Below are 288,358 nucleotides of genomic sequence, written 5' to 3'. Positions count from 1 at the left end.
GGGGGAGGGGGCCCGCTAAGCAATGCTCTGCTTTTCCCAGGGCCTCCAGGGATAGCTCCTCCCATCCCTTCTAGGCACCAGGAGCTAGGCAGTCATGGAATGGATAACAAGGTAGATTTCAGCCCATCCCACCCCCGAGGTTGAAAGTGTGTGCCAGCTTTAACCACCACACACCAAACTAGCAACAGGCCCTGACAAGGGTTCTTTACCTAGAAACTGCCAAGCCTCAGTATCTAACCCACTCGTTCCAGATGTGCAGAAACATTCCCAGACCCTTCTGAGACAGTCGTCTTGCCATTCTTAGAGACTGAGACATTTTTCCAGTTACACAAAAAAGGAAACTAATAGCCGTTTAAAAAACAAACAAACAGGGTTGGGAATTTAGCTCAGTGGTAGAGCGCTTGCCTAGGAAGCGCAAGGCCCTGGGTTCGGTCCCCAGCTCTGAAAAAAAGAAAACAAACAAACAAACAAACAAACCAATACCTAAACAAGTTAAAGGCGCTGGCTGGAGACTTTATCGCCAGGAAAAGGTTGCACTTGGGGCATGAAGGTCAAATGGCATCTCACTATGCTTTGTTTGTTGTTTAAATTGTTCCATTGGTTGGCAAATTAAAGACCAGATATAAGAACCACGTGTGGTGCTGGAATAAGGCTGCCCTCTGATGCCAGCACTCAGGAGGATGAAGTGAAAGAGGAACCTGAGGTACAGAGCAAAACCCTGCCTCAAAAACAAAGTTATATTTTCAAACTGAAGAGCAGACCCAGGCACACACACACACACACACTCTCTCTCTCTCTCTCTCTCTCCTTAAAGGAAGCTTTGTCTGGGTCCCCAGAGTAGCCCCTTATTATGTGAGGGCGGAGTATACTGATATGAGGAAGAATACACTGTTTTCTTTTTTAAAGATTTATTTGTTTTATGTATATGAGTACCCCATCTTCAGACACACCAGAAGAGGGCATCGGATCCCATTACAGATGGTTGTGAGCCACCGTGTGGTTGCTGGGATTTGAACTCAGGACCTCTGGAAGAGCAGCCAGTGCTCTTAACCGCTGAGCCATCTCTCCAGCCCCACGGAGCATCTCTTAAAATCCTCAAGAAAAGGTGCATCTACAATACTAGGACTTTTCCCACCCACAAGGCACGGATCAACTGGAGCTGTGTGACAGCCTCTCCTTTCAGCAGAGGTGACCTCTCCAGGAAGCCACCTGCACAGTTCATCCATGTGTGTGTCCTGCCTCTGGTTATAACCCTGTGTAAGACTTGTCGCCTTCAGTCCCTGGGGTACTTCTGGTAGAGAGAGCTGTGCTTCCTTCAGGGCCAAAATGAAGGAGTAAAGGATGCCTGACACCTTGGAGAGAGTTGTCAGAAGCCACGCCCACAATAGAGGTGTGCTAATCTGATATAGGCCACAGACGGAGGTCCCCAAGTAACGCACCCACGAAAATGTCTGGGGTCAGAGGTCATCTAGAGACAGTTGTGGGATGTGGCCGCATAAGAAGGACAGGCACTCCCCCCATGACTCTTCTTCAGAGAACATAAGACAACAGACATCTGCCAGCACTGGGAGCAGCATTTCACAGGCGTTTCTGTGTACTTTGCCTGGACGTACATAACTGTACCACATTTCCTCAGGTACCGCAGAGGCCAGAAGAGGGTGTCATATACTCCCGGAACTGAAGTTGTAAGATACCGTATGGGTGGCAGGAATCAAACCAGGGTCCTCTTCAAGAGTGGGAAGTGTTTTAAACTACCGAGCCACCACACTAGCCCCGGTAGTTCTCATAAGAAAACAACACCAGCCTCACCCTACCCACCACCACCATTCAGCACTTGAGACTGAAGAGTTGAGCCATTAAGACATCCTTTGAGCCTTACAGTCAGGCAGTCCCTCCCCAATAACTGGCCACCTTTTTCTGGAGTTAAAACCAGTAGGCCCTCAGAGGCCCTCCATGCTGTATGAGGATTCTAGCACTGTAGACTATATCCATGGGTGGCTCACCCAATCCTTGGCGATTACCAGGAGACTGGTAGGCAGTATAGAACCCTATATAACCCACAGCAACAGGAAGACCCTAGGCCCAGCAAGCCAAGGAGAAACTGACAGCAGAGCTCCCTGCCCTGAAGCCCCCCCCCCCCCGCCAGTTCTGGAAAGAAGTCCCCACATGCTATGCTTCTGACTGTATCCAAGGCACTAGATCCACAGGGAGCCTTGCTTGTGGTAAACAAGACAAAGGGGAGGGGGGAAAAGAATGGTTGAGCAGGTACCTGCCAGGACCTTGATCAGAAATCAACATCCATGAGAGAGGGGACATTTCAAGAGCAGCCAGCAGAGTGGGTGTGGAGGATGCACAGGAAGGAAAGGAAGAAAGGAAAGGGGCTGCTGTCACTGATGTATCAGAAGGCATCAGACAACGGGCATCTGCCAATGCTAAAAGCAGCAGCTACCATTACTTAATGCATGTGTGTTTTACCTGCACATAGGCAAATATGGTGCCAGAGGAAGCCAGCAAAAAGTGGTGGCCTCACTGGCTGCCCACCTGTTGCCCCTGCCTCCGCGAATCCTAAGCGAGCTATCTGCAGGGAAAGACTGCTGCCCTGGACAGCTAGTATTTTTCTGCCATCAGACCTAGTCCAGCTAGGCTCTTTTCCTGAGCAAACAGCGCCCACCTCCGGTCCAGGCGGCAATGTCTCCTAGGTCCACCGCGCAGGCACAAGCAAAGACAGTTCCAAACACAGTAGAGAGAGGCAGAGAGAAGCGGAGGACCCGAGGGGCAGAAGCCTCTAGGACCCACAGAGTGTGCAACCGAGCGCCGGTCAGGCTGTGCTACAGACAGGACACACAGGAAGAGCTCTGAGCTCCGAGCTCCCGTGGGCTAGGACACAAGAGGCTTCTGGGGACGTGCACGCGACAACGGGAACCCGACACGAAGACACACCCACCCACAAACACGCGAGAAACAAAGACCGCCCTGAGCCACACGCCTGCTCGGTGGCGGCGCAGAGCGCACACGCGCATCACCTGGCCGGAAAGAAGCCGCACAGTCCTGCCAGGAGAGCCGTTTGCGGTGCGTAGAGGCTCTCTGCTTGCCCAGACAGCACCAAGACGCCCTACCTTGCAAGGCCTGGGAGGACACACCACCATGCCCGACATAGCAGCCGACTGAGTGCCCAGGAGACTCTGTACAACGGATTGGTAGCAACCCTACCTGGACCCACTGCTGCAAGGCCTCACTGCCTGCAGCTTAGTGACTCATGCATGGGCTCAATGACCACTCACCTTCCTGCACCGCCTGGAACGGATTATTGGCCTCGATGACCTTGATGGAGTAGGTGATCTTCTCACTCTGCAGGATGTCATCATTGAGGCTCAAGTCTGATACAGCCAACTGGAACACCCTGTCGTCCTTGGCTGCGTTCTCCTCGAAGATGGCACCTGAGGAAGAAGAGGGGTTAAGACCAGACCTGGAGAGGAACCCTTCCCATCTTCCTTTAGCCCTAGGATCAGGCCATTGCTTGGACTACTAGGTACCAATTGGTGGGAGGACTGAGCTACACTTTGGTTTGGTTGAGTTTATAATGTTTTTTTCTGAGACAGGTTCTCCTTCTGTGCCCCTAGCTGCCTTGAAGTCATGGTGATTCTTCATGTCTCGGCCTTCCCAAGTAGTGAGATTACAGACATGAGGCACCAGCCTCAGTTCAACATCGTGTGCTGATTGTTGATTGGGTAGTTTAAAGATCTCCCACCATAACCCAAACAGGGCGTGCTCCCCTCCCCACATCATACACGTGCACGGCTGACAGGAGTTACACATGCATATCCCACATGCTACCATCAGGTTATATGTGCTTCAGAAGCAAAGCACCACATGTTCCAGCCATGACCCATACAGTAAGAGGCTGAGCTAGCCTCGACTCAGATGCACCTGCTGAGGTCCCATAAATCCCATCCCAGGAACCAGAGTGAAGTCTCCAAAATGGTAAAGTCCCCTATCCCAATTCCAGGATGGATTGATGGCTTTTTTCCCCTTCGCGTTCCCTGCTGAATGCAGAAGTGAGAAGATGGTCACAGCCGGCTCTCCTGCACCAAGAGCTTTTTCTCTAAGCATAAGGCATTGATAGCCAGCATCTTGCATGGTCAAGATGCTACCAGGCCTGCTGCCTCTGGTCTCCGTTTCTCACTTCCTCTTCCTGTATGTATGGAAGGGGTGGGGCTATATCCTAAACCCCTAGACATTCTGATCTAGCAAGACTAGGGAGTCCCAGAAGAAACCACTCTTGAACGGCCCTTCTAAAAGCACGAACGGCTTCACTGACCCTGCCCTTATAGCGGAGATCAGTTGGACTGCTGCTCTGGGGTCCTCACTGCGCTCCCCCCTCCCACAGCCCCCTTGCTAGGCGCCGAGGGTCCTTGCCAAGGTCCTATTGCTTGGCCTTCTAATTGCCCTGGAGCCAAGAGCTGGGTAGGAGAAGGACTCGCTCCCGAATTCCTCACTATACTGGAGCCGCAATGCTGACCGTGAGACCCACTCCGGCTCCAGGGCGGGAAGCACGTTTGGATCCTAGCCCGGCACCGACACCGGAGGGGAGCTGCAGCCCTTAGAGTCGAGACTCTGTCCCTGTCACCCCCTCCACCTTCTGCCCCGCGGGTAACATCAGCCACGTTTTCTCACACCTCCCAACCCCCAGTTTATCCGTGTTAGCTGGTCTTTCCCAACTTCCGGAAAGGCGACTGCAGAGGGGCTCCCCGAAAGCGACCGCTCTTGGTCCCCCAACCGGGCCCAACTTCTCGAGATCTCAGCCATTGTACTCTAAACTCCTGATCACTACCTCTTCTCTGATCGCCCCTTCCTCTGCTTTTCCTCTTCTTCCTCTCCATCCATCTCTTCCTGATCAGCGCCCCCCACCCCACTGCTCCTTCCGTCCACCCCTACCATCCACACTGTATGTTGGCCCCAAGACTTAGATCAGGCAGAAACTCTAGGACTGTCCAGGATTGGGCTGCAGTTGCCACAACCAGATACACACACACACACCCACACAGAAAGCTACACAGACACACACCGGGAAACGGGCAAGCACTGTGTCCACTCTAACAGGCTGACAGAACGCGACAGTCGCACTAAGGCTCAGATGGCCCCGCACACCCCAACGCCCTCTCACAGTGACACCAACACCGTGCCAGGTGCATACACACTGGCACGCTGACAGCACCCATCCAGACACACATGGTTCCGCTCTGGCCTCTTTGATCTTGCCCTGCCAACTTAGCTAGCCCCAAGCCCTGTCCGACCCTGGCCCCAACGTTCAAGCTGTGCCGAGGGGTCCAGCCCACCGACGGCCCCGCCAGGGGCACGCACCTCGACAAGGGTCTATCCCCAGGTTCCCCGCAGCCGCGGCCCTAAGTGTCGGCAGAGGCCGCGGGGCCCCGCGCACTGACAGGAGCCCCGGGGAGTAGCGAGGAGCCCGCAGGAGCGCCAAGCGGCCAGAGCACGGCTCCTCCGCGGGGCGGCGCGGGCCTTCGGGGGAATACCGACTACCGAGCCCCTCGGCCCGGGGAACCGCTAAGTTTGGACTCCGCGCATCACTGGCTCTATTAGGTGGCCCCCGCCCAGCCTCGGCCCGTCTGCCCTCCGAGCTCACCGATGTGGATGATGGAGTCGGCCCGCACCGTAACGCACTGGCATATCCAGGGAAGAAGCCACAGCGTCAGCGCTTCCATGTCCCCCGGGCGCGCGGCTCATCCGCCCGGGCCCGGGGCGAGGCCGAGGGCAGCGCGGAGCGGGGAGGCGCCGGTCCCGGTGCAGTCCCGGGCCGCTCCCCGGGAGAGCCGAGCCCGCCCGTGCGTCTTCCCCCGCGCTCCCGCCCCTGCGCCCTGCGCCCGCCCCAACCCAGCCCAGCCCAGCCCAGCGCTCTCGGGCTCCCGCGCCGGCTCTGGTTGCGGTTGCGGCGGCGCTCGCAGCCCGAGCACAGGCCGGCGCGGCGGGGGCGGCCCGCGGCTGTGGCGGCGGCGCTTCCAGCGGCTTAAGCGGCTCTGGGGGCGGCAGAGGCAGAGGCGGCGGCGGCCCGGCCCGCGCGGCGGCTCCGGGCTGGCTGTGTGTCTGAGCCCAGGCGAGGAGCGAACTGCGGAGGACGCCCCCTCCCCTCCCCCTCCCCCTCGGCGGCGCTCCCCCTCCCCTCCCGCCCGCCTCCCTCCCCTCCGCCCTCCTCTCCACCACGTGACTGCGGAGCCTTAGCCTAGCCGCGCGCCGCTCGCCCGCTCGTTGCACGGAGGGGGCGCCCGGTACTCCGCGCTCCCGACCGGGGGATGCTACGAGGACGGCACCACGGAGGGGACCTGGCGGGTCTGAAGCGAGTCTAGGCTTGGCCGTGTGGGCCTGGCCTCCGGGTTCGCTGGAGAAACGGAGGAGGCACAGCCATCGACAACCCTCGGGGAGGGGGAGCTCGGAACTCGCTGGCGCTGGGGGGACTTCAGCGGAGATTCTGCAGTCCTGCGGGTGGCCAGAAAGGACAGCCGCTCTCGGAACCCGACCCCCAACTCTAGCAGCCTGCGGAAAGACCACAGCCTGGGGCACCGAGCCAGGCACCGGGATGCTTAAAGGGCAGGCGGCGGGCTCGAACCCTGGCTGTCCGGGCAGACTTCGGCGGGCGTCCATCCCCCGCCCCCGGGGCGGTGCACTAAGCCGGGAGTCGGGCAGGAGGCTCCGACTCTGAAGCCCAATTCATGGCCGGAAACCGGCGCAGCCGTGACCGCGGCGCCTGGACGTGAGGAGCCTTCCAAGCGGCCGTCGCTCTCAGGCAGCGACCTGCACGAAGTCTTCTAGCGCGAGCCCGGGTAGAGAGCCCGCTCCCAGCCGCGGTAGCAGAGCCGGGCTCCCTCCGCCTTCGGGTTCCCTGATTCTGGCCGACCACCACCGTGAAGCTGCTGAGAAGGGGGTGGGGGGGGTAAGGGGACTCGCAATCCGGGCTCACAATCCTCTCCCCCAGGTCCTAGTTGGACGAGGCTCCACTTAACACACCCAAGATTTCAGGGAAAACAGTTGAGCCCTCCAGGATTCTGATTCCCTGAGTCCAGCTGAGCCTGGCAGAACTGGGCGCCTAGATGAGCACTGGTTCAAAGGACCAAGATAGGCTTTGCTGTGGCTTTGCCTAAAGCTCCCAGCACCGTGGGAAAGGTAGACACCCATACAGGTCACGAATAGATGTGGAGAGGGCAGTTGAGGAGCTTTGGGCCTGGACCCTGACCTAGCCTGAATGAGAAAGACAGGAAGGAGAAGAGCGTTTCCAAAGGCTACTAGGGGAGGAGAGGCTTGCAGGCATTCGGTGCTGCTAGTGAGCCAAGACAGGAAGGGAAGAGAGGATTGTGTGGGGAGCAGTGCATTTGTGTGTGTGTCAAGCCGCCAGCCACTGAGTTGTCACTGGCAAATTCTGCTTTTAAAGGGTTGGCGAGGAGGCTGTGCAGAGAGAGGCGGGGAGGGGGAGGGGGAGGGGGGCTGGAAGCTGTTAGGCAGTGTCTCAACTGACCAGAGGGGTAACGGGACTGTGCGACATCAAGGAGCACTGTTCTGCGATGAAGGGGCATGCATGTCTGCAGGTGGGAGGGAGGCTGGGCCGCAGAACTAAGTGTAGCCCTACAGAACTCACCTTTTCAAGAAACATACCTCAGAACCCTGCGGTGGAAGGGGGAAATGCCTATCTAGCTGATCCAAAATCCCCATGTCTTTCAGCCCTGCAAAGATCCCCCGTTCCCTGGCTGAAACGTTGTGGGAGGTGGGAAATAAAGTCTGGTCAGCCTCAGGATTTACCAGTGTGGTTCCCGTGGGTACTGACTCCATGGTGGGAAGACCATAAGTGTTACGGTAAACACAGGCACACCATCCAATCCTAATCTGGATGATGGACCCACTCTAGTTTGAGACCGGTCACACCTCAAGTTGGAGCCCCTGAAAATTTTTAGCCTGGAGAAACCTTCCCTTCTGAGCTGGGCACTCCTTGCCTTCAAACCCCGGGGCTACTGAGTCATCTGCCATAGGCGGGTAATCCAGAGAAGCTGGGTCTGTGCAACTGATCCACAGAGCACTCCACACAGGCAGGCCAAACTAGAAGGTCCTGCACACTTCATCCCCGCCATTAGGGGAATTCTGCACACTCTTACTTCTAGAGAAGTCCAGAGATCACAAGAGACCAAAGCTTAGCCATCTCTCAGCAGGATGATTGCGGTCTAGTCTCTGTTGCATGAAGTTCTGATTGGCAGCTCCCAGCGGGCAGGCCTGGGGCTTTGCCCACCCAACCTTTGTTTCTAGCTGTGCCAGCCTTGACAAGCCCTAACCATATCTGAGGCTGCAAAACTACTAAGTCAAGATCAAGTGTCTTTTTTTTTCTTTCTTTCTTTTTTTTTTTTTTTTTTTTTTTTTGGTTCTTTTTTTTTCGGAGCTGGGGACCGAACCCAGGGCCTTGTGCTTCCTAGGTAAGCGCTTTACCACTGAGCTAAATCCCCAGCCCCTTTTTTTTTTCTATTTATTATTGACTTTATCATTTATTATTGACTATTGTTTTGTTTTTGAGAGAGAACAAATATTTTTTTTTTTTTTTTTGTGGAGACTGACTCCATGGTGAAAAGGTGGTGAGTGTGATGTGGTCACCCCTTAGAGCCTCCAATCTATGTAGCCCTGGCTGTCCTGGAGTATGCTTTGTAGACCAGGCTAGCCTCACACAGAGATCTGCCTACCTCTGCGTCCTGGGTACTAGGATTAAAGGCATGTGCCACTATGCCTGGCAAAATCAGGTTTGTTAAACTCAGGAAATACAGCACAAGCTCACCATCCGGTAATAACCTAGAGAGCAAAGACAAGCTAACAGTGTCTAGGCCTCAGGATGCATACCCACCGCACAGAGGGAAAGACGTTGCACACAAAAGATTGGATTTGCCCAAGACATGGGATGAGTTGTCGGGAGAACCAGAACTCAGTCTTCTTGGGTCTTCCGTCCCTACTGTGTTTATGGAGATCAAGAATGAGTCAATCAATCCAACCCTTTAGTTGTAGCTCAGCCAACACCAGGAATTGCCTTTGAAAGGGCTCTTCAGTTCGATGGTTCTAACTACAGTTATTTAGCATGAAGACCTATGTTCAACCCCCCTGGTCCTTCCTAGGGGGTAGCTGTTTACATGCAAGGACACTGAAGAGGGTTTTAGTCATCAGGCCTGTCCTGGGAGCCAGCAATTTGCAGCCAGAAATACAGATAAAATGCCCAGGCAAAGAGAGAGGCCATTTGGAAGACACAACCATTGTGACTGTCACTCTTGAAACACAAATCACCTTTCTCCATCACTACTCTCTCATTCCAGCCAATAACTGAGTCAAGGAAAGGACACCTGTCACCTTCCTGTGACCTGTCACCCCTGGCAGATCTGAGGAACCTCCGGCCCAAGGAGAGCCACCACCTGATCAGCCCCAGAACCCTAGGATGAGCTCACCTGGGGAGCTGTCCGGACTATCGACTATCCGCCTTTCTCCCCACAGCAGGGCTGCCAGTCCAGCCAGACTTGCAGGAAGGGTGCAGCTGGCAGACAAAAGGAAGTCTACAGCTTTGACTCTGGAAGCTTAGCTCCCTTGTGTGCACGTGGAAGAGTTTAGGCAGAGACCCAAGCCAAGCTGGGTAGGGGTCAGCTGTCATCTAGGAAAGAGTGCTCACTACCCACAGACTCCAAGGAACCTGCTCACTGGTAGACATGAGCCCAGGAGACCCACTGCCTCCCTACTCAGCTTCCCACTGTGCAGGCTACTGGGGTATGCCCCCAGATGACAACGATGACTCCTCCTCTTCTTCCTCCTCCTCTGCCTTCTCCTCCTCTCCCTCTTCCTCTTCCTCCTCTTCCTCCTCCTTCTCTTATTCCCCCTCTTCCTCCATTTCCTTCTCCTCCTCTTCCTCCTCCTTCTCTTCTTCCTCTTCCTCTTCCTCCTCTTCCTCCTCTTCCTCTTCCTCTTCCTCCTCTTCCTTCTCTTCTTCCTCTTCCTCTTCTTTCTTCTCCTCTTACTCCTCCTCTTCCTCCTCTCCTTCCTCCTCCTCCTCTTCCTCTTCCTCCCCTTCCTCCTCCTTCTTTAACACACTCCCTTATTGCTTATTTCCTCTGTCCCCTCAGCAGCCATCAGGCACATTTGTTGAATGACAATGGCCCGGCTCTGCTTTGTCTCCTTTGCCAACCTCTCTCATCTCATTTTTAGTACTTATATCTATTTGATCATCCTTTATATGACTTTATTTTTTTAGTTTGCTTTCCCTCTTGGTCGTTCTCTTGAGTTTTTGCTTTCAAATTTCCCAGGCCAGCAATCTCTCGTCTCGCTTATTCCATGATTGGAAGCTTCATTGATTTCGTCTTTGGTTTTATGGAGGAGGAGAGTGTGGCTGGAGAAAGTGCAGCTGAGGATAGTCTCCCCTGCTGAGTCACCAGGGCAGGACCTGCTGGCCTGACTCCTACCTGCACTTCTGAGGGCACTGTCAATAGTACAGCCATCACCATGGCTGGCAGCCCAGAAGCCACATGCCACAGGCCAATGAGGAGAAAAAAAGGTCACTCCATGTGTGATCATACCCAGGCAGGAGCACCTCCTCTTTGTAAGGAAAAGACCTCCTTTTATTTATCCCCGTATACAGGACAGGAGGCTCAGTGTGATTAGAACCAACCACTCCAAAAAGTTACTTGTGGAAAAATTGCCTCCTTTGAAAAAGCAGGCTAGAGCGTTGGCACTGATCAGGAAAGGGTGCTCTGGGCTGGAAGAGCATCAGGGTCAAACCACAACTCAGGCCATCTGACGCTCCCACAAAAACACTCTGGAACAGGCATGACCTCACACACACACACACACACACACACACACACACACACACACACACACCAGACACACCATTCTGGCTGTCACGTCAGCCTGAGGCCTTTGGAGGAGCAGTGTTTTCGTCCTTCCCATCCAAGGCTCTGTAGTCTGTAAACTCGGGGAGTCTGCAGACACCCAGACCCAACAATGCATGAGTACGGGGTCTCCTGCTGCCACTCAGACCTTTCAAGCCACAGCCATGAGAGGCAGGCACTCTAAGCACAAAGGCCAGCCCTGCCCCATCCCAGTTACTTGCTGACTCTCAGGCCTCCCAGCCGTGGTGCCTAGCACAGGTTCTCCACTCTATTCCACCAGCCCGGCATCTGCATCCCTGTCTTTTTAAACCTTGGGGACCACTGTCCCATCCCTACATGGTTGGCAGGACTAAGTGTCAGGGACCTGAACCCTAGCCTGTCTGTCTACTTCAGAGCCAAATCTGGCCCCAGCACCCTCATCAGGCGTGGCCCAGCCAAGCCAAGACAGAGAATGCCCCAGAGCTCAGTCCTCCTCACTGCTGCTCAGGGTTCCTCGTGCAGCTGCCCAGAACATTGACAAATCCTAAGCTGAAAGGGTGACTTGAGTTTAGAATGTCACCGTGTGTTCTAGACAGGAAGGGAAGGGAAGAAAAGCCAGGAAAAGAACATCATGATATGAAAGCACAGATTGGAGGGCGCTAGGATGGAGGTTGCCAGAATGGTGCTGGTGGGTGATGCAGAAGCCGGACATGCCCTTCCTACATACATATCTACAGAGCAGGCACCCTGGGTGGCCATTTTGCTGCAAAGACGAGTCAACCATGGTATCTTCAGTGGGCATCCTAGGGAAGTCAGGGGTCCCCTGACCTATAAAAGAATCCAAACAGATCTAGAAATATGGTTCAATGATAAGAACACTCAACCTTCTTCCAGAAGACCCAAGCTCAGTTCCCAGTACCCATGTTCTGCTCCTTACAACTAGCTAAACTCAGCTCTTAGGCATCTGCTGCCCTCTTGTGGCCGCCAGGCACACCTACATCCACACAGTATACACACAGTAAATAAAAAATATAGGGGCTGGGGATTTAGCTCAGTGGTAGAGCGCTTACCTAGGAAGCGCAAGGCCCTGGGTTCGGTCCCCAGCTCCAAAAAAAAGAACCAAAAAAAAAATAAAAAATAAATGTTTTTTCAGAGAGTCCTAACAGGAGGAAAAGACCTTTGGCTGCCTGGCTACCAGGAAACTCGTGGGAAATTTTCCCATCTTGCCTCTGTACAGAATGCTCTCTGACACTCATATGTCCTCTGCTGTCCCCAGGGGTGAGCAGCGGGTACCCACACGTGAGGTAGGAACTTGGGGATCAGATGGCCTTGGTCCAGCCTAGTCCTTGTCTACGACAGTGCTCCTAATGATGTCAGCCTTCACAGTGTAAGTTCCAGATGCAGCTAAAAATTACAGGAGGTGCACCCACCTCCCACAGCCTGTCAGATGGAGCCCAGCAACAGACTCAGCCCAAGCCTGCAGCTCCTCAGATCCGTGCCCCAACGCATCCAGGGTGGGCTGCGTCCACATAGATTCTTGGCTCACCCTGCACCTCCCCAGGCCCTCCAACTCGACACAGCCTTCAACATGGCCATTTCCGGGAGCAGGCTCTGTACTGTAAAACTTGATTGTAATTGATTTTTCTGTTTTGATGCCAAGGTGTATTTAGCACCCCGTAAACCCGAAAATAGAGGGGTGCTGCCTCCAAGGATCACTCCTTGTAAGCTCAACTTGAAAGAAGGGCTCCCTAGGGCTCCTTCGGGTGAAGCATGAACTTACAACCACCTTGGGCCACCACTGAAGTCCTGGGCAACCTCGGGCAAAGTCCTAACTGTCCAGAGAGAACCGGTAGATAGAGATGGTCCCAGGATTTGGGTATGGGGACATAAAAGAGGGAGTAAGGGGGATCTGGGCGGGGGCAGAGACTCTGCCACATGTCTAACCCTTTATAGGCCAGACCTGGGCCTTGCAGTCCTCAAGTCTCTCAGTGTACGATGGAGACAAGGTCGGGTCAAAGGCGCTGAGGTTAAACACCTTGGGGTTGCTCTCCTGTTACGTTTGTTTGTTTGTTTGTTTGTTTGTTTGTTTACTTTGCTTTGCTTTGCTTTTGGACACAAGGTCTCCCTTTGTAGTCCTAGCTAACCTCACCCTCCTCAGGGTTGTGATTACTTGCCCAGGGTCCAGGTTCTCTACAACTGCTTCGGGGTCAGGATAAATTAAAGATAAAGGGGAAAGGGGTAAGTATCCCTCAGAGGTCAGGGGTCAGAACCTAAGCACTAGAGGCACCCACAGCACAGACACTGGATCCACTCCCACCAGTGATCCACACAAGACCTTGTCAGAACAGGGCTCTTGTGTCCACTTCACAAATGAGACCACAGTTAGCACACAGCAGGAAAGTTTGCGGATGGAGCAAACCCTACCATCTGTTCCCTCCAAAGATTTCCACACCCTAACCCTTGGGATATGTTAAATACAACCTGATTTGGGGGGGGGGATGCAGGTTTAAGTTAAGTATCTGGACATATGGAGATTGTACTCAATTGTCAAAATGTCCCTACACACAATAATGAGTGTCACCGTGTAGCCTGTGTCTCTACAGAGGCAGAGACCAGGATGGTGCACCCACGAGCCAAAGAACTCCAGCAGCCACCAGAAGCAAGAAGAGCAAAACCTGATTGCCCAGAGCCTTGGAGGAGGAGGAGGAGGAGGAGGAGGAGGAGGAGGAGGAGGAGGAGGAGGAGGAGGAGGAGGAGGAGGAAGAGGAAGAGGAGGAAGAGGAGGAAGAGGAGGAAGAGGAGGAAGAGGAGGAAGAGGAGGAAGAGGAGGAGGAAGAGGAAGAGAGGGGCCTGGCTGACTCTACCCAGCTTCCCAACCAACAGAGAAAAAGAAGTTATCTCAAGTTCGATGATTTAACAACAAAGCTACAGTAAATTAACAAAACGAAGCAGCCTAAACCTGGAGCAGCTTAGTGTAGTCCACAGGACCCAAGCCTAGAAACAAACCCCAGCTCCCTAGAAGGGTCAGTCCCATATGAGTCCAGGCTGCAGATGCCCCAAGCATCAGCCATGAGTGCCCTCGTAGAAAGACAATAAAGTAGATGGAAAGGCAGAGAGATCCCTCAGTGAGGAACCACCATTGGATCTTTACTGCTTCCCCTCAGCCTGTGTGGGGCACAAGGTCAAGGGAGACAGGGGTCAGTAGAAGAGACTGCTGGGCATAGCCACCAGGTGGCAGGTGTGTCTGAGACCGCCTGCAATCTGCCTTACTTCCCAGGTAGCAAGCTATTTTGTTTTCTATTCAAAAAAGCCTGCTTCAAGGTCTCCTTTGGTCTAGATCATGTGGAAAAGAGCATCATCCCCACAACTCAAAACACCACAGCCAAGATCTTCCTTCAACCAGGGGCGGCTCTGTGGGTCTTTCAGGACCATGCCATGTTGGCTAAAGCTCTGATCATGAAGAATAAAAGTGCCGTGGGCACTCGATGGATGAATGGCTGTGCCTCCTGGTTTTCTCTTCTTCCTACCTAGAAAACAGACAGGGTCTTAGAAGCCATTGATTATGCCAAGACCTTGAGAAGCTACTCATGGATGACCCTGAGCTAGCCCAGAGGCTTGCGGCTTCATGAGCCCCTGCTCCAGAGCCAGCTGTACCTCCTCAGTGCTATCATGCAAGCATCTCTGTGTCAAGAGACTACTGGCCCTCACTGACGCCACCCACCAGTGAGTTCATGATTCTTCTGTCTTGATGTTGTTACTGTTGTGTTACTGTTTCACTGAGGAGTTTTCTTTTGAGTCTTACTTTGTATCCCAAGTTGGCTTCAAACTTAGGCTCCTCCTGTTTTGGCCTCCCAAGTACTGGGCTTATAAAATTATCCCACCAGGCTGAGTGACCTGTCCTTTTTTCTGTTCATGGACAGAAACTGTTTAATTTTCTTATGGCTTGGCTTCCAATCATAGTAAATCCAAAGGCAGAACACTTCCCTACCATGCACAGGAGCCAGCACCACAAGGGACAGGAAACTCCACAGAGGAAGGAATTGTACTTATCTCTTATTTCCAGGACCCAGAACAGTGGCTGTCATACCCAGGAGATTTTGATACCTGTTAAGTCGATCAGTTAGCATTTCGATAAAGCTTTCCTGAGAACACGGTTTTTAATAGCCGATCACGTTCTGTCCCATGGGACAGAGCACACTTCATATAACTGGTCACTTGTCATTGAATATTTTCTTCACATTGCAAATGATACTACGGTAAGATATTCGTATATTTTTTTCTGCTCTCGTGCAATTGTTTTCTTAGGATAAATGCCCAGAAGTGGAGCTATTAGGTAAAAGGCTATAAAATATTTAAGTCTTTTAACGTATAATTCCCAAAGTACTCTTCAAAGCCATTTTTTAAGTCAATTTACACTCCGGAGCACAATTCATGAGAGCATCGTCTCTTCACCATCCCCAATGTAGGGGATTATTCATTTCTTTTTCTTTTTTTCTACCCTGGTAAGTAAGCATGGCTATCTCAAAACTGTGGCGAAGCGCATTTCCAACTCTCTAGGAACACTGAGGACTCTGCCAGTTTGTGGGTCTTTGGGGTCCCCTTCCAGAAGTTCCTGGCACCTGTTCTTTTGTTGCAGGTGCCACAGGTGGTGTTGGTGAAGTCCCTTGGCCAGTGTTCAATCCCCTCAGGAAGAGGAGCAGGAGCGACAAAGTGTGGGAAACAAGGGTGCCTAAGACAAGGACCCTGGGTGCCCAGAAGGTTTCCGAACCCTAATCACTAATGAAGACATCCTCCAGTGAGGCTGGTCACCTGCTAAGAGGTATACTGGGTGGGACAGACAGACACACATGTTGATGTTAGGTCGAGAGCTTAGGGGCCGCAGTGATCTTGGATAGGTACAGAGGTAAACAGGACCTTCTGGAAGTAGGGTGTGGGAGAGCTGATTTCAGGTTCTAACAGAGCTAGAAGACAGAGCTGCCCCAGCAGGGATGAATAAAAAGATCAGGAGAGACTTCCAAGAGAAAGACACCACAGAAGCATAAGATGCGACCCTCTGAGATGGGTTGTCCTTTAGGACTGCAAGCCTGTGACCTCAAATGGAAATGAGCCTTCTCAGAGGACAACCTTAGCAGCTACTCGGAAACCCGTGGAGGAGCACCAGGCACAGAAAAGCCCCAAGCAGAACGGAGACAGTGATCTCCCACTCTCGAACACACCACCGTCCTCTATCGCCCCCCACTCCTGCAACCAGTCGACAATACAGGGAGCCCACCAGGACAGCTGCAGTTGCCAAGCTGGACCAACTAGCTCTCCCAGAGCAGCCGTGGTGCAATGCTGCCCTCTGCTGGTTATTTCTGAAAATACAGAGCTTCGAGGAGCATAAGGAAGAGGCTCACCCTGGTGAAGCTTGAGTCTTGGTCTTTATGAAAATAAGTCGGGGTCCCCCAATGTATTGTGGGAGATTCTGGGATTGTTCCACGTCCTGGGTTCTTTCCAGGAGAAAGCTGTGGGAGGGACCCTTAGGCCATGCCACAAAAGTGGGACGGGAGGGTGACCTCTTTTGGCCTCTAGGAAGGGGGAAGAGGGAAACCAAATGTGGGGGTGGGGTGGAAGGGTCAGGTAGAGGAGACTGGTTTCATTTGTGCCACAGCATGACCACTGGCTTGCTCCCCCAGGCTTGCAGGAGTGCATCAATGGGGAGCCAGGCATGGGCAGCTCTCCCAGGGAGTGAGCAGCTACTGTAACTTTTTTAAATTAAAACAAAAAACCTTGAAGAAAATGACTTTCTTTTTCTAAGTGTAACCTCAGTATTTATGTAATTTGTACAGGGCCATGCCCCACCGTCTTAAAATCCCCTTGGAGACCCTGAGTCTGGGCTAGCATAGGAGAGGGTGTTTCACCCTTTGTCAGAGCCAGCCTAAACCACCTGTATCCATTAAAGGAGCTTTTTCAGGGGGGCAGCTGGGGTAGGGTGTGGTTAATCCCTTGCTACTGTCTTCAGTAGGAACAAGCCTGCCTCTGTGGTTAGATGAAGGGGTAGGGGAAGGTTTTATGCATAGCCTAGGTATCGTGGGGATGGTCTGCTGACATGTTTGAGAGCCCCTTTAGCCTCTAATCCCCATTGCTGTCTTCCCCAGCCGGGATGCCACCTTTCTAGCCTTTCTCCTGGAAATTGACGGGGTGTTTGGGTGGCTTTCAAGACTGGGGCATGGTAAACCAGAGGCCAGAGTAGGGACAGCTTGGGACTCAGGTCTGTAAATACCCAGCCCCCTTCTCTTGTTTCACTCCACAGCCGCCCACTCACGGCCCCTCCCCCCAACGCCGGAAGAGGTGTTGATTCCGGCCAGTGGAACGAGTGAATCAGGCAAAGCGCTTACCACCACCTGTGCTGTGTGATCATGGCCTTGGAAGAAGCTGTTTGTCAGGACTGAGGTGGTATTTCTATGTGCAGCAACCCTTGGTGTTCCCCTTCCCAAGTGGCTCTGGGTGTGTGTGCCTGTGTCTGAGTGAATATATGTGTGACTGTGGAGTGTGTGTGGGAACATGCGCGGTTTCTACTTCTCCTGGGATGTTGGCCCACATCCTCTGTACAGAGTTCTCTTTTGTATTAAAAAAAAAAATTACTCTTTCAATTAATAAATTAAAAATAAAAATAAAGAAAACAAATGTTTGTGCACAGAAAAAAAAGAAAGGGAGGAAAGAAGGAAGGGAGGGAGGGAGGGAGGAAGAAAGGAAGGAAGGAAGGAAGGAAGACTCTATTGCCTGCTTCTGGAGCCCCCTTCTTCAAACTGGGTTGCCTCGTCCAGCCATAATATAGGGGGAAATGCCTAGTTTTATTGCAACTTGATATGTCACGTTTGGTTGATAACCCTGGAGGCCTGCCAATTCTGAAGGGAAACAGAGAAAGAATGGCTGACGGACTCGGAGAGGAAGAAGGGGAAACTGTGTTCAGTATGTAATATACAACAGAAGAGTAAGAGAGGTAGGAGGGAGGGGAGGAAGGAGGATGGAAGGAAGAGGGAAGGGAGAAAGAAAAGAGACAGACGATAGACAGACACCACTGGGTTGTGAAGCCTGAGAACCACAATGATGGGCAGCCGCAATATCCCCAGTGGTAAAATAGTGGCACTTATATCTTGGGAGTAACCATTAAGTGTGTAATTGAACTCAGTAGGAAGTAACTCATGCCCAGTATTGTAAGCATAACAAAGTATCTATGGGTGGACCCTAGAGGAAAATCTACTACTGCCATTTCCCTAACTCAATATAGCTTGTAACTGTATTCTTCTAAGTATTTATCCTTATACCACAGATGGTGTGGCTCTCCCTCCTAGACAGTGTCTTTTCTCAGCAGATGGAGACTAGACAGAGATCCACAACTGGTCAAAATGCAGAGAGCACGTGAGGATGGAGTTCCCAGACACTATTTGGATGGCTACAGTACCACTCGTTGCTGTCAATCACCTCAGATGAACCGAGCACGTCAGCAGACGCCTGTAACCTACCCACCACCTGCTCGGGAGGCTAAGGCAGGAGGATTATGAGTTCGAGGATGGTCCACAACTTAAACTGTGTCCCACTTGGCCCCTGTCAAAGTCAGATTGCTCAGCATGTGCTCAAAGGCCCTGATACCTTTGCCTCCCCCTGAGGCAACCTATCCCCAGGGGTGCATTCACTATGACCCTAAAACTCCCAGTCAGTGGGAAATTCATAACCCAGCACACCACAGTGAAACCGAAGAAAACCAGATCTGAAGAAATAGCACCACACACATAGGAGAAAGACAGGCAGAGAGATAGAGACAGAGAAAGGGAGGGAGGGAGAGGGAGAGGCAGAAAACAATGGGATATCGGCTCAGTGAACCAAAAAAACTCCAGATGGAGGGGAAAATATCTTCCAAGAATGAAGAAGAAATAAAGATTTTTTTTCAGGTAAACAAACACTTGAAGAGTTCATTCAGAAGTAAATATTCACTAAAGGAGATGCTAGAGGAGGTCTTTCAAGCAGAAAGAATGGGATTCCCCAGTCAAGGGACTGATGCAAAACAGAGATGTCTGTGGAGAGAGGCTCAAAATTGAAAACCGAGGTAGTGTGTACTTTTGGCTGGGAATATGGGGAGAATACTGATTAACTGCAGAGGTTGGGGAACCCGCCATGCAGTGGTTTGTTGGGAGAGAGGGTTTAAGACAGGGTCTTGCTATGTAGCCCAGACTGTCCTGAAATTTGAGGGCATCCTATCCCTGTCTGCAGATTGCCAGCACACACCACCATGTCTGGCTAGTATTCCGATGTTAACTTTGAGGGAAATTAAAGACAGATACAAAGAGTGGCGAAACGATTTCTGAGAGAGATTGCATGGTAAAATACTGTATAGTGAAACCCAAGGAATTGAGACAAAAAGGAAACATGGGCAAGACTGGCCAATGTACAAAGAGAAACGGCATATTTTAAATTTATTCTCTCATATATTACAGCAGTTTCTTCTCCTTCCACTCTTCCTCACACACCCACCTCTCCCCTCTCCCTTCAGAAAAGGGCAGGCCTCTAAGGGATAGCAACCAAGCATGGCATATCAAGTTATAGTAAGAGTAAGCACACCCCCTCACATCAGGGCTGGACAAGGCAACCCAGTAGGGAGGAAAGGGGTCCCAAGAGCAGGCAAAGGAGTCAGAGATAGCCTCTGCTCCCTTGGTTAGGAGCCCCACAATAAGGCCAAGCTGCACAACCATGGCACATATGCAGAGGCCTAGGTCAGACATCTGTGAGCCCCTATGAGCCCCATTTAGTTATTTCTGTGAGCCTTTTTCTTGTGGTGTCTTCAACCTCTCTGGGTCCTACAATCCTTCCTCCCCCTCTTCTATACAATTCCCTAAGCTCTGCCTAATGCTTGGCTATGGGTCTCTCCATCTGCCCCCATCAGTTGCTAGGTAAAGACTCTCTGATGGTGATTATGCTAGGCTCCAGTCTACGAGTAAAACAGAATGTCATTAGCAATCATTTCATTGACTTTTTGTTTTTCCAGTCGTGTTTGGTTCTATGATGGTCTCTGGGCTATCAAGCCACTGGTTCCTGTTCCTCCGGGCAGTGTCAGGTATGGGCTCCCTCTAACAACAGCATGGGTCTCAAACTGGACCAGTCATTGGTTGGCCACTCCTAAGTTCTATGCCACCTTTACCCCAGCACACTTTACAGAATGGACAAATTGTAGGTTGACAATCTTTAGATTAGGTTGGTGTCCCAAACCCTCCACTGGAAGGCTTGCCCGGTCACAGAAGATGGCCAGTTCAGACTCTGTGTCCCCCACCACTAGGAGTCTTTGCTGTGGTCACCCCCCATGGACTACTGGAAGTTTCTGTTACACCAACTTTTTTTTTTTTTTGGTTCTTTTTTTCGGAGCTGGGGACCGAACCCAGGGCCTTGCGCTTCCTAGGTAAGCGCTCTACCACTGAGCTAAATCCCCAGCCCCTACACCAACTTTTTTACTAACTAGTTTACCTTGCCCACAAAATGTCCCCCAGCTCCAGTTGTCTCTCCGAGTCCCTTCATCCTTCCCCCAACCTGTCCCCATTCCTTGCTCCATCCCCAGTCCACCCACAAAATCTATTCTATTCCCCCTTCCTAGGGAGAGTCATGCATCTTCCCTTGAGCCCCCTTTGTTACTTAGCCTCTCTGGGTCTGTGGACTATAGCGCAAATATCCTTTACTTAACAGCTAATGGCCTCTTATAAGTGAGTACAGACCATGTTTGTCTTTCTGAGACCAGATGACCTCATTGATTTTTTTTTTCTGGTGCCAACCATTTGCCTGCAAATTCCATGATGTTACTTTTTTAACAATTGAATAATACTCCATTGTGTAAAGATACCACATTTTATCCATTCTTCAGCTGAGGAACATCTAGGATGTTTCCCGTTTCTAGCCATTATGAATTGTAGGCATAATGTTTTTGTAGGACGCTAAAGTTTAGCCTTGTATCATTCAAATGCCGATTTCTCTGCCTTCATATCTTCTTTCAATCTAGATGCAGCACTGGGATGCTTGTACCACAAGTTTCCTGTCTCAAGTTTGCGTAAATACGTCTTCCCATTTAATCTCTGCCTTGTCAGTAAATGCTAGTCACCCAATGGCTGCACAGAATACAGAATAGGGAGGGACATCCCAGGCAGAGGAAAGAGAGAGCGAGAGAGGGAGAGTCAGATCTCCAAAGAGCCAGATCGATAATATGTAAGTCTCATGGGATGGGGCTGGGAGGTAGCCAGGTAGGCATAGGAGGAGACAGATCATCGAACTGCTCAGCTATTGAGGTACAGTTCTGACTAAATCTTATTTTTTTCTATGTGGTTATTGGGGAAAAGCATAAGGTAAAGAAAAGCATCCACCTGATTGATTCACTGTCTATACTTACATCACGGATAATTCCTTTAAAAGCTGCTATGAATGTAAGTGAGCAAACATCTTCTGGTGGGATGGAGTCCTTTGGATGTATGTCCAGGAGTGGTATAGTTGGGTCTTAGGGTAGATTGATTCCCAATTTTCTGAGAAACCACCATATTGATTTCTAGTGACTATGCCACTTTGCATTCCCACCAGCAGTAGAGGAGAGTTCCCCTCGCTCCACATCTTCCGCAGCTCTTGCTCGAGTTTCTTTTTTTCTTTTTTTTTTTTCTTTTCGGAGCTGGGGACCGAACCCAGGGCCTTGTGCTTCCTAGGTAAGCGCTCTACCACTGAGCTAAATCCCCAGCCCCTCTTGCTCGAGTTTCTTATCTTAGCCATCCTGACAGATGTGAGATGGAACGAACCTCAGTCGTTTTGATCTGCTTTTCCCTGGCGCCTAAGGACGTTGAACAGAAAACACTTTTTTTTTTTTTTTTTTTTGGCTTTGGTTTTATTTGGGGTTTTCTTCTGTTTTGTTTTGTTTTGATTTGATTTAATTTGATTTGTTCTGTTTTGGACTTTTTTGGTTTGGTTTTGGTTTGGTTTTTTTTGTTGTTGTTTTTTGTTTTTTGGGTTTTGTTTTTTTTGTTTGTTTTTTTTTTTTGTTTTTGTTTTTGGGGGGGTTTTTTGTTTGTTTGTTTGTTTGCTTGCTTTTTGCCATTCGAGATTCCTGTTGAGAATTTTCTGTTTAAATCTGCACCTCATTTTCAATTGGGTTATTGGGTTTGTAGATGTCTAGCCTACTGAGTTCCTCATATATCTGGACATCAGCCCTCTGTCAGATGTGGAGCTTGTGAAGATCTTTTCCCACTCCGTCGTTATGATGACTGTGCCCTTTGCCTTGCAGAAGATGCCCGGTTTCCTGCGGTCCCGTGTACTAATTGTTGATCTTAGAGCCTGTGCTGTTGGTGTTCATGACGTCATCTCCTGTGCCAATGCAGTCGAGGCCATTTCCCGGTTTCCCTTCTATTGGGATCAGTGTATCTGGTTTTATGTCGAGGTCTCTGATCCAACTTAGACTTGAGTTCTGTACAGGGTGATAGATACGGATCCATTCGCCTTCTGCATGCCAGCGTCCAGTTAGACCAGCACCATTTGTTGAAGATGCTTTCTTTTTTATGGTATATTTCTGGCTTCTTTATCAAAAGTCAGGTGTCTATTGGTGTGTGGATTTATGCCTGGTTCTTCAATTTGATTCCTTTAATCAACCTGTCTGTATCTACGTCAATACCGTGTGCTGTTTTGAAATCAGAGATGGTGATTCCTCCAGAAGTTGTTTTATTGTATAGGGTTGGTTTGGCTAGCCTGGATTTTTTTTTCCATATAAAGTTGAGTATTGTTGGGTTGGGGATTTAGCTCAGCGGTAGAGCGCTTGCCTAGCAAGCGCAAGGCCCTGGGTTCAGTCCCCAGCTCCCCATGACTCAGGGGAACAACAGGATATCTGAGAGGAGTCCCAGTGAGGATCCAGTGTTGAAAGTTACAGAAGCCAGAGGTTTCCAACCAGACCCATGACTCAGTGCAACACACATTTGCAAGTAAAGCTGTTTGGACAAAAGGGTGTATTGTAGGAAACACCACGACACATGCAGCTTCCACCACGAGATGCTTTCTTTGGTGGTGGTGGTGGTGTTCTTGTTCTTGTTGTTTCCTATTGGGGTGGGGAGAGGTTACAAGGGCAGAGAGCAGATAGAGGGACAGGAGATGAGTGGGATTAGGGTGTGTGATGAGAAATTCTAGAAAGAGGAAAAAATACATTGGAATTTTTATGGGGGTTGTGTTGATTTGGTAAGATGGCTATTTTTACATATACATATGTGTGTATGTATCTATGTATTTGATGTTCTATACATTTCTTGTCCTTCTTTGGGCTAGAAAATTTTTCTTCTACAATTTTAAAAATATTTTCTGGGCCTTTGAACTGGGATGATTCTCCTCCTCCTCTTCCTCCTCCTCTTCCTCTTCCTCCTCTTCCTCTTCTTCTTCCTCCTCCTCTTGCTCCTCCTCCTCCTCCTGTTTGTTTGAGTTTTTTGTTTGTTTGTTTTTTGAGATGGGGTTTCTCTGTGTAGCATTGGCTAGCCTGCAACTTGCTCTGTGGACCAGGCTGGCCTTGAACTCACAGAGATCTACCTTTCTCTGCCTCCCAAGTGCTGGGATTAAAAGTGTGCACCACCGCTGCCTGGCCTCCTCTCCTTCTTATAGTCCTATTATTCTTAAGTTTGTTCTTTTCCTGTTGTCCAAGGTTTTCTGGATGTTTTATGTCAGGATATTTTAGATTATCTATTTCTTCTATCATCATATCTTCAATGCCTGAGGTTCTCTCTTCCAACACTTGTATTCTGTTTGTAGTTCCTGTTTGCTTACCTGGATTTTTCATTTCTAGAATCTCCTCTGTTTGTGGGTTATCTTTTTTATTGATTCTATTTCCATTTTCAGGTCTTGAACACATTTATTAGTTCCTTCAACTGTTTGGTTTGGTTTGGTTTGGTTTGGTTTGGTTTGGTTTGGTTTTCTTGGCCTTCTTTAAGGGATTTATTCATTTCCTCTTTAAGGGCCTCTATCCTATCATCTTCATAAAGTCAGTTTTAAGATCCTTTACTTGTTCCTTCGGCTGTGTTGGAACATGCCTGGTTTGCTGTAATGGGTTGGAGCATGCGTGGTTTGCTGTAGTATGTTGGAACAGCATGGTTTGCTGTACTGTGTTGGAACATGCTATAATATGTTAGAACATGCGCGGTTTGCTGTAGAATGTTGGAACATGCTGTAGTGTGTTGGAACATGCCTGGTTTGCTGTAGTGTGTTGGAACGTGCTGTACTGTGTTGGAACATGCGCTAGTGTGTTGGAACGTGCATGTCTGGCTGTCCTATGATGGTGGAGCTTTGGTGGTGTCATGCCACCCTGGCTGCTGTGTCTAGGCATCCACTGCTGTCTAAGCATCTGGGTTTGGAGTGATTGTAGGTGCTGAATTCTGAGTTTATCTTTGTCTTATTTCCTTGAGTTTTTGTTCCTTGGTTTCTGTCCTCTCTTTGATTTTCTGGCCAGAGTGGCCTATGGTTGAGTAGAACGTCCCTATATAAGTTAGGGAGTGGACTTCTCATGGCCAGGTAGGTCAAGCAGGGAGGTTCTGCCCAAGTTGGAAGTTAGAGTTCTGACAGTTGGCATGGCTCCAGTCTATCTGGAGGTCCTCTGAGAGTTCTGGGTGCCAGTGTGGCCTCTGGAGGAGCAGGAGGTTTCTGCCTGTGGTGTGGGCAGAGATAGTGTGATGAGGAGAAGAGGAGGGTCCATTGGGTACAGGCTAGGAGGGTTCTGAGAGGGGTTAGAGGTCCACAGACAGGGGACTTACCTGGAGTTCTGAGTGCTAGCATGGCCTCTGGTAGAGCAGGGGGCTTCTAGTGGATATGTGGGCCAGGATTGGTTGACAAGAAGAGGAAGACCTGTGGGGGTAGACTAGGCAGTTACTGGGGAGTGTTGGTGGTCCATGAGTAGCAAGGCCTCTGTTGGAACAGGAAGGAAAACATGGTATTTTTTTTTTTTAAGCATCAGTGAGTGATTAGAGCTGGAGAGATAGCTCAGCAATTAAGAGTGTTTTCTGCCCTTACAGAGGATCAGTTCCAGCACTCACAGGATGACTCACAACTTAATTCCACTTCCGTTTTGTTTTTTCTTTTTTTCGGAGCTGGGGACCGAACCCAGGGCCTTGCGCTTGCTAGGCAAGCGCTCTACCACTGAGCTAAATCCCCTTAATTCCACTTTCAAGATATCTGCTGCCCTCTTCTGACCTCCACAGGCTCTTGCACACAGCGTTCTCTCTCTCTCTCTCTCTCTCTCTCTCTCTCTCTCTCTCTCTCTTTCTCTCTCTCTCTCTCTCTCTCTCTCTCTCACACACACACACACACACACTCATGTGCATACACTCATAAAGTAAATGAATATTTAAATCAATAAACTGAAAAGGGTTTAAAGCACAATGCATGGACATATGAAATGGCAAAGAAATAAAGGTCTTAGTTAAATGACAAGAGACTATGAATATGATTTTCTAACCCAACCTCATGTTGCTAATAAAAGCCAAGTTTCTATTAAGATAAAGATGTTGGGGGTAAAGGAACAAGAGGCCCCTCTACTCCCTGACTGCAGGGCACCTCAAACCCAGGCTGCCATGCCTCTGCACCATGATAGATTATAACTCCCTCAACCTCGAGCTGTAAATACCACTTCCGACCTGGTGCTTCTGGTCAAGTTTTTATCAGAATAGCAAGATAATACATAGAATGGGTGCTGAGAAGCGCTGTCCTTCCGACTTCCTGGCCATGTGGCTCGTGGCCTTTAAAGGTGACTCATATCAGGAATGTGGAAGAATTGGAGGCATCAGGTTAGGGAAAAACCTTAAGATTCCACAAGCTGAACAGACTGTGTTGTGGGAGCACAGAAGACCAGAACACTGGCAAAGTCGTGACCCTGAGGCTTGTGGGAGAACAAGACTTTACTGGAACAGGACCTTATTGAATCAAGACTTTATTGGACAAGACTAGGCCCACCCATGTTAACCTGGCTGCATTCTGCTCATGTCCTGAGGACCTAAATGAGATTGGATGTTTTTATTGATCCTTTGGGAATTTTACATCATGCACCCCAATCACACTCACTTCCCAGGCCTCCAAAGTCCACTCTTCCACCCTTGTGACCACCCCCTAAAAAATAAACGAATTTAAAAAAAAATGTCCAATTTGTGTTGCCCATGTACTCACTGGAGCACGGTCAAAGTCCCAGCCCCTTAAGAAAAACCGAGTCCTTCCCCACTCACGCCCTGACTAAAGCCATCAATGGCGGGGCGCCACACTTCACAACATCTGTATCACAATTTTTAAGAATTCTCTTTGATGGCTGTCGGCCTAGGCTGTTACTTTCTGGGGATGTGGCGGATGGAGATAGGGGTTGTCGCAGAAGCCTTCCATGTCCTTTTCTCAACTCTGAGTCTGCAGCCATTGACACTACCACAAAAGTAGCTTTCTTGCCCTCTGCAGTCAGTGGGAGCACTGATCATAGACTTCCGCGTGATTTCCGGTGACAGCATGGACCACAGACATCCACGTGGTCTCTAACCTCAGCACAAGCCATGGACTGCAGCATGGTCTCTGGTGGTAATACAGACCAAAGACATAAACACAGCCCTCTGCTGCTGCACGGGCCACGAACACCATCATAGTCCTCTGTAGCAGCAAAGGCCAGGACACCAACACGGCCTCAGGGACAACAGGGGTCACAGACACCAATACGGTCCCCTGCAGCAGCCTGGCCATTGACATTAGCGCGGGTTCAGGCAGCAGCACAGACCACAGACATCCACATGGCCTTTGGTGGTAACGTGGGCCTTGGAAATCAACACAGCCCCCAGCTTCTGCAGGACCATGGACCCAGATATGCCCTTTGGCAACAGCACAGACCATGAATATCCACATAGCCTCCGGTGGCTACACAGGTCACTCACATCAACATGGCCCCTGGTGGCAGCACTGCCCATGGACATCAAAATGGCTCAGGCAGAAGCACGGACCACAATGACCTTCAATGATGACAGGGATCACAGACAGCAGCAAGGTCCCTGGCTGCAGCAGAACACAAACTTCAACATGGCCGTCAGCATTAGCATGGACCAGGGACATCAACTTGGCCTCAGGTGGCAGTGTATGCCAGTCACATCATTATGGCCTCCAGTGACAACCAGAGGGGCCACTGAAGTAGCACAGACTACAGACTTCCACCTGGCCTCCAGTAGTAGCATGGGCCTTGGACACCACATGGCCTCCAGCGGCAGCCCAGACCACAAACACTCACAAGAATCTGAGACTTCAACACAACTTCAGCCTCAGAAAGGAGACCACGGATATCAACGTGTCCTCTGGGGTCAGCAGGAACCATAAAAGTCTTTAAAGAGAACCCAATTGAGAAAATGAACCGTTCTTTATTGGACATTTCACAGGGCCAGGAAGATAATACCACTGGGCAGTGGGCTGGGGGTGGCTGAATCTTCAAAAGCTCCAGGATGCTGCATACCACCATGCCAACCCTGCTACTCGGCAAGGACATGTTCCCCTGTCGGCCGCAGCTTTCTCTTGTTGGTCACCACCGTGCACACACTGCCCCATTCCTCCATCTTTCCCACCTCTCCATCCTGTATTTGTTTACCATAGTGGCATTATAAACCACAGTGTGTTACACAGGTGCGCGTGCCTGCATGCATGCGTGCGTGCGTGTGTGTGTGTGTGTGTCTGTCTGTCTGTCTGTGTGTATGTGTGTATGTGTCTGTGTGTGTATGTGTGTATGTGTGTGAGTGTGTGTCTGTCTGTCTGTCTGTGTGTATGCGTGTGTGTGTCTGTGTGTGTATGTGTGTGTGTGCGTGTGTGTATGTGTGTATGTGTGTGAGTGTGTGTCTGTCTGTCTGTGTGTATGCATGTGTATCTGTGTGTGTATGTGTGTGAGTGTGTGTGAGTGTGTGTGAGTGTGTGTGAGTGAGTGTGTGTGAGTGTGTGTGTATGAGTGTGTGCGCACGTGTATGTCTGTGTGTGTATGTGTGTGAATGTGTGTGTCTGTGTGTGTGTCTGCGTGTGTATGCATGTGTGTGTCTCTGTGTGTGTGCGTGTGTGTGCGTGCATGCGTGCATGCGTGCATGTGTGTGTTGTGTGTGTGTCTGTCAGTGTGTATGCGTGTGTGTATGCGTGTGTCTGTGTGTGTGTGTCTGTGTATGTGTGTGTGTGTGTGCATGCGTACTACCCAGCTTTACATGCAAATACTCATTCCTCCATCTTTCCCACCTCTCCATCCCGTATTCGGTTGGTCTGGTTCAAGGGTTCTGGTTTCTGACACACCGTAAATACTAGACCATTGTCAGTACTCATCTTGGATATCCTGCTCTTGCCAAGAACCTTGTGGTGAGGCAGGTTCTGTGCAAGCTCCAGGCCACCACACACCTCCCAACCCTCAGTGTCAGGCTCAGCGAGTTCGACCTTTGTGCCTATGACCTGCACAGAGTCACCACCCTGTGCTCTCTGTCTCCCATCAGGGCAAGCAGTGTGGGCAGCAGCAGCAGCCGCTGCATGCAGAGGGCCGACCAGAGGGCCTATGACCCGCCTCTTCAGTAACGACGCCTGCTTCTGCAGCAGCACCAGTTCCTCCCTGTGCTCCTGCAGCTCATGTATGGATTAGATGTTTGGGTGGACCAACTCAGAGCACTGGATCTGGGCCGAGATAGTACCCAAGTTGGTCAGCAAGCACTTCCCAGGCCTTTTAAATGTTTTAATGTGTAGGTCCACGCCTACAGAGACCTGAGGTACTGGGTGCCTTGCAGCTGAAATTAGGCACCCAGTATGGCTCTCCTGTGAGCACAGTACACATTCTTAACCACAGAACCATCTTTCCAGCCCTGAATTTTAAAGCAACGGATTGGTTTGTTAGGTGGAGAAAATTCCAAGACAGGTTACGGTGGCTGCTCCCCGTATTCATCCAGGCTTACGGTAAGAGAGAACAGAGAGCAGGGTGGAAAGGCATGAGAATGTGCAGTTTGCCTGGACACGTGAGGCTCTAAGATGACCATGGGCCTGGAGGAGCAGGGGTAGAACAATACGGGGCCAGGTAGACAGTCTGGGAATTGCAATTGTGTAATGGCTTGAATAAGAAATGTCTCCCGCAGCCTCGTATATTTGAATACTTTGTTCCCTGTTGTTGGCACTGACTGAGGGCGTGCTAGGGAAGCTCTTCCTGTGTTGCTGGCTAGGGAGGAACCTGGCTAGTGACAGCATGATTCCCTGTTATATCCGTTCACAAACTTGAGTGTGTGTTTCCCATGCTGTTTGACAAATGCATGACAGTTCAACAGGCTTTTACAAAGGAAGCGTTTGGGCTGGAGATGCGGCTCAGTGGTTAGAGCACTGACTGCTCTTCCAGGGGTCCCGAGTTCAAATCCCAGCAACCACATGGTGGCTCACAACCATCTGTAATGGGATCTGATGTCATCTTCTGGTGGGTCTGAAGACAGCAACAGTGTACTCATATAAATAAAATCAAAAAAAAAAAAAAAAAAAGGAAGCATTTCCCTTAGCTCCTAGCTCAAGGTACCTGCATGCCGATGCCTGCCTTGGCCTCCTGGCCTCTCGTTTCCATGAGCTACACATACATGTTCCTGGACAAGCATGTTCTCCCCCCACTGGACACTCTTCCTGCAGTTCTCAGCCCCTGCATCAACAGAATCTGCACCCCCATCTCCCTCCAATTTCTAGCCTGGTCCTCAGCAAACACTGATCTTTCTGTCCGGTCAGTGCCTACCCAGCGCCACCAAGGTAACGTTCAGACACCTTCAAACCCGTGTCTCTGAGTTCCCCAGTTCAGGCCATTCCATCCTTCGAGGGGTGTCAAACACCTGAGAGCTACACTGGCTGTCGGGGCAAGCCTGTAATCCTAGAGACCTGTTCGGTTCAAGGGGGATGGTGCCAGTGAGTGAAGGCTGGCCTCGGAGGTTTCGGGCTTCCCTCCGTGAGTGTGGTTCTGTGGGACTAGGGTCCTGTGGGACTGAGGCCCCGCTTCCTTACAAAAGAAGTTAAGAGACATCCTGACCCTTTCTTCCCTCAAATACCACATCTAAAACAACAGAAAATCCTCATCTCTAGATTCAGCATAGACCCAGGACGCTCCCCATCCTCCCTCCTCACCTCCATGCTACTTTTAATAACTCCTAACTGGTTCCACATCCCACCCTTGTCCGCTGAATCCAGAGGAACTTGCCTCCCATGTTTCTTCCTGGTACTTTGGTTTTTCGGTGCTGTGCTCGAACCCAGGACATCACACAAGCTAGGAAAACACTCCCCTACAGAGATCCACCCACACCTATGTTCTTGCCTTAGATTATTAACCTCCTCCAACCAGACTTTAAGCTCCTCTGACTTACCCTACACATAGCGACTGTAATCATACCCAGCTATGGGAAGGGTCAGGGACCACAACGAAGCCCGGGAGTTTAGCGGTGCCTCTTCTCTTCCACAGATAGGACCAGAAGCTATGGTTGTCTCGACTGCTGCGGCAGGAAACAACAGAGCTTCAGACAGAGCCTAGGAGCCAGGGGCTGGGATACCAGAGGTCTCCCCCACCCCTAGACTCTCTCAGCTAGGTAATGTAAGAGCCCCTGAGGCCACGCCCACAGGAAGCAGCACAACCCTCGGCCCAGCTGGACCTGCACCCTCAGGGTGAAGGGAACGTGGGATTTTGATCACGTGTCATCATCTAAGCAACACTGAAAAGATTCCTGACTGTCACATGGGGGGCTGAATTGAAGGTATGGACCTTTCCCCAAAGTACTGGTAAGTTTGCGGCAAAGCAGTAAGATCCTATTTGTCTTGTGAACACCTCCCTCTTAAGCAAAGGGCTTGAATATGGGACAGCCCAAAGGTGGTGGGTTCTAGAATATGTAAGGGTAGGGGTTGGGGATTTAGCTCAGTGGTAGAGCGCTTGCCTAGCAAGCACAAGGCCCTGGGTTCGATCCCCAGCTCCAAAAAAAAGAAAAAGAAAAAAATAGAATATGTAAGGGTAGAGATTAGTGAGTATTTTTAGGAGTTGGACTAGTTAGGACATGGGAGGGCTGCTGCCTCTGGAGAGATAGGCTGGCCCATTCTTAGACACCTGTGAGAGGAGATCCGGACTGACAGGATTTCATCCTTAAGTCACTCAGGAGTCTGCCCGCTGGGGAATTGTCAAGGGCAGTTGGAATAGCAGATCTAACTCCAGTGGTTGAAAATGTCACTGATCTGGTGACAACTGACCTCCCCTCTGCTGATGACAGGCCTGGATAAAGTGTCCCTGCCAGCCTCTGTTCTGAGGGCAGCTACTAAAAGCAACTGAAGTTGGGTGTGGTGGCCTAGGCCTTAAAGCACAGCACTAGGGAAACAGCCATTTACGTCTCTCTGATGTTTGAGGCCAGCCTGGTCTACACAATGTGTTCCAGCCAGGGATACAGAGTGAGCCCCCTATCTCAGTCACAAATGAGATTTTCAAATGTGTCTGCCTCCCGTCCATTCGCAGCGTGTACACCAACTCAGAGGAAACACCCCACCCAGCCTGCTACTGTCTGATATGCAGGCAGCAGACCTCACAGCAGCTGGAGCCCCCACAGTCCGGCCAGACCAGCTTTAGTTTGTACCCTCTGCTCCACTTCGGAATCCCGGCATGGCCATTTTATAGAGGTTTCCTGGTCTGTAAAATGGGAATGCTACAAGTCAGATTCCAGCAGCAGCGTCGGCAGCTCAGTTCTTCTGTAGCTCTCTCTGTCTCCCTTTCGTGTCCAGAAACAGGGCCTCTGGTGTGACTGTCTCTGATGGTGTCAGCGAGGTGTTCAATAAGGTGGAAATTCGCAAGTCTTCAACACCAGAAGAAGTGAAGAAAGGCAAGAAGGCAGTGCTCTTTTGCCTGAGTGAGGACACGGGGAACATTATCCTGGAGGAAGGCAAGGAAATCCTGGTAGGAGATGTGGGGCAGACTGTGGACGACCCCTACACCACTTTTGTCAAGATGCTGCCAGACAAGGACTGTCGCTATGCTCTCTGTGATGCAACCTGTGAGAGCAAGAAGAGCAAGAAGGAGGACCTGGTGTTCATCTTCTGGGCCCCGGAGAGTGACTGTACTCTTTCAGATGATCTATGCCAGCTCCAAGGATGCCATCCAGAAGCTGACAGGAATCAAGGACGAACTACAAGCCAGTTGCTACGAGGTGGTCAAGGACCGCTGCACCCTGGCACAGTGCCAGTCGTTTCCCTGGAGGGCAAGCCTTTGTGAGTCACCTCCAGCCCCCTGCCTGGAGCATCTAGCAGCCCCAGACCTGCTCTTGGGTGTTGCAGGCTACCCCTTTCCTGCCAGACTGGAGGGGATAGGGGAAGCCCAGCAGGGCAAGGGCTACCCCTTCACCCCAGTTCCAGACACCCTCCCACTCCCTGGAGAGTCCTTTTCCCTCCATCCCTTGACGGTTCTGGCCTTCCCAAACTGCTTTTGATCTGTTTATTCCTTTTAGGTCGAAGCAGACCAAGTATTGTCCTGGGCACCCAGTTTGGGGGGAGCCTGTATTTTTTTAACAACACCCCTACTCCTCATCCCTCCCCATCCCATGCTGCCACCTTCTAACCACAATAGGGACTCTGCGCTTGTCTGTTTAGTTCTATATGAAAATGAAGTGTGGGGCTGGAGAGATGGCTCAGTGGTTAGGAGCGCTGACTGCTCTTCCACAGGTCCTGAGTTCAATTCCCAGCAACCACATGGTGGCTCACAACCATCTGTAATGGGTTCTGATGCCCTCTTCTGGTGTGTCTGAAGACCCCTACAGTGTACTCATATAAATAAAATAAATCTTTAAAAAAAAAAAAGAAAAGAAAGAAAATGAAGTGTGGAAATGACCCTCCCTGCACCAGCTGGTTGCCCTCCCCTTTCCCTTGATCTTGGCCACTCATGAAAGCAGGATCAGTAAGGGACCTTCAATTAAAAAAACAAAAAGCAATAAAAAAAACTAATTAACCAAAACATGGGACCTACTACTGTGGATGCCATAAGCTTTTAGGAAGGCCTTTTCCCATCTTCAGCCATTCAGTATGATTAGGAAACACTGCCAGCACTGGGGAGCAGGGCCTGCACCTCACCTGGGCAGCAGGGTAGAGCTGGGTCTGGTTGCAAAGGGTTGCTAGTGTGCCAGCCCCAAACCCGAGAGCAGGAGGCCCGGAAGACTGTCCAGCTCAGATTCCCCTCAAACCCAGATCCAGGGCTTTGAATTGGCCCACCCCAACATCAACCCCATCAATGAGCTGTCGGGGTACATGAAGGGTTGGTCCTACAAGATTCAGACCTACAGGGTCTCCATGTCACGGGACAACAGCAGGATATCCAAGAGGAGTCCCGGTGAGATTCCAGTATTGAGAAGCAGAAGCGAGGGGCCTCATACCAAACCAAGAAGTCATTGCACTGAACATTTGCAAACAAAGTGTGGACAAAAGGATATACTGTGTGACACACTGTGACACACTGTAGCTTCCACAGGATTTTTTTTTCCTACTGGGGTGGAGTGCTTGCAAGGGTAAAGAGCAGCTACAAGGAGGGGGAGATGAGTGGGATTGGGGTGCATAATGTGAAATTCACAAAAAAAAAAAAAAACCAATAAAAAGTTTTTAAAAAAACAGGAAAATTGTTTTCCTTCAACAGCTGTAGTTTATTTAGTGAACTAGTTTTTGTTTATGCTGTTTACATTTTTAGGGCTGGGCACTGGAGTTTGGGTATGCTAGACAAAAGTTCTACTTGTTGATATACAAACCCAGTCCTGGGTGTTTTGAGACCACCTTGTAACCCAGGCTGGTCTGGATCTTCTTCCTGCCTTCGCCTGCTCTTTGAGCGGCTCTAGTCTCTTTTAAAGTAATTCCCACTTCTTACACCAGGTGGAGCTGTCGCACTGGCAACAGAGACGCATCCTCGTGGGAGGGAGGTGTTCTTTTCTGAGAAGTCAGAGTTTTAAGGTCCAGCTTAGCCCTCGGGTCCACTAAAATCCCCCAGAGCTTTGAGAACCTACCATTGGAACTGTCCCTCCCCAGGGGCAAGACCCGCCTGGCCTCTGCATCAGCATTTCCAGCTTCTCTGGCGGTTTCTGGCTACAAGGTTTCTGGACTTTCTGGACCTGGGAAATCAGGAGAGAGAAGTCAAAAGCTGAACTGTGGGTTGAAGGATGCAGATGCAGTTTTAAGAGGCCTGGTTTAAGAGATGCGGAAACCCAGCGTCCTGCTATTAGAGCCAAGTGTAAAGCGAGTCCCAGGGCTTGGCAAGAAGGGTGAGCCAGGGCAGAAGGGCCAAGTCAGGGCCTGGGGTGCCAATCGGGTCCCTGCTGGCCTCAGCACACTGGACGCCAGGTGGAGAAGGATACCAAAGCTACACTGTATTCCCAGCGAGCTTAGGAGATGAGTGTAGAGAACTACTACAGGTGACTTCGGCTCGGCGGGGCGAGCACGAGAGGGCGGGGGTTAGGGGGTGGGGTTAGAGTCCGGAGAAGTTTGATTTCATCCTCTTTGGGGTCTGAGTTTCATGGATGAGCTGGTATCCTGGGAAGCTTCGAGAAAGGGGAAAGAAGGGGCCGGGGAACAGGTCCCTGTGGACGAGAAGATGCCTTGAAGGAGGAAGAAGAGGCTCCCAGTGGTCTGTGCCTTCCTCATACCTATAGAGTGCCTGAAAGATAGGCATCACCTGGGAGAGGAAAAATAAAGGCATCAAAAGGACAGAGTCCCTGTCTATGGGTCCAGGTTGGGAACAAAGGAAATTGCATACAGAGCGATGCAGAGGGGGACTAGACCGCGGAGGGGGGCCAGTGAATCAGCAGAGAGTGAATGAGCAGGATCTAATCTCTCTACTCTCCCCAACAGAATAGTCTATCAAACCTGGTGTGAGAAAGGAAGGCGGAACTTTGTCTTAAAGCATCTTTCCCTGGGGCTGGAGAGAGAACTTTGCTGTTAAGAGCACTTGTCTGCTCTTCCAGAAGACCCAGATTCAACTCCTAGCGCTCAGATTGCAGCCCACAGCATTCTGTAGCTCCAGGTCCAATGAATCTGACGCCCTCTTCTGGGCTCCGTGGACACTGCTCGAACATGGTACACAGACCCAGAGGAAGAAGGCAAAGCGCCCACACAATAAAAATACAGATAAAAGAAAAATAAAGAATAGAGAAGAGGCTGGCTGCTGATTGATCTCTACTAACCCGGAATAGCATATACACCCTTAAACAGATGCTACCAGCAGAGGTGGTTTGAATATGCTTGGCCCTGGAAAGAGGCAATATTTGGAGGGGTCACCTCATTGGAGGAAGTGTGTCACTGTGGAGGTGGGCTTTGAGGTCTCCTATACTAAAGCTCTGCCCAGATGTCCCCTCCTGGATGCCTGCAGAAGATGGCCTCCTTCTGACTCAGTTCCTTCTCCATGTCCACCTGCCTGCTGCCGTGCTTCCTGCCATGATGATGATGGACTGAACCTCTGAAACTGTGAGCCAGCCCCAATGAGATGTTTCTTTTATAAGGGTTCGCAGAAATAAAACCCTAAGACACCATCCTATAGCCGCATGATCCACTCAACATTGCCATAGGTGATCAGTTGCTTTCAATTCAGCTGGTTTTGGCAGTAATATTAGAGCTGATTATGTCACACCCACATGTATGCACATACATCACATGCACACCCTCCACATGCATACACACATGCCACATGCAAACACACACATACACATGCCACATACATAAATGACATGTGTAAACACATTCCTCACAGGCACACCTCCCACATGCACACACATACCACATGCACACACATACCACATGCACACACATACATGCCATACACACACACACACATACATGAACACACACACACCTCACAGACACATTATTCTGGGTTAGGAACATGAAAGGTCATGAGGAAGAAATAAGAAAGCTATTTTAAACCAGAACTATAATTCCTCTTAGCTTGTAAAAAAAAAGTTGATTACACGGGGAATCCGAGACAGAATAAGATTGATTACATTGTTTTCTTAAAGGCAGGCTAAATTTAAACAAGCTGAGCACACACTGTGTGAACAGATTGAACACAGAGTTTTACATGATCTCAAAGCACATAACTAACTTGGTTACAAGGTCAGGTGAAAGTTCAATTGTAAAGGCAGGGTTACAAGAGGCATTTCCCAGGAGAATCATTTCTACATAATTCCTGATATTTTCCTATTAAATATTTTACACTCTTGCCCCCCCCAATCTGGAAACTACCCTTTCATACTTCTGAAAATGTCCGCAAAGCTACTCGTCCACAAAGCCACTGCTCGGGCCACAGCAGTACCCTCAAGCCTTCTTTTGTTTCCTTCCTGATACCTGCTGTAGTTTCTTTTCCGGTGCCTATGCTAATTTGAAATATGATTTTTAGTTTTTATTAACAATTACATGGTGCCATGCTCCCAACTCTTTGGGTGGGATTTGTTGACCCTTGATTAACTAGTATGTGATGAATCTTAGTGTTTCATGTGAGAAATAGATTATATTTCTTTTTTTTTAAGATTTATTTATTTATTTATTTATTTATTTAATGTATACGAGTACACTGTAGCTGTCTTCAGACACGCTAGATCTCATTACAGATGGTTGTGAGCCACCATGTGGTTCCTGGGAATTGAACTCAGGACCTCTGGAAGAGCAGTCAGAGCTCTTAACCGCTGAGCCATCTCTCCAGCCCCTAGATTATATTTCTATTTTGTGAATCATCCATAAATTTTTGATATGCTCACTTAGCATAATTTAATTTTTAATCAGGATTCTTTCCAGCCACCTAGTACTAAGAGTTAAAAGAAGCTTAAACTTCAGCCCCTTGAGTGATCTTCCGTACTTACAGGCTAGCATGCTCACTTCCCGTGCTCACTTCCTTTCACACCTCCCCAGTCCACCGTTGGCCTTTGTATCTTAATGTTTAGCAAAATGTTCATTTGGACTTTGAGGCATCCTTACTCATTTCTTCCCATCTCATTTTCTTCCAACTCCTTGTGGCAATTTGAATAAAAATGGCCCCTACAGGACCTACTGACCATAGGGAGCAAAACTATTAGGTGTGGTGTTGTTGGAGTAGGTGTAAGATTGCTGGGGGAAGTATAGCTCAGTCTCTTCTGGTCAGATCAAGATGTGGAACTCTCAGTTTGTCCTCCAGCACCATGTCTGACTACATGGTGCCATGCCTCCTGCCACGATGATAGTGGGCTAATTCTCTGAGCTCTAAGACAGCTCCAGTGAAATGTTTGCCTTTATAAGAGTTGCCATGGTCATGGTATCTCTTCACAGCAATGAAACCCTAACTAAACATTCTTCCTTTCTGGATTTAACCGGCTTCTGTCTACCCTACTGTGTTCCCAGGGAGAAGCTTGGAGGACTTTCCTAGGTGCTAGCGCCAGCCTTACACCCACCGCCTTCGGTCAAGGTTAGTCCAAGTTCCATTCTCTACACCCAGTTCTCAGGAGGAACAGGGACATTCTTGAAAAACCCCAGAATGTACTGACTGACAGTCACCGGACCCTCTGGTCCCAGATAGAGTTCAAACGCATGTCATATGCTTGCTAGCCAATAGATTCAAAGGTCAATATGCTTAGCCAATAAGTTTCAACTGTAATCTTGCTGATGCAACCTGTACCCCTAAAAAGTATAAAAACTGCTTGTTATAGCCATTTGGGGTCGCCCTCTAGTCATTTGCCACGAGGGGCTGATTGAGAGTCAACCCCAAAGCGCTGGAAAAATAAAGCTCTTGAGTTAGCTTCGAACTCCATTCTTGTGCCTCACTTGGGGGGTCTCCCGGTAGTTAGGACAAAATGAACTCCCAGTCATCATTCCCTACTGAACATATTTACACTTTACCCTTTCTCCTGAGCAGTGGTTTAGGAGGGATTCGATCTGGGTCATTTCATGGATTAAACCTAGGCACCCCGAAGACACTGTTCCCTACGTCCTCCTGATACCTGCTCTGTCTTCTGTCGGTGTCTTCACTATAACTGTAACCCTGATGACCTCTAACCCTTCTTTTATCTGTTTATTTGCCTAAGATAGAGCCTCCAGTAACCAGGCTGACCTCAAACTCCTTGACCATGGACATCACAACTCTCCAGGTGTTAGGATTCCAGGCCCTGGGGTGACAGGTGCACACCGCTGCCTTAGAATGTAGCCTTCGGTTTGCTTGAATTAATTCCTTCTGTGTGTTGTGGTTTATCCTGAAGTTATCTGTATTTTGATGTTAATTCCACTGCCCCTAGGACAGGTGCCTAGTCACTACTCAGGAATCAGGTGACTTTACAAAAACCTTCTCCCCATTGAATTTGTAAAGTTCAGGTGAGGCAGGTGAGGAGCAGGTACAGGATAGAAGGAGGCCTGTCATTGGAGGAGAAGGAAGGATGGGCGGGAGAGAAGCTTGAAGGAAGAGGAGGAGACTAGAACAGAGAAGAAGAGACAGGAGGGGAGAGAGAGAGAAGCCTTGGCAGGACGCTGGAGGCTGACGTTAAGATTCCTCTCTGTGGGGTTGGGGATTTAGCTCAGTGGTAGAGTCCTTGCCTAGGAAGCGCAAGGCCCTGGGTTCGGTCCCCAGCTCCGAAAAAAAAAAAGAACCAAAAAAAAAAAAAAAAAAGATTCTGCTCTGTGTATTTACAGGTTGTTATTAATGTTCCTAAGGAATGGATGGTACTGGGCTTTGTCTGTTTAGGTGGGCAATTATATCTTATCAATTGGGTCAAAGATTATTGTGTTGTGTGTTCTTTTATGTGAGGGCTTGAGTGTAGCAAAGTGTGCGGCGGCAGGAGACGCTGGGCCACCGAGGAGTTGGGATGTCCTTCCACCAAGATATCTAGCAGATATCATGGGACACTGTGGTGTGGACCTAGCGAGGTAAAAGACCACAATACTTTTTTTATTTTTTATATTTTTACAACAACATCTGTGTGTGACTTTCAGCCCCCTGCTCCGGCCGGATAGATTTCCCTTTGTCTTTAACACTCTGAAGTGCATCTGCACACATATGATAGCATATGATTTGGTGTCCACCGAAGGTCCTCATGTGGGAGCCTGGCCTTCACTATGGTGTTAAGGTGGTAGAGCTTCTGAGATGCAGGGCCTGTGAAGACCGTGCAGCCACAGAGATGGTATCTTAGGAGAGACCACTGTTGGTCCCAAGGACTTGGTGCTCCAGGAACAATGAGTCGTCAGAAAGCAAGGTCGGCTGTTACGGTTGCCTCGCTCCCGGTCTCACCCATGACTTCTTCACACACTGCTATTACTGTGACACTGTGTGCCATGAGGCCTTCACCAGGACCAAGCAGAATGCAGCATCTGTCTCGTGAGCTAAGTAAGTCCTGTCTCTTCAGACAACGTTACTCTGCTTTGCATATTGTGTTAGACTCAAAATGGACCAAGTCGAATGTGGTTTTGTCTTTATAATCCTGTGCCACTGAATAGCTGCGTCAGTCAGGAGTTCTATGAGCCACTTTTAAAGATTGCCTCGTGACAGGTTCCTCCATTTTCTCAGCTTAAGATTTCAATGCTTATTAGAATCTTTTCCTCTCCCCCATGCTTCTTGCTGTATTTATCCAACTTCGTGTCTCCCGTCACTCTCTGTAGAAGTCATTCTCAGCCTTCCCGATGCTGCAGCCCATTAATACAGTTCCTCGTGTTGTGGTGACCCCCAACTGTAAAACTATTTTTGTTGCGGCTTCTTAACCGTAATTTTGCTGCTGTTATGAATCACAATGGGAATAAGTTTGGAAGTAGAGGTTTTTCAAACGGGTCATGACCCACGGGCTAAGATCTACAGGGTCTAATTCTCAAAGATCCTCTTTCTTTTGGGGAGGGCAGAGTCCACCTTGAGACAGGGTCTCACTCTGTAATTTTTTTTAAACTTTTTTTTAAGATTTATTTATTTATAAGTACACTGTAGCTGTCTTCAGACACACCAGAAGAGGGCATCAGATCTCATTACAGATGGTTATGAGCCACCATATGGTTGCTGGGATTTGAACTCAGGACCTTTGGAAGAGCTGCCAGTGCTCTTAACCACTGAGCCATCTCTCCAGCCCTCACTCTGTAATCTTAATTGATCTGTAACTCACGAGGATCTGCCTCCTGGGTGCTGGCTTGTACCACCACACCTGGCTTTAGAAAAGCTGTGTTAATCTACTATTCAGCTCAATATTCAATGCAGAAGTTCTAATTTCAACGACATGGTATTTTAGTTTCAGTAATTTTATTATTTTAGTTTATTTTTTGTTTGTTTGTTTGTTTTTAGAGTCTCAAATATCCAGAGCTGGCCTCAAACTTGATATATAACCAAAGTGACCTTATCTATCTATCTATATATAACCAAAATGACCTAATCTATCTGCCGCCACTTCCTGGGTGCTAAGATCACAGGCATCTGCCACTGTGTTGGTTTTCTCTGGTGCTGTTCCCCCAGAGAACACACGAACACCCCTAAAGCCATTGACTGTATGGAGAGTTTGTCTAAATCATGCAGCCCTGAGCCTCACTCACTGTTTTTTGTCTGTTATGCATGGAAACCACATCCTGGTTGACACACTTTAGACAGCAAGAACAGTTAGTGAAAAGCAAACCTAAAGCCAAAAAAGTGAGATTGTGGATTTCAGGACTTCCCCAGATCCCAGGCTGTGGATCTGGTCTTTGATGGATTAGCTCTCTGTCCCCCTGTCTGGGGCGTAGGTTTTGTGACCTAAAGTCAAGAATGATGCCTCTGGCATCGGTTGTGTCAAGGTCTCAGGCCTGTTACATCCCCCACTGGTGTAATGAGCACGAGTCAAATCATGAGCTCATCTTGGGGCAGGGGGTTGTATCGTTCCCCGAACACTAATAATGTGACAGGATTTATTTTTGTTTTACAGTTAGGTAGGCAATTGAGCAAGCAACACCTTACAGGGAGCTCCGTAAGTAGGAAAGAGTAGCTAGCCACAGGGACCAGAACAAGATTAGAACCAGTGATGAGATTTTTACACCACCCTTCCCTTTTTAAGGTTATTTTTGGCTAATTTTTTTTTTATCCATGACTGGTTATCATAGAAGCAACAAAGTTTCTCCCAATGCCTCTTCATGAAGAAGAGGTCCATACTGCCCCTATTCTAAAGAACAACCTCTGCTAAGGAGTCTAACTAAGCTTCCAGGGGGAAATAGCTTTCTAAAAAAGATTGATTGCTTGATTGATTAATTGATTGATTGAATGAATGAATGAATGATTGTATATGAGTATACAGACACACCAGAAAAGGGCATCAGATCCCATTACAGATGGTTGTGAGCCACCATGTAGTTGCTAGGAATTGAACTCAGGACCTCTGGAAGAAAAGTCAGTGCTCTTAACCACTGAGCCATCTTTCCAGCCTAGAAATAAAAGCTTTTTAGATTGCTTAGGGTTATATTTACTTGATCACTGAGTTTTGTTTTTAATTCCATTTATTTAATGTGTAAGTACTCTGCTGCATATACATCCTCAGGCCAGAAGAGGGCACCAGATCCCATTACAGATGGTTGTGAGCCACCATGTAGTTGCTGGGAATTAAACTCAGGACCTCTGGAAGAGCAGCCAGTCCTCTTAACCACTGAGCCATCTCACTAGCCTGAACACTGAGTTTTTTGGAACTTTTAAGCTCCCACAATCAGAGTTGAGGTCACAACTGTAATTGAGCCCACAGTGCCTGCCCCAACCAACAGGAGAATGAGAATGGGGGTGTCTTAGTGTTTCCATTGCTGTGGACAGACACCATGACCTATGTAAGTTTTATAAAGGCCAACATTTAGTTGGGGCTGGCTTACAGGTTCAGAGGTTCGCTCCATTATCATCATGGCAGGAAGCACGGCAGAGTCCAGGCAGACATGGTGCTGGAGAAAGAGCCAAGAGTTGCACATCCTGATCTGAAGGCAGCCAGAAGAATACAGTCTTCCAGGCAGCTAGGAGGAGGGTCTCAAAGTCCACCCCCAAAGTGACACCAGTCCTCCAACAAGGCCACACTTACTCCAATAAGGTCACACCTCTAAATAGTGCCACTCCCTGGACCAAGGGTATTCAAACCACCTCAGATGAACACCTGTGGCAAAATCTGCATGAGAATGTAAACAATCGGGGTCTCCTTTAGTGTAAACAACTCATTCCTGACTCCCCTAAGGTGGAGAGCCCCAAACTCCAACAATTCCTCCAGGAATCCCTTTGGTAACTAGGGGATAAAGTCAAGCATGCAGCAGAAGTCAGCCCCTCCGTGTCCAGATGAACGTATGTTGGGTTCTCAGCCCAACAGTGGTCAGGACTGCTGGCTGTGCCTGGACCACGAGCCATCATATTATGTTGGCATTAGAACTAATCAAACAATAAGCTACACTTCCAGTCCTAACAATGGTAAAAAAGACTAATCTAAGGTCACCCTCGGGAACCTCCAAAGGAAGTTTGCCTGTGTAATGTCACCCAAGATGCCTCCTGCATGGTCCCCTACGCAGATTCCTGCACTAATGGCGTGACCAACTGTCCATCGTCTGAGTGTGGGTTCCCAAATCTTCTGATGAATGGCTCCCTGTAAGGACTAGAGCAGGATGGTCGGTAATGTCTGTCTTCTGAATGTCTCTGAGCTTACGGAGTGAGCTCCCAAACACAACTTCAAATCGAGTGAAACCATCTCAACACAGGGTGTACCTGACCCTAAGAAGGGTAAATGGTGGGAGACTGGCCCAGTTGTGTTTCCCTAGAGGCCAAAGGTCTTTCTCCTATCTCTGCGAGAAGGCATCTCTCTGTGTGGGTATTTTTGGAGGTTTTGTTTGTTTGTTTCATTGTTCTGTGTAGTCCTCTGTTTGATTTGAGTTCTCTCCTCTCAGGAACACATCAGGAGGTCAGGAGGCACCTGCCTGAGTTCTTTTTTCCAGCTTTTCAAGATTTTGGTTCCACATTTCAGTACAGAGTTTGCTTCACTACCGCAGCTCCGTAAGCGCAGGCTTTCTCTTCCTCTCCACATCCTCACTTCCTTTAGCAATCTCCTACCAAGCTTTGCAAATCAAAGCCTTACTGCCTTCCTCATTCAGTCAAAAGCAGACTCTGTGTGTCTGGTTTTGTCCCCTTGTTGGTTTTAGGAGACTTTGAGGCTAGAGAGAAGTGATCTCATCCTTCCATAAGCCAGGAAGCTTCCACGGCTTTGTGGGAGCCTACACTGTCCCTTGCATGGAGCATTGTCCGTGGGACTCCATCCACCCTAGGGACAGCAGTACATCAACGTGAGATTTGCTTCTGGACCGCTGTAGTGGGTCCTTAGCAAATGCATACTCATCTCAGCTGTTTTATTTTTTTATTTTATTTTATTATTATTTTTTTTTTGGTTCTTTTTTTCCGGAGCTGGGGACCAAACCCAGGGCCTTGCGCTTCCTAGGCAAGCGCTCTACCACTGAGCTAAATCCCCAACCCCATCTCAGCTGTTTTATAATTCAGATTTTGATCCAGAGCTCTCCCTTCCTCCCAGACACACACAGACACACACACACACACACACACACACACACACACACACACATATCTTTCTAATCCACTTTGGGGGAGGAGGTCACTGGATTGCTCAGGTTATGTCTATATCCAGCTACAACACCAGCTCCTTATAATCCAATTTATATTAAGGCACAATCCACTTAGACATGCAATCGTGTGTGTGTGTGTGTGTGTGTCTGCGCGCGCACACGCGCGCACACACATGCATACTTTCATTTGAATGCTCCTGTGCATGCCTGGTGCCTGCAGAAGTAAGAAAAGGAATCCCCTGGAATTGGAGTTATGCATGGCTGTAAGCCACCATGCCAGTGCTGGAAACTAAATCCAGGTCCTCTACAACAGCATCCAGTGCTCTTAACCACAGCTATCTCTCCAGGACCCATTGTCTTTGAAGGACAACAGGGTAAGTGCACAGAAACAAGCGTTTGCCCCGCCTTTCCTCTAGGAACTACTCCTCAGGCAGCCCCATCCCAGGTGAGAAGTATCACTGTTAAAGCTTATCTGTCATTCCACTTCAAACAAACACCAGCAAGTAAGTGGATCTAAGCACTGAGCTCGGCTGACGTCTCTGCTGTGGTCTGGGTGAGTGGTGGCTCCGCAGTCACACCCTGGACAAGGATGGGACCTTAAGAAAGGTGTGGTGTGCCTAGAAGGGGATCTTGGTGCTTGTCTTCCCTCCCTCTCCTTGCTTCTCTGGGACCATGAGGTGGGTGGCTTGGTCCAATCTGTGCTCCTTATACTATTGTGAGGTCCAAATTCTTCCAGGACCTCTTGAACGAGACTCACGGAGGCAGTGATCGGTGCAAAAACAAGAGGAGCTTAATTCCGCCCACGTGTCCGGGGCCATCCCACTTCAAGGGGAGCCAAACCTGAGCAGACACTAACAGGGAGATACATACCTGCAAACAATTGGGGCAGAATTCAAACAATGGTAACTAGGCAGGGTACTATTGATGAAGCAAAGTGACCTTCAAGCTGACTCGTGGTCAGTGGGCCGTTCTGGACTTTCTAGGAGAGGACAGTTGGGAGTCACAGGTAGCTTTGTTTGACAATTTGGCTTGTAGCCATTCCAGAAACTAAACTAACTCTACTCCCACTGGAAGGGAGGGGTCTTTCTGTGCTCGAAGGTTTGTGGTGGAATTTCCCCACTGGCCTCAGATTGACCCCAACCCTGTCTCTTTCACAATCCCAGCACAAAACAATGGGACCAGCTAACCACAGACTGAAACCTTCAAACCATGAGTTAAAGTAAACCTTTTCTCTTTTTATATTGATTGTCTCAGGTATTCTATTACAGTAACAGAAAGCTAACTCTTTCAAAAAACAGAGAACAGCAGAGCAGTGTGGTTCCTAATGCAAAAGCACCCCAGGGTCTCACTGGGTCTTACTGAAAACCTTGAACCCGAAGTCTGGGCGAACTAGATCCAGGGTTAATTTTCAGGACTGCACCGTAAAATGCAATCGATGAAATCCAGACTGGAAATTTCTACAGGTCAGCTTCTCTCACTGACATATGCTAAGAAAGAGGCGGAGATAGACTCTCCAAACATTCCTAAGACAGTTACAGAGACCAAGACTGACCTTGTAATGACTTGTGAAGGCACACTTGGTGACAGAACTGAAGAACAGAGCGGATATCAGGAGGGGCAGGAGATGTAAATTTCCCCTGCCTGGGTGGTGCTTACCTAGGGGGTCAGTTTACTATTCAGTACGTTTTATACACGTGGTTTCCGGGTTTTTGGAGATTTAAGGATCGGGTCGAGGCATCTCGCAGGCCCTTACGTTGGGGAGACTGACTTCAAGCTAAGCACTTCCAACTCCTAGACCCAAAGCAAGCTGAAGCGAGATGACCCAGGGGTCAATCACCCGGGAAGAGGCTGACTCTGGCTTCAGGCTGACCTCCATGTCCTCCAGGCCCAGTGCCCTCTGGGGTCGAGAAAGTCTCGACAAGCTTGGGGCTACAAGGCTTGGGGTGCTTTACCTGGGTCGACTTCAAGGAAAATCGAGGTCAGGGAGGAAACGGGCAGAGGTGGGTATAGACTGGAGCCCTAGGAGGTGGGACTAGGGCGGATGCGCTCCTCTGAGCGCTCGCGGTGCGTGGTGGACGCTCTGCCCAGCTCCTCTTTGCTGACCTGCCACGAGGGCAGTCATCCTGGGGAAACAGGCCGCCAGGGTCACGGAGCACATCCGAATGTCCTGCCCCAACCCGGTGCGGCATCCAGGCACCAGATCCATCTGGGGACACCCGCTGGCCTGGGGCAGCCACACAGACCCAAGGGGGAGCAGGGATAAAGACGCGGAACTGGTCGCGCGATCCGCGTGGGTCCCGCCAACCCAGCCGCTGTTGAAGACGCTCAGGGCCCAGAGTCCGGCGGGCACAGCATTCGGGTGACCTCCGAGCCTCAGGAAATCCGCGGCTCGCCTGCTCCAACGCTCCCTCCCCTGTCTCACTTCCCTGGGACCTCGGTCTCCTCCCGCATCCTTCTGTTCCAAGACACTTCCCAGCGCCGCAAGGAGGCGCTGTGTGCGGGCCGCTGGAGGGCGCGCCCAGTGCGTCCAACTTAAGAAAGATCGGAGCTGGAACTAGAATTTGGCCAGGGCTCTTGAATACACGTGAGGGACGGGCCAGGTGACATATCCCTGAAACCTCAGTCACAGGAGGAAAATAAAGGCTTTTTCCTTGTTTACTGTTTTTTTTTTTTACCTTGAGTATCGTGATCATATATCTTCATAATGAAAATAATATTTTGAATGAAAAAGTATTCCAAACTAAGCAGGCATAAATCATGAGGTAGGAGTAACATAAAACACGAAACATTTTGTAAGAGCATAAGTGTTGGGGTACGCAGTCCTAACACTCAGGAGGCTAAGTTCGGTACCCTGTCACAAAATACAAGCAAAAGTAACGGGGTTGAGGATTTAGCTCAGTGGTAGAGCGCTTGCCTAGCAAGCACAAGGCCCTGGGTTCGGTCCCCAGCTCCGAAAAAAAAAAAAAAGGAAAAAAAAAAGTTGATCAAACTGCCTTTCTGGGATCATAAGCCAAAAGGCACTAAGGTGGTCTGCCAGAGGTGACAGTCGAGGGTACCCAACTTCACTATCAGCCACTGTTCTTCGGCTGTCAAGCAGTGGGCCGCCTAGCAGCTCTTGAAGCTTGACCCGCCAACCTGTTGTTCAGCCAATCTGGCTTCTGCTGGTTTGTTGCCACCTCTCCACCCCAGCCACTCTTCTCTCTCTGTTAATTTTTATTCTGGTACCTGCTCTGCCCACACTTCTACAACTGGACAAGAAAGGATCACTCAAGAAAGGCCCTTTTTTAAGCCCAGTTTTTGTAACGTCAGGAAAGACAAGTATTGAATCGAGTTGGGGATCTCCCAGCTGATTCATCAGGTAAACTCAACTGCCTGTTCACAGAGCCAGAGAAGAGGCTGTTTCCACCAATCACAACAAACTTCACATGCAAATGAAGGTTGGGTTTGTACCAATCAGCACAGCCCCTTCCTTAATTTCCAGTCTCAGCAATGCTTCGGTTGGTACCCCTGGAAGTGCTTTACCTCTCACCTGGGTGGAGACCGCTGCAGGGTCATCTAGAACTCACTGAGGCTTGTCATTGCAGAAAAGTTGATATAAAGTGAATGTGGCCTGAAGTCCCAAAGTGTCACTTCCGGGAGCCAAAGCGGCCAGAAGCAATTGTTGTAGGTTTCTCTCAAAGGATCTGTGGAGAGTCAGAATGACCTTTAGGTTAACTCAGTGGGCTACTTGACAGTTGTTTTGTCCAGGGACAGCCGAGGTAGCAAGAGAAGTCCAACAGCTGCCAATCGGGTAGTTACATTAACGCATCCATTGCTTATTTACAAGAAAATAAACCTCGGGCATGCGTAAAATCTAAACATGGAGAAATTACCATTGACAAGTTGATTTTAGCAGATTCTTTAAGGGCACTTTAAGAGTGCTCAACACAGGGATTGGGGATTTAGCTCAGTGGTAGAGCGCTTGCCTAGCAAGCTCAAGGCCCTGGGTTCGGTCCTCAGCTCCGAAGAAGAAAAAAAGAGAGTGCTCAACACAGAGGTGGGCCTGCCCCTTATCTAACTCACCTTCACGTTCAAAGATTCTTGAATCTCAGCAGACAAACACAGCTTGAAATGACTCACACAATTAAACAAGAAAGCACCTGACAGAGTTGAGAAGAATGTATTTTTTTCAGATGGGCTGGAGATAAGAAAACCAGGAAAGCTGGCTGCCTCTTGAATTCTCTTTGAATTAGTGCCGTGGGCCAATGACCCTTCAGCCACAAAACTTTCTTCATCTTGACTCAGTTTCCTACTGCATTTGCCTCAACCCTTCCTCCCCTCCTCTGTGGACAGCTCGGAAATGTAGAGGAACGCTTGGAAATCAATTGATCGTGTTTGTCTGTAAATCCTCCCAGCCCGGCGTCTGTCTAGCCCAGTTATAACTGTATAACGAAGCACAAACTCGGTGGCTTAAAACAGCAGGCCTTTCCTTGGCTATGATTATGTGGGTTAGCGCTCTGGGTGGCACTAAGGGGACATGAATTGCCCTCCGTGTGAGATCATCTGGATCATCTCAATAAGGCCTGCTGACTCCCACGGGCCTCCCTCTCTGTGTGTCCTGTGATACCTGTTGTCTACTAACCACACCTTGGCTTCAGGTAAAGCAGCAAAGTTGATTCCAACCTGGTACGGGTGTGTGCCTGTCTGTGTGCACATGCATACATGTGTGTATGTGTGCTTGTATGTGTGCTTGTGTGTGTGTGTGTGTGTGTGTGTGTGTGTGTGTGTGTGTGTGTGTTTGCACTGGGGATAAAACCCAGAACATGCCAAGCACATGCTCTGATGCTGAATTACATCTGCAGCCTTGGTCCTCACTTGACCAATGCCAGGTCATTAGGACTGGTTTAAGACGTCCTTTGTTTTATTGTGTGCTATGGGGGCTTTTAGATATTGGCTGCCTGGGCCTTCAAAAGACTTAGTTGCTTTGCATCTTTGGTCAGGAAGACTGAAGTTGATCTAAAAACAGTTTATTTTCTTTCTAGTAATCAAGAAGGCTGGGAGTGTGGCCCAGAAATGAAGGAAGGGGAGGATAGAAGAGGGGACAGAGGTCAGGGGAAGAGAGGTAAGAGGAGGGGAGAGGTGGGAAGGTAAGGTAAGGAGAGGGAGGAGTACTTCACCTGGGAAAACCCAGAAAAGCCAAGTAAATCAGGTGCTTTTCTTGACTCAGACCTCCCCCTATACTAGCTTCTTCCTGGATTTTCACTGTCATTTTCACCAATCTAAGGCGTTCGTACCAACAAAGGTGAAGCCCAACAGAAATGAAGGTCAGGCACACACCAGTCTCTACGCTGGCAGATTATTTTGAAAATACCCACAATGCTTAGCGGGGGCAATCCTGTGAGCCTTAGTACTGGCCGCTGACTAGAAGCACACTAGAAGCAGCATAGTTACAGCCCAGGCTTGCAGAACTGGGGAAGGGAGTGAATTAGCTTTGCCATCTAGCTGTGACCCTTGACCTCTCCAGGCTTCAACTCCCACAGCTGGAGAAAAGGGACACACTTTCAAGCCCTGAGCAGGAGGGAGTGGCACAGCCCTACAGAAGATAGTCAGTCCCATCCCCCTCTTCATCAGCAGGAACCCAGCTCGGCTGGACTGTCCTCTCCTGAAGTTGCCCTTGGAGAGTTTCTGCACATCTGTGACTCACTCCAACCCAATCACGCCAGGCCGGGCGTACAAATAGCACCAGCGTAGATGACATCATATTAATCTCCTGTGCCTTGAAGTCCAGCGTGCCACATTTCAAAGAGCTCTAACCTCCTCGAATCGTCCATAGGAAACCTCCGAGTGCTTTAACGCTATGATGCCTTCTAACAGGAACCCAGACAACTGACGCCATGACGGAAGGGCTGTCCAGACTGTAAAACTCAGCACGTAGATGGCCGCACCCGCCAAAATGAGAACCAAGACCTAACCCGTCCCAGTCCACAGCTGCAGGAATGTCCCTAAATGTGCTGACCTTGCATTTTGGCTTCTGTAGTCACTTTCTGGTTAACAGTTACTTCCTGTTAACTGAAATATGTCAGGACATGGGTTTTTTGGTGTGTGTGCGCACGTGTGTGTGTGTGTGTGTGTGTGTGTGTGTGTGTGTGTGTGTGTGTGTGTGTGCGCGCGCGCCACTCGCTTTAAAAGCTCACCCAGAGAAGGGCTCAATGCTACAATGGGATCCTGAACACCCTGTGTAGTCACTGGCTAGCTAACAAAGACTTTCTATTGGCTTAAACCCATGCCCAAGCAGTCTTCTCTGGAGAATATCTCACAATAGGCTTGGGGGAATAAGAGGTAATAAGTAGCTTGTTTGCGCTTTGTGGGCTCCCAAGCAAGGACATAGGTCCCTAAAGCTGACACCTAAGCTCTCTGGAAATAAAAACCAAACCCTGAACCAGGCTCAGTGGTGCATATCTGTGACCAGGGACATTCAGGCTGGAGGATCGAGACTTCTAAGTCAGCCCAGTCTCCATAATGAGTTCAAGGCCAGCCTAGGGTATACCGAGAAAGCCTGTGTTAAGGGAGGGAGGGAGGGAGGCAGGGAGGGAGGAGGGTGGGAAGGGAGAGAAAAAGCAAAGGCTGTACCAGGTACATCACAAGCGCTAATGTAACATTAGCAGTCCGCCTGAGAGCATCCAGTGCAGTCCAAGGAGAGGCAGCACACGTGGTAGCGTAGATGGCTGGGATTTCAGTTGTGCACTTTGCTCTTCTCCAGTCTACTTTTTCTTCTGCGTAATTTCAATGTATCACTCATAACAACTAAAAATAAACGTCTTTACTACGAGTCTGAGTGTGCTATTTCTGTCTGGACATGCAGCAGCTCATGCATGGCATACAAGTGCTGCTCAGTGAGCCAAAGGCTGCACACAGGATGTGGTTTGACCAAGTCCCGTGTATATATAGCAGGCGACTGGGACATGTGAGCTATTTTTATAAGAACTGTGCTTAAGTTTTCATCCCAGATGACGGAAGCGTGAAGTAGAAGAGACTGAAGAAGTAGGTCTCACTCCTGCGGTATTTGGTTCTAGCCGTGCAACTCTCTGAAATGCTGACAACTGTAAACTCCCAAATTTACCCTCCGCTATCTCAATTCAGTCACCAAATGCCATCTGAAGGCGCACATAGCTGGTCATGCAAAAGTTCACCCTCAAGTGGTTCAGAAACCTGTTCATGGTCTATAGGTTCAACTCAGGATGTGGGTTTTAGCCCAAAGCCAGGCCCAGACGTACTGACGTACTAAATGTCCAAACCTAAGTTCCAGAGAAGTGGTTGTTTGTTTGTTGTTTGTTTGTTTGAGTGGTGGTAGGACAGTGCTACAGTCTCGGGATGAACCCCAGGGCCTCATGCATGTTAGGCAAACTTTCTACCGCTGATCTATTGTCCCATCAACTATTACAGCTCCTGGGTAGCTGGCATTGAAGTTGTATATCAGCAGGCATGGCTAAAGGACAGAGGGAGGGAGAAAGAGAGAGGGAAAAGCGGAAAAAGACAGAAAGAGGGGGAGAAACATGTTTTATGTATTTTGTTGGGGGTGGTGGCACTAAATCTATAATGAACCCCAGCACCAAGAGGCTATGGTGGGAAGAGTGAGAGCTTTAGGCCAGCCTGTTCTATATAGGAAGACTCTTTCTCAACAAACAAGTATTTATGTTCAAAAGCCAAAAGATTTACAGTGAAAGGACCGGGTGTGGTGGCACACACTGGTAATCCAGGCACTTGGAGAGTAGAGGCAGGAGGATCGGAAATGCATGGTCAACCTCTACTGTACAGCAAGTTTGAGGTCAGCAGGGCTAACTGAAACGCTCCATCAAGAAGAGAGAGGGAGGAAGAGAGAGACGGGGAAGGAGGGAGGGAGACAGAGAGAGACATGGTGGGGGGGGGGAGATAGACAGAGAAGAAGGGAGGGAGGCAGAGAGAAAGAGGGAGGCAGAGAGAGGGAAAAGCAGAGAGAGACAGAGGGGGAGGGAGAGAAACAGAGAGGGAGGGAAGAAGGGAGGTAGAGACAGAGAGAGACATAAATAGAGACAGAGAGACACAGACACACAGATGGAGAGAGGATGAAGGGGAAAGGAGAGAGGGAGACAGAAAGGGAGACAGAGACAGAGAGACAGAGAGAGGTGGGGAGGGACAGAGGGAGGGAGAGAGACAGAAAGAGAGAGGGAGAGAGAGATAGAGACAAACAGAGGGAGGGACAGATAGACACACAGACACACACACACAAAGAGATAGATAGATAGATAGATAGATAGATAGATAGATAGATAGATAGATAGATAGATAGATAGAAGCAGTGTTCACCCAGGCAGGTCCTCGAGTTATTTCTTCTATATTTCTTTTTTTTTTCTTTTCTTTTTTTAGGAGCTGGGGACCGAACCCAGGGCCTTGCGCTTGCTAGGCAAGCACTCTACCACTGAGCTAAATCTCCAACCCTCTTCTATATTTCTAAGCATGACGCTTACCCTGAGTTTTCTAGATTTCCCATTGACTGTCCCCTTAGAAGACTATTTTAATGTCACCATTGTCCAGTGTTCACTCTTTCAGCTATATAAATATTACCCAGTCAGTCACATTGATTTTCTCCTGTAGTTTTGCTACCTCTAAGTAAATAATTTGCTTAGTTTCCTGACTCTGTCTAACTAGGCAGGAGAGTCTGTCTGACAGGCAATAGAGTGTTAATGCTTCAAATTACTGCTTCTTTGGGACTTCATTTTCTTTTATGCATGTATGTCAGTGTTTCCCTGGTTTGTCCAGTCTGACCTTGAATTCACAAGCCTTCAGAATCAGTCTCCCAAGCGCTGAGATTCTGAGCCTGCACCATTGAATTCAGCTCTCTAGAACCTTAAGTGGGATTTTCTTTGCTAAGACAAATTGCAGTTTAGTTTAGCCTCTGGTCAAAATAAAGTTATTTTAAGCTACACTCCTAAGATGTTGTGCACTGAAACATGAGCAAAACCAGTTTCCTGACATCGACAGAGGCAAGAGGAAGTAATAGCATCAGAAGAGGATGGATTAGGGTGCTAGGAACTTAGCTGGCTTAGGCATCAGATAGATGTGGATTTAATTCTGGTTCTTTCTGCCTCTGTGTGGCTCTAACTGAACATGACGGGACTCTCCCCATCATGAATGCAGAGCTGGTAAGAGCAACAAGAAGAGGAGTCTGATCTGCAGCAGCTGAAGAGCTCACAATGCTCATTTCCAAGTCAGCATCTTCTGAGACTGAGAGGGGGGTGGGGTGGGGGTGGGGGTGGGGAGCAGCTTAAGGTGGAGCATTCAGACGATAATGAACTTACAATGATCTCACTTGCTGGGGGGAGGGGGTGCTTCTGAAACATTCTTCACTGGTGACCTCTTTACACCTGTGTAGAAGCCATGTCCTGGTTCTACCTACCAGCCCCATACTCGCAGAAATTAAGACTCAGACTCAAAATATATTTACAAATATATCTTGGCCATATAGCTAGGCTCTTCTCTAACTAGACCAAAATTTAAAATAACCCATTTATTTTCATCTGCACTCTGCCACATTGGCTGGGTACCCATGCTCAAGTACCATGCGTCTGTCTTGTCACATCTTCTCAGACGAATTTCCCAGTCCTGGCACTATCCCAGAATCCTTTCTGCCTCCTGGATGTCCTATTTCCTGCCTAAGCCATATCCTATCTGATTTATTATCAACAGGCACACAATCATACAGACATAAGGTATTCTCTACATAGACACGAGAAATTACTTTTATTACCTTTATTGATTGATGATTGGTTGATTGATCATGTATGTGCACATGAGCATGCATGCACACAGCGTAGTTTGCACATGAAGGTGAGTTGACCACTTGAGGGTATCAGCTCTCTCCTTCTGCCTTACGGGGCAGGGATAGAACTCAGGGTATCGAGCTTGGGAATAAGCACATTACAGACTGCACCATCTCATCAGCCCATCACACTTGAGACTCAGTTTGTACTTGGCCTTGAAGGCACAGTTATACAGAGTAGGCACACAAACCATTCGCTGGCAGTAGCTCATAAGGTTTTTTTTTTTTTTTTATAAAGTTTTTTTTTTTTTTTTTTTTTTGGTTCTTTTTTTCGGAGCTGGGGACTGAACCCAGGGCCTTGCGCTTCCTAGGTAAGCGCTCTACCACTGAGCTAAATCCCCAGCCCCTTTTATAAAGTTTTTTAAGTCCATAATACATGCATAATTTTACTACTTAGTAAAGACAAAAGAAAGCCCGTGTTCTAATGTGGTGGGTGTGCTTGTTTATTTTTGCATGAGGAATTAAATGTTAGCTGAGTACATAAAGCTGCAGAGCGTCTACGGGCTCCAGCTTTTCATTTTATGGCTCTCTGTGCGGATGGTGTCAGTTTGCATAAAAACACAGCAGAAAATAGCAGGTGTGTGCTCACAGCCATTTCAGAAATTATTGGAACGCCATGCTAATCACAGAACAAACTTCACCCGGCAACTTGTGGGTGGGGAGGGAGGGAGGGAGGGAGGGAGGGCAATGATGGGTGTGCCAGTCAGTTCTCTGCTTCCTCCTTCCTTGGCTTTCAAAAATCAAATTCAGGTTGTCAAACCAGCCATCTTGATGGTCTCCATTTTAATGAAACTCAAAACCAGCAACTCCGGCAGTGGGGAGTTGTTGCTGCTGCTGCTGCTGCTGCTGTTGTTGTTGTTGTTGTTGCTGTTCTTCTTCTTCTCCTGCTTCTCCTCCTCCTCCTTCTTCTCCTTCTCCTTCTTCTCCTATTTCTCCTTCTCCTTCTTCTCCTTCTTTTGCTTCTCCTGCTTCTCCTGCTTCTCCTGCTTCTCCTCCTCCTTCTCCTTCTCCTTCTCCTTCTTCTTCCTCTTCCTCTTCCTCTGCTCCTGCTTCTTCTTCTTCTTCTTCTTCTTCTTCTTCTTCTTCTTCTTCTTCTTCTTCTTCTTCTTCTTCTTCTTCTTCTTCTTCTTCTTCCTCTGCCGCTGCCACTGCCTCTTCCTCTTCCTCTTCTTCTTCTTCCTCTTCCTCTGCCTCTGCTTCTGCTTCTTCTTCTGCTTCTGCTTCTGCTGCTTCTTCCTCCTCCTCCTCCTCCTCCTCCTCCTCCTTCTCCTCCTCCTTCTTCTCTTCTTCTCGTCGTTGTCATCATCGTTGTTCTGAGACAGGATCTCCTAAAACCCAGGCCAACAATGACCTGGAACTTCTGATCCTCCTGCCTCTGTCCCCCAAGTCCCAGCTAGGATTCTAGATGTGCAACACCACGTCCAGTTCTATGTGGCACTGGGGATTGAACCCAGGCCACTCTTGCTGGGCAAACACTCTCCCAACAGAACCACACCCCAAGCCCTCCATCCACAACTTTTAAAATCAAACACTCTAGTATATTACAATCCGAAGATATACTAACTTCACAATAAGGTGCTGCAAAATGATGAGAAGAAAATGGTAAAAGGTTTTGTTTTGTGTATTTTTTTCTGCAAGGGCAGAGAACTTTATATAATACAAGCACTGTAAACCATATCTACAATATAGACTCTACTATGAACCGAGGTATTTCAGGCAGTTTCTTTCTTCTATTTTTTGTTTTCTGGGGTTTGTTTGTTTGTTTGTTTGTTTGTTTTGGTGGCATTCCACACAAGAAGCATGGCCTCTGAATGCATACTGTGTATTCAGAGCCAAGACTTCAGTAAACTCAACAGACAGAACCCTGGCTACTCAGAAACACCTGATTTATCGTAGTGAGGCAGGAACTATCAGGCACCAGTGTCCCCAGAAAACTCCCCTGAGAAGAACATGTCCTTCCCCTCCTGGTAGGCCAACATCCTACCACTCTGTAATCTTGGTCGTTGTAGAAGATGAGAGGCCTATGCTATAAGCACAGCGAGCAATCTGTCTTTGAAACAACCGGTCCAGCGAAGCGCCCCATTCACCACGTTAGCATGTGCACATGTTTAAATTGATGGCGTGTAAAACCCAAGCCGGGGCAGATCACCCAAAGTTATTTAACAATCCAACTGTCAATCAGGTAAGATCTACCCAGTTCCCGCTCCTAGGGAGCCAGTTCCACATCTGCCCATATCTAAACTCATAAGAAACACCTTTAAATGATGTTAGCAGTCATTTAAAGGCATCAGCGTCTTCCCCCATAGTATCAATGCTTAACCCTGAGGTCCTACCGGCAACCTCCGTGTACTGTCCACCTTTCCCAGTGTTTATCACATGAGAGTGCCAGATACATGCAGTGTCAGATACTTGGTGTCCTCCCATCCCGACAGTTAAGCCAGGCATCTATTACCTGGGACATTTAGATTGGTAACCTCACCGCACCCTATAAGAAACTAGAAGACAAGTCCATAAAGATGGATCCCTGTCCCACCCCAGTTTGGCCAAAGTGAGGAGACATAGACTTCTGGTTCCCCATCCTCTTCCTTGGCAGGGTAACAGGATGAGGCAAAGGCCTGGGGCTATACATATATTAAGTTGTCAGAACGGTGTAAAGTCTCTTTGTAGGAGGTGTCAGGGTCTGTGTTTTGCGGAGAATGGTACCCCAGACTCAAATAGTGTACAACAGCAAAGAGTGTTTATAATGCAGAGACCCTGCACGCAGGGGTCCGCCATGCTTCATGGAAGACAGAGGTATGGACTTTGCAGGGTCAATTTAAAGCCTGTTAGGGTAGGAGTGCGTGACTTTTACCTTTTCTTCCCATGACTGGTTAGTTCTGTCTTGAGAGGTATAGGTGATTGGTTAAGGCTCTGGGGGATTTAGGGAACTTTTGCTGATACTTGGCTCAAGCTAGGAAGCTAGGTGGTAGGGCAGCTTCTTCAGCTCCTGATTGGCTGCCCATGAGGTTGGCTCAGGCTAGGGCATCTTCCTGATTGGCTGCCTGTGAGGGGTGAGTTGTTTTTTGTTTTTTGGTTTTTTTTTGTTTTTTTGTTTGTTTGTTTTTGTTTGTTTGTTTGTGGTTTTTTTTTCCTGGAATTGACTTGTTTTGGAATTTTCCCATTCTGGAAAACAGAAACTTAGGCCTGGTCTCCCAAGCTGCCTGTTTGCAGCCTGTCAAGGAGTCTGGCTCTGGCTAGTCCTCTCGGAGGGAAGTTTCTTCTCTGGCTTCTCTGATGCCAGCACTTTAGCTTTTTTCTCCTAGTATGAGATTTGGGAACTGAAGAGAGAGAACACTGCATCTGTGTTAAACAGGCTGACTGACTATTTAGAATGTACATGATTGTGAGGACTTAGAATGTTATAGGTTGAGGGCTGGAGCGATGGCTCAGCGGTTAAGAGCACTGACTGCTCTTCCAGAGGTCCTGAGTTCAATTCCCAGCAACCACATGGTGGCTCACAACCATCTGTAATGGGATCCGATGCCCTCTTCTGATGTGTCTGAAGACAGCTACAGTGTACTCATGGACATAAAATTTAAAAAAAACAAAAAATAGAATGTTATAGGTTGAAACCAAATTATCCTGAGAGACCATATTTCCCAAAAACAGCTATTTAAGGCCTATCTCTGTGTGTGACCTCATATCCTGTTACCATTAAGTAAATTCTGTGTAATGTACGGATCCCTGTCTTCTACCGTCTCAAATGTTAAGAATGTCCTAACAATCTGAGACCTATAGCAAAGGCTTCCCCGATTTTGCTATATCCCACCTACCCGATGTTTCCATCAATATATCTGTAACATGTCTTGATCACCAACCAGATGGCTCAAGGAGTAAAGAATGCTTGACGCTCAAGCCTTACACCTGAAGGTTGTTCCCCAGAGCCCATGTAAGAAAGTCCGATGCAACGCCACATAACTGTAATCCCAGCACCCCTGTGAGATGGGACAGGAGAGTTCCAGACTCGCTAGGACAAAGCACACAGTGCAACAAAAAACTCGGGAGATTTATTGTGAAGCGACCTTATTTATGTTCTAATTTTGAAGTCAACTTTTGTTACCTATTAGAGCGTTTGCTTAGAATATCTTTTCTTCTTCTTCTTCTTCTTCTTCTTCTTCTTCTTCTTCTTCTTCTTCTTCTTCTTCTTCTTCTTCTTCTTCTCCTTCTTCTTCTTCTTCTTCAGCTGCATCTGATGGTCAGGTCATTTCTTGGAGATAACAAGTAGACTGATGCTGTTGAATCCAACAGAGCAGTGTCTCTTAATAGTAATTTCTAATCACTTTCCTATGCCTCATTCTCTTACTGGTGATTTTTGTCCTTTGCTCTGTTTTTCTTGTAGCTTCCACGATGTGTTTATCTCTCTCAAGTCCCTTTTGTAGAGCTAGTTTAGTAACTACGAATTCCTTTAGTTCACTTTTAAGCACAGAAAGCTCTTTTCTTCTTTGTCTATCCACTATCTTTGATAGTCTTATGAGGTCTAGTGTTCTGGGCTGACAGTTATAGTGCTCTAGAGCTTGAAACACATCATCCCGAGCCCTCCTGGTTTGCAGCCTTTCTACTGAGAGAGATCAGGTGTTATCCTAGTGGGTGTGTCTATATTTGACTTGGTGCTTTTCTCTAAGCTTTCAACACTTTGTGTATTTGGTGTTTTAACTATAACCCAGGACGTTTTCTTCTATTCTTATCTATTTGGTGTTATACTTCCTGAATGGGCATCTCTTTAGATTTAAGGACACTTCAATAAAATTGCGTTCTTGAAAATAATGGTTTTCATTCCTCCAGCATGAAATTCTCATTTTCTCGGGTCTGGGATTTGTAGGTCTGGTCGTTATGTAGTGCCCCATATTCTTAACTGTACTTTATCTTTGAACATTTCAACTACCTTGCCATCTATCCAACACTCGGTCCAGTCTTCGATCCATTCTATCAGTGACTCCCTAAAAGCTTTCTGTTTGCTGCTTTCTGTTCCCAGCCCTTCTTCAGACTTGTAGCTCTACATTAACTTCTGCAGTTATAACTCCTATCAACCTTCTTATTTCAGTCAGCTGCTTGTATTCTTAGGGTGGTGACTTCTCTTGATTTCACTGGATGTACTTATAATTATCCCCTTTAATTCTTTGTCTAGGATTTCAGATCTCATTGGAAACCATGTCTGTGGGACTAGTAACTCTGGGGTCATGTAGCCTTGGTTTTTAATGTTCATTTTTGCCATTTTTTTTTATTTTCAATGCTTCACTTTATTCTCACCCACGAGGCAGCCACACACTAACTTCCGACACGGGACATCACATGATTTCTTCGGTACGCTCCAAGGCAGACCCAGCTCTCCTGGAGTTTGCAGTCCTCAGCTTTCAGACGTTAAAGCTTTCACCGCAGCCACAGGTTCCCTTGATGTTGGGGTTGTTGAACACAAACTCACTGGACAGTTTGTCTTCCACATAGTCCATCTCTGTGCCTAACAGGGTTAGCTGGGCTTTCTTCTCGATGAACACCCGGACTCCGTCTTGAATAACTTCTTCATCAGCATCTCCTTTTGTCTTTGTATACTCCAGGCTGTAAGAGAGGCCGTTACAACCCCTGGTCCGCACGCCCACTTTCAGACCCACATGCTCATGCTTGTCTTTAAGAAGTTGTTTTATCTTGTTCACAGCAGAGGGGGTCAGCGTGAGCGCCGCCCGCGTGGGTTGCAGTGTTCTCTTGCTCACGGCCTGCACGGTGGCGCGGACCGGACGCCGACATGTCCACGTCGCAGCGCCCGCAGCCTCAGGCTGGAGCGTGGGGCCTCAGCTTCTCTCCATGGACACGGCTCGCTTTTGCCTTTATGCATACATACACACTCAATTTTTTGTGTGACAGCGTCTCGAGTAGCCATCTCCCTAAACACAGCCTTTGAAACTTGATCCTTATGTGTCTATCTCCCAAATGCTGTGACTGCACACGCATATCACAGAACCTGGCCTGACCTCGTCAGTTTTCTGAATTTCTCAAATTTGAAATTTTAGCAATAAAGATTTTAGGCTTATTTGTAACATCTTATTTCTTTTAATATCCATAGGCTCTGTATTATTTCATCTTTCATTCCCTACATTGGCAGTTCTTGTTTGGTTGTAAGGGCTTAACTTAAAAAAAAAAGCTTTTCAGTTTGTTTTAGTACACTGATTTCTAACCTAACTTTTCTTTCTTAAAAACTTATGCTGGAAGGGGTTGGGGATTTAGCTCAGTGGTAGAGCGCTTGCCTAGCAAGCGCAAGGCCCTGGATTCGGTCCCCAGCTCCGGAAAGAAAAAAGAAAAGAAAAACAAAACAAAACAAAAACCAAAAAAAAAAAAAACCAACTTACGCTGTTTTTTTTTTTTTTTTTTTTTTAATTGTTCTTTGTTTTTCTTTTTTTTTTCCGGAGCTGGGGACCGAACCCAGGGCCTTGCGCTTGCTAGGCAAGCGCTCTACCACTGAGCTAAATCCCCAACCCCCAATGTGTTGCTTTAATTGGCACAATCTTCTCTTGCTTTTCTTACTGACCCACACTGCTTAGCATCTGAGTCTGCTTTGCCACGGCTGTTGTTTTGATTTTTGATTGCTGGTCTTCATTCACTTCACTCATCTGAAATATGCCAAAGCCTGTCTTATGAGCCCTTAGATTATCTTGGTGAAATTTTCATATGCAATACAAAAATCAGGTTCAATGTAATTTTGTATATTAGACTAAGGTAATTCATCCACTCAGATTTTTTGTAGCTTCAATTTAATTACATATTTGAGACATGTTACTGTCCAAGCAGGTCTTGAACTTACCTGATTGGCCTGGCATAACTTCCTTAGTAGCTAGGATTACAGGTATGGACTACAGCCACCAGCTTATGTTTTAAAAAGACAAAGTATCTATTTGTGCTGGTTTAAACTGGCTCAGCAAGTGGCACTCTTAGGAGGTATGGCCTTGTTGTAGTAGGTGTGGCTTTGTTTTTTTGTTTTTTTTTTTCTTTTTTTCGGAGCTGGGGCCCGAACCCAGGGCCTTGCGCTTGCTAGGCAAGCGCTCTACCACTGAGCCAAATCCCCAACCCAGGTGTGGCTTTGTTAAAGGGAAGGGTGCCACTGTAGAGGTGGGCAATGAGACCCTTCTCCTAACCACTTGGGAGCCAGTCTTCTCCTAGCAGTCTTCAGATGAGGAGTTCATAGAACTCGCAGCTCCTCCTGCACCAGGCCTGCCTGGACGCTGCCACACTCCTGCCTTGATGATAGTGGACTGAACCTCTGAACCTGTAAGCCGGAACCAGTTAAATGTTGGCCTCATTAAAGTTGTCTTGGACATGGTGTTTCTTCACCGCAATGAAAACCCTAAGACAGAAGTTGGTGCCAGGGACTGGGATATTGTTATGATAGGCCCGACCATGCTTTTGTTTAGAAGAATGTGGATCTGGGGATTTAGGATTTGAAAAGCACTGGAATGGTTAAGTAGGACTTAGTGGGCTGTCCTGGTAGGCATATTTAAGACTTTGTTGCTGAGAGTGATTTGAACTGTGCAGACCTGGCCCAAGTGGTTTCACTGAAGAATTTCAGTATGTGGCCTAGAGACTGTTTTTGTGGTATTTTGGTGAAGAATGTGGCTGCCTTATGCCTTGTCTGAAGAGTCTACTTAAGGCTAAGATAAAGAGATTTAAATTAATCCCATTAATAAAGGAAGTCACAAAAATGCCCAACAGAGACTTTGTTCTCTGGTTTAGTCTGATGAAGAGCATTTTAACTGAAAAGAAGCAAACTGAGAAAGGAAAAATATAAAATGTATGGTTCAAGAAGGAGCACCAGGAAGTGAAAAGGAGTTGAATCCTGTGTTCAAGGAGATAAACAGATTAAGGGAATGGTGACCTCGGGGCAAGATCCCACCCAGCTAAACTCAGGTCCAAGCATGGTGGTACACACCTTTAATCCCAAGAGACAGAAACAAGCAGATCTCTAAGTTAAAGGCCAGCCTAGTATAGAACAAATTTCAGAGCTGAGGACCGAACCCAGGGCCTTGAGCTTGCTAGGCAAGCATTCTACCACTGAGCTAAATCCCCAACCTAGAACAAATTTCAAATAGAGAAAAGTTTAAGTGGTGGTACACAAATTTCATCCCAGCATCTCGAATTCATCATCAAACAAGTTCCAGGACAGCCAAGCTTAAGCAGTGAAGGAGTTGGAAAGCAGAAAGCTGGTGAAAGGGGGCCTCGTTCTAGCTCCAACAAGCAGCAGAACTTAGCAGCTTTGGCCGTGTGGCTCCGGTGTTGGTAAAGAAAAAAAAAAAAAGACTGGGACAACTGAAGCTGGTTAGCTGGAGCTAAGAAGCTAAGAAATTAGCAGAAATTAAGAGGTCAGCATTACTATGATGAAATCATTTGAGAAGTGTTTTCTAAGATCACGAAAAAAGCTGTGTTCTAGAGATAACCAAGGTTGTACCTCCTGCTGCAGCTGAAATGTGTAAGAGTCACCCCGGTTGTACTTGTTTGAAGGCATGATGAGGTCATAAAGAGCACTGTGAGGGCCACTGGTAAAGGTAGAACCTCAGTTGTAGTTGACAGCCCAGGACTGAAGGGGTCATACAAAGGAATGGAGGCTTGGCTCCATGAAGAGAGCCTAGAGAGGTTATTGGTGAATCCTAGTTGCAGCAGAAGAGCCCAGCATATTGGAAATGCCAGTGCCATGGGATGACCACCAAGAACAGCAGCAGTGGCGTGGAGTGGAGTGAATCAGGGCCTAGAGTGCTACAGAGGGCAGAGCTGGAGTAGTGATGCAAGCCTTTTGGAGGAGCCCAGACCATGTGTGGTTCCCAAATATTGAAACAAGAAGTTGGGAAGTTGAGGTTGACTTACAGACCTCAAGATGTTAGAGGATCCATGGATACCTGCTGAAGAAAGCTGTTAATAGGGCAGTGGAACCAGACCAGGAAAATGTTGGATGAAAAACAAAAAAAGGAGTTGTAAATCTGAAGACTGAATGCCCAGGAGCCACAGATGCAGTGTGGAGTCTGCCCGGCTGCTTCCCTGCCTTGCTTGGGGCTTACAGTTAAGTGGATGACCAGAAGAGACTCTCAAGACTGTTGAGTCTGCTATATACTCATGGGTACTTCAGAAGTTGGACCGAATGTTTTTCTTATACTACAACTAGGTATCGCCCCCCATAGACTCATGTGCTTGAACAAACCTATGGGGGTCAGGGTGTGGAATGTGGTGGTGTGTATGCCTGGCTTGGGGTACATTGTGTCCTTTTGTATACATTCCACATCTCCACGATTACAATATGCTCTTAGAGAAATACATGAGTCTGCCTTAAGTATGTCTTACATCAATATTTCACTATGGCGTATTTTCATTTTTTTCTTTCATGTTTCACTTAAATTCAGCATCTCTTCAATCTTTAACTAAGCTTTAATACAATTAAAGATACCGTGACATTTAGAGGACATTGGCATGTTCCTTTTGCACAGATTTACTTTTTATTCGTCTCGTATGCTTCCTGTTTTCACTTCCTTTTGTATGAGCCAGAGGACAACTTGCACAAGCCAGTTCACGCCTTCCAGCAGGGGTGCCCAGGGATTGAAGTCATGTTTAGGGCATGGAGACCAGGACCTTTACCCACTCAGCTCGCTCACCGTCCTGTTTTGTTTTCTCTTGCTAGTTTTTTGTTACTGTTTTTCCTTCTTTGCCTTGTGTTCTACGTTGGCTATTCTAGAAACTCAAGCTGTATCTATAATTTCCTGTGGTTCGCTCTATACGTGACGATGTGCACCTTCACCACAAGCTACTTACTACATGAAGTCGACAAGTCCTGTATTGGTGCAGCTTTTCCTATCTCCTGCTTCAGTCTCCATGTCTGTCTGAACTGTAATGTTTAGTGTGCTTACATTAAAAAACAGTATCAATAGATATTCTGGACATGTTTAGCATATGCACTTTCTGTAGTATGATCTCAGTTAGTAAGCAAATTCTTAGAGAATGTAAAGTCTAGGTAGAAAAATGTGGCTTTCTATTATGTTCCTTAAACCGGCAGATGGCACTTTGAGAATTCAAACTGCAAATATACAGAAGTTAGAGAAAGAGGTTTGACCAAAACACTCAAGTTTGTTCAAAGACATTCTACATGAAGTTACTTACTTATCAGGAGGCCATCAACAGTGAATTGTCCAAACCTCTTAGATTGGTCACCTTTTTCTAAGAAAAAACCTGAAACAGTCTAGAAAGCATTAATATTTGCTCAATTTCCCTCTACTTTATGACTCATTATGAATACATTAACAAGACCAAGTTTGGAAATAGGAATTTGGAGAATCTGGTGTTAAAAGCACAAGCCATCAATCAACAGCAGTGATGTGAGGCACCAGCACTAGAAATCCTTCAACAGTCACGAGTACTCTAGTTCATTTCCAGAGCATTTTTACTTTTTTACAGTGAAATAGTAAAAGGAAAAAACCTCTAAGAACTAACACTAAACATTAAATTTGAAACATTGTAATAATGCTTCATAGATATTTAATCTTTACAACCATCAGGTAGGTTGGTAGTGTCTCCCATTTTTCAATAAAGGAACCTGGTGAGTGTGGAGTCTGCCCGGCTGCTTTCCTGCCTTGCTTTGGGGATTACAGTTTAGTGGATGAATTACAGTTTTAAGAATTTGCTCCAATTTAACAGCTGTACCAGAGCTAGGACCCAAACTCCCATGTGTATGATTTAGATCTTTCCAAGTCTAGAACCTGGGTCATCTGTCCACTCTTGAATGTGGCCTTACACTTGTGTATGTGTATAAACGGGGAGAGGAAGTAAGAAATTCAGGGGAAAATCCTGAAATCTACTCTTGTAACTAAAGCAAGCAAGGCAAGGTTGAGGAATCTAATTGTAAATGTAAAAATCTTTTAGGCTGACAAGAAAAAAATTTAAAAGCTTAAAAACTGGCTATCAAACTTCAAACACGAAGAAATTTACAGTCATATTCAGAAAGCCAAAAGTTTAAGTAACATAGAGGACATTCTAAGGATTTAGTTATGCACTCAGAGAACCACCATCCCTAAGCAGCCCAGAGTGCTGAGTGCTTCCATTCGTTCAGACCAGTACCTATACAAGTACATAAAACAGTTAGGAAAAATCGAACACCTATGCTCAAATGACACAGTGTTGGTCTTATCAAGTTTTGAGACTTCTTTCTCCAAAACAGGTCAATAGACTTATGTTAAAGACAACGTGTGTATTTAAAGTAGCAATTTTATTTGAGTTAAAATTATTTACAAAAACCCAAAGACATACTTCATGAAACTGGTACAAACTATTTTTTCCTGCCGTTGGCTTTTGCTCCAAAGATCACAGCTGAGAAATACTGTATAAAATAAAAATAGGATTGGATTCAGAAAAGTATCCTACTGTTCTAATATCCAACTGGTAGTATTTACAGAAATATTTACAATGGAAAAAAGGTTACCTTAAAACTTTAGTTAATTTGCAAGTCAGCCTCAAGTACCCTAAAATGAGAGTTCTCTGAGGGTTAAAAACACAGAAATGCACTGCAGTTGGTAAGGTGAGATCTTCCTCACAACCCACACCCACCAAAACCTGCATCTCTATCAGTGCTTGACAATTAGTTAGTATTTTTAAAACAAAACAAAAACTGTTAAACACTGAGGTAAATCAATTATCAAATGATCACCAGTGTAACAGAAAAAATGTAATTCGCCCTGATTGATCTCGTCCAACTATTTACTGTTCTGTTCCTTACCATCTGCCACAGTCAAAAATCTGCTCCCCAAATCCAATGATTAATAAATATCAATGTACTTTAAAACAATTAATTAAAATATATCTAAGGAAATTTGTGGACATCATTTACCAGTATGCTTTAAAAGAAAAAAGTTCACTAAATTAGTTTGGTACTCAGGGCAAATACAGTCTCAATGGTTCCCACATTACACTGGCATACTGTGTTCCAAAAAGGTGATGGGTAGGGTTTGGGTGGGTAGAAGGAAGAAAACAATTTGCCTAGAGTCAGTTACTTCCTTATAGATTTCCCAACAATCTGCATTATCAAAAATAGGAAGACAATAGAAGGCAGCCACTGCATTTAAAAACATTACAGATGGCACTGATACAAGAGCCCCGGTTTGTTACTTTATACAAGGAAATAACAAAGTCTAAAATGAGTCAAAATTAGACTTTCAGCTATTTTCCCCAATACACACCAAACTAATATTTTTATGGCTTCAAGTTTTACAAATCCAATGAAGAAACATGATGGAACTACCTGAAAGGTAATTAAAAGTATTAATGAAACATCTCTGGAAAGCCTGTCTGTCCTCAGGCAGATTAATAAAAAGGGGGAAATGTATAACCAGTGGTCTGAACAATACAGGAAAAAAAGAAAAAAAAAAAACTATGAAATTTAACCTATAAACCATGTTCTGTGTGTTCCACAATCATTGTCTAAACAATTGCTCTATGAACATAGGATGTGAATAAAAAGGGTCTTCTCTACACCTGCAATTTTAAGGCTTTGCGCATATGCAATTGATCCTGTCACTCTATAGAAGAATATACACGCTATCTGGAAAAATGAATTCCACATTGGTGTTTTAGCTTCCTTATATTTTACTGTACTGAACATTAGAAAATATATCTAGAGAACTTCCCTCAAAACTTAACAATGTTTCAAGAGCCTCCCTAGCATTAAGTGTAAACTACCCTGGGTTTGTCTATTTTTGCTTAATCCTTTAACAGGGCACATTATCTTATATAATATAATATTCCCTCAAACTGCTATTTGTTTTCTTGTGCCTATAGCTATGACACATAATGGTATGACATTGAATATGGTCATGGTCTCAGAAGTGAAAAATAGTTCAACACCCAAACCTAATCAAGAATAAAAAAATATACTATTAATCCCTTGTGTCTTTGGATTCCATCTAATTTTAAATATAGACAGTAGTTCAGGGAACAACAACCAAAAAAAATTCACAAAATTATTAAAAGCTTTATTTACGATTGGAATCATTCAACAAAAAGCAAAAGCAAATGAGCCTGAAAAAGGACCTAAGCTGCTGTCTCGAATGTCCTCGGACACTCAACAGCTCAGTAGCTAGGCTGCCTTGCACCTGACTGGCATGACAACAGTGGCTCAACATACACAGCAGTTGCACTAACAGCAGCACAATTTCCCCCTTTAACCCTTGCCTGAAACAAAGCAAGGAAAGAAGGGGAGGGCATAGACTCTGCCAAGTAAGTGTATTTAAATACTGCATGGGACTGTTAACAGCCTGAACCTTTTCCCTCATTTTTGATAGCTGCAGATTGATGTAGTAACTGTCATTTAGCAAATGCAGAATGCATGATGAAGAAATCAGGTGATCATAAAAATCCAAACACGAATGATACTGATGAACGTTCTTGGTTTGTCTTCCAGGACTTCTTTCCTGTCTGTTCTCTGTCTAAGGAGAGCTCCAGCATTACCAAGCACCTGAAGCAAAGGTAAAGCAGCTAGCAGTGTTCCAAATACTCAATCACTCTAGAGATAGACTTCTGGCCTGTTGTTCCAACAGCACACTAAGGGGGAAGGAGAGAAATGACAGTTAATACTTAACAAGTAAAGTTTACCCAGTAAAGAGTACACTGCAATTAAACCACTGCCTGAGGAATAGAGCATCTGCCACAGTGGTCTGCTGTGTGTGGGTGGCAGCACCCACAGCCTGAAAGCACAACTGGAATGAAAGGAGAAAGCTGACACAGAGGCATCCTCATTATCTGTCCACCACAGATGGTTCTTCCACCCTGCCCTTACCACAACCGACTAAAAATGCTGGAAAGATAAACCAGAATGTACCTTTCTGTAAGCTGCTTATGTTAAATACTTTGTCACAGGGAAGAAGAGCAGAACACTATGGGATTACTATTTTCACTGTCAATGTATGACATTTAAATGGAAAAACACATAAATTAGCCAGGTCCCATTGGTCAGCACTGAATGGCTGAAACGTGAAGATTGCCAGCCTGGGCTACAGTGTAAGATTTTTGTCTGGAAAATAATCAAAAATTTATATATAAACTGCAATAGGCAATAAAAGTTACTTACGGTAAGATTCATGAAGCTTAAGAATTTTTTAAGCATCTCTGTCATTATGGAGAAATCTCCTTCTGGAAGATATTCTCTTACTGTAGTTACATTGATCTGAAGAAACAGATAAAAACAGTCAAGCTGGTAGAAAATGATACCATAACTCAATTCTGTAGCATCTACAAAGGACCCCAAACCTTGTAGGTCCCAGTCCACACTCATTCACCTATGTGCAGGCAGATCCAGGTCAATTCCCCACTCCATACCACCCTACTGTACCCACAAGAAAAAAAAAAAGGGACAACAACAAAGCTAGCAAAAATTACAAAGTAAGACCTGATTTATATATAGTTTCATTATATTTAAACTTGCTTAATTTAGCTGGGCAGTGGTGGCAACACTCAGGAGGCAGAGGCAGACACAGAAATCTCAGTGAGTACAAGGCTAACCTGGTCTATAGACAGGCAGGGCTAGACTGAGACACCCTGTCCTGAATAACAAAGGCAAAACAGCTATAGGAAGCAGAAAGAGTAAAAAGACCTTCTGGGCAGGCTCATCTATACTAAGAACACAACAGTATGAAGATATGACATAAAAGATAAGAAGAAAGCCTTTAATTTAACTTCTGATGGGTGAAAGGAAGAAACTAATTACTTTTTGAAGAAATTACCACCAGTCTCAGTTCATTCTTGTATAAATTATACAATTATAAAGTGAAATAACTGGATGAAACACATCAGAAAAGGGGCTACAGAAGGCTCAGCGGTTAAGAACCCTGGCTGTTTTTCCTGAGAATCTGGGTTTGATTCCCAGCATCTACATACATACACAGTGGCTCATACTTGTCTCTTAGTTCCATTGGATCTAATACCCTTCTGGCCTCCAGACACAGACATATACTTGATTTACAGACATCCATGCGGAGTGTGCTGGCTAGTTTTCTGTCAACTTGCCACAAACTAGAGTCACCTTGGGAGAGAGACCAGTTGAGGAGCTGCTTCCGTCAGACTGACCTACAGGCAGGTCTGTGGGTGTTCTCCTAACTGGTGACTGACAGTGCAGACAGCACCACCTCTAGACAGGCGGTCTGGGTTGTATAAGAAAGAAAATTGAGCAAACCAGTAAGGAGGACTCCTAAGAGTTTCTGGCAACTTCCCACCATGGAGGACTGTAAGCTGAAGATGAAATAACCCTTTTCCTCAAGTTCTTTTGCTCATGATCTTTTTTACATCAATACAAAGAAAACTACTACTATACAGGCAAACATCCATCCACATAAATGTAAATTTAGAAACCTGCTTAAAACAACCATGATCTACAAATGTAGTTAGTACCAAATCATCACATTTAAACAATGATGGAGAAAAGAATGGCTGAGGTAACTCTGAAGAACTGCTTGGTAAACTGAGATAAAGAATAAATAGCTCCCATGATATGAAGAAAGCCCTTCATTAGTTCAAATTCTTCTTTACTCCTATATAGGACTAAACATGTATAGTGGCTGTGGAAAGGACATCACAACATTCATAGTACAGGAGGGACAAAGAGGAATAATATAGCATGGACTATTTGAAGCGTAATAGCTACTATACAAAAGGCATGCTGGCATCGGTAATCAGAGAAGCAGGCTTAACTGTATGTTTTTAAAGTAGCAAATAAATCCACCATTCCATAGCTGTCAACAAGACAAGGACAGATAAATTACATGATTAGCAAGAGCTCTGAAGAAAGCTAGATCTTTTTTTTTTTTTTTTTTTTTGGTTCTTTTTTTCGGAGCTGGGGAGAAAGCTAGATCTTATGGCACTATGCAAAAGTCAAAGTATAGAGAGAGGCAAGAACCAACAACAGTGAGGAGACAGACCACTGAAAAGTACCAAGTGCAAACTGGTAGTCAAGGTGGGAAACCGAAAATGCCCAGACTTTCTTACACTTCCTAAGCATGGGGCCACAGAGTGAAGGCAGCTTACTGCCCATAACTATATGCTCGCTTTGTATCTACTCCACTGCCACAGTGGGAAAGCCAGTTCACTTTAATCATAAGGATTGACAAGGCAACTAATTTACCATATCCGTGGCTGTGAGAATCCACAACACTGTCAGCAAATTCAGAAAGCCCTTCTTCAGGGACATGAAAGCTACAGATATCCATAACAATGGTCACACATCAGACAACACAAACTTCAAGATCTATTATCAATACACTTATACATGACTACTATCCCAATGTATTAATCACAGCAATTAGAAACTAAGGCAACTACTACCGACCTTTCATTTATCTATTCATATTCCAAAGGGAATGATTCCAAGATTCTATTCTCATTACATTTTTGATGTTCAGATTTTTCAATGGCAACAGACTGTCCAGTACGTATACCCTCCACATGTGTGTGACTACCAACTTACATAGACGCACATTTCTCAGGGATAATCCCTGGTGAACACACTCTACCACCATTTTCCTAGCCTGAAACGGGAGGGAAGCATGTGGTCCAATGCTCAGCCAGATAAATGGTAAGAAGTCCAAGGATGACATCTTAAAAAGAAAATGAGCTGGTCCTGTGGGACATTATTTGACTAGATGGGACCCTAAGGTATGGTTACTTATGACCATAATGAGTGCTTTTCTATACATAAAAATATATTTTGATGATTTTTAACTCCATTTTGTATACATATGTGTGCACACAGTGCAGGTATTCTTAGAGACCAGAGGCACTGGATACCTTGGAGCTGATCTCATAAGTGGTTATGAGCCACTTGACATAGGTGCTAGGAACCGAACTCCTAATCCTCTGAAAAGCAGCAAGTGCTTTTAACAGCTGAGCTGCTCTCTAGCTCATGATAAGTGCTTTTAACCAAGGAAAAGGACGATAAAACCCGTGTAGGACACGTTATTCCACAGACCTGACTTGCCAGCTGAGCATTAGGTGTTATACTCTCCCTTCTTTTACATCAACTATGGGTGCCAGCAGGGACTTAGTCATTCATACCACGGACTTCACTGTTCTAACAGATCATTCTTTCCTTAGAATGTATCCTGAAAAGGTCAGGAAATATTTTAAACTCTTTAACATTCTAAACTATTTTAATTTCTTGTATGTAAATCCTTCGGTATGACATTAAAAGCACTCTAATCACATTTTTGTCAGACCAGGTCTCTAAGCCCAGGTGAGCCTCAAATTCTAATCTTCCTGACTCAGCTCCCTTCACCTCTCAGATGCTGGGACTGTATGTCTAACTGCCACAACTAGTTTAGGTAGTTCTAGGGTCTAAACCCAAGGCACACTAATAAAGCACATCAGTAATGAGTTACATCCGGAGCCCCCCAGCTTGCTTTTTAGTATCTCCAACAGTTTGAGTGATACATATCAGTTCTTAAAAAAGCCATGAAGACCACAGCCCACCATATCTCAAATCTTGCTATAAAAGCCTTTAATGAAAAGGAAATAAAAAAATACTCATATTCTATTTTAAAAAGAAGTTTCAAAGGAAATCACTAGGAAGTTATCAACATATTCTTGACATTTTCTTCCACAGGGAGATAAATAAAACTGTTTAAATAACTGTACGATTAGCCACTCTTCCGAAATAAGAAGCCTATATGAGCAGGGAAATTGTTAAAATTAAGCGCATCAGGTAATGGTGTGAAGCTGTTACACAACAATCTTTTAAAAAGATCCATACGGCGCTTCTAAACTATTTACTTACTGGACTTTCCTGGCAGAGACACCCAAGAAGCAGGGCTGTGTAGGAGGCTACGATGCAGTCTTCCATGTGTTTGCCAGCATGCTGAAGGGCTGCAAACAGTGAAATAAGGAGTTATTACAGTACAAAACTGATATAGACCCTGTAACATCAGTTACTCTGTTATCGCCTTAAAAGCTACTAAAAATGATGCATGTCTAACTCAGTATCTCAAATTAGAAGAAATGAACTCAATAAGGGACCCACATACGAGAAAAACTAAACGGCAACATAGGCAACATACTTAAAAGATTGGTTTTTAGAAGATCACCTATAACAAAGGGAAAGCCAACTCACGAAATTTAAGTACACAATCATTAACCTGGTAAGATACTAAGAATATACAAAGAATTCTTTCAATTTAACAACAGACTAATAACCAGATTAAAAAGTAGGCATGAGACACAAGTGAACACTTCTTCAAATACACAAAAAGACTAAAGAAGAAATAAACATGTTACAGATAATTAGTTTTTAGAGAGCTGCAAATGAAACAAAAAGTTTTCATTAACTAAAATGACTAAGAAAGATATCCTTCAAGGTAATGAACTGAAGGTGTGAATGAACTGAAACCCTCACATACTGTTGGTTAACATCACTGTACTAGCTACAAAGGAGAAACAACCCAAAGTTTATCTGTACAGATAAACAAAATGTAGTAAGACTATGAAATGCCTATATGCATATATATATGAATACACACACACATATATAAAGTATATAATACATATAGTGTGTGTGTGTGTGTGTGTGTGAGAGAGAGAGAGAGAGAGAGAGAGAGAGAGAGAGAGAGAGAGAGACTGAGACTATAAAAATAAACATAGTTCTAACAAATGCCATAAGACTCATCCAATGGAAATAAGCTGGTAAGATAGACTGAGCCATAGGTCTAGGAGTAGGAGACTATGAACGTAGGGAAGAAATACCCTAACAAAAAGAAAACGGGCTCAGCAGCAGTCTCCTACGTGGGAAATGCTGACTATATTAAATTTCAAAACCTTAATGGACAGTGGTAGCCCAGGCCTGAATCCCAATACTCATGAGGGAGTTCTTGGACATTACAGGCCAGCCAGGCCTACAGAACAAGTTCCAGAACAGCCAAAGCTACAGAGATTTTGTCTCAATAAACCAAACAAGAAAATCCTCAAATCTCAGGAGTTTAGCTACAAACAGCTATTTTGCAGAATGTACATTATAAAGCAAATATAATTCCTAGAAATAGTAGGTAATCTGTAAATTCATTAGTAAAGACAGTGCCTCTAGCTAGGTATGTATTGCTCTTTGCCTAGTAAACTCTAAGAACTACACTACTGTAAATTTTGACAGAATACCTCAGTTTAAGGTGAGGCAGATAAAAGAAACCTATGGTATTCATCCCCTCCCGATTTAGACACATGGTCTCATTGAAAAAACGCAGGCTGGCCTCCAATCACACTTCTCTGCCTCAGTCTAGCAAACACTAGAACTATAGCTGTGCACCACCCTGCCCAACCTTTAGAGTAAAGGAGAAGTATCAAAAGAGAAGCCATCTCTCATGGACACACACCATGCTCAGGGATAGGAAGATGTACTGTAATTCCAAAGCTTAACTAGACAAACTATAAAGACATGAACTAAATTATAACAATATGCGAGTCAAATGTTTAGGAACTAAAAATGACTATTCTCACTGCAACTATAGTATTACACAGATTAACGTGCCTTTATTGAGGTCAAGTTCTTCATCCTCATCTTCCTTCTTCTGCTTCTCCTCAGCACCATCAGTCTTTTCCGTCGACACCCACTGTATCTCTCCACTTGTTTCCTGCCACTCTCCACTCTTATCGTGCTGGGTGGTGGGAGCATCTTTGATCAACTCATCTGTTTTACTTTCTGCCAACTGCGCCGCTCTTTCTCGTTCGAGAAATAGCTGATAAAAATTATTTTTGAAAATCATTAAAAAAAGATATGAACAGATTAGACAATCCTGAGGTCAGCACTAAACACACATGGCCAACACTAAATTACTTCAAATGATTGCTTTTATAAACTTATACATATACACAATCATAATTAAAGATACACAGGTATAACAATTATAATTAAAGAAGCGAAAGAAAAATTTCTTTCTCTAGAGAGAAAAAAATTGTAAAAACACAATTTAAAGACATTAAGACATGCAGTCTAATATTTTGTTCTAAATAAGAATATCTGATTTTAAAAAGCTTTTGTTCTACATTCTACTGAAAACCAAAACTGAAGTATAAATGCTGTTTTTAAGTGATCTGGTAACAGTTTACATAGTGTTTCTAAGATTGAAAGTCTCAATAATTATCTTTAATCCAGGTAACATTTCCAAGAAAATTAAAGCGGAAACAAAAACAAAAAAACAAAAATCAAATTAAAAAACCCCTACCCATTTTTAACATTAAAAAACAAAATAATAAACAAACCTACAGATATTGGATGAATTAACTAGAAGGAAGAACAATGACAAAGCTAAAATACAAACAATTAGTAAATATAAAAGTTCTCAGGAAGAACTAGGTCTTAACATATCAGCATTTTTATCATGGGAAGTCCGTAAGGAAGACTATTTATATAGTTTCCTATCTATTAGGTATCGATACAGACAAGAGAACAGACCAAATTCCTTGTCTTCCATTACTTTTACCTTTTTTTTTTCTTTTTTTCGGAGCTGGGGACCAAACCCAGGGCCTTGTGCTTGCTAGGCAAGTGCTCTACCACTGAGCTAAATCCCTAACCCCACTTTCACCTTTTGTTGCTATGGTGTTCAACACCAAAAAAACCCTAATATACTCATTCATACAATTTAGGAAAAGTACCAAGTTACTAATGAGAATTTAAATATCAAATGCTAAGCAGACATTAAAAGCTGTGCTAAATATACAGATATTGAAGACAGTATGTTTTGTCAAAAACCTTGACAAAACAAAAGAGCCTTTCTCAAAACTGGTCCAAGAAACCCCTGAAGGTCCTAGGGACCCTGTCAAGGAATCTGAACAGTAAGGCTGAGGAGGTCAGCGAGTGCACAATGGATCTTGTAGAATTTATGTGCTATGCAATCATGTCACTGCTGCTCACCTGTACTAAAGCCTGAACAGCATGAACTTGTCCAGCTAGCCTTAAATTATGATCTCCTTCTCCACTAGAGAAGGAGGAATCAAAGGAACAGGATGTTTCCATGTTGACAAGGCAGTGTCGATTCCGGGCACTATACTCCACCAGATTGATCAGTAGACCCAATCCCTATAAAACATTTAAAAACATAATCATCACAAACAAGAACTTAATGAGTATAATACATATAACTTATTGTCAAGTGAGTGACTACACTTTAACTCACCAGCACTCGGATATCAAATCTCTGCTCCTGAGGTAGGTACTTTGGAACCTGAAGGACACAGTTCATCGCTGTGCCTATGAGTCCTTCTTGTTCTCCTGTCTTTGTGCTGCCCCACTCTGAAGAATGGAAACAAAAAACCTTCCTGATAACACTAATGACCACAATTAAAACAATTTTTGTTGTTGAGTTTTGTTGTGTTTTCCTTTCTTCTTCTCTTAGTCCTGGTTTTACTCTAATCCTGCCCCCTCTGGTTACTTGCTATGTACCTCCCAACTGACTGCAACCTCATCACACTCAGCCCCCCAGGTGTTAGGATTATAGGTATGCCCACAACACCCAACCACTAAGTACTAATTTAAAATTTTAATTTTAAAACGACTAGCTATTCCTTTAATGAAATACAGGGTTGTGATATTTAAAAGGTAATTTACTAGGTAGTTCTAAAAGTAGCTTATGACTATAGGAGTAGTCAATTACATTATGGAATATTTTAAATCATTACATCAAAAATTGAATAGCTTATTTCCAAATGCAACACAGCAAGGAATTATTACTTACCATTATCATTAGTTAAATTGAGCAATACCCCAATGATCGCCCTCATGCAGTCCTCCACTGCTTTGCCCACATGGTTAGTTACATTCTGGTAAGGCAGAGGTTTACTGTCTGCTATACAGATGCTGTTCTCAGCGCGGTTATACTGCTGAATCAGGTCTTCACAATGCTGTAATGCTCTTAAGAGAAAATAAATGTAAACTATTATGGTACAATAAAAATTAGACAGTTTCTATTTACTGAGGCCTAAAGAAAAATAATCAGGGTTTTTGTTTGTTTTCCTGTTTTGAAAGTTACAATGTTAATATCTAATAATGTATCACACATGCTGACAATTTTGCTAATTGCTAAATTTTGATAAACTTGATCATTAAAATCTCTCTAAAGAAAGTTAGAGTTGTAAGCTTGTTCCACGTGGAGCGCAGCGGTTCATGTTTATAGTCCCCACTACAGAGGAAGCTGAGGCAAAAGGACTGTTTTGAGCCTAGGTGTTTCCTAGCTGGGACAAAAGAATATCCTGTCTCAGACCAAACAATTACCACCACAAGAACAGGGAGACACGGAGACACAGACACACAGACACACAGACAGACACACGCACACAAACAAACTTGTGTTACTCGCAAAAGCTGTCACATTTTACAGATACCTCAAACACAAAATACAACACCATGATGCTCCTGCCCATAGCCTGTAAGAAATAATGCCTGTTTTTTTTTGTTTTTGTTTTTTTTTTTTTTTGTTTTTTGGTTCTTTTTTTTGGAGCTGGGGATCGAACCCAGGGCCTTGCGCTTCCTAGGCAAGCGCTCTACCACTGAGCTAAATCCCCAACCCCCAATAATGCCTGTTCTTAATTCCACTTAGTTGCCACGTAGCAAATAAGGAGAGAATGTCTTCTTAGCAGGTAACGTATCAGATAAATCACTCAATAAAGATGATTATCAAATACCGGACATACATTACTAAGATAAATCAGTATTTTTAATGGAAGAATATTCAAATTAACAGGTGTACATCCAATGATTCCTAAGTTTGACACACAGTAACAAGGAAGTAGAATGCTTACAGAGGTCTATCTGTAAACTGTTATTTTTAATATGTGTGTATGATACATGTGTGTGAGCAAAGGTTCCACATCACCCATAAGGGGGTCAGAAGACAACTTTGTAGAGTAGATGCACTTCTTCAAGCTTTCACGGTTTCTGGTCAACTCTATACTGTAAGTATCTTTACCTGCTGAGTCATCTCTCCTGCCACCAAGGCATCTTCCAACCATTAAATCCACTATTTCTTTTTTTAAGTCTAACACAGATCAAGTCAACCAATGTCAGTTTATTTTCATGAATTATACCACATAAAACCCTTAAAAGAAAAATTCTACATATTTAATTTATTCCTAGCTTATTTTTACTACGCTAGGAAATCCTCTAAGGTTCCTAATATTTCAAAATTCTTTGGTTAGAAAGATGTTCTTTTATGGTCAAACCCAAACAATTTCCTTTTTTAATGTTTGATGATGTTGACAAAATTTGCCGGTTGCGACTGGTAACTAAGCTGTCTGTGCTTAGTATTACTAAGTATCTACCAGGTTTTCTTGAAAGTACAGGTGAATGCTATTTCTCCAACACCCAATTCTGACTTTTATCACCTCTTCTAAAACTATTTCACCAGAAAACCCCATGTGAGAGATGAACACATTAAATCCTTACTAAGGCAATTCTCAGGGATTAAGAAGCATAAGAAAATAACTTTAAAATCAGGAATAATACACTTTTTTTAATTAAAAAGAGACTAGAACTGAATGGCAGAGCACGATGCCGGAATAAGCATAGGTTCCATCTCTTCTGCTACTAAAAACAAATCAACCAACCCCAACCAACCAACCCCAACCACCACCTGCCAAACAACATGCAGTGAGAAACATGTTTAATCTTCAAGGAAGTCCCTTGATAAGGAAGAATTGCATGTGCTAAGGATAATAATGTTCATGGGGCTGGGGATTTAGCTCAGTGGTAGAGCGCTTACCTAGGAAGCGCAAGGCCCTGGGTTTGGTCCCCAGCTCCGAAAAAAAGAACCCAAAAAAAAAAAAAAAAAAGGATAATAATGTTCTGTAAAATTCACAAAAGCACAATAAAACAGGAAATGCAGAGGATTCAGCATTTGGGTTTGCTTTAAAATAATAATAATAAAATGAGGTTATAGACAGAAACAAGGCTCGCCTGTGTATTATCCAAGCTGAGTAGTAAGTGTTTATCACACTATTCAGTCTGTACTTCTCTTAATTTCAAATAAAAGGTTAACACATAGATAAACCAGACCATCCACACTAAAACAGTTGTTTCTTTTATACGGAAATTTACAAAGACAATCAAGGGGTCATATAGAATTACAATTTAAGATTAGATTTTCAAAGCAGAGACCCAGAGAAAGTTAAATCCCGGTGGCATGATGGCTAAGATAAAGGCCAGAAAACTAGGGCAAAGATAGCAAAATCTAGGACAGCAATACCAAGAAGAAGCTGTTGCAATCAGACAGAACCAGGACTAAAGACAAAGAAGCTTAGGTGACAGCTTTAGCCTAATTGTGATGAAGGCTAGACAGAGAGATATACTAAGATCCGGAAAATGATATATAAATAAATGGCAGAAACTGAGTTACAATCCACTTCAAACAAAAGGCCAACGTATTTACCATTGACTATATACTAAGCAATGTTCTACTACTCCTACATAAAGAATTTGATTCTTTCATATATATTGTACATACACATTAGAATCACTTAAAATATATTAACAGGCCATCTTTGAATGTATTATATACACCATGAAAATGTATACATGCTATGTGCTAAGTTATATCTATTTGGTGATGGAAACACCCTCCCGATAAAGAGCTTGTAAGGAATGATTTGTCCAGGGTTACAGCTAACATAAAGGAGCTGCCATTCTCACCAAACCTTTTTACCTCAAGAATCTACACTCTACTTTTTATCTATAATGTACTTATTCACAAAACTCAAAGAGACAACACACTTTAGAAAAAAATAGAATACATCTTTATTTCCTGAGCTAAATAAATAATGAGAGTTTATAAAACTTACTTAGCTGATGAAATAATGAGTTGTGAATCTTTATAGGCTATCAAGTAGCTTTGATTCTCTGGATTATGCACTGTTACCTAGAAGGAATGGATATAAATGACTGTGACGATCCATAATTTTCATTTATATAAATAATACCACAATTTGCCTGGTAACTTAAAAAATAGATAGATGGAACAGATTTTGCCATCTAAGGGCACAATTTTTTAAATTCTAGTTGTGACCTACAGAGTTGTAATTAAATGTGTAAAAGTTGGCAACATAGAAAATTTCTCAATGTTACCAACAACCAAATTCATTAAAAGTCAAATGCACGGGGGGGGGGGGGGGGGACGACACCCATAAAGAAGGGGAGGGGGAGGGATTAGGGGGATGTTTGCCCGGAAACCGGGAAAGGGAATAATAACAGTCGAAATGTAAATAAGAAATACTCAAGTTAATAAAAAAAAAAAAAAAAGATCCCCAGCTCTGAAAAAAGAAAAAGAGAAAAAAAAAAAAATCAAATGCTAAGTCCTAAATGAAATAAATCCAGTCATGCCGCCCATGGCTCATATAATGAATTCACTTACTTCTACGACACAACATCAGCATTCTGCATGATGTGTGTCGTCATGCCACACACCAACAAACACTGCTCAAAAAGCTACAAATTACAGTATACACAAAATTTTCAGGTCTTACGAAGACAGAGTCACTTGATTACATATAACAAAGACTTTTAATGGTTTCCTCAATGTCTATCAAACTGGTTGATTTCTGGGTTGCATACTGGGTCAGAATGACTGACTTTAAAAATTGCTGTTTAATAGCTGGGCGTGGTGGTACAAGCTTTAATCCCAGCACTCAGGAGGCAGAGAGAGGTAGAGCCCTGGGGGGAGGCTGGTCTACATAGCAAGTTCTAGAGCAGTTAGGCCGACACATAAAGATTCTGTCTCAAAACACAAACAAACCAAAACTAAATCCAAAATGTTGAAGATTCTGTCTTGGGTTTAACTTACTTTTTGCATTATATATCTATTAGGTACTGCTAATATATTGAGGGTCACATTAAAATTCACTCGGCAAAAATGGGTGGTGGGTGGCAAAGTTTACGAAGCCTCGATGCAGAGAAATACCTGTACAGTCTATAAGTTCAATATTTGAAATGAGAGAACTACTGATCAGAATGTAGCACACATCTTTAATTTCAACAATCAGGAGGCAGGCTCATCTGTGAGTTCAAAACCATCCTGGTCTACATAGTGAACTACAGGTCAGCTAAAGTTATACTGGGATCCCAACTAAAAACTACTAATTTATCAAAAAATAAAGACACCATTCTCATAACTTACTCATAATTGTCAAGTACTTTGAATTGCAGACAGAAAGCTTTCAAAGTACAAATACTTTAAAATTCATAAATATATCTAAAATATTTTACTTTTAAAATTAGTATCTATCTATTTCTTTAGGATCTTTCTACATGCCCTGGCTATGCTGAAATTCACTATGTAGTTCATGCTGGTCTTGAACTCACAGAAATCCACTGGCTCTGCCTTCCAAGTGCTGGATTAAAAGTGTGTGCCAATACAGTCAGCTATTTAAAGTATTTTAAATAAAGAAATAATGGAATGGGTGACCTAGTAAGCAGCACCCTAGATGGAACAATTTTATTTATGTATGCTAAGAGCTCTTCCATGTTTTAAAAACAGTACCTAACCTATCTACTTAATCAGCAATTATACACTCTAAAATTCACTGTCAGTAAAGTGTAGCCTATGCTAAACTAGATTGTCATTCAAAATCACCAAGGACCACAACACGGTCACCCAACAGTGTTATTTTCCAAAGTTGAGTATTTTTAGTTGAGCTTATAATCTGACTCAAAAACTAAAAAGACAAAAGCATACTAACTAAAACAAAACCATGACTGTGTTTGTTGATAAACAAGTTAGTATTTTTACCAGAAACAGAATTCTGTATTAAGAAAACTATACAGTCAGGTACATGTAAACATACCTGTATGTACCTTTGATTTGAAGTAATAATATACAAATAAAAGCTTTTGGTTTTAGACAAGGTCTTATTTATGTAGCCCACACTGGCCTTGAAATCACAATCTTCCCTCCCAATTTTATGATCACAAGTATGTATCAACATATCCAGCGAAACAATACAATCTTAAAATAAAAAACCCATTTACTGACAGTTGGTTTTGAAAAGAATCCTTACAGTTTCAACTCAGACAAGCAAAGGTAAAACCCCAGGGTATTTAAAACATCAGGCCAGTTAGTTATATATCACAAGCAGAGAGAACTCGCCCGCCCAGCTGTCCATACTTACACTCTCCAGAACTCGTAAACATCTTTCTGCTCCCCATAATGAGGCTACTAGTTTCTCTTCATCCTCATCTCTACTTAAATGATCCACACACTCTTTTACTAGGCAAAAACAAATGGATAAAAGTTAGTATATAAAAGTTCAATGAAGTATTTCTTAGTTACCTAGACACATGCTATGAATATACTATGAATATGTATATGCTGGAATGGGAACATAATTTATACATTGAATGATAATGGACTTCAAAGGATCATGCATCTGGAGGCCTAGGCAATAGTTGTGTGACTGTTTAGAAAGGATTAGGAGGTATGGGCTTGTCAGAGGAGGCCTGTAATATAGACGGATTCTAAGGTTTCAAAACACCCAGGAAGTCCCCAATCGTCTCTCTCCTCACTTCTCAGTGCTTATATAAAGGCGTGAACTCTTAGCTACTGCTCCAGCACTTGCCATGCTCCCTGCCATGATGGTCATGGATGTACCCTCTGAAACTCTAAGTTCCCAATAAACTTCTGTAGGTTGCCTTGATCACCGTGTCTCTGATTGTTGTGCTTACAAGACAGGGTTTCTCCTCTGTATAGTCCTGGCAGTCCTAGAACTGGCTTTGTAGACTAGGCTGGCCTCAAACTCAAAGATGCACCTGTCTGTCTCCCAAATACTGGGACTGAAGTTCTATAACTTGTGTTTGTGTGTGTGTGCACACACAGAGCTTTATCTACAATATGTATGTATATATGTATACAAACCTTTATCTACAATATGATCCAGACCACCCAGAAGCCGGAGCTCTTCTTTAAACCAATCTCCTGCTCGTTTGGAAGTGAGGGAGAGCAATGTCTCCATAGCTAAATGACCAGTCTAAAAAATCAGAAATACCATTAATGAATACTGAGGTGTAAAATAAATTTTTTTTCTTTTTTCCTGATTTGAGATAGGATTCTCTGTATATCCCTGGCAGTAATGACTCACTCTGTAGACTAAGCTGGCCATAAACTCAAGAGATCTACCTGCCTCTCCCTCTAGAATGCTGGGATTAAAGGCATATGACACCATCAGCAGGTTAGTACAATTCTGAAGAATTAACATTAGACTTATTTTTCTTTACTAAAATGTAAAGTAAAAAATACAATAGTGAGTACTTTTATAGATGAATAAACTAATTTTATCAGAATAGTCTACACTAAAGAAACTGGGGTTGAACTATATGGCTTGCTTTTATGAAAAAAATCATTTAAAAGTAATCAGATGTGGCATTATTGATTTCGTTTCTTTGTTTTTGGAATTGGGGTTTCTCAGTGTAAATAGTCCTGGCTGTCCTGGACTCATAGAAATATGCCTGCCTCTGCCTTCTCAATGCTGAGATTAAAGACATTCCCGCCATGCCTGGCTTCTTTCCTTTTTAATAAATCAATATATTAAATTAACCTACCAAAAAGAATGTAATAAAATAAATTTCAAAGTGGGAAGTTTGGGAATGTCAGTGGCCCTAAATGTTCAAACCCAGAGGTCATTACTTTAAGCAGACTGAAGCTAGAGTTCTGACAATTGGGTTTTCTCCACAGAGTAACAGGAGCATTCCCCGCGTGCTCGTCAGTGAACCACAGTTTTTTCTTCCACTTCTCTGCTCATTATTTTATTTTCTTGTAAAGTTGGCTTTTTTAAAAATCATACTATGCCTTGAACTCTATACTATAGGGTTATGTAGCAGCTAGGATGTTTCTTTTCCTAAGTGTGTGTGTGTACATACGTGTATGAGTGTGTGTGCACATGAGCGCTTTTCTTTATGAGGCCATGGTTTTAAAGCCTCAAGCCACTTCCCAACAGAGATTAACCTGGTTGTTGATGTGATGGAGGAAGGGAAGCCTAGCAGAAGAAACGACCAGCAGACTGAAGGCAGTGAGGGACTTAGCTATCCTTCAGCCTGCAGACCACCGCAAGGAAAAACAATTAACAAAGACTTAAAAGCAGTTTTTGTCTGTCCCCTGACCCCAACACAAATTTAAAAACTTCAAGAGAAAATGTTTCACCTTGTCAGGTATATTTGAAGCTGAAATATATTACTTAAAAATAAAACAAGGCTTAGATTACAAAGTTAGAAAGATCTAAACATTTTAGTAAGTTTTTTAGAGACAAAGAAATTTTTTGTTAGGATAAAGAATTAGAATTCAGTACAACAAAATCATTTAGTTGGGTTCATTTCTCAGTCTATGTCTTGCAAATAGTAATTTAATGACCAAATTTATCAGCTCATGAGTCTTAACAGTGAAGTTGTGGCCTAATGCTACAATCTTTTAAGAAGGGTGCAAAATTTTTACATTAGTAAAAACTCTTATACTTCAGGCTATATTCAGCATACATAAGCTAACCTTTTTTAAAAAAAAATTTTTTTAAAGCATTTCTACTTAAAAAGTATCTTTACTAAAATAATCCTCTAGAGCAAAATCACTAATCAGACTACTGTTAACCATTAGCACTGTAACTCAGTTTAAAATAGTATTACTGTTAGCTCTTCCTGTTATCAACAGCACAAATATATTTAAAAAGTTATGTTTTAATTTTTTAAGGTTTTTTTTTTGAGACAAAGTTTCTCTGTGTAGCCTTGGCTGCTGTGTAACCCACTTTATAGACCAGAGGGGCCTCAGACCCAAAAACCCGCCTGCCTTTGACTTCTCAGTGCAGTGATTGAAAGTGTGCACCACCACTCCAGGCTGGCTATACACTTGATTAAAAAGAAAACAAACAAAAACACCTTTAAAATATACAAAAACGGGGCTGGGGATTTAGCTCAGTGGTAGAGCGCGTGCCTAGCAAGTGCAAGGCCCTGGGTTTGGTCCCAGCTCCAAAAAAAGAAAAGGAAAAAAAAATAAATAAATAAAATATACAAAAACATACTACAAAATTAACTAGACCCAAACAATGTCACTAAACCATGTAAGCAACTATTTTTTAAACAAAGCAACTTACTAAGCCTACTGTACAATTTTATAACATACTTAAGGAGAGCTGACACTGAGTTGGAGAAGAGAACCCTGAAATAGTCCTGTCCTCTGGTTTCAATCAAGTAAATTATTTAATATACTGTCAGAATTTTTTTATGCTGATATTTACTTACCCTAACAAATTCTCTAAAACATCAAATTCATTTTTAAAAATATTATTTGACAACAAATATATAAAACCAAAATGTCAACAAATAACAAAAATATATTTATTCAATTATATACTAAATTAAAATTTTAGGTTCAAAATAATTTTTATAGTATTAAAATTAATTTTCATTTATAGCTGAGTAGATTTCCATTTAGACCATATTTTATTTATTTATCTGTTGCTGGAGATCTAGGCTAAGTACACTTCTTAGCTATCACTGACGGTACAATAAAACAGACATACAAGTATTTGTGTGGTAGTCAGAGAGTGGTAACTGAGTTTCTGGATAGAAGAAAATACTAGGAAGGATGAGCCAATAAAAACAAAAAGATGGGAGAAAATATAATTATTTTAAAAAATTGGATGTAAAATCCCGAGTGAACAAAAATTACAAGTTTTAATAATAGAACAACAGTGCCCAACTCCCAAGCCAACCTAAAGGTAACAAACAGACTGGTGACAAGGAGGAGAACTCATGTGCGGAGAATAACTATTTTCCAGTGCTACCAAATAAAGAGCACATTTTGAATCTGAGTTTTAAAGTCGACTGGCTTTTCTCACATCTGTAATTTTGTTGTTGTTGCTGATCAGAATCCATAAACTCCTTAATAAGTCTAGAATAACTGAACAGATTGAGAACCCTCAATCACTGTGACTATTAGGTCTGGAAATTTTTGTAGCAAAGAAGTTTTCGCAGTTAAGCAGTCAATAAAAAGAAGTTTTATCTTAAAAAAAAAAAGATCGGATTATACAACAATTGCTATTTTTTTTCTCTCTCTTCAAAACCTTGGATCAATGATCATACTGGCCTCATAAACATTTAGACTATCTTCACCCACTGGGAAACTGTCTGTGCTCAGAGTAAAGGCAAACACTGGCTATATAACCCTACAATGAGGGTACACTGCTCCAAAAATGACAAATGGCTCCCTCTTTTAGCCTCCAGATACCCTGAGATAGTCTAGAATTTAAAAAAACAAAAAACAAAAAAAAAAACAAAAACAAAAAAACCAAACAAAAAAAACACCAAAACCCAAAAAAACTTGTTCATAAATTCTCCAAATTCTGATTTCTGAAATTTCTTTTTTTTTTTTTTTGGTTCTTTTTTTTGGAGCTGGGGACCGAACCCAGGGCCTTGCGCTTCCTAGGTAAGCGCTCTACCACTGAGCTAAATCCCCAGCCCCGATTTCTGAAATTTCTAAAAATTGTGGTTGCTAATAGCTGAAATGTAAGAAGAAAAAGGAAAACATTATGCAAATTTTAACAAGAAAAACATCTATTTACTAGAAAAACCAAAACTAAGAAAGGCTCAAACATGAGCAAGTTTAGTGATTTCAGGAGTGCGCTGACTAAGGTTAAATCAAGCTATAGTCATCTGAAAGGAGAGAACCTGTCTGTAACCCACTTTCTTAATTAGTGACTGATGGGAGAGGGCACTGCCTCCTGGGCTGTGTAAGACAGCAGGCTGAGTAAGTCGTGAGGAGCAAGCCAGTGGGCAACACTCTTCCATGGCCTCTGCGGCAGATCCTGCCTCTAGATTCCTCTCCTGATTTCCCTCAGTGATGGACTGTTACCTGGAAGTGTAAGTTGAAATAAATCCTTCCTTCCCCAGATTGCTTAGGTCATGGTGGGCCATTTCAGCAACAATTATACTAACCAGAACAGGAAATTATTTTCAGAGCTAAACTTTAGTAGAAAACTTCATAAACAAAGGCCATAAACGAGACTGTTAAAAGGTTAGATGGTTTGTCTGAACTCACAAAGCCTCTGTAACCAATCAGACTTTCTAAACGTAACCTTCACTTGTTACAGGAGGAAACAACCCACCGTTATATTCTCTAGATCAAGATGCTTATTGTGCACGGTTTCGCAGAGTCTTCGGATTTTTTCTTTGATCTTGTTCATGTCTTTTTCATTCAGTAGCTTAGCTGAAGAAGCATCTTGTTCCAGTTCCAAAAGCCGAATCATGAGATCTAGGCTGGCCCTATCAAGATCCATGTTCAAACGATCTCTACTCAATATGTACATGAGAGCAGCTGTACAGAGGGACAGATTCTTCAACAGATCCCAAAAGAGAAATATTCATGAAAGCAATTACTAACAACTTCAGAAACAAGGACATTACTGACATTTATAAGCTAAAACGTCTAAAATTCCTATTACTGGTTTTGATGGAGACCCGGATAAATCACTGCTTTTTTCAAAATATTCTAGGGAAACATATCCATTTAATAAATAAAACCCTGACTGAAATCAGTTTTTTCCTCTTTATCATCCTTCTCTATTCAATGTTCAACTAGATTTAAATTTAACTACCCATTTCTTTAAACAGTTTTTCTAAATGAGGTATTTATAGAACATTTTATGTATTATGTAATATATGTTCCTTTTTGCAATATACCTTTAATGTTCTTTGTAGCATAAAAATGTCATTTAAAAAAAAACCAGAAACATAAATGTGTTTATACTATATCAAAACACAGTTTTACCCTCGGTAAAATATAGACAACCGAGCTTGTCACCAGTATACAGGGGACTGAAATAAGTTTAACTGGGGGGGGGGGGGGGGGGGGGGGGCGCGGCGGCAAAGAGATGACTCAGCGGCTAAGAGTGTGCATTAGTTCTTCTTCCAAGGGACTCACTCATGGCTCACTCATAACCATCTCTAACCCTAGGTTCCAGGGGTTCCAATGCCATCTTCTGGCCTCTGCAAGCACTAGGCACAAAGCTAGTGCAGACATACACTCAACCAAAACACACTCATAAACTAATAACTTAAAAGGAAACAAACATCGGTCCCCAACTCCGAAAAAAAGAAAAAAGGGAAAAAAAAAAAAAAAAAAGAGGAAACAAACACACCTGAATCCATTTCTTTTGTTTCAGTTTTCCAGACAGGGCCTCATTACATAGCTCTGGTTCTTCTAGAACTCATTATGTAGACTAGGATAACCTCAAACTCACAGAGATCAACCTACCCCTGCCTCCTTGGTGTTGGAATTAAAGTCATGCACCACTACACATGGCTGGATTGATTTCTGTTTTTTTGTTTTGTTTTGTTTTGTTTTCCGAACCCAGGGCCTTGCACTTGCTAGGCAAGCGCTCTACACTGAGCTAAATCCCTAACCCCGATTTCTGTTTTTTTTTAATGGTTTAATCCAACAATATTTTTAAAATAAAGGGTCTCACAACATAATCCTGATTGGCCTGAATTCACTATGGAGACCAAATTAACCTGGGGATCTACTGGCTTAAGTGCCACTAGGCCTAACATCTTTGTTGGGTGTGTGATTTTAGTTCTTGAGGCACAGTCTCACTATGTAGCACTGGAATTCACTGTGTAAACCAGGTATGATAGGGTAGCCTTGAACACATTAAGGTTATGTCTGTTTCTGCCTCTCAAGTCCTGGGATTAAAGATATGCATTTGACAGGATCTCATATAACTCAGGCTAGCCCTGAACTCATTATGTAGTTGAGGATAACCTTGAAGTTTTGGTCCTCCTGTCTCACCCAAATACTAAGATTACAGGCCTGCACAATACCTGGTTTATGTCATACTAGGAGTAAGACTCAGGGCTTCATGTCTATTAAGCAAGCACGCAAACTAACTGAGCTACATTCTTTGTCCCTAGTAACTGCTTTTAATAAAACATTAACAAAATGTGCTTAAAATACTCAAAATGGTATGTCTTAGATTAAGGTTAGCACAATCAGTCTTTGGTAGACAAATACCCTAAGAATGCATTCTATATCCAAAAAGTCAACCATTCATGCACAGATCAAAAATATAAAAATTATACTTGTATTTAATATGTATAAACATTTTCCTCGATATTATTTCCTAAATAATATAAGAACTAACATAACATTTAAATTTTATTAGATTTTCAGGGTAATGGAGAAATGATATTATAAGGGAGAATATATAAGAATGTGTAAATATTTAGTCATATTGTCCTAGAACCAGTTATTATTATGTCCAACAATATAATGTATATAATTAACCATTGATTGTGACTCTGAATTGTCCAAAGTACAGACTCTCTAAACATTACTTTTTGTCTTTCTTTTTATTTTAAAATTTAGGTAGGGGTGGTATGCATGCGTGCGTGTATGTCTGTGTGTGTGTGAGTGTCTGTGTGTGTGCGTGTGCGCCTGCTCACCGGGAAGTGTGTGCACATGCCATATAGATGTAATTGCTCAAAAAGACTAGAAGCTTGGAGCTAGAGTTATAGGTGTTTGGGAGCTCCCTCACACAGGTGAAAACCAAATCAGGACCTTTATTGCTGAGTCATCTTTTCAGTCCCTTTGATTAAATGTTTATAAAGCATTTTTCTGGAAATTAGAATGTCACAGTGAAGACCTTAAGGACTCACTAAGTAAAAAAAAAAAAAATGTCTTAAGTCCATACCTAACTGGTCACTGAAGCAAGCAACACATTTCTTGAGCCTTTTTGTCCTCATTATTCTGTGTCTAGTACAACCTGGGCACAGAGGAAGGCTCACTCGCTTTAATTTCATTATTTTCAGTTTTAGCAGAATTGTATTAGATTAATTTTGTGGCATTCAATTTGTATTTAGAAAGTAATTTCCTTTCAGACAAGAACACCTCAATATATCATTACTGTCAGGTTTGGTAATGACTCTTTTTTTCTAACTGAAGATCACATTAAGAGTTAACTTTGAGGGTTGGGGATTTGGCTCAGTGGTAGAGCACTTGCCTAGCAAGTGCAAGGCCCTGGGTTCGATCCCCAGCTCCGAAAAAAAGAATAGAAAAAAAAAAAAAAAAAAAAAGAGTTAACTTTGGGTGGATGATCCTTATCATTTACTCTTTTCACAATGCAGCTGTTTTCCAGAACCAACAATGAAATATTTTAAAATCATGGCTATATTTCTTCTTTTTTCAAAGATTTATATATGTTTAATATATATATGAGTGACTATCTGTATGTACACCTGCATACCACCAGAGAGCATCAGACCCCATTACCAATGGTTGTGAGTCATCATGTGGTTGGCGGGAACTGAACTCAGGACCTCTGGAAGAGCAGACTGAGCCATCTCTCCAGCCCCATGGCTGTATTTTTTTTTTTTTTTTTTTTTTTATTAACTTGAGTATTTCTTATATACATTTCGAGTGTTATTCCCTTTCCCGGTTTCCGGGCAAACATCCCCCTCCCCCCCCCATGGCTGTATTTTAAAACTCTTTTCTATTCCATTACTATCAAACAATTTTCAAAAACTTCTGAATAGAGGAAATCATTTTATAGTATATTCAGTATAATATGTTAACTAACAAATGAATAGTATTTTCTTTTCTTTTTTTTCTTTCTTCTTTTTTTTTGGGGGGGGGGGGGACTGGGAACTGAACCCAGGGCCTTGGGCTTGCTAGGCAAGCACTCTACACACTACCACTGAGCTAAATCCCCAACCCCCATGAATAGTATTTTAATATAAACAAACTTTTCTTAAGAAAAGTCTTGAGAAAATAAAGCAAAAATGTATGGCTATCATCTCTACTTACCAAGCAAATAAAAAAACTTGAATTTTAACTCACTTACATGGATAAGAAGGTGTTTTCTGATATACATAGAAACTATAATTTTTTAGTTACAACCTCAGAAACTTAAGAAGACCTACCTGATGGTGCTGGGAATCATCTAGAGTTTTAAAGACCATTGCAACCATCCCATGTGCTCTCAGATGCATTCGAAAACTGGGCATGGCACATTTAGTAGCCAAGCTGATAACACTAGAAGGAAACAGACTATGTTAAGGCAGCTAAAAATTGCTAGGACATTAGCTATACTTTGAACAATTCCAAACAAGAAGGAAGTAGAAGGCTTAAAACACTGTCAACACAAAATATAAAAACCATGGGCAAACCAAATTGTTAAAACATGTACCAAGGCTTAGGGTATGAATGGGCATACTACATTTATAAAGTGAATAGTATGGTGTCTGCTGTGCATTGCTTCAATCACCAGTTCTAGTTCGTACTCATATTCATAATACTGCTATTATTTTAAGAGCAGAAGCAGTTAGTTATATTTGATTGGATATATTTCAGCTGACTATAGATAATACAATCAGGTCAAGGTATACAATCCATTGCCATATATAAAAGATGACCCACGTAACTGCTCAAATCAATATCACTTAGTGGCTGAAATTCTGAGATTAAAAAAAAGAAAGAAAGGAAAAAGAACAACCCCACTCAGCTTATTTAGAATACTATTTAATCTTTTAGCATCTGGAAACTGAAGCCTATACCATACAAAAAGGAAACATTTCAACATATCATTAATTATCAACAACAGAAAATTTTAAATGCCTAGCTTTATTACCAAATTAAGCCCATCTGGTTGAAAAACTTAATGACATAGTATGCACAACATTATGAAATGTACAATTAAGATCTTACCTAAGGCAACGTGTGTTTAGAGGCTGAGTACTCTTTAAGCCACTTAACAAGTATTCAATGTCATCAGTGAACTCTTGATTTTCACCAAACTCCACCACATCATTGAAGTGCTTCACGTGCTGAACAACAGTATATAACTGCCAAGAAAAAAATAAGCCCACCTCTCTGTAACTTTCAACTAACATATTTAAATCTAGAGGTTACTCTATTTAATAAAAGGCCTATAAAATCATTCATTAGATGATGGCAACAAAAATGTTTTTGAGTCACTAGTACTGGACAAGGAGGATACGGCACGTTTGTGGTTCAGACTGGGGCTAACTGTTACACATAGAAATCTATCCGCGTGCAGTGAGACGGTACAGGCTGCTTACTTCTTTGTCTTCTTTTCTGCATTTCAGTGCAGTAACTATTTCTTGGTAGGGCTGAGTAGGTATTGTCACAGTTTTTATCACTTTGAGTGGTGGTGCAGGAGCCTTAAAAACTCCATCATCTTTTTGATTTGGTTCCTTTGAAGACAGCCTCACCTATTAATAAAGGTATTAAATTAGTTGTTCTAAGCAAATATATTTTAAAAGGTAACATCTTGTCTATGTGACAAATGTAGATTTTAAAAAGTAAATGATTTTATTTTTAAGAGGGGAAGAGGGAGGCTGCTGAAAAGTCCTACAAGGTAATTTAAATTTCATGCACTAAGACTTAAATATTGTTTTACACACAAAAGAACCACTTGATAAATACTTCTAGCTTTTTAAAAATTTTACATTTCATAAAATTTCTTTGCTTCTAGGACTGTTAACAGAATAAAGAACCACAATTGCATGCATAAGTAGCATCAATAAGCAGTTAGACAGGGCTTCAGAAAAACTACAGCAAAGTAATCACAGAAGCATAGGAAACTAAAGCAAATATACAACAAAAATAGTAAGTTATAAAACGAACAAAGCATGTTTCAGAATCACAAATAATTACTAGCATGTATGATGGTGACATCATAATCAACTTAAGAAAAAACATTAAACTGTGTTCTATTCTTAGAGGTCTATTCTTTTTTTTTTTTTTTTTTTTTTGGTTCTTTTTTTCGGAGCTGGGGCTCGAACCCAGGGCCTTGCGCTTCCTAGGCAAGCGCTCTACCACTGAGCTAAATCCCCAACCACTAGAGGTCTATTCTTAGAGCTGAGGATGAATATTAGTCTTTGCACAAGGCCCTGGGTTCAGTCACTAGCAACACAAACACGTGACCCTCCATCCTCAAATTTTTGTTACTGTTCTAAGAACTCATTCCTTTGGTAGCTCAAGGTGTCCAAGGCTTCATCTCCTAGTTACCTGGATTATGGGTAGCATACATAGGAGAATATTTTACAAAAGGTTTGGTTTGGAAAGTATTAATTGAATGTAATTTTAGCTCTATGAAAAGCAAATTAAGGGATGAAAGTCACTTTAAGATATACAAACATAGATACCCGGGTGGAGGTGAAGAACACCTTTAACCCGAGCACTTAGAAGGCTCTTTAAGTTCAAGATCAGCCTGATCTACAGAATGAGTTCCAGGGCAGCCAAAGATAAACAAAGAAACCCTGTCTCAAAAAAAAAAAACAACAACAACAACAAAACTAACCAAACAAAAAAGAGATATACAATGGTAAATATTCAGGCAAAACACTCTTATACATAATAAAATAAAGAAAATAATTCTTAAAAAGGCAGAGGCCCCAAACTTTAAAAACAACAACAACCACAACCACACAGTATAGTGTATGGTCTACAATAAAGCTTTGGGAGAAAGAGTGAGGTCTTACTATGCAGTCTTTGTTGGTGACAAGGTGGTGATTCCTAACTCAGTCTTCCAAGTACTAGGACTACAGGTATGAGCCATCATGCCTAAATTTATTATAAATTCTCACGATCAATAGGCTAGAAGTGGGCAAAGGGTCTGTCATGCAAGCATGAGGATCTGAAGATTGGATCCTTAGTATCTATGCTCTTAAAAAACAAAGCCAGCACCCCAGCAGTTTGTGGTGGAGAATGGTGGATCCTTGGAACTCACCAGTCTAGCTAAGATGGCCAAACTTGATGAGACCTTTTCTCAAAAAATTAGACACAGAAGGCCAAAGAGATTACTTAGCAGGTAAGAATGCTTGCCAAGCGAGCCTGACAAGCTGCGTTTGATTGTCAGAACTCACATGCTAGAAGAAATTACTCATAAACCTTATCCTCTACTGAGTATATATACACACCTGTACCCTCACCCATAACAATACATACTAATATCACATAAACACAAAAATCAATACTAACAATTCATATAAGGAGTACTTTTTCTTAAACCCTAAATATTATAAATTCTATGAAAAGTGAGTCATGATTAAAAGCTTTGGTTTTTGTTGTTTAGTTTCTGAGATAAGGTCTCAGTATGAAACCTAGATTGGCCTTGAGCTCCTACAAAGTTTTAATTTGTAAAGCTTTTAATTATAACTTTATAAGAACAAAAATTAAGATAGTAACTATCTAGATGAATTTCTAATTTATTTTAAAAGAAAAACTTTACTCACTGTGACACTCTGAGGTTTTACTATTGGTGGTCCAGGCAGTTCCTCTGAGTCTGGATGGTTCCAATGCCTGGCATTATATACAGCTTTTGTAGGTGACTAGTAAAATGAGAGAGAAAAGTCAACTGCTTCCATCTCACTTTGTATCCCTTACAAAAAGGTCTCATTTATATAGAGTAACTGAAATGCATAAACATACATCTTTGGACCAAAAACAGGGCTATTACCATACCTATGCCAGACATAATCACTTTAGTATTTAGCAAAGAATTGATAATTGCTCTTCTGTGCAACCCAGAAGAAAAAAAAGCACTTGAAATTGTTAACACACACACACACACACACACACACACACACACACAGACACAGACACACACACACAGATTATATACAGCAGTTGTTTAAGAGGAACATAAAAACAAAGAGCTAGTTTATGTTTCATGTGCTCTATACACATTACCCAGAAAACCTAATAAGGTCACTGCATGAATCTATACATTAGACATAATGATGAATCATCACTTAATGCAAATCTATGTCCTAAAAGTAATGGTAACAGAAGCTTTTTTTGTCTAAAAGGTCATTGAGTACAAGTTCTAGCAGTACCATCCTAATAGCTGGAGTTAAGTTTCAGGACTTAACCTACATAAAAAGCTGTATCTAGAAAATATGCATCCGGAGTTCTAATATTTCTATAGATCTGCTGAGAAGCTTATATAATAAGCTAACCTAGAGTAAGTGGCACAGCAGTAACAAGAACAAGAGGCCCCTCACCTCCACATATGCCCCCTCATATGTGCCTACATTTTCACACACATATTCACATACAAAAGATAAGTAAATGAGTATTCCTTCTAAAGTAAATGTTTAAAAGTCTAGTATACTGGATGTGGTGGTACACACCCTTAATCCCAGTAAGAGTTTGTGGCCAGCCCAGTCTACTAAGCAAGTTCCCTACAGTCAGGGCTACACAGGAAAACCGTCTTGAAAAACCAAAACCAAGAAACAGATATAGATAGATAGATAGATAGATAGATAGATAGATAGATAGATAGATAGATAGATAGACAGACAGACAGACAGACAGACAGACAGACAGACAGGGAGGAGGAGGAGGAGGAGGAAAGTCTAAGATTTAATATATTTAATTCAACATATTCATTACCAAAGCTTTATTGCTTATTTATACTTGGTCATTCTTGCTTCATAATTTTCAACAACAGGACTCAGACAGTTATAACAGGCAGAAAGAAGTCCCTTTCATACTCATGGAAGTGGAATTTTATAAAAGTAGACGTGAATTACCCTCACAAGATACAATAATCTAAAGAAGTTCAGCGTACTAACATTTGTGAATTCCATGCCAAAATTACAAAAGCATTCATATTGAATGTTCATAGATTATAAACTGTCTTGATTTTTTTAACACAGGCTATTATACTAGTAAATCAATTTACTTAAAATTATGAAAAAAGTCTCTCAGCTTTAGCATTCTGAATTTCAGAACCAGAATAGTAAAACCTATAAATTCAAATGCATAGAACTACATTTGTATAAAAAAATGAAACTTTTATTTTCAAAAGGAAACTGATTTCAAATAAAAAAAATGACAAGACAGAAGAGCAATACTATTTTTTATTCTTCAAAGATGTATCGATACTAAATTTTGTCCTTCTAACCTTCTAGTTTTTGATCTAATGATTGTTTATGACTGCAATCTTCCTTTTTTTTTTATATACTACCGGGTATTTGCACAAAAACCTACTTCAAGAATAGGCAAATATTCCTGTTCCCATTACTCCTATACACCAGATTTACATTAATTAATGACTTTTCTGGGTCACAGGAGCACACAATAGATTTAATGTAAATTCTAAAACCTAGCTCTCTATCCATGTTTATCTCAGAAAAACACTGAACATATTTTATCCCTGTTCATTATTAAATCTTTTATTCGAGCAACCTCTAATCCCTCAAGTACACCCAGAACCCAGTCCATGATTATATGCTTCTGGTATAAATCTATGTCCTGGGTTGAAGTGTGGCTGGTAGTACACCTGCCTACCATGCACAAGGTCCAGGTGCCAACCCTAGTACTGTAATAAAGTCACAGACAGAGAAAGGTATTTCAAAGAGCAAAAATTCTACTGATTTTTATCTTTTATGTTTTTAAATTTTTTTATGACTTGCTGTTTTGCCCTCTTACAGATATGTGCACCACATGTTACTGATAGTTGGGAGTTGCCATGTAGGTCCTGAGAATTGAACACGGGCCCTCAGAAGAACAGTCAGTGTCAACGGCTAAGCCAACTTCCCTAGTCCCCTATTCTATTTCTTTTTTCTTTTTTTTTTTTTTTCTTTTTTTTCGGAGCTGGGGACCGAACCCAGGGCCTTGGGTTCGCTAGGCAAGCGCTCTAACACTGAGCTAAATCCCCAACCCCTCTATTTCTTTTAAGAACACATTAACACTAGGTAAAAATCACTGGATTAAGAAAAAGGCTAATTCTCCATAGAACAAAACAACAGGGAAATACAAGATTCTTAACTAAAACACTGTAAGATGAGGCAAAACACTAACTACTATCTTAAGTACTAAATTTCACTAATAGCTATTTCAATGCTGGGCTACACAGTATGAGTCCATCACCTTTAGGTAAAAAAGGGAATCTATCATACAGGGACTCAGACCAACAAAGGGAGTGCTGGCACTGAAATGTTAAGAGTCAGGAGGAAGGACTCTTTTTTTTAAGTTGGCATGCCTATAATCTTAACACTCAGAGTTAAGATTAAGAGCACTTGCAGTAAGGTCAGTCTGACTTACACAGAGTTCAAGGTAAGCCTGGGCTAAAAGAACCTTTTCTCTAAAAACAAAGCAAAGAACATTTCTTATTCTGTGTGATGGCTAATGCCATCAACTCAATACGAACAATCTAGAATCACCTAAGAAACAAGCCACCAGACATAGCAGTGAGAGACTATCTAATTTCAAGTGAAAAGACCCACCTAGAATATGAGTAGCACAATTCCAAGGACTGGGGTGTAGGACTGCATAAAAAGGAAAAAGTGAGCTAAGCACTACCATGCATCCATCTCTGCTCCTGAAAAGGGATGCAGCCCAGTGAGCTGCCTCAACTCCTATTGCTAGGACTTGCCCACCAGGATGGATTGTACCTTCAAAGTATGAACCAAATAAACCCAACATTTCATAATTTGTTTCTTGTTGGGTATTTTGTCACAATGAGAAAAGTAACTAATATACTATCTTTAGCATGTAACTTGATGAGCCTATACTTGCAAAGTTTTTGATGCTTACCATTTTAATGCTAATGTAATGTAAAGAAAATAGAGATCTGATCAGAACTTTCCCTTGACTTTAATGTTTGCCTACATGTATGTCTGTATGGTGTGGATGCCAAGTGCCCATGGAGGACAGAAAAGGGTGCTAGCTGACCTGGAACTGGAGGTATGAATAGTTGTGAGCCACCGTACCATGAAACCACTGATTCATCATCTCTCTTGCCAGTTGCAGGGCTTAGTACAGGTTAAGAGAACTACTAGAGATACATGCACTTAAATAAATAACATATGAGTGTTAGATAGGGAGGGAGGAAGGGAAGGAGGGAGGGAAGTAGAGAGGGAGAGAACATTGAACTAACCCTGAGCTCATAACATAATACTAAAAATGGTACAAGAATTCTACTTGCTCCAATATGAATTGTTATGTAAACACCAGAGGATCAGATAGGCCACATTCTAATCTTACATAGCACAAGTGATTTTGTAGAGTAACTAAAAATGATTTTAAAAAGAACAACTGCAGAGCAATCAACTTTTCATGAAGAAGAAAGATCATGAACAGCACGTAGTATTATGTCACTCATATTGGACTTCCAGGGTTATATCGTCCATCTTCTTTTAGTTTTAAAAGCAGATATATAGCACACTAATCACTGTTCATATCTTTACTCTTGTCAGACAATTTCTGCCTTCTGACTACTCTCTGATCTAAAGAATACTTAGAACAAGGAGAGGCAGCTCTAGTGAATATGCTGACATTCTCAGAACAGCCACCTTACAACATCCTATGTTCATTATTATTTACTTCTCCAGGAATATTATGTGACAAACAAGAATTTTACATGCAGTAATAATTTATTACAGTTAAAAAAATAAGCCCATGATCAACCTATGTGCGTCAATTATAAATGAGTGACAGTGTCAATGAAAACATAAATACAAGGTTCTTTTATGAGGACACTCTTGAGAGTGTGATCTGGCAAACTGTTTCATTAAATTACAATTATAAATGATAAGAAAGTAGAGTTTTGATGGCTCAGAAGTTAAGAAAACTGGCTGCTCTTCTAGAGAACCTGGGTTCAATTCTCAGTACCCACATAGCAGCTCACAACTGTAATTCCAGTTTCAGGGGACTCGACACAGATACATATTCATGCAAAACACCAATGCACTTAAAAACCTTTTTTTCCTTAAGTAAGTTCCTTCCAGAATAGCAAAGATTAAGAGTGTCTGCTATTTCCCACTGGGTAGGCCTCTAACAGTGTGTATGTTGGGGGACAGAGGGAAGGAGTCCTACCATTTTTCTAGTATGATTTGGTTTTTTAACAAGACCAATTCAAGACTACAGTAGTGACAGAAACAGTGAGCTGGTATATCTCACCCAGTCTTACCTACAAGGATTCTGTAACAAAGTAATGTGATTCCGTCTGAATGATGCTCAAATGGCTGCAATACATAATGACTGTGTCTAGGTGTCTTAGACCATTAGAAAAAAGAAAAAAGGAAGAAAAAAAAAGCCAGCAAGTTAGAGATATCTACATAAACAAAAACTAGGGAGTCAAAGAAAAATATCCTACCTACTTCTGGCCTCAAGAGGAGCAAGACATGTACATAGTACACAAATATATATGTAAACAAAACACTTATACACATAAAGTATAGATTTTTAAAAAATTATTTTAAAGGAAGTAATTTACAGAATATAAACAATCAGCATGTGAGAGAATGAGACTAAAGTAAAAACACAACCTAAGTCATATGCTTACATAATTACTATTCTTTTTCCCCCCCCCAGAGCTGGGGACCGAACCCAGGGCCTTGCGCTTGCTAGACAAGCGCTCTACCACTGAGCTAAATCCCCAACCCCCATAATTACTATTTTTAAGAACTATATGCGCCAATAGTAAGTAGATTTTTCAAGATATTATTACTAAGCAATAAGCAAAGTTCAAAAATATGTAAGCCAGGCACGGTGGCACCCACTTTTTACTTCCAGCACTCTGAGGCCGAGGCAGGCAGCTCTCTAGGAGTATGGAATACATAGCAAGCGTCAGAGCAACCAAGGTTACTTTGGTAAGACCCTGTCTCAAAAACAAAACAAAAACCCCATATAATAAAGATGGCGTGGTAGCACTCAGGAGATTGAGGCAGGAGAATTTTAGGGTACACAGTAGTTTTAGGTCAGCCTAGGGTACAGTGATTGAGAGACCCTTTCTTAAAAAATTCAAGGGGTTGGGGATTTGGCTCAGTGGCAGAGCACTTGCCTAGGAAGCGCAAGGCCCTGGGTTCGGTCCCCAGCTCCGGAAAAAAAAAAAAGAACCAAAAAAAAAAAAAAATTCAAACAGTCAGGCAGTAGTAGCTAACACCTTTAATCCCAGCACTTGGAAGGCAGAGGCAGAAAAGGCTCTACAAGTCTTAGGCCAGCCGGTCTACAGGAAAGGCAAAAATTACACAACAAAACCCTCTCTCAAAAAAACAAAAAAGTGGACTGGAGAGATGGCTCAGTGGTTAAGAGCACTGACTGCTCTTCCAGAGGTCCTGAGTTCAATTCCCAGCAACCACATGGTGGCTCACAACCATCTGTAAAGAGATCCGATGCCCCCTTCTGGTGTAGCTGAAGACAGCTACAGTGTACTTATATATAATAAGTGAATAAATCTTTAAAAAAAAAAAAGTAAAGTTTACATTTTTATAAGAAAGTTAGTAGGGGGAGAGGTAGAAGAGGGAGGTGAAACCAGGAAGGGGAATAACATTTGAAATGTAAATAAAATAACCAATAAAAATTAAAAGAAAGGGGTTGGGGATTTAGCTCAGTGGTAGAGCGCTTGCCTAGCAAACGCAAGGCCCTGGGTTCGGTCCCCAGCTCCGAAAAAAAGAAAAAGAAAAAAAAATTAAAAGAAAGTAAGAAAGCATTTTTTTTTTTTTATAAAAAGGAAAACAAAAGAAAGATAAAGCTGGTTCCTCGTAAGAGGTGGGAAATTGGGTGGAACAGGTCTCAAATGAAGTGACGTTTAACTAAATTTACTTTAAATTTTACTTTAGGAAAAATGTTAATGGTGTTCATACCATTCTCTAAGAATGGAAACAGAGGAGAAAAAGTAAAATTTAAAGCAAAGCAGAACCAAGTAACCTACTTATATTTCAAATAAATCAAGGACAGACCAACTAATCAAAAGGCAGGCAGACAGAACTAGTCCCAAGTACCCTGAGAACAGTCTGACTTTACACCACTGGTCCGAGTGCTGACAAGGCATGTGTGTGCCTGTAAACAAATGCTGACTAGCGAGTATGTGTGCCGGGATGTGCCTGTGGTGCATGTCTAGAGGCCACACATCAAGGCCAGATTTCTCCTCTACCCTCCGTCTTACAGGAAGACGGGGTCCTCCCTGAACCTGGAGCTCGCCAACTGACTAGATTGGCTGACCACTCAATTCCTGAGATGTACCAACTCCTAACTTCACAGTGATAGAGCACTACTTTTTAGAAATATTACAGGTTTGAGTAAATGTGATGCTAATGCTCACCGTCAATAAAAGGGATGAAAAAAATTGTGGGGATGAGTTGGTGCTGAAGATATCTCTATGAACTCAAGACATGTGCATGCATTTTAATCTACATGAATATGTATTTTATATGTATGTGACCATATACATGCACGTTCCCTATCTCTGTTAAAAGGGCCGAAATTAATGAAAGCATACCTAGTGCGTAACACCTGGTCCCTAGGGCCATCTCCAACCAATCCCAGGATGGACCTTAGCAGACAGTGTGAGATGAACCTATTACTCAGAAAGTGAACAGTTTCTCAAGAATGACAGTCGTGTTATGAAGACCAAACAGCCAGTGCTTGCATGCCTGCTACCCGAGACAAGAAGGCATCCACGCAACTGGAGTTCCAGGTGGCTGGGGCTTCCATGTGGACACTGAAAATCAAATCCAGGTCCTCTCAAAGAGGAGCCAGGGCTCTTAATTGCTGAACCATCACTCCAGGTCCTATTTTTAATTTTAAAAGCACATGAACTGGGGCTAGAGATAAACTTCAGCAGTTAGAGCACTGACTGCTCTTTCAGAGGACTTGTATTCCATTCCTAGCACACACATGATAGCTCACAGCTATCTCTAACTCCAGTTCCAGACGATCTACCTCTGTGGGCACCAGACATGCATGAAATCCCTTTATATGCATGCAAGCAAAGAACACACACACTTCAAAAACAGAAGAACACCTGAACTAATAAAAACTAAAAGTAGTAATACTTTAGTAGTATTTAAACAATAAAGGAAAGGGTAATATAGGAAAATATTTTAACTTTCCTAAGTATTTTTACCTCATTATTTACAAAGGTCAACAATTTAGAATGCCTAGTTTAGTATTCAAATATTACTTCTATAAGAGAAAGATAATGCTAAAACTATTTTAAATTAAATTAAATTGACTTTCTTCCACAGCCAGAGTCAACTAGAACCCATCTGACAACCCTTAATAAAACTACTCTGGACCATCAATCCACCAAATATAAATAGACGGTCATAACTTTTAACTGTTATACTCCTCAAGCATTCCTCATCATCATTATCAGTTCCAGTCTTCCTTTTATTCAGGCTTCACACGCATTAACATCTGGTGTTTTAGAAATCACTACCACCTACACGTCTGAATCCAAAACTTGGAAGTAAGTCCTCAAACACAAAATAGAAAAATAGGTAAATCTTCAAATAGATAAGCAACACTCACTACATACATTGGACAAAAAAACAAGCTGTTTTGGGAAACTGAATTCTAACTGCTAAAAAAGCGCTGTGTGGAAGAACATTTGTTCTTGGGTGAGATGTGGGAGTGCTTGTCCTTTAAAGTCTCTTCAGTTATGAGATTCTGTTTTTAAATTAACAACCTATAATAATTAATTTCAGAAAACAAAAATTTATAAAGCTATATAACTTTAAAAGTGCAGGCTCATACAATTGCAATTTTATAATAAAAATTATTGTGTACTCTTGACTTTAAAGTAAATTTTAAAGCAACTGCCTAAAAGCTTACTATCAAGTGTCATATTGAATAACAGACGGAAAATAAAAAAAATTAAGTCCAAAATGTTCCTTAGAAAGTCAGACAAAGAATAGGGACAGATGGGCCCAGTTTTAAACCACAGAGAAACACTGAAAAGTAGTAGTAGAAATATTCAAAAACTGAAACCACAACTGATCTTACATTATTTTCTTCAAAGACCCAGAAGCAGTCTTAATTGCAAAACAAGGTAATCAACACTTCGAGAAAACGCAACCTTCCAAGCACTGAAGGTAATTTTTGCTGATTTTTATAAAAACACTGCCTTAGCAACAGACTATGTAAAGTGAGCAGAGCAAGCAGTTCTCTCTAAATCATCACATGGATGACAGCTGCAAAAAAGGGGAAGGAGAGAAATGGCAGACAGAAATGGGTGAACATTTCACCAGAATTTACACCAAAATTTCCAAATGATCAATCCTTAAAATTTAACCAAGGTTACTTAAATTCAGTCCAATTCCTAAAATTCCTTTATTTTCCTAACTAGCAAATGACTGCTTTATTAAGTCTCTGGGTCTTTTATTAAGTCTTTGGGGTCTTTTTAAAACGTGTATACTAACTGTCTTGCATCCATTTATTTATATGAACCACATGCATGCCTGGAGTCTGCAGAGGTCAAAGAGGATGTCAGATCCCTAGAATTAATGAACTAAGAACCCATGTGAACGCTAGGAATCAAACCTGGGTTCTCTAGAAGAACAATAATGCTTTTAACCACTCAGCCAGTTCTCAAGTCCAACAAATGACTTTTTAAAGCCATTATTTAAACTATTTTTAAACAGTTTTCTTTCATGCTGCTCCTGTAGCATAACCTCCCAGCCAGCCCTCAATTCTACTATAAACAACTCCTGCTTATATTCCTGGTAAAGTTAAAAACTGTATTGACGGGCGGGAGAGATGGCTCAGCAGTTAAGAGCACTGACTGTTCTTCCAGAGGTCCTGAGTTCAATTCCCAGCAACCACATGGTGGCTCACAACCATCTGATGCCTTCTTCTGGTGTGTCTGAAGACAGCTACAGTGTACTTATATATAATAAATAAATCTTAAAAAAAAACCGTACTGACATATTTAATAAATTAACGTGGGGCTGGAGAAGCTGGTCAGCAGTGGAAAGCACATCAAGAGGACCTAGTCTGATTCCCACATGGTGGTTCAGAGCCATCTGTAATCCAATTCCAGGGACAAAGTCTTCTGACCTCTTTAGGCAATTAGGCATACAAGTGGGTATATTACATACAGGCAGGTAAAACACTCATATACATAAATATTTTAAAATGTTAAAGAAAGTTAATATAAGGAAGTAGAGAAAAGGAAGGTCTTGGCTAGGCTGGTTGTATCACTAAAGAAGATGACCTACGTGATCAAGAAACTTACTGACAAATATTACTAGGACTAACTAAACGGTTGAACATATTGAAGACAATGACAGCCAGATTTCTCAGTGTAGTTACAGAGAAATAAAATACTAAAGCATGAAGGGCAGAATAAACATGGTGTTGGACCAGAAGGGAAAGTACCAGTGTGAACTCTAGGTTGTATAAAATCAGTGTAAAATCACAGCAGAATGGGGCAGAGATACATAGGATAGTAAGTAGAGAGGGAATGCCTGGCATGACCCTAGAGGACCCTTAGGAAGGCCCTACATACAAGGCATTATTTAAGTCCTTAGTCTGTAACAATAAACAATAGCAATAAAGTATATGTTTACTTTTTATGTTTCACAGTTCTCTGTACTTAAACAGTCTTGAAACAATGTAACAAACTGTAACTCCTGTAATGTTCACATCAACCAAAATGAATCAGGGGAAGCATTAGAAAAATGTAAGTTGAGGCCACTCTACAACTGCTGAGAACATTTCCTACATCCATTCATACCCACTTCTACCCTAGGGTATCTGGAAGATAATCTACATAGAAATTCCTTGGAGAATTTGGTTTTCTGTGAATCCTAACTACTCATATGAAAGTAGGGGGCATTTAAGTCTCTTCAGGGAATAAAAGATGACAAACTACTGTTACAAGAACGCTTTATTCACATTATGTATTTAAAGTGTGTGCAATCCCATATATAGCTTTTTAAGTTTAAACAAATCAGCAGTAATTTCCTTAATTTTCCTGATACTATGATATCGTGTCCATCCACACAGCAGCAAACAGGTCTGTTGCCAACTTGTTTTCCATGACCTGATTTACTTTAGGCCATATAAATTATTTCAAAATCAGGTCAAGTACATGTACACTATTACCGCTGTGAACTCTGAATAGCAAAGCAAAACCTCTCAAGATTAAATTTAAAACTAAATTTAAAAACTGAACACAGGGATGTAGATATAGCTTAGTGGTAGAGTGCTTGCCTAGGATGTATGAGGCCTTGGGTTAGATCACTAATACTGAAAAAACAAAACACTACCAAAATATTAAATACAAATAAGCACACGATGAGCTTGACTAATTGAAATATTAAAGTAAAATAAGCAAAAAATCATAAAATTAACAAGGAACTGTTTTGAGACAGGGTTTCACTTACATAGACCTGACTGACCCAACACACTCTTTTTGCAGACTAACTGGCCTTGAGCTCACAGAGAACCACATTCCCCTGCAGGAATTAAAGACCTGTGCCACCATCCTTGGCTTTAAAAATTTTCAGAGAGGGTCTGTATTATATACCCCAGTCTAGCTTCAAACTAACACCAACTCTCCTGTACATCAGCCTGAGTGCTTGTTATTATACATGTGTCACTTTGCCCACTTTCTGACCAGTCACCCTTAGTAACATACAATTGAAGAGCCAAAAGAACTGCAAACATAGCTTAAACCTCACTCACTATTTGTTGATCCCAGTAACAATCACTAGTCCATTACAATGTGGTTTTTATGGGGGCACAGGCTACAGCAGTAAGCAAAATACAAAAATGTCACATCAGGGCTTACAAAATGGCTTAGCAGGTAAAAGCACTTGCCATGCACACCTGATAATCTGAGTTCAATTCCTGGATCATAGAATGGGAGATCTGAGAACTCCAGAATTTTGCCATCTGACATTCATTCATACAGGTACAATATGTGAATGGCCTCTCCTCCAACACATTAATATATTCTTTTAATATAATAATATATTAATAGCATATTCTGATATGCTAAATTTAAAGTAAAGCTATCAATATAAACCTATGGCTTCTTTTTAACATGTCTCCTAGCTGTCTAATGACAGGGTCTTTCAGCAATAAATATAGTTAATACTCAGATATCCTATGTATTTATCCTCCTCAAAAAGAACCAAGAGTCCTAAAATAAATGAATTCTTTAATTGAAAAAAAAAAAAAGTACATGATGAATCTCAGTCATCATGAAAAGGAGTTCAGGGCTGAAGAGATGGTTAAGAGCACTGACTGCTCTTCCAGAGGTCCTGAGTTCAAATTCCAGCAACCACATGGTGGCTCACAACCATCTGTAAAGATGGGCACATGATGCCCTCTTCTGGTGTGTCTGAAGACAATGACAGTGTACTCACATATATGAAATAAATAAATCTTAAAAAAAAAAAAAAAGAAAAGGAGTTCAAAGATGTTGGGGGTTACGTAAAAGAGAAATGAGAGCTAGAAATTGTTCCCACTAGCCCAATCTAAAACTATGGCACACAAAGAAAAGTCAAAACCTATCATACTACATTTAATAATTTTAAAGTTTATTATATATATTTAAGAAATATAAGTGTTTTAAAAAAAGAAATATAAGTGTTTTGATAAGCATGAAGAATGATCAGTATAAGTTAACAAATTATATATCTATCCCTTCCATAATTAATTTTTGCAGTGTGGTAAGAGGGCCTAAAGCCTACTTTTTAAGCAAAATTTCAATACACAATATTGTATTTCTGTTGAATATGTTAACAGAACAATATATGACTCTAGATTTACTAATTCTTCAGTATTCCTTTTACTAATACCTAGCCATTTCCTTTGCCTCTGTGCAAAGAATACAGCCAGGTATAGTGGCATTATTCTATCTCAACATTGTCTTTTAGATTTACCATAAAAGTGATCATGCTTGGCTTATTTTACTACGCATAATGCTAATAATTGTCTATCAGTGATGGGGAGAGAGACTATATTATTCCATTTACTAAATGTAAAAGAAAGTTAAATTTTCAACAGTCTGCAGCGGTCAGTATAATACATTATGGCAATAAGGTTTGTAAATACTTTAAGTCACTAAGGAATGGAACATTTAGAAACGATTAGAAGGTATGGCCTTGGAGTAGATGTGGCCTTAGAAAAGGTATTATCACTGAGACTGTGCTTTGAAGGTGTGTGTGTGTGTGTGTGTGTGTGTGTGTGTGTGTCTGTGTGTGTGTGTGTGAGAAAGAGAGAGAGAGACAGAGAGATGGAGAGACTGACTCTGACTCTCTCTTAGCTTTCATGCAGCTTGCAGATCCCATGAGTTCTCAGCTACTACTCCAGTACCACTCCTGCCTCCTGCAGCCACTCTCCCGGCCGCAATGATAATGAACTAACCCCTGAAACTAAGCAAGCCCCCAATTCAATGCTTTCTTCTATAAGTTTCATGGCCTCTCTTCACATCAATAAACACTAAGACAAGGTTCAATACTAGAAGCAAACAATAATGAGTGAGAAGATACAAAGCAGAATAGGGTATTTGGATGGCCTCTGAATACCTTAAATTATAAAAGGGATAAATGTCATTGTTTTTAACAAAGCTTGCAATCCCAACCTCTGTTAGTTATTGAAGCAATATTAAAGGCCAAGAATACATACACAAGGCCCTAGATTCAAATCTCCCATAGTGTAGGAGATATAAATAAAAATATAGAAAAACCACCAGGCAGTGATAGCTCGTGCCTTTAATCCCAGCACTCAGGAGGCAGAAATCAGTTGGATCTCCGAGTTTCAGGCCAGCCTGATCTACAAAATAGGTTCCTGGACAGCCAAGGCTACAAAAAGAAAACTGTCTCAAACAAACAAACAAACAAGTAAAAATAATGGAATATTCAAAAATACAGCTTCAAGTGTAAGGAAATATAAACAATTATCAACAATGAAGCTCTGGAAGAAAAAAATTTCTTAAATCTAATACAGAAGATAGATTTACGAATTTATAGCTTCCTAAGCCAAAAGTGGAGAGCAAGTTAAATAATTATCAAGGAAATAATTAGATACCTTCTACATGTGGAACAGTCCTAAAGACAAGTATCACGGCTTCCTAATAAAAATAAGTGAAAGGGAATTCTTTGTAAATAAGAATCTATTTAAATAAGGTCTATATAAAAACAAAACAGGAGGAGGAAGATGGAGAAAGAAGACGACCCAGATTCATGTGGCTTTAAATAGCCACAGGTAGCTATGAATATCTTAGAAGTGATGGATAATTACAGGACAATTTGTCTTATTTAGGTGAGCAGTTTATATCAATATCAATTGGCTCTGAGTTTATTGTATGGATGTGTTGTGGGGTAAGAATTTACTGACATAAATCTGATTAATAACTTAAAAGAAAAACATTCCAAACTGCTATACGAGAGACTTAGTTAAAAGAGGTGGGGAGGGAACTAAGAGCTTTCTGAGGACTTCTGATAAAAACAGTATGATCAGGCTTTACGAATTATGTTTTTTTTTTTAGTTCTTTTTTTCAGAGCTGGGGACCGAACCCAGGGCCCTGTGCTTCCTAGGTAAGCACTCTACCACTGAGCTAAATCCCCAGCCCCACGAATTATGTTTTAAAAAGCATTTATTTTCTTATAGGTTTTAGTCTTATCACTAGACAGGAGATTCTTTTTTCTTAAGAAATGCTTAGGCCAGGGGTTGGGGATTTAGCTCAGTGGTAGAGCACTTGCCTAGCAAGCGCAAGGCCCTGGGTTCGGTCCCCAACTCTGGAAAAAAAAGAAAAAAAAGAAAAAAAAGGAAAAAAAGGAAAAAAAGGAAAAAAAAAAAAAAAAGAAATGCTTAGGCCAGGAGTGGTGGCACACTCTTTTAATCCCAGGACTGAGAGGTAGAGAGGATCTCTGAATTCTAGGTTGGCCTGATTTCTGGAGACCCCAGGACAGGCAGAGCTACAAAGAAACGCTATCTTGCAAAAACAGAAGGAAGGGGCTGGAGAGATGGCTCAGCGGTTAAGAGCACCTGACTGCTCTTCCAGAGGTCCTGAGTTCAATTCCCAGCAACCACATGGTGGCTCACAACCATCTGTAAAGAGATCCGATGCCCTCTTCTGGTGTATCTGAAGACAGCTACAGTGTACTTATATATAATAAATGAATAAATAAATCTTTTAAAAAAAAAACAGAAGGAAAAAAAGAAATGCTTGTGCTAATAATGAAATTAATTTCAAATACTACAGTATATACATGATATGTACTGTATAATAGACATGTTATACAGATAGAAAGTACACAGTGTATATACCACGATAGCAAAATGCTAGCCAAAAATAAATTCATACTGAGAGAGAAGGGGTTTCACATTTCTTTTTTGGATCTGAAGTTTCTGACAATAAAAATTTTGGAGAACAAAATAAAGCAGAATACTATCAATCATCAAGTGTCAGAGTATAGGAGATGGAACTAGAGACAGAGCAGACTCTTCCAGGAGACTACAAATCAAAACTATTTTCATAATTGCAGGATTGTTATTTGCCTTTCTCAGTGTGTTGAAATTCCTATGGATGGTGCTGAAGCCATTTTGATGGTGTCTTGGCAAGAATCTGTTAAACCTACAAAATTATACCTCTTCTCATCACTCCCACAAACCATAAAGGTCAGCTTCAATAAGTCTGAGAACTATCAACTTTACTAAATCTCAATTTTTCGTATGACAAATGTACATAAAATACCTGTGCATACAACCCTTTGAGCTGTATATATCTAGCTATGTTTGTCAGAAAACTCATTTTTTTACTTCAAAGACTAATAAATATCCTTATTAAAACTTGGGTAACTGGCAAAAATATTTCTGTAAAGGAATAAGGTGAGACTGTTAGCTAACCCCTTTAAGGCATTTGATGCCGATGAGAAAAAAATATCAACTCTAGCAAAAACTAAAATTCTGGAGACCTTGATCTATTATTATTGTTGGTTTGATGATAGTAACATGGATTTTATTTTATTTTTTTTTTTGTTACTAATGGCTTGGTTTTATTTTTTTTCCATTTTTATTAAATTGGGTATTTCTTATTCACATTTCAAATATTCCCTTTCCTGGTTTCCAGTCCATCGGCCCCCTAAACCCTCTGCCTCTCCTTCTATATGGTGTTCTCCTCCCCATTCACCCCCAACAATCCTGTACACTGGGGGTCCAGCCTTGGCAGGACCAAGGGCTTTGCCTTCCACTGCTGCCCCTACAAGGCTATTCACCGCTACCTATGAATTTGGAACCCAGGGTCTGTCCATGTATAGTCTTTGGGTAGTGGTTTAGTCCCTGGAAGCTCTGGTTGGTTGGTATTGTTGTTCTAATGGGGTCCCAAGCCCCTTCAGCTCTTTCAGTCCTTTCTCTAATTCCTCCAACAGAAGTCCCATTCTCAATTCAGTGATTTGCTGCTGGTATTCGCCTCTGTGTTTGACATACTCTGGCTGTGTCTCTCAGGAGAGATCTATATCCGGTTCCTGTCAGTCTGCACTTATTTTTTTTTTTTTCCTTTTTTCTTTTTTTCGGAGCTGGAGACCGAACCCAGGGCCTTGCGCTTGCTAGGCAAGCGCTCTACCGCTGAGCTAATTCCCCAACCCAGTCTGCACTTCTTAGCTTCATCCATCTTATCTAGTTTTGGTGGCTATATATGTATGGGCCACATGTGGGGCAGGCTCTGAATGGGCATTCCTTCAGTCTCTGTTCTAAACTTTGCCTCCTTATCTCCTCCTATGAGTATTTTTGTTCCCCTTTTAAAGAAGGAGAGAGGCATCCACATTTTGGTCATCCATGTTGAGTTTCATGTGTTCTGTGCATCTTGGGTAATTCGAGCATTTGGGCTAATAGCCACTTATCAACAAGTGCACACCATTAACATGAATTTTTTGATTGATTATAACAAAATGTTTTGCCTTAGAAAGTTTGTATAACTCAAGGTGGCCAGTATTTTCCAAACAGCCAATACATATGGTTTTAAAGCATGCATGGATGAAATGTATATTCAAAATGTAAGGAGAAGCATGTTTACATTAGATTTTCTTCAAATATTTCAACCAATATAACACGGTAAAATATACTGAAGGCAAGACATGAGAATACAACTGTTCTCCAGCAAGACATAGATAGTCCTGGCTGGCCTTAAACTCAAGATTTACCTACCTCTGCATCCCCAGTGCTGGGATTATATGCATGAGCCACCACACCAAGCCTTCAAGTGTTTTTTTTTTTTTGTTTTTTTTTTAGAGCCTGCCTTTCCAGAGATTTACAAAAATAAAGGTACTTATTTTTATTCTTTCTTCTATACTTTTGGCTTGAAAATAATTTTTATAAAAATTATGTCACACCACTTTATTATTTTAGGAGAACCATAAATAAATACAAATGGGGTATGTTTTTCATTTCTAATCTACTCAATGTTTTTGGTAGTTTTTCTTTACTGTGTTTATTTAAAACAGGATCTTGTTATGTGGCCCAAAATTGTACAGCTGTAATTTGTACTGTTCCTGTATCAGCTCCCTAATCATAGATGCATGCCACCATACTTGGCTCTATCTAACCTAATACATACAGACAGAACTCTTCTTTGGGGTCCTTAATACATGTTAAGAATGTAAAGTAACCAACCTTAAACACACACACACACACACACACACACACACACACACTTACTTAAAAAAATGTGATTGAGACCCTCCTACCCGTTGATGAATATTGCTCTTAAAACTAACATATATCATAAACCATTTTATAAAAACTAAAAGTGCATCTAAACAGTTATAAGTATATCTTTGAAAATACCCAATGATCTTTAACAGAAATAAAAGGAAAAAAGACAAAATATATTTAACATTCTAGCTACATAAAATTAATTCACTTAGCAAGAACAAAGTTTTTAGTGGCAAGTTCAAGAATAAAACACAACAGGCTTTCTAAATGTAATAAACATGCTCAGTACCATCAAACAGGCCATATTAAATTACATGCTGCAATGCCAAAAAATGAAGGTGGGCCACAATCACCATGTTATAGCACACATCACTCAAACTAGGCAATGGTGGCACTTATTTTTAGTCCTAGCACTGTGGGGGCAAGATCTCTGCAAGTTCCAGGACAGCCAGGACTGTTACACAGAGAACCCAAACCCTATCTACAAAAAAACAAACAAAAATTACTCAAATAGACCAAAAACCTAAATAAAACTATAAAACTTTTGAGCAAAAACAATTTTCAAAACCTATATTGAATTTGGTAATGAATTCTTGACTGTGACATCAAAACCAGGGACAACAAAAGTGAAAAAAATAAAAATTTTAAATTTGGCAAAGAGGGAGGTATAACATCAAGAGAACAAAATATTTGCAAATTATGTATAGTAAGGAATTCCTTTTTAACTAAATTTTACATCATGCAAAACATTGCCAATTAACAAAAAAAAAAAAATCAAACACAGAAAAACTTGCCCCAAATATTATATAACTCATTGAACGTCTCTTTTATACAGAATAGAAACTCAGTCCCTTCTCGTCCCCTAACATTTAGCATTTTCTTTCTTATATGTTATATTATGTGCCCACATTTGTTTACACACACACACACACACACACACACACACACACACACACACACACACACACACCCTAAATATCCATTCATCTTTTGATGGACAACTATACCTATGCTGATTCCAAATTCTTTGCTACAGTAAATGAAGCGGCAATGAATATGGGGGTACACACATCCCCACAGCAGGTATGGAGTTCTCTGGGTATACACCCAGGAGTGAGAGAGCAGGCTCATATGGCACTTTAAGTTTTTTGAAAAATCTTCTGAATTCCTACAACTAAACATAAAAAAATAACCCTTAATTTTAAAAAAGGGCAAAAAGACTCAAATTGGCCGGGGCTGGAGAGATGGCTCAGCAGTTAAGAGCACTCAACTACTCTTCCAGAGGTCCTGAGTTCAATTCCCAGCAACCACATGGTGGCTCACAACTATCTGTAAAGAGATCCGATATCCTCTTCTGGTGGGTCTGAAGACAGCTACAGTGTACTTATATATAATAAATGAATAAATCTTAAAAAAAAAAAAGACTCAATTGGCCATTTCTCAAAATACAAATAGGGTTAGGGAGACAGCTTAGTCAGTAAAGCACTTGCCTTACAAGCATGAGCAACTCAGTTCAATTCCAGCACTTACATAAAAACTGGGCACAGGGCTGGAGAGATGGCTCAGCGGTTAAGAGCACCGACTGTTCTTCCCGAGGTCCTGAGTTCAAATCCCAGCAACCACATGGTGGCTCACAACCATCTGTAATGAAATCTGATGCCCTCTTCTGGTGTGTCTGAAGACAGCTACAATGTACTCATATATAATAAATAAATAAAATATTAAAAAAAAAAAAAAAAACTGGGCACAGCAACACATACTTGTAATCCTAGAAAGGTAGAGACAGGAAGATTCCCTGGGCTTTGCTAGTCAGCAGTAGTAGTCTAGCTGAATCTATGAACTCTAGGCTGAGTGAAATCCTGTCTCAAAGAAAAATAGGGAACAATAGAGGAAGATACCTTAAAGGGTCTTGAGGAACCCAAAGGCACATGCAGAATAAACAACAAAACACACACACACACACACACACACACACACACACACACACGTAAAAAAATTTTTTTTAATTAAAATCGCCAATAGTAATGCTTTACTTACCCGTTTGGGGCCACTAAAAATCTTTCTGGTGTTTTCCTTGGATTTATCTCCTTGTTTACTTATGGGCTTCTTCACACTCTCAGGCACACCAGGCAAGTCCTCTGTAAAATCCAAGTTTTCTGAAATGGTAATCAAAACTAGCTAGCATTCCACTGTTTCAAGCTATGAGAGAATTTAAGGCTTTTTAAGAAAACTTTAATGTTGGGGAAAATAATAAAGGATTAAAAAGTAGTAATGGCTGATATAACCCTACCCTCTACTTCAAAATCTACTACATATCTGTTCTAGTTGTATTTTGTATTAAGAGCAAAAATCAAATCTTTTCTCTTTTGCTGAGAATGGGTCTTTATGCCTGGAATTCACTATATATCCCAAAGTGGGATCTAACTCATGGCAATCCTCTGCATTGGTCTCCCAAATACGGAAATTACAGTCAGGCATCACCACGCCTGGCTTAAAATTGTTTCCAAAATAAAATTTGAACTTCATAGATAATGTAACTGCCAGAGATCTATAGTTACTAACACTGATATATAATTTACAAACTCATAAAAATACCAAATTTCTCTAAATTTCATGCTTTTTCTTCATTTTAAGTTCATGAAATCATGTTGACTTAAAAGAATACTTGCTGGACGCCAGTCAGGCAGAGCTGATGAAGCAGACTTAGAATGCAAACCTACGTAGTCTGTGTCAATGCTGTAGTTTGGTGTCAATGCTGTAGTCTGTGTCAATGCTATAGTCTGGTGTCAATGCTGTAGTCTGGTGTCAATGCTGTAGTCTGTGTCAATGCTGTAGTCTGTGTCAATGCTGTAGTCTGGTGTCAATGCTGTAGTCTGGTGTCAATGCTGTAGTCTGGTGTCAATGCTGTAGTCTGGTGTCAATGCTGTAGTCTGTGTCAATGCTGTAGTCTGTGTCAATACTGTAGTCTGGTGTCAATGCTGTAGTCTGGTGTCAATGCTTCCAGTACCTTTATGTGTTTGTGCTAAGTGGGAGTTTAGAGTTCTCTGATACATGGTAGGTAATTTTTGGTGTGACTCTCAAAAGTCAAAGACATTTCATTTAAGCACCCTAGACATAGTTCGAAGTATGTAAGAAGCTGCTGACTTCTACAAAGACAACCACTATAAATTTTTTTTTAAGATTTATAATATGTATGAGTGTTTTATGCAACTAATTCTTTGAGGAGGGTTTTCTTACACCCTTTTTGTTCCCACGTAACTGCAGGGTCAGCTCTAGCCTATTTTAGCTCCCGAATAAAAGACAGAGAGCTGGAATTTTAGCAAGATTCAGCACTAAGCTAGGCAGGTTCTGAGCTACTCTAACCTGGTTCTCTGCATTTCCCAGCTATGTGGTCTTTTACCTGCATCTGTCTTGCCCTGGCTTACTCAGGTCCATGTGTGTCCTCATGGCTGCTCTCTCATAGAGGCCTCAAAGGAGATCCTGCTGGTCCATCCCCATGGTCTCTCACCTTCTTCTCCCTCTCTCCTCTCCAGTCTCTTTCTGGGACCCAAACTGGGATTGGATGGAAGTCTTGCCCTATTTTCTTCTGTCTACTAACTAGCCGATCAGTTCTTTATTAGCCAATCGGAAGTGATGGAAAACAAGTTTTATTTAACATTAAGACTGGAGATGATTGACCATGCCACTGTCCAGACTGCAGATGGCTGGGCACAGAAATCAGCATCTGAATACAGTGCACAAAACCATCCCCTAACAGTTCTGCCCCTATGTATATAAATGAACTACACGCCTGCCTAGGGATACTGCAGAGATGCTAAGGCATCAGATCCTCTGGAACTGAAGTTGTGGGTGCTGGGAACTAAGAGCAACAAACACACATAACCACTGAGCCATCTCTCTAGCCCCAAAGAAGACAAAATTTTAAAAAGCACAATCTCTGGGTGTGGTGCACAGGTTTAATCCTAGCACTTGTGAGGCTGAGTCAGGAGGAAAAGAAAACAACAAAGATAGCTATCCTTGGCAAGTACAATGCAGTTCAATGACCAGTGAGTCTACACATAAAAGCTACTAAAGGACTAGATTACTTCTCAAACAATTATAAACATTTCCTTCTAATTTAAAAGAGAACCTCAACTTTTAAAAAGGATTACTTTATATCAAGACTGAACTGCAACTTGGTGTTTCTCATCCAAGTGCTCTTTAGTTTTTAAATGTTAAATTCAGTATCAACTTCACTTCTCAAAGTGAATCTAACTTTCCATATTCCAGAATTTAAGTTCTATTACTCCAAGATGCAAAAAAAAAAACCAGACCTAGCTCTCACTAGACACTCAACTATTAAGAGAACCTTATCATTGAGCCTACAATCTTGACACAAATCATATTAAAACAGAATACATTGAATATTCAGTAGACTGAACTATATACTTTGCTTTGTCATGTGTATATTTGTCATTGCACATGTGTACATGTGATCTCTGTCTATCTGTCTGTCTCTGTCTATCTGTCTCTCTCTCTCTCTCTGTGTGTGTGAATGTGTGTGTTATGACATAGCAGTTCTATTCCTAGATATATACCTAACAGAAATATGCACATATTACTCCAAGAGATGTGTACTACATTATTAACAGTAATTCAAAGATAGCCAAAATATGGAAGCAACCAAATGGCCATCATCCTTTGTGGAGCTGGCAGAGTAGTATCCTGTATAGCAATGAGACAAGCTCTCACTGCAAATAATGTGGCTGAACCTCACAAATCCAGCATGCAACAGTGAAGCCCAGCAGAATAGATACACACTTTATCAATCCATATTAAACTAATAAACAGACAAGGTTACTGTATAGCAACAGAAACAAGAAGATGGGGCCTACACTGGGGAAATGAAAGCATGGCTGAAATGAGGCAGCAACCTACTGAGGGCTGGGAATTCCCCTTTCCAACATGAGTCAGACTAGATGCATAGGTATACTTTCTTTGTGAAAACTCCCCAGTGTCTTCATGTACAATTTTTTGGCATTTGCAAATCTGTACTGTATCTGTATATGTGCGTGCTGTTGTTTCAATAAAAAGCCTGCCTTTTGATGGCCTCACAACCCAAAAAAAAAAAAAAAAAAAAAAAAAACACAGAATACATACCTACTAGTACTTTTCAATCCTATGAAACCACAATTTAAGAGGCTTGGAGTATGTTTTAAATGTTTTTTTTTAGTCTTGTGCGACTTATAAAGGGTTTAATTAATTTCTTTTGAGTATGTCCCCCGTTAAAACCATCTGTTATCAGTACAGTTCTAAATATCCAAAAACTACACTTATGTCTACATTGCATTTGGATTTTCAAAGCTAAAACAAGATGTTTGATATCTTTGTCCCAAAGACTCAACAGTATAAAATTCTCACATAAACTCCCTAGGGTTGTATTTCACTGGAAGAGTTTACTTACATGCAATTTAGTAACTTATATGGGTTTAGAACCCAATCCAAAATAAAAAAACGTTAAATGACAGTTACTGATTTAATATATATAACACTCCCCAGTATACCATACAATTTCAGACCTAATCATTTACATGTAAAATGCTATACTTATGCGTAAGACAATCTATGTTTCTACTAAAGTGTAATATAATAAACTAAGGCTCAAGAGATCGCTCAGTGGTTAAAGTTTGCTGCTCTTCCCAAGGATCTGAGTTCAGTATTCAGCACCCAGGTTAGGTAGCTCACAACCCTAACTCCAGCTCTGGTCTCAGACGGCGCCTGCACTCACGCGCATGCACATACCCACATGCAGGCACACACACCAACATACAACTAAAAGTAAATCACACACACACACACACACACACACACACACACACACACACACACCCCAAACTAAAACTAAGTATTAGGGAAAGAGTCTACCCTTTAATTAAAGCCTGAAAACCACTTATATTAAATACGTATTACTTTATACATACATCTTACAATTCTCACCTGCATTATTAGTACTAGACTGACTATCCTGGGAATTGTCACTGCTTTCAGGAGGAGGCTGCTGGGAAGGTGATGGAGCTGTTTTAGTTCTTTTTTTGTCTTTCTTTCTTTCCACTTGACAGTCATCATCGTCATCATCTTCACTTTCACTGAGATCGTCAAAGCCAAAATATTTAATTTTGTAATTAGAACTTCCAGAACCCCCTTCATCACCTCCTGTCTCATCATGATCTTCAAAACCAAAAAATTCAAGTTTAACATCCTTTTTGGACTTAGTATTACTAGGTCGAAATCTAGTAGTGGTCTTGGAAGTTGCAATATCTGCCTTTTTTCTGAGCCGGCCAGCTTCTCCTAAATCTGCAGGAGTGGACGCCGTGAACTCATCCATACTCCTTTCCATAGTATCCTGGATGGTAACATTACAAACTGACAAGCAAGATGGATGTAAAACAGTGTAATCTCTAGTCCGTCCAACTGTTCCTCTAAAACTGGTCCCACAACTTACACTACCTTTCTTTGCCTGATTCAGGCCATCTTTACTTGATTCACTGTTTGCTTTGGCTAAGGTCTGACTGGTGCCATCCATTAGCTTATCAAAATTTGACGTTCCCTGTGAGGATTTTGCTTTATTGGCCCTACAGTACGTCCTACAGTTGCTTGGCCTAAGAACACTTTGTATAATATCTTCTTCAAAGGCTTCGTTTAGATTTTCCAATCCTCCAATCCGATTTTTTAAATCCTCATCCTTCATCTCCAAAAGAGAATCATTATCCAAACTTAAAATACAGTCTTCTGATCTGATATCTTCAAAATCATTATCCCATTCATATAAACCAGTTCTTACAGATCCTTTGACTGGACAACTTTCAGATGGAGACTCTGTTCTTTTTGCAGACTGGGAATTCCAAGTATCACTTGTTTTAGTCTCATCAGCTTTACATTCAGAAGCCGCTACAGTCTCTGCATTGGGCTTCTTAGTACTATCTTCAGCATTCTTGTGAAAATGGTGACTATTTTTTTCATGTTCTTCACTAAAATTCTCCACTTTATCTATAAAAATGAAAAATATGTGAGGTTAAAAACATGGTTTTATCAGTAAGCATATTGACAAATAGCAGGGCTATCTGAACATTAGTATAAAATAATCTTGAAATAGCTGCAACGATTTCAAATTGAAAAAAAAAGTTTATACATCAGACTCTCCTCCTGCCATCTTCTGCCTGTCCCTGGACACTCCAGCATCTTAAAACTGTTATGCTGAATTCAGAAGAAATTCTAGCATTACTAAGAAACTGAATTAACTGAGGATAACATTAGATGACATTTATACTTTCAAGTAACTGCTTAAATTTAGTAGAACTTAAAACATACGTAGCAATGTGAGTCACATGCCTTTAAGGGGCATCTGTACTTACTGAAATAGGGCTGCTTGGACAGTATGCTAATTTTGTCAAGAAACCTGCCTGCAGGAAGCTTCCCTAGCTATTTCTCTATCTCTTCTAATCCTAACAGCCTCAACTTCTAAACAGTGGATCTGATGCCTATATAATCTATAGTGCCTATTTAGGATTATCAACCAGTACTGCAAACTTAACATGACTATTTATAAGTAAGAATTGCATTTTTGTTGCCTTAAACTCTTTTTTTTTTTTTGGTTCTTTTTTTTTTTTTTCGGAGCTGGGAACCGAACCCAGGGCCTTGCGCTTCCTAGGCAAGCGCTCTACCACTGAGCTAAATCCCCAACCCCGCCTTAAACTCTTAACAACAGAAAGAATCACTTAACATCAGAAAAGCAATTACTTTACCTTTCAAGTAAAAGACAGCAATGATTCAAACTAACACCATGATCTTTGAGCATTAATTGTTAAACACTGGCAAATATTTACTCTATGCCAAACAAAAACCTGTTTCAAGAAAAATACATCTACATTTAAGAAAAACTATTTACAAATCTTTTGTTTTGAGATAGGGTCTCACTATATAACTCTGCCCTAGAACTCATGATATAGACCAGACTGGCCTCAAACTCACAGAGATCTGCTGCTTCCGCCTTCCTAGTGCTGAGATTAATTAAAGTCATATGCCATAGCACTCTCCTTACTTACAAGTCTTAATGAATACACCTTCAAACACAGTCAAAAAGAGTGTTTTATATGAATGAATTAATTATATAATTTTTGATGTTACTCAATGAGTTTAAATATAATTTAACTGTGGCATAGGCCTGTAAACCTGCAAGAGGATACAAAGTTCATGGCAACCCTGGGAAACTTGACACTGATTCAAAAGAAAAAGAAAAAAAAAGGGATAATTTAACTCAGTGGCTAGAACACCTACCTAATTTGTCTAAGATGTAATAAGTTAAACTACCTCATGGTTATTAATTAATGTATGTCTGGGTACCCATGTACCATGATGCTGGGAACCACCTCTTCAACCCTCAGCTCATTTTTATAGCTGTATAATATTCCATGGAAGGGACTTTGTGGGGGATAGTTAAGAAGTTATAGTATGTTTTGAGACAGGTTTTACTATGTTTCACCAAATGGCCTACAACTTGCTATAGAGATCATGGCCCTAAATCACAGAGCCAGCCACCTGCTTCTGCTGGGATTAAAGACATGCTATCACACACAGCTTGCTCTTGTTTTCTGAGACAGGGTTCCCTCTGGAACCCAAGATGGCCTCAAACTAGTAATCTTTCTGCCTCATGTGCATAATACCTGGCTTCTACTACCTTAATATCTCAAAAAAAAAAAAAAAAAAAAAGACTGTTTTAGGTATAAACATTATTCTGATTTAGACAGATCTAAAATTAAACTTCATTATAGTTTTATAGAAACATTACTATTTTAAGTTTACTGCCCTCATTTCTCCTATGTGTTGTGTTTATGCATTTCATAAGTTGCCTTTGAAGTGACTGAAGTAGTAACTGCTGCTAGCCTACCTTTGTAACTTGTAAGAAGGGTGGTAAGGAGTTCTGTAAGTTTGAGTATGCAGCATTCACTAAGCAAACAGTACAGAGTAACAGTCAGTAGCAAACAATCCACATACTATGTACATAGCAAAAGTAAAAGTAAATTATTACTCTAGTACATTTTTAAACTTCTAAAACATAGACCGTTTCAGGCAAAAGCTAATTTAACAGAGTTCTACATAGGAAAAACTGCCCACGTTCTCCACAGCAGTATTTTAGCATGTGAACAGTGTCCTATACTCCTCTATTATTTAACTTCCCAAAAACAAAAATCTTAACTTGTTTTTGAAAGGTTATCACTTTATCTGCAGATTACAACTGCTTTTAACTGCCCTCCCACATCAAAACCAGTTTCCTAACAGATAAACCCATTAGTACAGAATATTCATTTACCAAAGGGGTTGGGGAGGGAAGTATGATGGCTAGATTTTTTGGTTTGTTTTATTTTATTCTTTCATACAATACACCCTGGCAGCAGCTTTCCTCCCTCCATTTCTCCCAGTCCTCTCATCCTACCTCTCCTTCCAGATCCACCCCACTCACTCAACACCTCTTCCTCCCAGAGACATCAACCGAACAAGGCATAACAAGATGACAATAAAACCGGGCCCTAACCCTCACAAGGCTGGGCAAAGCAACCAAGATTGTGAATTCGAAGCCAGCATATTACATGGACTGTCTCAACTTCACATCCTCTAAGAGAAATTAAATGACCACGTTTACTTAACAGATTTTTATACAGAAAGCTCTGTCTCTAAACAAATCATCTATCAGAAGAAACAGTTGCTGGCTGAAGTGGCACCTGAAAGGTGAAGGCAGGGTGATTAGACATTTGTGGTCATCCTTGGCTGCAAACTGCAGAGCTTCTGGGCTCCATGGGACACTGTCTCATAAACCATATGTAAGTAAACAAGCAAGTGAAGAGAGCCAACCAGAAAGATGAACAAACTAGGCGTGAGGGGAAGAGCACACTTCCCTCCAGGAAACCTCCTGGCCAGTCATCACTAAACCTTGTCTTTCATGGCTTTCATGGTAGTAATCAACTTAGCACTTGTCCCCTCTTCCCTTCCTGAAGAGGTTTCAGGTAGGGGTATCTCTGAAAGTCTCAACCCTCTAATCCTGATTGCATCCATCTACCTAGTGAACACTATTCATCCTAAAGCTTCTTAAAAAACGGTCAGCCTTCAGTTCATTACAAGATGATCTATGTAAGATTCTAGGACCTTGAATTTTATGCTTGGAAACAGAACCAAATACAATATAACTAGTTGTACAGCATATACCTAAAAAGCTACAATTAACAATATACTGTCATTCTAGGGAGAACTATGCTAGCTTAATGAGAAAAAGGCTAAGTAGGAAGATTCTAGCCAATATCAAACAATATAAACAAAGTGCAAGTAAAGGGGTTGGGGTTTTAGCTCAGTGGTAGAGCGCTTGCCTAGCAAGCGTAAGGCCCTGGGTTCGGTCCCCAGCTCCGGGAAAAAAAAGAAAAAGAAAAAGAAAAAAAAAAAAGTGCAAGTAAAAATGTGTAAAAGATACTACATACTCTAAAGAAAACAATCCAACATAAAAAACAAGTAATTATTTTTCTACCTTTACCTAGGTATAAAGTTTGATAGAAGGATGATACCAAGTTTGGGATAGGGGGTGCATACTATTAGCAAGAAACGTGGTATTGTCAATTAAAATTTTAGTAGTATATATATATCCAGAGCTAGAGAGATGGTTCAGCATAAGAGCACTTGCTGCTCTTCCCGAGGACCCCAATTCCAACCCCATCACATACCATATGACTCACAGCCACCTGGAACTTCAGCGGAAAGGGGTAAGCTTTTGGCCTCCTCAACACCTGCACTTATATGCAACATACCCAAACACAAATGAAGACACTCATACTTAACGACATACACTTTAGAGCAATAAAAATAAAACTTTAATATATATATATATATATATATATATATATATGCCTTTTCAAAATTACTTTTAGAAATTACTCCTACCACTATACTAACACAGGTGACATGGTACTCAAAAACTTAGAAAGATGTTCAATGCAACATTTACTTGCCACAAAAACACCCAAAACCACACAAGGCAGAAGCTTAAGTACGCCTACCTGGTATAGGTATATGGAAACTATGGTATATGGAAACTATGAGCCTGCTAAAAAGAACAAGATGTATCTACAATACTGAGCGACGTACATCCTAAACTTATCCTTTAACTGTACTAAAAGCATGATACACCATACATATGCACATTCCAGTATTTTATATCTCACATTGTGTGTATGTTTTGAAACAAGATCCCACTGTGTAACCAAGACTAGCCAACAACTATGTAGCCTGGGCTCATTTCAAATTAGAGATTGCCCTGCCTTGCTGACCTAAATGCTAGGATTATAATCATGCTATGACACTCAACGTGTGTTTAGGTTTTGGGGTCATACACAGTACATAGGCTGCTTAGGGATAGTTCAATGATAGAATGCACATTCCCATACTCTAGGTCTTGGGTTCTAGCTCCAACAAAGAAATAGAAAGTATTCATGAAATCTGAAGGAAAGCAACTTCACTGTCAAGAGAACATGTGGGTACTGACCATGAAAAAGCCAGAGAATGAACTATTATTTGTGAGTCAGGAGCTAGGGGTATTGCTTGGTTGATAGCTTGCCTAGCACACCAGGCCCTTGGGTCAGGCTCAAGCACTGAATAAATATAGGCAGAGTGGTGGGTGGCACCTGAGTGCAACAGGATGGGGATAGGAGGATAAGAAATTCATGATCTGAGGCCAGCCTGGGTTAGAGACGGTTTCAAAAAAATAAAAAAGCTCTCAACTTCCTCAATTAATAAACTTTACATCAAGATTTGAAAGTTAAAGCATCTTTTTTCAGTTAGCATATAAAATACTCTAATGAAACACAAGATTATGTCATTTTAAAGATAATAAATGAGGATTAGGGATGTAGTCCAATGTACAGTGTACGGAGCTTAACTAAGGCTCTAGGTTTCATACTTAACTTGGACGGAGGAAGGGAGGAAGGGAGGGATGAAGGGAGGGAGGGAGGGAGGGAGGGAGGGAGGGAGGGAGGGAGGAAGGGGGAGAGAGAGAATACAACCCAAAAACCTTAACAAAAATACTACTCAAAAACTGAGCATAGGGGTTGGGGATTTAGCTCAGTGGTAGAGCGCTTGCCTAGCAAGCGCAAGGCCCTGGGTTCGGTCCCCAGCTCCGACAAAAAAAGAAAAAAAAAAAAAACTGAGCATAGTAGTGTATCTATAATCCAGCACTTAGGAGCCAGAATTACATATAAAATTACTATTATTATTATTGTTGTTGTTGTTGTTATTTTGGCAGCAGCACTGCCAGCACAACCACTGCCAGCAGGTCTACTACACAGAATGATGGCCAAAATTAAACCAACCCCCTATCATTCATATCAACAAAACAGCCCTTATCTTTATACTTACGTAGGGTTCTGCAGTAAGGAGCTACTGCTTCTAGGACAACATAATTAGGTCCTCTACAGAAAGACACTGCCTTATAAAGCAGGTTTCTTCAATCCCTAATCCATTTGGATGGGGTAATAGCCTCACTGTTAAGAAGGTTGGGGCCTCATCCCCTGTGATTTTCCTATATCCCTCCTATACCTTTGTAAATAACCCCTCCTCCTATTACCTAATTTGGGGGTGCCATCTGTCTCCAGCTGAACCAGTTCTTCTCTTTAAAACATGTACATTTACATATGTGAATTTTCTCAGTCCTCAGGTCACTACAGCCATTCTGTGAAATCCTCCTTTAGTTAACTTTTGTATCAGCAATCCCATGCCACTCAGCTGAGCCGTCAAGAGCTCTGGCTGTTTCATATTAGCTTTCCTTTTTAGTTTCTTCTTCTCTCCACCCTTAAGTATAGGAAATTTTTCACAGCTCAATTCAAATACTTAATGACTTCATGGAATCCTGCATTTTCAAATATTTTTATACTTAGTCTCACATTATAAATTATCTCAAATCAATGCTTCTTAATTTAAGTTCCATCCTTGATCTCCCTCTCAAAAACCAGTTGTGGTTGGTTGTTCACAGCTCTAAGTCTAAGGGAACAGAATATGGGGGGGGGGTCGGTCCTGTGAAGTGCTATAAAAATAAATCTCATTGTGCTGAAAGTAGTTATTCATGACCAGCACAGGTCAATGCTACACCTCCTCAATGCACACAGGAGGACAGTATGCTTACACTTTTATTAATTACTACATAGCTGGTATTCTCTTAGATGTGAGGAAGAGCTTGCTAATGGCTTCCTGCGCTCTTGTTTCATCTTACCTTTGAGAACAACATTGGCTTTCCTTGGGGGGGGGGTAGGGGGGGTGGAGTGGTAGAGATAAGAAATAAAAGAATGATGGTACCTGCTATAATCCCCTGTACTTGGGAAATACAGGCAGGACAGGAGGATCATTTTCAGGTACGTCTTCAATGTAAAGACAGCCTGTACTAGTCTCCAGAGAGAAATAGACAGAGATCAAAATCTACTTAATAAAGGCTGGGGATGTGGCAGGATGTAGAAGGCCCTGCATACAATCTCCAGCAACTACAAAAACAAACAAAAAAAAGACACAAAAATCTGCCTCAAAATGTACATACTATCGAGTTCTGTTTATATATAGCACACAAAAAAGGTATTTATTAGCTACATAAATAAGATCCATTTTATTCAGTATTAAAAACTCTGGCCTTATTTTACCAAAAAAAAGAAAGAAAAAAGAAAAGAAAATTTAGGGGCTAGAGAAATGGCACAGTGGTTAGTGGCTCAATTCTCAGCACCCACATGATAGTTTACAACTGTCTTTAACTCCAGTTCCAGTTCCATAGCACCTGGCAAGCACACGGTGCAGATGTATATGCCAGGCAAAATACCCATACAAACAAAGTCAGTCTTTTTAAAAAGTTACTTAAAGGGCTGGAGAGATGGCTCAGCGGTTAAGAGCACTGACTGCTCTTCCAGAGGTCCTGAGTTCAATTCCCAGCAACCACATGGTGGCTCACAACCATCTATCATGGGATCCGATGCCCTCTTCTGGTGTCTGAAGACAGTGACAATGTACTCACATACATGAAATAAATAAATCTTAAAAAAAAAAATTCAAATAATCCTTTAAAAAAAAGTTACTTAAATAGAAACAAATGAGAACTTGTAACTTGCTTCAACATCAAGATAAAATCGATCTTAAGACAGCTGTTTTATTCTAAAATCATATATTGCTTGTTTATTTATTAAGTTCATTCCTACCAGAATATGACAATACCATATGAAAAGACCAATTTGGATGTTTCACAGCTATTCCATTTAATTCAAGTTATCCAACTTCTGAATGGTGCTTTACCCTTTTAATGGGAATTAAGCCAGTTTTACAAGGCTATGATTAAGAACTGATTGATATATAAAAGGCTTAGTTCAAAGCTGAAACTAAAAACAGAATAGATTTCTTACCCACTTTTCGTGAAGCTTAAAAATGACAAGTATATTTTATACAAACAACACTATCTAAAGGCAAATAATTTCCTGATATTATTAAGTTAAGATTGACATCATCAGGCTGGAGAGATGGCTCACTGGTTAAGAGCACTGACTGCTCTTCCAGAGGTCCTGAGTTCAATTCCCAGCAACCACATGATGGCTCACAACCACTTATAATGGGATCCGATGCCCTCTTCTGGTGTGTCTGAAGACAGTGACAGTGTGTACTCATATAAATTAAAATAAATAAATCTTTAAAAAAAAAGATTGACATCATCTCAGTTAAGTTTGTAGCCCATTTTTTAAGAATATTCTGTAAGTATGTACATATTGCATCCCTCTGTGTGGATAAATACACAAGAGTGCAGTTGCTCAGGAGGCCAAAGGTGTTAGACTCCCCTGGAACTGTAGTTACCGGTAGGTACTCAGGTCTTCTCCAAGAGCCATATGCACTCTTTTTTTTTTTTTCTTTTTCTTTTTTTCGGAGCTGGGGACCGAACCCAGGGCCTTGCGCTTGCTAGGCAAGTGCTCTACCACTGAGCTAAATCCCCAACCCCGCCATATGCACTCTTAACCCCTGAACCACCTCTCCAGCCCAATCCTAGCTCACTTGAAACTGTCAAAAGTAGAATTATTCATTCCCTCTTTCTGAAAATCATCTTTGGTTCTAAAATCAAATCTCAGGATGTCCTGATAATACCCCCCAGCAAGCTTACACACTCAATACAGCTTTAAGCAAATGGAAAAAACTTACTGGCTATGAAACCAGCCATGCAAATTAAGAGCCTATGCTATGGTTATCTCAATATTTGGCAGGATATGTAGACTGAATCCCAGCTGGCTGGCATGGAAAGTGTGCCAAGAAGAAATGTAAGTCTCTACATAATTTTTTTAAGAGTCCAGACTAACAAAGAAGAGAAATAGAAGTACCCCACATAAAAAGCAAAAGCAACCTTTTTAAGTCCTGGGGTAAGAAGATGGTTCAGAGGTACTGGCTGCTCTTCCAGAAGCCCCAGCACCCACAACCGACTTGACACTCCAGTTCCAGGGGAATCCAACACCCTATTCTGGCCTCTACAGACACTGCATACATATGGTGCATAGGCTTTTTTTTTTTTTTTTTTTTTTTAAAAGACAGGGTTTCTTTGTGTAGCTCTGGCTGTCCTGGAGATCAATCAGACCAGGCTGGCCTTGAACTCAGAAATCCACTTGCCTTTGCCTCCCATGTGCTGAGATTAAAGGTGTTTAATGTACAGACCCGGATTCCAAGCTTGAATACGGGCATGTACTGGTAGTAGAGTACCTGCCAGCACACAGAAGGCCCTGGTTCAACAGCCAACACCAAACAACCCCGGGTGTGGGGAAGACCGCCTAGAATCCTTGCATTTACGAAGTGAAGGCTGGAGATCGGAAGTTCGAGGTCATCCTTGTTCACATAGTAATCACAAGACCAGTCCAGGATACACAGATCCTGTCTCAACAAGACAACCCTCTCACTCCACAGTGGGTAAGATGAGTTAGCTGGTAAAAGTGCTTGTCATGCAAGCCTGACAGTGAGCTCATTTGCTGGAATACATGGTAAGAAGACAGAACTGACTCCAAATAATGTACTCTAACTTCCACATTCCAATCATGCTCGTGGGGCCTGGAAAGGTGAATACTCCTCTCCCAGAGAACCTGAGCTCAGTTTCCAGGATCCACGTCAGATAGCTCACAGCTATCAAGCTCCAAAGGATCCAATGACTCTGGCACCCACACTCATGTAAACAAACAACACAGACACACGCATAAACATAAATAAAAATGAATCTTAAGCCAAGCATGGATGTGTATCCTTTAACCCCAACACTCAGAGGGCAAAGCCAAATCCTGGTCTACACAGTGATTACCAGAACTAGGGCTACATAGTGAGACTGTCTCTTTTAAAAATAATAATAAAAAATAAAAGGTTGAGTAAAATGATTCAAAATAGACTACTATAGACAGCTTAAAAAAAGATGAACTCTAGCTACTGCTTAAAGTCATTTTAGTGCCACACCTAAGAACTGACTAGTATAAAAAACAAACTGAAATCAGCATCTTGTGTTTATAAAATTAAGAATTTGCAGATAAAACCAGAACTACTAAATTTACTTGAAAATAAATACATACAGGATGGAAGGTAAGAAGAGTAATATGCGGGGTTGGGGATTTAGCTCAGTGGTAGAAAGAGCGCTTGCCTAGCAAGCACAAAGCCCTGGGTTCGGTCCCCAGCTCCAAAAAAAAGAAAAAAAAAAAAAAAAAGAAGAGTAATATGCAGGAAAGATGACATACAATTTGCTATACACTGAGCTAAGGGGGTATTCAGTGGTAGATGACTAACCAGTATGCATAAAGCCCTAGGTTCAATCCACGGTATCACATCTTGCTGGAATTTCCAACCCCAATAAGCCCATATGAAAAAACACAATCCAGCTATTATAATTGAAAGCTATATGCCTAGCTTGGGCAAATCTAACACTATACTAATTTATTCCCCAGCAATGAGACCCCTTGCTACTTGTTGTTTCTCCTGCCCTCGTGGTTCTGGTGCACCACGGCTTCCTCCTTCTCTTCAGTCCTCTCTCCTTCCCCTCTCTCAAACCTCCAGTCTCACCCTTCCCCTTCATTGCCCAATCACAGGCTCTAGCCTTTATAGACCAGTTAGAATGGGGAGAAGGTTCACATGAGATCACTGCTCCAGGGGGGAACCTCTTCAGAAGCAAGATTAACATCGGAATACAAACAGCATCAGTCAACTCAGAACCCTCACAAGGAGAGAAAAGATGCCCTGCCACATAACATACCAACTATTGAATACTCGGTTCTTTCACTATCTTTCTGAAACTGGAAATTTTGTGGTTTTGTTTTGAGCCAGGCAGGGTACTTTAACAACTCAACCTTTCCCTAGAATTCTTAGACAGTTTGTAATACTTTCTACTCTTTTCCTTATCTATTAAGCATCTGTTTACAAAATGGCAACCACTGATGTCTTTAAAACTGATTACTTACTCATTTATTTACGTGTGAGAGTTGTGCACATGTAGGACACACAAGTCATGGTGCACATCGAGTGTATGAGGTCAAAGACAACCTGAAGTCGGTTCTCGCCTTCTACCACGAGTTCCCAGGACACAGACTCAGGTGTTCAGGCTTTACCCCTAGACTAGCTGACTAGTTAAACCATTCTGGTTTATTATGACTTCACTTCGAATTTCCTCTTCAAGTTAACCATAATCTTTAAAAGTACTACCCATTAAGAAGTATTTAAAACAAAAAAGTGTAATTTCGAAAAAGAAATCACAATTCTCTACTGATGAAAAGATGAACTTAATGTGAATTATTAGAAAAAAAACTGATAAAACTCTTTTAAGTTTGGATAAGCTTTTCTTATTGGTGTGAAATAATTCAACTACAGAAAAGAGTGAACAAATATCTCACTGAAAAGATACTATGGAACTTAATTTAAACCTGCACACTTTGAACAAGTACATCTACATACTTTGAACAAGTTGTTGATAAAAACAAATTAAGTTTTCTGAGTAAAATTAAAGAACTGACAATATGACAAAAATGCAAAATCAGGAAATCCCAAAAGTTTAGGTGAAATGGCAAAAGAAAATCTATAAAGCTCAAAAGCATTCTGTTACAGAGCCAACTTCTAAATACATGAACTTATACATGGTTTATAAAAATAACTGACTTATACACACTTTTAAGTTAACACTATTACAAAAATTAAAGACACTTCAAGTTTGCTTCCTACCCTATAAGAGTTGCCAGAGTTTGCAAGCTTCAGAAAGTCAAGGGAAAATACACAAACTCATTCTGTGGCATAAGTCCCTTACCACTAAGTGTGCATTTATAACAAGGGAAGCAAAACTAGATTTTTTTTCTAGAATACCTGTTTATCTTTATTTTTGTATGTATTTTCTCCTCAAACTTTATTATAATGGAGTCTGGAATCAGGGTCAACCCAACTACAGGCATCATCAGAACTACAATCCAGCTACACTGGAATGTGAAGCTATTTTATTCCACAGATTACTGCATTTCTAGCAACTTCCAACAGCAATTTGAACAAATGTAAAAACACACTACCGGGGTTGGGGATTTAGCTCAGTGGTAGAGCGCTTGCCTACCAAGCAAGGCCCTGGGTTCAGTCCCCAGCTCCAAAAAAAACAAAACAAAACAAAACAAAAGCAAAAAAAAACACACTACCACCATAGAAACATAATTAGATACCTCCTACAAATACTCCTATTCCTCTTATAAAACATTTTTTCCCTCGACCCTCTGCCACCAGGCCCCATTCTCCCTTGATCCTCCACAAGGACGTTAACAAACTTGCACCTTTAGTCTTCTACAGGCTACCTACCTCCTGTGTAGGACAACTATCTGGAATCAGCAAGAAACGACAATTAAACACTACAATCAGATAGTAGGCTCAACAACATCTGGACAACCAAGAAACCTCATTCAGTGGCTAAGTGCACTGGCTGCTCTTGCAGAGGACCTAGCTCAATTCCTAGACCCTACATCGTAGTTCCTAACTGTTTGTAACTCCAGTCCCAGGGGAATCAGATGCCCTCTTCCAACCTTGGTGGCCAGCAAGCATACATATGGTATATATATATATATATATATATATATATATATATATATATATATGCATGCAGACTTATAAAAAAAATAAATCTAAAAGTAATTGAAAAAAAACCTCATTCTAATTTTGCCACTAGCTGATCTTAGAAAGTTACCTAATCTCTCCAAACTTTACAAAGTGAGCAGAGTTGAGTAAAAAATTCATTTGCACTCAGAAATTGTATCTTTATGATAAATTTTAGAAGCTGATCTGGAAACAATGTTAGGCTTCTTTTGATTTGTTTTCTTATGAAAATCTAGCTTAAGGTAAGAACAATGCTTTAGGAGAAATATGAACAAAGCAACAACCAAAATGATTATTAGCCCAGAGGATCAAGAGGACGACAACAAAAGCTAGCTCACTCACCCAAAGGTTGAGAAAATTAGAAAAAAAGCTCAGCACTTTTAGCAAAGCAATGCAAGTCACACTCCCTATCCTACTTGATGTGTTATTTACATTAAGACTACAACAAATTCCTTGTAGACAGTCAATAAACTCACAGTATTATAAAAAACACTATCCAACAAATCAATGTATAAAGACTGTTCCCAAAATAATACCAAGTAACAAGTCTCTAAGATGTTTGAATTAAAATTTAAATCTGATTGAGCTCTGAAAAGTTTTAAGTGCTTTATAAGGGGACCGGAGAAATAGTTTAGCATTTAAGAGCACTGACTTCTCTTCCAAAGGACCCAGGTTCAGTTCCCAGCTCCCACATGGTGTCTAACTTCAGTAGCTCCTAGCTTCTAAAGGAAGCAGGCATGCACAGTGCACATTTATGCAGGAGACATACACACACATTAAACAAACTTATCAATATCTCCTACTAATCATAAATGCAGGGAGGAAAAAAAAAAAACAAATGGCAACCACGCACATCCTTTGTGGGGGGGTGGGGTCCAAGACAGAGCTTCTCTACATAACAGTCCTAGCAGTCCAGGGGTCTGAACTCCAAAATAAGCCTGCCTCTGCCTCCCAAGAGCTGGAATTAGAAGAGCGCACCACCGCAACTCAGCAACCACTTGGGCCTTTTAAGGTGCTAATGAAACAGCTCAGTAGGGGTGCTAGAAATGCAAACCGGACAACCTCCATTTATTTATCTCTAGAATCCATGTAGACATGGAAAAAAACTATACAAAGTTGTCCTTTTCTTTCCAAACACATGCATGCACACAAGTAATAAATTAGAATTTCAGTATCACATAAATGGCTTTAAATACATCAAAACTTACCTGAAGTTATCAACTTAGTACAACTACTTTTGTTTGCATTGTCTTCTGGAATTCTATTTGTGTTCTTTTCTTTCCCAATTAAAGAATCCTCCACAAGTAAGCATCTATCAGAAGCAAAACTGTCTTCACCCACCGCATGACTACATTTGCTATTAGCTTCAAGTACTGAAGTGACTTCTTCCAGCTGAACAGCTTCACTGGATTCTGAGTAAGAGGAACCCTTACCCTGGGCTAAACTTTTTGAAGAAACAGGTAGAGACTCATCATCACTATCAAAACCAAAAGGATCTCCAGTATCTTCTTCTTCTACTTTAGGTTTCTTCGGAATTTCTTGAATATCTGGTTTGAAATTGGGCCTCTTCTGCCCTAATTTAGCCATAAATGTGGTCTCTCCCCATTTTGTACTAAGAGTAGTCCGTTTGTTGGAAAAAACTTCATCAAATTTTGAACTGCCATTTCCTCCTTTCCTACTGTAAGTTTTCCCAAATCTGGATGTCATTTTGACACCTGTTTCATATTCCCTGTAGAAAGAATTTTGAGAAAATATAATTAGCAAATTTTTAACAAGTTTTAAGCATTCTATAAAAAATAAGATCCTAGGACTTCCTTATATAGTTTTCAACATTCAGCACGCAAACTTTTTAAACTAGTTTAAATAAATGAGCTGAAGAGGTTAATTTTCCATTCTTTACTTCCATACATCAGGTTTGGTAGTGTTTTGGCTTGCTTTTACAATAAGAACATATTCATATGAAACTTACAAAGTTTAAAAAAAAGCTTACTACTAATCAACTTATAATGCAGTACCTACAAATTAACTTAAAACATTCAAATTCCATATCCTCATACACAATTTAATCAGAAAAATAATCTAGAGTAAATACACAAATACAAAATCTTTAGTCACAATATATATAATTTCCAGGATCTAAACAATGTCAGTTGATCAAACTTAGTTCTTTGAAATTTTTACAACCCTTCATAGAGGGTCAGAAAAACGTATCTTCTCACATAGTATAATCTGTAGATTCTACCCAAGCTTAAAGGTTCTGATCCTTAAACTAAAGTGATTTTAACTGACTTTAAAAGCTCCTTCAGGGCTGGAGAGATGGCTCAGTGGCTAAGAGCACTGACTGCTCTTCCAGAAGTCGCGAGTTCAAATCCCAGCAACCACATGGCGGCTCACAACCATCTGTAATGAGATCTGATGCCCTCTTCTGGTGTGTCTGAAGACAGCTACAGTGTACTTATATATAATAAATAAATCTTTAAAAAAAAAAAAAAAGCTCCTTCAATAGTCATCTCCCTAAACTCAAGAAACCGTTTTCTACTTCCTTTTATCTCTACAGTGCTCTGCTTGTCACTGAGTAAGTTTTCTGAAGTTGGAGAACTCCATTTTACAGAGGTATATGATTTACTATTATAAATAGAAATATTTAGCCTTTATTTTCCTCTTCAATTTACAAACCCATTTACTTGACTAAAAATATACTGAAAAAAATTTCCGAGGGGGGGAAAAAATCGAACATTTTAAAATACAAGGTATAATACTTTTTACAGCACAAACAAGCAATCATTATCCCTTTTTCAACACTTTGACCTTCCACCGTTTAAATATCAATTTACCAATTCTAGGGGGAAGGAAGGAAAGCAATTACTTAAGGGCTTGGAAAATCTTCATTACTTGGAAATTTAAAATAAGAATATTTAACTTACATTTTCAAATGTTTTTGGGCTACACTTTTAGTATTTTTATTAAGTTCTTACAACCTAATGAATCACTATCCAATTTAATTCAGCAAATTTTCAGTAGACTTACCACCACCCTAATGTTTGAAAGGAAACCAATTCTGATTGGACAAAATAATAATTTAGTCATCGTACACATCTGTGCTAAGAGAAAATTTAGCTTTCCTCAGAGAGTTTCCATTTTGTAGTTTTGAAAACTAACAAGCTTTATTGTCTTTCTTGTTAAATATGGCCTAATAAACAAAACCAAGCTGCCAAAAGCAAGAAAATAAAGTCAGTTCTTTAAGCTGTGACAAGTAAACCTACACACATATATCACAATAGAGCTGGAATGTTTGGGGCACACATACACCGCAATCATCTAAAAATGCTGACTAAAGCCAAGTCAAAAAAATCTAGACTTGATCTTATTTATGACATCTGAAAAACTCACGGTAAAAGCAGTTCTAAAGCCACAAAGCATTCACTGTGCAGGATTAAGGTCTGAAAATGAATATCTGATACTGAGTTAAGTAATAAGACAACTGTATTTTTAAAAGATCATATCTCAGAAATATACGCTGATGTATTAACATCATTAAATACTGATGAAAATATCAGTAATTTTTTAATATTAAGGAATGAGAATCATATAGATTAAGAAAAATATGGTGAGTTATTATCTACTGAATCCAGAAGGTATAAGTACAAGAGTTCATTATATGATTGCTTTTACTGTTTTCCATAATGCCCATTTTAAAAAGTCAGGAGACTACGGAGAGGGCATTATCTAAGCATAACATATGTACAAATTCAGCATATATATTTGGCATGACGTTTTACATACACACTATCCTGTTCAGGCTTCAAATTTCACCAACAGTCCTAGGTAAAAAGGAAATGAAGGTTCACAACTAAGTGTTTTCGATTTGGGAGGCCTCTGCCTCACCCCAAAGCCCAGCGGACTTTTGACGGAAGTGCATTGGGACTTAAATTAAGGAGAGGGTATACAAAAACAACCTCCTTACACTTAAAGCGGTAAAGAAAGCTAGCCTCTTCCAGGAAAGAGACCCACGGTAAAGCATTAGGGGGGCTTCAATTAAAAGAGGAAAGTGGAAAATAGAGGGAAACAGAAATTCTCACCTGAGGCTGCGAGTGCGCCCCGAGGCAGTAACCGAGACACCCCTCGGGCTGGACACTCACGCAACTTTTCTCCTCCCAACCCCCACCGCCTAGGAAAGGGATGTCGCTTCGGACGCCCCGGAAGCTTCTGCTACTGAGTCCCCGAAGCAAGGCCTCGGTGACGGCTAGAGGCGGTGGAGACGACGGGGAAAAGAATTCAGGACTCAAATCAACCGGACCGGGTTTGGAAGAGATTAGTCAATCAAGAAGCCGCCCGGAAAAGAACTCAAAAGGCAAAAATGAGAGGTGGGAAGGGAAAGAGTTCTTCAGATCCTCCAGTGCCCAACTTCCTTAGAAGCCAGGTGAGCAACGAGACTCGCACCGCCCCTGCCTCCTCCACCCGCCCCAACTCACTCCGGGCCTAAGCAGCCGCCCGAGACCTCACTTACCCTCGGCGCCTGGCGGGTGCTTTGGCCTCGGGCCGCCTCCGCCTCTCCCGCTCCCAACGGCCCACGGGCGGACGCGGGAGCCCCGCGCGAGAGAACAGTGCCGACCGGTGCGCCAAGAGAGGCGAGGGGCTGTGCTGCCGTCACAGTCCGCCGCTCCGCTTCGGTAAATAGGAAGCCCGGTCGAGGGGGGGGGGGGGTGAGCGGCGGCCCCGCAACTTCCCTCCCCACCTCGGGCGCGCCGGCCGGACAGGGCCTAGGCCTCCCTGGCGGCCGCCGCCGGTGCCGAGGCTGCTACGTGCCCCAGCTAAGCCGCCGCCGCCTCCTGCGCCGCCGCCTCCGCCGGTGAATGGTCAGCGCTGGAGTTTGAACAGGGCCCTGAACCATCTCAACGCCATTTGCGCTCCCGGCCCCCACCTCCTTCCTCCAACAGCCGCTCGCTCCGTCACTCCGCTTCCCACAGGCCCCGCGCGGCCGCCCGACCCCGCAGCCAATCGTACGGCCGCTTACTCAAACCGCCGCGCAGGCGCCGCGCCCCGCACGCGCCGGCTGCCACGATTGGCTGGAGCGCGAGGCCCGACGGGAGTTGTAGTTCTCTTCCGCAAGGTCTTGGTGTCTAAAGCCCGGTTCCGGAGCTGGCGAACTGTATGGGTTCTGGCTGCGGGCCTGATGGACACTTCACCAACTCGGGAACCAGTTCCAGTTCCTGGCCACGCGACGAGACGCAGGTGCGGCGCTGGAAGGCTCGCGGCACAGTGCAGGCAGCTGTGTCAATCGTTTCCCCTCCAGGGACCCTCCGGTGTCTGGGGACAGTGACTTGTGCAGCTGCGCTGAGCCTGAGAGGCCACCGCCCGGACCTTGGAGGCGGGCAATTTGGGGCAGCCTTTGAACTGGTCTGACGGTGCGAGCGAGCCAACACAGGTAAACGAGGGCCGAAACCAGGAGTCCGGTGCTGGTCTCCTCGCGGCCCGGATCCGCTTCAGCCAGGCGCTTCATCCCCTCCCACCTTACTTGTCAGTCCCCACTACGGAGTTCGGTCTTCTTTCCCCTACCTGTTAGCAATGACAACCACCCCTCACCCCACCCCACCCCGCTCCCCGAGTATTGTATATTACTAAAGAATTCTCATCGTCATTATTGACTGTGCTTACGGTAATGTGGCTTTAAATTTTTTTTTTAAAAAAAGGATACTACAATGTTGATAAGTAAAATGATCCGATGCGTTTATTTTGTTCTCTAAAAACGGGGAGAGAAGAGAATAAATTAACTGAGGACGTTCTTCGTTGTGGGAGCTGCGGGATATGTACACATACGCTATCATACTAATGTTTGTCTCAAACTGTTCATAATAAAGTTTTGGTTTGCGGGCGCAGGTCGTTTGTTTTGGTTTTGATTTTTAACTAACTAGTCCGGGACAGGAAGGTAGTGAATGATGGACGAAGTAGTGTAAGTTTTCTTCTGCAGAGACTTTCATGTCAGTGTATTACCTAATTGAGGAATTTGGAGGGGTTTTATTTTAAGCCTTCAATGGAAAAATAGCTTTCTAAACACCGTACAGTCAGCTTCACATAGGAGAAGTGAGTGGTTAGCCATCAGCCTTGCAGTTAATGGAGACTCAACTGAGAAATTAGAAAACTACTAATTGCTTTCAGTGAAAAGACAACCTCTTCTGCCAGATTTGCCTTTAAGATCTCCTCAAGTTTCAAGCTCCCTTCAGTGTAGTCAGGAAAATCCTAAAGAGGAAAAGTATAAGTAAGTGTTTCTCCAGCATGCCCTTGCTTAGACACCCTTGGCAATCCCTTCTGCCACCCTCTTAAAAACAAAAACATGGGCCCTTCCCAGTAGGAATTTAAGGTGGATTTTCAACACACTTGAATTGTTTTCCTTTTGATGCTAAGTTTCATAACTTACATTCTTGCGTTTCCAGTTTCCCTAGTATTGTGTATGTATTTTCTCGGACTGACTTCACAGTTAAGCCACCTGCCCCTTAACGTATGCTAAGGAACCAGTTAATAGGTCTTGCACTATGTATGGTATAGATATATGACTTATTTGGGTCAATTTTGTCTTTTTAATCAGCAGCTTGGGATATTGTTTTATCATTTGTTTGAAGACAGCTGGCAGAGGTGCATCTGCACTTAGGTTAATTATTTAGATGACATGGGGTGGGTGCTAATTAGAGGGTAACTATCATCAGAGGCAAAAGGTAAGATCAAAAAGCCAAAAGAGGCAGAGAGAGGCATTTGGGAGACCTTCCTGGAGGACTTCCAAGACCAAGAGAAACCCTCTGGCCTAGCCCTGCTGGTATTCAGCACTTGAAGTTGATGAGGCAAAAGTGGGAAGGTTGATTATTTAAGAACCATTCTTCGGCCCCCTTTTGTAGGGTTTGTCTTAAGTGATAGAACTTAGTTGTGTTCAGATCCCTGCTGCTGAAAGAGTGACCCATGGTCAGTATCTAGGCATAACCTTTGACTTTGTTGGGAAGGGATAATGCCCCTGCAGAGACATGGGCCTCTGCAGATTAGTGGGATTCCCCCAGGCCATTGGTTCACACAGCAACGTTTAACAAGCACTGGTAGGTGCGCATCATATGGTCCACTGAGTTTAGGTGAGGAAAGGGAGAACAATCCCAATCCTTCCAAGTTTGAGGCAGGAGCTTTGAACATTCCACGCCAGTCTGGACTAAGATATTGAAGGGAAGACAGGGCTTGGCATATAACTTGGTGATGGAGCACTTGCCTGTCATAGGCGAGCATAAAAGGGTCAAGAACCTAATCCGCAACCAGTATGAGGCTAGGGATTTTAGGGGATTCATTTGTGCCCTAGTCTGCCCTCCCTGTTATACGGGAAGGGCATAGAAAGGTTGGCACTTACTTAATGTACTACAACTAATAAAGAAATCTCGGGGTTGGGGATTTAGCTCAGTGTAGAGGGCTTGCCTAGCAAGCACAAAGCCCTGGGTTCTGTCCCCAACTCCAAAAAAAAAAAAAAAAAAAAAAAAAGAAATCTCAACTTTATTGGATGTGTGGCTATTCATAAACGCAGCAGGAAATTGTGCATGAAACCAGGTATAGATATACCTGCAGTGACTGCATTCCGGAAGCTGAAGGAGGAGGATCGGAGCCAGCCTCCTGTTGGGGAAGTGGGGGAAAAGGTCCTACATGATTTGTGAGGGGAGATAGTAACCTGGCTCTGTGGAGTTACACACATGACTTAACTAGCAGCACTGTGCTGGAACTCTACCTTCCCAGGGCCTCATATCATGCCTGACAGATGATACTACCTCTAGGGCTTATCTTGAGAGACCCAGAAGACTGTACCACAACTAAATGCTCCCTTGCCGTGGTCCTGAGTACCACACCAGAATGACATAATCTATGCCGTACAGGCCAGAAGCTTTTGGTTGTATTGCTTGAGTCCCGACATATTTCTCCATTTGGTTAGTTGGTCGGTTGGTTGGTTTTGAGACAGGGCCACATAGTGCGCAGTGCAGCCTTGGACTCTTGACCCTTCTGCCTCCACTCCCAAATTCTGGAATTACAGGTGTGTACTTCTTTATTTACTCTGATAATGTTTGACTCGGAAACAGCTCTTTTCAGTCCTCACGCAGATGACGTGTGATGCTCACCTGATCAAAAATCTAAGAATCTCCTTCATCTAATGCTCTTCTTCCCCTCAGCTATCTTGGGGGGAAGCGGAAGGGGGTTTCCCCACGATCATAGTTATGTAACAATCTAGAATCCTGGATCTGAGCCCAGTTTATGTCCTTTGATGCTACAGGCTACCCTTCCATGTACAGCCTAGGGAAGACAAGACCCTCCCCCACTGCCTTATATTCTCTCCTGCAAAGAAAACTAGCAGAAGGCGTTTCTTCCGTTTCTGTGCCCTTGGTCTAGCTCTTGCACAGGCAGAGGCAGAACTAACCTCGCCAAATAAACCTTCAGCCCTTCTTAGAAAACTGTGTCATAAAATATGACTTAGAGTCTAGTTCAGTATGTTGAAACCAGAAGGGACTGCATGAGCACCATTTTTCCTTTGCTCTGGGATGTGGGGGGAACACTGTAAAGTGCGCATTTGCATATTGTAGTACTTGGGTTGCAAAGCACTATGGGATGTGTGCTAGCCCCTGCCCTTACCTGTTGACACACGGCTCCTCCTCTTTCCACTCTGCATACCTCCAGTGTTCCACAGCAGCTCCTACTTCCTCCCCTACATGTGGTTCCTCTCATACCAGGCTGATCCCATTCATTTCCATTAGATGTTCAATGAATCTGGGGGGTGGGGGGGGGGAGTGGGGTTGCTTGGGATTCATTCAAGGTCCAACAAATGCTAAGTGCTCCTCCATTGAGCTTATAGCCCCAACCCTGAGTAGCCTGTTTTAAACTGCTGTAGTCCCTCCACTCCCAAATATCCACTGCCCATTTTATTTTTTTTTCCCTAGGGCATAAACATTCCCATCTAATATACCCTATTTCAAATATTTATGCCTATCTGCTCTGGGAAGAAAGAACAGGAATCTGCCCTCATATCAAGTCTTGTTCTCTGCTCTATCCCTATAGAAGAGTGCCTACACATAGTAGGTACTCATTAAATAGCTGTGGACTAAAGCCCTCCTTTCCTGTAGGGTTATACCTTGAAAGGAAAGCAACGGGCCGGAGAGATGGCTCACAGGTTAAAAGCTCTTACTGCTCTTCCAGAGGTCCTGAGTTCAATTCCCAGCACCTACATGGTGGCTCACAGCCATCTGTAATGGGATCCGATGCCTTCTTATGATGTGTCTGAAGACAGCAGCAATGTATACATAAAATGAATCTTTAAAAAAGAAAAAGAAAAAAGGAAAGCGATTAGACAATAACAATAGTTTCAGGTATCTTAGTGGCTCCATACATTGTCAAGCTTCCCCCGGCGTGGCCAGGAAGACTGTACTATCTGGAATTATTTTGTCCTTGTGGTTTTCACTGTGAGAACTACAATGATGAATACTGTCATAATTCCAATTACCTTGTTTTCCAAGATAATTGGAATATGTTCTCCGGAGATGGTAACATCCCTTGGGGAATAGACTACAGTGTAGGTAGTTAAACGACACAGCAATAGAAATTGCTTGAACTGTTGTCTAACAAAACTGGGTACCCAGCAGCCTCTTAGAAGTCCTGACTTTTGTCTCAGGGAACAGCTTTTTCCTGGAGTCCTCACAAGTAAAGTTGCATGGTACCTTATCAAAAAATCTAGATACTTCGCCATTACTGAAACCAAACCTCCTAAATCCCTGTTAGGCCCCTGAGTACCTCCAGTCACTTTGCCACACCTACCTTCTGTCTACTGCTAAACCAGCTCTTGCTTCAGGCCTGGGCACTTACTGTAACCTCTGCACGCACCCCGAAGCCTATATGACTCCTCCTTCAACTCTGGTAGCTCTCCCACACCTTCCGTTCAGCGTTCTGAATCTCCTGTTGTTTCTCTCCATAGTTATCACTGGTTTTCTTACATACTTGCTTAGTATGTTTTCTGCCATTACAACATAAACTGTATGAAGGAAGGGGCTTCCAGATAAATGCCAGCCACACAGAAGATAGGCTATAAATAATTGCTAGCCAAGCACTAGCGTTAAATCACTTTTAAATTCTGACAGTCTGACAGTGCCTGTCTGGTCAATCAATAGTTTAAAAAAGATACATTGAAATTTTTGATTTACATTTTTTTTAAACCATGCTGTTCTGTTTTTGCTTTTGTATTCTGAGATTATCTTACTGGGCACATAGAAGTTTAGAATCTTCTTATGTATGTGGTACTAGAGATTCACCTCTAGACCTTATGTATGCCAGGCGAGCATGCCAGCCACCACTGAGCTCACACGCCCAGCCCAGGGTTAGGATTTTCACAGCCGGTGGAGTTGAAAGCGTTTTTCTGTAGCTGAAGCCGTCGATAATGAATATGGCCTGAATTTGTTGATCGTTTCTGTAGTCACACTTTTTGCAGTGTGAGTCCGCAGTTCCTCTCAGGATCTAGGCAGGCCCGACAAGTTCGTTTGGTCAAAAGAAAAGGACATAGGTGATGCATTTCACATTTGAGGCTTAAGAAGCCTAAAGCTTTCATGTTGTCATTTGGATCTGCTGCCTCTGCCCCAGAGAACAAGTTGAGGCTAGCTTGTTAGATGATGAGAAGCCACATGGAAAGGAGGTGAAGTCATCCTATTCCAGTCAACAGCCAGCAGGCCCCAAAGCTGACCCTACAGAGCCAACTCTCTGGCCTGCAGCTATGGCACATGCATGAGCCCACCTGGGACTAAGAGCTGCCCCCATTGACCTCATGAGTCTCTCGTGAGCCATAAATGACTCTTTGTACTAAGCTGAATTTTGGAGCAGCTTGCATTAGCGTGATCCAAGCAGTGACTGCCCCATATTTAATTTGAAGCCACTGCATGCATAGGGCTTTCTGGATTACTCTGGCTGTCTAAAACAGCCTTCCAGTCTCTCGGCAATACCAGTACATTCACTTGCTAATAAAGCTCTCCAAAAGTACTTGCTTGGTTTTTCTCCATCTCCCACACTAGGAGTATAGAGTCCTGTTCATTTTGACCTATGCCGTGTCCTCAGCACCCAAATCGCACTCTATCCCCACTGTCCAGTGTGGCAGCCATAGCTATGTCCATTGAGTGTTGGACACGTGTTTAGTCTAACCTGAGGTGTGCTGAAAATGTAAGATGATACTGGATTTCAAGAGCTTTATGTTTAAATTTGCTCACGGATTAAATGTTTAAGTGATGGGGTTGGGGATTTAGCTCAGTGGTAGAGCGCTTGCCTAGGAAGCGCAAGGCCCTGGGTTCGGTCCCCAGCTCCTCCGGAAAAAAAGAACCAAAAAAAAAAAAAAATGTTTAAGTGATGATATTCTGATGCACTAGGAGAAATAGAGTATGCTGTTAAGCTAACTCCCCATTCATGCAGGTTTTTTGTGTGGCATGCTGTCATAAATCTGAGGCCAGCCTGGGCTATACAGAAAAGTTTTGGGTATATAGGAAAGCTATAAAAGGATATAGCAGAACATTAAATGCAACCAGGTAAGTGCAAGAACCCAATCCAAAAGGCCGAATGTTTTGATTCTAGATGTGTGACACGTGGAAAGGGCAAAATTCAAAATATTCAAGATTTCAAAATAGAATCCGGGTAGTAATGAGAGAGCATTACTTTCTCATTACGGTAGGCAGGAGGCGGACCCGTCACACAGGAGACTGAGAAAGATGACATTTCCTACAGCACTGTAACAGGTCTCCGTGTCAAATCGAAGGACCCCAGTGTTTACTATAGATGCAGTTAATACTGCGCCATTGAGAACAGCAGAGCACATGGTGTATTCATAATAGGAGCATTTGGGGTGGGGTTAGGAGAGGGAGGTTTGTGGGAACTCGATACTGTGTGCTTAGTGTTTCTAAGTCTAAATCATCGTAACTGGGGACACCATGAGTGCAATAAGGGACACACAGAAAGACAAACACCTCATGTTCTCTCTCATTCATGAGGCAGCTTAAGAAGATCTCACGGGGCGAGACTTGGCTCAGTAGTAAGGGCACAGGTTGCTCTTGTCAAGTCCAGTTCCCAGCACCCATGTTGGATGGCACACAACCACTTGTAACTCCAGCACCAGGGGATCCAAAGACTTTGATCAATGTGGGGGGGGTGCACATGCACACATACACATACACACACACACATACACACACACATACACACACATACATACACACACATACACATACACACATACATACACACATACACACACATACATACACACACATACACACACATACATACACACACATACACATACATACACACACATACACACATACACACACATATATACAGATACACATACACATACATACACACACATATACACACATACATACAGATACACATACACATACATACACACATACACACACATATAACACACATACATACACCACATATACACACATACATACACACACATATAACACACATACATACACATATATACACACACATACACACATATACACACACATACACACATACATACAGACATGCACACACATACACACACATACACACAGACATACACACACATACACACATACACATACACACACATATACACACATACATACACACATACACACACATACATACATACACACATACACACACACAGAGTTAAAAACAAACGCTTTTTGAACAACCTAGAATAGTGGTCATCAGACACAGGGTTCGAGAAGGTTGGATGGCAAATTGATACGTACAGTTAGATAAAATGAGTCTTGTGCTATGAAGAACAATATGTGTCCATTGTTTACAGTGATTTTTTTTTTTTACATTTAAAAAAATGAGAGAAGAGAAAAGATTGAAATTTCCCAGCACAAGTGAATGGTAAATATTTGAGGAGAGTTGGAAATGTTAATTGCCTTGGTTTGATCATTACACATTTCATACATGTATTAAATTATCACACTATGCTCTATAAATCTGTCAGATTAGTGTGTCAGAAAATAAAGCAAATCTTTGGATAACTATATAATCTTCCTGTCTTCTCATATGACTGATGATTGTTCACTAACCTGAGGAGAATAGTGAAAGAAATTTAATGGAATTAAAAGTATTTTTTTTTTTTTTGCCCCAACAGAGTCCTGATTTAAAGTGGAAATTTCTGGTTTCTTTAAAAACTCGGTTGTGTCATGTGATGTCTTTGTGGAAGCTGTCTTGTGAGAGGGCATGTGATGTTTTGCTGAAAACAGACACTTTACAGGTCTCATGATGTTCAAAAAGAATATAAATAGAACCCCACAGTGGGAGGACACTCTTGCTTCGCTACCAGGCACTGCTTCGCTTCTCTGCTCATGCCCTCACTTGGTGGGGAGAAAGGCACCAACGAACTTCCCCTGGTATCCCAGCAGACACTTCCGCTGACTCCGGGTCGACTTGGTGGGGCCTTGCTGTTTCTGTTGGATCGTCCTTCGTGTTAGCTATTGAACTAGACTGCTGGTATCCTGACAGCAAAGAGTGGAATGGCCCCGGGTAACTACTAAACAGGTCCACAACCCCCTTTTCCTGTTAATCTTCTCTCTCCCCTACCTCTGGTCAGTGGGATGGAAGGGAGGTTGAAGCATTTGAGAACCCTAATTACAGTAGGTTTTGAAAACTCTAAGCCTACACTGACAGGCCTCAGATTTGCACTAGTCCCGACTAGCCTGCTGGGTACTGGGATTACAGATGTGTGCCATCAGCCTGGCTAAAAATAGCCTTTTTTTTTTTTTTTAAGTGCATTTACCTTTCCTTAGCCCCCAGAATGATACTTTCAAGTCATACATTTGACAAATCACTTCTCTCTGCTTCCAAAATTTAATGACTTGCGGTTGTGACTGGAAATAACTCCATCTGGTTGCTTGTTACCTTAAATACCTTCCTTCAGTTTCTTCCACCTGACTCCAGGCAGTAAAATAGTACTCAAGTACCAAGACTTCATGCTTCGATTCCTACAGCCCCCTCTGCCCAGAGCATCATTCTCCCTCTGTACTTATGATGCCTTTTCCTAGATTACACATCCTGCTGAACGCAAATCAATCAGCCTGTAGTCTTATTCCCCTATGGTCTATATTTAAAACCCAGGTACATGGTATGTACCGTCAGGTATGACTCTAGAAAATGGAAAAAAATGGATGTGATATGTATTGATTGATAGATAGATAGATGGACAGATGTTGTTCATGAAGGGATTAATAACCTTGAAGTACTATCAAAAGCAACACAAGGCAATTGAATGACACCCCCCCAGGGCTTCCCAAGGCGGGAAGCAGCAGAAGACCCTGCTTGGGACAAGATCCCAGCAGTGTGGATGCATTGGTTGACTCTGGCTAGAGGTCCCTGGGGTGCTACCTGTTCCACAAGCCAGTCTGTCCCTGCCCACCTAAGCTAGACTGCCAGGATCAGACAGTTTGGCCATAGCAGAAATATCACAGTTTCCCCCAAGCCACTGTAGAACTTCAGAGAGCTTGGGAGAAGGGCAGCCACTTCCTAGATGTGCTTGTGCTGTTCTCATATAAAGAGAAGACACCCCCCCCCCGTCCCCCTCCCACCCTTGTCTCTGCCAACCACAACAGCAGATGTCCCCATGTTGTCGCTGACACTGTCACCAGCATCTGTCTCCTCCTTAGGGCTTAGTGTATTATCCTACCATTCCATTAAGGGGAGACCTACAGAGCACTATACCAGGTAACTGACCTTCCCAAGGACACCTGGCAAGTCGGCCGATAGGTGACGGAGCCAGATTTTTAAACCAGGCCTGCTGTTTCCAGAGGTCAGAAGAGTGAAGCCTGTTGTCCCAGGCACTGAAGTTTTTTTGTTTCTGTTTTGGAGATGGGGTTTCTTTGTGTAGCCTTGGCTGTCCTAGAACTAGCCCTACAGACCAGGCTGGCCTCAAACTCACAGAGACCTACCTGCCTCTACTGGGATTAAAGACGTGTACCACCACTGCCTAGCTTTTATCTATCGATGTATCTATCTATCATTTATTTATTTGATGGCCATGCACACCTGGAGTCTAAGTCGGGAGACAGAACTCTTCCTTCTGATGCCCTTCCAACTTGCAAGCTTGAATTTGCACAGAGGAACAAGGATTAGAGTTGAGACTTCCCTGCTGCTTTGAAGGAAAGGGTCAGAGCCTGGGCATCCCCTGGATGTTTGTGCTGGAAGGAGATAATCAACTCACACAAGTTGTCCTCTGACCTCCAGGAACACAATAAAGATCGAAGAGGTCAAGTGCAGTCTGGCTGGGAGGGAGGTCGGCTTGTCTGTGAGCAGCAAGGATGGGAAAACAGTCTACAACAGTGGTTCTCAACTTGTGGGCCTTTTGGGGTTATCAAAGGACCCTTTCAGGGGGGGGGGGTGCCTAAGACCATTGGAAAAAAGATTTTCACACTACAATTCATAGATGTAGCAAAACTACAGTTATGAAGTGGCAACTGAAATAATTTCTGCTTGGGGGTCAGCACATGAGGAACTGTATTAAAGGATCATAACATTAGGAAGTTAGAGAACCACTGCTCTCCCCAAAAGGCTTTTGAGTTTGAGGCTACAGTTCTGTCTTAGCCAAGAAGTGAACACTGCCCTTCCAACCTTGCTTATTGGGTCCCCAACAACACCCAAATGGATTCCTGATACGGACTCTTCACTCTCTCCAGTTCTCTCACCTTCTCAGAAACAGAGAAAAGAGAGGACTGAGTTCCTTCCAGTGAGCAACGCCAGCTCCCCAATAGGTCCCCATCCCTTCGGATGATTCCCCAACCCCAGCTCAAGCTGCCCTGCAAAGTCCCTGAACCCCTGAGCCTCTCCGAGGAGAGTGAGAACGAATTCTGTCCTTTCTGTTACTTACTTCATTGTGTCTGGGGGTTGACTGCACCAGCTGAAAACTGATCATTCCTTTATTGAGTTTTTCCCAGCTTGAGGCAAAAACTTGTGAAAGATAAGGGAGTACTTGCTTAGAGAACTGAGTGGATTAAAGAACACCGAAGTTGGAGAATTGTGGGGAACCTGGAAACGGTCCAGAACCACTGATATCCCGTTCAGCCCTCTCCAACACCCAGAAACTCTAAGCCCTTAGGCGGTCCATCTGCGAAATTCCGACCCATATCCAACCAGGAAGTGTGCCCCAATTTATCGCAACCCATGAGACAGTGCAGAAGTGTTGGGCCGCTTCTGGAAAGCAGCTAGACGTGACTTTTGTCTCCTCCTGCAGAGTTAATCTCTTTGAAAGGCTTGGGGGCTGGCAGTGTGTCAGCAGCTCCCAAGGTGTTCGCGGGTACTGTTACCGTCGCTGGCAGCTGGGCTGAGCAAGGAATACGACTTGATAATTTTGGCAAAACTCGATAAACTATCGAATGCGGACAAAGAAACGAAAGCCAAAATTGGAGGAGAAGGGAGAGAGGGGAGAGAGACAGACACACAGAGACGGAGAGAGAATACGAGCGACAGCCTGTGTCACCTTTCTGTTCTCCAGGGCGTTGTGGTTACCACCCAACTCCTCGCTGAGAGGAGACCCGGCCTATCAGCCCAGAAAAGGCCAGCGACCTGGGCGGGGCCTGAGTTTGGGTCACCCGATCCCAACCCCCCTCCACCCACGACCTGCTTCCTGCCCTCCTGCTGCCCAGAGGCGGGAGACTCAACTGCCCGCTGTCCCCGCCGAAAAGGTGATAGGGAGAGGTGCAAATAAGGGTCAGTGGACTCGGAAAACCTCTACTCTGAAATCATGCACAAAGGAGACTTTAAAGCAAGCGTCCTGGTCTATGGAGTCTGCAATAATTTTCCGCCATTTATCTATAAACACCTGCCTCCCTCTTTTAAGCCAACAGATGTTTGCCGCTTCCTGCCCCAGCCCAAGTATCTGGGTTCTTTAATCTCACCAAGGCTTTAGCTTGCTTACTGGTAGAACTAGGTACGAAAACATTAGCATTTCAAATGAATGCACCCTAGGATGCCGGAGTGGGTGGGATGGGAGCTCAGTGTTTGGTCCCTTCTCCCCAGGGGATTTGCTTTGCTCTCGGGGCCTGACCTAGAATTTACAAGAAAAAGGTGCCAGCAAGGGCCTCTTTTGTAGTGCCGCAGATGTAAAGGACACTTCCTGGCCAGAAGAGAGGCCTAGCTGCTTTGCTGGACTGTCCCTTGCCTTGCCCAGAGCTGAGAAAGTGGGGCGGTGCGTTGATCCAGTACACCGGCTCCGCCAACGGAGTGGGGTCTGGAGGAACCCGGGTTCGGCAAGCCGTGGCAAGATTAGCCTCCGATCCACCCGGGCTCTGATCGCCTTATTTGAGGCCTTTGAGTGGAAAAGGGTTTCGCAGAGATGGGAGCTGAACCACCTCGGAAGAAATGGGCGTCCATTCAATCGTGAGGTGGTGGTCTCTGCGCTGTTCCAAGAAGCTCATCCACCCACCCACGCCTTGGGCCAAAGGCGTCTACTATACCTCCACCTTCCAAGGATTCTGGGAAAACAACGAAGTGCAAAGTTATGGTAATCACTGTTATGTTGTGCGTCCTGGGCTTTTCTTTTTTTTCTTTTTTTTTTTTTTCGGAGCTGGGGACCGAACCCAGGGCCTTGCGCTTCCTAGGTAAGCGCTCTACCACTGAGCTAAATCCCCAGCCCCGTCCTGGGCTTTTCTTGAGGGCAGTATCCGGTGCTCCCGGATGACCCCAAGCCCAAAATATTTTAGTTGAATGGAAAAACATTTCCATTCAGGGCCTTGCCCCACCCAAACTTAGGCTAAGTACCACTTTGTCTGCATTTTGTTTCTTCCAGCAAGACCTGGATATGGGTTTTTGGGGGTTTTTTTTGTTTTGTTTTTTTGTTTTTTTTAAGAAAAAAAAAGGCGCCTTCCTAGGTGATAAGGACAATTATAACAGATCTCTCCACGAGGACTTTAGAGGCACAAGTGAGTTAAGTTAAGGGCCTGGAGACCTAGGGCAGGGTTGGTTGATAAGCTACAAGGTCTGATCCCAGGCGGCCTTCTTAGTATCTGGGGCTGCCAGAACCGCGGCGGTTCTAACCTTCTCGACCTTCCGAAAACATATATGCACTATGTGTAAAACAAATTAACTCTCTGTGTCTAGGAAAATGTTCAGAGCCTTCCTATCTTGCACTGTTTCAGACTCCACCGTGAACTCTCTTCAGGCCCACCGTTAGCGAGGCTGGTTCATCAAGTCAGCTTCCGGTCCTACATTCTGCTCCGGGTCAGGCTGGCCTTGCCATCCCACGGCAGTACTAGGCTGCCAGATGCAGTGACCTTGTTCATGGGAGTGCTCCTTTACTCTGTCTTCCCCCACCAATTTCTTTCTTTTTTCTTTTTTTCGGAGCTGGGGACGGAACCCAGGGCCTTGCGCTTGCTAGGCAAGCGCTCTACCACTGAGCTAAATCCCCAGCCCCTCCACCAATTTCTTAAACACACACACACACACACACACACACACACACACACACACACACACCCCTTGCAGCCATTTCCCACTGGTTTGTCTCAGTCTTTGTGCATCTGGGTTGTTTTTGTGTATCTGGGTTGTTTTTGTGTTTGGGGTGTGTGTGTGTGTGTGTGTGTGTGTGTGTGTGTGTGTGTGTGCGTGCGTGAGAGAGAGAGAGAGAGAGAGAGAGAGAGAGAGAGAGAGAGAGAGAGCGCATTTAATGTATTACTTCATCAGTGCCTACCTGACCCACCTGGCGCCTACCCAAGGAAGGTCAGATGTGCCTGACTCAGTATAAAAGGGGCTGCTTGCCCCCTGCTCTCTTGCTCTTGCTCCCCGTCTCTCCCCATCCCCTCCCCCCTCTCTCCTGTGCTCATGGCCAGCCTCTACTCCTTTCATCCTCCCTCCCTCCCTCCCTCCCTCCTTCCCCCCACCCGCCGTTCTCTCAACTTCCCTCCCCATGCCCTGAATAAACTCTAGTCTATACTATGCCGCCGTATGGCTGGTCCCTCAGGGGAAGAGATGCCTCGGCATGGGCTGCAGAGGTACCCCCTTTCCCCTACACCATACCCGGCCTCCACAGAACATATCCCTGCCTTTCCCGACCTTTTTATAAAACACATCAGTCGGTGTGACCACCTTCAAAAAGCAGGAAGAAAAGGACTGGCGGGTCTGGTGACAAAAGTCTGGCAATGTAGCTCAGCTTTGCCTTGCACTCAGAAACCTTGCTGCTTAGCCTCCTGAGCCATACGTGGGCGTGACAGGCAAGGACAGAACCTCCGTGACAGGATCTCAGTCTGCCTCCTTGTTTCTTTTCTGGTGCTGGGCATGCAGTCCAGGGCTTCCTTTACTTGGCAGCATTCTGTTACTGAGCCGGGTCGCCATTGACTTGACTGTGGTAAAGTGCGCAGGTTCTGCTCAGCTCTGGCGTCTCACCACATGTATCCATTACTCTTCTGTCTACGACAAAACACCCGACAGAGGCCGTCTAAAGCAGGAAGGACTTACTCTGAGTCAAAGTCTCAGAGGGCCATCCCACGATGGCAGGGAAAGTCAGGCAGCGTTCCTAACATGTTGTTTCTCCACCAGGAAAATGAGCCAATTCAAGTTAGATTAGAGCATATAAAGGCGGGTTTATTGGAAAGCCGCTCCCGGGAAGGTTCACTGATCCCGAGGAACGAGGCCAGGGAAGTTGGCACAGGGAAGGGAGGAGGGAAAGAAAGAGAGAAAAAAGAAAGGGAGGGAGGGAGGGAGGGAGAGTGAGTTATATAGGGAAGAGCCTCCAGGGGAGGGGAAGCCTAGTCCCTGGGCTGGAAAGTTCAGGGTAGAGGGCAGGTATGCCAGGTAAGGAGAGGGGGAGGGGGGTGCTGGGAGAACACATTAAGTTCACACCTCAGCTGTTTGTCCCAAGTCTGAACTCCAGGCATTCCTTGGGTTGGGGTAATATCAGGACTAGGAAGTAGAGAGAGACACTAGAAACTGAGAGGGGTCATAACCCTTTTAGATCCACACCCAGAAATCCATCTCCATTCAGATGCCTGAAGGGCCCACAACCTGCCCAAACACCAGCCTGGAATTAGCTGTTAAAAATACCTGAGCTGGGTCGGAGAGATGGCTCAGAGGTCAACAGCACTGTCTGCTCTTCCAGAGGTCCTGAATTCGATTCCCAGCAACCACATGGTGACTCACAACCGTCTACAACCGTCTGTAATATGATCGGATGCCCTCTTCTGGCCTGCAGGTGTACACACAGAGCACTCATACATACGTAAGATAAGTAAATCTTTAAAAAAAATTATTTTAAAAAAATACTTGAGCCGGGGGCTGGAGAGAGGATTCAGAGGTTTAAGAGCACTGCGTGTTCTTCCAGAAGTTCAGTTCCCAGACCCACATGGCAGCTCACAACTGTCTGCAACTCCAGTTCAGCTCACAACTGTCCCCCAACACTCAGTTCAAGGGAATCTGATGCCTTCAAATACCAATGCACAGGGGTTGGGGATTTAGCTCAGTGGTAGAGTGCTTGCCTAGCAAGCACAAGGCCCTGGGTTCAGTCCCCAGCTCCGAAAAACAAAAAAAAAACAAAAAAACAAAAAAACAAAAAAAACAACAACAACAATGCACAGAAATTAAATTATTTTTTTTAAAAAACCCTGAGCCTTTTGGTATGTTTCATTTTCAAACCATAGTTACGGTAAAAGAAGCCACCATCACTAGGGGAAATGTTTAATCTCCAGCTTGGCCGGAAAACAGACAAGATGAGCCTCAAACATCTTACAGTACCAAAAAAACCAAGCCTTTGCTTAAATAAGACAAAACAAACAAACACAAAAGAAACAACAATGGAGACATCAAAAAAGATACCAAGGCGGGCTGGAGAGATGGCTCGGCGGTCAAGACCATTGGCTGCTTTTCCAGAGGACTCTGGTTCAATTCCCAACATCCACATGACAGCTCACAACTGTCTGTAGCTCCCGTTCCAGGGGATCCAACACCGTGACACAGACATACATTCAGGCGAAACACCAATGCACATAAAATAAAACGTAAACAAACACTAAGGACCACTGTAGAAGAGCTTCCAATGGGATAATATGAGCATAACAGTGAAATATATTAAGTAGAAGTAAACACCCATGGATCCACACTGATGTAATGAACAAATGAATGGGAATTCCAGTTTCTGACTATTATGAATAAAACTACTATGAACAGAGTTGAGCAAGTGTCTTTGTGAACTGGGGAAGCATCTTTTGGGTCTATACCCAGGAGTAGTATAGCTGGGTCTTGAGGCAGAACTAGTCCCAGTTTTCTGAGAAACTGCCATATTGATTTCCACAGTGGTTATGCAGGTTTGCATCCCCACCAACAACGGAGGAGTGTCCCACGTCCCACACCTTCCCCAGTTTGTGCTATCTCTTGGGTTTTTGAGTTTAGCAATTTTGATGGGTGTGAGATGAAACCTCAGAGATACTTTGATTTGCACTTCCCTGATGACTAAGGACTTTGAAAAATTCTTTAAGTGCTTCTCAGCCATTCAAGATTTCTCTGTGGAGAATTCTCTGTTCAGCTCTGTACCCCATTTTTCAACCGGGTTCTTTGGGTTGTGACGTCTAACTTCTTGAATTCTTTGTATATATTGGATATTAGTCCTCCGTCAGATGTAGGGTTGGTGAATATCCTTTCACGACCTGTAGGCTGCCGTTTTGTCTGATTGACAGTGTCCCTTGCTTTACAGCTTCATGAGGTGCCATTTATCAACTGTTGATCTTAGAGCCCGAGTCGTTGGTGTTCTTCTGTTCAGGGTGTCGTCTCCTGTAACAACGTGTTCAAGGGTATTTTCCACTTTCTCTTTTATGAGATATCGTGTATCCAGTTTTATGTTGAGATCTTTGATCCACTTGGACTTGAGTTTTGTGCAGGGTGATAAATGGAGAATTTATTCGCATTTTTCTACATTGCAGATATTCAGCAAGACCAGCACCATTCGTTGAAGATTTTTTTTTCCATTGTATGGTTTTGGCTTATCAAAAATCAAGTGGCCATGGGTGTGTGGCTTTATTTCTGGGTCTTCAATTCGATCCCATTGATCAACATGACTGTCTCTGTACCAATACCATGCAGTTTTTATCATGATTGTGCTGTAGTATAGCTTGAGGTCAGGGATGGTGATTCCTCTCGAAGTTCTCTATTATCCAGGACTGTTTGGGCTATCCTAGGTTTTTCGTGTTTCTATATGAAGTTGAGAATTGATTTTTCAAGGTCTATAAAAAAATCGTGTTGGAATTTTGATGGAGATTGCATTGAATCTGTAGATTGCTTTTGGTAAGATGACCATTTTCCTACCTGAGCATGGGAGATATTTCCATCTTCTGAGATCTTCAATTTCTTTCTTCAGGGACATGAAATTCTTATCATACAGATCTTTCACTTGCTTAGTTAGAGTCACACCAATGTATTTTATATTATCCATGGTTATTGTAATTTCTTTCTCAGTTCATTTATTATTTGTGTAAAGGAGGGCTGCTGATTTCTTTGAGTTAATTTTTGTATCCAGCCACTTTGAACAATGGATAAAAAAATGTGGTACATCTACACAATGGGATACTATTCAGCTGTTAAAACAAAGAAATCGTGAGTTTTGTAGACAAATGAATAGAACTCGATGATAGTATCCTGAGCTAGGTAACCCAGTCTCCAAAGAGACATGCATGGTATATAGTCACTTATAATTGGATATTAGCCATGAAATCCAGGATACCCATTTTACACTTCACAGACCCTAAGAAGCTAAAGAAAAAGGAAGGTACCAGCGATGATGCTTGAATCTCACTTAGAAGGGGGAATAAAATAATCAAAAGAGGCAGACAGAGGGAGGGACCAGGGAGGGAGAGGAGATGAGGAGGAGGATGGGGCATTAAAGATCAGGGTTGGGGAGGGACAAGAGAGATAGCCTGATGGCCATGAGAATGAATGGAAATCTGCCAATGACAGGGGTGGGGAGGTGGGGGGCATCTCCAGGATGAGACAAAGACCTGGGATAAGGGAGGTGCCTTAGCTGTGACTCTCAGTACTGGGGATATGGAACCTGAAGAGGCCACCTCCTGTAGCCAGGCAGGAACTCCAGTAAAGTGACAGAGACACCAGCCCACCCTCAAAACTTTCAACCCAAAGTCTATCCTGTCTATAAAAGATGCAGGATTGGGGATGGAACAGAGCTGAGGGAACGCTCAACCAATAACCAGCCCAACTTGAGATCCACCCCAATGGGCAAGCACTGATAAGCATCAATGATACTATGTTATGCTTGCAGGGAGGAGGCTAGCATAACTGTCCTCTGAGAGGCTCCATCCAGCAGCTGACTCAGACAGATGCAGACACCCACAGTCCACGGTGGATGCAGCTTGGGGACTCTTATGGAAGAAAAGGAGGAGGGATTGTGGGCCTGACCAGGATAGAAACTCCACAGGAAGACCAACAGAATCAACTAACCTGGACCTTCGGGTCTCTCAGAAACTGAACCACCAACCAAAGAGCATACACGGGCTGGACCCAGGCCTCCCTGCACATAGGTAGCAGATGTGCAGCTTGGTCTTCATGTGGGTCCCAAACAACTGGAGTGAAGGCTATCCCAAAAGCTGTTGCCTGTCTGTGGTATATGTTCTTCTAGCTGGGCTGCCTTGTCTGACCTCAGTGGGAGAGGATTCACCTAGCCTCACAGAGACTTGAAGTGACAGAGTAAGCGGATATCCAGGGGGGCTGCACCCACTAAAAGGAGAAAGGAAGGAGATAAGGGGGAAGGATTGTGGGATGGAGGACCAGGGGGTGGGGCAGTGGTGACATATAAAGCTAAATAAGTAAATACATAAATTTTAATTTAAAAAAATAAAAATGAGTGGGGATTAATTAAAGACAAAGTTCTCATGCACGAGAATTCCAAATAGTTACCCTAGATAATGTCCTCCACATAAGACTGAGTAACATCCTTCTGAGACTATGAATGGTAAGGGAGGAATCACAGTAGAGAAACCCTGAGCTCACGAGGGCCCCATGATGATGGAATCATCAACTGGGCCAAGCATATTCAAATCACCACAGGACCCTATAGAGATACATGTTCTCTCACGGCTGCGACCAACTATCTGACAAAAACAACTCAAGGGGAGCATTTGTCTATTTGGGATTACCAGTTCAAGGGTCTATCCCCTTGTGACAGGGAAGGCACAAGGGCAGGAATGCAATGCAGTTGGTCCCATTGTGTTTGCAGTCAAAGAGCAAACAAAACTGGGTACCGGCGCTCAACTCACTCTCCCCCCTTTTCCTTTCTATTGACTCCAGAACCTCAGCCCACAAGATGGTGTCAGTCACATTCAAAGTGGGTCTTCCTAACTCTGTTACATTCCTCTAGAAACACCCTTACTGACACGCCCCAGGTATGTCTCCAAGGTAACTCAACTCAAGACAGTGGTGATTAATGATCAGAGGAGGCATAATGATTAATGTAAAATGTAAAATGCAGGAGCAGAGAGCACACCTGTCATCTCAGTACACGAGACACTCAGAGGTAGAGATATTCCAGCTTTGAGTTTGAGGTCAGCCTGGGCTACACAGTGGGTTTAGGTCAGCTTTGGTGCCTAGTGAAACTCAGGCTGAAGAAAACCTAAAGGAAAAGAGAAGAGAGCTTGGGGAGATGATGTCCTGAATGGGATCGTCACACCAGAAAAGGCAAGTAGGTAAAAATGAAGGAAATCTGAATAAAATATGGATTTAAATACTGGCACTGTATCGATATTGGTTCATTGATTATTTAAAATGTACTATAAGCTATAGTTTGGATATGGAGTGTCCCCAAAAGGCCCATGTTTGGCACTATGAAGAGGCAGTTAAGACCATAAGAAGTAGAACCCAGGGAGAAGTCTTGGAGCCACTGTATGTATGTATGTATATGTGTGTGTATGTATGTATGTATGTATGTGTGTATGTATGTATGTGTGTATATATATAGGCGTGTATTATATATGTATGTATGTGTATATGTGTGTATGTATGTGTGTATATATATATAGGCGTGTATTATATATGTATGTATGTATGTGTATATGTGTGTGTATGTATGTGTGTATGTGTGTATACATAGGCGTGTATTATATATGTATGTATGTACGTATATATGTGTATATATCTATATGTTTACTTATTTATTTTTATTTTGGGACAAGCACATGCCACAGTTCACATATAGAAGTCAGAGCTCAAATTGAGGCTCTCCTTCTACCCTGTAGGCTCTGGGGATCAAACACGGTTCTCACACTTGGCAGTAAGCACTTTCATCCATCCACTGTGTCGCCTCGTTGGTCCCGGTTATGAGGATTATCTGTACTATTTTGTCAGTTTTTCTGTAGACCTAAAACCTTAGCCATGATGCGTCTCTGCCACTGAATTTCATATTGCCGTCCAAGAAAGGTTCTTAGGGAGGCATTCAGCCTCTCTTATTTGTTTGTTTGTTTGCAACTTTAATTTTTTTCAAACTTTATTTTTAATGATGGTTCTTAATCACGTTAACCTCCCTTTGAACCCACCACCCACCAGAGGTAGTAGAAAAGAAAGGGTACAGGGCAGGGGTGGGGGAGTGGACCTGTTTAAAAAGGTTCTTTGGAGCAACTCCCTTCTGTGTCATCTGTAAGATACAGTTCAGTTCATAGGTTAGCAGCAGCAACTCGGTCCACTCACAAAACTTCACAGAAGTTCCAGCAGGTTCTGTAGAGTCGGGACAGCAAACGAATCAACAGTGGTGGCACTACCTAGCAGAGAAAGCTAGGCTCAGCCTCTGCGAGAGTCAGCAACAGGTACCAGGAGGAGTGGCAGGAAAGTTCTCTGCTGCGCCTCTCTCTCAAGCAAAGTGGAGATCATCGAGGACACAAGACCCATGAGCATTGCACAGCTGTACCACAAGCCAAGCTCAGCCTCTGTCACTGTCAGCTGAGTTCTCTTCAACTCCCCACAAACATCATGTGTCCTTTGTCTTTGTTTTTTGAGACAGGGTTTCTCTGTGTAGCCTTAGCTGTTCTAGAACCCACTCTGCAGACCGGGGATCCACCTTAGTCAGCCCAAGTGAGCACTGGGATTAAGGAGAGTGCCACCACTGCTCACCAATAAATAGTCTCCCTTTAGATGACTGGCATCTAGGTTTTCATTGTTTTTAGCACCCATAGAAGGGCAAAGTGGCCCACAGGGCTTGCATCTATAGGAGCTGGTCATGAGCTATGCCGGCCTCACCCTTCAGTGCTGGAGGGGTGGACAGAACCCGTGGGGAGCTGGGAAAACTTTAATTCTACTGAAAGAGACAGCGGATGATCCTTCTCAGCTGCCTTTAGCCACAGGGAGAAAGGACCTAGGACCTCCATATCTTTCCATACTTCAAATTCCATATGTCAAAGAAACAATTCATCTAGACTTTCATGTGACATATGATTTTAAAGTATGGCCAACAAATTCTGACTTGTTTGAAATGTTGATCTGTCTGTCTGTCTGTCTGTCTGTCTGTCTGTCTAAAACACTGTTCATGAAGCTTACCATATAAAACACATGTTTGGACCATATCTAGTCTCAGCTCTAATCCAATGTATTCGAGATCAGGATAATCCGGGTTTATTTTTTTTTAATGTTTTATGTTTTATGTAGTACATGCTTATATGTGCTACATAATTGGTGTTCTGAAGCATATATAGTATATATAGGATAAATGAAAAAAGACGAAGCAATTAGGGAAAGGCACGCACACATCTCAGTAATTGATGGTTAAAGTGCTGAAGAAGAATGCTGCACACAGGGCTTGGTTGCTGTTTCCAGCTTTGGGGTAGGGAATTAGCTCTACTTGAATGTCTTCATTCCATGGATCAAGAAACTATTGTGGGAATTTGCCCCATGGCTAAAAATAGCTCTTCAAAAACTACAGGACAGATTTGGGTAATGTATCACTCAGTTTAGGCTGAGTTATACAAATAACCCCAGATTTCAGTGGCTCGTAACAGTCAGAGTTTCTTTCTCTTGAATATCCCTCTTGAGTGATTCCAGGTCTTTTAGAGGAGGGGCCCAGGCTGACTAAGCAGAGTCATCTAGAACGTTGCTAGGAAAATAGGCAAGGCAAACTATCTTGGCTCTTAAAACTCCTGACCCCAAATGACAGGGATCACTTGTACACTGCACTGACCCAAATAAATATCTCCTCACAGGGGAGGGACATGCACGCCTTTCATAAGGTGGTAACACAGTATAGCCCAGTTGGCCTTCTGGTTTCTGATTATCGTCCTACTTCCTGGATGAATGTCACTAGGCCTGGCCCAGTGCATCAGAATCAAGCTAAACTATCATTTGTGGTCTGAATATCATGCCCAGCTCCTACTGGTAGATCAAAGAAATGTTCTGGGGCCCCTGTGAATAGATTTATTGCTTAGAACTCCTGTCCAGCAATCTCAACTAAAATTATCTTCTTCCTCCAGTGCACGTTAATCTGGGAAAGGCCTGAACACCGACGATGGCTTCATAGCAACTTGACAGAGCCCAGACAGTTACTTGTGTTCTCCATTTAAACAACACAAGAAGAAAAAGTAAAGCTGGACATGGTAGAATGAACCTGAAATCCCAGCACCCAGAAGCTGAGACAAGAGGATTGTGAGGTCAACAAGGACAGACTCAATTACATAGCAATTGTCTCAGAGAGAAAGAGGAAGGGGGAGGGGAAGGGAGAGAAGGAGAGAGAAAGGGAGGAGAGACAGAGAGAGAAAGACAGAGACAGAGATACAGAGACAGAAGGAGAAGAAAAGAGAGAATAACTTAAACAGTTATTCTCGTGTCCTGTAAGTAGCATCATTACACAGAGAAAGAAGTTCACTTTTATTACTATGAGTGTCTTTAAACTATTAATGCTTAATTCTATTATGAAGCATAAGCTTGTTTGTGTTTCCTATGAAGAATCTGATCACACCAGAGTCAGGAAATAGACATCAACGTCTAATCCTCAAACCCCATTCAACTTTTGGCAAATGTCCATCAAGTCCTTCATTGAAACAGGATCCAGTTCAAAATAGCTAGTGCATTTAGTTTTAATGGTGTGTGTGTGTGTGTGTGTGTGTGTGTGTGTGTGTGTGTGTGTGTACACACATATGCCTGAATTATGATGCATGTATGGAGGTTAGAGAAAAACATTGGAGTTCAGTCTTATCTGTCACTTTGTTTGAGATAGGGCCTCTCTCTCTGTTTCTCTCTGTCTCTGTCTGTCTGTCTGTCTGTCTGTCTCTCTCTGTCTCTCTGTCTCTCTGATCTCTCGCTGTTGCTCTTGATCTCTATTTACTTATTTTGTGTTTATGTATGAGTCCCTTGTGTTTATGTGCACCAAGTGTGTGCAGATTTTCACTCATGGAGGCAATAAGAGGGCATCAGGTCCCCTGGAACTAGAGTTTTGCATAAGCCAGGTTAGCCTCAAACTCACTATGTAGATGAGGATGTCCTCGAACCTCTGATACTCTTGTCTCTCTATCCCAAGAATTAGAGTTGCAGGGATGCCCCACTAGGCCTGCTTCCTTTGGTGCTGGGGGTCAAACCTGGACTTTATGTTTGCCATACAAGCACTCTACCCACGGAGCCCCATACTCAGCCCTTTACCTTTTATTCTGGCTGAGTCGATTGCCTCGGATTTCGCTAATGGAAGTAACTCCAAGCTGGTTCCCGGGTACTTTTCAATCCTGCCCATCTTTCCTTTGTCCCAGTGAGGAGAGTCTCCCCATGCTCACTCCACTCACACTCAAGCAGTCCCCCGGGCTCAGTGTCCCCAGGAGCTGGGCCTAGAGCCATTCCTCTGTATCTGTCCCATCAGTCCTTCGGATGTGCCTTTCACGGTCGTAGGGAAAGTACTTGCCTTTCCACTGCGAGAAGGTATTTCGGGCTCACATTATATATTCCCGGATTCATCGTTTCTCTAAGTGGCTTTCGTTTCTTAGCGGGGAGGGGTAATGTATTTGTAGGCGCTAAGTCCACTCGAGCCAAGCTTTAAGCACTCGTTGCTATTAGGACTCCACTCTTCTCAGGTCCTTTTAGTGAACTGTAAGAGTGAATAGCTTACGACACCCAGATATGCTGGGAAACACAAGCACACACACAATCTATGTCTTTTCATATTTCTCTATCTTATAAGCAATGAGTGTATAGCTCTGTTACTGGGATTTTCTCCTCTGTGTATTCATCTCACTCTTTTGATAGTGAGAAACATGGCTTCAATTCTTCCTCCTCTTCCTCCTCCTCTTTTTCCTCCTCCCCCTCTCCTCTTCCTCTTCTTTTTCTTCTTGTATATCTTTTGTTATGTTCTGGAGATTCCACCCCAGGCCTTGACTATACTAAGCACATGTTCGACCACTCAGATAGATCTCCAATCCCCAGTTATCCATTTTTTGTTTTGTTTTGTTTTGCCTGTATTTGTGGTGGGGTAGTGCATGTGTACCCGTGTGCCTGTGCCTGTGCCTGTGCCTGTGCCTGTGCCTGTTCGAGTAGACAATAGCGGACAGCCTTAGGCGTTATTCCATAGGAACCTACCATCTTCTTTTTGAGACGAGGTCTCTCATTGGCCTGAAGTTTATTTGCCAAGTTGACTACACTGAAGCCCAGAGACATTCCTATTTCTTCAGGACCCATAAGCCATGCCTAGCTTTTTTTTTTTTTTTTTTTTTTTAAAGCATGAGTTCATTTTTTCTTTTTCACTTTTTAAAAAAGATTTATTGGGGTTGGGGATTTAGCTCAGTGGTAGAGCGCTTGCCTAGCAAGCAAAAGGCCCTGGGTTCGGTCCCCAGCTCCAAAAAAAAGAAAAAAAAAAGATTTATTTATTATTTATAAGTACACTGTAGCTGTTCAGACACACCAGAAGAGGACATCAGATCTCATTACAGATGGTTGTGAGCCACCATGTTGCTGGGATTTGAACTCAGGACCTCTGGAAGAGCAGTCAGTGCTCTTAACCACCGAGCCATCTCTCCAGCCCCCAAGTTCATTTTTTCAAGGCAAGCACTTCACTAATTAAGCTATTACCAGCTACTCCCCCAAAGTGATTCTTCATATATTTTCTCGTGAGTTCAGTCCCCTGTGAATAATCCACCATCCAGCACTGCTGTCAACCTGGCTGTTGAGAGCTCAGATGTCCTCATCAAATACAGTAGAGATGCAGATCCCATGCCAGTCTGCCTGTCCCACATGGTGCCTTCCTCGTTCTCCTTGGCCCTGAAAACCCACACTGGGCCACCTCTCCAATGCGATGCACTCTGCGGTGGTCTTGAAATAGTCCACAAGTTCAGTGACTGTTTTCCCTTCGAAAGGTGCAATCTAATCCCACTCCCCCTATTCACCGTGGGTTGGATTTAGTAACTCACTCCCCATGAATAAAATATGATGGAAATGATGCTATCTGAACCTGTAGCTAGATTGCAAAGGAGGTAACCTCTTCTTGGCTCACCTTCTGGGACCACTCACTCCGGCAGACACCCCTTACCAAGCTGTGAGAACACTCCGCTGTCTGATGAAGGCCTAGATGTGAGTGAAAAAGAAAAGTCAGCTCGGAAGCTGATCTACGACTTCCATCAGGACTTCAGATAGCCCAGCCCTCGAGGCCCAGGTGTTATAGAACAGATCAAGCCGTTCACAACAAGCCCTGCCTTGCTTTTTTTTTTATAATTAAAAATGTTTATTTTACTTTTAATTATGTGCGTGTGTGTCTGTCTATGTGTGGAAATACGCTGACCTGATGAGCCATCCCTGTAGGCCTCTTTTCTGAATTTTGATTCACAAACAGTTGAGATGCCGAAGGGTTCTTGTTTGAACCAATTACATTTTCAGGTGATTTCTTATGAAACAGAATGAGTGACCCTTTCACTTTCTCACTCAGTTCCTGTTATCTCAGTGTTTCCCAAAGATCGCTTGATTGTAGACATAATCATCAGGTGTCATGCTGTTGGGAAATGGAGTCTTCTGGAAAGTGGTTACCTTGTAGCTCTCCACCATTACGAGAGAATTGAGGCAACTGGGAAAAAGCATTTAGGAATGGAACTAAAGAGATGGCTCAGCAGTTAGGGGCATAAACCACCCTTTCAGAAGATACAAGTTCAAGTCCCAGCACCCAGGTGGTTCACAGTCACCAACACCTCAGACCTTTGACTGTCTCTCTTTCTCTCTCTCTCTCTCTCTCTCTCTTCCCCCCTCTTCCTCTCCCTCTCTCTTTTGTGTGTGTGCACACATATACACAAACACACACTCAAAACAATAAATTTCAAAAATACTTGGGAATGGGTTTCTTGCCTCCATGCCGCATGAGGGTACAGGAAGGGGGACCTCATCAAGTGCCACCATCTTCATCTCGGACTTTCTGGAATCCAGAAATACGAGAAACAAAGTTCTATTCCTAGGTCTGCTTCAGCGGCGCAGAGCAGACTAAGTCTGGCTGAGCTGCCTACTTCTTTGGACAATACCCTTCTGGTGCTTCCCAGCTGCGTTCATCCTGTTCTAGGTCACAGTCTTATGTGGGTGTCCTCATTTGGCCCTCCTAGGGAGGCTGCCCTACTAACCTAAATGCCCCTCTTAGCCCATCCGGTCTTCAGTGCCCTGTGCCTCGCTGCTGACCCCTCCCTCATGCCTCCTTTTCTCTACTCTACTTAACACCTTCAAGACTGAATTTTGCAGGGAAGGAAGAAAAGGCAAAAGGGGAAGCCATGAAAGGCAGCAGTAAATGAAAACAGAAGAAAAGGAATCTATGACCTCGTGCCTATCCAACTCTTCCCTTAAATTGTCCACCAGAGGGGTTGGGGATATAGCTCAGTGGTAGAGCGCTTGCCTAGGAAGCGCAAGGCCCTGGGTTCGGTCCCCAGCTCCGGAAAAAAAAAAAAAAAAAAAAAAGAACCAAAAAAAAAAAAATTGTCCACCAGAGTTCAGAGCAAAGTCATCATCCTTGGATAGCTCATTCCCTAAAAGCTGTTTTCTTGTGGCAGTCGCCGTGTCTCCCAGAACTTTCCTTCAGTTACCTCAGTAAAGGCAGGTTACAAATCTGAGGACAGTCTGTGTCATCTATGCCAGGTTCTTTTATAAGGTGGCAGTCACAGTAGTCTCATCTGAGCGCTTGGCTGGGGAAGGCCATGCTTAAGCAGGGTTCTTCAAAGAATTCACCTGCTTATGCAGCGTTGGTCAATAGTCACTGTCAGGGATATATGGAGCAAGGGGAATATTGCTCCATTGCTGGTGGGAATATAACTTGTACGGCCCCTATGGAAATCAGTATGGTGCTTGCCAAGAAAATTGGGAATTGGTCTACCTCAAGATCCAGCTGGGGCTGGAGGTGGGGGGTGGGGCACACATTTAATCCCAGCATTTAGGAGGCAGAAGCAGACAGATCTCTGTGAGTTTGAGACCAGCGTGGTCTGTAGACAAGCAGGACAAACAGTCCTGTTCCAAGATAGATAGGGTTACACAGAGAAACTTATCTCAAAAAAAAAAAAAAAGAAAAGAAAAATATAACAAAGTATCCAGCTATATTCAAAGTCCACTCCATCCTACCACAAAGACACTTGCTCCACTATGTCCGTTTTGGCCTTCTTAATAATAGCCAGAAACTAGAAACCACCTAGCTGTCCCTCAGCTGAAGAATGGATAAAGAAAACGTGGCCCACTTCCTCATTAGGTATGACTCAGCTTCTGGAAAAAAAAAATGGCATCATGGAATTTGCAGGCAAATAGGTGGAACTAGAAAAAAAAATCATCCTGAGTGAGGTAACCCAGACCAAGAAAGAAAAATATGATCTATACTTCCTTATAAGTGGAGTATGGGGCTGGAGAGATGGCTCAGTGGTTAGGAGCACTGACTGCTCTTCCAGAGGTCCTGAGTTCAATTCCCAGCAACCACATGGTGGCTCACAACCATCTGTGATGGGATCCAATGTCCTCTCCTGGTGTGCCTGAAGACAGCTACAGTGTATCCATATACATTAAATAAATAAGTCTTTATAAGTGAGTATTAGCCGTTAAGTAAACGGTAGCCAAGCTACAATCAGTAGATCTAAAAAGGTTAAAGAGGAGGGCTCTCGGGGGAGTGTATGGCTTTCCCTGGGAAGGGGAAATAGGATAGATTTTACTGGTGGGTCGGGGCAGGTGGGGACAGGAGCAGGAGGGATCGGGTGTAAGGGAGAGATGGGATGGAAGGGAAGAGTCCCGAGAGAGATGGTTGGAAATGGGGGGTGCGTTTGTGGTTGACGTGGAAACCTAGCACAGTGGGCACTTCCTGGAACCTGTGAAGGTGATCCTAATGAGGACTCCTAGTAATGGGGGATATGGAAAACCAACCAGCCATTTCTTGTAGCCAGTTGAGGCCTTCAGTGGTGGGTCTGGGCTGCATTCAGTCAAGTTGTTGGCCAAGGGGGGGTCTCATGAAAATCCCCAAACAACCCCGGCTGATGTGAACTGACAGCGGAGCCCCATTATCAAGAACAACATCCACACAACTGATTGAACATGGAGGAGTCAAGCTGGGGTCCACAGGTACATGGAGCATTCACCCTGACACTCGAGGCTCTCTGGTGAGGGAAGGTTCTCTTCAGGCTATTGAAAGAGAAATGTGGACACCAATCCAGCCACAAAACCATTGACCTCCAACCTGTCTTACCTGCAAAAGATGCTAGGGCTATGGTGGCACAGAACTTGTGGGAGTAACCAGCCAATGTCTGATACGGCGTATGAGAGACATAAAGGGAGTAGATAAGGAGGAGAGAGAAAGTGGGGAGGAACTGGGAGAGGAAATTATAATCAGGATATATTAATGAGAAAATAATCTATTTTCGATTAAAAAAATAATAATTGCTCTCAGTTCCTTCATATCTGGAACTTTTCAACATGCCACCTTGTTTCATCAAAGTATGCAAACAGCCAAGAGTGTTGGCCCAGGCTTATAATCCCAGCACTTGGGAAGCAGTGGCAGCAGAGTCAGGGGTTCAAGGCCAGCCTGAGATATATGAGACTCCATCTCAAAAGGGGTAGGGAGAAGAAGAACAAGATTATGCCAACATAGAAAGCAGAAGGGAAAGAGGAAAGCCAAAGTATTTTGTAACCTGATCTGGAAGTGACGCTTTGTCACTTCTGTCCTATTTAGTAGCATGATAGGAGTCAGTCACAGGTCTGAAGACCAAGAGGCAGAGCCACCACTTTACTTCCACCCTCCCCAGGGAAGAGGATGTCCTCTTAGTGCTTCATATAAACCACTGCTCTAGTCAAAGTTCTTGACTGCCAAATTTAAAACCAAATTAATGTGAGCAAGAATAGGGTTTGGAGTTTTGTTTTGCCTGTTTGTTTTTTGTTTTTATTTGTTTGTTTGTTTCCATCATTCAAGGTAGGAGTTCACTGTGTAGCCCTGAGAGTCCTAGAACTATGTAGACTGGGCTGGTCTCGAACTCAGAGAGCTGCCTGCCTCTGCCTCCTGAGTGCTGGGACTAAAAGCGAGCACCACAACTGCTCTGCAAGGCTCAGGGTTCAATATTTGTTTTTATTTTTTAAATTTATTTATTTTATGTATGTGAGTACACTGTAGCTGTCTTCAGATGCACTAAAAGGGGACATCAGATTCCATTACAGATGGTTGTGAGCCACCATGTGGTTGCTGGGAATTGAACTCAGGACCTCTGGAGGAGCAGTCAATGCTCTTAACCGCTGAGCCATCTCTCCAGCCCGGTTGTTAATTTTATTCGTGTGTGTGTGTGTGTGTGTGTGTGTGTGTGTGTGTGTGTGTGTGTGTATGTGTGTGTGTGTGTGTGTGCCCATGAAAGCCAGAAGAGCGTGTCAGACCCCTGGAAGCGGAGTTACAGGAAGCTATGAGCTGCCTGACACAGGTACTGGGAACGGAGCTCAGGCCTCCTGGAAGAATAGCAAATGTTTTCATCACTGAAGCTCTTCTCAAGCCCCCTAAAATTTTTTAGTCCTAAATAGCTCTTTAGAAATTCTCGATATTCTCAAAACAACCACTAAGTATATATGAGTATGCTTTGAGTGAATGAGTCAGAGGATAAATGCATAAATTAATGAACTCGGTCTCTAGTCATTGATGTTATCTGGTGGCATATTCAGTTTTAGGAAGCCTTAAGCCCTGGAGGCCATTACTATGAAGTTGGTTTTAAAAATAGCACACAGGGGGCACGGAAACAGCAACGATAGTAAAGTGCTTGCTTTGCAAGCATGTGGTCCTAAGTTTGATTCCCCAACCCCTCCTGCCCCCCCCCCCTTAAAAAGCCAGGCATGTATGCTTTTGATTCCAGGCTGGGGAGACAGAGAAAGGCAGATACTTGGATCTTGCTGGCCAGCCTGCCTACTTGCCAAGTTCTGTGCCAGAGAGACCTTGTCTCAGTAAACAGACGAAGACTAGGTATGAGACTCCTGAGCAGCGACAGTAGAGGTTGTCCTTGGCCATCCATGTGCTCATGCAGACATGTACATGCATGCACACACACCCTACTTATCTGCACACACGGAACAGGGCTGTTAATCAACTGAAGATTTGGCAACTTTTCTTTTAAAAAAAGAGAATTAGGGGTTGGGGATTTAGCTCAGTGGTAGAGCGCTTGCCTAGCAACCGCAAGGCCCTGGGTTCGGTCCCCAGCTCCGAAAAAAAGAAAAAAAAAAAAAGAGAGAATTAGAGAGGTTTCGTAGAAGACGCCGGACACGCCAAAGAGAAGCGTTGGCCCTACCAGGCCTATAAAGTTGAGAACTTTGATACTGTGCAAACATCACCGCTTGGTGACTTATGAGAATAGCAGTCGTGTTCTTCTTTGTTCCCGAAGATGACTGAGCTCCGGCTGGAAGTTCTTGCTGGAATCCCTCAGGCAATGTCAACCTCTCGAAAGGACCCACAGGCAGAGATTCAGCTGAACCCATGTGGCCACCACGTGACAGTCAGGTTCCATGAATCCGTTTCCCCGGAGGGGAGCGTCAGGCAGAGCAGTTCTGGCTTTAGGGCCCCAGTCCTGGGAGTCATGCTGCGGAGATCCTCTGCATTTGGCTAGGAGCAAATTACAAAGGGCAGCCTGTAGGCTAGAAGCTGAGAATTGAATTCCACTTGTTTCTTTTTTTAAGTTAGAATCTTACTATATAATCAAGTCTTGGCTAGGACAAGCAATCCTCCTGCCTCAGCCTCCCAAGTGCTAGAATTATAAATGTACCCCACCACATCAACCTTGGATTCTACCCCTTGTTTGAGGAGTCTTTTGTTTGCTGCAGTTGGGTTTTTGCTTTGTTTTTGTTTTGAACTATTATAGTGCTGTTGATTTGATTGTTCTAGGCAAGCAAAGCCTTCTGGACAAGCACAGTGTCAGGCAGAAAACTGGCAGACTTTGTTTTATTGCACTTGGCAAATAATGTGTTATTTACCATGTATTGAGCAACCCTATGGTGCCATGTTTCCAACAGGTCGATTGACTGAGGCACCTTTTCATTATTGTTGTTGTTCACAAGTAATGCACTGAGGTAAACGTAAACAAAATTTTCAGGTCGTTGGGAAAGCAAAAAACCATGTGATTTGGTATATTCACTATGATCCCGTGCTGTAAGGGTCGAGCCTATCTCTGGAGCATGCATAATGAGGAAGACACGACCAACTCCAGGAGCGCCAGGCATGAGAACAGCCTCCGGGCATGGCATGGTCCAGGGCATAGAACAGAAGAGCTTATTTCCTAAATCTAGACCTGGATGTCTCCCAAATGCTCACCTCGATGGCTGCCCTGGGAGACTCCTTGCAGACGCTGCTGCAGTCTGACCTGACCCAGGTGGGAGGGATTTAATGTAGACAGACCTGTTTCCAAGCCTGCTTATATCACCCACCAACACCTAAGCTTGGATGAGTTTACTCCCTATCTCCTGAGGGATCCTATCTGTCGGGGGGCCTGGCAGAGAACAGATGACACATTCGATTGGGTAATTTGAGGAGAGTACAATGCGTAATAAAGGTGCTATTCACAAAGGTGAAGGGGAGGTGTAGAGTAACCACCAGGGAGCAGGCAGTACTGTGGGGCTCAGAACTAAAGACAAAAGAGCTGCCTTCTCCCCGGCCCGGGGGAGCCAAGAAGAAGAGTAGCTTTCAGAACCTGGAGACAGAAAGGCTGCGTGAGGAGCTACCATGTGGAAACAGAACATTTTGGTGGTGCTCACAGCACAGGGTGAGGGAGATCTTTAGGGAGAGGGAGGGAGCATGCACTGTCTTCCACCTGTCACCTCATTGTGAGACTCCCTCGTTGGCAAAACTCAAGGAGAGGTCAACAAGGGAGAGTTCTGAGGCTGTTTCGATAACACAGCCTCTAGGGAGGGGTGGAAGGCCAATCTATCTAGGAGGAGAGAAGATACTCTGAACAGATTATATAACACACCCCACCACCACCACCACCACCATCAGCGTTAAACTCCTAAGTCATTCAGTAAAGCTTAGCTCTAACTCTCTGTTCAAATCTTTGCCTTCTTATAGAGGGAAATGAAAAGGGAAGGAAGAAGAAACTTCCAGAACAGTCCATTTCACAAGCATGCTATGAGATCTTGGGTCAAATTTCCAGCATTGGGAAAAAATAAACATAAAAAAAAGTATTCAAATGTGTGGTTTTGTTTGTTTTGTTTTGTTTTGTTTTGTTTTGTTTTGTCTTTGAGACATTGTCTTCCCGTGTAGCCGTGGCTGGCCTAGAAATCAGAGATCCACCGGCCTGTGCCTCCCAAGTGGCACAATTAAAAGCATGTGTCACCACACATGACATAGTCTGAAAGTCAAGCACAGACGGTTTGTGGTAGTGGAGACTGCACTCAGGGCCTAGCACATGCTATACCACCGAGCTGCACCCCAGTCCCAGTGGTCAATTAATACATGGGAAAAGACGGGGTTGGGGATTTAGCTCAGTGGTAGAGCGCTTGCCTAGCAAGCGCAAGGCCTTGGGTTCGATCCTCAGCTCTGGAAAAAACAAACAAACAAACAAACAAACAAACAAAAACAATACATGAGAAAAGAAGTACTATTACAATAAATATTGATTTCCACTCAAATTTCATAGATTTGTGCAAGACTCCAACGATCAGACAGCACAGTGTCTTTCGAATTACTGGGGTTCACACCCAGCACCCCGCACATGTGAAACAGTTACTATGACACTAATCGGTATCCCCACTCAGAGTCATCTGCTTTTAAAGATTATTTTTTTCTGGAGCTGAGGACCAAACCCAGGGCCTCGTGCTTGCTAAATCCCCAACCCCAAGATTTTTTTTTTTAAGTTTTATTTATTTTATGTATATGAGTACACTGTAGCTGTCTTCAGACACACCAGAAGAGGGCATCAGATCCCATTACAGATGGTTGTGAGCCACCATGTGGTTGTTGGGAATTGAACTCAGGACCTCTGGGAGAGCAGTCAGTGCTCTTAACCGCTGAGCCATCTCTCCAGCCCAAAATTTATTTATTTATTTTTTTTTGGTTCTTTTTTTTTTTCCAGAGCTGGGGACCGAACCCAGGGCCTTGTGCTTCCTAGGTAAGCACTCTACCACTGAGCTAAATCCCCAGCCCCCAAAATTTATTTTTTAAAGATTTGGTTTTATGGGGCTGGAGAGAAGACTCAGTGGTTGGGAAAACTAGAAACTCTTCCAGAGGATCCAAGTTCAATTCCCTGCACCTACATGGCATCTCACAACTGTCTGCAATTCCAGTTCCACGGCATCTAACGCCTTCACACAGACATACGTGCAGCAAAGTATAAGCACGCATAACATTTTTAAAATCTGCTTCTATTATTTTTTTAAAATTATGTCTATCTTTGTGGGAGTATGTCCAATAAGTACAGGTGTCTGCAGCAGCTAGAAGTCTTAACTAGTCCTGGAGCTGGAGTTACGGGTGGTTGCGAGAGACCTAGCACGGGTGCTAAGAATTCAGCTTCGGTCCTATGCAAGACTAATATAAGCTCGTGACCACTGGGCCATCTCACCAGTCCCAAGACATCTAATGCTTTTAATCTCCCTTTCTTGTAACTCATCTCAGAAAATATAAGAGAAACAAAAATCTGTCTCTGCTACCCTCTCACAAAACAAATACCAATGCCTGAGGGACTTGCCCCTCCATACAAAATAAGGAATCAGTTCTGGGGCAAGTGAGATGGTGTGGCTGGAAAGGTGGCTGCCTTCTAGCCCCACACCCCGTGTAAGGGTGGGAGATAAGAGGCAACTCCACAGAGGACGTGGCAAACATCACGCACATGAACACCAACGCACACGTGTGTGCGCGCGCGCACACACACACACACGCACATACACACACATATGCACACTCATGACACCAATTAGATGTCTGTGGTCTGTGATGGTTTGAACAGAAATGGCGGCTCTCAAAGGCTCATATATTTGCAGGCTTAGTCTCCAGTTAACAAACTGGAAAGAAGGTGTGGGTTTGTAGATAGGTGTGGCCTTGTGGGAAGAGGAATGTTGGAATGGGCTTTGAGGTTCCAAATATTCATGCCAGGTCCAGTCTCTGTCTCTCTATCTCGCTGTCTCTGTCTCTGTCTCCGTCTATGCCTCTGTTTCTCTCTGTCTCTTTCTCTCTGTCACCATCTCCCTCCCTCTCTCTCTCTTTTTGCCTGCTGCCTGCTAATCAGGATGTAGAGCTCTCAACTACTTCTCCTCCTAGACTAGCCCTCTGAAACTGTTAACAGCACCCCCCCCCCAAATTAAATGCTTTTTTTTATAAATGGTGCTTTGGTAATGGTGTGTCTTCAGAGCAATAGAATAGTAACTAAGACATTGGGCAAGTGAGATGGCTCAGCTAGTAAGGATGCTTGCACCATAAGCCTAACAACCTGAATTCTATCCCCACAGGGCCTGTAAAGTGGGGAGGTAAAGCCAACTTCACAGAGGGCAAAATCACACACACACACACACACACACACACACACACACACACACACACACACACACCAATAATAAAGTTTGAAATATTTTAAATTAGTTCTGCAATGAACACCAGCTGGTATCTATCCCTCACTCAGTTCAATTCAGCCATAGCTTGACAGTCAAGTCCCTAAGCCTGTCCTCAAACTTCAAATGGCAGAAACAAGGTCAACCTCCAGAAGTTCTTACTGTCTGTACACTGGGATTTCCACGAGCCATTCCTGGGGTTTGATTAATTTGCTAGAGCAGCTGACAGAACTTAAAGAAACATGTTGACCATCAATCAATCATAAAGGATGCTATAAAGGATACAGATGGGGGCTGGAGCGATGGCTCAGTGGTTAAGAGCACTGATTGCTCTTTCAGAGGTCCTGAGTTCAAATCCCAGCAACCACATGGTGGCTCACAACCATCTCTAATGAGATCTGATGCCCTCTTCTGGTGTGTCTGAAGACAGCTACAGTGTACTTATATATAATAAATAAATAAATCTTTTAAAAAATGCAGATGGAGAGATACTGGTTGATCCAAGGACCACCATATAATCTTCTGCCTGCAACAGAACCCACGCTTTAGCTTTTCAATGAGAGCTTCACTGACAGGCATGATTTGTTAACTGGTCATTTTCAATTGACTTAACCTTCAGTCCCTGCCCTTCTGGAGGTTGGGAGGTAGAGTTCCAAGTCCCAGCCCTTTAATCCTGCTTTGGTTACAGGTGACTAATCTCCGTGCAGAAACTAGACTATCTGGGGTCTGTGCATACAAGAAGATGCCCGAGGGTTGGGGATTTAGCTCAGTGGTAGAGCGCTTGCCTAGCAAGCGCAAGGCCCTGGGTTCGGTCCCCAGCTCCGAAAAAAAAAAAAAAAAAGGTAAGCAAAGACAAAACCTGGACTTTGCCATTTCACACCATCTGAGGACTTTGAAGAAATTTCAGAATCACTAAAACATGCTGCCCGATAAGAACAAGAACTGAGGTCTGGCTGTGCAAAATAGGAATGAGTCAGTTGACCTCAAGAAGTGTATCCTTGACTTTCATCCTTCCCTGTTGTTATTGGAAATATAGAGACACAAATGGAAAATAGAAAGTCACCTACAATCTTATATCCCACTACAGCCACTCTTGGAGGGTGAGGGTTTCTGGCTTTTGATCATGTAATTTGATCTCATTATATAGTTGTAGGCGAGTTTCTCTTCTTGTGTGTTAGTAGTTCTATATGGTAGAAAAAAAGGCTATGATCCCTCTCCTGTTCATCTTATTAGTTAGTTAGTTAGTTAGTTAGTTAATTAGTTAGTTAGTTGTTAGATAGTTGAGACAGGGTCATGCTCTGTAGCCCAGGCTGGCCTGGAATTTACTGTATGGCCTCAGGCTTACGGCAACCCTCCTGCCCACCTCTCTCTAAGGCTAGGATTACAGGTATGAACCACCATGCCTGTATTGGTTTCCTCCTTTGAAAGGGTGGCAGCTTAGCCTCCGATAGCAACAGATGGGTTAACAAGGGACAGACTGACTTTGTTTGCCTTGTGAATGATGGTTTTATGTGACAAATGAGCCTTCAGATTGAGGACTGTGGAAATGAAGCTGCATCTGGTTCTTGGTTCGTCCACGTTGAGGAGAACAGCAGCTGTGCCTTGCCCTGAGTGACGTCATATCTTACCTGTGGCTGTGGTCAGACAGCATCTGTCCAGCATAGAGTACGGCACACACTGATAGTTAACTTATCCACACAAATAAAACGTTCTGACCTGTAAACTTAGCAAATTAATTCGGGAACACATGAGCACACCAGGGTATCAAAACTGTATCAGAAAACCAGCCTATGAAGTTATCAAATATCCCAGACCAAATACTGATGTGGCTCTCTTGCCTGGACCATATGAGAAGACAGAGACTGGGTCACAACAGCACTAGGAACCTGTCACCAGACCATTCCCACATACATTCTGAGATCCATTAGGTGATGAACTCCTGATGCTGTCCCACTAAGCACACACATCTTGGGGTTCAGCTCAATAAGATCCCCCTGTTTGACTGCTCACTGGAATTGCCTTTGGCCAGACACAGCCTTACCAAGTTCATGTCTCAAAACAGTTCTGAGAGTGGGCTCACATCTCTTCATCTACCTGTGGTAACTCCTTTTACATCTCTGTCCAATTTCTTCTCTTGCCTTCAGTAAGGCATCTTTGAACTCCGTAGCTGCTTTAACCCTTTCATCACCATTGTGTGTGTGTGTGTGTGTGTGTGTGTGTGTGTGTGTGTGTGTATGTATGTGTGTGTTATTGTGTGGCATTTAATATGCAAAATAGAGTTAATTTTACTAATGAAGAATGGAATAAAAGAAACTGTGCTTTGCCAATGGCCATGCCAGCCAATGAACTCAGTTGTGCTTGGTGACTTAGAGCCAATGACATTGTCAGGGTTTGTGAGTTAAGTAAATTCTGACATCATCATGGGAAGGCACAAGCACATCTACCTATGCACTCACTGTAAACGCCTAGGGTGAAGTATCTACTTTTATGCATAGACATGATGGCTTAGGGATAGCTTAGTGCTAAAATGACTGAGGAACAATCAACAAGGACATACCCTAATTGTAAGACATACCCTAATTGTAGTAGACTATGGGAAAGGGCGGGAATCCCACAAGGCCTGTCTGGTCAGATTCTTTCTGGCCTCTTTGCAGCTCTTTCTTCTGCATATGGAGCAAGGTCCTTCCTGGAATGGAGTGTGTATGGGGTGTGTGTGTGTCTTATGATCTACTATCAAACAAACTAGGTCAGACAATTCCTTTATGACAAGGTTTAACACAGACAGGTCGGGGGAAGTTAAAATAATATTTTTAGGTATCACGGTTGGCTTTGGAGAAAACTTCTGATTTCCATGACCTGCCTTGAGGAAAAGGTATTTTAGTTTCTGTGGCCGGCCTCAGGGAGGGCGAGAAAAATGGATGAAAGAGAGGAAGACAGTGGAAGGTCAGAAGGAGAGAGAGAGAAAGAGAGAGAGAGAGAGAGAGAGAGAGAGAGAGAGAGAGAGAGAGAGAGACACTTTCTTCCTGAGGGTGCTCTCAAGGACTACATTTTGGGAAACATTTTCTAAGCCACAACAGTTCAAGAAAGGCAATAATTATCAGTGCTATTCACTGCCTAATATGCACCGAGGAAACAGGTTATTATTTATTAGGAAAGCTGCTGTTTCATATTTATTCTGGTCTGTATGGATTTCTGTTTGTATTGTGTTATTCACACACACACACACACATGCACACACACAGAGGAATGTAATGTCTCTGTATGAGGGAAAGCATTCAGTATCTTGTTCCCCTCCCTCCCTTCCCTTGGCTTCTCTTGCTCACCCCTCCCATCACTCTTTACCCTTCTTCCCTCCCCCACATATCTCTCTTTCTACATTCACATCTTACATGCATTTATTTTAAGAGTAGATTCCACATATGCAATATTTGTCTTTCCAATTTTGTCTCATTTTATTTAGTGTAATTATCGCCAGCACCACGTGTTTCCCTGCAAACAACATTTCTCGTTCATCACAGCTGTCTACACCTCCGTTGTGTATATCTGACACATGTTTTGTAAGCAGTCATCTGTTGATAGGCATCACAATATCTTGGCTATTGAGTGGTGCAGAGTTAAACCCGAGTGTGGATTGGGAATATACCTGAAAATGTTATATCTGGATCACAGGACAGTTCCAGTTTTAAGCTGGGGGAGGTGGTGGTATTTTTCCTCTCTGGTTCTGAGTTGTTGGGTTTTTTTTGTTTTTTGTTTTTTGTTTTTTAACCAGTTTACAGTCTCACTAGCTGTGTAAACGGTTTCTTTGCTTTGATGACTGCACCAGGATTTGTTGTCAGTTGTTTTCTTAACAGCCATTGTGACTGGGGTAAGATTTTTTTTTCAAGACAGTTTCTCTGTGTAGCCCTGGCTGTTCTGGAACTCGCTCTATAGACCAGACTGGCCTTGAACTCACAGAGATCCTTCCTCTGCCTTATGAGTGCTGGGGTTAAAGATCTACCTGGCAGAGATATAGTCTTAATAGAAATATACTCATTAATTTATTGAGACTTCAGAGGCAAACAACATTAGCAACTGGGCTAGAAATTGTTCTTGTGCAAAGAATATGCCTTCTTTGCCATGTCTTAAGAATTTGTCTGAGGCTAAATTTCTTTTCTTTCTTTCTTTCTTTTTTTTTTTCCGGAGCTAGGGACCGAACCCAGAGCCTTGAGCTCTACCACTGAGCTAAATCCCCAACCCTTTATTTTTTCTTTTCTTTCTTTCTTCCTTTCTTTCTTTCTTTCTTTTTTTTCTTTTTCTTTTTCTTTTTCTTTTTCTTTTTTTTTTTTTGCTAAATTTCAAAATAATGGGCTAATTTCTTTGGTAGAGATGATCTGAAGACAGCCTAACAATGGCTCTGTCACATAGATATTAGTGATCACTCTCCTGCAGCTCTACAATGAAGAAGAGAAAGCAGGGCAAAAAGAAACGGGAGACGTGCGGTTTGAGGTAAAGAGGAGCAGGACACTTCATGTGTTTGTTTGTTTTGTGTTTCTGAGACAGGATTTCCTGGTGTAGCCCTGGCTGTCCTAGAACTTACTCTATGTCAGTGGCATAAAGGAGAGGGGAAAAGTTGGTTTAAAGCAAGATCCATTCGTCTACACTTCCAACTCGTGAAAGATAGAGACCTGGGCTGGAGGGATGGCTCAGTGGTTAAGAGCGTTAACTGCTCTTCCAGAGGTCCTTGGGAATATACCTGAATATAAAATCCCAGTACCCACATGGTGGCTCACAAGCATCTGTAATGGGATCTGCTGCCCTCTTCTGGTGTGTCTGAGGACAGCTACAGTATATATATATATATATACACACACACACATATATTATATATATACACTGTATACAGTATATATACAGTATATATATATTATATGTACACTGTATATATATGTGTGTGTATATATATATATATATATATATATATATATATATATATATATATATATATAAATAAGTCTTTAAAAAACACACCATTTGCCCTGTTGTGTTCCAGTCTTCCTTGGTCTGCTCGCTCTGCCCCCATTTTTTTCCTTCCAGGTGACATGTATTCTGTGCCATTGTATATTGAAAGCGCATGATTTTTATTTCTAATATTACAGTAGGTTGCAATTAAGAGACTGCCTTGATTGCTCTTCCAGAGGTCCCAAGTTCAGTTCCCAGCAACCACATGGTGGCTCATAACCCTCTGTAATGAGATCTGATGCCCTCTTCTGATGGGTCTAAAGATAGCCACCGTGTACTCATACTAAAATAAATAAATGAGTGGTTTTTTTTAAAAAAAAGAGAGACTGCCTTGAGTCTCAGAAGAGACTTATACTTTTAAACAGTATTGAGACTGAAAGTCTATGGAGACCTTTGATGCTGAATTAAATGCATTTCTCATTATGATATGGCCACAAGCCTATGAGGACCAGGTAGTGGAGGAGTTGGTGGTGCGAATGATAATGGCCCCCTTGGTTTCATATGCCTGGACATTTGGTCTCTAGTTGGTGGAACTGTTTGAGAAGAATTGGGAGGTGTGGCCTGGTTGGAAGAAGTGTGCCGCAGGGGAATCAAAAGTGTCCTCGAGGAATCAAAAGCTTCTCTCCAACCCCAGTGTGTTCTCGGCTTCCTGTTTCTGCATCAGGATGGGAGCTCCCTGCTGCTGTTCAAGTGCTATGCCTGCCTGCCTGCTGCCATGCTTCCTGCCATGCTTCCTGCCATGCTTCCTGCCATGGTGTGATGGGTCTTATCTATCTGGAACTGCAAACCCCAAGTAAACCATTGCCTTAGTCATGGTGTTTTACCGTGCAATATAAAAGTAATTAATGCAATGTGTAAAAGAACTTCCTTCTCTTTTCCTTTGTTGTTCCTTTAGTACTAGAGACTGAAATTGGGGCTTTGTACACGCTGGGTAAGCCCTGTATCACAGAGTTATATCTCTAGTCCTTTTACATTTTTTTCGAGACTAATTGGCCATTCTTGACCTTGCAGTTTTTCTGCCTTAGCCTCCGAGTACCTGGGACTCCGGGCCTGCACTACCAGGTTCTACCTCTTACTCATATTTTAAAGCATAATATTTAAAAGTTGACTTATTTTGTTTTGTGTGTATGAATGTTTTGGCTGTATGGTGCTCTTGGAGGATGTCAGATCCCCCAGAACTGGAGTTAAGGGTAGTTGTGAGCCAACAGGCAGGTACTGGGAACTGAGTCCTCTAGGCAAATGCAACCCATGCTGTTAGCTGCTGAATGATCTCTCCAGCCCCTCCTGCTCATATTTTAAGCACCTACATCTAGTATATAGATGAACCATGGCTTATTAACTAAAGACCAATAGATAGTCATTTAAGGAGAAATTCCAGGATTCTGCTATTAAAAATAATCTTACAGTAAATACATTATATATATTAAATTTATATTATAAATTTATTTATAATAAAAAGCTGTAGTAAATATAGTAATATAGCAAATTACCCTACATTGAGTAAAAAGACTCAAATTCAATTTCATAGGGCAAGTACTTCATCTTGCTCATATGTAGGAATATTTGCTACATACACTCTTAGAAGTGGAATGACTGGATCAAAGCTCATGCTTTGTGATTTTTGTTGGACATTGCCAAGTTCTTCTCAGTAGGGTGGTGCCACTTTGCACCTGGACAAGCTATGCATGAGCATACAGCTTTCCCACAGCTTTCAGGGTGTGTTGTCAGCTTTTTGAGTTTTTGCCAATCTGATAGGTAAGGTCTGCGATCCCAGGGTGGCTTAGCTCTGCAGTTCTCCCACTGGGAGTGAAACTGAGTATTTCCCTAAGTTCAGGAGCAATCGTGGGGGCTGGAGTGATGGCTCAGTCACTAAGAGCCCTGGCTGTTCTTCCGGAGGACCCAGGGTCAGCTCCCAGCTCCCAGTTCCTTTTTTTTTTTTTTTTCCGGAGCTGGGGACCGAACCCAGGGCCTTGTGCTTGCTAGGCAAGTGCTCTACCACTGAGCTAAATCCCCAACCCCAGCTCCCAGCTCCTATAACCGTCGATCTATGTTCTGTCTCTATTGATTTGCCTATCCCAGATCATTCCTGTGAATTGAATCATTACTTGTAGTTTGATTTTTTTTCCCCTACTTAGTCTAATGTACTTTTCATTTCAATACTGGGAGGGGATAGAACCCAAAGCCTTGCAAGCACTAGGCAAGTGTTCTATATTTGAGCTATATCCCAGTCTGATAAAAGGCTCTGGCATTATCCAGGATATAGCAAGTATTTCATCCCTTTTTTATTACAGAATAATTCTTTGCTCATCAAGCTTATCCATAAGTACGCATTCAAATACCTTTTCCCTTTTATCATGAATAAGGCCGTTCATGTGCAAGGTTTTGTATGGACATGTGGTTCCTTCTTCCCTCCCTCCCTCCCTCCCTCCCTCCCTCCCTCCCTTCTTTTTGTGGTATTGAGGCTAGAACCCAGAGCATTACATGAGCTAATTAAGCACTCCATACTAACCTACATTCCAGCACATGAACTTTAATATTCTTGGATAGGTATTTAGTGAAATTTCTAGGTGAAGTGATAACTTTATATATGCTATCTACATGAATTATTTATATGTAATATATCTGTATTTTTGGAGAAACCTCAGAACCACTTTTTTTTTTTTTGGTTCTTTTTTTCGGAGCTGGGGACCGAACCCAGGGCCTTGCGCTTCCTAGGCAAGCGCTCTACCACTGAGCTAAATCCCCAACCCCCTCAGAACCACTTTTGCACAGAAGTTATACAACCTTACATTCCCAACCAGTAATGCTAAGGTCCAGCTTCCTTCCTCATTCCCGTCAACATTTGCTATTTCTCATTTAAAATAATTACATAAATCTGAGTGCAATGGTGCGACATCTCATCCCAACGCTAAGGAGTTAGAGACTGGATCATGGGGGTCTTGAGTTCTAGACTAGACTAAGTTCCAAAGCAGAACCACGCCTCAAACAAAACCAACACAGCCTACAGCCGCTGTAGTGACTGTGGTGATGTCTCAGTGTGGGCTTTTTGGTCTGGTGACTTTGTTGTTTCTGGCCTTTTGAGACAGGGCCTTTCTCTGCAGCATAGGCAGGTCCTAAACTCCTATCCTCCTGCCTCAGCTCCCAAGGGCTGCGCTACCCCTTCCAGTTCCTGGCGGTGCTGGTTTTCATTTCCTTAAGGTCGGGTATTTTGTCATTTGCTTATTGACAATTTGTGTGTCTTTGGAGAGATGTCTATTTGAGCCTTCTGCCAGTCATCAATTTCTTTGTCTTTTTATTGTTAGGCTGCAAGAATGCTTTGTATCTTCTAGAAATAGGCTGTGTTTATCAAATCTGAGACTCGTAACCATCCTCTCCTACTTCGTGGGCTGTCTTTCTGCTGTCTTGATGTTGCCTTTGAGTCCTTGGGGAACACTGATAAAGTCTGATTTACTCTTTCAACTCCTTTTCTTGTTTTACTGTCACCCCGGCCTGCCCCAAAGTTAGGCAGGTTTCACTCCATGTTCTCTTCTAGGAGTTTCCTACTCGTAGATCTTACACTTAGAAAAACAATCCAGCTGGAACCCTTTTCCTGTAGGGCATAGGATAAGCATCCAGCCTCATTCTCCTGCATGTGGATAACCAATTCTCCCCAATGCTCGTCTGCTTAAAAGAACACCCTATTCCATTGAATTGTCCTAAACATTTAAAAGAGACTTATTTTATTTAATGTGTATGAATGGTTTGCCTTCATATATATACATACATATATATATGCATATATATATATGCATATATATATATATATGCATCACAAACACGCCTGCCGACCATGGCTGTGAGCCTCCATGTTGGGAGCGAAACTCTGGTCCTCTGTAAGAGCTACAGACACTCTTATCCACTAAGCCATCTCTTCAGCCACTGTCCTGACCGAGTGCCAACATCAATGACCGTGGATGCGAGAGCTCATTCTTGGGTTCTCAAGTCCACCCTTGATCCATGTATCTTCTTCTCTAAAATTAATCAATTGTTTTAGAAAATACATTTATTTGTTTGTTTTGCACATATGTTTACGTCAGGAGAAACCTTGTGAGAGTCCATCTTCTCTTTCCATCACATGGATGCAAAGGAGGGAGCTGACAGGCCATCAGGCTTGAAGACAAACGTCTTCCTGAGCCATCCACCCAGCTCCTCCTCTCTAACTCTGCTCAAATCTTTCTTTCTTTCTTTCTTTCTTTCTTTCTTTTTTTTAAAATTTCTTTCTTTCTTTCATGTATATGAGTACACTGTAGCTGTCTTCAGACACACAGAAGAGGGCATCAGATCCCATTACAGATGGTTGTGAGCCACCATGTGGTTGCTGGGAATTGAACTCAGGACCTCTGGAAGAGCAGTCAGTGCTCTAACCACTGAGCCATCTCTCCAGCCCCAAAGCTTTCTTTCTTTCTGTTTTAAAGAGAGCATCTGCCTTTTATTTTTATTATTTATTTATTTATTTGGTTATTCATTCATTTACTTATTATCCCCGTACAGTCCTGTCAAGTTTAATGAAAAAAATTAACATCAAAACCACACCCATGCACTTCAACAGGGAGCTGACACCAGGACAGGAAGTTGATAAAGTCATAAAAATCAAACAAATCTGTGTTCTTTTTCAATTCTTATTTGGGGCTAGAGAGATGGCGCAGTGGTTATGAGCACCAGCTGCTCTTCCAGAGGTCCTGAGTTCAATTCCCAGCAACCACATGGTGGTCACAACCATCTGTAATGGGATCCGATGCCCTCTTCTGGTGTGTCTGAAGACAGCTACAGTGTACTTATATACATTAAATAAATAAATAAATAAATAAATAAATAAATAAATAAATAAATAAATAAAACGCTTCAGTCCTTATTTGTCCTATGCATCTAAGATATGACCTATTCCTCTGTGTGTGGGGATCTGTGGTTTTGCCAAGCTCCCCGGGTGCTTTAGTCTTTGGGCTGCCACAGCTCCTGTTTCTACTGCAATGGCCTTTCAGAGGCCTGGGTCTTGAGTGGCTTCTGCCTTTCTTTGCCTTGGAGTTCCAGAAGAATTTCGTGTTCTTTCTCCTTATCAGAATGTTCTTTGTCATGTGCTCCTCAGACTGTGCCTCTTTGGGACTTATCTTTGGACTTGTGTCTCCTTGCCTGTTAGAAGCTGGTGCTTATCACGAGGCCGCCTTTATTTTATCTGAGTATGCTCTCTCCAGTGTTTTCCCTTCCTGGGTCAGCGCTGGCTTTGCTCCAGCTCCTTGGTCTTCTTCCGTCAGCATCTGACTTTGACTTTCTTTCTCTTGACCTTGACTAGGATCTTGAATAATGATGTTTTGAGACTGTTGGAGAAACAGAAACATCTAATATTCCGTTTTTTAATTTTTTTGTTTTTGTTTTTTTATTCAGCAATGTCTCCTCTGGGATTAGTGTATCAGTGGCCACCATGGTCTAGATTCCCAGTCACTAAGGCAGGGAGGGTCTCTGCGTGCCACCCTCAAGATTATTTTTTAATGTATTTATGTAATGCGATGTTTGTCTGTGTGTGTAAGAGCACATGAGTGCATGTGTCTGAGACATGACCTAAGACGGATCCCCTAGAGTGAAAAAGGACGCTGAGTCATGCAGGTCACTGTGAACTGCCTAACGTGGGTGCTAGGAACTAAACTGGGGTCTCCAGTTTAGAAGAGCAGTGAGCCTTCATCATCTTGCCAGCCCTAGTATTTCCTTCTGTAATAAATTTAAAAGATGTCTACCTCAGACCTTAATAATACGTCCATTGCACTTGGGGTTGTTTAGGCTTAGCATGAAGAAAAGAAACCTGGGTTAAGCAACTCTAAGATAAGGTATAATTAGCCACTGGACCTGCAGTATTCCAACCCCCACACCCCTGCTGTTCTAACTGCCTGTCAGTCTTTGCAGATAGGGATTCCTTCCAGGATCCCCATCACATCTTACAATTCACTTGGGTTGGTTTTGCTGCTGTTGTTGTTGTTGTTCAATCTAATGCTAGAGGAGGCCAGAAGAGGGCGTCAGGTGTCCAGGAACCAGAATTACAAAGAGCTATAATCCACCATGTCGGAACTGGGACTTGAACCCAGATCCTCTGCAGCAAGGACTCTTAACTTCTGAGATGGTTCTCCAGTCTCACTTTTTTTTCTTTTTTTTTCTTTTTTTGGAACTGGGGACTGAACCCAGGGCCTTGCACTTGCTAGGCAAGCGCTCTACCCCTGAGCTAAATCCCCAACCCCCAGTCTCACTACTTTTAATATCTATTAAATCTGTAGATCTCTCTCTCTTTCCCCCACTTCCCCTCCCTCTTTTTTTTTTTTGTATTCAGTGTTCCTCTACATGTCTGAACCTGTCCTTACTTTTATTTATAAATAACATATTATAGATATGAGATCCCAGGTGGACAAAATTTTTATCCTTTTAGGATGGTCTAAAATAGCCAAGAATGGTGGTAATGTCTGTAATCCCAGAACTTTGGAGGCTGAGGTAGAAGGATCATGAGTTTAAGTTTGAGGCTAACCAGGACTACAGAATGTGATCCCATCTCAAAACAGAAAACAGAAAGGAAGTGGGGGAGAGGAAGAGGGTAGGGGAGACGGGGTAGGCAGAGAGGAGAGAGCTCTGGTGTGGTCTTTCACAGATTTTGCGAGGAAAAGGTCTTTATTCCTCTTATCTCGTTCCTTCTTTTCATCTCCAGATAGTTTTCAGTATTTTCTTTTCATCACGGCTTGGCTCTCAGCAGTTTTGTCACTCATGTGTCCTGCTCGTGGTTATGATTACACTCACCTACTCTCTCTTGGGTCTGTAGCCAAAGGATTTTCACCACTTAGGGGATTTTCTTTTCCTTCGAACAGGGTCTCAGCTGTGAAGGTGGAATCTAAGCCTGACTCTCAAATCTAGATTCTCCTTCCTCTGCATCCTGAGTGCAGGCAAACGGCTCCATATCTGGCTTAAAAATACTCTTGAACGGGCTGGAGAGATGGCTCAGTGGTTAGAGCACCGTCTACTCTTCCAGAGGTCCTGAGTTCAATTCCCAGCAACCACATGGTGGCTCACAACCATCTGTAAAGAGATCTGATGCCCTCGTCTGGTGTATCTGAAGACAGTTACAGTGGACTTATATATAATAAATGAATAAATCTTAAAAAAAATACTCTTGAGCTACTATTTCTTCAACTTTCTGTTTATTTGTTTTCTGTTTTGTTTTTGGTTTTTTTGTTTGTTTGTTTTTGTTTTTCAAGACAGGGTTTCAGTGTGTAATCCTGGCTGTCCTAGAACTCACTCTGTAGACCAGGTTGGGCCAGAACTCAGAACTTTGCCTCCTGAGTGCTGGGATTAAAGGTGTGCACCACCACGGCCTGGCCAACTATTTTTTCCTGTTATGTTTATTATAGGTTTGGATTTTCAATGATGTAAAGACTGTAGACTATTGGACAATGTCTTAGAGGTCACTGGGACACTGGGTCGCTGGTTTATAATTTATTTAAAACACTAGAACATAAAACTATATAAAACCAGCTATAAAACTGTTCTACTATTCTTGCCTATACTTTTGTCAGATTTGTCGGTCTTTTTAGGTTATGCAGCAGCTGGCTGGTCCTATTGCTTTATCCAGAGAGAAACCATAGGAGGGCAGACAGCTAGGCTTGGTGAAGCAGGCCTGTAAACCCAGCTACTTTGGAGGCTGAGGTGGGAAGATTTGAGCGTTCAAGGCCTCTTTGAGCTGTAGAATGAATTCAAGGCCAGCCTTGGTGACTCAGTAAGACCTTGTCTCTAAATTAAACATGAGTGCATATATATACACACACACACACACACACACACACACACACACACACACACACACACACACAAATGCTGGGGAATGTAGCTCAGGGATAGAGTGCTTGCCTAGCCTGTGCGAGACCTGGGTTTGATTCCCAGAACCAAAAAAAAAAAAAAAAAAAAAAAGGAGGAGGAGGAAGAGGAGGTGGAGGAGGGAGCAAGGGAGGGAGAGAAGAGAAGCAAAGAGGGAGGGAGAGAAAGAAAGCAATGGAAGACAAGAAGCTCTCCAATGTTGGTCAAATTTTAGAGGCAGCAGAGAGCTGGGAGCAGTGGCCGGTGGTGCCCTCTAGTGTTTCTTGAAGTCCTCAGCTCTACTTTGACAAGGTACAGCTCCGGTGTAGCTCTTGACTATTGGGTTTCCTCAGCCCTCGATGTGTGCTTCCCCCTTGTCTACAGGAAAATGGTTGTGGGTGTAGGAAAAGGGTTGCTGCTTTGGGAACCAGGTACCAGTATTTTTCAGCCCTTGACAGTGACTAGTATCAGAACTCAGGAGACTGGGTGCCTAAGGCCCTAAGGCCACAGCTGCTCTGCTACTATTCTTGCTGACCTCCTGGCCTCTGTCACTGTTACCCCTGCTCCTCCAGTGGCCCCACACTCAAGGCTCTGCTTCTGCCACTGTCAAGGTTGCTGGCAATCCCCTAGCTGTTGGTCGGCCTGCCAGCTGCCTTGCAGTCGTCACCTATGACATTCCACCATTCACACCACTGGTACTGCTTCCTCTACTCACTCTACTAAAAGCAAACAAGAAAGACCAATCGAGAGAAGCATCTGATTGGGCCTAATGTGGCAACACCAGGGACTGTAGCACAGGAGAGGGTTTCTGGGCCAGCTCACAGACTGAGCAGCACGGTTATGTAGACAGAAGAGATGTGCCTGTGCCAATCACAGGAGGCTTTTGCGCAAATGAAGGGTTGGTTGTGTTCAGACCAATCATAGCATTATCCCTTGAGCACTGGTCAAAGGGTTCCACTAGTTGACTATCAGTTGAATGCCCTCCCCCCCCCCCGCCTTTATGAAAACAGTTACAGGGGGAGAAAAAACCCAGCATTAGCACTCTTGGGAGTGGGAGCAATCAGTTGTGATTATCAGGCAGCATCCCCAAGATGTTCATGAGTGTTCAAAGCAGCCAGTGCTGGTATAATGGTGTTTACCTGGCTGTTTGGCTAACTACTCAAGCTATCTGGGCAGAAAGGAAGAGGCCAACAACCCTGTACTAGTCAGGGTTCTCAGAGTCACAGAACTTATGGAGTGTCTGTCTATATTGAGGGAATTTATTGTGATGACTTATAGTCTGTAGTGCGACAAACCCAACAGTGGGCAGCTGTGAATGGGAAGTTTAAGACTATAGTGGTTGCTCAGTCCCACGAGGCTGGGAGTTCCAGCTGATCTTCTGTGGAAGGAGGTTTAACAAATGTGCTGGCAAGAAGGTGCAAGCAAAGAGTCTTCCTTCTTCCAAAGTCCTTATGTAGGGCTCCAACAGAAGGTGTGGCCCAGATTAAAGGTGTTACCACCACGCCTGGATCTGGGACTTGCTTTGTCCCAGGCTGACCTTTTTTTTTTTTTTTCTTTTTTCTTTTTTCTTTTTTCTTTTTTTCGGAGCTGGGGACCGAACCCAGGGCCTTCCGCTTGCTAGGCAAGCGCTCTACCACTGAGCTAAATCCCCAACCCCAGGCTGACCTTGAACTCAGAGATCTCCTTATCTCGGTCTCCTGAGATTAAAGATGTATACCACCTTGCCTAGGCCTAAGTTTTTCATGGCTACTATGCCTCAAGATCTCCATGCCAAGTTCCAGGTCAGAAACCTGTGTCCTCCAGCCTCAAGATCTGAATCACAGGTGAGCCCCCCAATTGTGGATTAGGTTCATTCCAGATAGAGTCAAGTTGACAACCAGGAATAGCCACCACGGTCCTCTTACCTCTGCCTCTCAAGTTGGGGGGGGGGTGGTTACAGGGATGGGGGGGGTGGTTACAGGGATGAGTTGAGTTTTCCTCACCATGTTCTACAGTATCAAATCTTCAATTTCAAGAAGGAAAGACCATCTAGTACTCAGTATGTTATTTGCAACCAGTGTTTGTGTGTGTGTGTGTGTGTGTGTGTGTAGGTTTGTGTGTATGTGTGTGTATGTGTAGGTTTGTGTGTATATGTGTGTGTGTGTAAGTTTGTGTGTGTATGTGTGTGTATGTGTGTAGGTTTGTGTGTGTATGTGTGTGTGTATGAGTGTGGGTGTGTGTAGGTTTGTGTGTCTCTGTGTGTGTGTGTGTGTGTGTAGGTTTGTGTGTGTGTGCCACTGCACAAGTATGGAGGTCAGACAACTTTTTGAGAATCAGCTCTTTTTGAAGCAGAGTGTCTCTTATTTCTATAGCTGCCCTATCTGTGTGAAATAGCTGGTCAATTCTCTTGCTTCTGCCTGAACAAGTATTGGGGTTACAGGTAGGAGCCACATTATTATTATTGTTATTGTTATTATTATTATTATTATTATTATTGTGAGTTGTAGGAATCAAACCCAAACCATCAGTTTGAATAACAAATGCTTTAACCCACCAGCATTTTTTTTAAAATTTATTTATTATATGTAAGTACACTGTAGCTGTTTTCAGACACACCAGATCTGATGCCCTCATCAGATCTCATTACAGAGGGCCACCATGTGGTTGCTGGGATTTGAACTCAGGACCTCTGGAAGAGCAGTCAGTGCTCTTAACCGCTGAGCCATCTCTCCAGCCCAACCCACCAGCATTTCAATCATGTTTTGTATCCATCTTATTTGAAATATTTGAAATATCAGTTAAATTCATCATTTTTTTTGGTCATTAAAATTATCAATTATTTTTCCTCCTGGGGAGGAAAAATATTTCCTATTGCAACGCTGTTCCCCCTGGGAAAGAAAGGGACTTATTAGCATCAAAGTTAAGCTTGTCTGAAGCTCAGAAACTGAGACTTGGATCAGCTGCTGTTCCACTGTAGACGGATATATAGGAGAACTTCCGGCTTGACTGCAATCACCCCCTCCCCCACCTCCTCGCCCCACATTCAGATACTGGTGCACGCAGCTGAAGCGCACCATCTGGCCTGAGCCGAGAGCTTCTTATTAACTTGGAGGCTAATTATATACAACCTGCCTGCACAGGGCTGTACCCAAAGGCGTGTGTCAAGGGCGTGTCTCGATTTGATCGCTACACCCCTCTTCAATCCCTCCCCTTTACTGTTTCAAAGACAAGGCTCTCCCTATCTAGTAGCCTTGGCTGCCCCGGAAGTCACTCTGCAGACCGGGCCACGTGCAAACCAATCTGCCTCTGCCTCCCAGGTGCGGAGAATGCAAGCATGTGCCAATGGGGGTGTGTGTGTGTGTGTGTGTGTGTGTGTGTGTGTGTGTGTGTGTGTGTGTGTGTGTGTGTGTGTGTGTGTGTGTGTGTGTGTGTGTGTGTTGTGTGTGCCAATGGGGTGTGTGTGTGTGTGTGTGTGTGCGCGCGCGCGCGCGCGTGCGTGCGCAGGCTTGACTAGATAGACATTTTTTTTTCAAAATTAATTGTTTAGAAGCGAACTGAGGTAAAAGCCAGGCTAGAGAGGAAAACGCTTTATCTCCTGTAAACAAACAACACCTCCCCTCCTCCCTTGTCGTGGTGTTTTCTGTTTGACAGAGAAACAAGGAAATAAAAGCTTCTCTGGACCACTGCAACTGTGTGGACACATAATACACTAAATGAAGACTGACCTGCGCTCCCTAGCTGGGGTGAGCAAAGCTAACTTCGAAACAGTAGTGTCCAATCCCAACCCATGCACCCTTCTACCCTCCCCACCCCACCTCCCAGCAGCCCTCACCGATCATGCTGAACAGCTTGGAGGAGCCAGTCTCAAACCTCAGCCCCTGGAGGAATGTTGCTATGGGTTTAGTCTAGATGACTGAGACCCAGGCTTCAACAAACCAACAAAATCCAAAAGCTTAGCCTGTCCATCTCCACTTGGGTTTTGATTTTCCAAAATGAATTTAGTTAAAACATTTGAATATGGACTTCGACCCCATTATAGTAAGTTCCAAAGAGAGTATGTAAAAAACATGGACTTTACAAAGTTATTTATTTATTTAGAGACAGAATCCTGTTATATAGCACTGCCTGGCCTAGTACTGCTGTGCAGACCAGGGTGGCATCAACCTTGCAGCAGTTCTCCTAAGTCTGGTTCCAAGATGTTAGCTGTAGAGAGATGCATATGCCACTAGACCCAGAGGAAAACACAGATTTTGTCCTATCTTTAAGTATTTAAAAACAATACATCTGGGCTGGAGAGATGGCTCAGTGGTTAAGAGCACTGACTGCTCTTCCAGAGGTCCTGAGTTCAATTCCCAGCAACCACATGGTGGCTCACAACCATCTGTAATGGGATCTGATGCCCTCTTCTGGTGTTTGTCTGAGGACAGATATGGTGTACTCTTATATAAAATAAATAAATCTTTAAAAAAAAAAACAAAAAAACCAAAACAACAACAACAAAAAAATCCCAATACATCTACTAGGTATTAATCTGTCTCTACTGCAAACCTGGGCCCTCCCATTTTACAGACACTGTGAAGGATGACTGATGTCCAAGAATAAAGATATGCCGGCTTGTGGTGGCACATTCCTTCCTGGCTGAACTTAGCAGAGGGGAACCCCCTGATCCCACACTATCCCCACCTCCTCCAGTACACCAGAAAGGAACCTTTTCACAGACGTAGTCATTGAGCCCTGAGAGCTCCTGAGTCAAGGTCAAGTACAAGCTGGAAACTTGGGACAGGAGGTCTTTTTTTTTTTTTTTGTTTTTTTTTTTGTTTTTTTTTTTTTTTGGTTCTTTTTTTCGGAGCTGGGGACCGAACCCAGGGCCTTGCGCTTCCTAGGTAAGCGCTCTACCACTGAGCTAAATCCCCAGCCCCGGGACAGGAGGTTTAACCCCTGAAAGGCACAGCAAGGGGATACAGGTCCTCTTATCTTCCTTTCCCCGGAGTGTAAGAGGGCCTAATTGGCATAATCAAAGTTATTCAGAATGTTCTAGTTGTCCTAACATCAGGAGCTCTAAAATGAACAATCATCACCCCAAAATAATATGATGGAGCCCCAACACAGAGTGGTCCACCTTATACACCTGGCCAACTGACAGAGGCCACCAGCCCTCAGCTACCAGAGTCCCCACTCCTAGGAACTCCGAAAAGCTTCCCTGGAACACACTCCCGGCCCCTACTCCTAAGACACCTGTTCCAAGCGCTCCGGGCAGGAGGCCCCACCAGAGATGTCCTGTCCTAGAACGGGCTATAGCTCAGTCAGAGGCTGGCTTCCTCCCCTGGGCCCTTAGTTAGAGCCTGTTGTTCCTTGCTCTTCTTCTGCTGAAGCAAGTAATTATGTTTATTATTGGAGCAAGTAATTTGTTATCTAAGCCTTTGTTCCACTGTGGGCTCCTGGAGGGCAGGAACTATTTCTTCCTATGTGTATGCATTTTCAAAGTTTTGCTTCAAAATATTTATTTTATTTTTAACTTTGTTATTTTTAAAATGTTTTAGTTGAAATAGAATTACATCGCATCCCCCTCCCTCTCCCCAACCCCCCAATCCTGCCCTCCTCGCCAAGCTGATAGCCTCTTTTTCTTTGATTATGTCTGTTACATGCAGAAACCTGTACCTGTCTGTAACTCTACCTTGGTAGCCGCAGTATAGCGCTAGAGGGAGAAGTGGAGCCCTCTTCCCAACGAACCCTGTTAGCGTTCCCCTTCCTGAGATGCGGCAGTGCCACCCAGTGGCAGGCTGGGTGTATTGAGGCTGCCTCTGCAGTACCTTTCCGAAAAGCAGGATTCACCTGGAGACCCGCCCTCACACACCCCCTCCTCATCCAAGGCCAACGGGAACACAATGGACAGAGGGATGTGTTCTGTGTCTTTGGCAGTTTGGAGGTATAATGGCCTGAAAGGCTCCCTAGCCTTGTCCTGGTTGACAAGGCCTCCACTTCCCTGTTTCTAGTCAGACAAAATCAGTCGCTGGGACTGGGGATGTAACTCAATGTAACTCAAAGTGTCTACTTAGTATTAAAACCCTGGGGTTGACCCCCAGCACCGCATAAAACGGGGCGTGGTCGTGCATGGCTGTAACTCTGGAGGTAGATACAACAGAGAAGAGAGGGCTCTTGGGAATGGAGCATGTGAGATGTTGGGAAGACCTCCTCAGATAGGAGGCATGGAGTCTAGTTTTGAAGGAAGTCAGTAGTCTTCACCCCTGTGGCAGGTCCATGCCTGTGACTATGAAGGCAAACTCCAGCTTGGATCAGCCCTCCAACGGGGACACTTAAAACATCTAGACGGGGCCCAGCAGGAGCCAGAGGGGCAGAAAAGCCAGTTAATATCTGTGAACAGGCATCTTGAAGCCTTCTTACCGGGAGCTGGTAGACCCCTCTCCCTGCATCTGCAAGTTTGCTTCTGAAGGCTCGGGCTCGTGGGCAGTAGGCACAGCCATTCGCACATTGTCCCTTCGAGAGACTGCGTCTTCTCTTTGTGCTATTATGTCCTTTTCTTACCTACATTTCATCCTTTTTATTTACTGCTTGTATTATATTGTGCGTGCGTGGCGGGGGCGGGGTGGGGGTGCGCGCGCGTACCCTGCACGTGTATCATGGTATGGGGCTCAGAGTTCAACTTTGGAGAGTCGGTTCCCTCCAACATGTGGGTCCCATCCGGAGAAGTTACCAAAGTCACATGTGGGTGGCCTGGAGAAGGTCTGGAGGTGGGGAGGGATGCTTTGTCTCTCTGAAAGCAGAGGTGCCTTTTCCATCTCTGTGTAGTCTACCCACACTCCTCTTTTCCGAGCCATGGGTAGTCCTTCCTGGGTGGACTGAAGACCCTCTGTAGGTAGCCTGCTCCTGTGGGTGGAACTCTCCAGGATCCACCACTCGGCCCTGAAGCACATGGGTCCCTGACTTGTAAAGTTGGCACGTGATATTCCTAAGGGCAACCCAAGGCTGGGACCTGTGCGGCCAGGGGAAGGAGCCTCGTGTACACCAGGTAAATACTTTGATACATGGAGCCAACTCCCAGTGCCCCAAATACCCTAAGGAATTCTTTGTTTCTGTTCTCCTGTGTTGACTTAGCTGAGGAGTGCAGGTGTCACAGAGAAATGCAGGGTGTCACAGAGATCTGCTGCTTACTGGCTTGTTTTTTTGTTGTTTGCTCAATTTTCTTATATAATAGGCTGGACCTCCTCCCACCTCAATCATCAATCAACACACACACACACACACACACACACACACACACACACACACACACACACAAATTAAGGGACCTCCCAGTTAGTCTCAGTATAATTAACCACCCACAGAACAGCAGCACTGGGCTAATCTTCCCTCCATCTTCTCAAGAGTTGGTCTCTGCTTTGGTCCCTGGTTGATGACTAGTCTGTGAAACCTAGTTCCATCCAGACTCAGTACCCTTCACATTGTGTAGAAGGCAGCGCTGATAGCAAAGTCCTTGAAGGAGAGCCTGTGAGGTGACTCAGCAGGTAAAAATGCTGGCTGCCCCACCAAACCACTAGTCCTTGTGGGACTGGAGTGGAGACTTCGTGCTTCTATATAACTGTGCGCAGGACAAGATTCTAGTCCTTGGGCGATGCGGCAGTGCCTGCACACACGGAGATAAACTGGTTCCTGCTCCCACCGAGACAGGAGCAAACACGGAAGTTCAGGTTCCCACCGCTTTGCAGCACCGTTTCAGTATCTCTCTTCCCCCTTTCCCTGGAGCTTGTTGACAGAGGCCACACCAAAGAAACAGTCGCTTCCCCCACCAATGCCCGCAAACCCTTCTCTTTTCTACTGGGTAATAACACTGTACCCCGGGCTTCCTCGGCGGGTGGCCATAGGAGTCTGGGAGACCTGAGCCCAGTGGACTCAGGTCCACTTAGACCTGAGCTTAGAGCTGCTGCAGTCAAAAGGAAGTTGAGCCGGCCCCCACCCCATGATGGTGTCCACAAGAGGAGGTCACCCGAGTCTCCCAGCATCTTCCTTCCCCCCCACCCCCTTCTACCCCTGCGCACAGGGAACTCTGCTGCTTTCTGAGTTGTGCTTCTTGGTCCTGGGTACTCCTAGGCACTGCGCCTGAATGAGTAGGAGCAAAGCGCTTTGTTACTTGACGGGAAAGATGCCCCGGAGCATTAGGAGACTTTCTGAAATGTAGGGTGACGACACCACCCACCACCAGCATCTGCCATCATTGTTGCTCTCTCACAGAGTTTCAGAAGCGTGCCAGTCGTCCTGGTGAATGCCTACCATCGGAAGGCAGGACTGCCGGGGTTGGAGGCCCTGTGCCACATAGAAAGACCTTGTTCCAAGAAACTTAGAAATACCAGCATATTAAAGACATACCCAAAACTATGGGTCTTTGGGCTGTTGGATGACTCCTCTTAGGAGATATGAACACGTGTCAATTTACCCCCTTCCTCCACCTCTTGTCGTCCTTCCCACTGGCCAATCCCATTAGGACCCTGTGGATACCATCTGTAGAGTGTTCCCCGAGTCAGATGAGAGTGACTTATGCAGATGGGTGGCTAAATAAATAGATTACTGATCTACTATTTAACATGTTATTTCCTTACCCCTAAAGATTTAAAGGCACGTACGTGCTGTAGATGGGTTTTCCTTTACTCCTGGGTCCCTGAGGTCAGAATTCCTAAATGAGTTTATAGATTGGAATACTACTAAGAGCCCATTTATCAGATGTACACACTCAACAGGACAGCCTGGTCAGACTGTTTTAAGTGACCATTGGACTCACTGTAGCTCAAGGTTCAGCCTCTATGCATCTTTCTTTCCCAGTGGGGTAAGCCACTCTTATACCTGCCCTGAGGCTGGGAATCTGTTGTTCTGAGTCACCACCACAAGCTCTAAGGGAAGAGGCCTCATGACATATCTGTATCTGACCTCTCATTAGGCCAGGAGACTGGGATTCCTCTATGAAGCTTGTGAGATAAGAGTAGAGGGTGCCTGAGTGGCCTTGGGTCGGGAAGAAAAGCCTGAGATAGATTAAATTTCTCAGATCTCAACTGCGCAAGAACAGAGTAGATTCAGAAGGCAGACTCTTCAGCAGGATCAGTAAAGGCTTACGGGCCACAAGTCAGAGCATGCTTTATTCAAACGTGATCAAATCAGTTGGCTGTCCTGTGATTGGCTGACGGTCAGCTATTTATCACAAAAGTAACAGTAGTCCTGCCTTACTTGAAGTTCACTGTCAACTGGGATCCAAATATGTTAAATGAAAAATGCTCCAAACTAGAAATTTCATATGTATTTTAAATTTTTAATGTTTTGTAGTACGGAACTATAAATTCAAGCAGGCCTCCCATGATGAGCCTACACTCTGTTACTGAGCTACATATCCAGCTAAACGATAACTCTTTTAGCAAATTTATTTATTTATGCATTTTTAAATGTAGGAGTGCTCGGCCTGTACGTACACTTGCCTGCCAGAAGAGGGCATCAGATCACTTTATAGATGGTCATGAGCCACCATAGGGATGCTGGGAATTGAACTCAGATCCTCTGGAAGAGCAGTTACCCAGTGTTCTTAACCACCGAGCCGCCTCACCAGTCCCAAATGATACATTTTAAAATACTTTTATTATTTGTGGTTATAATTTTTCAAGTATATCATTGGCTATTATTGATCTCCTACTGTGCTTAATGTAAATTACATTTTTATCATAGGTATGTGTACGAAAACCCAGCGTACCCAGTACAATCAGTGGGCTCAGGCATCCTTGGAATGTCTCGAAACACAGTCCCCTCAGATAAGAGGACCAGCACACTCCTAAATTAGACTTTCAGGCAGCTCACATACTAAATTAGGTCGCAGTTTCTTATGACACAGTGGAGGGGGGTGGGGATCAGCCAGGGATGAGGGATGGGCTCACTCCTGTATTATCCCAAGAAAGATCTCAGGGCTAGTCAGACTGCACAGGCATCTGGCTGTAAGATAGAGGGACAAAGAAGTGACAAGTGTGTCTGCCTAGGAGAGAACGGATGGGCTACCCTGACATGTGCAGCCCATGATGTGGTAGGACAGGTATTGAGACCAGTGTGACAGATGTTTCCAGATGGTGGAAAAATTGATTCTGAAAGAAAGCACACCTCGGAAGGGATGGGGCCACATACCCCCAAAAAGTCAAAGATTAAATAGTCCATGACTATTTAAAATTCAAGAGACCCTTGTGAGCTGGTGAAATCATGCAGAAGCCAGGTTGAAAAAAACCCTTGGGGACAGAGAATGAGGTTAATCAGGGTATGGTGACACGCTGAATGGAGACTCTTTTTGTGTTTGTCTTTGGTTTGTTTTTGCTTTGTTTTACAACAGGGTTTCTCTGGGCAGCCCTGACTTACTATGTAGACTAGGCTGGTCTTGAACTTTCCTCCTGAGTCTGCCTCTCAAGGTCTGGGATTACAGATCTGAGCTACCGCACCCCTTCAGAAATGGGGTGACTAAGAGTTTACCACAGGAGAGACAACGGGGATGCAGCTCAGTGGGTAGAGTGCTTGTCTCGCACACACAAAACCCTGAGTTTGATCCCTAGCACCTCACAAACCAGTCAGACTGACGAGTGCCTGGAATTCTAATACTAGAAAGTAGACGCAGGAGGCCTAGATTTTTTCAGGTTTTATGGTAGTTAAACTACATAGCAAGTTCAAGCCCAGCCTGGACTTCATGGGAGCCCGTCTCCAAAAACAGCAAATGCTTTTCAAGGGGCCAGAGATGGCTTAGTGGTTAAAGGCATGCACTGTTCTTCCAGAGGTCCAGAGTTCGATTCCCAGCACCCACGTCAGGTTGCTCACAACCACCTCTAGCTCCAATTCCAGGTAACCCACCTCTCCTGGACTCCTAGAGATTAAAACGCTCCACCCGGCAAGCCAGCTCTTTAAGCAGTGAGGTAAATAACTAAAAAAAAAACAGCTTCAAAAACTCTCTTCACTGGCCACCCTCTCAAAAACCCAAAACAACAAACGCTTTTCTTCTTCTTTTTTTTTTTTTTCTTTTTCTTTTTTTCGGAGCTGGGGACCGAACCCAGGGCCTTGCGTTTGCTAGGCAAGCGCTCTACCACTGAGCTAAATCCCCAACCCCAACAAGTGCTTTTCAAATGAGACCATTCACAATGAGGCAGTGCAGTGGCTCTTAACCTTCCTAACGCTGGGACCCTCTCATACAGTCTCTCCTTTTGTGGTGACCACCCCAACCATAAAATTGTTTTTGTTGCTACTTTGTAACTGTAAGTTTGCTACTGTTATGAATAGTAATGTAAACATCTAATATTTGATCCCTGGGAAAGGATTATTGGAGGCCCCCCTCCCCCCCACCAAAGGGGTCGACCCACAGAAGGCGGTAAAAGAGACCTGAGGTTAGTGCAGGAACAGAGTCCCGGGTAAAACGACAGACAGGCACACCTGGGCCTGAAGGATCAGAGAAACCCAAAAGCATCAGTCGGAGGGCGAGTCTCTTCTGCAGTCAGGTCTCTCTGACTCCTGCCCTCTCAGGCCCCAGAGAGACTTTGGTCACAGTGGCTGAGATACCGTATCAAGTAGCGGTATTGCGCTTTCTGCACGAGTCATAGGTGTTATTCGAAATGCTAGACAGTCCCACGCAAGTCACCAGAGTACCGTCTTAGGCACGAGGCCCCTGCCTTTCTATCTCAGGGCTTATGCCTGTGGACATGCCTCTAACTTCACCATCCGTCAGAGGATTCACCCTGAAAGTCCTTGGGGGATCTGCAGGGGCCACAGCAGGCATCGCTGTCATTTCTCCGTTAGTGGCTCTCCGTCCTTCCCTCTCCCCGACTTCTGCATCTGAGTACATCCACTCAGTAAACCTCACACAACCAGGGCTGCGCTCAGGGGTTAAACTCAAATAAGATAAGCACACTGCTCCCTTCGGTTTGTTTCTTAGAATTTTGAGATAGAGTCTTATTTAGCCCAGGCTGGCCTTGAACTTGCTATGTGTCTGAGAATAACTTTAAGTTACTGACTTGTTTGCCCCCACCTCCCAAGTGCTTGTATTGCAGGCCTGGGCTTAAGGCGGGAGCTCTGTGGTAGAATGCTTGCCCGGCATGTGTAGCTGGGTTTCAATTCTGTGACCCCCTGAAGGAGTTCTAGATGCATGTAGACTTTCTACTTAAAAATTTTTAATAAGATTTATTTATTTATTTTATATATGTGAGTACACTGTAGCTGTCTTCAGACACACCAGCAGAGGGCATCGGATCCCATTACAGATGGTTGTGAGCCACCATGTGGTTGCTTTTTTTTTTTTTTTTTCTTTTTCAGCCCGTTGAGATCTATTTTGCAGCCTAGAAAATGACCGATTTTTATCAAATTCCTTTATGACCCCCAAAAACTTAAAAGTTGCAGTTTTTATGTACAGTGTCTTATTTAATATGTATTTTATTGAGGTAATAGCAGCTGTTTGAAATTATTAATTTGTAAGTCAATTTATAATGGAATTTAAAAAACACTAGGGGATTAGCTAAATAAAATATGCTGCTTCGACAGGGTGAGATATTTTCTAGTCATCAACAATAAATAATAAGACCCAAGAGAATAGACATAAAGAAATAATCATACCACACTGAGAAGTGAGGCTGGCCAATTGCAGTGTGGCACTGCTTTACCGGAAAAATATTAACTAACGTCCCAGGTTCATAAATAACTGGTGGTTTTACTCGATGATTTATACTCGTCTATATTTCTGAAATCTTATAAAATAAGTATTTGTTAGTTCGGTAACAAAAAGTGCATTACGAAATAAAATACTGTAAATGGAAGCAAATGTCCTGCTTACGTTACAATGGAAATTCTATCCACGTAAATGACACATCATTTGGACTGAAGGAGGCTTTAGGAATAGCTAGAAATGGCTGGCCTCTTTTCTATGGGTATTTTCATGAACGCTTAGGGTGCTTACTGGCCCTGCCAGAAACGCAGTCAGAGCAAAGAAAGCAATGTGGAGCCATTTAGAAAGAAACTAAGTGGCAACTGGAGAGATGGCTCAGTGGAGAGCGCTTGCTGTTCTTCTGGGAAGAGAGGGAGAGCCACATTTGATTCCCAGAACTCAGCAGGCTCACTACTGCTTGTAACTCCGGGTCCAGGGAGGGAGGGAGGGAGGGGGAAGGGAAGGGGGAGGGGGAGGGGGAGGGGGAAGGGAAGGGGGAGGGGGAGGGGGAGAGGGAGGGGGAGGGGGAGGGGGAGACGGAGAGGGAGAGGGAGAGGGAGAGGGAGAGGGAGAGGGAGAGGGAGAGGGAGAGGGAGAGGGAGAGGGAGAGGGAGAGGGAGAGGGAGAGAAGAAAAGTAAAAGAAAAAAAGAAAAAGAAAAAAGTTAAGCGAGCTGGGCATGCGCTTTTTTTTTGGTTCTTTTTTTTTTTTCGACCCAGGGCCTTGCGCTTCCTAGGTAAGCGCTGGACCACTGAGCTAAATCCCCAGCCCCTTGGGCATGCGCTTTTAATACCAGCACTGAAGAGGCAGAGGCAGGCAGATCTCTGAAAGTTACAGACCAGCCTGGTCTACAGAGTGAGTTCCGGGACAGCCAGAAGTATATAGAGAGAATCTGTCTCAGACAAACAAGCAAGCAAACAAAAAACTAAACAAACAAACACACAAACAAAAAACTCAGGTGACCAGATAACTGATTCAAGGACAGTGGTGGGGTTTCCATGTCGAGAGAGCTCCCCAACCGGCTGTTGCGTTATAAAAATATATACAAATATTGCACAAATGAGATGTGTGACAATGGAAATAGAACAGCAATCGCCTGCCCTCTGTGGGTTACTATCTTGGGATAGGCAAGTAATTGGATTACGAATGCCAACCGTCCACTCTGTTCCCTGTAAGAGGATTATTTGTGGGATCTGAAGTTTCCTCCCAAAGGTACAGTCTAATTCCTTGACCCGCTCTGGTGAGTGGAATGCTACAGGAACATTTTATACCACAGCTGGACAGATAGACCAAGAGTCAATAACCAGTTCCACTCTCTCTGGCTTGTCCAAGCTGGTTCTGAAATGAGAGGACAGAGGTAGGCAGCCTGCACCCCTGCAGTGTGCACAGCAACATGTAGATACATTGTTATAAGCTGTTTTCTCCCACAGCCGAGCTAACTAACACACCACTTCCTGTTCTCTTTTTGTTTTGTTTTCAGACAGGATTTCTCTGTGGAGCCCTGGTTGTCCTGGAACTAGCGCTGTAAACCAGGCTGGCCTCGAACTCACCGAGTGCTGGGATTAAAGGTGAATGTCACCACTGCCACACCCACCACTTCTCAAATATCCAGCAGCGCATCCTCCAGCTGAGGTATCTAAATGACCCTCCAGGAGACCTGTGCTCTCCCCTTCCCGTTCTTTTTTTTTTTTTTTTTTGGTTCTTTTTTTTTCCGGAGCTGGGGACCGAACCCAGGGCCTTGCGCTTCCTAGGTAAGCGCTCTACCACTGAGCTAAATCCCCAGCCCCTCCCCTTCCCGTTCTTATGGCACACTGACAATGTCCACAGAATATTAGGACTAATAAGCCACTGTACTACCCAGGAGACAAAAATAACCTGCTTATTTGCGAGTGACTGATAGCCAAAGACAGCCATAGGGATGTGATACAGAGCAGTTTCCCGTCCTGAAGGGATCGGCTCTGACTCAGCATAACAGTTGAATTGTTTAGGGCAAGGGCTCAGAGTGAAGTCCTGCAGACTAAATACCAGCTCCACTCTTTAGATGCCATCATGACTTTAGCTAAATTACTAACAGCAGTGCTGCCACCCAGAGTTACTCATTATCAGAGGGGCATGCTCATTCCTTACAATGCTATGCTAGGAAAGCTCTCTAAATCACCTCAGTTTAAACCACAAACGTGGAAAATATATATATATATATATATATATATATATATATATATATATATTATATACCTTTAAGCTCAGCACTCAGGGGGCACAGGCAGGCAGATCTCTGTGAGATTGAGGTCAGCCTGGCCTTCATAGTAAGTTACAGGACAGCCAGGGCTACATAGTGATACTCTGCCTCAAGAGAAAATAAAAACAACAACAGAAAAGAATGGTAGAGACATCGTCAGGTACACATTAGCTAGTTATCAGCTTCAGCCAACTGTCATTCCTCTACTTCCCCCATTACCCCTCCCCCGCCACACACACACAAAGGGGATGATGGCATATGCCTGTAATCCCAAGTGCAGAATAACCATACATTCAATGTCACCCTAGGCTCAGTTTGGAGTTCAAGGCTAGCCTGGACTAATGGAGATTTGTCTCTTAAAAATAAAACTATAAGGGCTGGAGAGATGGCTCAGTGGTTAAGAGCACTGGTTGCTCTTCCAGAGGTCCTGAGTTCAAATCCCAGCACCCACATGGTGGCTCACAACCATCTATAGTGGGTTCTGATGCCCTCTTCTGGTGTGTCTGAAGACAGCTACAGTGTGTGTGTGTGTGTGTGTGTGTGTGTGTGTGTATTAAACAATTCTCTCTTTTAAAAAAAAAAGACTAAGCTATTGGGAAGTTATTTAAACCCATTTGATGAAAAAAAATCAGAGAACCTTACTGAGATGTATAAAAAAATTACAAGCGGCTGGAGAGATGGCTCAGTGGTTAAGAGCACTGGCTGCTCTTCCAGAGGTCCTGAGTTCAATTCCCAGCAACCACATGGTGGTTCACAGCCATCTGTAATGGGATCTAATTGAAGAGAATGACAGTGTACTCCCATATGGAAAATCAATAAATACATCTTTTCAAAAATTTACAATTCTTTGATACATAGACGACTGACTCGGCCTACCAGCCAGCCTTTGCTTTACTAAGTGGGACACCTGAAGGAGATCAAATAAAAAGCAAAGGCTTGGGGAAAGCTCAAGGGCCTGTATTAGTCTTATCAAAGGGGCTTCTAACTGCGTTCTTATCACGATGGAGGCTCACGTGTGAAAGAGAGAATTAGAAGTCAGAGAGACTGGGGTGCCACAGTGCCAGTGAAGGAGTTTTCATCAGCCCTTTCCTGAGGCGGCTTCCAAAACCCACCCAGAGGACCAAACCTTCCCCTACAATGGATCCTTGAAAAACAAGATTAAGTCAAACCTGCAGCACAGCATATCACTACAATGGATAGCATCAAGTGATAACCAAAGCTTTAAGCAAGGCTGACAAGAGGCCCACAGGTGTTTTTCTAATTTCTGAATATAGAGAGAGAACAGATGGCCTCGTTTGTCATGGGACATCCCTTGAATAAGTTCATTCCCCTGGGAGTAGTGGCCACACCTTTAAAGCAGAGGCAAGGTGGATCTCTGAGTTCGAGGCCAATCTGGCCTACAAAGTGAGTTCCAGGACAACCAGGGCTACACAGAAAAACCCTGTCAAGCAAAAGCCAGAGGAATGGCCGTCCTGTCCAAAGGAGAACACAAAAAAGGAAATTAATCCCTCATCTACTGAGGATCGAGGTGATTGGAGCTGCAGTCATCTGATTTCTCTACATGAACGTTCAAGCTAGCAATTGTTTCCAGGTGGCGCGCAGGGCACTAATAACCCTGACGTCTCCTGTGGAATCAGTCAGTGGGTATTTTAGACACCTCGTTCTTGAGTCTGGAGGTGCAGCACGATGATAGAATACGTGGCATAGCATATGAGAGACCCCGTTTTTATTCCTAATATCTTAAACAAAACTCTTCAAAGCAAATCACCTCATTTCTTGGGGCCATAAGAACAGAGTTAAGAATTCCCATTTCCCTGGTCAGTGCCCTGAAGCTCTTGAGGAACTAGGTTTTCAGAGGCTGTGCTTGTCGTAAGTGGAAATGGGGACCCGGCTGACCCTTCGGAGGAGGTGCAAGGCTGGTGTGGCACTGAGGGCCACCGAAAGCCCTGCTCACTAAAGGGTGGAAAAAGCAAACAGTTCTGGCATTTGCCACATGGTCATGATGGATTAGGTTTCAGACAAAGGATCTGAAAGGATTGTTCTTAAGATTAAAAAAAAGGCAAGGCAATTCTAACTGATTCAAAGAAACTTAAAAATCTTATAATCAATGGTGTGATTAAAATAACCTTGGAGCAGTCAGGGAAGTCTGATCTCTGTCTCAACCTGAGGCGTTTTAAAGGAACTATGGCCTTTTCCAAGAAGAACATAATGGTATAGCTGGTGCTAAGTCAAACGTTATTCTCTGATCGACATATAATGTCTAGAATTTTCTTTAATACTTCAAAGAAATATAATACAAGAGATGGAGATAAGATAGTGAGATAAGATAAGATAGAGAGTGAGACTCTCTCTGTGTGTGTGTGTGTGTGTGTGTGTGTGTGTATGTATGTGTGTGTGTGTGTGTAGTGGGGACAGAACCCAGGGTATTGGGCATGTTAAGTATGCACTCTACCACTTCAGATACATTGTTAATCATAAGGAATTGGTTTTTATTTCTGAGAAACACTCTGCTGCTGCCAGGCCCATGGGAAGAAAGGCACCCATGTGGGCCTCTAGACTGGTGGAGCTGAATGAATGATGGGGTTTAGACCGAACCCAAGTTTGAGCTCCTTGGATGTTTGGAAGGCATCCTTCCAGAAGGCTGGTACCTCTAACCCTCGCAGCTACTGCTTTTGGGGTTTAGCAGACGACAAGAAAAGTCCCTTCCCACCAATTCCAAACCCAGATTTGGCATTGCAAACAGAAGAGACACTGAAGGGTTGGGAGCTCTTCCGGGAGATGGACTGACTATAAGGCAGGAGCAATGGGCAGGAAACAGCTTTCATAGAAACTTCTCATTTCTAAAGGATGTGTTTGTGTCTCAAATCATGAAAACAAATTCTACAAAACCAGCGGAGGGGTTCACTCCCCACCCCTACCCACCCCTCAGGTAACAGACTTCATCCCCATCCAGGGAGGTGACTCATCCGCGCCCTGCCCTGCAGTACCTGTGGGATAAGGGTTGACTGAATGACTGTTCTTTTCAAGCCAATGTGAAATCTTGACTCTCAGTCCTTGGAGAGAAAGTGTGCAGGCTTTGCTAGCAGAACTGTGATTCTTGAAGCCTTTCTAATCATCAGAGAAAAGCAAATATTCCTAGTGGGGACCACAGACTTTCAACGTGAGAAGTGCAGAGGGCAGTCTGGGCTGGGCTGTGAGCTTTGCACTCTGAGGCCTGATTTCAGGGCCCAGCCCTGGGCTCCGTTCCTTTTCTCTCTACAGGGAGGGGCAACCACAGGCATTAGCGGTTACACTGTAGTTTAGCAGTTGTCCTAGGTGTTTTTCTCCAGTGCCAGGCTCTGCCTTTCACCTTCTGTCCCCCTGGGGAGACACTATACCAAGTTCAGGTCGCCATCCATCTCTGCACTGGGGGCTGCGCGCCAACGGAGCTGATGCCAGGATGTGGGACGGCAGGCAGTAAGGCAGATGCCAGGGCTCAGGAGTGCAGACGGAAAACCTCTGAGGACCAGGCGAGTCCAGACATCTCCCCAGCTGGAGAAACAGATCGGGGGACCCTCAGGCAATGGGTGGAGATCTCAAGGGAAGCCTTAGCCAACTCCTGCAATCATACCCCGGACACTGCTGACACTTTATCTTTGGCTCCGAGACTCTGGACGTTGGCTGTGGGCCCTTGAAGTCCTGAGGGGTGTATGGTGACCTTTTCAGGGATGTTTTATCTTGTTTTCATTTTTGTCTTTTTGAAACCAGATCTGTCTATGTAGCCCATCTGGATTGAGGTCCAGATCCTCCTGCTTCAGCGTCCTGAGCGCTGGGGTTTATAGATATACCCAACTATTCCAGAACTTTGGTGGTGTCGTTGGTTTGGTTTGGTTTTTAAGAGATAGGCTAGCCCACGCTACAAACTTACTATAGCCCAGGCCTTAACTCCTGATCTCATTGCCGGGATCACAAGCTCCTCCCACAATGCCCCACTTCCGGGAGTGTTTTTGTTTTTGTTTTTAATGTGTAAAATGGAAGGATTTTATTGTGATACCATAAAAGAAACCATATTTACATCTGCTAGCCACCCAGGAAACATGAGCGAGTACTACTGATTCACATTCATTTTGAATTGAAGGAAGATGGTTTTTGGCGGCATTTTTAATTTGCAATGATTTAAATTAGCTTGTTCTCTTAAACGTCTGTATTGAACCACAAATAAGTAGGTATAGTTTACTCACCGGGACTAGATCTGATAAAGCTTACAAACTTTCGTTCATCTCCCATCTTTGCTGTTACGCTGCCTCCCTTCATCACCATGCTGGATTCCACATCATTTCCGGGGGACTCTCGAGGCAAGTATGCCTGTTTGTTCCCTTGAAAGAACATGGACAAGCCTAGTTCCCCCAACTCCATTCTGTTCTCTGGAAATGGGTTTCATTTGGCAGAATAAGTAAAAATACAAGTAGGATTCTGAGAATCTAAATTCTGGTTTCCTTGCATTGTAACTATAGACAACTCCATTGTATGTTCTGTAGACACCCATTTTAACTACAAGACTCTGTACTTGCCTGGCCTTTTGTCATTTATCCTCACTGTTGTCCTGGAATTTACACAAGCAGAGTTTTACTTTTATAGAAATTCACTTTCAGAGAGGTCAAACAATACGGTCAAGAACCCACAGGTACAGCACACCAGAATGAGCCGAACTCCTATCACCTCATCTGAGATTCTAATACTGGAGTGTACCGTGCTCCAGAGTTTAAGTGATAAATCGGTAGCTTTCTAGGTCCCTTCAGGGATTTATTTTATACTTCTCCCAGCTACATTTTCTCCAAGAATGAAAACAGGTATAAACGGTTGGTTATCGAATCGGATCCTCCTATTTTCACCTGTTCATTCACATTCCTCTCATTTCTAAATTAACGGGAGCTGTCTATTCAAATAGTCTTAAGTGTTGCCCCCCTCAAAAAACTTTTCAACTTACCTATTTCTATTTGCCAGAAGAGAGACAGCTAGCATGTCTCAGACACCACTAATCCTTCTAAAAAGTTATTTCATATTTAAAACCAATTTAAAACATTAAAAAACCCTCATGGATTTTTATTCTGTAGAGTACTGATATATATTTTTCTTCCTTTGCACTCAATTTCCTCTCTTGCTTCACTTGGGGAAAATAGTCGCATGTCTCTGTCCTTAACAGAATGCGTCTTATAGGAGTCAAGAGGGCTCTTGCTTTCAGTGTCTCCTACAAAGAACAAGCCATCCTAAACTGGAAACTGAAACTTAATATTGAATCATTCGGGTCATGAGATCAATACTGCTGACATATATCCAGGAACTATATATACATAAATTAAAAATTACATGAACCATCCTGAAGAGGTTACGGTCCTCAACTCAAAGTAACTTGTATAATTTAACACACGAAAATCAGGGACTCGGAGCTTGGGAGCACACCTAGGAAATCGTTTAGGGATTTTCTTCATTTTGATTGTCTTGCTTTCCTGTCTTCAGGAGGAACGATTTTGACTGCAAAGTAAGGAAATATTGAGAAGGGAATTTACATCTTTCAGTTCTAAATGGTGTCCTTGCGTGATTTTCTCGTCAGTCCGTGTTTCTGGAGAGGGTTTATGATTATTGAGAAGGGTCAGTGCTTCTACAACAGCAATCTTGCCTTTGGGAATGGCCATGAGACTCTTGTCATAGTGATCTCCTATCAGCAGTCTGGATTCCTTTGGTTCTTGCTGTGGTTTACCGTCTTTTCCATTACCAGCAAGAGAGGCACCAGATCTTTGGAATCGACATACACATCTCTTAGTAATGACAGCAGCTTGTTACCTTTTCTAGAAACTTCTTCCTTGATTTCTGGATACTGACTCAGGTGCTCCTGCAGGAGACTGCAGGTGGAAGGGTGCTTGGGTGCATGCATGGAGGGCTTCCTCTAACTGATCTCCCGCTCCGCTTGCTTCTCCGCGTTGAAGTTCCTGAAGGTGGGGGTCACTGGAGCTCCCGTCTCTACCTCATGATGCCCTTAGTTCACTATGCACGTGGGGAGACACCGGCGCAGTGACCCCGGGAGTTTTTAATATACATTTGCATTTAGTGTGTGTGAGTGTATGCGTGTGTGTGTGTGTGTGTGTGTGTGTGTGTGTGTACACGCCTGTTCATATATGCTGAGTCTGGGTGAGTGTGGGTGCACCTGTGTCATGCATGGTACACATGTAGAGGTCAGATGACAAAACTGAGGACTCAGTCCCCACCTTCCCTCTGAGTTCTAGGGAACACACTTTGGTCATCAGGCAAGCGTTCTTTTGTTTGTTTGGTTTGGTTTGTCTTTTAAATATATAATTTATTTATATGAGTACACTGTGATTGTCTTCACACACACCAGAAGAGGGCATCAGATCCCATTACAGATGGTCGTGAGCCACCATGTGGTTGCTGGGATTGAACTCAGGACCTCTGGAAGAGCAGTCAGTGCTCTTAACACTGAGCCATCTCTCCAAACCCAGGCAAGCATTTTTAACCTACGGAATCACCTTGCCTAGCCCCAGGAATGCTGCCTGATGCATAAAATAAAGTACGCAGATAACAAAGGGCACTGGAAACACTGGAGTGATATTACCGAGGGTGACACCCACCATTTGCCATCTTGCTAATATTATTGTCGGTCAGTATCCTCCAACCAGAAGGTCTGACCTCAGGTCTGAGTGGAGGCGTAATTTAGGGCAGTGGCACCCGCAGCCCGCTCCTGCCTGGGATTTCCACTCACTGCAGTGCCACGGTGTGTGATAAGCTTTTCCCAAGTTTATCACAGAGAAGAACTCAAATCTCGGCTAGAGGTTAGTGGGAAGAAAGATGTTAGTTTCTTTCTTATTTGTTCTTCCTTTCTTTGTTTCTTTCTGTTTTCCCCATCCAAGTTCATGGTTCAACCCACACACCTCAGGCTGAGGACCTGGCCCCTCTGTCTGTCCTCTCCCGCACAGCATGTGCCCATCGTCTTCCAGATTCCTCTCCTATGTCCTTCTGCTCTTGACATGCCAGTGTCTGGTTCCCGTCCCTACTCATTGTCCCCGTTTGTCAGAGGCTCGGATGGCACCTGGCAGCAGCCTAAATGCAGGTCTTGATTCTGAGCCGCTGCAGACCAAAGAAGAAGGAAGTTTATTCTCAGCCCTAGCTGCATCAAAGACAGAGTCAGAGCTGGGAGCCGGGATATCTGCAATGCGTGCAAGGTTGTCTTAGGGTTTTACTGCTGTGAACAGACACCGTGAGTGACCAAGGCAACTCTTATAAAGGCCAGCATTTAACTGGGACTGGCTTATAGGTTCAGAGGTTCAGTTCATTGTCATCAAAGCAGGAACATGGCAGCATCCAGGCAGGCATGGTGCAGGAGGAGCCGAGAGTTCTACCTCTTCATCTGAAGGCTGCTAGCAGAACACTGGCTTCCAGGCAGCTAAGAGATGAGTCTCAAAGCCCACGCCCACAGTGACACACCCCACTTCGACAAGGCCACACCTCCTAACAGTGCCACTCCCTGGGTCGAGCATATTCAAACCACCACAGAGGGCGTGATGGGTGCCCAGGGTGGGCACAGAGCAGCAGATAATATTCAAACAGAGAGCAGCGTTTTTAAAACTTCCCAGTGCCAACCGATCAGAGTCCCTGAGGATGGACTCAGGTGCCAACATTTTGAAAAATCCCAGGAAATCACCTGGCAGGTGTGCTGTATGGACAACGTGGTCCTGGTGGAGGGCAGCAAGCTCCCTCCTCTTCATGGCCTCAAGAGACGGAACCTGGACTCTGGGTAAGGCCAATGTCCAGCACTACCATGAGTTTCTTAAAGCAGTTGGGTTTCCACATGGCGCTGCTTTGCTTTTTGACGGGGATACGTTCGGAGAAGTCTGTAAGTAGGTGATTCCGCTGTGTTGCAAAATGCATTCACAGAGTATCACTAGATGAGATTACCTTTATGGGGTCACCGTGTATGTTGGTTCCATAAGCATCACATCATGTGGTACATGGTCCTGCCTTGATCCCGTGGGCAAGGAACTACAGTGTTTGTCGTTCTTCGTCTCTGCCCACGTCTTTGCAACGGCCAGCCAATGGTGGGGCTGAAATGCTACCCAAAGTCCATCTTCAGCAAACAGCTGATGTGCTGGCCATAGGGATGGGCCAAGGTGTGTGGACCACGGGGCACCCACATGGCAGGCTTTTCTAGGCCTATCTTATGTGTGTGGTCAATTGTCAAGTTGTAAGCTTGCTCTGTGGGCTTCCCTCACATGTTCTCTTAGCCTTTTGTCTCCTAAGTCCTCAAGGGCAGTGCCGAGGCCTAATGGGAAGAAGAGAAAATCTGCACTGTTTACAGCTTTGGGATTTCGCTGCCATGTTGACAACCACGGCAAAAGACACCTGCAGTTTGTATGCAGAACCATCCTGGGGCTGCACCAACATAAGCTATGGCTGGTGGGATAGAGCCAGAGCAGACCCAGGTACATAGTCCTGTGGTAGAACACTGTGGTTGAGAAGGTCTCTGAGAGTCCCTGTAGATTTCTATCCTGTTTCATTTCTCTCTGGTACCTCAGCTCTCTCAGCCATTGGATACTGCTCTGGGTCTGGCAGTGGTGGTGCACACCTTTAATCCCAGCACTGGGAGGCAGAGGCAAGTGGGCCAGCCTGGTCTACAGAGCTGGTTCCAGGACAGCCAGATTTACACAGAGAAACTGTCTGGAATAATAATAAAGTAAAAATCGCTCTGTCATCAAGACAAATGGATATTTTCCTCCTCTCCTCACACAGAGACCCTACTTTGTACAGAATGACTTGGATACATAGCTATGATCAGCAGAAATATATTGAGAAAGCATGGTATTTCCCTCCCGTTCTGAAGGAAGTTGATCTCTGGGTCTATAAGCCTCTACATAGCCCTGGTGCTGTGCACAAAGCGGCAGCAAAGCCCTAAGGAATGCACCTCGTTCCTTAATTACCTGGTAACGTGCACTCACTTTCAGTGGGCAGTGGGGTGGGAACAGCGAGCCAGCCACATGGCCAGGGTTTCTGCTCTGTGCACACCCACATGCCCATCGTGGGTGTGTGGCCAAGTTTCGAGTTAAAAGTTTGATTCAGAGGCATTGCTTGTGTGTCCCTAACTCATTCTTATACCTCGCCTGCCCTTCTCCATAGAAAGCTTGCCTGAGGGAAGAGCAGGCTGGGCTCTGAGACACGACCATATTGCCCCCTCCCAAATTAAACATCGAGCTCACCCAGGGTAGCTGCTGTCTCTGATGGTAACCCAGGCTGTAGAAGCTTAACGGATGAATGAGTGCCTCTTTCATGATGGTGTTGAGTGCCTCAGACTGGATTCGCTGTGCGGCACAGATAGACTAAATAAACCCACCATTGGGGGCTGGCCTGAGTACCCAGGGCCAGTGCCCTCAGCCGGGAATGTAGGAACCTCAGGAAAGGCTGCAGATGTCCATGGGGGCAGTCTCACAGGGTGTGCAGACTCTGTCACATTCTCCACTGCTCTTGGGAGTCCTCACTTTCCCCTGCCTGAGTCCTCTGGCTAATGTAGGGTTTCGGAGGAGAGACTGGGGAGCGTTTATGTGAGGGTGTGGGGAGTTAGCTAAAGGAGAAGAAAGCCAAAGGAAACAAATGAATTTTGGATGTCTCAGGGTGCTAACAGGATTCCAGGGTCATTTGTCTGGGGCCTTAGGTTGGGTTAGGATGCTTTGGCCAGGGAAGGAGGGAGATGTTCAGACAGGTTCCACAGCAAAAGGAAGCATAGAGGTCTTTGTTCCTAGCTCCTCCCCTGGGCCGTGAGGAGGAGGCTCCCATTCTCACAGGGTTTGCCAGATTCCAGGTAATGGAAGGCTGTTGGCCTGCTGCCTTCAGGGTTGTGCTCATTATGATACTTAATATTCCCCCTGGAAACAGCTCCTTGGAATTTGCCAGGAGCCTCTGGGTAACCATATAGGCCATGGATGAGGAAGCCAATCCCCAGAGGAGGCCTGGAAGACTTGAGACTGGAATTACAATCCCACCGCCCAGGGTGAACCAGAGATGTCCTGTGCTGTGGATACTGTGGCCATAAATGATGGTGGGGAGGGGCCAGGAGCCTCCTACCTTCTTAGCCTCACAATCAGATTTTCTGGTGAGGATGTTGAGGGCTTTTCCACAGAGGACAAGAATTCTGGAGTTTGGAAGACCCTTAAGTAAAGTCAGCGTGGGGCCCTACGGACAGAATCGTTGTTGCCGGGTGGGTTATATCCCCCCCACCCCCATCCCCAGTGCAGTTTCTCCACACCTACCCAGGGCCCACTGCTGGTCTAACACTAAATGAACACACTCCCGTCACTTTGGCAGCCTCTCACCAGGCTCTCAACCCTCTTAGGATTCCCACTTCCCATGTCCCCAGCAGCACCTCCAGGAAGGAGAGGTTTAAAAAGCTTTTCCCACCTCCTGTCAGGCAAGCTATGGAAGCGTGAAGGGCGGACTTCAAGCAGTAAGGGCTGTGAGCCCCTGGTCTCCCTTAGTACAGCGGCCAGGGGTGGGGTGGGGGTGGGGAGATAAGTGGGATCACTGGTAGATGCTGAAACCAGGATGAGCAGAGACACCACGGAATCTGGGCAAAGCCAAAAGTTGGCACCACAGCCCCTCCCATGACTCAAACTACCATTCTCAAGGGAGCAGCATCTGGGCTTGGGTAAGATAATCAAAGAACAGGAGTGTGGCAGGTGAACTGGAGCCCAGTGAGCCCACGGACGACAGCGGCAGAGGGGTAACAGTGGTGGGGGGATGAATGACACATGGAAGCTAGCTGACGCCCAGTTTGCACTGTCACCCTGCCCCCAGCTCATGTGTCACAAGGCATCTCGGCTGTGAGGATCTTCCTTCCATGACACCCAGGTGGACAGTCCCAACTCCTGGAATTCTCAAGATCCTTCACTCCTTAGTCCTTCTAGCCTCAGGCAAGGCAGTGCACCCTACCGTCACTAATCTCTAGGTGGTTTTGGTGTCTTTTCAAATCTGCTGTTCCCCACCCTTCCCATGAAGTCCTCTAGAACCCAGACCAGCACCTCCCCCTGCACGTAATGTGTGTGGAATTGCCCGACTCCCACAGGCTTCAAGGGGCTGGCCCCCCAGACCACCCCCTGAGAAGCAAGGACCAAGGAGAAAAGGCATTTCCCTCTTGTGCAGTGTGTGTGGGTGCTGCTTTGCTCAGAGGGCCGCAGAAATAAACAAAACAGACCTGTGTGTGGCCTCAAGAGAGAGGGGACCAGGGCTGGAGAGATGGCTCAGGGGTTAAGAGCACCCGACTGCTCTTCCAGAGGTCCTGAGTTCAATTCCCAGCAACCACATGGTGGCTCACAACCATCTGTAAAGAGATCTGATGCCCTCTTCTGGTGTAGCTGAAGACAGCTACAGTGTACTTATATATAATAAATGAATAAATCTTTAAAAAAAAAAAAAGAGAGAGGGGGGACCGGGTGCAATGATGTCACTAAGTGCCGCAGAGGATGCACAGGTGGTTGTGAACACCCCAGGTCCTCAGGAGGGCTTCCTTGATGACACTGACAAAGTCTGTTTGAGCAGGGGACAGGCGAGGACTGGGGAGCTGCACTCGAGTAGAGGCTGGAATTGCAGGCCTTCAGCAATCTTTAGGAAAGGCGGTTTCAATGGCTGCTCTTTCCCCAAGCAAAAAACCCTGCCTGTGACTTCTGCATCCCATGGGTTCAAGCCTCTTTAACCCTTTACCAGATCCTGGATCTAACCTTCAGGAAGGTCCCAAGGTACTAGAAGCTGGTGCTGACAGATACTTCCTTACTCCTCTGGCAGCCGTGACCTGACTGTCTAGGGCAGTGGTTCTCAACCTTCCTAATACTCAAACCCTTCAATACAGTTCCTCCTGGTGTTGGTGACCCCCCTCCCCCCGCCATAAAGTCATTTTCATTGCTACTTCGTAACTGTAATTTTGCTACTGTTATGAACCAAAAATATCTGTGTTTTCTGATGGTCTTAGACAGCCCCTGTGAAAGGTTAAGAACTGCTGGTTTAGTACCTGAGCTCGGCTGCTCCGTACTCTCAGATAAGACTACTGTGGTGAATCATCAGAGAGGAACAATAGCAAGGAGGAGGACCCCAAGCTTGCACTTAGCTCCATGGTATGGCAGAAGCCTGGCCCACACACAGGCATGAGAAGGGCACAGCATACATCCTGATGAGCCTTGGTGTATTAGTTTCTCCAGGAAAAAAACCACCTTTTAAATTTGTGATGATGATGATATGATGATGATGTTGTTGTTGATGATGATGATAATGTGTGTGCATCTGCATGTGGGTAATGTCCATGCTCCTGAAAGAGCCCAGTAGAGTGCTGGAGTTTGAGGCATGGGTGTTAGATTTCAAACTTGGCTCCTCTGAAAGAATAGCATGTGCTCTTAACCCCTGAGTCATCTCTCCAGCCCCAAAACTACTTGACTTTTAAAGATTTATTTATTTATTATATGTGAGTGCACTGTAGCTGTCCTCAGACACACCAGAAGAGGGCATCAGATCTCATTACAGATGGTTGTGAGCCATCATGTGGTTGCTGGGATTTGAACTCAAGACCTCTGGAAGAGCGGTCAGTGCTCTTAACTGCTGAGCCATCTCTCCAGCCCTACATTTTTTTAAAGAGAAATTATCACTATGTCCCCCAAGTTGGTCTCAAACTAATGATACATTATAGCATCTCCCTTTGGGCAGGGAAGTGTGAAGATGTTGTGGGCTCATGGATAGACTCAAAGACAGAATCTTACATAGATTTACTTCCCCAGTGACCACCATGCCTCTCAGAAGAACAGGGGCCATTCCTGATGAGCTCTCAGAAGAGAGGAAGTGCGAAGGACAGAGCCTCTTGCCCCATGTCCAGGAGCTGAGGCTGCTAGTGTCCCCATAGGTATTCGTATGCACATATACACACATATTCATGAAGTCACCATCAGACCCTTGTGGACTGACATCAAGGACCCACTTCGGAGACTGCCAGAAGCAGGGAGCCACTGAGCATGTGTAATCCCCTCCCTACCCTGTACTGCTACTTAAAAGTGTGGAGGGATCCTGCCGCGTGGCACTCATGCCTTTGTGCTTCATTAGACATTGAGCAGTCAGCAGCCCAAACAGCAGCTCCAGGCTGGATCTAGGCTGGGGATGTGAACAGGGAGCCGGTGGGCCAGGCCACGGTGTTAAGGATGCTGTAAAGCCAGCTGGGGACCGATCTGGACAATCCCTGAGCTTCCCATGCCTTTAAGTCCTCCAAGAGCCTGAGCATGAACTCTCCTTCAGAATCAAGAGTCCCTTCAAGCTTAACTCAGGATCCCAGCTTTACCGCCAGCCCTGCCCTCCTACAAGGCATTTGGAACAGCACTCAGAACATCTCCGTCAGAGTCCAGCTTCTATCCGTTAGCCCCACGGTAAGTTTGGGGAGCATGTGTGCACACAGAGACTCCTCCTGTTGCCAGCCTTGCACCCAACTCCTGTTTTGACAGGGAAATAGAAAGGTCTGAGGGCCTTGGGCATCACAGAACTTCTCTAAGCTTTCTCTACACAAAGTGGCTGAGACAAGAGGGCACAGGCGGTGTCTTCATTGGCAGAGATCCTTGGGAGGACCAGAAAGGCAGGCGCTAATCCACCCTTCCTGGTGACATCTATTCTTTCCAGCAATTGACTAGCTCCCCTGTGGGAGTATGCTAGGGGGGAAGGCCCCAGGCTTCTGGGATGCTTCAGGCCAGAGTGGGGTGTTGGGCAGGACAATGAGCAGTCTCCTGCCTCTCCCTAGGAGATATTCTCAGTCCCTGTACACTCATGGCGGAAATGACCTCCCTGCAGCAGCCCCGAGGAACCCAAGTTTTTTTTTCTTCCTCTTTTGCCAGGCTTCAGTGTCAGTCCTCAGTTTTACTCCAGGGGTTGCAAGTTCTCCTTGGTGGCTTGCTACGGGGTGTCCATCCATCAGGAGGGCATGACCCAGGAGCTAGCTCTATAGATTCCTCAAGGTCACCAAAGCTACGCCCTGTTCTGCAGGCATGCATTTGTCCTGCTAACCTCCAGCAGGCCATTTGAGCCTTTCACTTCCCTCTCAGGAGCTCAGCATCCAGACATATATGGGCTCAGAGATAAATTTTGGAAGACCTGCGCTTTTCCCTATGGGCTGGCCATAGCTTTTCATCCATACCTCAGTTTACCCCCTTGCTTTGTTGGGAGCTCACTATTCTTCCCAGGGACATCTGTAGGTGATGCTCTCCTTTCTTTCTTTCTACAGACACCTGGGCTTCAGGCTGCTGCCTGGGTCCCCTTCCCCACAGTCGACGTCCCAGATCATGCTCACTATACCCTAGGCACGGTGATCCTGCTGGTGGGACTCACAGGGATGCTGGGTAACCTGACAGTCATCTACACCTTCTGCAGGTGCCTGGTTGGTGGGGTGGGGTCAAGGGCACTATGCATACCCACACATATAGACAGGACAGAGCACAGGGTAGAAGTGACACCCAGCTCTACCCAGGGCTCCTTAGGATTGGCAGAGAAGCGAGGAGCTTACCTTCTATAGTATCAGGTCTAGGCATCAACTTTCAAGCAGATGAAAAGCGAAAAGTGGCCCAGGGAACCCATTGGGCCTCAGACATAACCTCTGAGGCAAGCAGTACTGTTAGGGTCTTCAAGTCCCTGCTCTCACCTCTGTCATCCTCTGCACCCAGAGGACCCCCCCCTTTCTCTACCTTGAAGAACATCTTTAAACACCAGGATCCTCAAACCCTCCACAGTCACTCCTAGCACCTTGCCTCAGCTTTCCTCCCCACCTGCTGGTGTAACAGGCAGGCTAGGAAGTAAGCAGGCTTCAGGCTCCTCCACAGACAAGTGGAAGAACTGAGCCAGTCTTTTATCCCCTTGAGTGTACATCTCATCTGTCCAGCATGGAGCTGTGGCTTCCCCATCACTGGCCCTTCTCCTGTGTGTGCATTGATTAGAGATGAATCCTAGCTTTGCAACTTACTGATCTGTAATGGGGACTAAGTCCTTTTGTGAGTGCTCTCATCTGGACAATGGGAACCACTATGCCCCCTTTAGGACCAGATATCTTAAGATGGATGGTGTTAGAGGAGGTTGGTGAAGGTACCTGACCCAAGGCCACAACCATAAGTTCTTGGGCCTTTTGCCACCTCAAGTGTGAACTCTGAAGAGACAGGCTGAGTTGGGCAGGGCCAGACGAGGCAGAAGAAGGAGGAAGAGAGGTAGGGAAGTGAGGAAGGAGGCCTGAGAAGGTAGTAAGAAGATATCAGAGCAAATGGGAGGGGGAGAGTAGCGGGACATCGTTGGGAGACTGTGTCCAGGGAGGTTTGTACAGGGAGACACACAGAGGGAGTAATCCAGAGGGTGAGAAGAAAAAAGTGATAGGACCAAGAAGACCAAGGAGAGCCCTTAGTCCATATGATTGGTGGTGTCTGCTGGACTGAGACACAGGTCTGAGGCCCAAGAGCCCCAGCCCGTGTGCATGCATGTGTGTGGGGTTGTGTGTGCATGCACAGCACATCTGTGTGCCTGTGTATGGTTAGCGTAGTAGCATGTGTGTTTATGTGCATGTGTGGAGAGCTGAGGGTGAGGGAGGCCTTCCATAGCCCTGGAAGTATTGGCATGCATGCCCTGACTTCCTCTGACCTCACAGGAATAGAGGCCTGCGGACACCGGCAAACATGCTCATCATCAACCTGGCAGTCAGCGACTTCCTTATGTCGTTCACTCAGGCCCCGGTCTTCTTTGCCAGCAGCCTCTACAAGAAGTGGCTCTTCGGGGAGACAGGTAGGCATTTGAGGTTCCTTTTTGCCTTAGGGAAGAAGGGATCTTAATGGAGGGACGCTGCTGCAGTGGAAGGTGGCCCAGGTGAGGTGATTTTTTCTGGTGGGCAAGTGGGCAGCACCCTGAATCCCGTGACTGAAGAGGAAAGATGAGGTTCTGGTCTTGAGGCCTCTGCCATTCTGGTCAGGTGTGGTAAGCAAGCAGGGTGGAGATAGATGGTTCCGTGTTTTCTGGGAGGTAGGAAAGGAGCTGAGTTTGTCCCATCCTCAGGAACTTTCTTCCCCAGGGACTTAGGGAAGTGGGTTTGCCCACAGGTTGCAAGTTCTATGCCTTCTGTGGGGCTGTCTTTGGCATCGTTTCCATGATCACCCTGACAGCCATAGCCATGGACCGCTATCTGGTGATCACACGTCCACTGGCCACCATCGGCATGAGATCCAAGAGACGGACGGCACTAGTCCTGCTAGGTGTCTGGCTCTATGCCCTGGCCTGGAGTCTGCCGCCTTTCTTTGGCTGGAGTAAGTGCGTTGGTGGAATTAGGGGAGAGGCAGATAGCCTGGGACAAGAAGTTTAAGGAAGGTCGGGTTGAAGAGCTGTCAGACAGCCTCATGGACACCTAAGTCTCAAGTCAGATGGCCGTTCAGTGGCATCACTAGCATCGGGGAAACTCAGCGAGCTTCACCAGGGAGTAGGGCATCAGTCTGGAAACCTGTCACCACACACCAGGGTAAGGGAGTGGGAGCAAGGACAGCATGTTTGACATGTGGTTTGTAGTGAGTCAGACCAGTCAGGGACTGGGCTGTGAGGCCTCCGCAGGGTGGACAAGCTGCAAGACTTTAGCCCTGAGGATCATGACCCCGGGGCTAAAGAGAAGCTAGCTTCAGTCAGGGCTAGAGCGGTGTCCGGTGTCCCCGTTAGAACCAACGTGGGCGTCTCCCTTCACATCTCTCTGTTGCCACCAGCTTTCTCCATTCGGAGCAGGGTAGGCATGTGGCTAAGGGCCAGGTTGTGCTTAGGAACCCCAAGCTCCACCTTTGAAACCCCTCCTGAGCAAGCTACCCTGAGCAGGACCACAGTGAAGGCTGAGCGCCTGTCCCCGGCTCCCAGGCGCCTACGTGCCCGAGGGGCTGCTGACATCCTGCTCCTGGGACTACGTGACCTTCACGCCCCTCGTGCGCGCCTACACCATGCTGCTCTTCTGCTTTGTCTTCTTCCTCCCTCTGCTCATTATCATCTTCTGCTACATCTTCATCTTCAGGGCCATTCGAGAGACAGGCCGGTGAGTGCGCCGCATAGAGGTGAGCCCAAGAAGGGAGGGTCTGCCTGTCAGAACAGAACATGCCCAGATCGGCTCATGCGCTTATGGGATCATCTAGGAACCTTCCGGAGACAAGGCCCTCTGAGGAGGGCTTAGAGACTGCAATCCTGGCAGAACCACTGGGGGGCAGCTGAGGCTTAGTGAAATGAGGACTGTGTGGGAAAAGATGAGCCCTTCTATATGTCCCCAGAGATGGTTCAGAGAGGTTCCCCGCAGTAGTTGTGACCCTGGTACATGCTACAACCCAGATGCAACCTTCCTAGGGCCTGTGAGGGCTGTGGTGAGTCCCCTCTGCGGCGGCGGCAGTGGCAGCGGCTACAGAGTGAATGGAAGATGGCCAAGGTCGCACTGATCGTCATTCTCCTCTTTGTGCTGTCCTGGGCTCCCTACTCCACTGTGGCCCTGGTGGGCTTTGCTGGGTGAGCAGGAGCCCTAGAGTTGTACAGGGGCTGACAGCACAGGCCTCTGCCTCCAACCTGACCCAAGTCAGCCATCCTGACATCCTAGATCCAGCTTTACAACCTTCCCCTTCCCCTGTGCCTCACCCCACTAGGCTTACCCAACTCCCAGAAGCTTCAGAGACATACTGTGGTGGTGGTGGGGGAGCTCTGGCTACACAGAGGTAGCCTGGAAACGTTCTGTCTTGTTGGGAACCTGATGCTTGGGTCCCCCTTAGCTGGATCCATAGGCACACAGATAAGGTTGCTGATACTTAAGAATGGGTTCCTAAGTGGTGCCCACCAGTAAGTAGCTTGAGTCTGGTTGGTAGCTCTGGCATTGGAATGAGATTTTGTTACTTTGAGCTGTCTGAGAACCAATTTTCTTGAGTAGTAACAATGCAGTCTCCTCTAAGGGCCTACCAGAAATTTCTCTAGGACATCTAAGGGGGCAGTGCACAAAAGGATGGGGTTGGCCTGGCTGTGTTGGTTTACACCTCTCTGGTTTAGTTTGGGCCTTGGCAGGGTCTGCCGTAGAGTCAAGCGGGGGTATAGATAAGGGACCACACACCTTCTCTGTCCTAGGTACTCGCACATCCTGACGCCCTACATGAGCTCGGTGCCAGCCGTCATTGCCAAGGCCTCGGCCATCCACAATCCTATCATCTATGCCATCACTCACCCCAAGTACAGGTGTGGCCTCCTCCCGGCCTCCATGGGGGGCATGGAAGGCCTGGGCCTGCCACTGAAAGGCAGGAGTTATCTGTCTCTCTGGTCTCTCATGTGTGTATCAGTTGGGGGTCGTGAAAGTCTTGGCGTGTTAATAACACTGGGAGGGTCCGCAGTTGGCAGGCCCCACCCTTCTTTTGCCGAATCCCACAAGATATCAATGGCTACCTGAGAGGAAGCCTGTCCTAACGACAGGGCTATGTCTTAAGGCAGCCACGGTGGCTCATTAGCAGTGCTTCCTGTGCAAAGGCAAGCCCTCAGACCGTGGCATCCTGCAACGACCCAGCAATCATGCTTGCCTCCTGAGGTAATGTGGTCAGGTTCTTGCTCTACTAAAAAACAAAGTGAAAATGAGGTACTGTTGTGGGCACTCAGAGCACGCTCAGCTTGGAGGTGTCCAGCACTTGCTAATCTCCTGATGCAGGCCTCAGTCAGTCTAGCCTCTAGCACTCTAGCACCCATGGCACCCATTCCCAGAGATGACATCCAAGGCGACCATGAAGTGATGTCTGATTGGTTGAACCCACTACCCCTACCACACCCTGATTCTGTTGTTAATCCCATCAGCCCTGGGAGCCTATCCATCTCTCTCACCTAGCTATCTGTCTGTGCCCATCACCAATGTCTGTCTGTTCACCAACTCTATCCCTGTGTTAGTCTGTCCTTTCCTTCTCCCCTTCTTGTCCCTTCACCCTAACCAGCAACATGACCCTGCAGGGCGGCCATTGCTCAGCACTTGCCTTGCCTTGGGGTGCTTCTTGGAGTATCAGGCCAGCGCAGCCACCCCTCCCTCAGCTACCGCTCTACCCATCGCTCCACACTGAGCAGCCAGTCCTCAGACCTCAGCTGGATCTCTGGGCAGAAGCGCCAAGAGTCCCTGGGTTCTGAGAGTGAAGTGGTAAGTCCCTCCCCTTTCCTTTCCCAACCAGCCCTGGGGATCTGGACCTGGGTGGCAGAGCCACACACTGGCCCTGGGGACACTTCATTCACCCCCACTGCATCACCCTCTGTGGCAAGCAGGAATACCCAGGACAGAGAGGAGACAGGTGGTCTGAAGTTACCTAGCAGCAAGATAGTCTAAACACGGACTTTCCAAGTCACCCATTTCTCCATGATGAGAGCTGGCCCAGGATCCCTGTACCTTAGCACCAAACGCTACCTTGCAGGAGGTGTAAAGAGCTACAAGCTACAGGAAACTGAGATCATTCCTGACTTCAAGCCTTGACCCACCACACCCTCTTGTATCTGAGGGTTAGCATGGCCAGTTTGTCTTCCACTGCTCTGGCCTTCTGCTAAGATATAGAACTATCTACGTTTTTGAACCACTAGTAGAAACCACTTACAGAAAATGAGGAGTCTGTCTCATTTGCAAGCAGAGGCCTTGACTCTCCTGAAGGCCACTGTCTAAATACCTACATGCTTAAGCAGGCCAACACTCTCACAGGAGTACGTTCTTTCCTGCCCTTCGCTGACCACAACTTTGTAAATAATGTCATGAGTTCCCCTCAGTAAATACCTGTGTGTAGGCTGAAGGGAAGGGGATATGAGTATGCTCTAAGTAAGCTGTCCCTCTCACCTCAACGTTGCTCTCCCACCTCCCCAGGGCTGGACAGACACAGAAACAACAGCTGCGTGGGGAGCTGCCCAGCAAGCAAGTGGACAATCCTTCTGCAGTCATGACCTGGAAGATGGAGAAGTCAAGGCTCCTTCCAGCCCCCAGGAACAGAAATCCAAGACTCCCAAGGTAACTGGGCCCAGTACCTGCTGTCTGTGAAAGGGCAGGAAGCCTGGACAAGTAGCCTAAAGAGTGACCAGAAAGGCAGGCTTGCTGTGTGAACAGACCTCTCAGAGTCACCCCACCCCATACATCCCAGCTTCTCCTTGCCTACCTCCAGGACGCTGTGACGCTCAGACATCCGTAGCAGGGTCTAAGTATGATCTGTGTCTAGGGAGTATCTACATGGGACTATGTGCTCTTGAAGATATGGGGCCGACAGCAGAGAACGGCTCGGGCATGTGTGGACCATGTTCCTGGCATATGCTCTCTGCCCCTGGGATTCCTCTGTGCTGTGGGGGTGACAGAGTGTGATGATGTGCACGTCTCTGTGTGGTTCTGATGCTGGACAAACCCAGGGAAGGGGGCCGAAAGCCATGCACACGCTCGCTGCCAATGCCCTGCGCTCAAGATGTCACTGAGAATTCTTGTAGCTATTAAAAGAAGAACAGCTGTCAGCCCCGGTGCCTATGGAATGGAATGTCGATGGTGATTAGAGAAGGCCATATTTTGGAACACTGGAAATGCCAAGAGCACAGGCGCCCAGGCAGCCCTCCCCCACCTCAGCTGACAGTTCCTCCGCCCTCCTCTCTCGTACACAGCAGCCCCCGTCAGCCTCTGGGTGTTCTGAGGCTTCCACGGCCGCTCTGGGATCATAGAGTGTCCTGTTCTCCTCCCTTCACGCTGCTTTCCTATGAATAGCCTGCCGATGCTTCTGACGTCAGAGAGCTCCCGTTCCCCTATATTGTATCCCAGGCAGTATACACAACCACAGAGGCCAGGGAAGAAGCCTGACAGTGGCCTATGCTGGCCAGGAAATGCTTGAAGACATAATAAGGTCTATCTTGGACAGAGGTGGGACCACCAGGAGGGGCTTTGGGCATGGAGGCCAACCATCAGCAGTTGTCAAACATAAGTGACAAGCACTACCATCAGGTTACAAGCACACAGAGGCACCTCCCTGAGGTCCCCTGGTAGAAGGGGTTGAGTTATTGACATGAACATCCTGAGTGGGGTTCAGGAGAAGGAAGTTGGTGTCCCGGAATAGGGTGGTGGGTACAGCAAGTGTGAGGTGAACTTCTAGAGGAAGCCCGCGCTACAGGTCAGGAAAAAGGTGAGTGGGTTAGGGCAGCACGGATGAAGGGGATGCCAGGCCCCACACACACTGGGGACTGCAGAAGAAAGATAAACTGGGGTGGGCAGCGGCATAAGGAGTTTGAACCTCAGGAGTTCAAGAGTCTGAGGATATCCCAGGGATTATTCTGAAAACAGCCTAAGATTGTGCTGGCTCCTTCTTTGGGGTGCGATCCTTGAGAAGGTCCACCCCTTTGGGGGTGTGGTCCTTGAGAAAGGTCAACACCCAACCTTGACGACAACCCGGCTCTTCCCACAGTTCCCTTCACTCGTCAATGTTCTCAAATAGGAAGAGGTCTTAGGAGGCCCTGTGAAACACTCCTAGAGATGAACAGATGTGTATTATTTATTTTCAGACCAAGAGACACCTCCCCAGTCTGGACCGAAGGATGTAGGATGCCCAGTCCCGTCCCCTCCCTATCACATGCACAGACCCGGGATTATCTCACAAGCCTGGAAGCTTTGAAGGTGTTCCTGTCACTCGTGCTACACTGGACACACTCTCCAGCTCCTTTCCACACCATGAAGCACCGTCGCCGCTTCTCAGCTCGGCAGCCACACCTGGGCTCCGCCTGAAGCATGAACCCAGGTTTTCCTTTCCAGCTTCGCTTCCAGCAGCTGTCGCCTCTCCTCAGACGCTGTATGCCGCGATTGTCCAGGCAAGGACAATGGCGATGGCGCTGGGGAACACGTCATTTATTTATGAGCCAAGCATCTTAGCCAGCCTTTGCAACCAGGCCGGACATCTCATTGGTTCAGAAAGTTCTTTCCTGCGTCTCCTGCTGCCAGTGCTCAAAAGCTGAAGACAGACTCTGCTTTGTGCACCAGGAATACTTTGGCTCTAGCTCCCCCATAGCATTCACGGTGTTGCCCACACTCATATGTTCGCGGGCACCGGCAGGCACATAGGTACCTATTTGCATGCACAGCCAGCACATGTGTGCGCACCCTGCACGTACTGTTTCGTGTCAGTGGTCTAAGTTCCTTCCAGATGTGGATCTGACAAGGCACGGGAAAATAAAAAAAAAAAAAAATTAAAAAAACAACAACAAAAATAACAAAAAAATCGGGGTCTCGTGTGGTAAACATGTCTCCTGGTGCTTCAGTAGAGAGAACAGGGCCTATTCTTGCCTCCAGCAGTTTCTTAAGTCTGTCCCCTAGATTTCCAGTTTTAACTCTCACTCCAGTTTAAACCCATCTCAGACTCTAGGGGAGGGAAACAGAGGAGGGACCGAGGCCAGTATGGCCCCTCCACCCCTCCCCAGTGACGTGTGGAGCTCAGCCCGGCCCATGTGTGCAAGCTGTTCTCCAACTGGCTTTGGATCTCCCAGGGGAGGCAGAGGGAGGCTGGCCTTCCCCTTTAAGAGCATCTCCCCTCCCTTAACCAGAAGTTATCAGGCAGTGCCAGAGGCCAGAGAAAGAGCCTTCGGCTCCAGGTACAACACTGCTGGGGCTCCAGGCCCAGGGTGAGCCCTTTCTTTCTGATTATGCTGTGTGGTTGGATCTTCCCCAACTGGGATTGACACATAGCCCCGGGGAACAAGGGGATGGATGGGTTGGTACAGAGGACGGAATGGGAGAGGGGTGGGGGGATGCTGGCCTCTTGTTCATGAAGGTGGAGTTGCATGGTACAGGAACAAAGAGTCCCCCCAGCTCCACACTGCTTCCACCTTGCTAGTTTTGGGACCTTGGGCAAATTACCAAGGAGCCTGTATCATCACCACTCTTGCCATGCACCCCATGTATGGCAGGCCTGGGGTGTGAGGGCTGAGTTCCAGCAGCTAGGAAATTACTCACACTCAGGCCTGTACTGAGCCTTCCAGGTTACTGTCTTCGAGAGGGTCAGCAAGAAGTCACCCCATCTTCCCTGAACCTCAGTTTCCCGAGCTGGGGAACTAGACCACATGAGACGTGAAGTCTCTCTAGTGGGAGGGCAGGTTTCTAGGGGCATCTTAACCCATACGTCACTCTGGTTGAAGTTCCAAGGGCGAGGGGCCCCCACCCAGAGCACACTGTCTCTGGGGTATGGGCTGAACATGCCACACGTGCTTCCCTTCCCTGCCCCTTCTAGCTCCGTGTCCTAGCAGCTGAACAAATGGTACAAATGGCCCTTCTCCCTACCCCCCGTTACTCCTGTGGAAAGGGCACGGCGCCTGGCATGCAGTATGGGCAGCTGTAGCTAGCCATGCTACTGTCAAGTTTTCCAGGGCACAAATGAGACAGGAGAGCCAGGAATAACTGCCTGGGCCCCAGAGGGTCTAGAGGAGTGGGACAATCCCAGACTCGGCCTAAGACCTTTTTCCTGGGAGTCAGGCAGCACCCCCTATTTCAGGCCAGGGCTTTGGATGATATTATAGCTACTAGGAGCCCATTATCTGACATGAGTCCCATTGGAATGAGCTCAGGCTCCTATGGGACCTGAGTCCATTCCCTGTGTGACCTTGGAGAATATATTTAACTTCTCTGAGACTTGGCGTTTACAATCTCTTAGGACCCTGTAGAAGCTGGCATAAAGAGTCCTTTTCTGAACTTGGCCATGTTCAAAGCCCTGACATTACATGGTCATTTTTACATCTAGACCCATAAAAGCGACCCAGGAGCCAGTCAGTACTCTTCTGAACTAAAGCATCTCTTTCTGACACATTGGAGGCTAATCTAAGTCCAAGGCCCCGGGGGTCCCCCACAATGGATAAGGTGACAACTCATGTCCTTAGGGACAACAGAATAGCAAAACCCCTACCTAAAGCAGACCCACTGACTACAACAGAGCGTGGGCTCTGCAGAGGGCGCAAGAAAAGCCAATCTTCAATGCTTGCCCCTTGGGGATGGGTGCTATGGGTGCCTGACACCCCTCCCCAGGGACTATATTAGCTGCGTGAGTCATGGTGGACCGGCTGGGAGGCCACGGGCAGGCGGGCCCAGTGTAGGGTTACAGTCCATTTATGGGCGCAGCAAGGGCAGATATCAGTGTCGATAGCATTCTCTCCCAGCTATTCTTAGGAGCTCTGCACAGCCTGACCAGGCAGCAAGGAACACAGCAGGCAAGGCCAGGTATTGGGGTCTGGGTCCAGGAGCAAGGATAGGGACTAGAAAGACAGGCTGAGTAAGGGTCCTCTCACCTGACTCTTCCTACTATTTGTCTGCAGAGGAAGCCACCGCTGTCGGCACCAGTATGTCTTACAGTGTGACTCTGACTGGGCCTGGGCCCTGGGGCTTCCGTCTGCAGGGAGGCAAGGACTTCAATATGCCCCTCACTATCTCCCGGGTAAGTGCACATTGCCCACAGCCTCATTCCCAAAGGGGCGGGGCATTCTTGAAAGAGGGAATGCTCATGCCCATCTGTCTGTCAGTCTATCTGTCTGTCTGTCTGTCTGTCTTCCCCAGGGCTCTTGGAGGGCAGAGCCTGCCCTATTCCTGGTCTGAAGTCCAGGACTGGAACGGTCTCCTTATCTTGGCCACAGATGAATTTGCTCACCCCGGCTTGTTCGTTGGACTTTGCCCACCTAAGCAAGATGTCACAGGCAAATAGCTGGCATTTTGAGCTGAGAAGGAAATGCTGAGTTTGCAGAGTCCATAGGCTTGTGGGTAGAGAGTGCAGGGCCTTCCCCTGCACGGTAGGCTTGGGGAATTTCCCAAGCTTGGAATCCCTTCCTAGAAGCAGGCAGCTGCTTAGGAAAGAACTTATCTATGGTGAAGAAGGCAGGTACCAGGCAGGCAGATGGACATTGCTGCCCCATTGTCATGTATAAGTCCACTCGAGAAATGGCACTGTCTGATGGAAATGGCACTGAATGTCAGAGGTTGTGGGGACAGCTCCTGTGAGCTGGAGAAAAATTAAGGCCCAGAAAGGCCAAAATGTAGACATACTTGAAAGGCAGAGAAGGGCTTTCGTTGCTACCATAGTCCCAGCACCTAGGCCATAGACTGGTGCTATCTGCTCAGTATTTGTTAGATAAGGGTACCCTACGAGTCCTGGTAGTCCTGGGACAGAAGGCCCCATGGCTTAGGGGGCCTGAGAAGCGTACTGAGAACTGGTATAACCTGCTTGGTGACAGAGCCCCTGGCAGGACTGAGCCGGGCTTAAGACGCAGAGTTAGACTCCAGGATGTCACTGTGGAGTTGGAGGGTGGAACCGGGTGGAACCGGACTGCTGTTTCTTCCATACAGTGGTAGAGACTTGCCTTGAACCCAGGGCTCACACTGAGTGGCAGTGGGGAATCCCGGAAAGTGCTTGACAAAGGGCCCAAAAGTCGCTCTGAAGCAGTCTCGGTCCTCACGGTCCTCACGGTCCTCACGGCACTTTTAAGCGAGGCACTTCAAGTAGCCTTTGTGGAAGGATGCTGTCCTTCACCTCTCTGCTGCAGACCTGGAGTCTCTGCCCTCCAAACACACTGCCCTGAAAACCACAGGGCCCCCTATTAAGAGGATACCCTTAACCATGTCCGTCTTGCTTGATGATGTGGTGACATGTGGATATGTGAGTCCAGTGGCTACCCCCAATCTAGGCTCAGCATAGTCCCCACTCCTGTAGTATAGGTTTCTCCCTGTATAAGATAGGACCTACCCCCATCCTCCTCACGTACCCTCTGGCCTCCTATGTCTAGGGTTGAGCTCACAGTCCCCAAAGCCCACCATCCCCAAGGCTTGATGCTCTGTCTTATGGGAACAAATTCATCACTGGTCAGTAGCAGCCAGGAAAGTCAATGACCTCACTCTGGACCTATGCACCACCTGGTCCCGGATGGCCAGGGCTTAAATGGCAGCACAGAGGCTTTAAGCTAGACAGGAGGAGGAATGTTCTCATTCAAAGAGGGGGTGTGTTGGGATGTGCTGGAAGCTAATACTCGGGAGACTTTTAAAAATAGAAGCTGGGGCACTGAGGGCTTGCCTCAGTTCTGATACAGGCCTCAGATCCCCTGCAGCACGGTGGACTGAGCCATGGTGTTCAGGTCTTGCGGTCTCCTGAAAGACACATCTAGTGGGCCACAGATACAGTAGGCTTTGGCATCCCAGGCTTGGGCATTCCAGGACCAGGGCTGATAGCAAGGCAGACACCAAGAACACATTTCTGTTCTGTTGTACCAGACTAAGTCTACTCACAGAGACACAGGGCCAGGATTCTGCTCACCTCAGAATTCCCCTGCTCTGGGTGCAGACAAGGAGACTGTGAGAGATAATCAGCCTGGTCTAACTCTCACGCCTGGTCCTTTGCTTGTCAGACCAGGCCCTGAGGAAAGCTAGCGTCTCTCGAAGGCAGGTTTATGTTCCACCCAGAAAGAACAGTTGCCACCTGCATGCCGGGTGATAGCGTAGGTACCAATCTCATCGTGGTCTCCACGTGGGTACTGTGGAATCAACCTGAGCAGAAGACCCCAGTGAGTCCACTCCTCAGAATCTGCAGAGATGGGGTTCAGGAGAGACTCTAGAGGGGAGAGCAAATGTCTTTATTTATCCTGGACAGGTGCAGAGGCCTGCAACCTGAGCTGCCCTCTTACCCTCCCCTCCCCTACCTTAGCTGATTCTCCAGGAAGCAAAGTTGAGGGAGCAGATTAACAGGCCCAGCCTTCACCAGGGCCTCTGCCTCTGCGGCTAGGTGTGGGGCTTTACCCCTTCATGGCTGCTGGCACTCTCCACCCTAGGGAAGAGAAGAGGCAAGTGTCTTTGCTCAATTCTACATCTCTCTACTGTGTAGCACAGCCTCAGTTGGATCACCTATAAAATGGGACGGTACTGTCCACAGTTGAAATTATGGAAGTGAGGCTGACTACAAGGCTTGTGTGCAAAAGATCTGTGGGCTGGGTTAGGCCTGCCTCCTTATTGGAAGGCCTTGACCTCCATCCCACCTGGCAGGCTTGCCTGGGCCATAGTCCAGAGGCCCTTCTCTCCCCCTCTCCTCCGATTTCAGTTTTAGTATTATTGAACTCTCACAGCTTTGGCGGTGACACTGAGAACAGAGGACCCTTGGGAGGAGAAAGGAGGACAATCTGACACTATTCTGGGGGTAGCTGTGCTGGCAATTCCTGGAATTTCCAGGCCCCTGGAGCACAGCACCTTGGGCTGTTCTTGGTAGCGCCTATCAGCGCTGACAGCCCGTGCCGTTTATAGCCCTGCTGAAGGTCAGGCAGTCATCTAGCTATCCAGCAGGGGAAGATTAAAAACAATCACAGCTGAAAACTGCGTTCTTAGAGATGCACCTTGGCCAGGCCCTCCTGTGACTCACACTTGCCTCTGACCTCTGGAAGGCCCTGAAGAAAGCAGATCAGAGGCCCGCTAGGTCCTGGGGAGGGGCTGATGAACCAGAACACAAGCCAAGGGCAACTCTAGGAGCACACAGGAATGGAGGCAGTTGCTATGAGGCGAGGGGAGAGCATGGGGGACAACAGAAATAAGGACATAGGCACCAGGGACAAGAGGAAATCGCCCTATTGTGAAGACCTTCTGGTCCTTGTCTCCAGTCTTCCATTTCCCAAACATGGCTTCTCCACTCTGCTGGAGCCAGATTTCTGCTCTCCTCTCATAGGCACCATCCTGGGAGGTGTGAAACAGATTTTCCAGGGCCAAGTGCATACAAGAACACTGTTGGTTTGCTGGAGAAGCAGAGAGGAACAATGTTGGGACCTGGAGAAAGAGAGGAGGATCCTCTTACACACACACACACACACACACACACACACACACACACACACACACACGCACATGAAGCATTGGTATGTGTAACACTTCGGGCAAGGCTGAGTGTGTGAGGGATGTTGTATAGAGGAACCAAAGCCTGTGAAGGAAGAAACATTAAGTGATAGCTATTTGGACAAGCAAGGTAAGGCAGAGGAAAGCCTGGCTTATCTATACACCAGGGTTGGAATAGAGAAGTTGAAGCCACTGGGAGAAAGAAGTTTCCAGAAAAAGGATGAGGACTGGAGCAAAGTCCCAAGGGAGACCAGATGAGAAGACAGCCAACCTGGCACGTGGTAATTTAATCCCAAGGAGTTAAAATGCACTTAGGCCTCCAGGGGGATCCCTGCCAGACCGAGATGAAGGAGCTGGGAAGGTTCCACTCTTTCTAGGCCTGTTACCTGCCTTTAGCCAGCCCACCACACCGGGCAAGTCACACAGAGAAGGGAGACAGGGCCTGCATGCTTCTGAGGAGGGATGCTAAAAACTTCTGTAAAGCTCGGGTTCCCCCCAGGTAGCCAGCGCACAACACCTTGTTTCCCTGGGACCCTAGACAGAATCCCGCTATTCTTCCACACCCTTCCAGGAACAGTAGACTGGCTGAGGGCTAGTCAGTGGGCTGACCACCCTCGGTGGACTCTGGATCTTGTTTCTCAGGAGCCCTGGGGTGCAGCCATACTGACCACATACTTTCTTTTCCCCAGTCCGACCACTGACTTTGCTGGAGCTTCTAAGGAGCAGGAGGTGGGGTCAGCACCTACTCAGTTCTGCAGCATCCTATGCTGCACCCCATTTAATAATGTAATTCTCACAACACTCCGGAGAGGCAGGCCTGACCCTGCTCTCTGGACGCTCACTGGAACGTGTGACGTCTCAACCAAAGCAGGCTTAAGTTGACCCACTGCGCACATGCTTTCCTTTGCTGCCTCCCTCCTTGGCATGACCGTGGCCATGATATCAGCTACCCTAGTGCTACCTCTGAAGGGTGGGCGGGGCCTTGCAAGTCAGATGTGTCCTCTTGGCCACCAAGGCTTTCTCTGTTATCCTTGTCTGATTTACACATTTGGGGTCGAGAAGCGAACTGTTCTGAGCACAGGGTGGGCAGTGTTTAAGAAGAGACCTGGGATGCCACAGGCTGTTAATGGCGGTGGTAAGGGAGGGTCCTTTTGGTCTTGACATCACTCGCATAGTACAGGATAGCATCTGGAGCCAGTGGTGAGGGGCTCTTTATGGTCATGGCTCAGCAAGGCATGGGCCGTGTAGTGATCTTTGCCCATCGAAGCCCCTCGAGGGTCTCCTTTGTGTTCAGGTCTAAGTGACTGTTGCCTGGAGACAATTGAAAAATCAGGTAGAAATGAAACATTCATCCAAAGAGATTTTTAAGCTCCAAAGGAGACAGAAGGATATATATGGAGAGAGAGAGAGAATATCTCCAAGAACGTGTGTACTTTCAGTCTTTTCTGAGAAAAGTCAACAGAGAGAGGAGGATCGAGAGTCAGAGAAGAGAGGCATGAACTACACTTTTTCTGAGCTCTGGACTCCAGGCAGTGGCCCAACAGTGCCAGTCCCCTCCCCCAACCAGCTGAGGTGGCTCCTCTGGGAGGGAAGGGATCTTATGGTTCTTGGCTGCCTTTAGTGTCCCTGCCTCCATCTGGCCTTCTCTAAGGACACTTGAGCAGAAAAGAGGAGCTCTGTGAGTACCACACCCCTACTTGAGGGACACTGGACCCTGCTTAGGGTATCCAAAGACTGGGCCAGCTGAGCCCTAACAGGCAGACACAGATGGAGGGACAGAGGCGCCAGGAACAGGGGCATCCAGCTTGGTGGCTCCCCTCTGGAATGTTTGGCTACTGACCAGGCCCCTGGAACAAGGATTACCCCAGCCCACGCCTGAGGATATCAGACAGCACCAGGCACAGGGAAGGGCAAATACAAGTTGGCCGTGTCCTAGGGAGAAATCTGTCACCAGGCAGCTCTAAAGACATGGCATTCCTGACAGCCTGAACCTGGCACTAGCCGATGGGGCCCAGCCTCCCTTGGATGTCATTCTGGTGCCCTTGCTTACACTGTCACCATGATCTGAGCACTCCTATCCTGCCTAGCAGTGTCCCTTCTGGGTTTGTAGCCCCTCCCTCCCGCGTGAGATTGATAGCTGCTTCCCCTACACTACCCCAAGCTGTTTGCTGTAAGGAACAGTTCCTTCTCTGTAGACAGAAGCATTGGGGCGTCCTTCCATATGGATGTCCCGCTCTGGAGAGCATTTTATGGGGTTCCATACCAGAGGGCAGCTTTATTACGAGATATCTTCCCCCCGGGATGTCCTGCCACAGGTGTGGGAGTGCATGGGCAGTGTGTGGGGACAGCGGGGCACTGGGTGGATGTTTTCATCTGTCTTTAAGGTGCTTCTAAACTAAGATGGCTTGATGGGTAGTGAACAGTGAGAGTGATCTGTGGTGGAGTGAAGAAGGGAATGTTATGGCTGGACAGCGATGATGAGAATTGGGTGTTTGCTGCCTGTGCCTTGGCCTACTCCATGCCTGACCCTACCTGCCCTTGCGGGTTGGAGGTGAGATGGCACACGGAGTGAACGACACAGACTCTGGGAGCAGGTTGAGAAACACAGCAGCAAGCTCGTCAGAACACTGCTGTGAGCTCCTTTAATAACTTCCACCAGCGCCCCATTGGTCCCAAGAAAGCGTCTCTTCTGAACAGCAGTTCCCAATTGGCTGGCATTGTCTGTGTCAGGAATCCTTGGTCTCTCAGGAAGTCTCCAGTTAGGTCTTCCTGCAGGAGATGCTTTTGTGGCTATGAACCTCCCCCCACTCCTGCCCCCGCCCCCAGTGTTTACGTAGAGGTGGCTGCTGCCATTTCTCCTACAGGTGTTTATATTTTTTTCAGTTTAAAAATTACTATAATGAGTTGCTCAAGATAGCACACCCCTGCATGGAAAGCAGAACAAGTGGGTTTTCTGCACAGTAGCAAGAGGCCTCTTTTGTTCTAGGAAAGTGTCTTGTTTTTTTTTCACCATCACTGTTGTGTATGTGCGTGCGTGTGTGTGTGTGTGTTGTGTGTGTGTGTGTGTGTGTGTGCGCACGTGTGTACAGACCAGCAAGCCCTAGGAATCTCCAGCCCCTGTCTTCCCAGAACTGGGATTACAAGTGCATACCTGGGGCTGGGGATTTAGCTCAGTGGTAGAGCGCTTACCTAGGAAGCGGAAGGCCCTGGGTTCGGTCCCCAGCTCCGAAAAAAAGAACCAAAAAAAAACAAAAAACAAAAAAAACAAAAAAAACAAGTGCATACCTACACCTGTCTTCCAGTTGTGTGCTAGGGCTGAAACTCAGGTCTTCATGTTTGCACAGCAAACCTTTAACTGACCGAGCCACACCCCCCCCAGACTCTGTCACTATTTTTCATCTCTACCTTCAAGACAGCAATACACTTTTGTTACCATGGGCTCCCTGCGGTGACAGACTGGGGAATGATGGTCCTATGATGCCCGTTTGGCACCTGGAGAGTGGGCTTTGCAAATCAGATGTGTCCTCTTGGCCGCCAAGGCTTTCTCTGTTGTCCTTGTCTGATTTACACATTTGGGGTCGAGAAAAGGACTGTTCTGGGCACAGGGTGGGCAGTGTTTAAGAAGAGACTTGGGAAGCCACCGGCTGGTTAATGGCAGTTGGTAAGGGAGGGTCCTTTTGGTCTTATTGTCATTGACATGGTACAGGACAGTGCTTCTGGGACCAGTAATACAGTCATCAAAAAAATCATTTCATCACAGTGACCGCAAGGTACCTTGATGCATGTATAGCTCCTTGAAGGAACTTGGCAGGAGGATTACATTCATGTCTACAAGTCCAGAGCTTGACCAGAGGTCCTACACAGGCTTGGCATCTCTTAGGATGGTCCCCAGACCTTAGCCCAAATCTGGCTTCTGCCAGCATTAATAGCTATTCTTATCCCTGTGTGATAGCCAGGGAGGTGGGTAGGATGGGCCAGACATGCTAGGAGATCTAGCTGGTGAGCACATAGGAGGCAAAGCTAAGGAAAATGCCCTCTAACCGTATGGGTCATATGGGGGTGGGGCTTAGAGCCTCCTCTCTCCTGTGATATCATTGATGGCGAGGCCTGTGTGACATTCCATGTGGCATCATAGAGGGACTTCCAACATGACGTCATAGGGTCAGCTCCAAAAACACTTTTATGTATAAGTGCTACCCACTTGTAGATTGTCCCAATCTGCCTGTCTCAATAAGCATTTACACTGGAAAAAAGTAATGAGCATATTGTCAGGGACTGAGGCATTCCATCGGAAGTCATAGACTTTAAAGCTAGTCTCCTCTAGTAGAAATCTCACGAACTATCTTTCTGAGTAGGGCTGCTAAGGTCACTATTGCTAGTCCATCAAACTACTCTAGGTTATTTAACTAGACCTTCTGGAAGTGCATGTCTCAGGTAACATCACCGTGGGTAGGGTCACCAGAGTACTCAAAGCTGCCATGCAGAATTTGATATCGTGTATGATGTCGTTGAGAGTTCAGTGTTTACCATGGTTTCCCTGGTAATAGGTGTGTACCTTTCCGAGCATCCCAGGAAGCGGTTTCAGTGTGGAGGCCCAATAAACATTCTGTGCAGTCAAAGACGGAGGAACCGGACAAATAGTTTTAGATGTCGGTAGGGTGCAGGATTTAGGAACTAGCTTTATTCTTCCCCTTCCAGACATCTGTAGGCAGCCAGAGAGCCCTAAGCTCGCCTCACTCCACAGCCTGCCTTGTTTTCACACGTGTGGCCGGTGGCTCCTTTAGTTTTCTGTGTGCCTTCCCTGTAGCATCTTGCGCTTGGAAGCTTCTGTGAGGACACATTAGCCTGCCCTTTCTGGCAATGCACTGGAGGCAAGGAAGTGCTAAGTCTTACCCACACTTCTGGGATAAGAAAGTAGTACTCTATGGGTTTGCAAGGTGCAGGGGTAATAGGTTAACCGGCAATATCAACCTCCAAATATCAACGGCTTAGCCCAGGGGGGATTTATTCCTCACTCAGGAAGCCTGGCACAGCATCTCTGCTCCAGGGAGTAACTCCGGCATCCAGAGCCCTTCCAACGAACAACCTGATTGACCTTCTCTCGAACCTGTGCAGTTTAGTCAGTCAACAAGCAGTGTGCAGGCTTCTGGTGATGGTTGCTGGGAAAAGACCCAGCAGTGATGTGTGTTACTTTCACCAGCATTCCACTAGTCAAAGCTGGTCCTTCGGCTGCTGTCCAAAAGTCCCAGGAAGGGTAGCCATGGGAGGAAGAGGAGGCAAGCTTGGTGAGCAGCCATTGCTGGCCATCACAAATAAAAGACATGCTAGGGGTGTACTGGACGCTCCAGGTGATTCTTCCCTGACTCACCCCTTCTTCTTCTTCTTGTTTAACCAGATCACCCCAGGCAGCAAGGCGGCCCAGTCCCAGCTCAGTCAAGGAGATCTTGTGGTGGCCATTGACGGAGTCAACACAGACACCATGACCCACCTGGAGGCCCAGAACAAGATCAAGTCGGCCAGCTACAACCTGAGCCTCACTCTGCAGAAGTAGGTGGAGGTTCATCAGGGAAGGGGACCCAGGGTTGGTGTAGGCATGTGATAGGGACCAATGAGATTGCCCCCAGCATTTGCAGGGCCCTAGCCCTGTGCTACAGAACTGTATAGAAAGGATGAGTCAAATCAATATCAGGCTACCCTCGACTCAGTTTACAGAAGTGGCTCAGGTAGAAAGCATGGCTACAGCACCACTGGTATGTGGAGGGCTGGATCTGGAAGCTCAGCTTCCTCTTTCTCAAGCAGCCCTACCCTCACCCCATGCAGAAAAAGCCTATGAATGTTGGGGGGAGGGGCTCCAAGGTTATGACTCCTTATCCTGGTCAAGCCCAGGGTCTCCTTCAGGACAGCAAGTGAATGGGGTGAGTGGTGCACCTTGGGCCCCATGATTTCACTGTCTAGCTCTCAGTCACCCCCAGGAACTTTGGCCAGGTGCAAACATCCTCACCGTTTCTGGTTTATCTAGGTCCAAGCGTCCTATCCCCATCTCCACGACAGCACCCCCTATCCAGTCCCCATTGCCAGTGATCCCCCACCAAAAGGTAGGTGCTGGCCATTGGTAGTGGGGTCCACTCAACCTTGCCTGCCTGCCCTTCTCACTGTTGCCCCACATGAAGTGTTTGAGCCTCCCCCCTCCTGTGATGCATGGAGTTCTGAGCATGCCTACCTGGGCTCAAGATCCCAGGACCCGCAGCTGGTTTGAGAAGAAACCAGCTTGGGAAAAGCTGAGCTGAGAAGAGGACCAGCATTCTAGCCAGGCAGGAAACAGTTGTTTGTCTAGAAGACTCTGACCCTGAGACTACAGTTGCTATAAGAGGCCCCAGCTTGAGTCAGCCATCTTAAGAAACACTCCTGGGTATCAAGGAACCTTACTGGCCCTGGGGGTGAGGGGAGGGTGTTCCTCCACACAGACTCTCTAGTTTCTAAGTGTCTACCCATCCCTCCCAGCTACAGTCTCCCTATGTCCATTAGAAGGACTAATTAAGTCTTAGAGACTGGCACGGGAGTGGAGGGGCAGGCAAAGCCTGGCCCCAGATCTTACCACTAGATCCAGAGTCCTTTCCTGACTCTAAGTAGCTGAGCCCTGTGGGCCCAAGGGCCTATCCTAAACCCACGGCTCCTCCACCCACTCCCTCACTACAACTATAGACTGAATCCAGTCTATCCAATGGGGAGATGGGAAGAGGAGCCTCACAGAGGCTCATAGATTGGGAGAACTGGACAGAGAGATGCTGGGAGAAGTTGCAAAGGTAGGCTCAGATAGCCGAATAGCCCAGTTGCTTCCTTGGGTCCCCTTGGTACCTCCACCCTAAATGTCAGTCAGCCCTGGCTAGCCAGGGTCTTCTCCAGGTGGGGTCAGTAAATCAGGAGGTTTGTCTGCAGTCACGGAGTATCCATTCCCAGGGGAAGCTGTTCGTGGGAGGAATGGACAGGATAGTGGTACCCTTACCATTCCTGAGCCCTGCATCCTCCTTCTTGGCTCTCGGGGATAGGCTTGGCTTTCTGTGAGTGCTTTGCATTCTGACTAGATGGATGCCAGCCTCTAGACCAGGAGCCACCAGCTTCCCTCCTCCTCTCCACTCACAAAGGGCTTTCCTTTCCCGTCCCCCGTCTGGGTGCATCATTCAGCAGGCTGCAGATGTGGGTGGTGGGGCTACAGGTACACACACTAACACGTCTGTTTCAAGTCCACACAGAAGCATAGCCATGTGTGGCCTCTAACCGCTGTCTTCTCTCTCCCCTGCATGGTGCTGCCTTATGCCAGGACCCTTCTCTGGACACGAACAGCAGCCTGGCGACTCCCAGCCCCAGCCCTGAGGCGAGGGCCAGCCCAGGCACCTCAGGCACCCTGGAGTTCGGGGACACCTTTAGCTCTTCCTTCTCCCAGACCTCTGTCTGCACCTCACACATGGAGGCCTCGGGGCCTGTCCTTCCTCTGGGCAGCCCAGTGGCCAAGGCCAGCTCAGAGGGTACCCAGGGCTCAGTCAGCCCCAAAGTTCTGCCAGGCCCCAGCCAACCAAGGCTATATAATAACCCCATTGGCCTGTACTCAGCAGAGACCCTGAGGGAGATGGCTCAGATGTATCAGATGAGCCTCCGAGGGAAGGCCTCAGGTGCTGGACTCCTAGGAGGGTAGGTAAAGGGCATCTTGCTGTCCGGTATGGAGCCACCTGGGTCATCGGTGCTCATCATAACAGCCTGGTCAGACGGTCAGGGGGAGGAACAGGCCTCAACACAGCCAGCCCTGCACCCTCAAGACACAATCAACTTAAAGCAGCGCCAACAGGCATCCTATTGACTTTTGCTGTCAGTCAGGCATCATATCTCTGCTTCGTATATGTACTCTGGAGAGACAATGTCAACTCTTTGCAGACGTAGAAACTGAGGCCCAGAAAAGGCTAAACTGAGGTCCAGATGTCCAGCTAAGTGGCTGAGCTAAACCTGTATGCGGGAGACCCCTGACTTCCCAAATTTTTACCCCAGGCCACATCCTGTCCCAAAGGTGACACTTCCTTTGAGAATTAAGGTGCTGAGACACAAACTAGTCCCCATATCCCTGGGATCTCTAAGGCAAGACCAGGGAAGAGTTAGAGTTTAAAAAAGTAAATTCTCTAAGGATGAGAGTAATCTAGGGAGGCTGCCTGGAGGAGGAGGTGCCAGAAGTACCCATGGAGGAGGAGGCTTGTTGAACTAACCCAGGCTAGAGTGGCTTCAAGGAAGCAGAACTCTGAGGAGAAAGGGGTGTGGAGAACAAGAAGCCATCTCTGGTCCCCATAGTCTAGCTAGTAAGACTCTGTGGGAGCAGGGGCTGAAAGAACATGGAGTCAGGTCACCGTGGAAGGGTAGAAAGGAGGGATACCCATATGAACACGTATCAGACTTCTGTCCCCTTATCTCACAGTAACTCTGCACAGTAACTGCCCCGTGCAATGGGTGTGCTTGTCTTTCTGTGCTAAAGGATCAGCAGGCAGAGCTAAGGCCATGTAGCCTAGTGGCTCAGAGAGAGGAATCAGTCTGTTCTCAACCCGGGGTTACTAGGAGGATAAAGGGAATGGCACTCGCTCTGTGTACTCACTGACTAGAGTCTCCCCTTCTGGACCTATACCGGGTAAGAACGTTGCCTTCCGGTTGACTAGGACCCCTGGGAAGCCCATCTGTAGTAATGGCCATGTCTCCCTGGCTGAAATCTCACTCTGAGTTAGGAACTGGCTCTTTCTTTATTAGTTTATTTTATGTGTATGGGTATTTGGCCTACGTGCATATCTAAGAGATTGCCTGATCCTCTGGAACTGGACTTACAGACAGTAGTGAGCTGCGATGTGGGTGCTGGGGAAAAAAAAATCCCAGCTCCTTTAGAAGAGGACTCAGCACTGAGCCATCTCTCCAGCCTCATGGGAACTGGCTTTGTCAGTAACTTCAGAGGTGGGCATTAATTTCCTTCATCTTAGCAACTCAGATATAACGTGCCATTGTCCCAAGGTCATGTAGCTTGTAAGAGGCAAACAGGACTAACAGTTTGATCTGCCTGGTTCTATCTTGATTTGAGATGGAATGGGGGAGCTAGGAAATCAGGAGCCCGGTCCCTTCCTCCCTGGACTCCCGGGTGCCAAGCTCATTGGTGCAGATGCTGCCCAGAATCTACCTGCAGATGTAGACATTTTCACTTGACAGTCATGGGAGCAGGATCCAACAGTGTCCTCGGTGGGCCAGGGGAGGAAGTGAGGCTGGGTGTTCATTCGAAGTACAAGCCGATGCTCTCAGGGTTGGCAGTGCAGGCAGAAAGGGCTGGAACCTCTGCCGGGCTAGGTCTACCGGCTTTTCTAAGTGTCTAACTGCTGAAAGCAACAGAGCCGGCAATTCTCCATGCGCACCTACTGCATGCCTCCTGTGCTGAAGGGATAGCCCGTCTGCATGGTAGACATCTCACTGCCTTCTGGCTTTTTTTAAATCTATTTTATTTTATTTTTATGTCTATGGGTGTTTTGTCTGCATGTATTTCTGTGCACCACCAGAAGAGGGCGTCAGACTCCCTAGAACTGGAGCTATAAATGGTTGTGAGCTGTCACGTGGTGCTGGGAATCAAACTCTGGTCCAAAAGGAAGCCCCTTCCCTGCTCTCTGAGAAGCTCGTGGTGTGGATTTTGGCAACTGGATTTCTGGCGGGGGAGTGGAGGGGAACCAGTGGGGAGCAAGAACAGGAGGGCCTGAGCAAGCTGTGGTCCCCACTCCTCACCTGAAAGGCAGCCTTCAGTGGCCCACAGAGCAAGGGCCCCTGGGTGCCTCTTCTGAGATCTGGACACTATCTCTTTTCTGAGCTGTGTGTGCTGCCGGTGTCCAGGCCTTAGGGAGGAGCAAGGACCTAGCAGGGAACAATTGGTGCCAAAGAAGGAGTTGTCTCCTGCTTAGGGCAGAGGTTTTTCCCGCCCAATCAGGCCAACACTGCCCTCTGCAGGGCACACTGGGCTGCTCAGGGCAAGCGCTGACCCTGCAGTTGTCAGCACTAGCCAAACATGGAGAAGAAATGGCAACGCCAAGCTAGCCCTTTCCTAATATAGATCCACTTGTGGCTATTTTGAGCACAGGAGGACAGAAGGAATTTTATCAGCTCTGAGTCCATAGGGGACCTGGGCCTGAGCAGACCCCCTGCTCCTTGGGGTGAAAAGTTCTTGGCTTCCTAGGATCCTGGGTGTGGGGTGACCAGGGCCAGGCTCATTTGGGGTAAAAGTTCTCCCTTTCCAGAGTTCATAGTGGACAGGTCTAGGTAAATGGAAGAATATGGAGACAATGTCCACCCCCCTCCCCCGCCCTCTGCAGGATAGGGTCTGCCACCATGGGTGATATGCATTTAAAGAAGCATCACATGGATAATGCATCCCCCAAGAAGCTCGTAACCCACTGTACTGACTGTACCTGGTGACCCCTGCTGGGGTTTTCCTGTGAAAGCCTTGACTCCTCCTGGAACACGTCCAGCCTCACTGCTGGCCCACAAGACCTTTGGTGCAGTCACTAGGGACTGACTGCACCATCCACTGCACTGTGCTCCAAGAGGAGTGAGCAGAGCTGTCCTTTGGGAGAGAGAATTGGGCTCAAGGGCTATGGGTAACCATGCTGTACACACAACACCACAATGCTTCTTCAAGGAACAAGCTCATAAGTTCCTCCCACCCTGTGAGCAGAGGGCTAAGCTGCAGCTTTTCATCTTTGGGGCATCCAGCCAGAAGGAACTTGGGGCCTCAGCCCCTCTTGAAGCAGCCTTAGTAGTCATGTCTCTATCCTAGCGTTCTCTCCTGGGTCTTCAGCCAGGTTAGACACACTCGATCCGATCCATGTACCTGCATAGGAGCTCTTGAGCTAGGCAAGAAGTCGAGCCCCCCTCCCCCCCCCCCCGCAGACCTGGAGTTCTGGGGCTCACCCTAGAGGGAGTCCTGGCACCTCCCGCCCAAACCGATGGTTCTCCGTACTTTCTCCCTCCTCACTTCTTCCTCCTCGAAGACTGAGGTTTCGCCAGTCCTGTCCTCTTCATGACCAGTCTGAAGACGGTCCCTACATTCGAGCTTCCCTAGTAGAAGCCCCACCCTGACGGCTCTATCTTCTTTGCTTTTTCTCTCCTTGCAGGTGGTAGCCAATTCTCCAGCCAAGTTAGTATCTAAGGACAGCATGTGTGTGTGTGTCCCTGCGTGCCATTCCAGCATGCACCTGCCATCTGTTGGGTGTGGATGGTGTGTGCCTGCCGGCATGTGTATATATATGCATGCATGAGTCAGGGTGCATTGTGCCCTAGATGAGCCTGCACGGGTGTTTGCTGGCGTCTAGAGGGGAGCTGTTGCAAGGGATGGGTGTCTATGGGATGGTTGCAATTTCGCTCCCAATGTCCTGCTCCTGCAGCTTAAGGCTTGAGGTTAATTCCGGTGTGGGGGATGCTGCACTGCCACTGACCTGTGTGGCCTGAAGACCTCTCTGTCCCAGTGGGATCCCCGAGGAGGACTGCACTTGATTTTTATCTCCGCTTGGGCATGTACCTATCTGTTGAAGGGAAGAGCCCTGGATCGGTAGAGACTAACAGGCTAAAGCATGCTGGACTGGAGGGGCCTGGGCAGCCTGAGCCACCTTCCGAGGAAGAAGCATGTGCATAGAAAGATGTGGAAGGACAGAGTGCCAGTCCACAGAGGAGCGACTGGCAGGATGAGCCCCTCCGTGGAGAACCTTTGCTCAGAGTCTCCGAGTCTCTGAGCATGCCCAGTGTGACCGTGTTTCGCCCCTGGAACGTTCTGGACTCTGCTTGTGCTGCTGCTCTTCTGTCACGTGACCCAGCTTGTGTCCCCCTTGCCAAGTTCCACGCCCCCCCCAATCCCTCTTGTGTCTGCTTCTCCATCCTGCTGTGTGTGATGGGAGTGTACTCCACACCTCGGGCCCCTGCTGACCCTAGGAGGGAGTCTGGGCTGAAGTGGAGCCTGAGAGGGGAGCTGGGAGAAATGACTCAGGGGGGGACGTGAAAGATCGGTCTTCCGCACAGGGTCTTGGGGGTGCCAAGAGTTTTCCCGGCAGCCCACATAGGTAACCTACTTGGGCCAAGACCTCAGCTTTGGGAGAGATCTCTCTCCACACCCCACCAGCAGCCTGGCCCCGACTTCCCATGTAACTGTCACCTGTTGCCCTCTCTCCCCCTTTCCTGCCCACCCTCCTCAGCGCCGACTACCAGGAACGCTTCAACCCCAGTGTCCTGAAGGACTCAGCCCTGTCCACCCACAAGCCCATTGAGGTGAAGGGCTTGGGAGGCAAAGCTACCATCATCCACGCTCAGTACAACACCCCAATCAGCATGTACTCTCAGGACGCCATCATGGACGCCATCGCTGGGCAGGCCCAGGCCCAGGGCAGTGACTTCAGTGGGTAAGCGCCTTCCCACTCCACATGCCTACGGAGGCTGCCGCTCACTCACAGAACCAGCTTTCTTCATTCGCCTTGAGCCTCCTTGGTTCAGCCCACTGGAGGGTTTGGTCCAGCCTTCACCGGGGACTTCCAGAGTGTGTTGCCTCCTCTTTCTTCAGAGTCTAGCTGGGCTCTCTGCGGAGTTCAGTTGTAGGAGAACTGGCGAAACGCAGAGTGTCTGTCTATTTCCTCGGAGGGATTGTGAGACTTCTGTGGTGCTTTCAAAGGAGTATGGGGCTCTCACACGTAAAGCCATACTGGGGAGTGGGGGTGGGGCTGCTTTATTCTTCCAGTGATGAGCATCAACCCAGGGCTTTTTTGTTGGAAGAGGCCTTAGGCCAACCACGACCCAAGGTGCTATCCGCAGTCAGCCCCATGATAAGTGCTTCTCTTCTCCACTTTGACCCAGGAGGCTTTGCTTCAGGGCTGTAGGATTTAAAATGTCCTTGGTTCTTGGGATCAGAGGAACGCGATGGTGACCTAGGACAGCACAGTAGAAACTCAGATGAAAAGCGCACAAGCATTAACAGGGCCATTCTCTCTCCTCCTGTCTTTTCAGCCCCATTTCTGTCTCCATCTTTGCCTCTTTCTCTGTGTCGTATATCTCACCTCCTCTCTTTATCTGTCTCGGTCTCTCTACCATTGTGTCTTGTTTTTATCTGTCTCTGTCATCTGTTTTCTTATATAAACACACATGTGCATACACGTATACACACACACACACACACAGAGCGAGAGCGAGAGAGAATGAGAGCGCAGGGAGAGTGAAAGAGAGAGCAGAAGTGGGAGTGGGTAGGTCATTCCTTTATTCTGCTTGGAAATGTCAGAGTGTAGAGCTTACCTCTTTAGGTGACAAATTATCCATGGATCAGAGATTCCCAGCAACTCAGGAGGAAAAGACTAAGGGCACACTAAACCTTTTTTTCTGAAACTATAAAATCAAATACTATAAGAGCGACATAAAAAGGTTCTAGGAAGTTCCTACAGGAAAAGGAAAAGCCCTGTGGTCGTGGTGTGAATGCAGAGGACAGAGGGTAGGCGTGTCCTGAGCTTCAGGAGAGCCTAACCCGGCTCAGAAAGGCACTACTTTCCATCGACCACCAGGGGGCAGAAGTTGTCTATTTTGCAGTTACTCGTCCGGAACCTGTTCAGGCATCTGGGCTGTGTTGACTTACTTAAATCTCTCATTCAAAGAAAAAAAAAAAAACAAAAAACAAAAAACAAAAAAACAAAACAAAACAAAACGAGCGTGCAATTTTAAAAAACAACCATTAGCTCATGTATACCCAGAAAACTAAGTCTGCCTGACTCGGCCCAAAAGCCAACAGGGATTCCCGGCTAACATTTCTTTGGCGCATGGTCTTTGGTGTGCCCTTAAAAGAAGTAGTCGTCGCCGAAGGAAAGTCAAATGGAACATAATGGACGGCCTGCTGATCACACTGCATTTTCCGTGCACTGGGAACACTTCTATTATTGAATTCTATCAGGGCGCCTGTGATTTGGAGAATGTGTTGATTAATCTAGCTGTCTCCCACCTGCCCCCTTCCCTTCCCTGCCTCTCATTGCTAGCGTGTCTGGAAAGGATCAACCTTTCCCCCTCCCTTTAACTCAAGCACGCTGAGCTGATGCCGGCTATGGCGCAGTGAGGAACCCTCCTGGCCATGATGTGTTCCGTTTCTGCTGTTATTTCCACAGTTCCTTCCTCACTGACAGTTTTCTTTTTCTCTCTCTCTTCCTCCTTCACCCATCCCACCCCCCTAACTCATTTCTGGTCCTAACCCCGCTCTCTTGTGTGCGCTGCCCCTCTGCTATCCCATGACGGACGCGCACTCACGGCTGGGTTGCCTTCCGCTTGGCAGGGCGTCTCCGCTGGCGTAAGTAGACCTGCAGCGACCGTCTGTCTTGGCATCTGTCTCGTAGCAGGATGGTGTGTGGGGTTGGTGGGATGTGTCTGAGGACAAGTGGTCAGTTGATGCGCTCTGTCCACCTCTTTCCTCGCACCCGCCCCTCAGCCACACGACATCCTCTGCAGCTCACACAGACAGATGCTTGTCTTCTGGAGTCCATCCATGTGGCTACGGGTCATGTACTCACAGTGCACCCACCCCAGCCTGAGGCTTCATTCCTGCCTTTTCCTTGCCACGCTTTGGTGAGGTTTCCCCAGCCTTACCTAGCACCACTGGGACTAGGCACACACGGATCACGGGGCACACTGGGCTATTCATTAAGTGCTAGAAGGTAACAGAGTAGCCACTAGGAAGTCAGTCCCCAGAACCCTCGAATAAGCAGAGAGATCCAGTTGTGCCCAAAGACCTTAGCAACCCCTAGAATCCTTCCTGTAAGAGAAACGGCTTTCTGCAGGGAGAACAAGAATTCAGGCTTTCCTGTTTCTCTCCCAGCTGTGAGCTTCTCCCTGGATGGACCCCAGAAGACTCTGAAGGACCCATATCTCATCTCAATCACGATCTGAAAATACCTAGCTCTCAAGGCTAAAGACTTCAGGAAAGTGGGAGTAGAGGCAGGGCCTCCACCTCTCTGCTCTTGTAGCTCAACTTGAGCCAAGCCTAAGGAACCAAACCTAGGAGACTAGACCAATTCTACCCAGCTCCTTGACATGGGTGCTGGGATGAACCAGTCCTGGCTAGCCAGTCCCCACAGAGGACAGGGCAGATGGAGTCAGGCAGGAGGGTGCAAGATAGGGCATGCCTCAGCTGGGCTGTGTCTCCATGTGGTCAGAGCATCTGAGCTAGGTAGTCCCTGGTAGGCAGGTGTGGCCTTTGAGCTTCCTGACTGTAAAACATTTGACAGAAAGGACACTGGGCAAACCAGGTGTGGAAGTATATAATCTCAGTACTCAGGAGACTGTGGCAAGGAAGGCTATATAGCAAGGCTCTGAATAATAATAATAATAATAATAATAATAATAATAATAATAATAATAATAATAATAATAATAATGACGTAAAAGCACAATAACAAAAGGAAAAAAAATGCTGGGCTGGGACCTGGGCCACCTAAATTGTCATTCAATTGTGTCCCTGTCTACTATAGCCTGGGGCTACTCAGTTGGCCTCTCTGGACCTCAGTTTCAACATTTCTAAGAGGAAAGGGCTAGCAGGCAGGTTTACTGCCAGAGGCTTGTCCTGAGTGGGCCCCCTGACATCAGAGAGGATTTTCTGAGCAACATAGATCCACAACCTGACCTATAAAACTTGAGTCAGGTAGAAATTCCTGAGAAGTTCTGGGATCCCTGCTGGCTTTGATCTGGAGTTGAAAAAAGAGCATTTACTATGCACCAGACCCTGGGAGCTTAAGGGGATATCAGAAGATTCCCCTCAAAAGGCTATGCTGCTTTGGGGCACAGACCAACCCTATAACCTCCTTCCCAAGTTCCTCCTTTGTCCTGCAGATCTTGACAGGGCCCAGCAAAATTCCCTGCTTAGTTTCTTATAACACTTTCTAGTCAGGCTGATCTCCTGCAGCTGAGCCAGAGGCTCCTTCCAGCTATTGGTAACTCCCTGTCTGGATCTGTGGTGTGGGGAGGCCATTGGCTGTTCCTGATCTGGCCCCTCAGGCAGGGTGTTCTCACCCAGCCCCTCACAGAACTGGCTCAGGGAAGCCAAAATCACTTCAAGGAGACCTACCTCCTCCTTTCCTCTAGGGACTCCAGCCTGTGGGGTGGGAACTTGTTCAGATCCAGGATTAGCACTGGAGCGGGGCCAACAGGAAGGCTAGAAACCTCGTGGGCAAGAAGAAGAGCCGCTTTCCCACTGGGCCTTCCCTGACCTCTGACCCTTGAGCACCGAACCCCCATGCTTCTCAGCTCTTCTGATAGTAGTGATGAAAACGGGGGGGGGCTCAGATGTGGGGGGAGAAACACAGTGGGAGAACAGAGTGGGAGTTGGGGGGGAGGGGTCTGAACTCAAGACTGGCCTCTGCTCACACCCCTTCCTGACCTACAGGAGCCTCCCTGTGAAAGACCTGGCGGTGGACAGCGCCTCTCCCGTGTACCAGGCTGTGATCAAAACCCAAAGCAAGCCGGAAGATGAGGCTGATGAGTGGGCCCGCCGGTCCTCCAACCTGCAGTCTCGTTCCTTCCGAATCTTGGCCCAGATGACCGGGACAGAATACAGTGAGTGAAAGTGTTTAAGTGTGGCTAGAGAAGGTGGTGCAGAGAGGTCCTGGCTCCAGAATAGACTTAAAGCCTGTGGAAGCTGAGGAGTCCAGACACCTGCCCTTGAAGATTAGTTAAAACCGATAGAGTTGGCAGCTGATAGAGAGCCTCCGGGTCCCCAGGAAGGTCTTCCATTCTAACCCCCAACTCTTAACAAGAACAGAAGCCTTGTCATAAGCTTCCAGCAGGGTGATGGGAGGAGAGGACCCGCAGGACTTCTCTGACCACTCCCAACTACATCATGTCCTCTCGACTCCCTCTGGTGGAGGTCTGGCACGCACACACTCACTGTTATCGCTGACAAGATGGCATAGCACGTGTTCAGGGCCTGGCTGATTCCTAGGGACTTACTGCCCACAAAGCTCTTGTGACTTTTCTTCCTATGTTCACTGTGAGTCCTCCTGACCAACTTCTTTCTCCCACAGTGCAAGACCCTGATGAGGAAGCTCTGCGAAGGTCAAGGTAGGTGCCTAAGTCTTGGGTTCCGTGGCCTTGCCTTCTCACCCCCTCCCTCCCCGGGTAGCCCCAGGCCACATGACTCATGGAAAATACCTTTCATGTTTCTGTATTTGAAAAGCTCAGCCCTTAAAGGGCTCCGGCAGATCCAGGCTTGGGTGACTTTCCCAGGTCACCAAGGTAGATACAGGAGTGAGGAATTTTGGCTTTCCTGGCTCCCTTACTGGGCAGGGGCAGGGCTGCTTTGGCCTTCACTGGGCTTTGGAGAATAAGGACATCTTTCCCTGTGAGGGCAGCGGGCCCATGCCTCGCCTGTGCACTCGACTTTGTGCTTGTCCCCTTGTCCGTCTGAAGGCTTGGCACTGTGAGCAGGCACACGAAGGGCCATGCTAGGCACAGATACCTGACCTCAAGACTCTCCTGCCCATACATACGTTGAAGCACCAGTTCTATACATTGCTTGAAATGTAACAGCAGCTGCAAGAAAGTATGAGCCCTGGGCACAACGAGGGGCTTGTACAGGGCTAGGCATCTCAGGGCATGGTCTCCTGGTCAGTGGCAAGTCTGGGGCACCACCACTTGCCTACTGCCTGTGCCCCCTTAGGAATTGTAGCCCTGAGCATGAGTTGGGGCATGGCTGTTTTGAAACCCACTGGAACCTGTGAGGGCCTTCCATGGTGAGGCATGGGGCCTGTGATTATCTGTCTACTTCCGGTAGTGAGTATGTCGTCTGCATGTTCTTCTTGGACAGTCTGTCTGGGGCCAGCGAGTCCTGTGGTGGTCTCTCTGGGAGGGTCTGGGACTCACAGGCATGCTCTCCCCTGAGCCAAGCTTCCTGTACTTGCTAACTACACATGGTAGCCACAGAACTCTAGAAAAGCAGAGTTCTTGGGCCAGCTGGAACTCCATGTGCTTTTGATTGTTGAACTTGTATTTTTGCCAACCCGAGCTGCTCCTACTTTTTGGCTGGGAGTGTGCTCCTCCCAGGCCTGCTAAGGGTGGCATGCAGTCCCGGAAATGTGCTTAACCTCTTAGCTCCTGGAGTGCATCTCAAACAGAGCACCAGACAGATATGCTCCTGCCGCATTCGGCACAGACATGGAGAGTCGGCCGCTCTGTGTGGTGGAGCTCTCAGCTCTCAAGTCCTCCCGTGCTCTGCTGACCTTACATGCTATTTCTGTGTTTCCCCCACCCTCTTCACGGAAACCACCCACATAGATGTCCCAGGAAGCGATGAGGACTTTCCCAAAGAGTCAATATAGGGGTCGTTATGCTGCCTCCCCAACACAGTAAACAGCTTACACCCCAGGTTTCCTTCCATCGGGAAAGAAACTGGAGGCCTTTTTCTCCCCTCCATAAGACACACCATCCTTCCTTCATGGCTTCTGCCACCTCTTCTGGTCACTTTGTGCTCTTTTTCCTGTCTGATATGCTAGGCTTAAGCCTCGTCGCCAACTGTTTATGCTCAGAAGGAAAGCGTCCCAGTAGGAGAGCTAACCTGCTCCCTGTCTCCCCTGGAACATTAGCAGGTCCCACCATAGAGTTTTCTCAAGAGAAAGTCTGGCAAGAGTTCCCAAGAAAAGGCTTCAGCCAGCCCTCATCCCCAGGCCTTTCCTCCCAGGATTTCAGGTCCTTCAGTGAAGACTTTGAGGCTCCAGCAGGAGCAGAGTGTGCAAGACTCCTCATTCTGTCTCTTTTTCTGACTTTAATTTGTTGAGGGTTGTCCCCCCGGACAGAGCCTTCCCTGTGTCCAAATCCCAGCAGTCTGGGATTCTGGGGCAGAGGCTGTGCATGCCCTAGTTCCATTATGCTTGGAGCAAGTAAAGTCTGCAGCTGCTCGGGCCCTAGGCTCATTCACTCAAGTGGCCATATGAGCAGAAGGAGGCACGGTTGTCCCTTGTGTGCTGCCTTCAGATCGCTCAGGGGACTTGCTTCTCAGTGGTCAGAACCACACCCTGATCCCAGAGTTAGAAGCTGACTCCCAGGGCCCATCCTGTGAGCTGATGACAGCTACCACCCTGCACGTCCCTCCTCCCACATTGGCCCCTAGTATTCTGGCGAGTCTGAAGGCCACAGCTGGAGGCCGGGACTTCCAAGCACCATAGTCTAAGAGCCAGCAGACCTCCTTCCTCTGTCCCTCTCTCCTCTTTCTCCCCACCACCCATGCTTTTCCCTCATCCTTCTTTGTCTTTGGCTAGCAAGGAATTTCCCAACAGTACCAAACAGAAAAACATCTACTAGAATCATAGAGGTTCTAGAGTTGTCCTTCACTTTTGTCATTGAGCACTGATGACAAGCCGTCCCTGAGTCTAGGTGGGCTTTGCTAGAACTGGAAATTCAGCGGCAAGTGGCCCAGTCTCCTTTTGCGCCTCCGTTGTGTCTGTGAGAAAGTTGTGAGTGTTTGCAGGGCTGTGCGGGTCTTGCCGCAGAACCTCTGCTTGCTCTGCTTCACCCACTCACCCTGACCTCAGAGAGGCAGAGGAAAGACCCAGCACCCAGATGGCGGATTCGCTGGTGAATTTCTGTGTGGCTCTGGACTGCTCATGCGGGCATCTCTGAGCCTCTTGGTATAGTGAAAAGGTTGGCTTAGACCAGGGTTTTACAGCTATGTCAGCAATTAGCAGACCGCCAAATTTGTGCAACCATCCTCTAGAGTTCCAATGTGCTGGACTCAAGGAGCAGAGACAGAGAGAGACGATGTCAGGTCAAGCAGATGGGAGAGTGGACCTCAGTGAATGTGGGGATGTGGGGTGTAAGGACCAGGACTTGGCGATTACGACTGTGTGTAACTGTTAGGCCAGCTTTGCCTAAAGTCAATTTTCCTCGTTCGTGCATGCTGGGCACTCATGTTTAAATTGGACTTTTCATTTTGAGGTAATTGCCAACTTACTCGCAGTTATAAGAAATGACAGGAAGATGTCGGGCAGTGGTGGCACATGCCTTTAATCCCAGCACTCGGGAGGCAGAAGCAGGCAAATCCCTGTGAGTTTGAGGCCAGCCTGGTCTACAGAGTGAGTCCCAGGACAGCTGCATATTGAGACCTCTCAAAAGAGAAATAGAAACAAAAGACACGGATGCTAGGCCGGGATGGAGTAATGGGAGGGGCTTACCTACACGCATGAGGTCTGTATGGAGGCATGTGGAGTAGCCGTAGACGTGTTCGGTCTCCATGACTGCGGTGGCGGTGAGACCAAAACGCAGGCCCCATTAAACATAATCTTCAGTGTCTGTATAAAGTCTATGTGCGAATCAAATGAATTTTATACCAGGTCCCCAAGAGATCTCATTACATATGCGAATATTCCAAAACCATCTGGATCAAAGTTATGCAGCCTATAGCTCGCTCATTCGTTCCCTGTCACTATATATTTTTTTAAAGATTTATTTATTATGTACACAGCATTCCACCTGCATGTACACATGCAGGCCAGAAGAGAGCACCAGATCTCATTATAGATGGCTGTGAGCCACCATGTGGTTGCTGGGAATTGAACTCATAACCTCTGGAAGAGCAGACAGTGCTCTTAACCTCTGAGCCATCTCTCCAGTCCTCCCTGTCACTATTAAGTAGCATCCTACGATGAGGATGTAGCAGTTAGATTTTTTTGTTTTTGTTTAGCTTTTAATTTACAGGGCTACCTCTGGACAGCAGCATCAACATTACTGCTGTTTAACTGTGTCTCTGTTCAGGTTGAGTGCACTGTGTTTATGGTTAAATGTGATCCCTGCCACTGGTTCGCAACTCTGCCGTGAAGGAGCTAGAGGCCCTTCTGCCGGGACGGCTTAGACACCAGCATCATTGGCTGGCTTTTCCTCACGCTCCCCCCCTTTCTACATTCTGGCCACCAGGTGCCTACATTGTGCCTTTACCTGGGCAGCTGTGGTTGAGCCTCCCAGAGGCCCACTGGCAGGAAGTAGCAGGTCCTACTGGTTTGTTTCTATGGCAGTGAGTATGAGAGTGTGCTTGGAAACCGGGGTAGGCCTAGGCTGTGCTCAGACTTGGGCCTACAGGAGCCCTGGGTAGCGTGCGAAGGTTTTTCTTTAGCCTGTGAAGGTCTAGTGCCATTACTCAGTACCTCTGGGTAGGTGAGGAATGCCAGGCAGTACAGGGAGGTGACAGGTCTACCCACCAGCTCTCATCACTGAGGTTAAGCGTTCCTTCTTCTTAGTGCCCACCTAGAGGACAGCATCTACTCCCGGCCTGCCTGCCTGTTTAGTTCAGTTGTAAGAGCCCACAGCCAAAGCAGCTCTGCCCAGCCCTAGCCCCAGTGGACCAGGGATCCTGCCTTCCTTTGCCCACTCTGTCCATTGGCCCTCTAACCAGGCCCCTACTCTGTACCTTTCTCTGTGGCAAGGCAGGGACTTTGGTCCCTGCGTTTTGTACCAGAACTCCAGTCTTGCCCTACCCAGTCCAAGCCAGCCCTCTATAAAGTTAAGTACCCTAAGTATGGCAACACATCCCCAAACCATTTCCCTATCTGTCCCAGCTCCGGGCAGGGAACTAGTGAATGTGTTCCCTAACCCCTCTCTTTCTCCCTCTCTCTCTTTCTTTTTTCTCTGTTTCTGTCTCTGTCCTCTCTCTCTGTCTCTGTCTCTGTGCACAGGGAAAGGTTTGAAACGGAACGTAACAGCCCTCGTTTTGCCAAGTTGCGCAACTGGCACCATGGCCTTTCAGCCCAAATCCTTAATGTTAAAAGCTAAAAGGCTGCTTGGATGCCCCCCTCACCCCTGGCAGGCTGGACCCCCGCCCCTCTCCCACACAGATCTGGCAAGTGAGCCCCATGGTGATGCTTGATACTGAACAACTGTGCTGGGGGGGTGCCTCTGCCAGGTGACTGTAGCACTTCTGCTCTCCGCCCACCCCAGAGTTGACAGCTGAGGCCCAGAACCACGCACTTAATACCTCCTACCTCTCCAACCCCCAACCCAGTGTGACCATCCCAACTCCCGAAAGCGGAGCCTCTGTACACCCCTCGTGCAAACCCTCAGCTGTAGTCCAGAGAGGACACAACAGGGTTTGCTGGCCCGGCACTGCCAAACAATGAAAATGTTGTGGCCACTGTTCATTTGCCCACGTTACCTGCAGATCAGGCTCCTGGCTGGGCACCCACTTCTCTACACTTGTGTGCTGGCTTCATAGTTCTTTCTCATGTACATATAAGCATGCTTGTTTTGAAATAAAGAGGATTTGAAACAAACAAACCAAGCCGCGATCATGCTGTGCCTGTATTCGTGCCCTGCACCCCACCTTGGGAGGGCCTTCAGGGACAGCGTCTAGGACAGAGAGGAGACGTATGGCCAATGGAGGGGGTGGGGGATACCGCCCAGCATGTGAGCCTCAGTGCAGCTCTGCCCACTGCTGCTTTCTTATACCCCAGGCTAAGGATCCCAGAGTGGGGGGACCCACACTGGGCTTCTATTTGCCTCTCACAGATGGGGGTTACCCCAAGACTGTGGCTTCTCCTTCCACACTCAGCTGTGACTGACAGGTGGCGCCATCTTTTTTTTTTAAATATTTTATTTATTTATTATATAGGAGTACACTGTAGCTGTCTTCAGACACACCAGAAGAGGGCATCAGATCTCATTACAGATGGTTGTGAGCCACCATGTGGTTGCTGGGATTTGAACTCAGGACCTTGGGAAGAGCAGTCGGTGCTCTTAACCACTGAGCCATCTCTCCAGCCTGAGGTGGCGCCATCTTCCCTCGCCAACAGGAAAGCCTTTCACCCAGGCAATCCTTAAGCTCAGCATGGCCTGGGTGTTCTGGGAAGTACTTTAGTGGCCATGCCTAGACAATACAGTTTACAGGGAAGCCAGGAGGAAGCAGAGGCCCTTGATGGGGAGATGGCAGGCCTAGCAGAGTCTTGGTGACAGGAATGTAGAAAAAGGCCTCCAGCTGGGTTGCTCTTGGCCCCACCTGTGGCCTTGTGCATTTAGCCAAGCTAAATCAGAACATCCTTGGCTGAAAAATTCTAGCGCTCACCAACAGGGCTAGCACTTTCTTTCTTTCTTTTTTCTTAAAGATTTATTTATTTATTTATTTATTTATTTATTTATTTAATGTACAGCATTCTGCCTGCATATGTGACTGCAGGCCAGAAGGGGGCACCAGATCTCATTACAGATGGTTGTGAGCCACCATGTGGTTGCTGGGAATTGAACTCATGACCTCTGGAAGAGCAGTCAGTACTCTTAACCCCTGAGCCATCTCTCCAGCCCCAGGCTAGCACTTTCAAAGCCAGCACCCCACCCACTGCCCAGCAAGCAGCCTGGTCCCTCACTGCATGGAGTTATGGTCTGGGAGCATGAGGATAATGGTATTTGGAAAATGAAGGAGGGACAGAGGACCAACCCTTAGGATGCCCTGCCTTCTCTGTGGTTGAATGACTGGAACCCCGTTCCCACTCCTGCTGTCTGAAAACACTCTTTCTCTCTGGCGAACTCACCAGGAATGGACAGCCCGGGGAGTTCTATCCAGTGCTAAGATGCTCTCCTCAGTCTCTCTACCAGCCTGTTCCTCCTTAGCCTCCCACTTCTTCCTTCTTCTAACAGCCTGATGCCAGGGCCAGGGCAAGTCCAAACGATCATCACCCTGTATGCAGGGTGCACATAGGGAGGGCATCTTCCTTCATCTAGGCAAGCTGGCCAGGCTTAGAGAGGTAATATAGGTCCCAGGCAGTGGATGTCCTGTGAGTGGGGAACGGCCTGAGGTGATCACTCAAGTTGATGGACTCCAAGCATCTTGTCACCAGCTCCGAGCCTGTTAGCACTCTCTTGGAGCCCATTAGTTAAAGCTCTGAAATGTTCTTACTTGCTTTCTTAGAGCACCTCAGTGCCTCTCACTTCCAGGCCACTGTGAGCAGCACCTTGAATGACTCCAGGCCAAGGTCCCACATAAAGCCTTCGGGGTAGAAAGGAGAGTTCTCCTCACGTAGCATCCTGTGTCTGTGAGTGAGCCACCTTCCTGGCCACCATGAATGCTAACAGACTCAGAAAGGGACAACTGCAGCCTCAATGCAAGACTGATATCATGGACTCCAGGGGCAGGGGTTCCTCTGGTTGGTGGATGAGATAAGGCTTCCGGGAAGGAGAGGCTGGTGTTCTAGATCTCGAGGGAGGGGTGGTGTGTGTGTAGAAAGGGAGGCTGGGCATCTGTCTAATTTGAGGGCACAGAGATATCAAGGAGAAGAAAGGGATTGCAGATGCCTGTACAATCATTTTGGCTATGATGCATGGAGTGGAGAGACGGTTGTGGAGAGCAGTGATCCAGATATTGAGTTCCAGGCTATGGGATTTTGGCTGTATTTTGAGGGTAAAGTGGAGTGAGAGAAGGCTGCAGAGAACTGTTCCCACTGCCCACTGCAGCTGATAGGCAACACTCACAAAGACCAGGGGGTAACAGGGGCCTTGTAACAAAGTGGCATAGCTGAACTCCCTGAACCATAGCCAGCAGGATGAAAGACAAATCATTGACCTGGTGGATGGCGGCATAAACAATTCTCTGACCAACACCTGAATGGGACTCTCTCATCATCCAGTCAACAGACATCGTCATACTTCACTGTCTCAGCTAACACCGGTGGCATTGACATCCCCTTTCACAGCACCAGGACCAATCAGAGCTTGCTACTCTGAGTTCTTGCTGAGTGTTTCCTTTCTAGGATCCCTCTCTGCAGACGCCAAGAAGCCACCAGGGTCTAGAGAGGGGAGAAGAGACGCCAATCATCATCACCATCATTGGCCGTCCCAACTCAAGTCCAGTGACCACAAATCCCAAGGCTCGACACCTCTACCCTTCCAGACATACCACAGTCGCCAACCACCACATCAGTGAAACTCTGATTCCCACCGCCAAGGGCAACCACATGGAGTGAGGGCACAGGCCCACCTTGATACCTCCCAGATAGAGGAAAACATGAGCAGTAAGAGGGACTACAGCTAGATAGGGCTACAGTCGCCTGTAGGCAGCCACAAGCATCTGATTCTAGTTTGTGTGGGTTTTATTTTTTAACTAGGTATTTAAACTGAATTATGGGGTTTGGGGATAGAGCACGTGCTTAGCGTGTATGTAAGGCCCTGGGTTCTATCCCCAATACCCCACACCCTGAGGGAAAAAAAAAAGAAGAAAGAAAACAGGAATCTGAATCTATGACAAAGGCAGGAAACAGCTGTGGAGTTGTAGGCTGTAGGCCTGGCTGGGGTGATCCCTTGGGCACTTTCTTTAGGACTAAAGTCAAGTCTGCGTAAATTCTCTGCCATGCTTGCTTGCTGGTGCCTGCTTTTTGGAATTTCTGGAGACTCATGGATCTTCATGCAGAAACTGACCTGGAGCAAGAACCCAAGATCCTTCTGGATGTATTTGATATCTCTTCTCCCCTCTCTAGACCCTGGGGACTTCTTGGCGTTTGTAGAGAGTGATCCTAGAAAGGAAGCACTCAGCAAGAACTCAGAGTAGCAGGCTCATGTGCATGCCCATGTGTCTCTTATAAGTGACTTTGTCCCCGCCCTGCGATCAATGGTAAATCTTTCTGGGGCCTACATCCAGTTCCAAATTTATTGTCTGAAATTCAGGGTTCATTTGTAACTCTTGATAGGGAAGGCTGTAGATAGGTTGGTCTGGTAGCACCCTGGAACAAAGAGTACAGACAAAGCCAATGTTGTCTTTGCCCAGCCTGGTCATTCCCATCACTCGTGTCCCGTGCAGGTCTTCAGTTTCTAGTGGTCCACTGGAAATGTGGGATGGAACCATGGAGGGCCACAAGGTTCTTCGTTATCCTGAGCCTTACAGTACTTGGGCATGCTGTGAGGAGACCTTTAACAGACATCTTAGCAGGGTTCAAGGTCTGCAGGTTCTCAGGGGTAGCACATAATCTTCACAGCTTTCAGAAACAAGGTGTTTCATAAAGGATGGGCAAACTGCTTCATAGATGTGCCAAGGACATAACTTCAAAAGGCCTGCAGACTAGGCTGCCCATGGCCTCCTCTCTGACAGCTAAGCCCTGAAAGACCCAGGAAGGACATAGCTAACATTCTTAGCCATCCAAATGGGCTGTTCCCTATGGGATAGCCAGCATGCAACTCTGCTACTTCTCCAGCTCTAATCCTTCCGTTCAACTTTGCACCCCTTTTCTTTCTTACTGGATGGAGACCAACTAGGAGATGCTTTGGTAAGCAGCTTGTGGCTTCCTTGCATTCCTATCTGGGACAGACTGGGTTATCTAACTTGTTACTCCATGTGTGGTCCACAGACCACCGGCAGTAGCCTTACCAGAGAACTTGCTAGATATTAGATCCAATCTCACTATAAACTTAACCAGAAACTGCTCTGTGATATTTTCTGTTTGTTTTGTTTTGAGACAGGGTCTCACAATATAGCCCAGGTTGTCCTGGAACTCCCTGTATGTCTAATCCAGGCTGGCCCCAAACTCAAAACTTCTCAAATGCTGGGATTCCTGGTGGGTAGCACCAGTCTACCGAGCTATGGCATTTCACCAGGGAGGCAATGTCTCCCAACCTCAGGTTCCTTATCTCCAGATGAGACCCATGAGACTAATACAGGGAGGTTGAAGGATGAAAGGAAAACATGGGCTAACACGGGCATGGTGGAGCGCTTGGAAGAGGGACATGTTGAGATGTTACTTATGTCCAGTAAGAGTCTGCCTTTGACCAGAAAGAGATTCTACTTGTCTGACCACGAGAAAACATTTCTTTCCTCTTCTGCAAAATACTGGTTAGGACTTGAAATCAGAATGGCCCTCGGTCATTTTGTTCTGATGGGTAACTTCTAGAACCTTGAGTAGATGAATTTTGTTTCCATTTCCTTGGTTATTAAATAGGGTTGATTGTGTCCCATTAGAGGGCCATTGTGAGATATTGGAGGCACAATGGTGGGAACATGAAGTCAGTGAATGAACGGCAAGGGTCTACGGGAGCTACTACACCATGGGGGCAAAAGATTCATCTGTTCTCTCACAAGTATTGCAAGTAGAAATAGCAATCAAAGATTTAAGAGTGATCTGGGTGTGGACGAACCCTCCTATGGTCCAGTTAACAGGGAAGCTGAATCACGGGAATTACTTGGATACAAGTGTTAGAGACCAACCCTTGGATGGGAGGGAGGACTAGAAGGGAGGACTGGAGGCAGGGAGGAAGAGAGGAAAAGATTCTACTTTTCTGCTTTCTCGTGGTTTGTGTGGGAGAGAGGGGATGTCATGAATGCTTGCTGGGGAAGGGGTACACACGCACATACACATGCACATTTCTGTGCTTGTGTCTGGAAGCCGGAGGTCAATATCAGGTGCCTTCTTCAATTGCTGTCTACTTTAGTTTTTGAGGCAGCATCTTCCACTGAACCTAAAGATTGGCTGGCTGGTAAACCCCAGAGATTCTCGTTTCTTTGCTTTTCCCAGTGCTAAAATTCCAGATCACCTGTAACCTGGCTTTTTATGCTTCTTATATGGATGCCAGGGACCTGAATGCAAGTCCTCATGCTTAAGCAGCAAATTTTTATTCTCTGTCTGAATCATAGGAAGCAGAGCAAATCCCAACAACCCAAACTCTGACTGTGCTGTCTTAGAGAAGTTCTGGGGACAATCTGGGCTCACAGAATACACTGGCATTCAGGTGGAGGCGTATGGACATCTGGTCTACCTGAGCTGGCGGCATGTGCTGGTGCTGGATATGTCCATCCTACCTGATCCCACTGCTGCACTCTGGCAGAGCTGTGGCTCTGCTTCCAGTAGGAAGACCCTTCAGATCTCCAGGGGCTTAGAACCATGGTTGTGTCACACTTGACTGTGTAGCACACCTGGGCTACCTGGTGACACCAAGATCTTTGAGCATAGTAGGTTCTACCTGTCCTCTCCCCAGGATCTACAGATTCTGCCGCTCCCCAGAATATGACATGGAAAGGGGCACAGGTTCTGTACCCCTGAACCATCCTCGACCACATTACCTCTTTCTGGACTAGGTAGCCTGGATAGATCTGCTTTCCAGGGTAGCTTCTGTCTATCTGCAGTCAGAGTACTGTCAGTGCCCTGGGCTAAAATCCATATTCTCTTGGTCTCATGGATCTAGCGCCTAGGACTTTCAAACTCAAACTCAAAATATCCTTTTTTGGGGGGGAGGGGTTAAGCGAGGAAATGTTTGCCTCTGACTGAATGTACAAGCAGGAAGGGAAAGGGCAAAAAAGATAGGAGAAGGCTCTGGTTGATATCTCACTGTGCTTTTCCACTGCACCGTAGTTTGCTGAGAAAGGAAAACCTTCCAGGGAGTGCAGAAAAACTGAGCAGTAAACATCCCTCCAAGATTTTGTTGCCAGGTCCCTCCCCTCCCGTAGGTCTGACCACACCCTCCTGGGATTGGAGAGGCGCTCTTCTGGCAGCACCTGGGGGGTGTTCCCTCCACACACACCTAGGTCCTACTCCTTATGCCAAACAGTTGGTCCTTGCCACCCACCCCCTCCCACCGCTCACCAGACCTGGGGCCCACGTGACCTGTTGTCTTTTTTGATCCCGCCTCATCAGCACCCCTATTGAGCATGCTCCAGTGTGCACAAGCCAGGCCACTTCCCCGCTGCTGCCTGCTTCTGCCCCGTCGCCTGCTGCTGCCTCTCCCATTGCGGCCTCGCCAACCCTGGCCACAGCTGCTGCCGCCCATGCTGTTGCTGCCTCCGCTGCAGGCCCTGCCTCAAGCCCCGTGGAGAATCCGAGGTAACTGGCCCACAGACGCCAGACCTAAGAGTGGGAAAAGGAGGCGAGAAAGGATCCACCCTGAGTCGATCTGTGGACATCTAGATTCGGACAGTTAGGTCTCTGATGTTTTCTAAGGAAACCAAGACTGGTGTTGCTTCATGCAGAGTGTGAGGGGAAGCTGGGATGCATTGCCCATGATGCACCAGTCATGATTACTGAGAGGGTTTGTTGCTGCTCCGCCCCCAGCGTAACAACATCTCTAGTGATAGATTAAAGTCACACACACACACACACACACACACACACACACACACACACACACACACACACACACGTGCATGTGCTAGTGAACACGAGTAACACATCACACATAAACCCATCACAAAGGAACCCTGTGCTTATCTTTGTTCTCAAAACTCAGATAAGGAACATAATAGTTATTGCCCATGGGCTGGAGGAAATCAAGGAAGGCTCTTTGGAGGTGGGAACACTGAGCTAGTCAAGTCAGATAGCTTAGCTACTAATTAGCCCACCTTCCAATCTCCCCCACCTCCAACCCCAGAGACAGGGTTTCTTTGTATAGCCTTGGCTGTCCTGGAACTTGCTTGGTAGAGCAGGCTGTCCTCAAACTCACAGAGATCCAGGCTGGCTTCAAACTCAGAGGTCTGCTCACCTCCGCCTCCTGAGTGCTGGGACTAAAGGTGGGCACCACTACCCAGTCTTTTCTCCTCTTGATGTGGAAACATTCTAACCTCAGAGGTCCCTAGTATAGCGGAACTTAACTCTCTCCTCAGTTGAGAACTTTCCTATTTGAAATGTTGAGAAAGTGACCTCACCTCTGAACCTCCATTTCCTCCTCAGTTAAGATGTCTAGAGAAGACGTATATACTGAGGTCGCTATTGGAAACACCTAGCGCACACAAAACAGTTGAAATAAGTGCTCTGAGTTCCTGTGTCTCAGCCTGCCTTCCAGGGTGCCCACCAAAACAGAGGCCAAAGGAAGGGGGCATGCAGGGAGGAGGAAGAAAAGAGGGGGAAGAAGAGGAAGAAGAGGAGGAGGGGGGCAGCTAGATGGATCATCCAAGAGTGGCCAGCTGGTACAGCAGTGTTGGCCCTGTTGGCTTCCAGGAGCTATCTAGTTGCTGTTTCCAGCCAGGACCCAGATTCCCCAGCCTTCAGGGAAAACATGCCTCATTGGGTCAGGGTGCAGAGAATCACGGTGCAGCATGAGGCAGCTTCCCAGCATCCGATGGGTTGCCCAGCCCAGCCTTGCTCCAGCTCAATTCAGTCACTGTGGGTGAGCCCGGCCCTGCCTTCCAGAGTGGACCTGTTCCATTTTCCTAGGACAGGATTAAGAAGACGGTCTCCCCTCTTCATCCGCCAGACTCTCTCCTCATTAGGGCCTTTCGTCCTTCACAGAGAAGGAACTCTGGTGAAAAGTGAGAAATGTTGCGGAGAAGGGTGAACCCTTCCAATCTACACAGGGACAGAGAAGCATTGTGCTGAAGCCTGGGAGCGGTCCAGCCCCAACCGCGCCTCTCACTGAAGGGCAAACTCCAGTTCCAAGGTCCAGGTCTCCGTGTCCAGGCCTGCACACTCACTGCTGAAGAGGACTTCAGGGCACTGGGTTAAAGTAGAAGGGGCCAGAAGGTGCACTCAGAACACAGATACCTCCCTTCCCCACACATAGCCTCAAAAGGAGATGAAGCTCCTTGGATGTCCACCTTAGTCCGCCACTAGATATCTTCAGCCCTGTTTCCTTTCCCCATGCCAATCCAGGATGCTGGCAAAGTATCCCCCAGTGGTGGAAAGAATGGCCCTGATCCACTGACCCTTAGCCTCATCCAGCCATGGCAGAAGCTAGGCACCCTTTGCATACCATGTCTTCCTTCCTGTCCACCAGCGTGCGTGCTCCTCTGGCCTTAGCACAGGGATCTAGCCACACAGGACAGTGGGTGCCTTAACTGTAAATGTGGTGTGAAAGTCAGGTAAGGATGCCCAGCCTTGGCTGGGACTATCCGGTCTCCCCTCGGTCCACTCAGACTACTAGTGATAGGTTATTATCCCATGGCCATCTATCCCTTCCAGAGACCCAGATGAGAAGGCCATCTTCATCCTACAGCCTGGCCCAGCAGGTCCAGTGGGCCCATGGGGAAGAGGTCGGGAGAAAAACAAACAAACAAACAAACAAACAAACAAAAAACACACCAAGCCAAAGGCTGGGGATTTATTTTCAGGGGTTCATTTCTCCAACATCCCACCAATAACCCATTTGCTGGGTGTGGTCAAGGGTCCCCTTTAGGATATACGAACATGTAGCAAGAGAAAGGTGTTAGTTTAAAATGAAGAGAAGGGCTTAATAAACAAGTGAGGTCGGGAAACTGTATCAGGCAAGAAGAAAGAAGCTGCTGGACTCTGGATGCTTCTGGAGCCTTCTACACCCCACCCCCACCCCCATCCCCACCCCCACCCCCAAGAGAGAGGCCAAGCTTGGCATTTCTCGAGGGTAAAGAACTGGGACAATTTTGTACCTCCCTTTGCTACCGTTGTCTCTGAGCCACATGTGGGAAGCGGCTGCTTGCTCTGGGGTCTTGACAACTGAGCCACTAAGTGCAAGCAACAGGAATTGTCTAAGTCTAGTGGGTTTGCTGGGAGCCGCCAGGGCTCCTAGGCCTCTTCCCACGAATGCCATCAAGACTGTTTTGATTTTTTTTCTCAGAAAACACGAGACTAATTGCTTCCTCCAGCAGCAACAGAAAGGAATAAGATAAGGAAAGTGGGTAGCCAGAGGGATCCCAGAAAAGGAAGAAGCCATGACCATCTCGACCTCCCTCTGCCTTGATCCACAGACCTACCGCTACAATTCTGTTTGTGGATGAAGGGCCCTCCCTGTGCTCTTTTGTCTTTCCCAAGGCGGCAGCACTAGCCACAGGGAGTAGCTTCCTCCCCTCTAAGACTCTGGCTTCTTTCTGGACTCTGGAAGCAATCCAATGGGTGTTTCTGTCACAGTCCTGCCTAGAGATCAGACAGCAAACCTGGAATGGCGTTAGATACCAGAGCCCAATAGACTGTTCTTGTTGTAACTCATCTGCCTTGGTTCCAGGCCACAGGCTTCTGCTTACAGCCCTGCAGCAGCCACTTCTCCAGCACCTGCTGCCCATACCAGCTACAGTGAAGGTCCAGCTGCCCCTGCACCCAAGCCTCGGGTTGTAACCACTGCCAGCATCCGGCCTTCGGTCTACCAGCCAGGTGAGAGCTGGGGGGTGTGGGGGGAGTGGGTTGAGGGCTCAAAGGGTCATCTGCTTCAGGCCAAGACTCCAGAAGCGAAGGAAGCTTAGCCTTCCCTTCCCTGGTTGTAGGGCAGAATCCTATTGAACCTGGGAGCTTGCATTTACCTCGGATGACATGTGGGCTGTACCAGACAGGGATGGAGCTCACTAGCTCTTAGGAAACAGATAGTTATAGCTAGACATTTCCAGACCAAGGTGAGAGAAAAGAGGGCTGGGGTGTAGAGACGTGAGGCAGGGGGAGTAAAAAGCTGTTTCTCTAAGAATCTGGGTTGGCCTCAAACTGGAGGAGAAGCTATAACAAAAATGCCCCAGGCTTTAGGCCAGCTTACTGTGTCAATTTGTCCTTTTGAGTAGGTTGCTCAACCAGTCTAGTATGCGGCCTCCTCAGGTGACAGGGGATAACTGGGGCACACGCCACACAGCAGTAGAGTGGACCCAAGGCAGAGCTCGCTGGTTGTGGTTCTGTCTCCATGGCTCTTGCCTGCCAGTGCCTAGAGTTTTCATACAGGGATGAGGGGTACTTTATGTTTCTTAGTTTTCTTGGACTTCTTCCTCAGAGCCCAAGGTAGTTCTCAGGTTGGAGTTCTCAGGCTGGGGCAGCCTACTTTCCTATCAGCCATTGCACCAAGAATCTAAGGGCTCGCTAGCAGGTATTTCCCCATGTTAGAGGAAGGTCTGTGTACTCTGGCTATGTCTATAGCCCTTGACATCCAAGTCCTGAGTCTACCCACAGTCTTTTTTCCTGTTGGGTTCTGACCCTGAACTTTAGAAGGCATGGCTGTGGCAGATTTTCTCCTTTGTATGTGCCTGACTTGAACTTGACATGAGGATACATTCAACAAAGGTGCAGAAAATAAAGAAATGGGATAGATGGAGGTGTTAGCCTAGTGGTTAGTGTAGCATGGGTGAGGTCCCTGGGTTCAATCCCTAGTACACACACACACATACACACACACACACACACACACACACACACACACACACACACGGAGGGGGGTACAGGAGGGGAACACAGAAACACATCATAGAGTAACTGGGAGAGACCATGAGCTTACATTGTGTACTCTGGCAGTTGTGCACACAGGGAATGAGCCTTAAGAATTCCTATAAAGATCCCTTGGTATCCTATCCATTCCATAAGTTGGTAAAATAGGACTTTAGGCATACATACGATTTTCAACTAAACATTATACCTCCAGTGTGTGTGTACGTGTGTGTGTGTGTGTGTGTGTGTGTATACATATATATATATGATTTTTCATTTACTGTTATAATCCAAACATTTTTCTTTACTCAAAATTACTATAGACTGTATGGTCTCTCTATAATTTGTTTTCACAGGGTCTCTCTCTGTGGTCCTGGCTATCTGGGATCTCCATATGTAGCTCAGGCTCTGCCTCCTCAATGCTGGGATTGAAGGCACGAGCGACTACGTTCTGCTTTACCCAGTGTGTTTGTGCGCTGACAGGGTGGCTCAGGTAGACCAGGCTGCCTATTCATCTTCCTGCCTGGACCTCCCAAGCATTGGGAATATGCATGTGCCACCACACCCAGGTTTTAATAGACTTTTTAAAGAGCAGTTTTCAGTTCATAGCAAAATTGAATGAAAGGTGTCATTTCCCAAATATCCTGTGACCTCACCCCATTTGCCACGCATACACACACACACACACACACACACACACACACCCCTTTTCCAATGCATACACCATTCATGGTAAAGTGAAGAAGGGAATAAGTTACAGACATGATAGGGAAAAGAGATAGGTTTTTTTTTTTTTTTTTTGTTTTTTGTTTTTTTTTTTTTTTTTTTTTTTTTTTTTTTTTTGAGCTGGGACCGAACCCAGGGCCTTGCGCTTGCTAGGCAAGCGCTCTACCACTGAGCTAAATCCCCAGCCCCGAGATAGGTTATTTTAAGGGAAAAGGAAGAGGACTTGTGTCCTACAAGAGTGAACTGACCAGGTAGACTTGGGATGAAGAATAGCACATATGAAGTCTAGCCTCCGAAGCATAGTCTGATAAGGCATGAGTGAGACCCTAGGAAGCTTTTCCCTTGGGGCCTTCCTTGCTTGGGGAAGTTGAATGGGACAGAGGCGACAGAATCAGTCACCTGCTTTATAAAGGTCACCGACAGCAGAACTGAGTATGGACAGGAAACATTTTAGCATGGGTGGGACTGCAGGTAAAATGATAGCTGTGGTTTGATGCCAACTCTTTTGAAGGGGTTCGGTACAAATCTCCTATGTAGGATCGCTCCAGTGCAGACAGGAAACCTAGGAAGAAGTTTGCAGACGCGGGTAGGCGTAGTGTTCCCTGCAGGTGAAGCCCTGTGTCTGCACAGGGAAGACCTTTCCCAGCAGGCCCTTCCGGCACCTTCCTTGTCCTGTCCTCCGCACGCCCGCCAGGGGGCGGCCAGCGGCCGGGGCCTCCATCAGCTTCTCCCGCAGAGGCCTGGGCTGGCGAGACGAGCCGGAGCCACTGCCTCAACGCGGTTCCCAGGCTGTGCAGACGTTAACTCATTCCTGCCTGGAGCAGAGGAGAGGCCAGCCTCCACCCTTCCTTCTCCGGGGTGGCTGGGTTGCCAACCGGCTCCGGGGGCGGCTGGCAGGCTGCCAAGCCAGCCGGGGGCTCGGGCCCCCGTCCCGCTCCTCTGCTGGGTTGCGGGGACCCGGGCGCCGCGGTGGACGAGCAGCGTGCTCGCGGCCAGTCCCCGGCCGCAGCTTCCGGGGGGCGGAGGCAGGGCGGCGTTTGCGCCGGCTTCTTATCTCTGGCGCCTGGGCTGGGCGTCCGCTCCCCTAGAACACCTGGGGCTCGGCCTGGTTGGCCAGTGGGCGGAGGACACCGTGGTCCCCGGGATGGCCACGTCGGCCTGCGGGCCGGGCGGCGACCGGAGCGCTCGCTGACGACTTAGCCCGGGCTAAGTGACTCAGATCACCTTGTTGTTTAATTACACAGTCCCGAGGCCGCCGAGTGCGATAGGAGCCCTTTGAACGTGCCAATTAGAGATGAAATATCACCTTCTAATTTGAACCGGCTTAATTCCGTCACGTAGAAATAGCAACAGCCCGGGGCTTGGAGATGGGATATTAGGTCTACTTATGGCATTCGGAGCGTGGAGGGGTGAAGCAGGCAGAAGCAGAAAGGAGAGGGGACCGTGCTCCCCACATCTCCTGTTCCTTCCCTTTCCCCTCCCCAGAGATCTGCCAGGGTGAACCGCTCCGAGGAGAAAGTCTCCTCCTGTGTGTAGCCCCAGTGGGAAGGAGGTAGGAACCCGGTCCAGGATTCCAGCCTTCCACTCTGGGGCCTTGAGTTGGAACTGGAAAATGAAGGCTGTTCAGGGAAGCCTGGGATAAGAGGAAGAGAATGTCCGTCCTGCCGAGGGAGTGGTTGGAGTAGGAGGCAGCAAGGTGGGCGAGGGCGGGGTTTACTCGGAAGGGGCGTGCTGTAGCCAGTTTCTGCTTTCCCAGTAGTTTAGAGGGATCTGAAGCCGATTGGGATGCGTTTCAGGTAGGAAGCTTGCAAGCTGGCTGACATCGAGTGACCGAGTTGTCTGTAAAGCTGACTCGCAAGTACTCTGCCTTCTTGCATGCTATTACACAAACTCCTGTGCAAGAGTGTGAAAGCCAACAGAACTTGGCAGCCACTGCTTCAAAGACGGCAACCGTCCGAGGGGCAGACATTCTTACATTTTTAGAAAGTAAAACGAAGGCGGGTGAAATTGATTTAAATACATTTTTATGTAGCTCAGCATATGAAAATTTCAGAGGTTTTTGGGTTTTTTCGATTCAGGGTTTCTCAACGTGCTCTAAAAATCAGTTTGGCTTTGAACTCAAAGACCACCTACTTCTGCCCCTCTAGAGCTGGGATTAAAGGTGTGCACCACTGCACCCAGCTTTTTTTTTTTTTAATAATTTATTTTACTTTGGTGTTTTGCCTGCACGTGAGGGTGTCAGATCCCCTGGAATTGGAGTGACAGTGTGTGGGTTTGTACACTAGAGCACAGGTGCCTACACAGGCCAGAAGAAGATGTGGAATCCCTTGAAGCTTATGTTTAAGGCAATTATAAGCTATGAGACATGAGTATCAGGAATCCAACTCCAGTCTTCTACTAGTACATGCTCTTAACCACTGGGATATCTTTCCAGACCCAGCTCAGTATATTAAAAATGGTTCAGAGTGGGACACAATTCAAATGTGTGCTAGCTATTTGCGAAGCTGAGAAAGAAGGTCACTTGAGGCTCGCTGGGTAATATGCAGAGAGGCTCGCAAACAAACAAACGAGGGGCTGAACAGGCAAACCAGTGGTTAAGAGCACTAGCTACTTTTCCATAGGACCCACAACCAACTGTAACTCCAGCCCCAGAGAATCCAACACTCTCTTTTGGCTCCCCTAGGTACTAGGCATGCAAGTGGTACACAGACACACGTGCAGGCAAACATGTGCACACATGAAATGTAAAAATAAACGTTTTAACATACAATCAATATAAGATGATTATTACTGAGACACTTTATATTCTTTTATTAAGTCTTCAGGTTTTTATACTTAATAGCACATCTCAGTTTAGGCTAACCACATTTCAGGTGCTTAGCACGTAAGGCCATGGCGTGAATATCACACAACTTCCTTTCCTAATTCCTTTTAGAGCCAGGTGTGGGGGCACACGCTCATAATCCAGCACTCAAGAGGCTGAGACACCAGGATCAGCCTAGAATACATAGTGAGTTCCGGGCCAGCCTGGACTACATGTCAAAAACCAACTCGGCTGGATATAATGGTGGTTGCTTGCCTTTAATCTCAGCACTTGGGAGGCAAAGGCAAGCGGACCTCTGAGTTTCAGAATAGCATGGTCTACAGAGTGAGTTCCAGGACAGCCAGGGCTGCACAGAGAAACCTTGTCTCAAAAATAAATGACCGGCACATAATCACGTTTAGCAGAGGATTGTGGTTTATAAAACAAGAGGGAAACAAAGGGTAGTAGAAATGAAATGAAAAGCAAAGAGAGAGGAAGACATAGCTTACACAGACTTAGACAGAACCCTAAAGCTTACAGCAGAGGGGCAAAGCTACCCTGAAGTTCTGTGGGTTCACCTCTCCCCACTCTCGTTCTCTAACAGTACCCCTAAAGTCACCTTGTCCCTAGCATGTTGACAGTAGGAAGCCACGTCAGACTGTGGAGGTGGGTGACAACACCTCGAGTGTGGGACTTACAACTTGACACACGGTTGTGGGTGTGTCCCTCCTGTGGGTTCCCAGCATGCCCAGTGAGGTAGGCAGGACGCCACTCATTCTATCACCAGAAAATAGGCTCAATTCTAGTAATTCGACTTCAGAGAATCACAGCTCCCTGCCCACTGCCATCCTACGGGGAACCTGCTCAGGGCTTTCCCCATGACAGGAAGGCCTGGAGATGAACTAGATGGTGCCTGGGAATCCAAATGTACTCACTGTCCCCCTCCCCCAGTCCCCTCCCACCTACACACACACACACACACACACACACACACACACACACACACTATATCATGTACTAAATTAAGCACTCACATTTCTTAATCCTAATAATTTCCTAATTCTTATAATCTCAACACCATTTTTAGAAGAAGAAACAGGCTCAGAGAGAGGTGGTGAATGAACTACTCAACCAAGGATACAGGGCTAGGAAGTTGTAGGACTAGAGTTTGAAAGCAGGGCTCTTCTGAGGGAGGGGTGCTAGGAATGGAGCTCAGAGTCTCCAAAATGCTAGGCAAGTACTCTGGCTGCTGAATCCCAAGCCTCAAACTGGGGTTTTTGATAAGTGTGCTTCTTTCTAGAGCACGGGGTCTCCTCTAAGTGTTACAAGGGACTTCTCGATGAGGTTATTCACCAGTGGAAATCCGATCTGTGTTCTTTATAGAGGCAGCTTGGACTCTAGAGAGGTTTAGACTCTTGCTCTGCTGCATCCTCTGAGGACCGAGGCCTTTAAGTGTAAAGGGATAATACAGAGGCTGACTCAGATGACCTGCTGTGTGCCTCACCCATACTGTAAGTGGGATGAAGATTCCAGCGGAGAATCTGCCTTTGGGAGCTAGTCTCACTCCCAGGATGGCTCTGGGGCAGGGCTGTGCGAGGCTTTACACCTTTATACTCTGTCATCATAGCATAGCCCTAGTCATCCTCTAGCAAAGGGTGCCCCTGCACCTCCCAGTTCTGGATTTGCTGTCATCTGGGAATAAAAGGCACAGAGTTGGAACAACCCAGGATGGCTCAGGGCACAGGAGAGAGAGAGAAAAAAAACCAGACAGGGCCATGGTCTGAGTCCATCCAGAGAGATCTGCTTCACTACAGTCTGTCCCACCCGGGCCTGGCTGGGATGCAGACAGGAAGGCTATCATGATATACTCCCCAATGGGTAAGATAGTACTCTTCCCAGAAGAATAGACTGGGAACAGAGGTGACACTTCTAGAACCATCTTTGCTATGGTAAGAGAACTGGCTAGACTGTGTTCTCAGGATACCCGGCTGGATTTTTTGAGTTGTCTCTATAGCGGGGCGGGGCAGAAAAATCTCGTGTTCTGAGAGCTCTGGTAGAGAGTGCTTTGTGTTACCCCTTCTGTGTGATGAACCGTTTCTCTGCTCTCAGTGAAGGCAAGAAGTGCAGTAAGTTCTTTTCCCTGATGGCAACCTCTGGGGTGTCATGTACACTCTCAGTTTGCACCAAGGAGCTGCAAAAGGCAATCAGGGACCAAATGAGCCATTCTCCCTGGGCAGCGTGGTGCCAGCCCCTCTACCTAGGCTCACTGAGTGACTAAGGAAGGTGGGTACCTATCAAATCAAGACAGAATTTCCTCCCTGCACATATCAAGCTGTTTTTTGAGACAATGGTTGTAGCTAAACTTGAAACATGAACCCGAGCTTTCTGGACATCTGCTCTGTCTTAAAGACTAGACTAGTTCCACACACAGCAAACACTTACTGATTGTGATGACTGAGAGTCCTATCACCAGCCAGGGGACCACTTTTCGAAAGCATCCTCCAGTCCATGGTGAGTTGACCTGTTCTCACCCGCTTCCTGTCCCAGACACTCACTACTCTTGCTCCCCACCTTCTACAGGACCAGGGCAGCCAAGGCCTCACAGAACCCCTGCCTTAAACAGCTTCGTTATTTATAGCTCCATCCCTTTCTGGGGCCTCTGTGAGCTCTCCAGGTCTCTGCTGTCATCCTTGTTTATCTGGGCTTTTTCTGAGAATTAAAATCTGGTTCACCAAGAAGTCCAGGCAAGTGGGTCTGTAGGTTAGCGATAGTGCATTTGCTTAGCGTCCTTGAGTCCCTGTGAATAGAACAGACTCTATTCACAGCACGTGCACACACATATACGCTGACACTTCTTTAATAGCTGGAGTCATACTGTCCCAATGTTAGGCTCGTCTTGTACGGTTCTCCGGCTGGGGTGAGGGATGGGGGAGAATGAATTCCTAACACATATCCTTTGGGTGTTTTTGGTCTACAGTGCCTGCATCTCCCTACAGCCCATCTCCAGGAGCCAATTATAGTCCGACTCCCTATACTCCTTCACCAGCTCCTGCTTACACCCCCTCACCTGCTCCCACCTATACCCCCTCACCTGCACCCACCTACTCCCCCTCTCCTGCACCAGCTTATACCCCATCACCTGCCCCAAACTATAACCCTACACCATCAGCTGCCTACAGTGGGGGCCCTTCAGAATCTGCCAGCCGCCCACCCTGGGTGACCGACGACAGCTTCTCTCAGAAGTTTGCTCCCGGAAAGAGCACCACCTCTGTCAGCAAGCAGACCCTGCCCAGGGGGGCTCCAGCCTACAACCCAACAGGCCCACAAGTGACTCCTCTTGCCAGGGGCACCTTCCAGAGAGCTGAGCGCTTCCCAGCAAGCAGCCGGACTCCCCTCTGTGGGCACTGTAACAATGTCATCAGGTACAGGCTTTGCTGTATAGGAGGGGTGGCAGCTGGGAGGGTAGGTATAGGCAAAAGGCCAGCCATGCAGGACAGCCTCAGGTCTCTCTGGCTCCTCTAGGAGCTTCAGCTTCCATACCTGAATGACACTGTCATCCCTGGGGACTTGGAAGGATTCCATGAGGAAATAGGGTGAAGCTCCCAGCTTGTGCCTGATGCCAGGAGCTCCCCCTTGGGCTAAGGCTGGGTTCTGGGAATCTTCGGCTGTATTGTCAGTAGGTTTATTGAGTATGCTGCAAGCTAGATGACGGGGCTGGTTTGACCCAGCTTTCCTTTAGAGTCTGGATCCTTCCACAGACAGTGCCCTGCCTCTTAGGGCTCTGATAGACACTTCACTGAAATCCAAGCAAATCATTTCACTGAGATGCCAGGGGTCTCAGACAGTGCTTGTTAAATTCAGTATGTCTGTATATATGTGTGGGACATGCTTCCAGATGTGAGAATCATACTCTTTAAAAACAAGCAGAAGCCAGGTGTGGCGATCCCAGCCAGCCCTGGGAGGTCAGAAGCATGGAGATATCAAAGCCATGCTGTTTGTTCCAGGCCAGCCAGGGCTAGAAAGTGAGATCCTGTCTCAAAAGCAAAAACAAAATGAGCAGAGAAGAACTCAGCCTTGCTGCGACTTGGTTGTTTTTACTGGTATCACAATCAGTGGTGGTGATCAGGTATCACAATAGTTCCTTCCTCGTGGCACTGTTTCGAGGATTAATACATTAACACATGCAAAGCTATTCTTGAGGAGTGTCTAGCACAGAGTAGCGAAGTTTAGCCCCCATAATCGTTGCTCTCGTGACAAACTGAACTCTGGGATGTTTACTCAGTCTCTGTGGCAGATGTTTGAATTGTTCCCAGGTTCTGTTTGTTGGATGTCTCGCTTTGTATCCCTGGCTGGCCTGGAACTTACTGTGTGGATCAGATTAGCCCTGAACTCTTAGAGATCTGCCTGCCAAGTGCTGGTGTATATCACCATGCCCGGTTTTCCAGTTGTTTAACTGATGTAACCATATATGTCTTTTGCTTGGGGCTTTCTCAGAATTACATCCTATTTCATTAGAACAACCATCAGAGTGGGTATTACTAGGTAAACATATGGACATTATTGGGGTTCTTAAAATATCTGGTTCTGAATTGGGAGGGGGTTCATTATAATATTGTTTTCTGCCATGCCAGGGGTCCTTTTCTGGTAGCCATGGGCCGCTCTTGGCACCCAGAAGAGTTCAATTGTGCCTACTGCAAGACCTCCCTAGCAGACGTGTGCTTTGTGGAGGAGCAGAACAATGTTTACTGTGAGCGGTGTTACGAGCAGTTTTTTGCCCCGATCTGTGCCAAGTGTAACACCAAGATCATGGGGGTAAGTGAGCAGCAGCCCTGTCCTTGGACCCCTGTCTCTTCTTCAGTGGGACTGACTTCCTCTCTTCCTCTGAGATTTTGGGGCCCCATTAGAAACTCAACAAGATGCTGATCACAGCAAAAGCAACTCCCTCTCCATCCTAGAATCCAATCAGTTTGCCAGTAACTACCAAGCCAGGGAACTAGTTAACTTGGATAAGGAATGATACACACACCACCACCACCACCACCAAAACCACCACCACCACCACCATCACCACCACCATCATCACCACCACCACCACCACCATCACCACCACCACCATCACTACCACCACCACCACCACCATCACCACCATCACCATCACCACCACACCACCACCACCATCACCACCACCACCACCACCATCACCACCACCACCATCACCACCACCACCACCACACCACCACCACCACACCACCACCACCACCACCACCACCACCACCACCATCACCACCATCACCACCACCACCACCACCATCACCACCACCACCACCACCACCATCACCATCACCACCATCACCACCACCACCACCACCACCATCACCACCATCACCACCACCACCACCACCATCACCACCACCACCACCACCACCATCACCATCACCACCATCACCACCACCACCACCACCACCACCACCAGCACCATCACCACCACCACCATCACTACCACCACCATCACCACCACCACCACCACCACAACCACCACCATCATCACCACCACCACCTGCAGCACCAGCTTCAAATGGTACAGAGCAAGTTCTTGCTTCTTAGGTTCATCTGCCTGTGGCCCTGACTCTCCCTCCTCTCCCTTCCCTGTCATCCTCAGCACCTGTTTGTGAGCCCTCCTGCCCTGTTCCCTAGGTTACTTGGGTAGCAGCCAGGCCTGGTGGGGAAGCCAAGCCCAGCTCCCTTCCCCTGGGAAATTTTCTGTCCTGAACTCGGAATCTTTTCTCCAGGAAGTGATGCACGCGCTGCGACAGACCTGGCATACCACCTGCTTCATCTGCGCCGCCTGTAAGAAGCCTTTTGGGAACAGCCTCTTCCACATGGAGGATGGAGAGCCATACTGTGAGAAAGGTAGACCCATGTCCGATCCTGGTTAGCAGGCCAGTACAGAAAACTCACTTCTGCCTGCATTCACTCACACCCTACTGTGAGGGGGAAGAAGGTCTTGTGGGTTTTGTTTCACGTGCAGTAGGGGGAATCAAACCCAGGGCGTCACACAAACTCTTTTTAACGGCTGAATTGGGCCATTATACATTGCCTGAACTTTTTCCCTTTCTCATTTGGCTTCAGCTTTTGGGGAAAAGGAGTCAGGGTTACAATGTATTTTATAGACCAGTCCCTGTTCCCTCCCATGTTTCTAATATTGAGTCACGTTGGTTCGCAAACTGCTTGAGAAACCTTCCAAGTTATGTTGACCCGCGTGTAGTCTGAAGAGGACCACCTCTAGTCTTCATCCTAGATTCTATTTCCAGTCCCACCGAGACGCTTTGTGACCCTGAGTAAAGCTGCTGAACTTCTCCAGACTTGTAAACACTGTGAAGATGGGAGCTGGGAGGGGACGAGGCATGGGATGCTGAGCGCCCCTTTTTGCTGGGCTCCCTTCACAGCCCTCCGATCTCTCTGCACTTCAGAGTGTAATGCGTTATTGTAAAATGTGGGGAACTGTAAGTTCAGGGGATACGGGCCTCTTGGCTGGCTGGCTGCTAGTCCCACACTCCTTCCTTTACAGCCGGCTTCATTCAGAAAGGATTGTGTGGCAGGGCCAAAAAGGGACACATGGAATCAGATAGAAAACGAGAGGCTGGTTACAGACAAGGGAGCTGCGATGGGCAGAGCTGCAGTGGGCGGAGTTGCAATGGGCGGAGCTGCAGTGGGAGGAGCCGCAATGAGCGGAGCTGCAGTGGGCGGAGCAATGCATTGAGAACAGAAAGAAAAACACAGTTGACATTGAAGTAGGATAGGAAAAATCACTCCAGTTCCTCCGAGGAAAGAAGCAAGCCAAAACGTTTGCTTCCTAACTGAATTTTAAAAGAAACTAATTTGGCCATTTACATGGATGAACTAATTTTCCAGCTCCAGAGTAAACTGGTTGCTTTAAACAGGTAATCCAGTGCCTCCGCCTCCATTGCTGTAACAGGAAGAAATGATAGCACATCTCTCGCCTTTTATGACCAACAGTCAATGTCGCACCTTTGATTCTGTACTTGGTTCTGACCTAGTCAACATGGTTTATACTGTAGTAAAGACATATAACATGACATTTACCACCTTGTACATTTTTTTTTCCTGGAGCTGAGGACCGAATCCAGGGCCTTGCGCTTGCTAGGCAAGCGCTCTACCACTGAGCTAAATCCCCAACCCCCACCTTGCACATTTTAAGTATGTAGTTTTGAATGTGTAAGCATAATTATTGGTGACAGTCTCATTTTGTAGACTAAATGAGAAAAGTGTCAATGCTTAAAAGAAATAATATTAGTCACATCTGTGATATCATTTCTTTTTGTTGTTTTTGCTTGTTTTTATTTTTATTTATTTATTTTTTGAAGTAATGTTTTTTGTGTAACCCTGGCTGGCCTACAGAACCTGCTCTCCGTAGACCAGGCTAGCCTTGAACTCAGAGATCCCACCTACCTCTGCTGGGATTAAAGGCCTATGCTATCGGGGGTTGGGGATTTAGCTCAGTGGTAGAGCGCTTGCCTAGGAAGCGCAAGGCCCTGGGTTCGGTCCCCAGCTCCGAAAAAACAAAACAAAAAAAAAAGTGTAACAAATTTGTTTGGGCTGGGGATTTAGCTCAGTGGTAGAGCGCTTACCTAGGAAGCGCAAGGCCCTGGGTTCGGTCCCCAGCTCCGAAAAAAAGAACCAAAAAAAAAAAAAAAAAAAAAAAGGCCTATGCTATCAATTTTAAAAGCAGAGCCTCGGGGTTGGGGATTTAGCTCAGTGGTAGAGCACTTGCCTAGCAAGCGCAAGGCCCTGGGTTCGGTCCCCAGCTCCGAAAAAAAAGAATTAAAAAAAAAAAAAAAAAAGCAGAGCCTCCAGATCACACAAAACAAAGTTTCAAATGGAAAATCAATCAGTAAGCAAGACTTTCAGAAGATTCAAGCTGCCTTAAGAACAAGTTTGTGAGAGAACAGGGGAAGGAATTGCTAATTAATAAGGCTGGTTGAACCATTTCTTTGTTTTCTGTTCATCTTTAATCCGAAAAACATATGTTGAATGTGTAGTCTGTGTCAGTTTCTGTGAGGTCTCTGCCCTCAAAAACCTTAAGCAGGGGCCAGTAAAACGGCTCGGTGGGCAAAGGGCTTGCCATGCAAGCTTGGCTGCCTAACTCTGACTCTTGGAAGCTACATAAAGTACAAGAAGAGAGCCAACCCCACAAAGTTGTCCTCTAGCCTGCACATGTGCTCCTTGGCACAAATCATACACACCAATAATAGCAACAATAAACTTTAAAAAACCTCAAGCTGGAGAGATGGCTCAGTGGTTAAGAAAACCGGCTGCTCTTCCAGGGGACTTGGGTTCAGTTCCCAGCACCCACATGGCAGCTCACGACTGTCTATGGAATCCAACTGCCCTCTTTCGGTGTACAGATGTGCACGCAAACAGAACATAAGTATACATAAAACCAGTAATTTTTAAATGTTTTTATGTTCCTCGGTGTTTTACCTGCATGTTGTCCGTATGAGGGTGTCAGAAGCCTTGGAACTGGAGTGGCAGACACGTATGAGCTAACAGGTGGGTGCTGGGAATCGAACCCAGGTCCTCTGGAAGAGCAACACTGAACTATCTCCAGCCCTTCAAAATAATTAAGAATTTAAGCCATTTACGTGGCATGTGCTGGTATGGCCATTTAGGAATGATGGACGGATGCAGAGATGATGGATAGGTCTTCTCCCTCCTTTAACCATTTATGAAACCTAAAACAGAACCAACAGTTAATATGTATGCCACGTGCTTCATACAGTTCTTAGTCTGGCCAGTAGTGATCATTCCGTGAGTTCGGTGCTGTAATTGTCTGCATGGGAAGACAGGAAGGTTGCAGCCCTGAGCGGCTGCCCCAGGTTTAAGGAATTCCTCAATAGAGCTGGACTTTGAACTTGTTTTTTCTTTCTTCAGACTCCATGTTTATAAGCTTCCTGGCACACTACCTCTCGGCGTGTGGTCTAAGACAGTGAATAGACGTACTGTTCACAGAGACGAGCAGACCACAGGAAGAGGCCAGCTGTGGTAGAGCTGTGGGGAGACGAGCACATTTGGGGAATTGGGGAATGCAGGGAGGAACGGAGTTTTCAAAGGGATCTGAACCTCTCTAGAAAATTTCTTCAGGAGTGCGGCAGAATCGTGCTACCGCTCTGAGAAAGGAGCTTGAGACTGGAGGCCTCAAGCGTGGGACTCTGCCTTACGTTAGTGAGCCCCAACTTCCTCATCCAATAAACGAGACAAAAATTTAAAAAATAAAATAATGATAAGTCAGTCTCTGAGAGACACCGTGAAAAGGGATTGATTCATTTATGGATACATCTACTTTTATTGACACATTCGTTTTACCATAAATGTGGTAAACTGATTTATTTTGGTTTATACCCGAGTTGAGCATTGGCCACTGAGTAAGCAGCGTGTTGGAAGAAAAAGCCAAGCATGGTTCTTAACGTTGAGGTTCGTGTAAGGACGTCGTCTGTCTCCGTCCATCTTGTTCCAGTGTAACTACATGTCTGGAGCAGAGTGATTTATAATGAGCAGAAATGTACTTGGCTCATGTTTCTGAGGGCTGGGAAATTCAAGGTCTAGAGGCTACATCTGTTAAAGGCCTTCTTACCTCATGCCATGTAGAGGGTGGAGGGGCAAGAGAGAGAGAAAGAAAATGGGTTACAGGAGACCAGGCTCACCTGAATAAGAACCCCACTTCTCCTGAATCTCAATAATGCCATTAATTCATCCAAAAAACCTAAATGTCTCCCATCAGGATCTGCCTCTCAAAATCACTGCTGCAAAGAGGAGGCTTCTACCCTGTGAACTCTGGGGGCACGTTCAAATCACAGCGCCATCTTCGTGAAAGTAATCAGTAATAGCATCTTGTAGTGTTAGGGGGAGGACAAGGACATATCCCTGTAGAGTAGCTCAAATATTGTTTACAGTAGTAAAATATTGTTGCCAACACGAATGCCCAATGATAGGAGAATGGTCAGGCAAACACCATTCTAAAATGATGGAAAAGTCTTAAAGATGGGCTTTAGAGATGGCTCAGTGGTTAAGAACACTGACAGAGAACCCAAGTTCACTTCCCAGCACCCATGTCAGACAGCTCACAGTTGTGTGTAACTCCAGTTCTAGGGACTCCAACCTCATGGTCTCCGTGGGTACCTGCACTCATGCGCATATAATATGCCCCTCCCACTCATACACATAATTAGCAGTAAAAAATAAAACTTTAAAGAAAAGAGTCCAAGCCTAGAGATAGCTCGGCCATTAAGTGCACATACTGGCTGCTTGGTGGCACATGCCTTTAATCTTAGCACCTGGGAGGCAGAGGCAGGGGGATCTCTGAGTCCCAGGCCAGCCTGGTCTATAGAAGAAGTTCCAGGATAGCCAGGGCTACAGAGAGAAACACTCTCGAAAACAAACAAACAAACAAGCAACAACAAAAAGAGCTCATTCTCCTCAGAGCACCCAAGCTCTGTTCCCATCACCCACACAGTGAGCTTTCCCAGCTCTATAACCTCGGCTCCAGCGGATCCAACAACATTCCCTGACCTCTGTAGACACCTGGACTCATGCACATACACACTCACGCATGCACGCACACCTGTGCACGCACCTAAAAATAAAATAAAATCTACAAGGGGAAAAAAAAGAAAACCTTAAAGATCCTAATTCTTGGGGTTGGGGATTTAGCTCAGTGGTAGAGCGCTTGCCTAGGAAGCGCAAGGCCCTGGGTTCGGTCCCCAGCTCCGAAAAAAAAGAAAAAGGAAAAAAAAAAAAAGATCCTAATTCTTCCAAAATGAGCCAAGTGATCGGGCATTGATGAACATTTTCTTAAGTTTCCATTCAACTATTGGCCTCTTTTGAGCTATCAGAGGAGGAAGACCCAAAAGAAACAATTACCCTCAAGGAATTCCACAAAGAATGTACAGGTCAAACTAGCACACGATGGTAAATGAGTCCACGTCTGAGTCAACCATTGGTACAAATTATCAAAAGAGCGAAAAGTGCAGTCAGTCATGTTAGTGGGTGTTTTGTTTGCAAGATGACCAGGCCACTGTGCCCAGCCCACTGACGTGGGGTGTCCTGGTCTTTGGTGTTTGTGGGTGACTTTTATTTCATGCTGACTTTGATTTCAGACTACATCAACCTGTTCAGCACGAAGTGTCATGGATGTGATTTCCCTGTGGAAGCTGGTGACAAGTTTATCGAGGCATTGGGGCACACCTGGCACGACACCTGCTTCATTTGTGCGGTATGTTTCTAGCCTGGAGTTGCAACGATCTGAGCAGGGGACGGAAGGGACGAAGGGCAGACTAGCTGGCTACCCCATGACACACAAGGATGCAAGTGTGGTACTCTGGTGCCGTAACAGTTCCGAAAGTTCACGATGCCATGTCTCGATACAGCACAGGTGAAGAGAGCTGTGTTACGATCATCTAGAGACCAAAAGCAGCAAAGTGCCCTAGGATTTGGAGAACCAGCATGCTGTCTTGCCAGCCATGGTGAGAGCAGGAAATGGTGGCTTAGAGAAGCAGGTGGCTTCCCAAGGTTATATGCCGTCTTGGTTATGAAATGTCGAGAAAGCTCTCCCGTGAACCCAGTGCTTGGCTTATTGACCAGATCTGTGAAAGACTGAGATAAGGTTTCTCCTATCCCTTTAGAAAGCCGGACTGAGTATCACTTTCCTTTCCTAAGTGGTCCTGTTCCCCATGTAGAGCAGCCAGCAGATAAGCCTGAGATTAACTATTAACTGTGTGCAGTCAGCCGAAGCAGCAGGGTATGGTGCTAGGAGACTGACCTTCCCTCCAGAGGGCTTTGAGCTGAGGTGAGACTGTGAAACTGCTTGCCACTATTCAGACTTGAGATGGAAACAGGACATGTTCATCCTTTTTTTTTTTTTTTTTTTTTTTTGGTTCTTTTTTTTGGAGCTGGGGACCGAACCCAGGGCCTTGCAACCCAGGGCCTTGTGCTTCCTAGGCAAGGGCTCTTCCACTGAGCTAAATCCCTAACCCCCAGGACATGCTCATCCTTAATACATCCCTGCAGTGTCAGGCTAACTGGCTTAACTCTATTTAGGAAAATGGATGTGCTGTTAGTATTTTAAGAACCAGAGTTACTCGAGGTGAACTTGGGGCATATATGACATATCTGTGCTGTTTAGGGGATGAAGTGCAGTTGGTAGACATGCATGATGAAGCCCTGGTTCAGTCTTGACCGTCATATAAATCAACTGTGGTAGCTTACACATATGATCATTGGGAGGTGGCGGCTGGAGAATTGGGAGTTCAAGGTTATCCTTAGTTACACGGGAACTCAAGGCCAGCTATGAATATAGGAAACCCTGTCTATAGATAGATAGATGGATAGATGGATGGAGAGAGAGAGAGAGAGAGAGAGAGAGAGAGAGAGAGAGAATGAATCTGTGCTGTTTAAGCCTGGATAAGCTTATAGAGACTTAGAATGGAGAATACGTCTACTCATCAAGTTTACTGCCATATGTTCTGAGTTCTACACGTAATTCTTTCTCCCACTGTTTGTGGGGTGCCTTATGTTCACTGTATATTAGTTTCCTAGGGTATTAGTGTAATAGGCACAGTATTATAATAATAGCACAGCTCTCACAGTTCAGCAGGACAGAAATAAAAACTCAAAGGGCTTGTAGACAGCCACGCGATCCATTCCTTAGCTAATTACAGCATTCTAGTCTTTGCTTCTACTGTACATTGACTCTCTTGTGTGTGGGGTGGGGGTGGGGGTCAGGGTCTCCAGCTAAGTCTGGATGACCTTGAGCTTTTTGTTTTGTTTTCGCAGGGTCTCACTATGTAGCCTTGGCTGTCCTAGAACTCATCCTGTAGACCAGACTGACCTTGAATTCATAGAGATCCACCTGCCTCTGCCTCCCACATGCTGGCAGGCACTCGCCATTATGCCTTGACCTTCTGATCTTCCTGTCTCTACCTCCCAAGTCATATTTGTATTTTCACGTGGTTTCTCCTCTGTGCATGTATATGCCTCTGCAGCCATGTCCTTCCTTACAAGGCTACAAGTCATACTGGAGCAAAGGTTACCTTCCTCCTCTATAACCTCATTTTTTCCCCTCTAAACAGGGTTTATTTGTGTAGCCCTGGCTATCCTGGAACTCCGTTTGTAGACCAGGGTGGCCTCAAACTCAGAGACCTGCCTGCCTCTGCCTCCTGAGTGCTGAGATTAAAGGTGAGCGCCACCGTGCCCAGCTGAGTGACTCCATTTAACTGACATCTTAATTACATGTGCAAAGGCTTCCCTTTCGTGTGGACTCCTTGCTATCCCCAATGCACTGGGTAGGTTGGAGATACTGGAGGTTAAGACTTCAGGACATAAATCTGCTTGTTTAAGATGTTTGCTTGTTTGCTGTACTGTCTATGCGGGCCCTTAATGACTGAGTTCCTAGGACCTTGCTGCCACCGCCTCCCAGGCAGCTTGAACTGTGAGTATGTACCACTGTGCCTAGTCTCTTTTTTTTTCTTTTTTTCTTTTTTCCGGAGCTGGGGACCGAACCCAGGGCCTTGCGCTTGCTAGGCAAGCGCTCTACCACTGAGCTAAATCCCCAACCCTGTGCCTAGTCTCAGTATAGGAATTTTTTGTTTTTCAAGACAAGGTTTTTCTGTGTAGCCCTGGATGTCTGAGAACTCACTCTGTAGACCAGGATGGCCTTGAATTCAGAAATCCGCCTGCCTCTGCCTTCCAAGTGTTGGGATCGTGATTCAAATATTTACCACTCTTAACATTCTTTGAACAAATTCTTTAGTTGGTTTTAAAACATCTTTAAATATATCAGGATTTCTCAAAAAAAAAAAAAAGACATTGTGTAACTAGCTGCCTTTAGGATGGCCTTCTGCATAGCTGGGGTTCAGCCAGGCTGAGCATAGAGCTTTGACTCTTAATTTCAAGTCTCAGCTTGCTTGACACTGATTACAAGTCTGGATGCCCGGTGTCTAGAAGGATCCAAGAGACTTGGAGAAGGTCCAGGAAGAGGCATAGAGGCTGAAGAGACAGAGGGTGTGCTCCTTGGAGAGGGAATCATGGCAGAGGTCATTGAGGGACAGCTCCCTTGAGTCTGCTATGTGGGATTCACAGAAGTTCTAGAATAGAAGCAGGAGGAAGTAAAGTTTGGGGGAGAACAAAGTTCCGGAGAATTAAGACAGGCAAGAGACCCGTAGCCATGACTAGCTGATTTGCCAAGAGAAGCTGGGCAGATCTTGTCCCTCGGAAAGTGTCATGGAGACTGTTGGATCTTGAGCCAGCCCCATGAGGTTCCCACTGCTCTATGTAGACACTGAAGTAGAACGTGGTTCTAGAGTTTGGGAAGAAATCTTTAGGTGGAAAACTTTGGGCCTGCCTCTGTCTTCTCTCCCTCTCTCCCTCCCTCCCTTTCTTAGACTAAGGATTGACCCAGACCTCTGTATGTGTTAGACAAGTGATCTGCCATTTACTAAATCCTTAAGTCACATTTTCCTCCTCTTCCTTCCCCCTACCTTCCTCCTCTATTCCCTTCTCCCCCTCTTCTTCCTCCTCCCCCTCCTCTTCCTCCTCCTCCTCCTCCCCATCTTCTTCTTCCTCCTGCTCGTTCTCAAGGTTCTTCTTCATATCATTTTACATTTCCAAATCCCTTCCTTGTTTGTTAGCCCAGGCTAGCCTCCTGAGTTCTGGGAATGCTAGCATGTACCACCAAGCCTGGCTCTAAATCACTTTCGTTTTGTCTGCAAAAAGGTCTCACTACATAGCTTTCCCTGAAGTAGAAGTAATCCTCCTGCCTCAGCCTCCCAAGTGATGGAATTATAAGTCCGTGCCACAATGCCCAGCTTCCAAATCACTTTTTAATGCATATATGTTTTCATATGATGTTTTTAACCTGAACACATAATAATAATAATAATAATAATAATAATATCAAAACAACAACAAGAAATCAAACAGCCAAATGGCCAGCCCAACCAAACAATAAGATTCGAACTTGTTCTTTTATGGTTGTATTGTTTCTTCTTCAGTTAAATCATAGAATATAGCACATCCTTAACTTTGTTTTTTTTTTGAGATAAAATCTCATGTGGCTCAGGCTGGTCTCTTGAACTCAAGGATCACACGGGGTAACACTTGTAACAGAAGCCAATAAACTGAAATAAAGTGAAAAACTACCTACCTATCATCCTCCAGCCCCTACCTCACAAGAAGGAGCTGGAAATATAGGTGTGCACCACCGAGCCTCCCACCCCCACATTAAATGTATAATTTTTACCATTTAAAATTATTGTGGAGTGCTGTGTGTGTGTGTGTGTGTGTGTGTGTGTGTGTGTGTGCGCGCGTGTGTGTGTGTGTGTGTGTGTGTGTCTGGAGAGGCAAAAGAAGGTGTCAGAGCTCCTGGAGCTGGAGTTATAGGTGGCTATGAGCTGCCTGAAGTGGATGCTAGGAACCAAACTTTGGTTCTCTGCAAGACAGAGCGCTCTTAATTGATGAGCCATCTTCCTCCCACATTTTTTTTCTTTTTTAAAACTTTATTGTTGTTAAGGTATATTTTTAAAAATTAAACTTTGTTGGTATTGTGTTAAGTGTATGTATATAAATGATATGTGTCAGTGAGTATAGGACATCTAGGGTGTGGCGTGAGTGTGGAGGTCAGAGGAAAACTTTCTGGACTCAGCTGTCGCCTTCTACCTTTACATGGGTCGCTGGGATTGGACTCAGGTGACCAGGCTTGCACAACTGAGCATCTCACTGGCCCTCATAGACATTCCTTAGAGGAATTCAGCTTGCCAAATATTCCTGGAATTTGGGGGGTAAGAGTATCCCAAAGCAAGTTTCCATCCACTGTTATGGAATCTAGAATGTTGACAGAAAAATGAGCTAACAGTTAAGAGCAGTTTGGGAATGCAACAGGCCAGCAATCTCTCAAATCCAAAGCTTTAAAGAAAGAAACAAAGAAAGAAAGAGGGCGGGCTGGTGAGATGGCTCAGTGGTTGAGAGCACTGACTGCTCTCCCAGAGGTCCTGAGTTCAAATCCCAGCAACCACATGGTGGCTCACAACCATCTGTAATAAGATCGGATGCCCTCTTCTGGTGTTTCTGAAGACAGCTACAGTGTACTTATATATAATAAATAAATAAATCTTTAAAAAAAGAAAGAGGGCTGGAGAGATGGCTCAGCCCTTAAAGGCTAGGCTCACAATGAAAGAAAGAAAGAAAGAGGGGTTGGGGATTTAGCTCAGTGGTAAAGCGCTTGCCTAGGAAGCGCAAGGCCCTGGGTTCGGTCCCCAGCTCGGGGGGGGGGGGGGGGGGGGACTGGAAAGATGGTTCAGAGATTAAGAGCACTGACTGCGGGTTGGGGATTTAGCTCAGTGGTAGAGCGCTTGCCTAGCAAGCGCAAGGCCCTGGGTTCAGTCCCCAGCTCCGAAAAATAGAAAAGAAAAAAAAATAAAATAAAAAAAAGAAAGAATGGGTTTGGTCCCCAGCTCCGAAAAAAAGAAATGAAAAAAAATAAAAAAAGAAAGAAACAAAGAAAGAGAGAAACAAAGAAAGGCTAGAAAGCTAAGATTAGGTGAGCTTCCAGCACATGGGCCTTCAGGAGATGAACTACCTCCAAATCATAACACATGGTTCAGTCAGCATTGCTGTATCTACCTGGGATGTTTCCAGGTAATTTTTCAGTGTATTATTTTCCATGGACCACTAGACAACCCATGTAATCCAAGTATAACTTCCCCAACTGGGCCATTATGAAGCCCCTTTCCCACCTTTGTTTGAATGAACCTCAAGCTTAACTCAGAGCAAAATTTTTTCTACCCAGAAAATTTTGAGGATTCATCTTAGTTACTTTTCTGTTGCTGTGATAAAATACTCTGATAAAGCATCTTAATAGAGAAAAGGTTTATTTTCAGTCATGGTACAATTCATCATGGAGGGAAGTCAAGGCAGTAGGAGCTGCTGGTTAGAGTCAGAAGAGAGTGATGATACCATCCGTGCCTAGGGAATGGTTTCACCCACAGTTAAGATGGGTCTTCCTACACCAATAAATGTAATCAACACAGCCCATCACGGGTGATTCTAGATTCTGTCACATTGACAACAGGCTTATTTTGAGGTCATTGATAAGATGTAGCCCCCAATTCTGCTCCCCAGTAGGGATGGCTCAATAGAATGGGGCCCATCCCAGCCAGAGTGACTTCCAAGCCAACTCCTATATGTTAGGATTTTGCCCATGTAGGGTCTAGTTCACACAGTGGAAACCCAACACCTCAGACTTTTCAGAGGGTTGCCTCTGTGCAAAGCCAAGAGCACAGAACCATTTCAAGTAAGTACAGCCTACTTTGCTGAGGTGTTCGGTAACAAGAAGCATGGCACTGGGTCCTTACAGCCCTAGACATGATTCCCAGCTCTACAACTTACTAGGTCTGTGAGTTAGGTAAAAATATTTGGGCTCACTAAGTCCCAGTTTTTGAATTGTGAAATGGAGAAAAGGCAGATCTACCCCCATGAAGTTTTTGTGAGAATTAAATGAGCCACAGTGACCTTAGCAAGGATTAATTAGGTCCCTTCTTTCCAGAACGTCTTCAGCTTCAGCCTCAAAGAATCCTCTATAACTTTATCATGGAATATGTGTGTGTGTGTGTGTGTGTGTGTGTGTGTGTGTGTGTGTGTGTGTATAGTGTTTTTTCCTGAATGCACTTTTCCATGTTTTACTGATCTTTTTCCCCATAATAGCATCTCATTGAAATTTGTATCACAAAAATGTATATGATTATCTTCTTTCTGAAGGAAATTATATTAATATGTCCCTAGTAGTACATAAATAGGCCTCATTCCCTTTGGAAACTTTTTTTTTCTTTTTTTCGGAGCTGGGGACCGAACCCAGGGCCTTGTGCTTGCTAGGCAAGTGCTCTACCACTGAGCTAAATCCCCAACCCCCAAAATAAGATTTATTATTTATTATCTATAAGTACACTGTAGCTGCCTTCAGACACACCAGAAGAGGGCATCAGATCCCATTACGGATGGTTGTGAGCCACTATGTGGTTGCTGGGATTTGAACTCAGGACCTCTGGAAGAACAGACAGTGCTCTTGGACCCCTGAGCCATCTCTCCAGCCCCCCTTTGGAAACTTTTGAATTTTTTTTTTGATTGGGTAATTTTTTCCTTTACTTTTTTTGGCTACCTTCATGAAATGTTAAGGGTGACAAGATATTGAGGGTTTCGTCTTATTTATTTCATTATATTAATAGCAATGATATTTCTGAAAGATCTTTTTTCCTTCCTCTTAATTATTTAATGAGCTTGTACTTTGATGCTTTCTTAGTTTGCTAATAGTATTTCCTTAAATGTTAATCTGTCCTTTGTTCATTGACTTGTTAACTAGTACTGGTTCCATATACATTTTGGACAGTGCTGCAACCTTGAATGACTTAGGGATTGACCTAACTAGGACAACAATAAAGAAACAACAGATACATGTACAGGAAAGCTGGGATTGGGTGGGTCACATTCTCTGATGGCGAGGTATCAGTAGCAGTTTGGAAACAGAGTTTATTTTATACATCTGAATTGAAGAGGTTGTATACAGCTAAACAAGGAGGCAAGTTTAGCTAATGTCTATAGGGGAACAGTCTCAGGCTGTACATATCTAGAAGGAAGCCGTGGTCCACATTTCCATACACATGGTCAGTGTCTTAGCTAGGGGTTCTATTGCTGTGAATAGACACCATGACCATAACAACTCTTATAAAGGAACACATTTAATAGGGGCTGGCTCACAGGTTCAGAGGTCTAGTCCATTATCGTCATGCAGGAAGCATGGTGGCACGCAGGCAGACATGGTGCTGGAGAGAGCTCTACATCTGGATCATCAGGCAGCAGGAAGAGAGAGTGACACTGGGCCTGGCTTGAGCATCTGAAACCTCAAAGCCCAGCCTCAGTGACACACTTCCTCCAACAAGGCCACACCTCCTAATGGTGCCACTCCTTACAGGCCTATTAAGGCCATTTTCATTCAAATAACCATAATCAGCACACAGACCAAGGGGTGCATTGCCATTTCTCTGAGCCTGACCAGGGAACATCTTTGCTGTTCCTATGGGTCCTTTCCTTGCGTGTATCCATGTCAATGACATACATTCAATGAAGGCATATATCACAGCATAGCATGAATTAGACATTTTTATTATGTGTATTCTCTGTTCCACTAGATTTAAGTTTTAGCCCACGATTTTTGAGAGTCTTACTTTATTCTATATTTTACTTATATGTCTATAGACAGAGTCTCAGTAGCTTGGATGCCCTTGAACTTTTGACCCTTCTCCTACGGCCTCGCCAGCATCAGGATTAGAGGCATGCCTGGTTTGTGTGGCTCTAGGAATCAAAGCCAGTAGTCTGTGCATTATGGCCATGCAACTGGCTACAACTTCAGCCCCTGGACCTCTTCACATTATGTGGTTCAACCTACATATTTGGTTCAGTCTTTAGACTTTGTAGCAGAGGGGATAAAAGGCAGGCTGCTTCTGGTTAGATGCAACAGTCCATTTTTCTAAAAGGGTGACTCTGTTTTCCCTTCCAGGTCTGCCACGTGAATCTGGAGGGGCAGCCATTCTACTCCAAGAAAGACAAACCGCTGTGCAAGAAGCACGCGCATGCCATCAACGTGTAGGAGCCTAGAGTGGCTGGTGTGGGCCAAGCCCAGGCTGCTCCTGCTACTGATAAGGAAGGAGTCAAAGAAGCTGATGATTCTTCTGGGGGGAAAGAGGGACGAGAGGAAATGATCGAGCCCTTTTGAAGTCTAACTTTATTCTTTTCTTGTACACACAGAATGTGTATTATTTTAGTTCAGACTAGAAGCCAAAAGAAGATTCTAAACCCAGCTAGTAATTAATCCACGGCTGGAATTGGACTTCAGATTTGTTTTGGGAAATGGCTCCAAGAATCCAACAGTGAAAAAGAAAAAAAAAAGTTCAAAAATCATAGTCTCCCTGGCCATGTGAGTTGCCAGTGTGGGGATGGAGCTCTGGGCAGTTATGGAGTCTCTAAAGCATGCGGCGGAGTTCCAGAGAGACCCTTGGCAAGCACAGTGATATGCCAAACAGTATTTGCTGTGCGGATATTTTTAGAGCCGGCACTAAGAGCTCCTTAGCTAAGACCCATTGGACTTTCCTCACCAAAAAAGGAAGAGTTGTTCCATTAGCATCACAGAGTTACCTCTGTGCACCAGACTTCAGATGTTGAATGAACTTGAAACTCGTAAGGGGAGCTCAGACGCCTGAAGCAATGGCGGGCCACCACAGGGCAAGTGAAAACAAGCGAGACCTCCAGAGAGGTCTTAGGCTCATGCCCCCAGCAGCTGAGGAAAGATGAGATTTCTCTGCCTCTCCCCCTCTTTCCATCCTCTGAAACATCTAACGTCCCTGGAAGGCTTTGCTCCTTTTGAATTGTTAAGGCAAAGTGAAACTTGGGTTTCTCCAGTTTTGCTTTACAATGTATCAGAAGAGGTTTGAAAAAGGCAGGGTTGGGTGTAGCCTTTGTTTGGCTTGAAGAGGGTCCTTTCTGCGCATGAGCGTTCTGTGCATGTATTTCACCCCCCTACCCACAACGGCTCAGGTACATTTTCCTCAGCCCCACCCTCAAACAGGCTCAGTGGGAAAGAGAGAGAGACAGTGTCAAACACAGGATGGTAGAACAGGCTCACCTGCTCATGGGGAGAGGACTTCCGAGCTATCCTCAGGAAGAAGGCAGGAAGACCCTCCCACCTCCAGGGCTGCACCGTCCTCCTTACCTGTAATTTAAGTGCAGCATACCAAGTATATAGTCATGCTGACTGCTGCAAGGAGAAAAAGGTGCCTTTGCCATTTGGGCCAATATTTTGAAAATAGTTGAATGGATTTAGAATATTTTTTGAAATAGACCTGGCCTTCAGACTTTTTTTTACAACACAGGTGACTCTTTTACATAGACATGGAGTTAGGTAAGCTTGGTAAAGCTATTTAGAAGTAAAGAAAGTGGCTTCCTTTCTGGGTTCTGAGATGGCACATTTGCTTTCATTTCTAGGAAGTGCTGTTAGGATGGACGTTCATTGAAAATGGCATCGAAGCAGGGTGTGTGTGTGTGTGTGTGTCTGTGTGTCTCACTGGAGCACAATATGTAGGCACTACCAACTCACTGCCCATCTCTCCTTGGTCCTGCTTTGGATTTTTCGCTTTGCACGTTTGAAATGCTTTATAGGAATGTATTCAAACTCTTCTTTTGAGAACTAAGGCTTCCAAGAGACCGTCACCCTGCTTGAGGGTCTCCCCTCCCTGGAAGACTCTGAGTTAGTCAAACATTGTGTAGCAGGAAGTCCACAGTTTGGAATCACCAATCCCACCCAGGCAGCACCAGGGAAGGTCAGAACTGTGCTCCCACCAAACAGCTCTTCTTTACTTTATGCAAAGCTCCAGACTGAGTAAATTCTGCTGGGACAGCCTGGAGATTTGTCCAGACATGCAGAACAGTACCTTGCGTAGTCTGTTATTTTTGGAAAGTTCAAATATTCAGGGACAAGGAGCTTGCTGACGAAACAGAGGGCTTCTAAGCAGTTGATTAAAAAAAAAAAAACAATTATCTATTAAATGATTAGGAATTGATCGTAAGGAAGGGAAATAAAAGTCTCTACCATTACATTTCCAAAACATATTTTTAAAGGTTTTCTACATGATCACAGGCACTGCTCCTGTGTAATCGTTATCGTTTTCTGTAGGATCCTTAAGAAGAAAATCAAAATATCCCAAAGGAAAGCATCAGCATTATTCTATATTAGTTTTAAAAATATTTAATAGTTCACAAATGTTTTTAAATGACTCTTATTTTTTAAGTACAAAACGATTTTTAGAGGCTGGGTATAATCCAGGGGTACGGAGTTTCCCTAGAATTTAGAGTTCTTTAGCTTTGGTCTCCCAGCACTGCCAAAAACCAATATAAAGGTAGCAGAAAGAAGCTAGTCTCAAGAGTGGTCCACAGGTTGAGCGTGCACAGTGTTAAGATTAAGGCTGTATGGTGATCGGTTAACATCACATCTTTCCTGTGGCAGCAAACAGCTTGTACTAGTGCACAGGAGGAATACAGTTTGTCTTGTCTTCTTATTCTTGGCATTACTCCAACATACTGAAAAGCACTCACCTTCTGAGTAGAATGGCTTGTATTGGCAGCGTTTGTGTTAGCAATGTAGCCTTTGTAATGTGACCTTTTCAACCCAAGTATTCTGGGGTTGGGGTCTTTTCTCTTTCTTTTTGGTAAGTTTTCTTTAGTTGGAATACAATATGTTAGAGGTGTGCAGAAAACTATTTTGCATGGTTTTCTTTTTCTTTATTTTTCTTTTCTTTTGGGTCCGTGTGGATTCTTTTTAGCAAAATAAAATTCAGAAAAAAAAGATGTACAAAGGCTGATTTTTATTCTGTGTAAAGTTGTTTCATATGTCATAAAAAATAGTTGACATTTAGAGGTCCATTTCTTAGGGTCTTATTGCTGTGAACAGATGCCATGACCAATGCAAGTTTTATAAAGGACAACATTTAATAGGGACTGGCTTACAGGTTCAGAGGTTCAGTCCATTATCATCAAGCGGGAGCACGGCAGCATTACAGCATCCAGGCAGGCATGGTGCAGGAGGAGCTGAGTTCTACATCTTCACCAGAAGGAAGCCAGGAACAGACTGCACATCCTCAGGCAGCTAAGAGGAGGGTCTCCAAGCCCACCCCACAGTGACACACTTCCTCTAACAAGGCCAGATCTTCTAATAGTGCCACTCCCTGGGCCAAACATATGCAAACCATCACATTCCACTCCCTGGCCTCCATAAGCTTGTTCAAACACATGAGCCTATGGAGGCCATACCTAAACATAGTATAATAAAAAAGTACATTAGTCCAACTTCCAAAGTCCCCATAGTCTATAGCGGTATCAACAATGTTAAAAGTTTAAAGATCAAAGTCTCTTCTGAGATCCATCCAATCACTTAACTGTAATCTCCGAATTAAGACAAGCAACCCGCTGGGCAAACTTCACACTCTGTCATCTCCATGTCTGAGGTCAAAGTGGTCTTCAGATCCTCAACTCCTTTTCATCTTTGTTGGCTGCAACAAACTTCTTTCTCCTGAGCTGGTCCCACTCCCTTTTCGCAGCTTTCCTCAGCAGATAGCCCGTGGCTCTGGCATCTTTAACATCTTTAGGTCTCCAAGGCAGCTTGTTTTAATGTCTTGGGTCCACACAGGATCCTCCAAAGGGCTGGCTTCACTTCTCCAGCTCTGCCCTCTGTGACACTCAGGTCGATCCACTTCACTGCCTCAGCTGTTCTTGGTGATCAACCCATGGTACTGGCCTCTCCAGTACACTGGGGTCCTCCGTTGCAACCAATAGCCTTTCATAGGCTCTCTTCATGCTGCCAAGCCTCACTCCTTTGCATGACCCCTTCAATCCTGGGCCATCAATTGCAACTGAGGCTGCACCTTCACCAATGGCCTTCCATGGCCTCTCACAGTGCCCAGCCTCAGCTGCTCTTCATGACCCCTTCATGCCTTCACAACCAGTACCACTGAAAAGCTCTCAGGGAGAACTTTCCCTCGGGATGGAGACCCTCCAACTCCAAAGACCAGACCGAGACACCACAGGATGCAATCAGCAAGAGGATTTGGTTTATTGTCGGGATACACAGGCACAGGCACCTGCAGGCGCTTCAGTCTCTCGGGGGACTGGCGTGCCCCACGGAACCAAGGATGGGCTTTTTATAGGATTTTGGGGAGCAGAAGCAAGCATACAGAAGCAGATGCATGGTTACAGGGATATAATTGGTGGATTCTAATATGGCAAGGGTTTAGCCCGGGGGCAAGTTTCTTAGCTACCTTCTTGGAACATAACGACTGACTCGGCCCCCCACCAGGGTGTGGGACCTCTCCCGGGGCTTTTTTTCATTGTCAGGTGCTCAACCAAAGTTGTCCTGTTGCCAGGCCTTCAACCAAACACATCCTGCTTGGCAGCCACTGTGTACTCAGTGTTCTAACCTTTCCCTGAACCAGTCATCTTAAGTACAGCCTTGCAAAATGGCGTTACTGCTGCTAAGCTGGGGTCTTTCACCACCTGGTGACTCTTACACACGACCAAGTCCAGCCACAGCATGAGGTACAACCTTGGCATCTCTGGAACACAGCTCTCAAAAAACACTCCTCAGAAGATTTCACCTCAGTGATGCTGATCTCTTCCTTAGCTCCAGCTGACCAACATCAATTGTCTCAGTGTTCTCCTTCTCCTCTTGAATATGAAGCCAGAGCCACATGGCTGAAGCTGCTGAGTTCTGCTGCTTGCAAGAGTTGGAACATGGCCCCCTCGTTCTATTATATTTCTAACTCCTTCACTGCCAAGCTTGGCTGTGCGGCATCTTGCTCTGTAGACTGACCTTGAATTTAGAGGACTGTGTGCCTGTCTCCTGGGATTGAAGGTTTGTACTAAGTTGCCTGGAGCTAATTTAGCTGGGTGGGATCTTGCCCTGAGGTCATTACTTCCTTAATCTAATTTAATATCCTTGAACACAGGATTCATCTCCATTTCACTTCCGTGTGTCCCTTTAAAACTCAAACCATATATTTTGTATTTTTCCTTTCTCAACTTCCCTTTTTTTATTAAAATGCTTTTCATGAGATTTAACCGGAGAACAAAGTCTATGATGGGTGTTTCCAAGACTTCCTTTGTCAATGCAATTAATCTGAGTCTCTTCACCTTAGCCTCAGGCTGACTCTTCAGACAAGGGCAAAAAGCAGGCACATTCCTCACCAAAGTACCATAAAAGCAGTCTTTACAGCACATACCAAAATTCTTCTCTGAAACCTTTTGGGCCAAGCCTGCACAATTCAAATCATGCTCAGTAACAAAGACTTCCTCATTCCTACTAAGATAGCCCATTAAGCCCCATTTAAAGCATCCTACTGTTTTCCAAATCCAAAGTCCCCAAATCCACATTCTTCCAAACAAAAGCATGGTCAGGCCTACCACAGTAATACCCCAGTCCTTGCTACCAACTTCTGTCTTAGTTAGGGTCTTATTGCTGTGGACAGACACCATGATCAATGTAAGTTTTATAAAGAACAACATCTAATTGGGGCTGGCTTACAGGTTCAGAGGTTCAGTTCATTACTATCAAGGTGGGAGCACGGCAGCATCCAGGCAGGCATGGTGCAGGAGGAGCTGAGTTCTACACTGTCACCCGAAGGAAGCCAGGAACAGACTGAGCATCCCCAGGCAGCTAGGAGGAGGGTCTCCAAGCCCACCCTCACAGTGACACACTTCCTCCATCAAGACCACACCTTTTTTTTTTTAAAGATTTATTTTATTTATATGAGTACATTGTAGCTGTCTTCAGACACACAGAAGAGGGCATCGGATCCCATTTCAGATGGCTGTGAGCCACCATGTGGTTGTTGGGAATTGAACTCAGGACCTCTGGAAGAGCAGTCAGTGCTCTAACCACTGAGCAAACTCTCCAGCCCAAGGCCACACCTTTTAATAGTGCCACTCCCTGGGCCAAGCATATGCAAACCACCACAGTCCACAAGTAAACGTATAAAATGAACCCGCCTGGGAAGGAGGCACTGCTCACTCCGTCTGTGGCTCAACTGCAACTTAATCATTTTATTCTAACAAAGTTGTATGAATAGCACAGATGTTATATATTTATATGCAAAAATAATTAAGAAGCTGAAGAATAAGCCGTGCTTTGTAGTTTTGGAATGGTGCTTCTAGTTAGGTGGCTCAGTATTTCATAGTTAGTCTCATGACACAGCCTCTGCCTCTTCAGTTCTGGTATACGATCCTGGACTACAGACCTAGAACTACCATGACCAGGTTTTTTTTTAAAGATAGATTTATTTATTTAATTAATTATTTATTTATTTATTTATTTATTTAATGTATATGAATACGCTGTAGCTGTCTTCAGACACACCAGAAGAGGGCATCAGATCTCATTACAGATGGCTGTGAGCCACCATGTGTTTGCTGGGAATTGAACTCAGGACCTCTGGAAGAGCAGTCAGTGCTCTTAACCACTGAGCTGTCTCTCCAGCTCGGTCAGATTCTTTTTAAATTATTATTTCGTTTTATTACTTTTAGTGTGTGTGTGTGTGTGTATGTGTGTGTGTGTATATTTATGTGTGTGTGTGTGTGTGTCTGTTGGGGGGCAGTGGTAAGAGTACATGCCATGGGGGCTGGGGATTTAGCTCAGTGGTAGAGCGCTTACCTAGGAAGCGCAAGGCCCTGGGTTCAGTCCCCAGCTCCGAAAAAAAGAACTAAAAAAAAAAAAAAAAAGAGTACATGCCATGCCATCTGTGTAGCGTCAGAGGACAAGTTTCAGGAGTCTTTTTCCGCCATGTGGGTTCTGAGTACAGACTCAGGTCATCATGGTTAGAAGTGAGTGTCACTGCCCACTGAGTCATCTTGATAGCTAGATTTATTTTTAAATGTATCTATTTTTAAAATTGCTATTTAATTTTATTTTATGTGGATGAGTGTTTTGCTTGCACTTATGCGTGCCCATCATTTGTCTGCCTGGTACCTTTGGAGTTCAGAAGAGAATGTGTGAGCCCTGGAACCGGAGTGACTGTTGGTTGTAAGCCACCATTTGGGTGCAGGGAATTGAACCACCCTGGTCCTTTGCGAGAGCAACATGTGGTCTTAACCACTGAGACGTCTCTCCAGCCCCAACTTTAAGATTTATTTGTACTGCTTTTTATGTGTGTACATATGCATGTCTGTGTAAGTATGGATGTACATGTGCATGTCTGTGTAAGTATGGATGCACATGTGCATGTCTGTGTAAGTATGGATGCACATGTGCATGTCTGTGTAAGTATGGGCATGTAAGGATAGGTTCCACTAAAGTCTAGAAGAAGGTATTGGATTTCTCTGGAGCAGGAGTTATAAGGGGCATGAACTGCCTGACTTGGGTGCTGGGAACAAAACTCGGGTCTTCTGCAAGAGCAGTACCTGCTCTTAGCCACCAACCCATCTCTCCAACCCTACAGATTAGTTTTTATTTTGTTCTATACAGATTCAAATATAGAAAAGTTGCTGTATTCCTTTCATTTATTTTTCCTTTTTTCAAATAAGTTCAGAGGAAAATTAAGAAAAAAAAAAAACAATACCTCTCATGGGCAA

At 45.4% G+C, this 288,358-nt stretch overlaps 4 protein-coding genes and 3 pseudogenes across 38 annotated transcripts in view; 3 read left to right on the top strand and 4 right to left on the bottom strand.

Annotated features, from left to right (window-relative positions):
• Grid1 (glutamate ionotropic receptor delta type subunit 1) overlaps positions 1–5,860 on the bottom strand; it is a 753,495-nt gene extending 747,635 nt beyond the window's left edge. The window contains 2 exon segments of one of the 2 annotated variants that reach the window (NM_024378.3): positions 3,282–3,437; positions 5,645–5,860. In NM_024378.3, coding sequence (NP_077354.1) covers positions 3,282–3,437; positions 5,645–5,723 — 235 coding nt within the window. In that variant the 5' untranslated portion in view covers positions 5,724–5,860. 2 annotated transcript variants of the gene reach the window in all.
• Positions 5,861–12,256: 6,396 nt separating this feature from the next.
• On the top strand, positions 12,257–32,389 carry LOC148000381 (uncharacterized; annotated as a pseudogene).
• A 26,126-nt stretch (positions 32,390–58,515) lies between these two features.
• Positions 58,516–59,903, bottom strand: Isca1-ps1 (iron-sulfur cluster assembly 1, pseudogene 1; annotated as a pseudogene).
• Positions 59,904–64,509: 4,606 nt separating this feature from the next.
• Wapl (WAPL cohesin release factor) lies at positions 64,510–133,841 on the bottom strand. 4 transcript variants are annotated; one of them, XM_087587676.1, is made up of 19 exons: positions 133,384–133,841; positions 130,085–130,605; positions 115,695–116,744; positions 111,756–111,856; positions 92,555–92,650; positions 90,377–90,529; positions 90,003–90,139; positions 89,219–89,330; positions 85,408–85,635; positions 81,177–81,288; positions 80,434–80,531; positions 78,112–78,188; positions 75,015–75,190; positions 74,457–74,572; positions 74,195–74,359; positions 72,812–73,019; positions 71,075–71,163; positions 67,382–67,477; positions 64,510–66,855 (listed from the first exon to the last, which is right to left on the bottom strand). In XM_087587676.1, the coding sequence occupies exons 2-19, from the start codon at positions 130,581–130,583 to the stop codon at positions 66,790–66,792; spliced, it is 3,579 nt and encodes a 1,192-aa protein (XP_087443802.1). In that variant the 5' UTR covers positions 130,584–130,605; positions 133,384–133,841; the 3' UTR covers positions 64,510–66,789.
• Positions 133,842–133,968: 127 nt separating this feature from the next.
• Positions 133,969–218,900, top strand: Opn4 (opsin 4). 3 transcript variants are annotated; one of them, XM_087587460.1, is made up of 12 exons: positions 133,969–134,301; positions 195,874–196,025; positions 209,938–210,065; positions 210,911–211,056; positions 212,312–212,445; positions 212,757–212,960; positions 213,550–213,721; positions 214,024–214,179; positions 214,783–214,890; positions 215,644–215,824; positions 216,530–216,670; positions 218,191–218,900. In XM_087587460.1, the coding sequence occupies exons 4-12, from the start codon at positions 211,019–211,021 to the stop codon at positions 218,227–218,229; spliced, it is 1,173 nt and encodes a 390-aa protein (XP_087443586.1). In that variant the 5' UTR covers positions 133,969–134,301; positions 195,874–196,025; positions 209,938–210,065; positions 210,911–211,018; the 3' UTR covers positions 218,230–218,900.
• Positions 202,058–204,474, bottom strand: Ndufaf4-ps2 (NADH:ubiquinone oxidoreductase complex assembly factor 4, pseudogene 2; annotated as a pseudogene).
• A 321-nt stretch (positions 218,901–219,221) lies between the features above and the next one.
• Ldb3 (LIM domain binding 3) lies at positions 219,222–283,588 on the top strand. 29 transcript variants are annotated; one of them, XM_087588916.1, is made up of 16 exons: positions 219,222–219,300; positions 220,981–221,099; positions 229,914–230,065; positions 230,538–230,613; positions 235,687–235,709; positions 236,758–236,961; positions 238,860–238,874; positions 240,963–241,132; positions 241,600–241,636; positions 253,159–253,344; positions 256,430–256,575; positions 264,108–264,552; positions 265,762–265,942; positions 266,920–267,040; positions 272,305–272,420; positions 280,749–283,588. In XM_087588916.1, exons 2-16 carry the CDS (start codon positions 221,007–221,009, stop codon positions 280,836–280,838), a joined length of 2,055 nt encoding a protein of 684 aa, XP_087445042.1. In that variant the 5' UTR covers positions 219,222–219,300; positions 220,981–221,006; the 3' UTR covers positions 280,839–283,588.
• Positions 283,589–288,358: the final 4,770 nt, after the last annotated feature.

The sequence above is a fragment of the Rattus norvegicus genome, chromosome 16 (genome assembly GCF_021556685.1).
Source record: "Rattus norvegicus strain SHRSP/BbbUtx chromosome 16, alternate assembly SHRSP_T2T, whole genome shotgun sequence".
Taxonomy (NCBI): Eukaryota; Metazoa; Chordata; class Mammalia; order Rodentia; family Muridae; genus Rattus; species Rattus norvegicus.
Note: the sequence above shows the minus strand (reverse complement) of the source record. Positions and strands in the feature narration are given on the sequence as shown.

Excerpts from the sequence above, each read along its gene's own strand:
- Wapl (XM_087587676.1), bottom strand. The coding sequence starts at position 130,583 with ATGACATCCAGATTTGGGAAAACTTACAGTAGGAAAGGAGGAAATGGC. Across the intron at positions 116,745-130,084 it reads TACTAAGTTGATAACTTCAG|ATAAAGTGGAGAATTTTAGT; the intron begins GTAAGTTTTGAT and ends TCATTTTTATAG. Across the intron at positions 89,331-90,002 it reads CTAAACACACGTTGCCTTAG|TGTTATCAGCTTGGCTACTA; the intron begins GTAAGATCTTAA and ends GTTTCCTTCTAG.
- Opn4 (XM_087587461.1), top strand. The coding sequence starts at position 211,019 with ATGCTGGGTAACCTGACAGTCATCTACACCTTCTGCAG. Across the intron at positions 212,961-213,549 it reads GCCGCCTTTCTTTGGCTGGA|GCGCCTACGTGCCCGAGGGG; the intron begins GTAAGTGCGTTG and ends CCCGGCTCCCAG. Across the intron at positions 215,825-216,529 it reads TGGGTTCTGAGAGTGAAGTG|GGCTGGACAGACACAGAAAC; the intron begins GTAAGTCCCTCC and ends CCACCTCCCCAG.
- Ldb3 (XM_087588925.1), top strand. The coding sequence starts at position 221,007 with ATGTCTTACAGTGTGACTCTGACTGGGCCTGGGCCCTGGGGCTTCCGT. Across the intron at positions 241,637-253,158 it reads GAAGCTCTGCGAAGGTCAAG|CACCCCTATTGAGCATGCTC; the intron begins GTAGGTGCCTAA and ends CCGCCTCATCAG. Across the intron at positions 272,421-280,748 it reads ACACCTGCTTCATTTGTGCG|GTCTGCCACGTGAATCTGGA; the intron begins GTATGTTTCTAG and ends TTTCCCTTCCAG.